At 43.4% G+C, this 288,358-nt stretch overlaps 1 protein-coding gene and 2 long non-coding RNA genes across 4 annotated transcripts in view; 1 reads left to right on the forward strand and 2 right to left on the reverse strand.

Moving 5' to 3' along the window:
- Positions 1–35,678: 35,678 nt before the first annotated feature.
- Positions 35,679–229,259, reverse strand: LOC142149488 (uncharacterized). Of its 2 annotated transcripts, none has more exons than XR_012690865.1 (3): positions 229,057–229,259; positions 109,348–109,521; positions 35,679–35,785 (listed from the first exon to the last, which is right to left on the reverse strand). It is a non-coding gene; the product is annotated as an uncharacterized LOC142149488 (long non-coding RNA). The 2 variants fall into 2 exon arrangements; XR_012690864.1 differs by lacking the exon at positions 35,679–35,785 and adding an exon at positions 107,596–108,584.
- Positions 64,769–65,966, reverse strand: LOC142107111 (uncharacterized). The gene is made up of 3 exons (XR_012679871.1): positions 65,741–65,966; positions 65,298–65,322; positions 64,769–65,194 (listed from the first exon to the last, which is right to left on the reverse strand). It is a non-coding gene; the product is annotated as an uncharacterized LOC142107111 (long non-coding RNA).
- An 18,328-nt stretch (positions 229,260–247,587) lies between the features above and the next one.
- Positions 247,588–288,358, forward strand: part of LOC142149471 (receptor-type tyrosine-protein phosphatase S-like) — a 418,525-nt gene continuing 377,754 nt past the window's right edge. Inside the window, 3 exon segments of the mRNA XM_075204866.1 lie at positions 247,588–247,675; positions 259,864–260,006; positions 281,104–281,249. Coding sequence (XP_075060967.1) covers positions 259,931–260,006; positions 281,104–281,249 — 222 coding nt within the window. The 5' untranslated portion in view covers positions 247,588–247,675; positions 259,864–259,930.

The following is a 288,358-nucleotide window of genomic DNA, read 5'->3' on the forward strand; positions in this document are numbered from 1 at the left end:
TTTCAGTGGTCTGGATGAGTAGACTGCAGATGGACAAATGATGTTTCAAGCTGTTTACCCATTTACCGTACCTGTGTCATCCTTCAGTATGTTTAATAATACCGCTTTCATACTGCCGCCCCGGCAATATCCCGGGTTTTTCAAGCCGGGTTTTTGCCGGGGCTCAGAGCGTCCCAGCTCAGAAACACCATTCATACTGCACCTCGGACCCGGGAATGTCCCGGGTTGACCCCATTCATACTGCACAAGTCTGTGCCCTGGCAATTTGTCATCACCAGAGCAGTTTTCATTGGCACATTACTCTTGACCTGTGCCAAGTTCCTTAAGCTCTACAGTCGCACTCGCTGTTACTGCTACTACAGGCATTCTTGTCCCAAGCAACAGTAACTGACTCTTCTGGCTCAACTTCAACACTATCCCGTAATGTAATGTAATATAATACCATTGCCACTCTGTTCAGTCTCCTTGCTATTTCCACTTGAGTGGGCGATGTGGCTGACTTGAGTGGCTGTGTGAGGTTTTCCAGTAGAAATTTATTTTTCCACCACACAACAGTGTACACTTCTCCTTTAACAACAGTCGTACTCTGGAAGATAAGAGTATCACTGTGCCAGCCAGGTATTAAATTTACTTGTGACCCTCAGCTGTATTTCAGACCCAGTCAAATAATATGTTGTGCTCTGATGTACAGGCAGTCAGACCCAGTTAAATGCTCCCTGTGTTTAGGTGCCAGACAGATTGTGGTGCCCTCTAGCACAGCCCTCTGCTTTGTTTTGGGCACCAAGTGAAGCAAAGTCCTAAATATAAAAATGAATAGACTGGCAGTGACTGTTTGACAATCTGGATTTTGGACAGTCACATTCAGTTTGTGTAGAATTATCACAAGGGTCTGAGTTTTGGGCCCAAAATGTAGATTTTAATAAACACTGGTGAAGAGCTCAATGGAAAAGCTTGCTCTGGCTCTGGTGGTTGGACATGCCCTCCGACTCCGATTAACTAAGGCACACCTCCAAGCTCAGGTGCGATAACTAACGGAGTGCATTTGCTTGTTTTCCTTTTTGTCTCTTGTGTAGAAATAGGGGGGGTTCTAGTTATTAAGATGGTCACTGCACTATTGATACACATCACTGAAAATCGCAACAAATGTAAGCAGTACTATGCATGTAGCACTTCTGCAGTTTAGGCAACACCATCCACGATTTATAAGGCATCATAAATGCCTGTACCGGCATTACTGCAATTTAATTAACCACAAGTCAGAATTTACGTCACATTACACTATACAGCACTCAATATATACGAAAAACCCGGGTTGCACCATTCATAGTGCAGGCAACCCGGGTCCGACCCGGGAATTACCCCTCGATAAATCCCGGGTTGAAGACCCGGGTTTTTAGACCCGGGATTTTTGACTTGTACCATTCATACTGCACCAAGACCCGGGTCGTTTGAGCTCGCCCCGGCAAAAACCCGGGATTTTGGTGCAGTATGAATGGGGTATTACTTATCAAAGCATTTCTAGGTGTTGGAGAGCTACAAAAGCCATTCATACTATATGTTTTATGTAACTTCAGTTGCTGCTGAAAGGGGTTCACATACTGTGTTATACCGCTTTCATACTGCCGCCCCGGCAATATCCCGGGTTTTTCAAGCCGGGTTTTTGCCGGGGCTCGGAGCGTCCCAGCTCAGAAACACCATTCATACTGCACCTCGGACCCGGGAATTTACCGGGTTGACCCCATTCATACTGCACAAGTTTGTGCCCTGGCAATTTGTGGGAGTCATCACCAGAGCAGTTTTCATTGGCTGAAAAATGGTGATGTCATTGAAAGGTGACTGGTGACTCCTTCTCGAATCTTCCACGGGCTCCCACCGATGACATCATCCTCCAGAAACAGGCAGACAGCCAATGAGCTTGTTTTCTGTGCAACCCGGGTTGAAAAACCCGAGTTGCACCATTCATAGTGCAGGCAACCCGGGTCCGACCCGGGAATTACCCCTCGATAAATCCCGGGTTGAAGACCCAGGTTTTTAGACCTGGGATTTTTGACTTGTACCATTCATACTGCACCAAGACCCTTTCCGGAATCTTTCCGGAACTGTGTATACTTTGATGAGGGACTGCATACAGACCTCTATAATGTAGTGAATAGACTAATTTTTATCCCTCTTTCTGCCTTGATTTGTTACCTGCTGACCCTCCCCCACAGATTTTTGAGCTCAGCTGGGATTTTGGTCTGAATCAGTGATTTTGGTCTGATTGAGCAGAGATATCTTTGCGTCTGTGTGTGTGGTATAGAGTGGCAAAATTTAATAACATATAAAAATGTATTGGGTTTGGCACTAATAAGGGGCATGCTGTATTTTTCGTGGTGTTTTAGTGTGTTTTCAAAGGTGTTTTTTTTGGGGGGGGTTTCAAATAAATCTTTTATACACTATTTGCTTAACACTCTGTATTTTGTATTGTGTTGCACAATCCATAACTTATCAAATTTTATGTAACTGATGTGATTTCACAAGGTGATTTGCCTATGGTAAGTATCACATTTGCATGCACTTTGGTGGTGTTTCTATATGGTGAGATGCTGTTTGTTCATTCAATAGGGCTGTTTTTATTTAAAAATGCCAATTTTTTTCCCCTCCTTATGTAAAAATCCATAACTATGGACTGTTCTTTGCCACAAAAAGATTGAGGATGAATTTGCACTATATTGTAAGTATTGGTTGCATCATTTGTGGCAAAGTTAGAAAAAGCAAGGTGGAAATGTGTCACCTACTATGTGGTTTGTTAACTCTGGCTTTTGCAACACATACAGGGGCTCCTAGAGTTGGACCACAATCTGTTTCATGGGGGGCCTGTTCCTCCGCCATGTCCAAACCAGCAACTACGACAACATCGCCGTCCGAGGGAGCGTGTCTTCAGGCCACGTGTCAGCCTCTTTGGGATGTCGGATGCGGAGGTTGTCCATCGCTATCGGCTTCCTCCACATGTGATCTTGGACACCCTGCGCATTGTGCAGCATGTCCTTGACCAAACTTGTGACAGCACTGTACTTCTGTGCCTCTGGATCCTTCCAGACGACAGTGGGGGTCGCGGCAGGTATGTCCCATGCGACCTTCAGCCGCGTGCTGGAGTTTGTCCTAAGGGCGTTCCTGTCGCGGCTCCGCCAGTTTATCCATCTGCCACTCGATGAGGTGTCTCTTGTGTGGATTAAGCAGCAGTTTGCCACCATAGCTGGCTTTCCGCACATCATAGGGACAGTAGATGGGACTCATGCGGCTCTGGTCCCGTTGAGTGGAAATGCTTCGGCTTTGATGAACCGCAAGCATTTCCACTCAATCAATGTCCAGGCCATATGTGACCCGTCTCTCTAGATTCGGAAGCTGGTTGCAAAATGGGGTGGGAGTACCCATGACTCCTATGCCTTTCGTAATTCAGAGTTGTGGCCTAGATTGCAACAGAGGCAAGGGGGTGTCAGGCCACATGGAGATGCATGGCTTCTTGGTAATTATTAGAATATATTGGATCTGTCAATTTGAATTTGTTAGTAAAAATGTATTTCAAAGTTAGTTTTTGTAAATATAATATTGTACATGAGATGTTACTGTTACACAATGTGTTATATAGTACATGTGCCTTGTATTTATAGTTGGCCCAACTATACAGTACTTATAGAAATGTATCCACATTTTGGAGAATTAATGGTAATGTAGGGCTATTACTCAAACTGACCTAACCGTTAAGGTTATGTGTCCTGTGAAAAGTGTACAGTGGCAGGTGTGTAAGTATTAGTTTTGTGTAAAGTGTAATACTAAAATCTGGAGTGCACTTTGGTTTGCAGCCATTCTTAGACATTGTTTGTTTTCAAAGGATGGTAATTATACAGTATTATGACTCATTTAACCTTACTATTTAGCATAGAATAAAGCTATGACTCATATTTTAGTATGTTTTGATATTGATGCAGGTCTATTATTACTCTTAAACTGTTTTAATGTTTGTTTCTTATGTCTTTCCTCTCATCCTACATAGGAGACAATGCATATCCCTCCTGCCCTTGGCTCCTCACTCCGATCTTGAACCCACACACAGAGAAGGAGCAGGCCTATAACTCGGCTCATGGAGCCACCAGATCGGTCATTGAAAGGGTGTTTGGTGTTCTTAAGGCGCGATTTTGATGTCTTGACCGGTCTGGTGCATTCATGTATGAGCCGAGGAAGGCCTGTAAGATGATCGCTCTGTGTGTGGTGTTTCATAATATATCCATCCGGAGTGGGGCTTCAGGGGTCATGGACGAGGTTGCTGGGGTGGACGCGGCAGAGGAGGAGCAGGTGGAGGAGGAGGAGGCTGTTGAGGAGGAGGAAGATCATGAGGACCCCCCTCGTGAAGCAGTGCGTGGCTCCAACTTTAGGTAGTATGTGGTTGAGAGATACTTTTGAGGTAAATGAGTTTTTGGAACTGGAATTTTAAACAACAAAGCTCTCTGCTGTAATAATTACCAAGCTTACTCAAAATATGATTCACTAATGCATTGCCAGTCCAAATGTGCATAGAAATATACATGGGCTGGTGTGATAGTGAAATGTCTTATATGTGTTCTAATGGTAAAATCAATAACAACCTGTAAGTTAGTTTTCTATTGTGTGTTGGATGTCTCGTTAAATGCCTCAAAGTTTAACCTCTGTGTCTTTTGTGAAATGCACCTTAATCTGTTTGATTTCAACTACTGGCTAATGTGCCTACATCAACGTCCTTGCGTAGAAATGTAGAGTACAGTTTGCACAGTTCAAACTTTGCAAATTTGCTGCTTGTATTTGCTATTTAACTAAAGGCCAGAATGGTCTATTACAGGGTTGTCCAACCCGTGGCCCGCTGGCCGCATGCAGCCCAGCACGCCTGTAAATGTGGCCCAGAAGGAGTTTTGGTTGTGGCAAGGGGGCAGCGCTGTTAATGGAAAAAAAAAATCCTGCAAAAAGAAAAGAAAATACTTACCTTGCGTTCACGTGGTCACGTCAGCTGGTACTCCGGCTCCCTCCCTTGTCTCCTCCTCCGTGCGGTGCTCTCAGTGAATGTTGGGCGTGATGTCATCATGCTACATGATGCTACATACTTCTACTTGTAATACTAATGGGGCATTATATATTATTCTCTTTGGCACAGTATAAGTTGTTATCCCTTAACTAACATAGTGGTGTAATTAGCAAAACAGGTCACAATTTGGGGTCACAGTGGTGTATATGTCAGGTACCGCAGGCCTGGTCAGGGCACCCTGATATACAATGCCTGGCTTAAATGCACTTTATTCATATTGCATCGAAACAATACAAAGTGATTATAGTATAATAACTAGAGAGGATTTTTTTGAACAGTGCGATTGAAAGGTAAGTATAGGGGGATTTGAAGAAAAAGTTATATATATATATATATATATATATATATATATATATATATATATATAATATAATCACTTTTTTTCTCATATATATATATATATATATATATATATATATATATATATATATATATTTATATATATATATATATATATATATATATATATATACATACATATATGTTAACTATGTTTTCTATGGTTTTTTGGATGATCAGCTATCATTATTGTTAGTGTATCTTATGTGCGGCCCAAACCAACTCGTCGTCTTCCAATGTGGCCCAGGGAAGCTAAAAGGTTGAACACAACATTAGTATGTAAATGTCCCCTAGTGTCAAACTGTTAAATGTCAAATATTTGTATTGAAATTGTAGCCTAACACTGGTCAGTCAGGCATGTGAGGTTTATATGTTATTGTGCAGCACATACAGTGTTAACTGTACATTTGAGACACTTTGTTTGTGTTTCTTATATATACAGGCTGTTTCTACCATCAGGCCGATTGTGCTGGCCTCAGTGCCATAGCACTTTCCATTGGAGTTGGTGAATGTTGCCATGGTGAAGGCTGTTGACAAATGTAAGTATCTATAGTGTTTTCATCACAAAAATGTAACTGTCAAGTGTGTTACTTATGGGTTTGGGGGTTACTTTCCTGTCAAATAGAACACTCTGAAACCAAGATATAGCTCAAACACACAAGCCAGTATTACAGAATACTGTGTAGAACCTTACAAGACCTTTGAAACATTTCAATACAGTGGCCACCTTCTAGTTCACAAAGGCATCAAACTAGGTACATAAATGCAAGTTAGTTGTGAGCTAATATTGGCTTCGTAAATGTTTGTTTCACATTCAACAGGGCACGTTGGCGTGGATTTAGGAGTTGTGCATTTTGTGTTTCCCTACATGTTGAAGCATTTCTCCATTGCTCCAAGCCTGCTTATGTATCTCTTCACTTTGGCCAGATTGTCAGCTCTTCATCCAAAGAACTTTGCCACACAGACCACTGACTTCTTTGCTATGTCTCAGCCCAAGTGGTGAAACAGTCCAAGCTGGTTTGCATTTTGGAGTTGTGCATTTCATGTTTCCCTACATGTTGAAGCATTTCTCCATTGCTCCAAGCCTGCTTATGTATTTCTTCACTTTGGCCAGATTGTCAGCTCTTCATCCAAGGAACTTTGCCACAAAGACCACTGACTTCTTTGCTATGTTTTTGGTTGCAAGTTTTGAATCATCTATGTAATAAATAATTCTTAGCCTGGAAATGTGTCACCAATCTGTCCCCAGGAAGTATTTGCAGATTACTATACTGCAGTGCTTCCTCTTTGCATACACAACAATCCATACGTAGTGCTTTTTGTTTCCATTGTGGAACATGTCTACTTGTACAATATATTGAATCAATGTGTGGTTCTTTTGTCTTTTGCCACAGACATACCGTAGCCTACAAACCCACTCTCTGGAGTGGATTGAAACTAGTAGCCATTATGGTTAGTTAGGAGGTTTGTATGTTTGGTTGCTTGTTTACTAGCCAATTTGTAGTCTTTTCTGAGCTTGAATGTCAACATGATATGTATACACAAACCTCTTAATTTTGAAATATACTATGTTAAAAAATGTCCCTTTAATGTTAAAAGAGTTACCTCAAACACTACCAAGCCTTGGACCTTTTGCAAACAGGGCCAAAATAGACTTCTGCCCCAATTGCCACTTTGTTTACTAGTGGGCTCACACCCAAATGGCAACCACAAAACCCACACAAACAATCAATGTAAACGCGTTTGTGTCAGACGCTAGTGGAGCATTTTTGGAAGGCCGTATCAACATTACGTGTAAACCAACTTTGGGACAGCAGATAAACCACTATCCTCCCTTTTCAGTGTGTATTTACATTGTAAGCTATTTGTGATATGTTATACATCACCTATATTGATCATTGGTCCAGCCATGCAATGTTCCATTCACAACCCACACAGATACTCCTTTTTTGCGCTACTAAAATGTGTCTGAATACACACATTGATAGCCAGCACACACTGGACATGTTTAGTGCCCCTCACAATGTATGCTCCAAATAGTTTGTGTGCAAATTAGAATTGGATCATGGTGTAAAAATGTGTCATTGCTTGTCAATACAATTTACATTGCTATTGGACTCTGAAAGGGACATGTCTCCAAAATAAGCCACATTCAGGATGGGTTTCTCTTAAAGTCAAATCTGTGTGTGTGTGTGTGTGTGTGTGTGTGTGTGTGTGTGTGTGTGTGTGTGTGTAAACAATATTTAGGGATACTTTGTGGCATAGTAACAACTATGCCTGTTTCAACATGATAGGAAATGTAAGGAAATCACCAGTACTTTCAAAGTGTTAGACATCACATTATTCTTATATAACTTACATATTGACTCGTATTTCATGAGGCACACAAATACTCGATACTGTATTTGTACAATGAAAAGAAAAGATTCTATTTGTGTGCTACATGCTAAAACAGTCATTATGTAATTTATGTGCCAAACGAATTTGCACCGCTTGTATTTTGACATGGTTTGGGCAAGGAAACTTATTTTATAAACGTTTTAATGTTAGTGGCTTTAAAATTAAGGGCCCATGTACAATTTTCTTTAGGATCCCCATCTTATCCAAGAGTATATGCCCTAGCGCACATTAGTCCTTTGACTGTTTAATGTGTCGAAGTCGTATAATTAGATGAACGAAAGTATATTGGTTAATATTGTTTTGCGTGCGATTGCGATTCGTACGCCACGTAACACAGACCTGTACGCCACCTAACACAGCGCGTGGTGTGATCGCACGGTAAAATACGCACGTACACACTCGCATTACAACATTTAGTTATTTATATAATTCATGCTAGTCTGTTACACTGTAATTTATGAGCAGATAGTATTTGGTTTATTATTAGTTTATATAATATGATTATATGTACACTTCAGTGATATTTAAGGTTCAGCTTATAGGAAAGGTGTCATGTCTAGTATCATATTAAACCCCTATTCATCAGCAGCTGTTCGGTGCATTCGGCGAAGAGATCGCACATTGCATACTTTAGTTATTGATGTTAGGACATAAACCTTTGTATGATGCTGGCTATGAAATGCTAATGGTTTAACTGTAACTGGAGCACATCCCCTGGAGAGACGACCCCCACCTTTGGATTCCTTAGTCTGAACTAGCCTATGACCTGTTTACCCTGGACCCATCTGATGTCTGGACCTATAGAAGCAAGCCACGTCATCTGCATTGTTCTCTGTAACACTGAATGTGTATATATAATCATAGCTGCACCCCAACTAGCCTCAGTCTACTCTGACCACAGTATTCCATAGATATATACTGTGCACTGGGTCCCATGGGAGCGCAGCGAGCGCATGCGATAGCAGCGGTATGTATTTATCTTTTGGTATTGGCTGTATTGTACTGTATTATATAATAATGTATTGAACTGCTAACTTTTTACATCTCCTAAAATAAATCACTTTGTGCGTTAGAAACACAATACAATCGCTTGGGCAATGCTTATTTGAAAACGATACAATTACTTTAATAATTTGGGGGCTTTTGAGTTTGGAGGTTACGTTGCCGGAAGGTATGCAACGCTGACGGAATTCGGTTCCTCAACAAAGGGTGGATATTGACGGACACGTCTCATACGGGAAAGAACGCAATGTGTTCAAAACCTGTTAACCTGTTGTCCATTTTGTGTTGAGAAGCCGAATGTCCGCAGTTGCGTAATCTGAAGGAATGCTAACTAGAATCTAGGGACAAGAAAGAAAAATGTTTCTTTATATTGTCGTTTTGCGTTTTCAAAGGTATTGCATTGCCTAGTGTATGTGTACTTCCTGTTTAGCGTGTATGAACTTCCAGTATTGTTACCACGTGTTTAAACAATCATGTTCATAGTCTGTTATATATGTAACATAGTCTACATATGTGTTAATATGTTCATAGTCTGTTATATAAGCATTTGTTAAAACCTCTGTAAAACTACCATTGATTGGGAAATCTATTTTCTGTGCAGAAAACAAAAGGTTGTATGCGAATGGTATGTATAAAGATAAGAGAAGAATTTGCATACTGTTGAAGACAGACAAATAGGTGATTTACTATTGAAAAGACAGGGATATCGGTTGCTGCCTGACCAGGGGGACTGGATGGGCAAGGTTGTGTTTGAAATAAGAACACTATTCTAAGTAATATGTGGATTTTTATGTAGCATACGGTGTATTTGAATAAGTAGTATGTGGATTTTTATGTAGCATACGGTGCCGTTTTCTAAGTAGTATGTGGATTTTTATGTAGCATACAGTGTTATAGGTAATATACAGTATTCTAAGCTGTATATGGTGTAGGTTCAGGTAGTATGTGGAATTTTATGTAGCATACGGTGTTATAGGTAATATACAGTATTCTAAGCTGTATATGGTGTAGGTTCAGGTAGTATGTGGAATTTTATATAGCATACGGTGTTAGAGGTAATATACGGTATTCTAAGCTGTATATGGTGTGGGTTTTTATGGTAGTATGTGGTATTCTGAGTAGCATACGGTGTATTGAAGAAGTACGTGATTTGAATAAGTAGTATACAGGGTATACGGTGAAAACAGATTTTGTGGTAGAGTCAAGGGTATCGAGGAGCTGATAGCCCTTTAGTCCGCAGTGATATTTCTGTGTTAGGAGGTGTGTGGGCGTAGCCTGTGATACCATCCACGGATAAAAATCTCTAGTAGGTTCTGTTTGAAAGGAGAACAGGTAAAAAGTCTTTTTGCGTAGCGTTGAGAAATAGGTTGTTTTCACAATGGATGCGAAGCAAATGCTAGAGATAGTTCGTGTTGGGCTGCCTAATGAATGGCCGGTTAGTTCGGCAAGGTATGTTATGCATAATAAATATGGTGCGTACGCAACGGCATATTGCGACAAGTGGGTCAAGATGACCAAAGATTGTGAGAGACCTTTCCCAAACATAGGTAATTTTGAATCAAAGGTGTTAAGTAATGTTAGAAATAAAGTGCGGTTGATTACATCAACAAAAACGAGAATTAAACATGATGATTGTTTAAAATTGTGGCAAATGGAAGGTAACACGTGGCAGAGCAGCGAATGCACAGCGGAAGTAAGTGTGGCGAAAAGTGCGCGCACAGCGGAAATGAGCGTACCGGAAATGAGCGTTCCGGAAGTGTGCATTGCAAAGTGTGGGGAACTGAGCGCAAGCACGCCCCAGCCAAATTCGATCGGGACGGAAAGTACAGCCAATACCAAAAATGTAAAAACTGTAACTAGTAACTTGTATGTTGTTTTAAGTAATGTTAAAAGTAATGTTTCAGGACAAAGAAAAGGAACGATCCCACCAGCAGGGGCAACAGCTGAAAGTGGTGAGAATAATATAAAGGTTAACACGGGGGGAGACATTCATTGTACTGCAACAGAAATTCCAGCAACTAGCTCAGAACATAGTGATTTGGTAGGCTTACATCCTCTTCGCACAACAGCAGTTCCCAATGGGAAGGTGGACAAGGATGGTGAAGTTCCCCTTAAAACAAGTAGTAAAACATGATCCATGGACTAGGTCTGAAATGTTTTTAATTATGTCTGATTTCCCTGATCCTAGAAAAGATTTGGCCAAGTGTCAGAAATTTATTAGACATTTAGGTAATGCACATGAGCCTACTAATAAAGATTGGCAAGTGGTGTTTAGAGCTTGTCTTCCTCTCAATACTGACATACAAAAGTTCATTAAGGATTGTATGTTGGAGGAGGATAAATCCTTAACCGAGGATGATAATCAGGACAATATTAGACGTATAATCACACAGTTGGCCATATATTTTCCAGTGATAGTGGAATGGAGTAAGATTTTCACAATCAAACAAAAAGGTAGTGAGATTACAACTGACTATTGTCAGGGCTCTAGCAGCCATGACTAAGTACACAGGGATACCAGATATAAGGGATAATCCACATTATATGGAGGTAGCTGTTCCAGTATTAATGGACGGTCTCCGGGAGGATCTAAGGACTTAGATACAAACCTCTTTTCCTAATTGGAGAGGTCTCACGGTAAATGCCATTAAAGAACATGCCGTAGAACATGTTAAAAATATATGTAAAAAGGAAAAAGCGCAGAGTAATAGGGTAATGATGGTAAGTATCCCAGCACTAGAGGTACTGCACACACGACCACAGTATAATAACACCCGGTTTAAGGAAAAGAAACAACATGAGTTGAGGAAGTGTTTTCAATGCAATAAAATAGGACACCTAGCAAAAGATTGTGTAGACATGACAAGGACGTGTTTTTACTGCCTTAAGTAGGGACACATGAGTAGGAACTGTGTAGAGAGAAAAAGGTATACCTGGGTTGGAAATCACATAGACACCCACAAAGGAGGCGTACACAAGTTTCAGAGGTTCCCCAACAATTGATTGCACACCCCATAGCAACTAATACTTTGGGGGAGAACTATAGCCAACTCTAGAGTTCAGGTCAGACCTGTAGTCCTACAACCAGGCGGGGTAAAAGTTAATCTGTGGTAAGTATCAGAGTGCAGATTTAGGAAGAAATTGATTTAAAAGGTAATCGTTGATTTTGCTTGTTTGTTATATGTTGTCACATGCTTGCTTTCCTAATCGCTGGTCGATTGTAAAGAATGGAAATGTTTGTTTCGTTTGCTGTTTTAAGATAACTATCTTGTTCTTCTCACAGATAAAGGGTACACAAAAGAAATATAGACTTAGTGCTTAAGGGGTGGGATAGAGAAATAGAAGAATTACTCTTGAAAGACTTAGGCTGCAGTGACTCATGATAATTTGTTTCAGAGAAAATATGAGTCACTAAGAGTAAATTTTTCATTCCTCTATCATAAGTTAGGAAAGTCCGCTGCAAAGGTATATAGTTATCAGGGCCCGATTAAGGGTCAGAGCCGCCCTAGGCTACTACACTGGTTACCGCCCCCCCCCCGCACCAATGTGTGGGTAAATAAAAAAAATAAATATATATATATATATAGATAGATATATGTAAACAAAATTGTAAAACATTAATTAATACATAAAGCACACTTCATTATGCACTTCCTCTCTTACCTGATCTTGCAGCGTAGACTACCTGGTGTTCTCTTTTGCTTGTTCTTGGAGCGTTGTCCGTTGCCTGGCTTCTGAAAACTTGGGAGTCCTGTATTTAAAATGTGCAAAAATTGTATTATAGTGCCAAATTTTAACAAACCCTGAATGATACAAAACAACCCCCTAGTACAGACATAGACAATAAAATATATGAAATTTATTTTACATACATATAGTAACATTTACCAGCCCTGTCTATCTAGTATTTAGTATTCTAGTGACCGCTGAAACCACAGTCAGCATCCACATCACCGCCACACAATACAGAGATCCTTCCCCCACAAGCTATTTCATCACCTCCGCCACCAGCTAATTCATCCCCCCTATCGACCCGCAACAGACAGTGTATGACCCCCCTATCCAATTCATTAACCCCCCCTTGTAGCCAGTTCATTACCTCCCTATTGCCATTTCATTAATCCCCCCTATCCAATTCATTAACCCCCTTCTAGCCAGTTCATTACCTCCCCATTTTCACTTCATTAATCCCCTCCCCTAGCCATTTCATTAACCCGCTCCATCTAATTCATAAGCACCCTTCTATCCAATTCATAAGCACCCCCTCTAGCCAGTTCATTAATCCCCCCTAGCCATTCCATTAATCCCCCCATCCAATTCATAAGCCCCCCTCTAACCAGTTCATTACCTCCCCATTTTCACTCCATTAATCGCCCCTATCCAATTCATACTAGCCAGTTCATTAATCCCCCCCATATCCAATTTATAAGACCCCCTCATTAGCCACATTAGCCAGTTCATTAGTCCCCCCAGTCATCTCCCCCCTCCACATCCGATGTGTCTCCCCCCCCCCCGATATTTAACAAGCTGCACTTACCTTGCTGTCTTCTGTTCCTCCTCTCACCAGCCGGCGCTTCTGTCATCTTCACACGCAGCTAACAGCATCCGACGATGTTAGCTGCACTGTCACTGCGGGCGCGCTCTCTGTGATTAGTTTGGTCACGTGAGATGTGAGATCTCACGTGACCACACTAAGCAATACATTGACTAACAGCAGCAGCTAACAGCTAACAGCATCAGATGCCATTAGCTGCGTGATTGGGTATAGGAACATGCGGGACCGCCCCCTTGTGGACAGGGGCGGCCCCATCAGAGGAGATAGAAGCCGATCGCCGGCATTTGAATAAAAAAACAAACAAAAAAAAAAAACAGCTTGCTAGTGTGCCGCGCTGCGCCCCCCAGGACTCAGCGCCCCAAGCTACAGCCTGGTCAGCCTAGTGGTTGATCAGGCCCTGATAGTTATGTGATACTGAGTTCTTAGTGAACAAATGATGGACGACACTGGATTGCATGGTTGCGTAAGACCCCCTAGTCAAGTAGAGGGAGGGATCATAGTTTGGTGAATAGCTAAGGGGATTAGTGAAATGAATACAGCCATTTTCCCATAGAGCCCAATCCAGCTGTCATTGTTTTGCTGTAAAATCTCGCTTTCTGCATGTATGTTTGTTTTCAAACCCTTGTATTCAAAGCTTTGTATTCCTATTATTCATTGCTTTCTTATTTCTCATTATTTACATCTATGCTAGTATCTCTCTCTCTCTCTCTCTGCTCTGGTAGAGATAAAAAAAAACACAGTCTCATCAATGGGGCTAAGCCATATTTTTTTTTCTACATAAGACAAATTCAGGGATACACACTAGATTGACATGAGTTACAGAAACAGTCAGGGGTTTTGTTTTCATGCGTATAGAAACTGCTGATTTTAAGCAGAAAGGTTCTGTTGTGGAAATACGATTCATGTTTTATAGATTGCAAATCTGGGGGTTTTTTTTGTTGTTTTTTTTTTATTTTTGTGGTTCGTGCCTCCTGTACAAAAATGTGCCTTTTATATGGATGCACAAAGGGTGGAGACAGGAGATTGCTAGAGGATAGGCATACAGATATGCATCTCTGTGTAGAACATTGGAGTAGGATTTTTACCACAAGATACGACATAATGTGAAACCCTAGAAAATGTAGAATTTTCGTGTTTTATATTTTTCACTGTTAGACAGACATGTACTGGGTACTGTTATATTTGAAGAAAGTGTTATAGAAATAGACCCCTTTGTCTTTCTCACTTAGTCAAGTATCTGAATGTGAGGTACTGAGAAGGGCATGTGAGTTGGCAGAGGGAAAATCGATTGATATACATTGGCATTCAGCATTTTTCTAGTCTAGGGGGCGATGTTGAGTTGACTGAAAAATCTTTTTATAGCAATACCAGCACATGAGTAGGACACTACATAGAGGACTTATTAAAGTGACACAGTTACCAACTGAAGTAGCTGCTAGTGAAGTCCACACACTTACACACACGACTATACATGGCTGTCACACCAGGGCGAACATAGCTGTCAAATAGACAGCAGGGTTTTATGTGATAGCTAACAAATCTGTTTTGTTTTGTTTTTCGTTGTATTGTTTTTGTTTTAAAATGTGAACACACACACACACGTATGCACACATACACATATTAGTTAATATATGAAGATTTGGGTTACCTGAAGAATTTCTCCAGATAAAACAAATCCACGTCATCCAATTACCACCATGCAGGATTCTCAAGTATACAATGGTGTACCAATGAAATATGTCTGGGTAAAGGTGTATTGAAATGTGTCTAATGTATTACTATGACTTAAAGCTTTTGTTATTCTAGGTGATAGCCCTAAAGTTATAATAGGTGATAGGGGTATTCATGTTATTGATAATAAATGTATAACGTATGAGTAGTGGTAACAAATTACATGCTTTTGATTAGCCACAAACCAGTGTGAACATAAAGTAACGGTACTAATTAGAACGAATTGAATAGAATGAGAGTTGGAACTTGATTGAAGTGGCTGATAGCTTTAGCCACTAGTCCCCCACACTATCAATGCCACTCCTGAGCTGCCTCTTAACCTGTCGATTTTTGAAATGTTCTTGACCCCTCTTGGGATGAGAGACTAGTTTAGACCTTGAGAGGGAAGGTAAATAGTGAGACAGCAACAGAGAACGTTCAGAACACTGTTTCCTGGAGGGTTACATTAACTGTCAGGATGTTGGACCGAGAGAGTACGTTGTGGAACAGTAAAGTTCTTAGGCTCAGGTTATTTGACAGACAGGTACCAGGTGTAAGCTACCAGCACCAAAAGTAGCAGAAACACTGGTACCCATTCCACCCAATGCAGAAGACGTAACACTCAGAGAAGGGTGCAAGGGCACTCATGAATCTGTTCTGGAAGGCCTCAAATGCAGTTAGTAACACCTGAGCCAAAGGCTAAGACAGCTGTCCATCGTGAAGTTGTAGTTTTCCTGTTCTGTGTTTCTCTCATCACATTTTCTTTTCAGGACGGTCAATTCTTTTGATTATTGACGGGTGACAGAGGCTGGTTCAGGTAATGATATTGAGGAGTTGGGGATGAAGGAGAAGTTAGTAGCATAATCGGTCCAGCCAATTACTCTATTCAATTCAGGGGTAAAGGAAAATTTGGAAACTCTGGAGCTTGGAAAAAGTGCGAGGGGCTATTGTCTGAGTAGCATTACGTCCGTAAGTACGTTGACCACATAGTTAAAAGGAGGTACACCCAGCGATGCCAGTCCAGTAATATTCGGACTTGAGCAGGCATCCTTGAGAATGATTATCATTCTTGGGAGGGTAAGGCTTTAGAAGTGCTGGGCGTGCTCTCACGAGCCTCAGTGATTATATTAAGTAGGATTAGTTCTCTTTCCACTAAATATTCTTGAGGTACCCGAATTATGGGTGGGAGGTCACTAGGGGAAAAGTACAACACCTAGGTCCCTTAGTCTGGAGTCTCCCAATATTAAACCTGAGTATTGGGAGACTGGGAAGAACAAACAGACAATAGCCCGCCCACAAGTGTTGATGAAAAGAACTGATGACATTATTAGAAGAGTGTATATTAACGCAAGCTGAAGGAGATTGTAAATGGCATTTATTGATAGACATAGGATGATGCTATCGATGAACATGAAGTGTTTAAATGTATTCTGAGCTTAAGGACATGCGTAGGACAGATGAACCTGTAAAACTTGAAGAACTGTAGTAGAGTATTCTGTATAGCTGATATGTGTTCTATTGTACTCTGTACCTTTCCAAATAATGTATTACGTGTTTTACTGCACCCTTGAAGGGCATACAAAAGGTTATCTCCAAGCTCCAGAAGTGTACGGTCTATAGTAAAAGAAGAAATCGTTTTGAAGATTAAGACTCTCTTTTATGATAACTTGTTTAGATCTACAAACAACGTGGTACTGAGATCCTGCATATAACATCTTTAAGGTGATAGTTTATTATACTATCAAAGGGTGGAACTGTCGAAGTCGTATAATTGGATGAACGAAAGTATATTGGTTAATATTGTTTTGCCGTGCGATTGCGATTCGTACGCCACGTAACACAGACCCATACGCCACCTAACACAGCGCGTGGTGCGATCGCTCGGTAAAATACGCACGTACACACTCGCATTACAACATTTAGTTATTTATATAATTCATATTCAAGCTAGTCCGTTACACTGTAATTTATGAGCAGATAGTATTTGGTTTATTATTAGTTTATATAATATGATTTATATGTACACTTCAGTGATATTTAAGGTTCAGCTTATAGGAAAGGTGTCATGTCTAGTATCATATTAAACCCCTATTCATCAGCAGCTGTTCGGTGCATTTGGTGAAGAGATCGCACATTGCATACTTTAGTTATTGATGTTAGGGAATAAACCTTTGTATGATGCTGGCTATGAAATGCTAATGGTTTAACTGTAACTGGAGCACATCCCCTGGAAAGATGACCCCCACCTTTGGATTCCTTAGTCTGAACTAGCCTATGACCTGTTTACCCTGGACCCATCTGATGTCTGGACCTATAGAAGCAAGCCACGTCATCTGCATTGTTCTCTGTAACACTGAATGTGTATATATAATCATAGCTGCACCCCCACTAGACTCAGTCTACTCTGACCACAGTATTCCATAGAGATATACTGTGCACTGGGTTCCGTGGGAGCGCAGCGAGCGCATGCGATAGCAGCGGTATGAATTTATCTTTTGGTATTGGCTGTACTGTACTGTATTATATAATAATGTATTGAACTGCTAACTTTTTACATCTGCTAAAATAAATCACTTTGTGCGTTAGAAACACAATACAATCGCTTGGGCAATGCTTATTTGAAAACGATACAATTACTTTAATAAATGTCTGGGTGATATTGTAGAAAATGTATTAATGGTATTGTGAGGCTTCATAGTTGATAATTTCATAGTTGAGGCTTTTGCTAAATGGGTAACTGTCTGTGTATTATCAAACAATCAAAACATACCTAAATAAAAATTTGATGAGGTTGGGCCTAATTTCAATTACCATGACCTTACTTTAAATAAAGCAGCTACTGTATAGGAGCTTCAACCTACTGACCTGGCCTCTATAAAAGTGTATGCATGCAAGTGTTCAGAAGCAAACAAACACAATGGCCAGATTCTGACAAAAAGCCATACAGAATGACGTGTTGTATATATTTGGTCTGGTTTGCCAGGCTCAGACCATTGTGATTTATTACATCACTACTGGATAGTGCAGTTTTAGAGACAAATGAGCTCTTGGACATCCATCACTAGTCGATGGAGATAATGTGTTGTCTAATTACTAGGATTACAGGGTGTGGTTCTTTGGCAGAGGTAATAATTCCCAATCCTCCCTGTGTATTATATTACAAAACATTAATATCCAGACACACAGCAAATAGCTCACACAACACAACAGCCTTAGCTTGTTTTCCCAAATATGTGTCTATTGCAATAAGCATAGGAATGACCTTTGATGTAAGTGGTTTGGTGAAGACCTGGCGGTGTGCCAGCCACTGTGCATTAGCACTATTCTAAAAGGCTATTGGCTTTGTATATATTGTAAATTTGCCCATATGCATACCGGTACTTATTTCAAGTTAACATTCATGACCTTGGTGCATACCTAGAATGTATTAAACTAGTCCATTAGTTGCATTTTAACCTGTAAATTGTGTCACATTATTGACAGGTAACATATTAAGATAGGCAAATATCCTTGGCTGGAGGATTTATGCTACCTAGCAAGGAACATTGTAGTTGTTAAATGCTTTGTTCGCTGCCATTTCGCCACACAAACCAAGAGACACTGCAACTGGGGTAAATGATGTCTGCTTTTGGTAGCCATTACCCAGTATGAGATATGTTAAAAATGCACCTATTATGACTGCCATTCACATGACGCTAGTTTAAATGTTAGAGATTTCCAAACCTGATTAGTGATGTACATGTGTGCTGACATTTAGAGCTTTAATCTGCAGATCCAAGCCATGTTTACATTAAGAATTTAGCAATGTGTTGACTATGGAGAAATTAATGTCATGCATGGGTGCGTTGTCATGTACGACATCACTAAATAGTTAGTGGTCAAAGACTGAAATTTAGAGATAGACATAAGGGCCCTGATTCATTGAGGATCTTAAATTGAGAAGTATCTTCTTAAAGTCTCCTGGACAAAACCATGTTACAATGCAAGTGGTGCAAAGTAGTATTCTGGGTTCTGGATGCGTGTGTGGAGGTTCGCTACTAATGATCTGGTAAATTATCTCCCTTTCACACCAGACTGGGCTATATTGGGCATTCTCCCACCAAATACCCGCACATCCAGAGGTGGCAGACGTCTGCTGCTGATTATTTCGGCAGTGGCAAGAAAATGCATCCTCCACATGTGGATCCAGAGCACATCCCCCACACTGGACCTCTTTAAAGAAAAATTGTTATTTGCCATGAAAATGGACTGGTTGGAAGCCTCCCTCCAAAAAACAAAATACACAGGGAGATTTTTTGACACTTGGGAGAGCTTTGTTGGCACTTTGTCAGTCCCGCTGAGAGAGCAAATACAAAAATGTTTTCAACACACCCTTTGGTACAAAACTAGAATATTCATGCCAGACCCACCTATCTTTCTGGACTAGGAGAGTGCTTGTGTTGCCCCGGTCTCTCCAGGCTTTTGTATCTTATGTGTGATATCATATTTATAGTTCACTTCAGTAACTCACAGATGACAACTTTCCTCATACTATGTGTCGTGGTTCATGATTATTAAGTATAGACATATCTTTGTTCTAATTTATTTACTGATGTGTACATGTTTGACATTCTTCAATAAAGAAATTTGAAAAAAACAATAAAAAAAAATAGTATTCTGTTTTGCACACAAGTTAAATAGTGATTGTTTTTTCATGTAGCACACAAATATCTCCTTTCAATCTAAGTGTACAAATAAGCTATCAAGTATTTGTGTACTACAGGAAAAACAGTCAGTATTTAACTTGTGTGCAAAACAGAATACTCTTTTGCACCACTTGCATTGTCACATAGTTTTGTCCAGGAGACTTTAAGAAGATACTTCTCAATTTAAGATCCTTAATGAATCAGGCCCAAGATGACACTTAGTCTAGATATAAACTTACCGTTTGAAACATAAATGTCTTGTCAGACACATTGCAAAAATTAGATTAAGGCATGTAGACTCAGGGCTAGATTTACTAACCTGCGGGTTTGAAAAAGTGGGGATGTTGCATATAGCAACCAATCAGATTCTAGCTTTCATTTATTTAATACCTTCTACAAAATGACAGCTAGACTCTGATTGGTTGCTATAGGCAACATCCCCACTTTTTCAAACCCGCAGCTTAGTAAATCTAGTCCCAAGTGTTCTAAGATAACAATGTCATTAGACTTATCTAAAAGTATAGATTTTTAAAAAGTATCCTAAAATATGCTATAACAAAATTACAGCCACATAGTTTTGGTATGAATCTAAAATTTAATATAAACATAACAATATGTTTGTGTTTTTTTACACCTTTAAAAAAACTAATTAAAAAACAAAGTAAAATCAAACAAAAATCTTTTTTTTTTTTTCGCTTTTTCGTTGTAATTGGTTCACACCGACGGGTGTGACTCCGGGTTACCCATGATGTGGAGGAGTCAGAGGAAGGATCAAAACTCACAAGGGGAACAGATTGTGTCCGATGCTGTGAAGGTGCAGGGTCATAGCCAGGGGAGGTGGCAGGGGGCAGGACAAGGGGGGTGGCAGGGGGCAGGACAAGGAGGGTGGCAGGGCCCTGGACAAGGGGGGTGGCAGAACCCTGGACAAGGGGGGTGGCAGGGGGCAGGACAAGGAGGGTGGCAGGGCCCTGGACAAGGGGGGTGGCAGAACCCTGGACAAGGGGGGTGGCAGGGGGCAGGACAAGGGGGGTGGCAGGGCCCTGGACAAGGGGGGTGGCAAAAACACGTGCATGGGACATATAATAAAGATGGGCTAGGGTTGGGTCAAGGAGAGGGGAGGCCACAGACGGGGCAAGGAGGGAGGAGAGAACAGATGGCTCAAGGAGGGGGGGAGGGAACAGATGGATCAAGGAGGGGGGGAGGGAACAGATGGACCAGGGAGGAAGGAGGGAACAGACGGACCAGGGAGGAAGGAGGGAATAGATGGACCAGGGATGGAGGAGGGAACAGATGGACCAGGGAGGGAGGAGGAAAAAGACAGACCAGGGAGGGAGGAGGGAACAGATGACTGGGGTTTGGGGCTGGGGAATGAATAGTCTGAAATGGGTGAGGGTACTGTGCCAGAGGTGCGTTGGGAGTGGGCATGCAAGAGATCACCCAGGAGTGTTGCTATAGTAGACATTGTGGTATTTAGAGTAGCCATTTGGGTGGTGTGTGTGCTCATGAAAGTGGTGAGTGTGCTATTGAGAGTGGTGAGTTGTTGCTCCATGCGGGGTAGAGTGCTCGCTATTTATGCAAGGTGAGTGTTCTGTGATACAGTGGCATCTTCAAATCTTTGGAATGCGAGTGAGAGTGCCTGCACCCTCGCAAGTTCAGCCTGATCCCTCTGAGGCTCCTCCACATCATGGGCAACTTGCTCCTGCACCTCTTGAGCAGCCTGGTGTTCACAATCTGTAGATAGAGAAAAAGAAACAAGAAGATATTAAATCCAAACAGTAATGCTAAAGGTTTTATTTGTAAACATTTTTAGCCACGCGTGATGTAGCATTGGTAAAGTGTAAGCTTCCAGGGAATTTGCAAACAGGCCTTGACAGTCCACAAAAGCAGACATAGGCACATATGGTGCTACATTTTTCTAAAAGCCAAACATATTGAGACATTTTGTATTCAGTGTGTACATTTCATTTCCTAATATGTGATAGGCAAACACATTGTGCCATTTAAGTTTTACAGAAGACACATCCTGAGAGTTGACACATGTGCAGATACAGACACACATTAACATACATTAAATAATGAAACTCATCATGTACCTAGGGGAGAGTGCTCTCCTGTTCGGGATGGGCTAGAGCCAGTGTCTATGTCGCCCACCCCAACGATCACAACAAGAGCAATTGCTGCACTTGCACACCTCTAGGGGTGTTAAAGATGTATCCAGGGGAGGACCCCCACCAGTTCCTTGGGCATGTTTGTGCGCCCGCACCATTTTCGCTTTCAGGCGCCCTTCATAATCAACCCATCTGTGCAAATGACAAAGATTATTGCGTGAAATTGTTAGGAACCCCTCCAGCCGGCACAACACAACCCGGAATCTACTCTGCCAATCAGGTGTTCACTGGAGCCCCTGATGGTGGGGACAGACTGGGCCGCAGACTGACAGAGGGTCGTGAAGTGTGTACCGGCTGGGGAGAACCCAGGCAAGAAGAGTCAGGTCCACGCAGAGGTCAAGGGCCGGCAGCAGACAACAGTATTGGTAAACAAGCTGATGTCAGGGGTCACAGGCAATTAGCAGAACCGGTAACCAGGCCAGAGATCAAGGTCACAGGAAACACAAGCGAAGTCCAATTCAACGCCAAGGGTCATACACGGGGAGTCAGTAGTGGTATCAGAATACAGGAACAGGAACTAGCAGGTCAGCAGACTGGAGCACAGAAGCTATAACCGGCAATGAGGTAGCAGACCTCATTGCCTTAAATAGTGAGGACAGCCAATCAGAGCCTGGCTCTGATAATTCCCAGCCCCCTGCACCTAAATTCATTAGCCCGCAGGCTAGTAATATTGATGGGCGCATGCGCCCGGCTTCTCATTGCCGGGACGCAGCGGTGAAGCGTTCCTCCGTTGCCCCGGCAACGGCCGGTCATAGGCGGAAGTGATGTCCCGGTCGCCATAGCGACGGCCGGGACGCAGGTAGGAGAGTCGCGGCGGCTGGGCACCGCCGCGGCTCGTAACAGAAATAGCAGCTTACAAACCGAAAAGCAACTTCATTGTGTACTTTTGCTAACCACATAAAATAACGAAACAAATACACTGTAAAATGTGTGGGCCATTTCCAGCGTGGATAATGTAGAAAACTGAACATGTTAATGTGACAAAGTCCCATGGTGATTTTGTATTAGAACTAAGGCCCTGATAGAGAAATGACTTACAGACACAAGGTGGGTTAGGCTCACAGTTGTCTAACTAGTACTATGGTTACAGTCATCCAAACTAAATTGGGCTTTAGAACAAACATTTGATTTGTACCGTTTCTGAACTTCTTGTGTTCTACGGTCGAACGTAAATATTTGATTTATTTTGGTGGTGATTTCCGCCCATTTTTGTGCACGTTCATAACCCGTTATTGGGCGATCATCATTGTGGAAAAGCAAGATGACTTGCTCCACTAGTACTTCCAGCTCCGCGTCTGAGAAATTTGGCCTCCGGCGGCTTGGCAGCCCTGGGGTCCGCTCAGAGCTGGCCCCTGCATCAGACATATTGCTCTAGAAAAGAAAAGGGGTGTGTTTATTGGCAAAGCAAACAGGCAGCTGCAATGAAACATTGTAGGCCATCCCACCCCCTTACAGATTGCATTTGCTAGACTCCAACCTATGTATCAAGCACATGCCCCTTAATCTAATAAACATTGTAGTTTCTATATATAACCAACAGTCACTTAGGCAACAGTATTTTAGCAATATTTGGCTAAAATAACTATTTCTACATTCTGCTAATACTACCACTCTACACTTTATATGTTATTGCATTGTTTATCACATTGCCAACACAGTTAACTCATCTATATCCCATTTAAAATCCTGAGCAGGAACACAAGAATGTGATTGGAAATGTAAGGAGATTGTAAAATACAGCCACCACAGGATTAAGAGTGTACACTAATTGTAGACCGGCATTGGACCTGTGGACTGCTCCAGAGATCGCTCCTGTCTCCGCTCCTGTGCCTGCTCCAGGGATAGCCCGGGTCCTCCTGACGACCGACCCACATTTGTGGCACGTGTTCTACAGATCCTCCGACCTGCATTGTGGCTTACTCCCGACTGACTCCACAGTCTCCTCGCTTCCGCCTACCTCCGTGCCTCTGCCCTCCACTGGTGCTCCTCTGACCCCCACGTGTATTTCCGTTCCACCGCAACCTCCGACGCTAACGGAGGCTCCTCTCCACGGATGGTCTCTTCACCCTGCTGCTCCTCCTATGAAGTCTCCCGGATCTCCACTAACTCTCTCCCTGGGACTCTGCTTCATCCCCTTGGGTTGATATTACAGCTCTCTAGGTATCTTTGCTCAACTGTCTCTCTGGTATGCCCCACTGACTCCTTCCCTGAAACTCTGCTCCATCCCCAGGGTTGGCTTACCATTTTGCCTGCACCTAACCACGTTTAGGCACCAGTTGTTATTTACTGGTACTCTATTGTCTATATTTTATCTTACTTTTTGTTATTTATTGTCTCTATTTTTTTCTTTCTTTATTTACTGTTACATTTACTGCCATTTATTGCCTCCTTAATTTACTTTACTTACTGTTATTTTACTTAGTAACTTATTACTTATTTACTTAATTTTATTTACTTATTATTTTTCTTTATTTACTGCTATTTACGGTTATTTACTGTCTTCTGTTTTTGCTCATGCCCTTGCCTTATACTTACTCTCATCTCTCTCCCATGTTCTTTGCATACTCATATATCTCTTTGTCGCATTTGACCTCAGTCACTCCCCTCAGCTCATACTTCACGGCCTGCCATACTCCTATGCCTCATCCTCTCTCACCTCCATCTTAGGCCTTTCTTACCGTCCTTATCTCACTCTCTTTTCACTCCCTTGCTCACGTCTTTTGCCTTTCCTGTACCCTGCGGCTGTCTCTCTTTCTCTCTCTAACCGTCATTCTACTTTATCTCACATTTCACGGCCTTCCATGCCCTTACGCCACCTCCTCTCTCACCTTCTTACTTGGCCTCTCTAACTGACTTCTTCCCTTTCTTCCTAGGTCACCCATCCTCCACCCTCGATTCTGCCCTCCCTCCTCCTCTCTCTCCTTACCATGCCTCCCCGCTCTCGCCCCATACCCTTACTCTACCCCCGCCCCACCTCCCCCTCTCCTCCCCGCATTCCCCCTCGCACTGCTCATCTTGCTAACCTCATTTCCATTTCCCCCCTCTCCTCTCCCCCTTTCTCATGTGCCCTTTGGAATGCTAGATCCGTCCGTAACAAACTGACTGCTATCCATGACCTCTTTTTATCCAACTCCCTCAACCTTCTGGCCATTACCGAAACCTGGCTCTCCGATTCAGACACTGCCTCCCCTGCTGCCCTCTCCTATGGTGGCCTCTCCTTCACCCACTCCGCCAGACCCGGGGCCCGCCCTGGCGGTGGAGTGGGCTTCCTCCTTTCCTCCACCTGTACTTTTCGTGTCATCCCTCCTGAACCCTCCCTCTCCTTCTCCTCCTTTGAAGCCCACTCTATCCGGCTCTTCTACCCCATCCATCTCCGCGTCACTGTCATCTACCGCCCCCCTGGCCCCACCTCCCTTTTCCTTGACCACTTTGCTGCCTGGCTTGCCCACTACCTATCCTCTGACCTCCCCTCCATCATCCTCGGCGACTTTAACTTCCCCATCAACAACCCCACCGACTCCGCCTCCTGCAAACTGCTCACCCTTTCTTCCTCTCTTGGTCTCACTCAGTGGACCTCTTCCTCTACCCACTGCCTTGGTCACTCCCTTGATCTTGTCTTCTCCTACCTTTGTAGTCTCTCTGACTTCTCCATTTCTCCCTTTCCTCTATCTGACCACCATCTTCTCTCCTTCTCACTCTCCTCTTCACCTGCTCCCCGCCCCCAGCCCAAACCTACTCTGTCCATTCGCAATCTTGACGCTCTTGATCCAGCCACTCTGTCCTCCTCTCTCGATACTCTCCTTTCTCCCCTTTCCTCCCAGGCCTGCCCCAACCAGGCGGTCTCCCTCTACAATCACACCCTCACCTCCGCTCTCGATGCGGTTGCCCCCGCCCACTCCGTCCACCCTCGCTGCTCTAAACCCCAACCCTGGCACTCCAAATTTACCCGCTTCCTACAAAAATGCACCCGTACCGCTGAACGCCTCTGGAGAAAATCCCGCTCCCTGACTGACTTCCTCCACTTTAAGTTCATCCTCTCCTCTTATAGCTCTGCCCTCTCGCTCGCCAAGCAATCTTTCTTTAAATCCCTCATCTCTTCCCAGTCCTCTAACCCCCGCCGCCTCTTCGCCACCTTCAGCTCTCTCCTGGCCCCTTCTCCTCCCCCTCCCCCCTCCTCCCTGACTGCCACCGACTTTGCCTCCTTCTTCTCCTCTAAAATCGAGTCCATCCGACTTGACATCGCCTCCTCCACTCTCTCGTCCACCTCCCTTCTCTTCCGTCCTCTCCCCCTAGCCACGTTTCCCTTCACTCCTTCCGCCCCATCACGGGTGAAGAAGTCCACTCCCTCATCTCTTCCTCACCCCCTTCTACCTGTCCCCTGGATCCTATCCCCTCCCACCTTCTTCGCTCCCTTTCCCCCACCACCTGCTCCCACCTCGCTCACCTCTTTAATCTTTCCCTCTCCACCGACATCTTCCCCTCTTCCTTTAAACATGCTCTCGTATCTCCCATTCTTAAGAAACCTAATCTCGACCCCACTTCTCTCTCTAACTATCGCCCCATATCTCTTCTCCCCTTTGCCTCCAAATTACTCGAAAGGCACGTCTGCAGCCGTCTCACCTCCTACCTTTCTGTTCACTCCCTCCTTGATCCTCTCCAGTCTGGTTTCCGCCCCCTTCACTCCACCGAAACTGCCCTGGCTAAAGTTACCAATGACCTCCTCTCTCCTAAAGCCAGAGGCCACTTCTCCCTTCTTATCCTCCTTGATCTTTCTGCTGCTTTCGACAGCGTCGATCACCCCCTCCTGCTCCACACCCTCCAGTCCTTTGGTCTCTCCGGCCCTGTCCTGTCCTGGTTCACTTCTTACCTGGCTGACCGTTCTTTCTCTGTCACCACCTCTGGGTCTCTCTCCCCCCCTTCCACCCTTTCAGTCGGGGTCCCTCAGGGCTCTGTTCTAGGACCCTTACTCTTCTCTCTTTACACCTCTTCCCTGGGTGAACTCATCAGCTCCTACGGCCTCAAGTACCACCTTTATGCTGATGACACTCAACTCTATCTCTCCTCTCCTGATCTCTCTCCCTCCCTCCTCTCTAGGGTGTCCGCCTGCCTCTCTGCCATCTCCTCCTGGATGTCCTCTAGATTCCTTAAACTCAACCTCGCCAAAACCGAACTCATTGTCTTTCCTCCCCCTCATATTTCCTCCCCCTCTGACCTCTCAATCACTGTCTGCTCCTCCTCTATCTCCCCTGTCCCCCAACTTCGCTGCCTCGGTGTCATCCTCGACTCCTCTCTCTCCTTTGCCCCTCACATTCTCTCTCTTGCTAAATCCTGCCGCTTCCAGCTGCGTAACATCGCACACATTCGGCCCTTCCTCTCCCAAGATGCCACCAAATGTCTTATTCACTCTCTGATCATCTCCCGCTTGGACTACTGCAACCTTCTCCTCACTGGCCTCCCCCACTCTCATCTCGCTCCCCTTCGTTCTGTTCTTAACGCAGCCGCTAGGCTTATCTTCCTTTCTCGTCGCTCCTCTTCTGTCTCCCCCCTCTACCTAGCCCTTCACTGGCTCCCCTTCCCCTACAGAATCCTGTTCAAGCTCCTCTCTCTCACATACAAGGCCCTCGCCAACTCCACTGCTCCCTACATCTCGAACCTCATCTCTATTCACGCTCCATCCCGCCCTCTCCGATCTGCCAATGACCGTCGCCTCTCCTCCCCTCTGATCACCTCCTCCCATGCGCGTGTCCAAGACTTCTCCCGCGCTGCCCCCCTCCACTGGAACAAGCTCCCTCCCTCCATCAGAACATCCCCTAATCTGTCCAGTTTCAAACGGGCTCTAAAAACCCACCTCTTTCTCAAAGCCTTCCAGTCTCCCACTTAACTTCCTACCTTTTTCTGCCTCTTCCCCCTCCCCTGACTCTGCCCCCGTTCCCCCTTCTCTCCCTCTCATCCCTGTGTCTCTCTGTCTGTCTACCCCTCCCCTTAGATTGTACGCTCCCTTGAGCAGGGCCATCTCTCCTCCTGTTTCCTTCACTTCTAACTCTGCTCTCCAGCTACCTTTCCCTACACCCCTCTGGGGGTCTCCCCGTCATCCGTGCCCTTCCTCTTGGGCTCCAGCACTTGCTGGTCTTCCCTCCCCCTCTCTCTAGCTGTGCTTTGAGCTTACTGAGTTACTGTGCTTATTGTTTACTGTACCGTATTGTTTACTGTACCGGTGCTGTCCCACCTTGTATTGTACTTGTTTGTCCCTGTACGGCGCTACAGACACTTTGTGGCGCCCTATAAATAAAAAATAATAATAATAATAATAATAATAGACTAAAAATTTATGTATTTTTGGATTCAATCAAATAAGTGCATAGATACATTTGCAGTAATCGGACCATCAATGCTATATTCAACTTATTAGTGTGTTTGTTAGGGGAAAGCCCATTAGCAGAGTGTAGCATTAAATTATATACTTTACATGTACATTTTGAGGGCAAGGCCAATCTTTTTTTTTGCAAGCAAAGTAACACATATTTCATCCTAAAAAGCTGGCTCCATAATGTGAGACAAACATTTTATCACACTACAATTAGATCACATCAAATTTTACTTACTGTTTGTTGATGTGAAAAAAAAATTACCCAAAACTGACAATTGTTAACGCCACTTGGCTTGCCCTGCAAAATCGCAATTGAACAGGAATGAAAGCTAAGTCCAGGTGGGTTTAAAAGCATGATTTGATTAATAGACCAGGTGTACACTCTTTCTAATTGCAGAGCACAGAGTACTCGACTCACCTGCGACGGACGCCATGTTGTTGGAGGGAGAAGCAACCATTACACACACAGGTGTCAGAAAGATCCGCGTGAGACGTCAGCGTGCCCATACGTGCTCAGAGAACCAATCAGAGCACAGAGTACTGCAGAGTATTCTTTTGATAGAAAGATGAGGGCTGCTACCTTTTTCGCGGCGTGAGTTCCGTGTGCTGACGGAAGGAATGGACAATGTGCCCTCTGGACGATATGTGTCCAGTGAGATCTAGCTGCGGGCATACCAGAGGGTCCACAGACACCTCTGGATGCGGTATAATAAGATCCGCACAGTGGTCCAGCTCCAGCGGCGCTGGAATGATCTCTTCCGGCTTCAGCCCCAGCTGCTCCAGGAGCTACGTGCGGAGATAATTAGAAGTGAGTTCTCTATTAATCGCCAAAAACACGTGTTCACGTATATCTTTGCTATATGTTTGAAAATATGTTCACCCTAATCCCCTGACATGGCCTACCAGTACATATCAATGTTTCAGCACACTATAAAGGACATTTCCCTTCCAATACACCCAAATTGCTTTGGCTCCAGTCTCCTACATTTGTCTGCTGACCATTTACTTTCCTAAATGTTTTTGGGAGAATCAACCTTTGCAGCTCTTGACCCCAGTGCTGTAACTTGCTTACCTAATCTTCAAAACAGATTGGAGTGGCAGATGTTTTGTTATTATTGTCAAAACATTTACATGCCAGGTTTTAAAAGCCAAACACCTTAATAAAAATATTTGAAAGTCCCATAAGGTGCAAACAGATTACCTACTGTACTATATATAGCTAATCAATCATTAATTAACTGGCTATTTACAATGTGAGGTAGTCCCAACAAAGGCTGATTTCAAAAATATACTCCTCATCCAAAGTATTTGATATCCCTCCACTAATTCAGTGGCCCTGTACAGAGAGAACTAATTCACATCATTACCAGCCCCATGGGAGTTTGCAGACTTACATTCCCTAACATTTCAACATAGACTACTGGCAATTTGTACAAAAACCAAATTACCCACCCATGTTTTGGGAGTGTGGTAGTCAACACATGCAACTATGGAACAAACATGCAAACTCCACACAGATAAGGCTATGGTCATGACTCAAAATCCTGACCCCAGTGCTTTGAGAGCAAAGTGCTAACCACTAGGCCACTGAGATATTCCACATCCCTATACCAAAAACAAACATTTGTGACAGATCATGTGATATGCTTTGCGTGTATCATGTTAAGCTCATTACTTTTAGAGTAGGTAATATTTGTGTCTGCTGGCAATGAGAGTGTATTTAAAAATATCTGATCACATGATTATCGTACTACTATTGGTTTTTTACGCTGGAGAATCTGTTTACAATACCCTTTTTATTTGTGCCTTGTTTACAACAGATCGGGCATGGTTGGAACTCCGCCAACAGCAGCAGCACCACCAGCCGTTGTCGAAGAGGAAGAGGATGAGGAGCAGCAGCAACAGCCGGCGGTGGTGGATGAGGAGGAGCAGCAGCAGCAGCCGCCGGTGGTGGATGAGGAGGAGCAGCAGCCGCCGGTGGTTGAGGAGGAGGAGGAGGTCCAGCTGCGCTAGCCGCTGGTGGTGCTGGAGGCGGAGGATGCAGCATCGGCCAGCCAAGAGGCAGAGGCCTTTGGAGATAGTAAGTATTTGCTATAACTGCTGGACATAATTGGATAACATTGAGATGTCCATTATCCTTGTAAATAATCCCTGCTGTCACACATGTTGATTAAATGTTGACCTAAATGTCACAGGTTTAAAACATAATGGCCCTACAAATTTAAATTTCTTTAAACACTCAAACCACAGCCAGAGCCATCATAACACATGGGCACGCAGGGCATGGGCAACACAAATGGGCCCGATAGCCTTGTCAACTTGTCAGTATATTAATCTTTTTTTTGGACTTCAAATCTAAACCAAATTATTTTAACTTCCTGTGAGTAGTTGTGTAGGTAGTGCCCCACTGTAGTGCTTTGCCCTGGGGCCTATAATTGTAACAGATTCTGGATACTATATTACTAATCTTGATTAGCACTGGCTTACCTATGGTGCGGAGTCTAACGATCTCCCCGGTGTTCACCAAGAACCGCCGCAAGGCGGGGTGGGCTTCGCTGCCAGGAGTCGCAGGTCGCGGTCCCCAGGTTCGCCTCAAGATGTAGTACAGCGGAGTGAAGCCGTGGTAGCGGATTCAAACAAGCCGGTTCGGTACACAGGAATGGAGTCAGGCAGAATCAGAAGGCAACTCGGAGTCAACAAGCCAGGTTCGGTACACGGGTCACAAGAATAGGAGAATGGTCAGCAAGCCGGGTCGGTACACAGGGATAGGAGAGCCAGGGAAGTCAAACAGGCAGAGATCAGCACACAGGAAGACACTGGAAACTGGAAGACACTGCAATCCACGAAGAGCAGGAGCCAGGAACAGGAAAGTGTTGCTCTGACACTCAGCGAGTGTCAGAGTGAGGTTTTTATACTGAAGGGGATTCAAAATCCCCGCCTCTAGGGTTGTGGTCATGTGACCGCCTCCGGGTGCGGTCACATGGTCCTGAATGCGGAAGTGCGGCTGGACGGAGCGGCAGGGATCAGGTAAGTCCGTGACAATAATGCTGTTAAGACCACCCTGTCCATGCCCCTCTCCCCGGGGCACAAGAGAATGTAGAACATCTATCAATATGTAACACCAAAGCCTTATCAACGTCTATTGTGCAGCCAAATGCATTTGTACTTAGAGGCCTAACATGGGAAAGTAATGTAACAGTAATGTAACAGTGCAGATCTCTAGTAAGTCCTGTCTGTTTGACAAATTAGGTTGGGATGTATATTTATTTTTGGTTTCTTTCAGCACCCATGGAGGAAGCTGTCAATTGGCCTCCCCCACCACCGACTGCAGCTGAGCTTATGGCCCACATGGGCCAAATTGTGGAGGACCTGGAAGCCCTTCACAACCAGCTAGGGCAAATGATTGTCAACTTCCGATTTAAATTGGCCTACTGGGCCTCATTTTTCTAATCAATTTTTTTTTTCTTTTGATATTTTATTGTATATATTATGTTTTCTGTAAATAGTTGAAAATTATTAAAAAACTTTAAAAAAGTTTAAAAATAAAAACATTTATGTGTGTCTTTGTTCATCTAATTATCGAACATGTGGGTGTAAGGATAAAAGAGAAAGTATATAATAATCCGAAAAGAGTAACATTTAGGGAGGATGGTTGGTTTAGAACTCCATCATTTCGATAGCTGAAAAGGTTTTCATTTGCTCTTTGCATGTCATCCAAAAGGAACATGTGCCCTCCACCAACAAGCCACCCCTCTAAGAGGTATGGCATCTGTAGGCCCTGTGTGCAAGATAAATTCCAAAAGGTCAAATGCCCTAGCTAGTTACCAATTTCCCCAAATCATATGTCATTGTAGTGATAGTCCAAGGTTACGTGTCAGAGCAAAGCCAGTCACACATTGAAGAGAACATCGAAACTGTACCCAGACGTGGCGTAAGTTGTGTAAGGCAGAAGTGCAAGCGAAGCAAAACTCCATGGTACTGGAGTGTGGTGAGCGTTCTGTTTTGATAAAGCTGAGTACATCACATGACCTTTACGCTGTGGATCCAGATGAATGTTGGTCTGCAGGCAATGTTGCATGTAATTCCAAGGAGGCTGTCCCCTACAAACCCCCCCCCCCCTTAGTCCATTCATAGTAATAAATATCAGCATGTACATGTGAACTGTGGGCCCTGAGGCTTTTCGAAAGTTTCCCCCCCAAAAATGAGTTTCTTACAATACAGGATAAATATTAGGGCTTATTTTAGAATGTGGTTGAGCGTGAAGAACAAATCAAAATTAAAAAATAAAACCATTGTGTCAAGTTCCTGCATTTCTTGTTAGCATAATGATTACAGTCCACACAATGGTTATGGGTATGCTTTGTATTTGAACTCATGCCTGCTGTGTTGTGAGTCCAAAGTACTAACCACTGAGCTACCTGTGAGATTCCTATTTTGACAGTAATTTGTGTGGATAATGAAGAGTAAGTGTCAGTTTCCTGTGTAGCACGCATGCTGTATTGATGGTGTTCTTCATGTATTTTCAAATCTCAGGTTGTGCTAGTGGGTAGCTTTCCCACTTTCCATAAAGTCATTCATGAGTTCTAATCGAGACACAAACCCTTTATCTGTGTGGAGGTTGTATACACTCTTGTGTGTGTGTGTGTGTGTATCCTTTCTGGAAGAGTATGCTATGCATTTTCCCGAAAACCCAGATGGATTTATAGTACAACATACATTTTTATAGATTCATTATTTATGTACTTTTAATGTAGCTATGTACATTCATTTTGTGTACTATACGGCGACTTAAAATCCAAAAAAACAGAAAGGCCTTCAGCAATGTGTGTTTTAGTTAAAATTGTGTATTACGCTAATTAATAGCAAACGAAAAACATCGTTCAGAGTGTTTCACATCATTGTTATTTGCCAATGATTATTCAGTACAGAGTTATCTCGTGAAAATAAGCCACAGGCATTGTGTTGTGTTATGTGTAAACAAACTGTTCGGACCTCCCACATTGGGCGTGACTTATACATTTCTTAGCTTCACGTCAATTGCTTGTGATCCATCGCTCGTGTTTGTACTTCATTTAAAGATACGCAGGTGGGTGTTTTTTAAGTTTGCGATTCTTATTTCTGTGACTTAAGTGTAGAAGACCAGAGGAGGGTGTGTTTTTGGAGTTCGAGGTTCTTATTTCTCTCGTGTAAGTGTCTGCGCATCCGTATTTGCGTTGCATACTTTGAGTGACTCAAAGTATGTAACGCAAATACGGATGCGTTTCCGTACCTTGATGAATCGGGCCCCAAGTGATCAAGAGGTCAGAAGAAACAAGAATGATCCATTTCAGTACAAACCAGTGCTGTTTTATACAGTTTTGGACACAGCCTCGCAGGGGGTAAGCCAGACCCCTGAAGTCTGAGGTTTTTTTAGTATCAGGATGCAATGTGTTTCCCCAAACATGGATTTAAATGCAATTATATAGCATTTCCTGCTATCGGCAAACAGTCTCCCTCCCCACATATGCCTAATTGGAGATTTCCTCTAGTAAAGTTACAAAACCCCAAACAAGACATTTCCTTTGCCAAAATACACACAATATCAACAATACGTACATTTGCAATTATATATAATAAGCGCCCTGCACTATTTCCTTTAAATAAATTTATACCATAAGTTATTTATAAGTGATCCAGCCACAGGGTGCTGCCTCTCAAATCTGCTCCAGAGACAATGCCAGTCAATACGGTCCAGCCCGAGTTGCCAGTCAATACGGGCCAGCCCGAGTTGCCAGTCAATACGGGTCAGCCCGAGTTACCAGGCAAAATGATGCAGCCCGAGTTGCCAGGCAATATGGTACAGCCCGAGTCGCCATTTACAGCGGTGCAGCCCGAGTTGCCATTCAAGGCGGTGCAGCTCGAGTCGCCATTCAAGGCGGTGCAGTCCGTGTCACCACTTGACACAGTTCAGTCCTGGCCCTCCTCCAAGTATGCCCAGTCCGAGCTGCCTCCTGCTGAGGTTATCCAGTTCAAGCCGTAACCTAACTTTGAGGGACACCTTTCTCAGCTTCCTATTTCTCCTCAGTACCTGGCCTTGTCAGTGACCCAACGAAGCAGGTTCTGTTCTTGTTAGCAAATTTTAAAGGAGAAGCCTTGGAATGGGCAAACCATTTGATTGAGACTAACCATCCCATCTTATCTAACTTGCAACTATTTCTTGAGAAAGTTATCAGTAAGGTTACTCCTGCAGTGCCTCCGGCACTGTCATCTATCACCCCAGTCCAAGAACTACCTTTGTGCTCCACCCAGTTGGTTCAGGCTCCTTTTCCAAGGAAATCCCGCAAAAGTACTCAGTACTCAGCTAGAACAAAAACTATCATACTTATTTATATATCTAGGGCTTATTATCAGGTGTCTGCAATTACAGGTTCCTGTTATAAAGTACCAGTAATTGCAAAAAGCGGAGTACATTTCCCATCGATCCACCCCCATCTTTGCTAGTATATGATGAATGAATGACAGGCAGACATTTTGTGCACAAGTGTAGAAAAAATCCACGAGTGACGTGATCCTGCCCACCCGTGATCTGATAACGAATCATAGAGCAGATTATTGGAAAATACATCATATCATTTACAAAATGAGAGCCAGCACATTCGCACGAAGAGAGCTGCGGGTGGTGGCCAAGGCAATGGACAGCATGCCCGCAGGGAGCTACATCTCATATGAAGCCTATCAAAGGGTTCGCAGATTTCTGTGGCGGCGGTTCAACCAGCGCCGATCTGTGGTACAACTCCAGCGGCGCCGGAATGAAAACCTGGGTCAGCCACAATTGTTGGAAGAGCTAAGGCAGGAGATTATTAGCCATGGGTTCTCTGTTAATCGCATGAAATACTGTCATACAAACCCTTGCTTTATTTTTAAAAATACTTCTAAGCTTTTACCAGGGCATGGCCTACCCAAACATATCAATCTGTACACAGATTATAAAAGTAACTTCCAAATATTTTTAAGACAACACTAGGAGCTGGGCAACGCACAAATTAGTGCCAATTTCATTTTTCCATATTACAAGGTTACCTAAATGTCTCCCTAATCTGTCATTAGTTATATTATATAAATATTGATCATGAAAAACAAAATATTAATGTTGAACTTATTTTAAAAATGAAAAGATTAAAAGATCCAAGATTTGTTACAGGCCATCTGAAAGTGGTGTGTGTCTCAAATAGTCATTTTTAATTTAAAGACACACAATTATCTCCATTTGTTGTTTCCCAATGTCAGCTCACATTGTTATATGGCTATATGTAGGTAACTGTGAAACAGGGAGAACATTGAAAAATAAACTAATTTGTTATACTTATTCCAACAGACCGTCAGAGCCGTCTCCAATATGAGGCCAGGGAGGAGTAGAAGCAGCCGGCCATGGTTGAGGAGGAGGAGGAGCAGGAGATGGAGGAGATGGCCCTTGTGGAGGAGGTGGCCCTGGAGGAGGAGGTGGCAATGGGTGAATGTCAGTATTGAAAAAAACTTTTTCATAATTGTATTCCTTTTGAGGAACATTGTATTTGAGCAAAAATCTTGATTAACCACATGCAATTTTCCCAATAGCTAGTTATCCATTCCACAGTTTTCAACCATGATGGCCCTAAGAATAATTTATGGTGATTACAGTAAACCCCACCCCCTGGCCACCACACAAAAGTGTATATATAAATACATCTGCCAACCAAAAGTATTAGTCCTCTGCCTAGTACTGTGTTTAGCATATCATTAACCCTTTTCGACAATGTAAAGTTATGTAACACTTCATGCCTCTGCTGATCCCGTCAAATGGGGTAAACAAAGTCCACCCTTTTGAAGTAATATATGAACAATTAGCTAAGCATTTATTTTTTTATTTTTTATCAACAGCTCAAGAAGACACCCAGGCTGGGGTGGAAATCCCACAAGCCAAAGAAGATATTCTACATGATACATTAAAATATCGGCGCAAAATTAAAAAAAATTCGAAATTGTTTCAAAAAAATTCTACTATTGCAACTAAATTATTTGTTTTAAAATAGTTTTATATTGTTTTTCAAATTTTAATGTTAACAAAATTGTTATAAAACTAACCAAAACCCGCCAAAAATTGTTGTGTGTTTCCTTTGTAATTTAATTTCAAGAAATGTGTCGAGGTTATTTAAGCCAATAATAGATGGACAGTTATAACATACCTTAAAATTTGATTTAAATTGGTCCCTTTGCAGTAAATAATAATTTATTTATTTTAAATTAATTGATTTGTTAAGGTGACCTCAGCTAATTTAACAATATTTTCACGTACAACCACATGAAATCACACCATAACTGCACTTTGCCTCTTACACTTAGTAATTTAGTATTAACTATAATGGTGCATAATGGCCATAGGGGTTTCCACCCATGTACATTTTTAAATATGCCTGCATTAAGCAGTGTGTGTGGCAAAATAATGTAATCATAATGAAACTTCACACTGGTGCAGTGTAGGTTCAAGGATGGGCAGGTTTTACTAGTACTACTAGATGAGGAATATGCCCTGGCAGCATGGCCATGCTGTGACCTAGAGGGACTAAGTTGTAAAGGAAAGGAAGGCACTACCAATCTGACAATGTGAAACTTTGCACAGCCATGTCACAAAGCAAGGGTGAATACAATAAGCTACTTACAACAAAATAAACAAACAATGCTAATATGTTCACGTAGCCCACCCAAAGCACCAAACTAAAATATGTTCAGTTATACTAGGACAAGCCCTAACCAAGTTTTTTATTAAAAACTAAACTACTACAAGTAAATGCCAAAACCCAGCCATGCTACACTGCAAGTGTCACGAGCCGCGGCGGTACGCCGCATCCTGGCGTGATCTAGTAGCCGGGTGCGTGCTCTAGTTTCTAGGCTCTGTTATTATTCTTTGGAATTATCCTTGTGGCATATATGTAAGAGAGTGTAGGAACATCCTCCAACTCCAGGGGGAGCTCTCATATGATTTAAACTGGTTCATTTATATTTTTATACATGCTTCCTGGTTTATGTTATTACCTATGCCAGTTCTAGCTAATAATTAATTAGCAGCCTCCTGAGGCTGATTGTCAGCCCTGTTCTCCTCTGTCCTGATTGGCTCTTAGTACTATTTAAGTCAGTGAGGTCTGAGCCTCACTGCCGGTTATAGCATTCTGTTCCAGTACTGCTGCCGGCTCCTGTTCCTGTGTTTGGTGTTTAAACCTGAGATTGATTATTCATGTATGACCTTTGCCTGTTCCTGGATTCTGAATCTGTGCTAGTGACCCTGATCTATTACCTGTACCCGGACTCTGAACCTCTGCTAGTGACCCTGACCTATCGCCTGTCCCTGGAACCTGTGCCTGTGACCGTGACCCTCTTGCCAGTACCTGACATACTCTCTAGTGCTTTGTCCAGTCTGCTGATCCCTGGCCTGCCTCCATGTGCTACCTCCTGTACCTGTGCGCTGTCGTTTTAGCATAAACTCATACTACTCTGAACATAAGACCTGGGGGCATCCGAGTACCCTTTGAGCGTAAGCAGTCTCTACGGGAAAGGCGGCTACTAAAGGTGAAACCCTCTTCTAACTGTTCTATGAGTTTATGCCGCACTGGTGGCCATAACATTATAACCAGCCCACATACTTGGGATTTTCTCCCATGGATCCTACTCCTCCTTCCCTTGCACAAGTGCTGGCTAATCAACTGCAGGCTCAATTTCAGATTGTTCAAGACATTTCTAACATATTGTCTGTTCAGGAACAAGCCTCCAGGATTACCTCTTCTCAGGAGGTTGAAGTTCAAGAACCCAAGCTTCATCTTCCAGACAGATTTTCTGGCAACCGAAGGGATTTCCACAACTTTAGGGAAAGTTGCAAATTATATTTCAAGCTACGTCCTCTGTCTTCCGGTTCAGAACAGCAGTGAGTGGGTATTGTTATATCACTGTTGCAAGGAGATTCACAAACCTGGGCATTTGGATTGTGCCCTGACAGTCCGGATATTGTTAAATGTAGATTCCTTTTTCCAAGCCTTGGGTCTCTTGTATGACGATCCTGACAAAGTCGCTACTGCTGAGTCTAAACTTAGATCTTTGAAACAGGGACGTCGTTCTGCTGAAGAATATTGTACTGAATTTCGCAGGTGGGCCTCAGATTGCGAATGGAATAATCCAGCTCTCTGCAGTCAGTTTCATTTGAGCCTTACAGAACTAATAAAGGACATATTGATGCAATATCCAGCTCCTGATTCTCTGGAGTCCTTTATGTGTTTGGCAATTCGCATTGATCGACGAATATATGAAAGAAGACTGGAAAAGGAATTTCATCCGCAGAACTTTTTCCCTATCTCCAACTCAGTTAATACTGGGGATACTAGAAAGGTTTATCTAGGTGTTTACCTTGTACAGAATAAAAATTCCCTCCAGTTACCTGCTCAGATTTCCCTGGTCTCTGGGAGTGTTGATGTCCTAGCTTTCGTGGACAGCGGAGCAACTGGAATTTTTCTGGATATTTCTCTGGCATGGCGGTTTGCTGTTCCTACCCAATCTTTAAAAGTTCCAGTATCTGTTTGTGGTTTGGATGGCCACCTAATTAAGGGCGGAAGTGTGCTAGAAAGTACCAGCTCTCTCACCCTAACAGTGGGAGCACTCCATAAGGAAATGCTGTCATTCTACCTTATCCATTCGCCCACATACTCTGTGGTTCTGGGGTACCCTTGGCTTATCAAGCACAACTCAGTCCTTGATTGGTCCAAAGGAGAACTGGTGGCATGGGGAAAAAACTGCCAAGGGACATGCCTAGCAACAGCTACTGCTACTGCTTCAGTCAAATCAGGTCTCACACTCCCGCTGCAATATCAAGATTTTTCTGATGTGTTCTCCAAGCAAGCTGCAGATACATTACCACCACATCGCCCGTATGACTGCACTATTGATATTGAGCCTGGGAGCACATTTCCTAAGACTCATTTATATTCTCTTTCTGTGGAAGAGACCAAAGCCATGGAGAACTATATTTCTGAGGACCTGAAAAAAGGGTTCATTAGACCTTCTCGTTCACCCCTGGGTGCCGGATTTTTCTTTGTCAAAAAGAAAGATGGAGATTTACGACCTTGCATTGATTACAGAGGTCAGAATTAGATCACCATTAAAAACAAATAACCTCTGCCACTGATTTCTCAGTTGTCCGACCAGTTAAGAGGTGCTTCTGTATTTTCTAAAATGGATTTACATGGAGCATACAATTTGATACACATACGGGAGGGCGATGAATGGAAGACCGCTTTTAACACTCATTCTGGACATTACGAGTATTGTGTTATGCCATTTGGTCTTTCTAATGCGCCAGCCGTGTTCCAGGATTTGATCAATGATGTACTACGCGATTATCTGGGTAAATTTGTCATTGTGTACCTGGATGACATCTTGATCTATTCCTCATCTTTGCCCCAACACCGTGAACAAGTCTGTTTGGTACTACAGAAACTTAGAGACAATCATCTATTTGCCAAATTAGGGAAATGTGAGTTTGAAGTCTCCACTGTGGCATTCTTGGGGTATTTCATTTCTGCCAACGGATTTACGATGGATCCAGCCAAAGTCCGAGCCATCACTGATTGGAGCCTTCCCAGTAAACTAAATGCCATCCAAAGGTTCCTCGGGTTTGCTAATTACTACAGGAGATTAATTTGCAATTTTTCGGTAATTGTGGCACCTATCACTCAATTAACTAAGAAAGGAGCTGATCCAGCCGTATGGCCGCCAGAAGCTGCCAAAGCCTTTGATACTCTTAAAAAGGCCTTTGTTTCTGCTCCTATCCTCAAACATCCTGATACAGAGCTACCTTTCATTGTTGAAGTGAATGCTTCTGAGGTTGGGGTAGGGGCAATTCTGTGTCGAGTTCTGATGAAAAGTTACACCCATGTGTATTCTTCTCTAAGAAATTCTCAGCAGCAGAGATAAATTATGATGTGGGAAATCGTCCCAAGTTTGTTTTATTTTCTGACATCATCCCACCCACCCACCCTGAGATAGGACACATTGCTCATTCTCTGAAGAGAATTTGGAAAAAGGTAAACTTATCTTTGAAGCAAGCTGCGTCTCGAGCCAAGTTATTTAAGGATTGCTTCAGATGTCCTTGTAAGTTCAAGGAAGGGAACAGAGTATGGCTCTCCACTAAGAACATCAAGCTCCGCCAGCCTTCCTTTAAGTTCGGACCAAGATACATTGGTCCATTTAAGATCATCATGAAGATTAATCCTGTTGCTTTTTAGTTGGAACTGCCCAACTCTTTGAAGATACCCCGTACGTTCCATGCATCCTTATTGAAGCCAGCTCTTACTTCCCGGAGGTTTCCCAGGAAACAGCCAAGCAAACCTGCCCCAGTGATAGTGGATGGTCACACGGAATATGTGATCGAAAAGATTCTTGATTACAAATGTGTACAATGCCAACTCCACTATTTGGTTCACTGGAAGGGGTATGGCCCTGAAGAAAGATCATGGATACCTGCCAGGAACTTGCATGCTAATGAGTTAAGAAGAGCTTTTCATCAGAAGTTTCCAGATAAACCTAGATTAAAGGGTTCCTTAACCCCTCCTCAAGGGGGGGTACTGTCACGAGCCGCAGCGGTACCCCGCATCCTGGCTTTATCTAGTAGCCGGGCGTGTGCTCTAGTTTCTATGCTCTGTTATTATTCTTTGGAATTATCCTTGTGGCATAGATGTAGGAGGGTGTAGGAACATCCTCCAACTCCAGGGGGAGCTCTCGTATGATTTAAACTGGTTAATTTATATTTTTATACATGCTTCCTGGTTTATGTTATTACCTATGCCAGTTCTAGCTAGTAATTAATTAGCAGCCTCCTGAGGCTGATTATCAGCCCTGTTCTCCTCTGTCCTGATTGGCTCTTAGTACTATTTAAGTCAGTGAGGTCTGAGCCTCACTGCCGGTTAAAGCATTCTGTTCCAGTACTGCTGCCGGCTCCTGTTCCTGTGTTTGGTGTTTAAACCTGAGATTGATTACCCGTGTATGACCTTTGCCTGTTCCTGGATTCTGAATCTGTGCTAGTGACCCTGATCTATTGCCTGTACCCGGACTCTGAACCTCTGCTCGTGACCCTGACCTATAGCCTGTCCCTGGAACCTGAACCTGTGCCTGCGACCATGACCCTCTTGCCAGTACCTGACATACTCTCTAGTGCTTTGTCCAGTCCGCTGATCCCTGACCTGCCTCTACACCGTGCGCTACCTCCTGTACCTGTGCACTGCCGTGTTAGCATAAACTCATACTACTCTGAGCATAAGACCTGGGGGCATACGAGTACCTGTGAGCGTAAGCAGTCTCTACGGGAAAGGCGGCTGCTAAAGGTGAAGACCTCTTCTACCTGTTCTATGAGTTTTTGCTGGACTGGTGGCCATAACAGCAAGTGGGACAAATGAGGACTCTATCTTGTATATAAATTACAGTATGTCTGTTTTTCACAATTCACATAATGTTTAAAGCATTTGCACATCGCATTGTAAATTCAAAATGCACTTCAATGCAACATGTTTTGCCTAAATTGCATAATCAATCATTTCTTCCCTTAATTAGCCACATAAGGACACCAAAAAAAACCCTGTACATACAACACAGACCCCAGGTCAATAAAACCTTGGCTTGTTCTACATTAACAGGTACACACATATTTATGGACCCCGCAATAAGGAACAGACAGCTCTAAATGTATCTTTATTTGTAAGATACATGCCACAATTAAGCATCCATGCTCCTCACTTTTCAAAGTTCAAGTGTACTCTTACGTTACACACTTGTCGCTGTGCCTCAAACAATTTTAGCCATCTAAATTAGTGATTTTCATTTAGAATGTACCTTGGATTTTGCAAGGGGTTTTTTTTTTTGGGGGGGTAGGGATGCTTCTGTATGTGTTTGTTTACACTTACCAACATTTTTCGAGAGTCATCATTTGATTTCAACTTAGGAAACACATTGCTGGGCCATTTGTCTAGTAAACAGTATTGTTAAGTTTTGGATATTAGTGTTTTAAGTTATGTTTAGTGTACTGATTTAACAGTGTATTCACAAACAACAATATGTTACCTCTTTCCATTTCTGCATAATATTTTGACAAACTACAAACAAACATATTAAAATAAACATCTAATTTTATTCTCATTAGACTTGAAAAAAAAAGTTTTTTTTAAATAATAAACAAACCAAAAAGCTAATCTTTTTTTTTTTTTTTCCGCTTTTCCCCCCGTTTTTGAAACGGATAAATGGCTCTGACTTCTAGTCACCCATGATGTTGAGGGCTCGGAGAAAGCATCAAAACTCTCTTGGTCAGCAGGGTGTGACTGACGGCGTGACGAAGGGGCAGGGGGATGGGAAGGAGGATAGGAAGGGGGGGGAGGAAGGGGGTTCCGAGGGACGTGCCGGGGGGGTGTGCGGGAGCCAGAGAAGGGGAAGGAGCCAGAGGATTAGAAAGGGGTGAAATATTAAGATGAGTGAGCTGAGGGTCTGGGGTGGAAAAAGTAGCGTGTCTGGTCTGAGTTGAATTGGGTGAAGGAGTGTCATTTAGTGGAAGTCTTTGTGAGGTGCGCTGCTGCTGTAACATTTGGGTCAAAAGGGTGCACATATTTGTGAGTGTAGAATTTAAAGTGCTCATGTGGTGGTCAAATTTGTGCTCCAGACAGGTGAGGGAAGTGGAGATTTCCCTAACATGTGTGTCTAAGGACTGAGTGGCAGATTCAAAATGGTGGCTTATGTGCGAAAGTGTCTGAAGCCTCAAGAGTGGTGAATCCTCACTCTGAGGGTCCTCCACAGCACGGGCAGGCACCCCCACATGTTGAATGTTCTGAACAGGCACATCACCAGCCACCCCTCCTTCCATTCTATTTAAAGAAAATAAAAAACAGGAGTTTCGTTTTTTAATTAACCAACATCAAAAGTTGTCAAATTAAAATAACGGCAATTGTGATGCATCCATTTAGCAGATTTTAACTTGAGGAAATGTAGCAACAAACATGCATTGGTATTCCAACCTAACACCCATGTCAATCAAGTATATGTTGTTTTGACATTATCAAAGAGCCATATTTATGTTTAGGGTTAGATTTTAACAACAGATTTACACATTTGAGAATCAGTGTTGAAATTAGAGTTACTATGATGTGTTGCATGAGTATTATTGGCAAGGTAGCCACATACTGATAGAGGTGCCACATGTTCCTAAACACAACAGAAACATTAACAGATATAAATACTAGATAGTCCAAATGTACCTAGGGTAGATAAAGACCGTGTTAGGGGTGGGCTACAGCTTGTATCAATTCGGCCCACCCCAACCAGAGACTCCTCAGAAATGCTGATACTAGCTCGCTCCTCGAGTGGTGTTAATTTGAGATCTTGTGGTGGGCAACCACCGGTTCGTTGAGCATGCCTCCTTGCGTCACACTTCTGTTTATAGTCAGACCAGCTGTACAAATGAAAACAATATATTAGGGTGCAAGCGGTTTGATAGCCAAAAACATGGTACATAATAGTATAAACTTTCAATTTAAACACATAAATCAGACTCCCACAACAATGTTAAATGTGTGTGCCTTGTCCTGGGTGGATAATTGTCAGAAAGTGACATGTAAATTTGTATGACCAGTGTCGGACTGGGGCATGAAGGGCCCACCGGGGGACTGCATTGCTAGGGGCCCACCAGAGGGGGTGTGGCCAGCCATCATAGAGGCGAGACCAGACACTAGAGGGGGAGTGGTCAGCCCACGAAGGACAGCTAGAACTATAGTGTAGTTTATAAAGAATGCAGTGTCTATATAAAAAGAGTACACAGTCTTGACCTGCCCCTTAGATTGGGCAGAACAGTCACCAAAAATTGGGATTGTCCCACTAGACCAGGCTTGGCTAACCTGTGGCACTCCAGGTGTTGTGAAACTACAAGCCCCAGCATGCTTTGCCAATATATAGCAGCTTATTGCTGGAAGGATATGCTGGGACTTGTAGTTTCACAACACCTGGAGTGCCACAGATTAGCCAAGCCTGCACTAGACTCCAAACAATTGACAGACTGTCCTACCTGTTCTTGTCACATTTACCACCTGTGGCTGCTGGTTTCTTTAGTTGCGGCTTTTCTGGATCCTGGAATGTTGAGGGTCCTATTTGGAAAAAATAATGGGTATATTTAGAAAACTCCAACCATCCCAGCTATTAAATCAACAGCACCCACATTTTATAAATAGGCCTCTCTCCTACCCCAACATTAAAGTAATAGTACTCACATTTGATAAATAAATCTTTTACCCTCCCTCCAAACAGCCCCAGCAATAAATTAATAGCATTTACATTTAATACATCCATTTCCCACAACCATTCCTAGCATTAAATAATATTCACATTTAATAGATAGCCCTCCTCCGCACACTCAGCCCCACATTCAATTATAGACCCAAACCACCCCAGCATTAAATTAAAGGTCCCATCACCCCCCTCCCTATAGTGTTCTCTGTACAGCCCCCTCCCTATAGTTTACCATAGTCAGCCCCCCCCACTATAGTTAAGTATAGATAGGCAGCCCCCCTATGCCACATAGTAGTGCCCCCAAAACAATATTATGCCATACAGTAGTACCTGAAATTCACATATGCCATGTAATAGTGCTCTCCATTCACACACACACACACACACACACACACACACACACACACACACACACACACACACACACACATATTTGTACATTTATTCTAATGCAATCTACATTATATTGAATTATGGCTTGTATATTTTCATCATTTAAGGCTCTATATAAATACAGATGGTGAGAAAAGGAACAGCCGCTTTAATAGAGCAACCTGCATGCAAGCACATGCACACATCTGAATCTTTGTATAATCAAAATATCTGTATGTCATCATAATGTGTCAAATGTCATCTGCAGCAGCAGCAATGCCGGGGAGGGCAGCGGGGACGTCCAGGAGGACAGTGGGGACGCCGAGGACACCGACCCCCAGGCATGATGTGAAGGATACGTGTACAAGGGCATGGTGTGAAGGATAACTGTACAGGGCATGGTGTGAAGGATAAGTGTACTGGGCATGATGTGAAGGATACGTGTACTGGGCATGGTGTGAAGGATATGTGTACTGGGCATGGTGTGAAGGATAAGTGTACTGGGCATGGTGTGAAGGATAAGTGTACTGGACATGGTGTGAAGGATAAGTGTACTGGGCATGGTGTGAAGGATAAGTGTACTGGGCATAGTGTGAAGGATAAGTGTACTGGGCATGATGTGAAGGATACGTGTACTGGGCATGGTGTGAAGGATACGTGTACAGGGCATGGTGTGAAGGATAAGTGTACTGGGCATGATGTGAAGGATATGTGTACTGGGCATGGTGTGAAGGATACGTGTACAGGGCATAGTGTGAATATATACAATCCCACAGTGCTAAGTAACAGGATAAAAACAAAAACAAACTTGCATGTACCAATAGTAAATAAAATAAAAAAATCGACTTACCCATATCTTCATTGCTGCAGCCTCTCTGCTCCTTAGTCCTTCAGCGGCGGCGGGATCATCAGACAGTCAGCTGACAGGAGGAGGGGGCAGGTCACATGATCGCAGCTGCGATCACATGTGAAAGATGACTGGCTGTCACTGGCAGCCAGTCATCTGCAGCAGCAGCAGCAGCAACGCCGGGGAGGGCAGCGGGGACGTCCAGGAGGGCAGCGGGGACGCCGAGGACACCGACCCCCAGGTGAGCTTAATGGGCTCCGCCCACTTCGAGAAGGGGGTGTGGCTGTAGGGCAGCGGGGCCTACCGGTGATTTTTCCGGTATCCCGGTGGGCCAGTCCGACGCTGTGTATGACTACACTTTGACACCACAATGGACATTTTCTAGGTAATAAACTGTCCTTCAAAGACAAATGACTTACACAGGCACAATATGTGTCAAGGTAATAATCGTCAGACTTGTACTATGTTTATAGAAAAACAAATTTAATGTTGAATTTGGTAAATCTTATTAATATTACTGTTTCTGTACTTCATGTGGCATCCGCCGACAGTGAGCGATGGCGTTAACTTGTACAGTTATTTCTTCCCAGTGATGTATTTCCTCAGAGGTGGACATCTGTCTTGTGCTGGAATTTAATTTTTCTATGGCCAGTTTGACCAGAATGTCTAAAATTAGGTCCAAAAAATTAGGTTGGTGCCTGGTTCTTTCACCATGACCTGGTGGAGTGCTTGGGCCAGCATCTGCCATTTTTATCTATAATATAAACAGAGTGCAAAAAATGAGAAATCAACCACAAATGTAATTGTTTAATATCCCCCACCCCCCCTAAATCTAATTGATTACATGCTTAAACAAAACAATGTATTCCTCAGGCTCCTACATAGTTTGCAAGTACATGCAGATTAGTATATAAATGCTTGTACATTCGAAATACACACCTGTAACATTTATAAGAGGTAAAAAAGTGCCTTATCTTAAGTCAGAGGTTCACCTTTTTACAAGCACTTCAACAACTCATTTCAAACTAACTTATATTGTAATGATCCCCAGATTGTTTTTCAAAACAAAACTTATATATTGGCAAATGCAACATTACAAAATAGGAAAGGAGTGAATAACCTATACAGCATCAGTAAAAAACTCCAGGCAAGAAAGATTCCAAATGTTATAGATATAGGTGTCTGTAATAGCAAATAGCGGTATTCACTTCTTATCCATCCATAACGCCCCTCACCGTCCTTCTGAGAACCTGATAAGTGAAAAACAATCAGACAGTTTCAATTGCTATAGCTACTTAATCTGCATTATTTACGGCACAGAGTACTCACCAATATCCAAATCGGGGCCCGGTGAACCAAAAATAGTAATATATATTTGGGACAAAAATCTAAGGACAGTGCAAAAGAGAGGCATAAGGATTATTTATATTGATGTAGATATTTAACATGGTCCAAAGTTATTCAGGAAAGACATTTCAATGATTCAAGCCAACAATGCTATAGTCTGCTTACTCCTGGGTTTTGTGTTGGGAACCCATTAGCAGAGTGTTGCTATAAATGTGACACTTTACACCATCATATACAGGAATATATGACTAATGTAAAGTGACAAATACACTTACTTTGTTTGATGTATATAAAGTTAAATTCCTATTAGTAACCAGTTATGTAATATCTATTGAGACATATTGAATAGTATTCACTGCAATAATGTCTTAGAAGTCCCAAACAAACAAATAAATATCTCTGCAACAAATCATTCACAAATAGCAAGACTGAAGGAAGAGCCCAGCTGCTTCAAAATACACATTGAATTGCGAGTCCAGGTGTAGATATCTCATTCTAATTGCTAAGCGCGGAGTACATGTCTCATCGCTCAATGTCCACCCCCCACTTGCTAGGATACTATGGTTGAATGACAAGCAAACATGTTACACCCATGTGTAAAAAAGATCCGCGAGTAATGTGAGCTCGCCTAAACGTGCTCTGTGAACCAATCACAGAGAAGGGTACTGAATTGTGAGTGAGAGAATACAAAGATGAGGTCCACCACTTTTGCCAGACGCGAGCTATGGGCACTGACCGAGGGCATGGATAGCATGCTCTCTGGTCGATATGTGAGCAACAAACTAAAGTTGCAGGCGTACCAGAGGGTGTGATGCCACATCTGGCTGCGTCTTTACTGCTGGCGCTCAGCCGTCCAACTGCAACGTCGCTGGAGTGACCTACGTCAGCACCAGCCCCAGCTTTTGGCAGAACTCAGGGAGGAGATAATAAGATGTGAGTTCTCTATTGATCATATAAAATAATGAACTACAAACAATTGCTTTATTCTTAAGAATAGTTGCCAAGGATGTGCCCTATCCCAAAGATAAATCTGACTCCAGATTAGAAATGTTAATCTCTCTCCAATGTTACTTACTTATTTACATACTGTTTCCTCTATACCAGGCTATGAGAAGTGTCTAATCTCTGCTTCCTCTCTTTCATCAACAGCTAATTGCTTCAATCGTATTGCACCAGTGTCTGGGCTGAATTATCAAAGTGCATTTTTATTTATAATGGTAATTACTGCAATCTTATTGCACCAGTGTCTGGGCTGAATTATCAAAGTGCATTTTTTATTTCTAATGGTAATTACTTCAATCTTAGTGCACCAGTGTCTGGACTGAATTATTAAAGTGCATTTTTATTTATAATGGCAATTACTGCAATCTTATTGCACCAGTGTCTGGGCTGAATTATCAAAGTGCATTTTTAATTCTAATGGTATGCTGTCCTATCACTGTTTGTTTAAACTTTTTATTGCTATTGTTTGTTGGGGGAGTTTCTTGAGGGCTTGATTGAAGAACACTGATCACATGTGTTTGTTAACCTTATATATTAATTGTAGAATGGCTGCATAGTTAGTGTGTATAGTTTTAAGTGTGTTAGTTACAAGTGTAGGAAACAAGATAAGAACATTCTGCCTATTACAGCTACACAAGGACGACAGTCAGTATTCACCTGAAACTCCATATACTACTCCTGATGTATTCAACTCTCCCTGGCTACAAGCTACACGCAACACAAGGACTGTTTTGGACTCTGATCTTATTTTCTTCTCATCTCATGAATGTTTGTTTTATCTGGCAGTTTATTTCCCCTGCAAAAACCCCTCTGTTTAATCAGCCTGCTGTACTATTTGTTCAGCCACTCCCTACCCATGCTACAGTTATTTCAGTCCCCTACTTCAGCATTGTACTTTCAATTCTACTTTAAGCTTTGTCTGCCATCACAAGTAGGAAGAAATGATACTGACTTTCAACCACTCTCCTCTCTCATGACTTTGCAAAAACTCAGCTACTCAATCACATGCTCTTTATTACTTCCCATTCAACACTTCCAACAACTCCCCCACATGGCTCCCACATCATTCCTCTATACTATCCAGACATCCAGGAATACACTACATTCGCTGCAGCCTCGCTCTGCACTTCTTCTCTGATTACACAGGACATTGCAATTAGGTAATTCCTTTAATTTGCTCATTTATGCTATTTTACTCAGATATCCCAATACTTGCCAAAATATTTTTCTTTCTCTCTTTCCATGGCATTATCTTTAAGACTTTATCATCCCTCACCCATCCTGCAACACACACCTCGGTCCACATTGCCCCTTCATTACTTCACTCACCTCTACTTAACACTCATGAACTCTTTTCCTATTTAAGTTCAATAACTTTAACAGCCTCACCCTGTCGCCAGAAACTAAAAAGATAGACATCTTACAATCATCTTTCCTACCTTTCTTCCTCCCTGCTTCTATTAGCTGGTGATATATCACCTAATCCAGGTCCCCCTCAATTCTCCCACACGTATATATCTGAACACTACAGAAATCCAGCAAACCTCTCTTCCAAAGTCCTTTAAATGTGGCCATTGGAATGCACGCTCTGTTTGTAACAAACTTACCTCCGTGCACGATCTCTTCCTCTCAAACAACCTCAACCTTCTAGCAATAACAGAAACATGGCTCACACAATCAGACACTGCCTCACCTGCAGCCCTTTCACATGGTGGTCTTCATTTCACCCACACTCCCAGACCTGGAGGCAGACAAGGAGGGGGGGTTGGACTACTTCTCTCCCCACAGTGCACATTCACAGCTCTACCAAATGTCCCATCACTCACGTTCACATCTTTTGAAGTTCATATTGTTAGGATTTTTAACCCGTTCTCTATACATGTTGCTGTCATCTATCGCCCCCCTGGTCCACACCAACAATTTCTTGAACACTTCTCTGTGTGGCTCCCTCACTGCATATCCTCTGACATCCCCACCATCATCATGGGTGATTTCAACATACCTATTTCTAATCCACGTTCCAATGCTGCTTCCAAACTACTCTTTCTAACCTCCATACTTGACCTCTCCCAGTGGATTAAATCCGCTACACATCAGGATGGCCACTGTCTTGTTCTTGTTTTCTCTAGACTATATGCAGTTTCTGATTTCCTTAACACTCCTTTCCCCATCTCGGATCATCACCTTATTAGGTACTCGCTCACCCCCAGTTCTTTAACCTCCCTAGTGTCAAACTCTTCCAAGCCTCCTCACAACCGCAGGAATATTAACTCTATTGATCTTCAACAGTTTTCCACCTTCTCTCCCCAATTTCTACATTCTCTTCCCCTGATCGGGCAGTACCCCATTTTTAACAAACCCTAGCAACTGCCCTGGATCAAGTGGCTCCAGCGACACTACATACTCCACGTAGACTTCGTTGCCAACCGTGACACACTAAAGTAACACAAACTCTACAAAAACTTTCTCGTAAAGCAGAACGTCACTGGCATAAATCTTGTACCTTTAATGATTTCATCACATATACTGATAACTTCCACTCCTATAGAAATCATACTTCCAATCTCTCATCTATGCTCAGGCTTCTAACCCCAAATGCCTTTTTAACACATTTAAATCTCTTCTGAATCCTCCCACCCCAAATCATCCAACTACCATCAGTGCCCAGGATCTTGCTTCCTATTTCAAGGACAAAATAGATAAGATCAGACTTGAAATGGTATCATCTCCCTCAACAAGCAATTGTCTCAATTCCTTTGTAGCACTCTCTGACACTCTCTTCATTTGATCCCACAAATGAATAGGTAGTTTCCCCTCTTCTCATCTTCCTACTCTACCTCCTGTCCTCTTGATCCCATTCCCTCACAAATTAGTAGGTCCCTGTCTCCTGTGCTCATTCCCCCTCTAACTAAAATCTGTAATCTGTCTCTTTCTACTGGTATTTTTCCAGCACTATTTCAAGCATTCAATGATTACTCCCATTTTAAAAAACTAAATTCTGACCCTATCTCTCTCGCAAATTACTGCCCAATCTCTTAGCTCCCATGCCCCTCGAGAGAATTGCCTACACTTGCCTCACACACTTTGTGCAATATGATATAGCACATGCCCTTGTGTTTAATACTCCCATTGTCCCTTAGATTGTAAGTTTGCGAGCAAGGTTCTCTTACCTCTCTGTCTGTATGTATTACCCAGTATTGTTACTAATTGTAAAGCGCTACGGAATATGCTGGTGCTATATAAATAAATGTTGATGATGATGATACTTAGGCCCCAGTATCCTAATTTTATGGTGCAACATTTACTTTCCTTAATGATTGAGGCCCAAACTCCAGACCAATAAGCCATGTTTGGGATTCAAACTCATGACTCCAGTCTTGGGAGGCAGAAGTGCTATCCACTAAGGCAACATGCTGACATTACCTTACACACATTTTAATTATGAAAGTGGCAGATGTGTTATATTGCAAAAATAGTTGACCGCCATCTTTGTAAATAATGCTCACGCTCACAGTTGGCCTAAGATGATTTTCACATATTAGCAGGCCAAACACAAACACCTTCTGTATTATATGTCCCTAATCAGTCAGGGCCCGATTCATCAAGGTACGAAAACGCATAGGCATCTGCGTTGCATACGTTGAGTGACGCTACCCGATTTGCGCGTGAAATAAGCACCTCAAACAGCAAAAACACACCCCCTTGTGGTCCATTACAACTAAGTGACGCAAATAAGTAGTGCGAACGTTAGAAAACACACCCACCTGCGTATTTTTAAACATGCTACACGCATAAGTGACGGCTCTCAACTGATCGACGGCAAGCTAAACACTGCATACTTCACGCCCACTGTGGGAGGGGCCAACAGTTTATTTATATACAACACAACAAACATGGGGCTTATTTTAACGAGATAGCTCTTTACTCATTAATCACTGTCAATTAACAATAATAATCTGGAACACTCTCAACCTTGTTTTTCCTTTGCGAATAATTAGTACAATACACACTGTTAACAAACACATTCTTCACGATCTTTCTGTGTTTAGGATTTCAAGTCGCCGTATAGTGCGCAAAATGCATGGACAATGGCTACATTAAAAACACATGAATAACGAATGTATCAAAATGTATGTGCTGTAAATAAATCTTGCCTTTTCAGCAAAATGCACAGCATACTCTTCCATAAAGGATACACACAAGAGTGTATACAACCTCAACACAGAGGAAGGGTGTCTGTCTGGATTAGAACTCAAGAATGACTGTATGCAAATGGGGACATGAAAATACACAGACAACACCAACAATATAGCATGCGTGCTACACAGGCAACTCACACTTAATACTACTCCTCATTAGTCACACAAATTATTCACAAAATACCAATCTCACAGGTAGCTCACTGGTTAGCGCTTTGGACTCACAACATAGCAGACATGAGTTCAAATACCAAGCATACCCCCAACTATTGTGTGGACTGGAATCATGACACTTACAATAACTTGACACAGGAACTTGCCATAATGGTTTCATTTTTGAAATGGGTTTTGTTTTAAGTGCTCACCCACATTGTAAAATAAGCCCTCATATTGTTCCTGTATGGTAAGATTTACATTTTTGGGGGTGTACTTTATACAAGCCGCAGGGCTAACACTTCACACATGCACATTATTATGTCCATGCTTACATTTTTTTACTCCAAATGGACTGAGATGGGGGGGGGATTGTAGGGGTCAGCCTCCTTGGAGTTACATGCAACATTGTCAGCAAACAGACTTTCCTCTGGATCCACGGCGTACACATTATGTCATGTACTCAGCTTTATCCAAATAGGCCGATCTCCACACTCCAGTACCATGGAGCTTTGCATCGCTTGCACTTCTGCCTTACACCACTTACGCCACTCCTGGGTACACTTTCCATGTTTCCATGTTCTCTTCAATGTGTGACTGGCTTTGCTCTGACACTGGAACGTAACCTTGGACTATCACTACAATGACACATGATTTGGGGAAGTTGTGAAATAGCTAGGGCATTTGATCTTTTGGAATGTCTTGCACACAGGGCCTACAGATGGCATACCTGTTACAGGGGTGGCTTGTTGGTGGAGGGCACACGTTCCTTTTGGATGACATGCAAACAGCAAATCTAAACCTTTTATGCTACAGCAATGATTTTAGAAACAATCTATCTTGCTGAAATGTAGCACATTTAGGATTTTAAATACATTCTCTTGTAGCCTTACACCCACATGTTGTGTAATGAGATGAATAAAGACACACACACCAAGGTTTTTGGGAAAATTAGTTATATAATGTGGCAAGGGCTCAAAATTAACAACATATTTACAAGGAAAAACTATAATATTTACGTCTAATACAGAAATTAAAATAAAGAGGACCAGTAGTCCAATGTGGCCTTCCAGTCGGCAACCAATCGCACCAGTTGCTGGCAGGTGGCCTCGAGATTGGCGAGTAAGTGGCCAATTTGGACCAACAATTGGGCCGGAGTGGGTGGTGGTGTGACCAATCTCTGACCTTCCTCCTCAGGTGCTGAAAGGAACCAAACGAAAACAATAAATATACAGCTCTACCTAATTTGGCAAACAGACTGGACTTACTAGAGATGTGTACTGTTACATTACTTTCAAATGTTAGGCTTCTGCCAACAAAACCATTTGGATGCACATTAGACATTGATAAGGCATTTGGATAAATGTCCTACAATCTGGTGAGCCACGGGGAGAGGGCCATGGACAGGGTTGTCTTATCCAGCATTATAGGCCCCAGGGCAAAGCACTACCATGGGCCACTACCTACACAATAACTCACAGGAAGTCAAATATGTTGGTTGATATTGGAATTTAAAATCAAGTGATTAATATGCTGACAAGTTCACCAGCATAGCGGCAACATTATTTAGGGCCCTGCCCTGCATGGCCATGTGTTAAGATGCCTCTGGCTGTGGTTTGAGTGTTTAATGTACATCAAATTTGTAGCAAGATATTATGTGTAAAACCTGTGGCATTTATGTCACCATTTAATCAACATGTGTCACAGCAGGGATTATGTACAAGTTTAATGGACATCCTCAATCTTATCAAATTAGGTCCATCATTTTTCAAAAATACTTACTATCATCAAAGGCCACTGCCTCTTGGCTGCCCGATGCTGCCTCCTCCAATCGTTGGTCCTCCGGGTCCGCCTCCTCCTCCTCCACTGCAGCTGCTGCCACTGCCACTAGCACCGGCTCCTCCTCCTCCTCCTCCTCCACTGCAGCTGCTGCCACTGCCACTAGCACCGGCACAGGCTCCTCCTCCTCCGATGACACTGCCACCGGCTGCTCCTCATCCTCCTCCTCCTCCTGTGGCTGCGGCTGGCGCTGCTGGTCGTCCCCTTTCTCCTCTTCCTCCTCCCCCGCTTCCGCCTGCGCCTCCACCACAGCCCGCCGGCGTTGCCAGCGTTCCCAGCGTGCCCGGTCTGTTTGAGAAAAGGAAATATAAACAAAAGGACATGTTAACACAATCACCATTTGAAAGAACTGATAGTATTATGACAATCAGGTGATCATACATATTTAATAATCTTTACATTGTCAGCAGCCAGAAATATTAGCTACTAACAATGCAAGGAGCTAAACATGATGAACACAAAGCATTTCACATGACTTGTCGGCCCGGTACAATGGGGCAGGGACTGATGTGAATGGAATCTCTGTACATTGCTGCGGATTTAGTGGCGCTATATAAATAAATGATTATGATGATGACCTTGCACAATTTTCGGTATTTTACATAGAGTTGTGGAATATCGCAGTGGCCTAGTGGTCAGCACTTTGCTCTCACAGCACTGGGGTCAGGAATTCAACTCCCTGATTATTGTTTCATATGTGTGGAGTTTGGACGCTTGCTCCATATTTGCATGTGTTGTCTACCACACTCCCTAAACATACTACTGGCCGCCTAATTAGGTTTTGAACAAATTTGGCCCTAGTATGTTTTTTCATGTAGGTGAATTTAAGTCAGCAAACTCCCATGGCCCTGGTAATGATGTCAATTAGTTCTCTCTTTACATGATCACAGAATTAGTGGATGGAGCTCCAAATCTTAGAATGTTGAGTATATTTTGGAAATCACCCTTTGTTGGGACTACCTCACAGTCTACAATAGTCAAAATAGTCAGTTAAGTAATGATTGATTAGCTATATCTAGTACACTCTGTAATCTGTTTGCATCTTATGGGAGTTTTAAAAAATTAGTCTATACACTAAGGTGTTTGGAATTTGAAACCTGGCTTTTACATCTTTTCCAAATAATGACAACACATCTGCCCCTACAAAATTTTTTTAAGGTTAGACCAGCAAGCTACAGCACACGGGTCAAGAGTTACAATGGCTGATTCCAAAACCCACCCTTAATGGTCAGATTTTTCACAATCAAACATTTAGGTCATTAAATTCTCAGCAGACAAATGTAGGAGACAGGAGGCAAAGCATTTTGGGTGCACTGGAAGGGGCATGTCCTTTAGAGTGTGCTTGCACATTGTTATGTAGGCCATGTCAGGTGATTAGGGTGAACTTATTTACAAACATATAGCAAATATATATGTACACATGTGATGGCTTTTGCGATTGATACAGAACTCACTTCTTACTATCTCCTGCCGGAGGTCATCAAGGAGCCTGGGCTGACGGCGCCGGAGATCGCTCCAGCGCCTCTGGAGCTGGACGACGCTCCTGCGTATCCCATACCGCAGGCGTAAATGTCTGCGGACCCTTTGATATGCCCACAGTTTACCCTCATTGGACACATATCGCCCAGAGGGCACATTGTCCATGGCCTCTGTGAGGACACGGAGCTCACGCCTCGCGAAAATGCTAGCCCTCATTTTTCCTCACAGAAACCAACTCAGCAGTATTCTGAGCTCCGATTGGTTCTCAGAGCACGTATGGGCGTAACTCACGTCACATGCGGATCTTTCACACACCTGTGTTTCTCCCACCAAGAACATGGCGGCCCCCTACGATGAGACGAGTGCTCTGTGCATTGCAATTAGGAGGAAGAGTGTACACCTGGTTTATTAATTAATCAAAACCTCCATTTAAACCCACCTGTGCTTTGCCTTACTGCCTGTTCAGTAGCTGATTTGACTGAACAGGACACATTGAACTGTGAAAACATTTACATACTTTGCCTAATAAGCAAACAACAAACAGTAACAACAAAAGTAAGGAAATTATTGTAATATATACAATGTGCTTGTCTCTTCTAATGTAGTGGGTTTTTTTTTTAAATCAATATGTGTGTCCTAGTTGACATAAACCTGCTATAAAAAGGGGCCTTGGCATCACATTTTAACATGACACTAATGGTATATTAGCCTACAATAAGATAATCATTTTTATCTGATCAATCTTGCACTTAATAATATTTAGATGTTAGCATTGTTGATAACATCACATTAACTTGCATTTTAATCAACGTAATTTTTTGTTTTGCAGGCAACCCCAAACATTACACACTGTTGTAATCTAATTTTTTTTTCCTTTTTGTGCAAATATATAAAAGTAAGTATAAATAGGTCAGATATATTGTATTATATACCAATCGTTTGTACCTGCTCATTTAACCATCTGTGTATGCACAAAAATGTGTGTCCTAGCTGTAATGAGAGTGTGACCAGAAGTGGCCTAGCCCTCACATTTAACTGTAAAAGAATGCATTAGTAGCTTACACAATGCTAAGTACTGTTAGATTATCCATATCCCACACACTAATAACTGACTTATTGCATTGAGGGACACATGCATCCAAATGTTTAAATGTATTGGGACGCTTACTTAACAAATAGCATTTGTAGTGCACAAATTTAAGTGTGTTGCTGGCTGATTTTATTTACCAAAGTAATATTGGAAGCACGATATAGGGCTTGCTACTCCAAAAAAACCGTAATGTGATATCATGAATTTATGTATGTGGCTAAACGTGTTAACCAAGGTTAGGCTTTTAAAAATGGAAACTGGTAGTAGTAGCTGAATGTTGAACTAGTATTTGTACACCATTAATGTTAAAATACAGTGGACAAAGTAAATGTTGGATCAATATAGAAGCAACAATGTTGATTTGAATAAGGTCCATGTGTTTTATACCTAGGTAGTACTTTCCCAAATTAAAACTTTTAAGGGGGTGGATGGGCATAAAATCTGTATTGACACCTGATTGTTTCCATTGCCAAAACCTAATTTTATTTTCTTTCCAATAGGAATATGTGTGACCCAGGTCCCAGTGGGGAGCAGCCACCCGGGCGCCCAGCTATGCGTAAGAAAAATTTTTCTAATGAGGAATTAGAGGTTTTAGTGGGAGAGGTTTTACAGCGATTCCATTCGGGGGACCGTCAGATTACGGGCCCGGAGCGTCACCGCCATTGGGAGCAAATTACGTTAGAGATTAATGAAATATCGCCCCATGGACGAAAAGTGCATGAGGTTCAGAAACGGTACAAAGCCACTGTTTAGAAAAAATGCCTATAGAATATGACTAACTCTGTGGAGTAGTATTTATTTGCTTTTGTTTCTCTCTCTCTCTCTTTCTCTCTCTCTCTCTCTCTCTCTTTATATATATATATATATATATATAGATATATATATATATATATATATATATATAGATATATATAGATATGTATGTACATTCTGTGTTAGTATTACTTAGCCAACTGTGATGTACAAGCAGCCTTGTGTGTATAATCTTTTCTTCTATCAGGCCCTTAGGTGATGGTTCCCAGCAGCATGGGCCTTGGCCACATTTACATAATGAGTTGTGCACATTAACCACAATTGTAAATTCCAAGACATTAGTGTACAATGTGGCATTAATAAATGTGGTTGGATGAGTATATTGATTTTAACCTTAAAAAAATTGAAAAAATTAACACCCTAATATTTTTCTATTCTGCAGCTGGGCAGACTATAAAGCTAGGCTTAAAAGCAAACTAGCACGGCAACACCGCCATGCGCACGGCACTGGGGGTAGGCCACCAATGGACATTTCATTGACCCCGCTTGAAGAGCGTGCGAGGGCTGCTATTTCTCTTGTTGAGATTGTTGGGGTGGGCGACATAGACACTGGCTATAGCCCACCCCGAAGAGGAGATTCCGCTCCACTAGGCACAATGATGAGTGTGTTTAGTTACTGACTGTAAATGTTTCTATATGTCTAAGCAAATGTGTAAACTCTCTGGGTGTGTCTGAAGGATTACTTTGATTGCACTATATCTTAGCCTATCACATTGGAGGAAATGTCATGTAGACTGTGAAGCTAAAAATTCTCTATATATACAGTTTTGAGCATAATTTGAATAAATTAAAGATTCTAAAGTCTCATTTGGGTGACTGTAAAGGGCAGGAAGCACATTAAAAGTGATTTCACACTTGACCAATGCTACTTCAGGCGTACCTCAATAGGTTTTGTAACATTATTATTGTTGGCAATTTTTTTTATCAAATATCTTAGTATTTGTTTTAAATCTCTCTACAGATTCCCAGCAGCAGGCCACTGAAGTAGTTTCTGAAGTTGCCCGTGATGTGGAGGGGGATCAGGTGGATCCAGGTGACAATTCATGGGAGCGGGCACTCTCGGACGCATCACAAAGACTTTACTGCGCCACAGATTCACAGAATGATCACCTGGCACTTATAGCGAGCACTGTCCAACACACGGATCAGCAAATTACAAGTCTCATAAGCACACTCTCCACTTTCATGAGCACACACACCTCTTTAATGACCTCACACAACACCCACATGTCAAATTTAACTCAATCTATGTCACATATCGAAACACTCCTGGGTGAACTCTTGCATGCCCATTCCCAATGCACCTCCGCCACATTCCCTTCACCCAGCTCAGATTTTGTGTTCAACAGCCCCCATACCCAGTTGGCTGGTGGCTCCCTCCTCCCTGTTGGGTCTGTTGCGTCCCCCCTCCCTGTTGGGTCTGTTGCGTCCCCCCTCCCTGTTGGGTCTGTTGCGTCCCCCCTCCCTGTTGGGTCTGTTGCGTCCCCTCTCCCTGTTGGGTCTGTTGCGTCCCCCCTTCCTGTTGGGTCTGTTGCGTCCCCCCTCCTTGACCCAGCCCTCTGTCGTCTTATGTGTTTAGCTTTTGCCTGTGGCTTAGCCCAATCCCCTGTCGTGGTCCCTTCCCAATCCCCTGTCGTGGTCCCTTCCCAAACCCCTGTCGTGGTCCCTTCCCAATCCCCTGTCCATGAGCCTTCACCTCGTCGGACACAAACCGTTTACCATGCAGGTTTGCCTGCTTCATCTGAGGCCTCTACATCACGGGTGACAAGAAGTAGGAGTCGGAGCCAGCCCATTCAGACTCCTTACAAAAAACCAACCAAAAAAATAAATAATAGTTTTTGTTTTAAAACATTATCTCATATTTGGATAACAAAATATGTATTGTTTAATAAAATTTGTTTATTTTATTACTAAGTATGTGTTTATAGATTTAATATTACATCATCTATGATGGTTATTTGTACGCAATACTTGTTATCAAGTATCAGCAAAAGATTACCTCCCAAAAAACGTCCGGAATCATGAAGGTTCTTTAAGGAATAGGTATCTAATTTCAGTGTGGTGTCCAAAAGGAAGTGGCAGATTGATTCAGGGTCATAAATGGAAAGGATCCTTATTACAATAATCTTCTATAAACCATGAATTAATGTCAGTGTAGTAAAATATCACCCTTTTTGTTTAAAAACTTACATACTGTCTGTATCTTAATATTGTTCTAAACTACTTGTTAGCTTATTTGAAGACGGTAATTAAAAGTTAATCTAGGACCTCTCCTACCCCCCCATAAGAATCAGCAAGCACCATTTTTAAAACATACCCCTCCAATGCCACATGGTTTGGCCTGACTTAGTTACTTTGCCTTAACTTTCTAGAATGATTCAGGCCCCTGGTTTGGTCAAGAAGACTTAAACAAGAAGTTTATCAAGCTAAGCTTCAGAATGCTTTTGCCACAGTATTTCTTTGTTTGTGTGAGTAAATGTTTTGACATCAAGCGTGCCACTACTACAGTGGGCCTTTATAGGTTGAAAAAATGATCCTGTAAAGAAAGTTTTGTTTTTGTAAACTGTAAGTTGACACAAAGTAGCCGGAAAAGAAAGGTGCAAAGAGCGCAAAAATACTCCTAAGATTATTTCCCATCATGGCACAGGTCAAGTATTGGTAGCTACTATTCTGAACCGTTCTGACTGTAGAAAATTAAAACACATCTAATAAGGCATTTGTCTTTAAGAATAGTACTAATGCACAGTGTATGGTACACCAATCATCCTTTAGTCTAACGCTTGTTTAAATGTTACTTAATGTCCTTATTGCACTAAGCACATATAGTTATGGAGTCAAATTGGGTTCCTATGTGCACTTACCCCATCCACCTCTGTCATACCACATCTACCCTGGCCCCTTCTGTTAGTCTGCAACATTCCCGTCAACCACACCACCATTGGAAAACACACACTGTTTGTTCTGCTGCATGGGCGTGCCCAGCTTGGATGCAGTCAGGTGATCATTCCAGACCAACCAGAATCACCAGCTCAGATCACATTAACTGATCAGCCAATAGTTGTTTTGGACACCCTATTTAAATCTGCCACGATCTGTTCATTGGCCGAACAACACACTTCTCTCCAGAGGATAGGTCTTGCCTCCAGTGTTTTGGCCTGCATTACAAAAGCAGATGTGTTGGCCGCATTTGCAGACTGCTCATTCCCCTGCTATATTAGACAATCATCAAGAACATGAGCAGGAAGATGATCCAGTCTGCTAGGTTCTTATTCAGTCCAGCTCCAGCTAGTCCCAAGGGCCCATAATCGGACCAAGAAATACAGATAGACATGACATTTGTACACTATATAAGGGTGCATGTAGTGTTGTGTGAGCTGTTTGTTGTGTGCCTGGCTAATCATGTCAGAAGGACACTAAAAACATGGCATTTTTACGATGGTTTACTCTGCCAAAGAAACACACCCTGTAATGCAATTAAGTATAAACAACATTATCTACATCACCTAGTGATCATCATCATTTATTTAGATAGCGCCACTAATTCCGCAGCACTGTACAGAGAACTCATTCACAGCAGTGCCTGCCCCATTGGAGCATACAGTCTAAATTCACCAATATAGACACACACTCACACACAGACAAAGAGGGAGAGACTAGGGGGTATATTTACTAAACGGCGGGTTTGAAGAAGTGGAGATGTTGCCTATAGCAACCAATCAGATTCTAGCTATCATTTATTTAGTGCATTCTACAAAATGAAAGCTAGAATCTGATTGGTTGATATAGGCAACATCTCCACTTCTTCAAACCCGCCGTTTAGTAAATCTAGCCCTAGGTTTTTTTTTTATAGCAGCCAATTAACCTACTAGTATGTTTTTGGAGTGTGGGATAAAACCATGTTACAATACAAGAGGCGCAAAAGACTCTTCACATGTACTAGCATGTTTAAACAGTCATAGCTTCTAATCAGGGCCAAACTAACATAATTTACTAGTGACACACACACACTGACATAGGATTTGTAGTCAAACCAAGCTGGAATGTGGCTTTTGTTGTTATGTTATATTTACAGAGAGAAATGTAACAGATATTTGGATAGTCTAATACATTTATACACCACAATAAATAAATAACATTGACAGGGGCACCAAACATGTCATGTGACAGCTGGCAAACAATGTGTGTAATCAGACAAAGTTAACTAGTGCTAATTTTGAATAAGTGTGTTGGCCGTAATCTGACATTTTGCAGACTGGAGCTATTACCAAACTAGAGGTGAAGTATTACTTATCACAACAATGAAACTTTGTAAAGACACCATGAAAAGGGTGTATACTGTATTATTAGCTGTTCCAGAGGTGTGTTACACAATATTAATCTGCCCTTGTAGCAACACTACACTAACTTAGGACACTAACGCATTTACCATCATTGTTAGTGTTGGTTTTGTGTGTGCCATGTGGGTGTTGGGCCACTTTGAAACAAAGTGCCACTAGCACAGACAAAACTTAGTTATCCTGTTTATAGTTTATAGTGTTGGACGTAACACCGGATAACATTTTTGCATTATTTGTATGCGTTACACATTTTATAATGCTATGCACCTACCATGTTCCCTCTAAAAGCTGTAAAGTGTACAAGAAATTAACTTCTAAGCTACCAAACACACATACAAACCTCCAAACTAAACTTTCCTTTAACTGAACATAAACACCATAGAGTGTGTTTGTAGGCTATGGTGTGTCTGTTGCAAAGGACAAAAGAACCACACATTATAATATTATATTTTCAAAGTATACCTGTTACACAATAGTTAGGAATGCTATTTCCAAGGTTTTGTGTGTATTCGAACAGAAATCACAGCACTATATTAATGGTACAAAATGGCATGACAACAGATTGCAGAGTCATTTGCAGGATAAGATATATTTATTACATATATGAATCCAAACAGCCTAACAAAAACATAGCAAAGAAGTTAATGGTCTGTGTGTGGCAAAGATCCTTGGATGAAGAGATGCCAATGTGGCCAGACTGAAGAGAGACATAAGCAGCCTTGGAGCTCTGGAGAAATACTTCAACATGTAGTGAGACACGAATTGCACCACTCCCAAAATCAAACAAAATTAACAGTTTAATGCCACAAAGACCACCACTCCACGCCAGGTGTTAGATACAGGCTGTAGATATAAGAAAATTAAAACACAGTTAGAAAAATTACCACTACAACACACTATATGTGCCAAACAATTACCTATAAACCTCACATGGATAAATAACCAGAGTTAGGCCACATTTACATGTTCACAATTTAGCTACCACATTATGACACTAGGGGACATCTACATACTACACCATTAATGCCTTTTGTGACTTAGCAAATACAATCGTCAAGTGTGTAAAGTCTGGACTGGCCAAAGTGTAGCAAACAATAAAAATAAGTTAAAAAGAAACAAACAAACATTAGCCTGTAGATGAAATCTAACACACCAAGGTGCATTTAGCAAAAGACATTGAGCCAAAACCTACAGACATGAATATATACTGTCTACACACATTGTAAAGGTTAAAAACAGGTAGTAAATATTTGACATACAAATGATTACACATATGAGACATTTCACTATCGCAGCAGTCCATGTAGATTCATAATCACATTTGAACTTAACATACCTTATATCATCTAACCTTGCCGATGATTTTAACACACATAGCTTTGAAATGTTAAGGTTGAATAAGTGCATTAAAAATTATTACCTCAAAAATAAGTATTGACAACATAGCTCCTAAAGTTTGAGCCACGCACTGCTTCACGAGGGGGGGGGGAACTTGATCTTCCTCCTCCTCCTCCTCCGCCTCCTCCTCCGCCTCCTCCTGCTCTTCCGCCTCGTCCATCCCAGCAACTTCGTCCAGGACCCCTGGTGCCCCACTCCTGATGGCAATATTATGGAACACCACACAGAGCGATGATCCTACAAACCTTCCTCGGCTCATACATCAGGGCGCCACCAGACCGGTCCAGGCATCTGAATCGAGCCTTGAGAACGCCAAAAGCCCTTTCTATGACCGATCTGGTGGCCCTATGAGCCGAGTTATAGGCCTCCTCCTGCTCTGTGTGTGGGTTCAATATAGGAGTGAGGAGCCAAGGGCAGGAGGGATACGCATTGTCTCCTATGTAGGAAGAGAGGAAAGAAATAAAAAAAAAACAAAAAACAACTTTTAAGACTACAACTATACGTGATATAAATTTAATGCTAACATTCTAATATATGAGGGCAAACTACAATCTAGGCCAAATAGTAAGGTTACAACGTCTTAATACTGTATAATTAGCCTCCAAACAAAACTAGCCATATCCATTAATGCCTCAACAACAAAGGTAAATAAACTTTACAGATTGGCAAAGAGCACCTAACTAATATTTAAACACCTGCCAGAGTCCACTATTCTCAAGACACATACCTATTACTAATAGGTGACTTTCAGTTTTATGCCTACATGAGCATTATATCTCTTACTAGTCAAAAGACTGATACAATCACTCTATAGTAGCGAAATCTATAAATACAAGGCACATGTGTAACAGTGAAATATCAATTACTATATTAAACTTTAACAATCTATGTCTGCCATACAATATATAACTATATATAAACATTTATAGTTGAGGGAACCATTATTTGCAGATAATTACCAAGAAGCCACGCATCTCCGTGTGGTGTCACACCCCATTGCCTCTGTTGCAATCTAGGCCACAACCATGAGTTTCGAAAGGCATAGGAGTCATGGGTACTCCCAGGCCATTTCGCAACCAGGTTTCGAAACAGGAGAGATGGGTCACATATGGCCTGGACGTTTATTGAGTGAAAATGCTTCCGGTTAATGTAAACGGAAGCATCTCCACTCAAGGGCACCAGTGCCACATGCGTCCCATCTACAGTCCCTATGACGTTTGGAAAGCCAGCTATGGTGGCAAACTGATGCTTGATCCGCACAAGAGACTCCTCTTCGAGTGGCAGATGTATAAACAGCCGGAGTCATGACTGAAATGCCCTCAGGACAACCTCCAGCACACGGCTGAAGGTCGCCTGGGACATTCCTGCCGCGACCCCGACTGTGAACTGGAACGATCCAGTTGCACAGAAATGCAGTACCGCCACAAGTTTGGTCAAAGGCGGTACTGCTGTCGGGATGACGCGCATTGGCTCAAGGTCACGCTCCACAATGTGCAGGGTGTCCAAGATCAGATATGGAGGAAGCCGATAGCGACGGACAACCTCCGCATCTGACATCCCAAAGAGGCTGACACGTGGCCTGAAGATGCGCTCCCTCGGACGGCGACGTCGGCGTAGTTGCTGGTTAGGACGGGGCACAGGAGCACGCCCCTCGTGATGCATAATGTAGTGAAACTCCAGGAGTGCCTGTATATGTTTGAAAAGGAAGAGGTCACAAACCAGCACTTAGGTGAAACTTTTAGACTTTGCATTGTCTGACTTTGACACAAATCACACAACCAATACTTACAATGGTGTCGTTATTCATGCTTTCGCTTAATGGTGTAAAAGGACCGTCCATAAGTAGATGAAAGTAATGTGGAAGGGGAGTTTGTATATGAAAAAAAAAAAAAACCATTAAAAACATATTTACATAAACAAACCCTATTCATTGTCCAAACACCATATAGTCATATAGAACCACCACCAAAGTGCTTGCAAGCGTGATACTTACCATCGCCATAGACCCTTTCACAAATCAGATTAGTTATATTGACCTTTATGTGCCATAGAAATGTGAAGGGAGTGAAACACTTAACACAGAGTGCTAATGTGTTTAAGGTAGGGGCAAAAAACACCACTTAAAAAAAAATTATTATAGCACTAGAAAATTATTCCAAAAACCATGGCCATTATTACTGCAAGGTGTTGTAACAAGGGGTATGCAAGAAACTATATTTGTTTTATACTTACCACACACACAAGATCGTCTTAAAATGGCACACAACAAGATTAGTCAAGATCCCAGCAGACCCAAATAGCTGTGGGGGAGGGTAAACAAGAAAGAAAAAAAACAAATAGGGATAATATTGAAACATTTCACTACATTCTAGAGGACTGTATGCAGTTCCGCCTCTAAGTATACACAGTGGACTAAATATTAAAACTCCACAGCTAACCAAACACTTTTGCACTAACATTCAACATACAAACCACCAGCACAGTACATTAAGCCCTTTCTGCAGCAACAGAGATTTCTTGCTCACCAACACACACACACATCTTTAAACATACTTTAAAGTTACATCTTTAAACATAGTGAGTACTGAGCAAGGTACAGCAATAAACATCTGATAAAAAAAAACATTTGCCCATCTACAGTCTACTTACCCTGATTTGTCAAACTCACAACAACACAGAAGTGGTAGCAAGGTATTTTTAACTACCACTCTAATTAGGTAATTAAATGCCGGTGCGAACGCCGGAGAGTATGGTAAACAGAAATCATTAAGAGCTGACAGCTGCGTACCAATGAAACAATTTTGTTTTTGACTAAAAGTCATGCTGGCATGTAACCTAAGGTTCTTCATTGTACGGTGAGTCGATTTTTAAACTATTATTACAGATGTCAATAATGCGCTTCGCTTTTATTACTGTGCCAATAATAAAGAATAAATTGATTGGGCTATAATCATATTCCCTAAAAATCATTTACATGTATTGAATTAACATGTGTAAACTTAATGTGTGACACTATAGTGTAGTGGTTATGTATTTTACCCACCAGTACTAAGTGCAGGAGTTCAAGCCCACAGGTCAATCATATAAGCACAGAGCCATTGACGAGGCTCTATTAAGCATACTCAGTAAAGTATAATAGGAATAAAAATACGCAAATGCTTGTAACATAGCGCAAGACATGCAATTTTTTTCTATTTTTTTATTCCCCCTCAATTCTTAACATGGTCAAGTCTTTCAAGGTCCTGATGCGTTTGACAAGCATTTTGTAATTTTATGTGTGTGTATGTAGGGTTATGGTTTTTATAGCGCCTTATCCATCATTCCGTTAACAAAAAATGCAACCGGCCAGATTTGACAGACCTAAGACAGCGATTCAGCTGGCCGAAAAAGTTATTGTGCAGTTTGGTGTGTGTTTTTCTATCTGAAGTATACCTTAGTGGATAAAGAACTAACCTTGCAATGATAAGGTAATGAGTTTGACCCCCGATTCATGCATGTATGTGGCTTACCTTTGTTTATGTCAATGTTTGAGCGCATTTACTCTACTCTGTGACTTATGTAAGAGTGCTTTTGTATATGGTTTGATGTTTAATCTGCCTATCTGTCATGTTGAACATTGTGATCACTTACAAGAGATGAAAGGAGTTGTAGCAAAAGACTTTATTGCAAAGACATAGTAAATCTATACTCTCAGAAGTAGAAAAGGAGAACACAAAAATGGTAGCAATATTATTATACTTTTGATTTGTATTAATGAACATGGATATAATTCCATATGCATGCATTTTAACTCACCATATACCAGTTCCTACCATGTATAATATGTGAAAATATTTGGAGTTTTAAACATCTTTTAAGGACACCCAACCTATTATATACCCTACGTATATAATAAGTTGTTGTCCTTAAAAGATGCTCATCTTTCATTGTTATTCTATTCTGCTCTAATGACTACTTGTACAGTGGCGTAGCAGATAGCCAAGGCACCATTGAAACTTGCAAACATGTGTTCAAGACCTCACTAATTCACTTGGGTCTTAGGGATCCTTAATTAGGTATTAAGGATATTTCCTTACAATATTTGTGTTGGTGATAAAACTTAGCCTGTGGTAATCGAACACTTTGTTTACAATAGCTAATAAAATGGGTGTAAATTCCTTGAAAAAGTGTACAGTTATTCTATGTGTGTTTATTTTTAAATATATTGAAAAGCCACCATCAACAAGTGTCAAATCATCCATGTTGCATATTGAGACTAATGTTAATTGTTAGTTGCTGAGAATCAAAAGAGATTTGGAATCAATATTTATGATAAAGCAGAATGTTTGCCTAACAGTTTAACACAATTTATCAAATTAGCCATGGCATTTTGCACTCGATTCCAGCAGCCGACATGAATGTGGAATGGAGTGTGCACTCCATTTTGGAAACTGTCATGAATGTGGAATGGAGTGTGCACTCCATTCCGGAAGCCACAATGAATGTGGAATGGAGTGTGCACTCCATTCCGGAAACCACAATGAATGTGGAATGGAGTGTGCACTCCATTCCGGAAGCCACAATGAATGTGAAATGGAGTGTGCACTCCATTCCGGAAGCCACAATGAATGTGGAATGGAGTGTGCACTCCATTCCGGAAGCCACAATGAATGTGGAATGGAGTGTGCACTCCATTCCGGAAACCACAATGAATGTGGAATGGAGTGTGCACTCCATTCCGGAAGCCACAATGAATGTGGAATGGAGTGTGCACTCCATTTTGAAAACTGTCATGAATGGGGAATGGAGTGTGCACTCCATTTTGAAAACTGCCATGAATGGGGAATGGAGTGTGCACTCCATTTTGTAAACTGTCATGAATGGGGAATGGAGTGTGCACTCTATTTTGGCTGCCGGAATAGATAGGGAGTGATAGTATAAAATATATCTGCCTAGCATACCAAACTGCAGTGTAGAGGCCTATAAAAGCCAGGCCTCTTTACTGAAGAGGCAGCAAGCAGCATAGTGCACTATAATAAAAAAAAAATAAATAAATAAATTTTTTTTAACATTAAAATCCTAATATTAATACGTGTGTTTGCTTAGCATAATTTTATTTATTTTTTTCATACGCAGAGTATGCTTCTAAAGGCTTTTAACAGTTGTTTGCGCTAGGTTTTTTGGATTTAAACATGACCCTGGCCGTTATTAACTTTTGGGAAAGATTTGAGACAGGAGTGACGTCAGTTTCACTCAACTGGAAAGAGGGAACGCCTACTGTTCTCAAGTGAAAATGCATAACGCCTACTTTACTCAAATGGTGTCTCATCTCCGCCCAGTCCGCGCCTACTCTCCGCCCATTCCCACCCCTTTGTTCTCAAGTGGTCAGCAGCCATCTCAAATCTATTTGCGTTGTCCTTTGAGATTACGTTGACTTTGAGAGTAGTATCTGCCGTGATTGCGTAGCGTAACTGGCGTTTTGCGTATCATAAGTGGCGTTTTACGCGTCTCAAGTGCCGTTTCGCGCATGCGCAGAACAAATTCGCAGATGCGTATGCGTTTGCATACCTTGATGAATCGGGCCCTCAGTAATTATCTGGTTGATTTAATTATGATGGGCCCCCCAAAAAAAGACTATTAAAAAATGACAAGTTAAAACTGCAATAGTCCACATCCCTAAGCCTAAAGCAAACATTGTTATAGGCCATGTTAAAGTTCTATGTGGCTGTCATGTTTATATTCTTTTTGTAAAGATTTTCTTTATCTGTGGTGTAAAATAAATGTTTCACAATGTCTGATCATGTTATTATCGGACTACAACTATATAATTGTTAACAGGTTGATCTTTGAACAATACACTTATATGTTATATTTATTCTAACAGACAGTAGACGTCGTGACCGATGCCAGGTGGAGGAGGAGGAGAAGGCAGAGGTGGAGGCAGTGGTGGAGCCTCAGGCAGAGGATGTGGAGGCAGAGGCGGTTGAGAAGCCTCAGGCGTAGAAGTGGAGGCGGAGGAGGTTGGGGAGCCTCACACTGTGGAGGTGAAGGCGGAAAAAGGTTGGGGAGTCTTCGCAGCAGGAGGTGGAGGCAGTGGTGGAGTCGGTGTTGGAGAAAGAGGAGGTGTAGGTCGTAGAGGCGGTGGAGGAAGCCGAGGTGGCGGCGGCCAGCCAAGAGGCGGAGGCCTTGGTAGATGGTAAGTATTGACATTAAAGGCTCTATATTATTTACTCACATTTAAATTTCCATTGTACTGGTAAGAAATCTCTGATTTCACCCATGGTCAATTAAGCTTAACATACTTATAAATGTCACAGGTTTCCATCATGATGGGCCTACTAAGTTTTAAAAAAAAATACACTCCCCACCCCTTCCCTGGCCATGACAGAAATGTGTATAAATCTGCAACCAAAAAGCCTTCGGCCTCTTGCTAGAAGTAGTTTGCATCCCATTAAACACTGGTGTAATGTGAAAGTTATGTAACAGTACACATCTCTACTAACTCCTGTGTGTTGTTAAAAGTTGGTAGACATATATTAATTATTTTTTTTTTTTACAGCTCCCAAATACACCTCAATAAGGGCTCAAGACCCCCCTTCTTTGGCGGGAATATCCACCAGAATCAGGAGATACGCCTGGAAAATTTCAAAGTATCAGAAAAAAATCCTAGCTGATTTAAGAATGTTAGATGACCTTTATGGTTAATTGTTTTTTTCAAAATTACACATGTGGATTTTTTTTGCCAAATTTGCTAATTAATATAATATAATGAAACCGATTAATTGGTGTGTGTGTTTTTATTACTATAGTGCAATTGCACAACATGTGGGTATTAGGACAACAAAGAATGGAGATTTCAATAATACAATAATAATATGTAAGGTAGATTGTTTCGTTACTACTACCTCATCATTTCCACATTTATATAGCACCACTAATTGTGCTTCACTGTACAGATAAGGCAATCTGTCCCAAAAGAGCTTACAATGTAAAAGCTGTAACACAGCTTTTTAACTTTTGTATTCACATCCAGTGGCATGTGTCTGTGTCAATGGGCATCTTTCTCAACAATTTCAATTAGAGCGGGGTACTAGACAGGGATGCCCGTTGTCTCCGGCCCTGTTTGCATTAGCAATAGAGCCGCTGGCCTGTAAGATCCGGCATGATAGAGAATTTGTGGGACTTAGATCAGAGCACAGAGAGGATAAGGTGGCATTATATGCAGATGATATGCTGTTGTTCCTTTCAGATCACGACACTTCCCTAAAACATTTGCTGCGGGTGGTTGATGGATTTGGTTTTTTTTCCGGCCTAAAAATTAATTGGGATAAATCTAGCGTGTTCCCTCTGGGATGGGAGTGTCCCGTGACAATGCCAGAAGGCTTACAGTTAAAATGGGCATCGAAATTCAAATACTTGGGAATATGGATCTCTAATACCCCCGCTGAATATGTAGAACTTAATTTGCGGCCCCATATCAAATACATTAAAGAAAAAACTCATGTATGGAAGAAGCTCCCACTTTCTGTCTCCGGTAGGATAAATTTAATTAAGATGATGGTGCAGCCAAAGTTTTTATATATACTCCAGCAGTCACCTGTATATATTCCACCCTCCATTTTCCGATGCATTGATAGCTATTTGATTTCATTGGTTTGGGGAGTGGGAAGGGCTAAGGTCAAGCTCAGCTCACTGTATAGATCCAGATCTTCTGGTGGATTTGCACTTCCTAACTTGAAATTATATTATTTTGCCTCTCAATTGGTCCACCTTAAGGCATGGGTTTCGGACCCCAAATACCATGAGCTACATTGGGTGTTGGTACACCAATTTAATTCTAATTACACTCCCTTATAGTCACTGCTGGCGGGGCAGCTTGGTATGCGGGCTCCTCCGCTCCTGATTCAGGCAGTTAAGATTTGGACAATCTGTAATAAAATAATGAAACAAACTGACATTGATCCATATACTCCTATCTGGGGGGCAAAGAAATTTGAGAAGTTGAATACAGTGAAGAGGGCCAGGGAGAGGTCTCGGTTGGGTGTGGTGTCGGTAGGTCAGCTTTATGATACAAATGTACTTAAATCCTTCGAACAGTTGGTTGGGGAATTCTCTGTACCCAGAACAATGTTTTATTCTTACCTTCAGTTACGACACGCCCTAAACACACAATTTAAAGGGGAGACTTTGGTGTTTGGGGTGGATCCACTGAGGAAACAATTACAGGCCTTGGGTTATAGAGGTCTGATCTCTCGAATGTATTCATGTCTTCTGTATGAATCCACTGCAGATGATTTGGATGGTTTGAGGAATCAGTGGGAAATAGATATTGGCCCTTTATCAGACAAGGAGTGGGAAATGGTTACAGACAGTACTAATGGTTATACTTCATCATTAAAATTTCAACAAATACAGGTGTTTATCTTACACAGGGCCTACTTTACCCCTATTAGATTGGCAAAATTTTGCCCGGATGCTACCCCTAACTGTCCGAAATGCAATTCGATCAATGCTCACTTTTGGCACCTTCTATGGGAGTGTTCATGTATACAAATCTTCTGGCGAAGGATCAGGAGATGTATTCAGGTTACTGGAATTGAAGTGTCTCTTAGTTCACCGGCCACTTGTCTCTTTGGGCTCCGATTGAAGGGGAAAGTTAATAAACTGACAAAAATGTACATTTCACAGTTATTGATGTTGGCTAAGGTCTGTATAGCGAGGCTGTGGTTGGCCCCGACGAGTCCCACGGTTAAAAATTGGAAGGCACTGGTCAATACCACCATAAGGCACGAGAGATTTGTTTATACTAGCAGACAGGCTCTGAAGGAATTTGAGAATATATGGTACAGATGGTTAGAGTCTCCATTCTATCCTATGTCATCTAGTACAGATGCTCTATCTACTTAAATGTATGGCTACCGCAGTTCTTATAATAAGTATCTGAGTCCATGTAATAAACCCTGCATGTGTAACATACTTATGTATAAGCATTTACGATGTATGATCCTGAATGAATATAGCACATTTATTATTATTATGCTTTAATGTAATCTTGTAAATTCCGTCATTTAATTCCGATATGTATGCGATTGTTTTTCTTTTCTTTTTGTTGTTTAGTATGTTTATATTTTAAAAAAATTTAATAAAAATACTGGATTTAAAAAAAAAGCTGTAACACAGACAGACTGGTGTCAATTTGTTAGCAGCAAATGAAGCTACTATTATGTCTTTGGATTTTGGGAGGAAAGCCACACTAACATGGGGAGAACATTAACTCCACACACATAAGGCAATGGGCAGGAAACAAACTCATAACCCCACCACTGGAAGGCAGAGGTGCTTCACACTAAGCCACCATGCAGACTCAGTATTGTCTGTAGTGTCACAGCACTGGGGTCATGAGTTCGATCCCCAACCATGGCCTTATCTGTGTAGAGTTTGTATGTTCTCCCTGTGTTTGCGTGGGTTTCCTCCGGGTGCTCCGGTTTCCTCCCACACTCCAAAAACATACTGCTAGGTTAATTGGCTGCAATCAAAAATTGACCCTAGTCTTTCTCTCTCTCTCTCTCTCTATCTGTCTGTGTGTGTCTATAGTAGGGAATTTAGACTGTAAGCTCCAAAGGGGCAGGGACTGATGTGAATGAGTTCTCTGTACAGCGCTGCGGAATTAGTGGCGCTATATAAATAAATGATGATGATGATGATAGCGTACCTTAACTTGGAATGTCAGAGTAAACCAACACAAACATGGAAAAGAACGTACAAAGTCCACACATATAAGGTAATGTTTACGAATTGAACTCATGACTCCAGTGCTGTAAGGCAGTAGTGCGAGCAACTAAACCACCATGCTGCTCCACTATGGTCTGCATTTATTTTTTGTAAAGCTGAGTACATAACATAACACATACAAGCCATAGAAACAAGGTTTCAAGTAGGGATGTGCACCGGCCCTTTTTCGCGTTTTGGGTTTTGGGTTCTGGGTTCTGATTACCTTCAGGTTTTGGGTTCTAATGGGTTTTGCCAAAACACCCCCTCTAGGTTTTGGGTTTTGATTTTTTTTTAAAAAAAGCCTAAAAACTGCTAAAATCCAGATTTTTGTTTTTTTTCACTCCTACACTATTATTAACCTCAATAACATTCATTTCCACTCATTTCCAGTCTATTCTGAACACCTCACACCTCACAATATTGTTTTTAGGCCAAAAGGTTGCACCGAGGTAGCTGGATGACTAAGCTAAGCGACACAAGTGGGCGGCACAAACAGGACAGAGCACCGGACAGCACCACTGGACTGAGCAGGACAGAGGACACCACCACACACCCTCCCTCTTCCCTCTCCAATGCCCGAGTGAAGATGGCGGCGGGAAGCGGGGAATAATATGAATCCGGATCTCGCGAGATCCGACGGCGGGATGATGACGTTTTTCCTCGTTCTGAGTTTTGCGTTGGGCGGAAATCCCCGAACAGTACTCAGATCCGGGCTCGGATTGGCACTGTTCGCGGGTGTTCGGATTTCAAAAATCCGAACCCGCTCACCCCTAGTTTCAAGACAATGTTGCATTTTAGTCCAAGAAATTCCCCTCAAAATCAAGGCAGCCCCCTCTGAGTCTTAGGACATTTATAGTAATAGCTGTCAGCATGCACATAATAATGTGAAAGTGACCTGTGGGGCATAGTCCTTTTTGAAAGTAAAACATTATGTTAAATAAAAAATGCAGCTTGACCTAAGAAAGTTGCATTTGAGGGGGAGATACATCTAAAATCTAATGATAGATTTATCATTGTGGTAGAGAGTGTAGTTGATCGTGTTTGAACAACACAGTAAAAATCAAGCTAACAAGTGTTTGTGTGATACAACAAACCATTACTTTCCTTATTAACTAAATACTATCCTAATACTAGCTCTTGCAAAAGCAAAACATAGGCTGGTTTGGTCAAAGTTTCTCGTGTTCCGTTCATTAATGAATAAGGGCCTCAAGCTGTACACAGATGCTACAGCCATGCTTGGTATTCGAACTTCTGACGCCAGTGTTGTGAACCAGTAGTGCTAACCACTAAGGTATCCATGCAGATTTTACCTGGCATATATTTGTGGGTAATAAAGAAGATATTGTGTAGCTCTTACATCTGTTGCACACATGCTGTATTGTTGTGCTTCTCGCTGTAGTCTATAGAATGTATTTATATTTCCAACTGAATGTTGCCTTAGTGGTTAGCCATTCCACCTTCCAAGAATGGAGTCATTAATTCGATTCCTGACTCATATACCTTTACCTGTGTGGAGCTTGTATGTACTCTACTATGTATCAATTATGGAAGAGTACGATACGCATTTATATTTTTTATTTTTTTACATTAAGGATATCAATTTTAATAATACACTAATATTTATTGTAATATGCATGTTTAGGTATGTAGTAAATTATTCAGAGATGATTATGCATCCAAATTCTTACTTCAAATCTAAACTCTTTATACAAACTTTTATGTAGGTGTATTACTTTAGTCATTTGTCCCAGGCTATATAAACGTGTAAGTGTTACAAGGAATAAAAAAGTAACAACAGTACTGTATAATACACTCCGAATGTGTTTTTACATTTTTAAACAAACCGTTTGCACCTCCCACATTAGCCGTTACATCACACTTTCTTATCTTTAATTAAACAGCGGATCTTAAGAAGCAAATCTTAAGATGGACTAACAGCTTAAGAGCCGTTGCATCTTATATGCCGTTGCGAAAAGGCCTGAAGGTGGGCGTGTTTTTGAACTTTCTGTTCCTTATTGAATTGTGAATTTCTTATCTCCCCGTTTGTTCTTAAATTACGCATTGCAACTTCCGCAACAGATCCATCTGCTAATGAATCTGGCCCTCCCTCTCTTGTGCTGGTCATTGTTTTGTTGCCAGTCCTATGGTTTTGTTCTCCTGCTGCTCCTGTACCCTTGGATCCTCACATTTTGCTGCTAATACCACTTCTCTGGATTTCTTTCCACTTACATTGCTACCTGTGTCTGCGGTATTCCGTGCAACCAGAATTCAGCCTTATCAGAAATCCATGTGCAGTTTCAACTATATTGGTTCGTACTATTTATTTGTATTTTCTAATCAATAAACACCTTATGCTGCATCACATCCTGGACTCCATAGCTGTGATTTACTTTGAAGCTTGCCAAAATTAGGTTGTTGCATTTTTGAGTAGTTTAAAAGCTTATACTGCATACATAGGCCATTCTTTGGAGTTGGCAGTCTGGTGCATCAAGGATTTGTTGGGAGTGACTAAAGTAGAACCATTTTTCAGAAACTGGCGATAATAATTAGCAAACCCTAAGAATCTCTGGGTAGCCTTTACTTGAGAGGGTTGGAGCCACATGGTGATGGATACATTTGAAGTCCAGTTCCGGAAATAAAGTAACCTAGAAAATGGAACTGAGTTTACTCAAATATGTATTTTTACAATTGAACAAATTTAATGCTTAGACCTGAGGCGGGTAAGGACCTCTGCTAAAAGTCTCTGATGGGATTTGAAATTTTGGGAGAAGATGAGGATATAGTCCAGATATAGTACCACAAATTGATAAAGTTTGTCCCGGAATATTGCGTTGATAAAACTCTGAAAAACTGCAGGTGCATTGCATAGGCCAAAGGGCTTAACCAGATTTTCAAACTGGCTGTCACAGGTATGAAAGGCAGTTTTCCACTCATCCCCCTCTTTGATACAAATAAGATTATATGCTCCTCAAAGGTCCAGCTTAGAGAAAATGCTGGCTTCCTTAATGCGGTCAAAAAGCTCAGTGATTTAACATAACAGGTACCTATTCTTTACAGTGATGGCATTTAAGCCACAATAGACAATACAGGGACGAAGTGTCTTTCTTTTTTTGACAAAAGCCCCCATGGCATTGGTTTCTGGGATGGACAATGGGTATACATGGCCATGAAGAGGAGATTTGCCAGGGAGTAGGTCAGTGCCACAGTTCCAAATGCAATGAGGAGGAAGTGGCCCCTTGTTTGCGAGAAGTGAAGTGACTATACTGGGAAGGGAATTGTTGGTTTAACACTAGACTGGAAATGGGCAGCAGAGCTGCAGGGACTACTTTCTGTAGGCTATAAGAGTGGCAATGTGAACCCAGAATAGAATCTGAGCGATTTGCCAGTCGAGAGTAGGGGAATGAAGGCATAGCCATGGAAGACCTAATACAACAGGGAATGACAAGAAATGATCTGCAAGGTCACGAAGTGTGTGAGCTTGGACGAGTCTTTCTATCATCAGTGGGGATGAGACAAATAGCTTGTTCAAGAGGTTGAGTATGAAGAGAAAACTGGGTATCAGTGGAGGCTGCAATGAAGTTACCTGCTGCAATGGAATCCAAAAAGTCAGGAAGGGAGATACTATTGGAAGAGTAGCACAGAAGTGTCACAAATCATCCTACAAATTGAGTTATCAGAACCTGTTGTTGACGAGAGCTTCACCTATAGAACCAGATATGTTCACAGGTACTCTGTTTTCCCCGGGACTTATTCTCGAGTAATGATAACTCAACTCCGGTAGGCAGGTACCACAGAGGACTTGACAGTGGAATGCTGAGCAGAGATCCAGTACCTATGGTAACTAGGATGCAGGATACTACTGGAGCAGATGCCGACTTGCAAACAATGTCAGAATTCAGGCAGAGGTCAGGGACACGAGCAAACATGCAAGGTCGGTATCCAGGCAGAGGTCACAATGGGTTAAAATCAGGAAAACCGGCAAACCAAAAAGAAAACAGCAGTTACCTGCTGTTCCTAACAAGAAGAATAGGAATAACATTAATTGAGTTAGATGGACATAGGGGAGAGTGACTAGAGCAGGCTTGGCTAACCTGTGCCACTCCAGGTGTTGTGAAACTACAAGCCCCAGCATGCTTTGCCAATATATAGCAGCTTATGGCTGGAAGGGTATGCTGGGACTTGTAGTTTCAAAACACCTGGAGTGCCACAGGTTAGCCAAGCCTGGAGTAGAGGAACCTACTATTGCCTCCCCAGGACCCGTTAGATCTTGTAGTTTTCCAGACACTTCGGACAGTTTTTAAGAAGATGCCTGGAGTTACTGCAATACGGACATCATTTATTATTAAAACTTCTCTCTCTCTCCTCACAAGAAGGAAAGGATTAACCCAATTGCATAGGTTTCTCTAGGGGAACAATTGGAGTTGAACTGGGGAGCAAGACGGTTTAGTTTTTAGGTTTAACGACGAGTCTGTTCCTTTTCTTGTGCTATTTCTCTAAAGCAAAGGTCTACCATATTGCACAGAGTAATGAGCTCATCCACATTAATTTAATTTTATATCACGGCATAATCTAATCCTGCATCTAAAACAGTTTAACTTTCATACCAACCTGATTTCCTCAAATTTGCTGTCTATTTTGTTAGGAGGTTTCCATTATCTCCAACAAGACATGCTAACAGGTAATGACCCCCTGCAGGTGTTTGTCACTTCTGAGATGAAACGTATTAACTTAATTTAGGATTTTCTTTCCTCTTTTCTTACACAAACACATTTCCTCTACCATGGCTACAATACATTCACAATACACAAATATAACAGTATCAAAATCAGTACATTTGCAATAATATAAAAATTAGCACACTGTGCTAATAATTTAAATATATTCATACAATAAGTTAGTTATAAGTGATCCAGCCACAGACACCCTACTGGTTCATCAAAATTTTTCTTAAAGGTAGTCAGAAAATTAGCACAATTATGTAATAAGGGATCTATGGTTTCCACAAAGGAAAGGTCCAGACGAGAGCTTGTCCAGCCGAAAAACATTATGTAGGCAACTTTGGCTTTTTCGGAAACAAAATTCTGTGGAAGGAGTTCAAATTGGATAGTGTATTGACTCAAAAATCCCCTACTTAATTTAGGATCACCATCAAATTTAAGGGGGATTAGGGAAGCGCAATTGGGAGAAGGCTGCCGGAGGGATGCTGGCACAGGCGGTGTAAAAGACTGGCTGTCACACTTCTGGTATCACAAACGGAACCCAATAGCCAGGTATTTCTGAAATAAACAGGATTTATTTTGGCATATAAATAAATCTCCAGTGTCCAACAAATAAAGTCCAAAGTCACAAGAGGATAAAGGTCTGGTAGAAGTATCAAGTACTTGTAGTCCAAATCACAAGGAAGCAAGGTTCTGTGGAAGCATCTGGGTCAGATACAAACACAATACTCGTGCAAAGGCTTCATAACAGGAAGTGCCTTTTCTAGGCCCAAACAGGAAATGGGATCCAAGATGGAATCTTTATGAGACAGTCCCGGCCATCTTGGATAAGGGCAATTGTAAGGGCAAGTTCATAACAGAGATCCAAGATGGAAACTTCATGAGGCAATCACGGCCATCTTGAATGAGGGCAAAACTAAGGGCAAGTACATAACAGGATGCCCCCTTCTCAACGACGTCCTCCGGACGACTTAGAACCAGGCTTCCCAGGATTCTGTCGATGAAATGTTTTTAGCAAAAGAGGGGCATGAACATCCTTAGCAGATTGCCAAGAGTCATCTTCTGGCCCATACCCCTGCCAACGTAGCAGATACTGTAACTGATTTTGATATATACGAGGTCCAGGATTTTTTCGACTATAAATTCCTCATACTCATCAACTTGAATTGGCTCAGGAGGAGGCAAAGTGCGACCAGGAAATGGATTCTTAACTGAAGGTTTTAGTAATGACACATAAAAAATTGGATGTACCTTCATGGAATTAGGAAGATCCAATCGAAAAGCTACTGAACTAATCTGTGCAATGATGTTATATGGACCAATAAACTTGCTTCCCAACTTAGAAGATGGTATCTTCATCCTTAAATGTCTAGTTGACAACCATACTTCATCACCAATCTTAAGAGTTGGAGCAGCCCTTCGTGATCTGTCATCACCACGTTTATATCTTTCTTGAGCAGTTTTCAATGTCTCTTTTAATAATTCAAGATTACTTTGCATAAGAGTCAGTCTATCTTTGTCGGGGTACCGAGGCTTGGTGCCCCTACCATCAATCTCTGATAACCTGATTTCCTATGTGGTATTTTGCCGTCGACAGCAAAGTGGAGAAATGAAACACAAACAAGTTGTTGCAGTTTCAAAATCAGCTCTGAGGGTCCATGCAAACTGATCCTTTATTTATACATAGTGACCAGCATTAGCTGGTTAACGACAAGGACATATGAGGAAATCTCTTTAGCTCAGCAAATATACATATAAGCCCACATCCTCTGTTCAGCATTACATGCTTTTCCTGCCAGCTGCTTCCTTTAGTCTGGCTTCCTGCTGCTGTCTGTTTCATAGAAAGCATCTGTTTTTTTCTTCAAAGCGTAGTCCTGTATAGTTTTTTTAAGGCATTTCACATATATTTGTACATCTTAATAACTATCAATTATTTTATACTCTCACATCTTCCACAGCAGGAATTGGAGAGTCACAAGGTAGATTGGGACATATATTCGGATGATATCCTAGATTAGCATAAAACGGGCTAAATCTTGTAGATAAATGCTGAGAATTATTGTATGCAAACTCAGCCATGGGGAGAATATCAACCCAATCATCTTGTAGGTGACAAATATAACATCTAAGGTATTGCTCAAGTGTTTGGTTTGTTCGCTCCGTTTGTCCATTTGACTGCGGATGAAATGCGGTGGATAAGTTCACCAAAATGCCAAGGGATTTGCAAAACTGTTTCCAAAATCGTGATGTGAATTGAACACCTCGGTCAGACACCACATCATTAGGAACGCCATGCAAATGAAAAACTTCTTTTATAAGTAAGTCAGTTGTTTCTTTTGTTGTAGGAATACCCTGGCAGGGTATAAAGTGAGCCATCTTTGTCAGTCTGTCGATTACCACAAAGATAGTGGTCATATTCTTAGATCTTGGAAGGTCTACAATAAAGTCCATGGAAATGGAATCCCATGGACGTGCAGGTATTGGCAAAGGTTGTAATAGTCCAAAAGGAGAAGCACGAGGAGTCTTAAATCTGGCACACGTTGTACAAGAGGATACATATTTTGCTACATCTTCCTTATAGTTGAGCCACCAGAATGAACGGCTTAACAGTTCTTGAGTTTTCTGTAGTCCTTTATGGCCTGCTAATTTAGAGTCATGGAATAGTTGCATAACCTTTAACCGTGCTTTTTCTGGAACGTATAGTTGATGTGCCATATGCCAGACTCTGTTGTCATAAGTTAATTTAACATTTTTTGGAGGATTCATGAGGGTAGAATCCGTATCATATCCATTCTTGATCTCTGTTAATAACTCAGTTGTACAAATAACCCCCAAAAAATTTGAATCAGGAATTATTGTTTGAACAGGCTTTACCTGTTGAGGATTCTCCGCATAGGCTCTTGAGAGGGCATCAGCATTGCCATTCTTCGATCCAGGTCTATAGGAAATTAGGAAATTAAGAAGGCTTAAAAAGAGAGTCCATCGAGCTTGTCGGGGAGATAATCTTTTTACTGATTTAAGGAATTCCAAATTCCGATGATTGGTGAGGACTATCACTTGATGCTTTGCACCTTCTAAAAGATGTCTCCATTCTGAAAAAGCAGCTATAATGGCAAGAAGTTCTTTATTTCCTACATCATAGTTCCTTTCAGAAGCAGTCATTTTCCTTGAATAAAAAGCACAGGGGTGGAGTAGCATCTTTTCTCCTACTCTTTGTGAAATTACTGCTCCTATAGCTGAATCTGATGCATCAGTTTCCAAAACAAATGGGAGTGTAGGATCTGGATGAATTAATATAGGAGCTGATGTGAACTTTGTTTTCAAAATGGAAAAAGCTTTATCAGCGGCTGGAGTCCACTGAAAAGAAGAACCCTTTTTTGTGAGCTGAGTAATGGGGGCAGCAATTCCAGAAAAGTTCTTAATAAAGCGTCGATAAAAATTAGCAAAGCCCATAAATCGTTGTACATCTTTGACATTTTTAGATATGGGCCAATCTACCACAGCATGCACTTTACAGGGATCCATACATAGTCCTTAAGGGGATATAATGTAACCCAAAAATTTTATTTGAGTGCGATGGAACTCACATTTCTCCAACTTAACGTATAATTGGTTTGTGAGTAGCTGTTGTAAAATAATTCGAACATGTTCTTGATGTTCTTGTAAAGAATTAGAAAAGATAAGGATATCATCAAGATATACAATAATGAACAGATCAAGCAAATCTCGAAAGACATCATTTATAAAATATTGGAAAGTAGCAGGGGCATTGCATAACCCGAACGGCATCACGAGGTACTCATAATGTCCATACTTTGTTCGAAAAGCCGTTTTCCATTCATCACCTGGTCGAATGCGTATTAGGTTGTATGCTCCTCTTAAATCGAGCTTTATGAAAATACTTGCTGTCTGCAGTCTTTCCAATAATTCTGGGATGAGAGGAAGTGGATGTCTGTTCTTTATAGTAATTTTATTTAAATCTCTATAATCAATGGATGGACGCAAAGAACCATCTTTATTTTTCACAAAAAAAATAGGCGACCCTGCTGTAGATTTTGAAGGACGTATAAAAACTTTAGTTTCATTTTCCTCCAGGTAAGTCTTTAGTGTCTTTAATTCAGGTTCAGATAATGAATAAATCTGACTAAAAGGAATAGCAGCCCCAGGTAATAGGTCAATGGGACAATCATATGGTCGATGGGGTGGTAATTTGTCAGCATTTTGTTTGTTACAGATATCTGCAAAATCCTGATATTGAACAGGCAATTGTTCTTCCACAGAAGAGGGGGACACTGAGATCTGATTCTCTTTTTGTACAAGAGGGACCACACTGATAGTATCTTCAAATGTTAGGGTTTGAGACTCCCAATTAATGGCGGGGTTATTGTTAGTGAACCATGGGAGACCTAAAATTATGGGGAAATTTGGAGAAGAGATGAGGAAAAAAGTGAGTTCCTCCTTATGATTGGGTTCTATCATCAGGGACATAAGTTCTGTCTCATGTGTGATGGGACCAGAATTCAGAGGGGATCCATCAACTGTCTTCATTAATACAGGAGTCTTTCTTTCTTGAAATACTATATGGTTTTGCTGAGCAATATCTATATCCATGAAATTTCCATTGGCTCCTGAATCCAGCATTGCCATGGTTGAAATAAGTTGAGAGTTTATCTCAAGTTGTATTGGAATTGAAAAATGATTCTTTATTCTTCTGTTCTCTCTTTCAAATGTAGACAGTGAAGAGATTTGAGGATTAATAGCATTCAGTTGATGTGAACAGCATGAAATAATAGATTCCTGGTCAGAATCTTTAGGTTCCATCAATGTAGCAACTGTCTTGCGAGGTAGTTGAGAACAATTAGATTCATAATGTCCAGATTTACCAATACAAACAGAGATTTTCTTGTCATCGTTGATCTCTTCTTTCAATAGAAATCTGTTTGCGAATGGTATCTATTTGCATTGGCTCAGACTCCTCAATTTGTTGTGTTGCAGGAGTACCAGAGTAATTTGATATTGCTGGTTCTGGATAATTAGGACGAGTCCACATGAAGCCCCATCTATCTTGTTTCCTCTCTATTTGATGAGCATCAATACGAATACAATGTTTAACAAAGGCTTCAAATTCAGTGGGTGCATCAGCTCTAGATAATTCATCTTTAATAAACTCAGATAACCCCTTTCGATAAACAGACAGCTTAGCTGCCGAATTCCAATCTGTGTCCAAGATCCATCTTCGGAAATCAGAGGTGTATTCAGCCACTGAAAGTCTTCCCTGACGCATCTTTAATAAAACTGACTCAGCAGTAGCACTTGATTTGGATCATCAAATATCTGATTCATTGCATCCATAAAATTAGAAAGATCTTGTAATACTGGACTTTTTGCTTCTATCAAAGGAGAAGCCCATGCCAAGGCATCATCTTTCAACAATAAAAGAATACAATGTACTTTTTGTACATCAGTCAAAAAATAAGTTGGATGTAAATCAAAATGCATATTACATTGATTAATAAAACCTCTGTATTTTTTACGATCACCTGAGAATCGAGCCGGAGGTAGTGGGAGTGTGGGCAGCTGAAGGTGCTACAGCATTAACTTCTTGAAGCCGCATCTGTAGTTCTGTAATAACTCCATTTTGCAGCATTATTTGATCTTTGAGTTCATGAACATTTATTTGCAACTCAGTTACCTGTTGGTGTTGCAGTTGAAACTTATTTGTACACTGGGTCTCAATTTCTTGAAATTTTGCATGAAATTCCTGTATTTGTCTTGAGCCAGAATGCATGTGAAAACTGAGATCTGAAAGTCGCTGTAGAGCAGATGGTTCTGTACTGGTGGGGTCCGTCATTTTGGGCACGAGTATCCTGTCACACTTCTGGTATCACAAACGGAACCCAATAGCCAGGTATTTCTGAAACAAACAGGATTTATTTTGGTATATAAATAAATCTCCAGTGTCCAACAAATAAAGTCCAAAGTCACAAGAGGATAAAGGTCTGGTGGAAGTATCAAGTACTTGTAGTCCAAATCACAAGGAAGCAAGGTTCTGTGGAAGCATCTGGGTCAGATACAAACACAATACTCGTGCAAAGGCTTCATAACAGGAAGTGCCTTTTCTAGGCCCAAACAGGAAATGGGATCCAAGATGGAATCTTCATGAGACAGTCCCGGCCATCTTGGATAAGGGCTATTGTAAGGGCAAGTTCATAACAGAGATCCAAGATGGAAACTTCATGAGGCAATCACGGCCATCTTGAATCAGGGCAAAACTAAGGGCAAGTACATAACACTGACCCTGGGCAGCCTATGTTTTCTGGAGGGTGTCCAGCCATGTGGATTACCCTTGAAGAAATTTTATTTGGTGCTCTTGATTTATTTCCTACTTTTCAATTCTTCCCAAAGGGTTTTGTAGGATATCACTACTCAAGGGATTGTCAGCGGAATACATAGAGAGTCAGAGCAAACTGTCATGAAATCCTCAGAAGAAAATGTATTCCAAGTGTCAGCCAAGATTTGCACAGGCCGACCAGAGGTGCGGAGTTTTACAAGCAACCCCAGTTTTCATCAAGAACCGCCGCGGGATGGGTTTTGCTACCGGGGACGTGCCTTGTCACAACACAGAGATGTGGTGGAGGTAGTCTGATAATCAATAGTCAGACAAGCCAGAAACTGGTACACAGATGGTTAGCAAAGTACAGAATCAGGATACAAAGAAATCACCGAAATTAGTCAAGGTCCAAATATTAGATAAGAGCCAAGGAGAATAGTCAGACATGAGGAAGAAACCTGTTGCTCTGACACTGCTTCAGTGCAACAGTACGTTTAAATACACTACAGATTTGAAAAGACCACCTCTATAGGTGGTTATGTGACATTGGCTGGACAACCCGGAAGTGCTGCACGCCTGCTGTCAGAGCGGGTGTGATTGGAGGACAGCGCCAGATGGGGGAAAGGTAAGTGCAGCGCGATATCTTCTTGGCTTCTCTCTACTGATAGCGTTATGATGGCACAATTGAACCAGGCGCCAGGCAGATGTTCATATGCAGTGCTGCCTTATTAATATATACTTCGGGGTCTGCAGCAGGGGGAATTAGCATTCAAGTGCTGCGCCCTGGGTGATCGCACCACCAGTATTAAGTTAACTAATAATGTCTAATTCAGAGACATTATTAATATGTTTACCTGGTCACAGTGCCACCCCCCCCCCCAGAGATGACTAATGGTATCGCTGGCTCTGCCTATTGACCCACTACATCACAGATCAGTGGGTGATAGAATTTATTCGCCACCCCAAAGTAAACTTTCTTGTTCAATCCAAAATCCCATCCACATGGGCGGAATAAGTAGCCCTACAAGACAGTCTGCAGACATTGATACACTCTCATGCAATTTTTCTTGTTCCAGCAGGTCAAGAAGGTTAAAGTTTTTACTCCAGTCTCTTCCTGGTCAGAAAAACATCAGAGTCCTTTCGCACAATCCTAGATTAGAAAAGGCTCAACAAGTTTGTCCATACCAGGCATTTCCTTATGGAGTCTGAGTTCCATCCTCATGTCCATGAGGATGGACTTTCTCACATCCATCCATACATATTCAGAATGCCTATTTTCACATCCCTGTTCTTTGAATTATCTGCTACCTATCAAGAATATGAACTGTGTATATTTATAGCTATATATGTCTACTTCTTGGGAAGTGTCCTGTTATTATCTATGCATTATAATTCATTTATACTTCAGGCCTAGTTGCAGTTCTATTGCATATTATGAAGGGATTATTGGAGATGACCTGCTATTTAAATTATAGATTGGGCTTTTATCATTTTAAACCTGTGTCTCTTCTTAGTATCTGTGGCCGGGTCCCCCGAGTACTCCGGTAACAGGAGGGATAATACCTGGCGCCGGAGGTGTTAAATGACCGACGCTAGGCGACACGTGAAATGTTATTACTAACAATGTAAATAAAAATATATTTTAAAATGTGTGCTGCAGCGCTGGGTGGGTAGCACCTAGCAGTGCAGCAGGGAAAGGGTTGGGGAGTGTAAAAGTGCGAGTATAATTGGATAACTGTAACTAGGTGTATTAAATGTAAAAATGTGTATTTTAAATGTAAGATGTAAATTGTATATGTGTAAAATTAAGAAAAAATACTTACCCTGTCCCTGGGGCTCCAGAAGGTGCTGCAAGAGCATCCCTGGATCCTTCACCCCCCGGCAGCTAGTTTCAGTGGCTGCCGGAGTGACTTCAACACTAGCCTCCTGCAATCAAACAACTTTGGTAAGTGCAGCACCTGCTGGGGGTCCCAGGAAGCTAAGTCCCTAGCTGGAGCTCAATTAGCTTCAGCTAGCACAGGCAAGGGCTGCTGCCCCGGGACCTGATCTCTCTGGTACTATTCTCATCCAGGAGGGAGAGCCAGACCCCAGAGCAGAGTCCCTGAAAGTAACTTTGGGCGGGAGATTTAAAAGATAAATCTCTGCCCCAGACAGACTGGCACCAGGGGAGGAGAGTGGGCTGAGGCCCCCTCTCCCTGGCAGCTCATGGACAGGGTGGAAGTATACTCCCCCCTGCCACTAGTATCTATGTAAAAAGGTGTTGACCTCGCTGGGTTGATTAACATGGAGGCTGCATGAATCAACCCAGATTGGTTAAAGGGACAGTAGGACGGATTACCTCCTGCTAAGACTAGTCTCCAGATGTGCACTGCTTTGTATTAAAAGTTGTTCTTCTTTCGTTTGACCTCTTGATCACTGGTATCTTACACCAGTGTGAAAGCAAATAAACATCACTTGTTTCAAAGACCTGCTTGAAAACTTCTCCATGCTAAAATTCCTGTGACCTACAGATTAGACCCAACTCTAATCAGTTCCTGGCTGTTCTAAGGTTTGGACCCAGCTTTCCGGTACCACCGCTCTGCCCAGTGCCCTGCAGCTGTGGCCAGTGTGTTAGGCCAGGGTGGATCCATCCACAGCAACCCTGAGCTATAGAAAAAGGTCAGGGGTATCAGCCCAGGTACACCAGCAAGAGGGTACACTAGCAGCCACAGTTACCCAGAAGGAACCTGGTTCTGGATGTCCAGTGGTGGCAGCAGCTTAAGCCCCTCTTATTGCGGTTAGAGGGCGCATTTGGAATAAAGAAAGGGAACGGTGGCACAGTAAGCCCAGCCGGTTCCAAGCAACAACAGACAGGGTGGCATAGGCGGTCCATCCTGTCACAGTATTGTGCTATTTGGTGGCAGACGTAGAGATTATCAGCAACTGGGCACTAATCCTGCGTGAGTTCAAAATATTTCCTGACAGTATTCCAGAGCACACACTGTGCAATGTTCGTGATAGGCCCTATTAGGTTCCTGGTGTGCAGTTACTTATGAGTCCTCTGGTGCATTGACCCGAAGGCTGGGTACACACTACAAGAAAATTTTCGCAATACGATAGTTTTAGCAATTTTAGCAACAACAGGGACAAAAAAAACCGGCCGATCAGCATGACAATTCATGTGTGCACAATATACACGTTGTATACGATTTACCTTCAGATCCGATGCTGCATGACAGGAGAATGACATGATAACAGTTTATCTCAACTCAATTTCTTCTGAAAGTTATCACTTCCCAGGCAGCAAACCACATACTTTTATATCTGTTTCGTGTTCTAGAACATTACAGGACAATATTAAATCATGTCGGATTCTTGGGGAGATTTAACCAATTAAGGATGAGCTGGCTCGGATTTTCTAAATCCGAACACCCCCGAACAGTGCGGATCCGAGCCTGATCCGAGCACTGTTCGGGTATTCCCGCCGCTCGCAAAACTCAAAACGAGGCATTTCGTCATAATCCCGCCGTCGATTCTCGCAAGATTCAGATTCTTTATATTCCCTGCTTGCCGCCGCCATCTTCACTCGGACATTGATCAGGGAAGAGGGAGGGTGTGTTAGTGGTGTCCTCTGTCCTGCTCAGTCCAGTGGTGGTGTCATGTGCTCTGTCCTGCTCAGTCCAGTGGTGCTGTCCTGTACTCTGTCCTGCTCAGTCCAGTGGTGGTGTCCTGTGCTTTGTCCTGCTCAATCGAGTGGTGCTGTCCTGTGCTCTGTCCTGCTCAGTCCAGTGGTGGTGCTGCCATTATTCCAGTGGTGCCGTCCTGTGTCCAGTACAGTGGTACTGCTATAGAAGTTCACTGATCCTGCAGTATAAATCCATTGGTACTGCAATATAATAACTACGTTCACTGATCCTGCAGTATAAGTCCATTGGTACTGCAATATAATAACTACGTTCACTGAACCTGCAGTATAAGTCCATTGGTACTGCAATATAATAACTACGTTCACTGATCCTGAAGTATAAGTCCATTGGTACTGCAATATAATAACTACTTTCACTGATCCTGCAGTATAAGTCCATTGGTACTGCAATATAATAACTACGTTCACTGATCCTGCAGTAGAAGTCCATTGGTACTGCAATATAATAACTACGTTCACTGATCCTGCAGTATAAGTCCATTGGTACAGCAATATAAATACTACGTTCACTGATCCTGCAGTATAAGTCCATTGATACTGCAATATAATAACTACGTTCACTGATCCTGCCGTATCAGTCCATTGGCACTGCAATATAATAACTACGTTCACTGATCCTGCAGTATAGGTCCATCGGCACTGCAATATAATAACTACGTTCACTGATCCTGCAGTATAAGTCCATCGGCACTGCAATATAATAACTACGTTCACTGATCCTGCAGTATAAGTCCATTGGCACTGCAATATAATAACTACGTTCACTGATCCTGCAGTATAAGTCCATCGGCACTGCAATATAATAACTACATTCACTGATCCTGCAGTATAAATCCATCGGGACTGCAATATAATAACTACGTTCACTGATCCTGCAGTATAAATCCATTGGCACTGCAATATAATAACTACGTTCACTAATCCTGCAGTATAAGTCTATTGGCACTGCAATATAATAACTACGTTCACTGATCCTGCAGTATAAGTCCATCGGCACTGCAATATAATAACTACGTTCACTGATCCTGCAGTATAAGTCCATTGGCACTGCAATATAATAACTACGTTCACTGATCCTGCAGTATAAATCCATTGGCACTGCAATATAATAACTACGTTCACTAATCCTGCAGTATAAGTCTATTGGCACTGCAATATAATAACTACGTTCACTGATCCTGCAGTATAAGTCCATTGGCACTGCAATATAATAACTACGTTCACTGATCCTGCAGTATAAGTCCATTGGCACTGCAATATAATAACTACGTTCACTGATCCTGCAGTATAAGTCCATCGGGACTGCAATATAATAACTACGTTCACTGATCCTGCAGTATAAGTCCATTGGCACTGCAATATAATAACTACGTTCACTGATCCTGCAGTATAAATCCATTGGCACTGCAATATAATAACTACGTTCACTAATCCTGCAGTATAAGTCTATTGGCACTGCAATATAATAACTACGTTCACTGATCCTGCAGTATAAGTCCATTGGCACTGCAATATAATAACTACGTTCACTGATCCTGCAGTATAAGTCCATTGGCACTGCAATATAATAACTACGTTCACTGATCCTGCAGTATAAGTCCATTGGCACTGCAATATAATAACTACGTTCACTGATCCTGCAGTATAAGTCCATTGGCACTGCAATATAATAACTACGTTCACTGATCCTGCAGTATAAGTCCATTGGTACTACAATATAATAACTACGTTCACTGATCCTGCAGTATACATCCATCGGGACTGTAATATAATAACTACGTTCACTGATCCTGCAGTATAAGTCCATTGGCACTGCAATATAATAACTACGTTCACTGATCCTGCAGTATAAATCCATTGGCACTGCAATATAATAACTACGTTCACTGATCCTGCAGTATAAGTCTATTGGCACTGCAATATAATAACTACGTTCACTGATCCTGCAGTATAAGTCCATTGGCACTGCAATATAAAACTACATTCACTGATCCTGCAGTATAAGTCCATTGGCACTGCAATATAATAACTACGTTCACTGATCCTGCAGTATAAGTCCATCGGCATTGCAATATAATAACTACGTTCACTGATCCTGCAGTATAAATCCATCGGGACTGCAATATAATAACTACGTTCACTAATCCTGCAGTATAAGTCTATTGGCACTGCAATATAATAACTACGTTCACTGATCCTGCAGTATAAGTCCATTGGCACTGCAATATAATAACTACGTTCACTGATCCTGCAGTATAAGTCCATTGGTACTACAATATAATAACTACGTTCACTGATCCTGCAGTATACATCCATCGGGACTGTAATATAATAACTACGTTCACTGATCCTGCAGTATAAGTCCATTGGCACTGCAATATAATAACTACGTTCACTGATCCTGCAGTATAAATCCATTGGCACTGCAATATAATAACTACGTTCACTGATCCTGCAGTATAAGTCTATTGGCACTGCAATATAATAACTACATTCACTGATCCTGCAGTATAAGTCCATTGGCACTGCAATATAATAACTACGTTCACTGATCCTGCAGTATAAGTCCATCGGCATTGCAATATAATAACTACGTTCACTGATCCTGCAGTATAAGTCCATTGGCACTGCAATATAATAACTACGTTCACTGATCCTGCAGTATAAGTCCATTGGCATTGCAATATAATAACTACGTTCACTGATCCTGCAGTATAAGTCCATTGGTACTACAATATAATAACTACGTTCACTGATCCTGCAGTATACATCCATCGGGACTGCAATATAATAACTATGTTCACTGATCCTGCAGTATAAGTCCATTGGCACTGCAATATAATAACTACGTTCACTGATCCTGCAGTATAAATCCATTGGCACTGCAATATAATAACTACGTTCACTGATCCTGCAGTATAAGTCTATTGGCACTGCAATATAATAACTACGTTCACTGATCCTGCAGTATAAGTCCATTGGCACTGCAATATAAAACTACGTTCACTGATCCTGCAGTATAAGTCCATTGGCACTGCAATATAATAACTACGTTCACTGATCCTGCAGTATAAGTCCATTGGCACTGCAATATAATAACTACGTTCACTGATCCTGCAGTATAAATCCATTGGCACTGCAATATAATAACTACGTTCACTGATCCTGCAGTATAAGTCTATTGGCACTGCAATATAATAACTAGGTTCACTGATCCTGCAGTATAAGTCCATTGGCACTGCAATATAAAACTACGTTCACTGATCCTGCAGTATAAGTCCATTGGCACTGCAATATAATAACTACGTTCACTGATCCTGCAGTATAAGTCCATTAGCACTGCAATATAATAACTACGTTCACTGATCCTGCAGTATAAGTCCATTGGTACTGCAATATAATAACTACGTTCACTGATCCTGCAGTATAAGTCCATTGGTACTGCTGTATAACTCCAGTCCAGTGGTACTCTCCTGTGCCGCATATAATTTTTAAAGGCTTTGCCGAGTGTGTGTGGTTTAGGGGTACGCTCTCTTGTGCTGCATATAATGGAGAACAAAAATTTGGAGGATAAAGTAGGGAAAGATCAAGAACCACTTCCTCCTAATGCTGAAGCTGCTGCCACTAGTCATGACATAGACGATGAAATGCCATCAACGTCGTCTGCCAAGGCCGATGCCCAATTTCATAGTAGAGAGCAAGTAAAATGCAAAAAGCCAAAGGTCACTAAAATGATCAAAAAAAAAGAAATTAAAATCATCTGAGGAGGAACCTAAACTTGCCAATATGCCATTTACGACACGGAGTGGCAAGGAATGGCTTAGGCCCTGGCCCGTGTTCATGACTAGTGGTTCAGCTTCACCCAAGGATCTAAGCCCTCCTCCCCCCTCCCGTTAAAAAATTTAAGAGAGTTAAGCTGTCATCAACAACACAGCAAACAACTCTGCCTTCTAAAGAGATGGCATCACAAATCCCCAAGGCAAGTCCAAGGGTGTTGGTGGTTGCGAAGCCTGACCTTCCCATCACTGTACGAGAAGAGGTGGCTCCTTCCACCATTTGCAGCACGCCCTCTGCATATGCTGGAAGGATCACCCACAGTGCAGTTACAGATTTGGATAATGAAGGTGTCAATGTTGTACACCGGGAGGAGGATATTGATGTAGCTGGCGCTGAGGAGGAACTTGACGAGGAGGATGCTGATGTGGTTATCTTAAAAGAGGCACCAGGGGGGGAAACAGTTGTTGTCCATGGGACGAAAAAGCCCATCGTCATGCCGGGCAGAAGACCAAAAAATCCACCTCTTCGGTCTGGAATTATTTCTATCCCAATCCGGACAACAATTGTATTGCCATATGTAGCTTATGTAAAGCTGCAATAAGCAGGGGTAAGGATCTTGGCCACCTAGGGACATCCTCCCTTCTACGTCACCTGAAGACCCTTCATAATTCAGTGTTAGTTCAGGACCTGTGGCTAGGACCGTCAGCAGTCCAGGGACACCTAAATCCCTTGGTCCCGTTGTATCCACACCAACAACACCCTCCTCGTCAATTTCTTCCTCAATCTGGATCAGAGATAGTCCTGCAGGCCATATCACCGGCATGACTGAGTGCTCTTCAATCTGGGATTCTTCTGGAGGATCCTGTAGTGCTACGCCTACTACTGCCGCTGCTGCTGTTGTTGCTGGGAGACGGTCATCTTCCCAGAGGGGAAGTCGTAAGACCGCTATGTCTTTCACAAAGCAATTGACCGTACAACAGTCGTTTGCCATGAGCACGAAGTACGACAGCAGTCATCCTATTGCAAAGCGGATAACTGCGGGCTTGACAGCTATGTTGGTGTTAGACGTGCGTCCGGTGTCCGCCATCAATGGAGTGGGATTTAGACGGTTGATGGAGGTATTGTGTCCCCGGTACCAAATCCCGTCTAGATTCCACTTCACTAGGCAGGCGATACCAGGGATGTACAGAAAAGTACGAAAAAATGTCCTCAGTGCTCTGAAAGATGCGGTTGTACCCACTGTCTACTTAACCACGGACATGTGGACAAGTGGTTCAGGGCAAACTAAGGACTATATGACTGTGACAGCCCACTGGGTAGATGCATCGCCTTCTGCAGCAACAGCAGCAGCAGCATCAGAAGCAGCATCTCCGAAACGCCTGCTCGTTCCAAGGCAGGCAACGTTGTGTATCGCTGGTTTCAGTAAGAGACACAACGCTGACAACCTCTTAGAGAAACTGAGGGAAATAATCTCGCAGTGGCTTACCCCACTTACACTCTCCTGGGGATTTGTGGTGTCAGACAACGCCAGTAACATTGTGAGGGCATTACATATGGGCAATTTCCAGCACGTGCCATGTTTTGCCCACACAATAAATTTGGTGGTGCAGCATTATCTGAAAAGTGACAGGGGTGTGCAGGATATGCTTGCGGTGGCACGCAAAATTGCGGGACACTTTCAGCATTCTGCCACTGCCTACCGAAGACTGGAGCAGCATCAAAAACGCCTGAACCTGCCCTGCCATCACCTCAAACAAGAGGTTGTGATGCGCTGGAACTCCACCCTCTATATGCTGCAGAGGATGGAGGAGCAGCAAAAGGCCATTCAAGCCTACACAGCCACTTACGACATAGGCAAAGCAGTGGGGAGGCACCTGAGTCAAGCACAGTGGGGACTGATTTCCGTGTTGTGCAAGGTTCTTCAGCCGTTTGAACTTGCCACACGAGAAGTCAGTTCCGACACTGCCAGCTTGAGTCAGGTGATTCCCCTGATCAGGCTGTTGCAGAAGCAGCTGGAGAAAGTGAGGGAGGAGCTGGTAAACCATTGCGATTCTGATTAGATTCTGTAACAACTTTACCTCCTTGACCCCGAGCATTTCCCCCTGATAAACAGGTACCTAGTGGTGTGTTACAAAAAACCTCCTCTGTCAGGGATGGTCTAGGACTTCAATTCCTTGTATTTTAGTTACAAAAAGTGTTGTGCTGTCTCCAGATAAGTCAGGCCTCGGACCCCCAGACATCAGCTCCTCCAGTGACAGGTAAATTTGATTAACTCCTAAATTGTTGTTCCAATTTTGCAGAGTGCATATACACTGCAGATTTGAAACAACATTTTTCCATCGTTGAATGAGATTTTTAGTTCAGTTTAAATCATACTTGCCTACTCCCCCGGAGGCTCCCGAATTTCAGGGAGTCCTCCCGGACAAGTAGGCAAAACTCCCGCATTTGACGAGATTCACGGCAGTGAATGGAGGGGCCGGGGCTTTTAACCTACTACTATGTTTTTGGAGTGTGGGAGGAAACCAGTGCACCCGGAGGAAACCCACGTAAACACAGTGAGAACATACAAACTCCACACAGATAGGGCCATGGCCAGGAATCGAACTCATGACCCCAGTGCTGTGAGGCAGAAATGCTAACCACTTAGCCACCATGCTGTCTTGCTCCTGGATACTGAATTGGTGCTGGATCTCCATGGATGTAGCTGTACAGGCTATGAAAAGTAAAATAAATTTGTTGTGAATTCGAATTGTAGAGATTATGAGTAAAGGTTTATTTATTACATTTTAACTACAGCAAAAAGTATATTTTAATTTCAATACATGCTGCAACTCATGCTTCCAAAGAGTGAGAGAGAGACAGCTCTCTGGCTGCAGTCTAATTTATAAACTTTTATAATAGATGGTGTGTCTTACAAAATGATGTCTGTACTGGTTTTTATTTTTACATGATTCAAAGAGGGCTCAACAAGGCAGTTTTAATTGAAGAATCACCATTGTTTCTTGCCTCTACATTCTCGTCCATAACAAGCAGCAATTTTGATGGTTAAATAGTTCATAGTATTTTATAGGCTATTCCCAAATAAACAATATATTGCAAATCAGGTTGCACACTATGGGGTATATTTACTAAACTGCTGGTTTGAAAAAGTGAAAATGTTGCCTAAACCAACCAATCAGATTCTAGCTGTAGAATGTACTTAATACATAATAACTAGAATCTGATTGGTTGCTATAGGCAACATCCTAATTTTCTCAAACCCGCAGTTTAGTAAATATACCCTTATGAATTGTATTAACTATTATAAATTCAATTTTAACAAGGCTAATAGAATTTTGACGGTAAACACCTGCTATGCACCAGGATATTCTCCCGGTCAGTGTTAGCGGTGGCTTAGCAAAGCGCAGAGTCTAACAGCCTCCCTGGTTTTCACCAAGAACCGCCGCAAGGAATTAGCGGCTGGGAGACCGAAGCTCGAGGTCCTTGGTTCAGCCCACTGATGTGAGAGACAGATAGGAGAAAAAGCGTCTACCAGAGACCAAAGAACAGTACCTGAGAGAAATGCAGTAGAGATGTGCAGTATCTAAACTAGACAAGGTCTGGTAGACGGATCAAATGGCAGCAGTACACAGGGAGAACCCAGGAGCGTAGTCAGAGGATAAGCTGCGGTCTGGTACACTAATCAGATGGCAGCGGTACACAGGAAGAACCCAGGAGCATAGTCAGAGGATACGCCATGGTCTGGTACACTAATCAGATGGCAGCAGTACACAGGGAGATTCCAAGAACGCAGTTAGATGATAAGCCGAGGCCTGGAACTTTTAATCAGAATCAGCAATGAAGCAGGCAAGAATCACAGGCAGAACAAGCAAATAATAGGCACAGGGGAGTCAGACGCTGGATAACCTGCTGCTCTGTCACCATACACGTGTCAAAGCAATTCTTATATATAGGAAGGGGAAGCTCAAATTCCCTGACAGAGCATTGCACCTGGAAGTCTCTGCGTGGCAGCCAAGATGGGAATAGGAGCATGGAGCAGGGAATGTCCTTACATCACCTCTTACTTATGCATAAGCCCTTATGGGCAAATGAGGAAGCACAACTAACTTTAAGGGAAGCATGTTAGCCTGGTTACATAATTATTTATGCTTTTTATTGTATTGTCCCTAGAAATGTTACGCAGTCCAATTATTGTATATTACAAAATTGAAATCTGTAGAGGAGTTTCTTGTTGAATATTTTATCCAGTTCAGCAATACTTCTTATGCATTTTTGAGTATGTGCTCTGTACTACATCAATATCACATTGATCAACATAACAGGGAATATTCCCAAATATTATTATTTCATTAATTGCTGTACATAATTTAACAATTTGTAGCCACCTTACAACCTTCTGGATCGAGCGGCACACCACCAGTGGGACAGACGGTCATATCAGAATGGCCACCCCTCGATGTTTAGAGGTAGCTGAAGCAAAGAATGTCTGCGAGAAAAGCTTTCCTCGGAATGTTACGTTTGGTTTGTTTAAGTGGGTCTCTTGGAGGAAAACTATGTCTGCATGTGACTTTTTAAGGGCGGCCAGGAGTGTAGTACTTTTCTGGGGTAACGTTAACTGTTAGTAACTTAAGAGACATGCTGTAAGAGAGAGTCTAGTATGTGTCGCCGAGAGGCTCCCCGCATCTTCGACCCCTTATGGATCACAACGGATACATGCTTTGGTGGATAGGACAAGAAAGCGTGAGTAAAGTTGGAAAGAGGAAAGGTTAAGAGGTAAGGAATGAGGGGGAGTTTAAGCCGTCTGCAACCAACCAGGGAGGAAAAAGGAAGACCGAACATAAGGGGGCCGGTCTATGGCTGCTAGACTTCGGAAAGGTAAGAAAGTGTTGCTACAAGGTGCAGCAACAGTGAGGGGTGTGGGAGAGGGGGGTGGGCAGGAAGGGCCCAAACTGGAGTGGAGTTCGGGTAGTGGGTGTAAATGTGTGGGGGCATCAACAAAAATATATTAGATTGGTTTACAAACATTAACCTGTAAGACAAACTACTATCTGGCCTAATACATAACAATACTGAATAGCAATGAAAGTGTAACATTAGGCTGGTGAACTATAAAAACATTATAATTGCAGAGAATTTAAACGATTAAACATCACCATTGCAGAATAGTCTACGAGCATGCATAAAACAAGAACGACTGAACTGTAGTGTTGGAACAGTGAAGTCCCTCAGTGGTAGTAGAGACGAGGATGGTAGGCGAGCGGCCGAATCTTCTCCTTGCTCCCTCTGCAGGTCAGCCGAGATCGACTTATATTGAAATCTCTAGTATATGGTATTCATACCTGCAGAGAAAGAGGGGGGGGAAGAGAGGAGACAACAGGGAGGAGAAGAGACAAGAGACAACATCCGGCGCCCTCAAGGGACAAGTCAATGAAGTTCAGAATTATGTCCATTGTCCTCTATGGGTACCCTATGCCAGGTTGGCAGAGGCAGATCAACAGTCCAGATTTTCAGCATCAGATACTTGACCAAATCAAGCAGTGTCCCATTCGGCTTGCGGAAGGCCCCGCGGAGCCCGCGGGGATGTTGTTGTGACGGGTGCTGTACTAGGAGGTAAGCCTAATTTTTCTAGTATTAAGGCACCTTCCGCAGGGGTCTTCGCAACGAGAGGTCTGGATTACGTAAAAATTTGGAGCTGAAAGGGGAAGCACCAGCGATAGCAGTAACCATGCTGGCGTTAGGTCTTTGTGATTTTGTGATTTCCTTCAGCTCTCAACGTTTCTGTATTGTGAGAGGAGACAGGTCTGCGAACAGCTGATTGTTATTTCCAAGGTATTAAATGGAGTCATGGTTCCTCGTAGCTTGTATGATTTTTTCTTTGATATGATAATAATGCATATGGAGGATGACATCCCTTGGTTGCTGGCCTGGAGCAGATCGAGGGCGCAGTGACCTGTGCGCTCTGTCTAGGAGGAGGTCTGCATCCATAGCATCTACTAGAATAGTTTTAAAGAAGCCGAGCAGAAAACCAGGAAGGGCTGACATGTCCACTGTTTCAGGAATGTTTTTGAGCCGGATGTTATTCCTGCGAGCTCTATTTTCTATGTCCTCGCATTTCTCCGTCAAGGATGTGACAAGGAGGAAAGTTCTTGAGTGTTGTTTTCGACGGACTTGCAAATTTTGTCCGTTTTGGCCTCCAGGGCATTAGCGCGGTCACCCAGATCAGCAATTTCTTTGTGGAAATCTGAAATCGCTTGGCGTAGCTCATTGTGAAATGTAGTCTTGATTTCCTGAACCAGGGAATTGATTAAGAGTCTTGTCGCCAAGGGAATTTCGTCTTCTCCTGGTATGTCAGGACTTGGTGAGGAATCCTGTCGTTCTTGAACCACTGGCGTCAACTGTGGCTTTGTTTGCTTTTTATTTCTGTCAAAGAAGCTAGAGGAATCCATTGCGGGAGTCCGCTTCACCCTGTACATTATCAACAGTGAGCTGTTATTTTAATTGAAGGTTAATGTTCTAGAGATATTAAGTTGATGCCCCTACAAACTGCGAGTAGTGCATGTTACTTAGGGGAAATATTAGGTATGAATGACTTGCGTAAGAACAAACGTTCCGTGATGGAAAAGTCACACTACAAGTTTAATCTTGCAAAATACACACGTTGAGTTATAGTAGTTATGCTTGTAGATTGCAAATTTTATAAACTTTATTGCTGCCTTCAAGCTAACGATAGGTTGAGAAGCTTGTTGAGTGCCTATTTTCTGCTGTTGCTAGAATATGCTGAGAGCACAGAGAGAAAGTCTCTGAGTTGTCAGAGATGACAGGCAAATTATAAGAGGCAAACACAGGTCTCCTGTTTGGAGTTAGATAGTAGCTTCAGCTGTAATTTTCAAAAGGACCAGCAGAGGACAGCAGATCTTCTAATCAAATAGAAGGGACAACAGAGAGCTGCTTTTGATTGGGGTTAACCACTTAATTACTGCAGCCCTTTATGATTCTGCAAATTGTGGCGAATTGGGATCACAATGGCTCTAAGCGCCTGCGGTGGCAATGAACAGGTGCCCAGGAGCACCAAACTGCTTGGCAAATGACGAGCACCGGAGGAGGCACTTTGGAGCAGCTGGGAGAAACAGCAGATGGTCAGGGGGAGGGTGCCAATGTTGGCGCTGAACCACAGATGTTATAACAGCTGCAAGGGCTGAAATATTGGGTGTAGCTGCCGAGGGTGGCCCGCGATGGTGCTCAACTCAGAGGCACAGATGGGAAGTGAAGTTGCGTGGGGCCGGATGTATGATTGCCGCAGTTGTTGCAGCGGCAGGGCCTCTCTGCAGCGAGGAGCTGGTGATTTGCGGGCCAGCAATCAGGCCATCTAGCAGGGAGCGCCCACTCACAGGGCCACTTCTCCTTCAAGTGCCCCCTGTGTCCCGGTGTCACACGCCGGATCTATAGTCAGGGCCCGGCTCTGTGACTTTCCCTTTAAGAACCGTGATTCTGCTTGCTTCTCTTTCAGAGACATTACTTTCACAGGTGCTCTTAGATACTGTGATCTGGACCACTCCCTAAACCTCATTGGTCCTGGAGCACTATATGAACCTCCCAAGGTTATGGGCTCATTGCCTGATCTTTGTGTTACTCAGTCTGCCTTGGTCTAGGTTAAATCTCCTACTGCTGTTTCCTGGTGTGCTGGACTTCTACATCTACAACCACCATACCTGGTACTTGTAGTTCCACACTGCTTACTGAAACTCCTACTGCTGTTACCCGTGTGCTGGACTTCTACATCTACAACCACCATACCTGGTACTTGTAGTTCCACACTGCTTACTGAATCTCCTACTGCTGTTACCTGTGTGCTGGACTTCTACATCTACAAACCACCATACCTGGTACTTGTAGTTCCACACTGCTTACTGAATCTCCTACGGCTTTTACCTGTGTACTGGACTTCTACATCTGCACACTGAACTGGCTCGTGAGTTGCCTATTACATCTGCACTCATATTGATTGGCTCAACTACCTCTCTGCTCGGCTGCCTGTATTCTTTACTGAACTTCAATCAAGTTACCTTGACATCTGTGGTTCTATGTTTGGCACGGCTATTATTATTACTCTGCTAATTATTAGTTGCTGGACTGTTATTAAGAATATATTGCCGTATATCACCGTATTCCAACTCAAGCACCCCCTCCTGGAGCCCCCCCCCCCACGCACCTTCATAGCCAAATTGTTGCACTATCGTGACCGAGATACCATTCTACGCTTGGCTAGGCAGAAAGGTTCAGTGGAATACAATGCTCAGCGAGTAGCAATGTATCCTGACTTCGCTCTGGATGTACAAAAGAACAGGGCTCAATTCATTCCGGTGAAGAGAAGATTGAGAGATTTACAGATCCCGTATGCCATGATCTTCCCTGCCCGGTTGAGGGTGGTTTCGGAGGGCCGTACATCCTTTTTTGATACTCCCTGAGAGGCTGCAATTTGGTTGGACCGCCTGGCTGCTGCTGGACGCTGATGCTGGATGAGTACTTTTATATGTCTCTCCTCATAGTCCTTTGGACATTGCTGATTTGTCATTGATATTATGCATGGTATTTGCTATACATAATGTAATTTCTCTTCTGTGGTACAAAAAAAAAAGAAAAAATGTATTTCGCTCAGGTGGGGTCTGTGATTTTCAAAACTAATGTTTAAAAGTCCACTGTAAAAAAAACAAAAAACTTTAATGGGCTGGAGAGCCCATGGCTTTAAGGCCGTTCTTTTCCTCTCTTGTCTCAATTCGCCCCTTTTCCTTCCTTCCTTTTCCTTCCTCTATCTTCTGGTATTTTGCGGGTTGGCGGGTGACCTCTTTTGGTAGTGTGCTGGCCTGCTGAATAGCTTAAGGTAACTTTAGTTAGGGTTTAAGGTATACTTAAGTTGGGTGGAGTATACAGTGTGGGGGTGTGGGTTTAGTATTAAAGTTATTTAAGTTGTGGGTAGTTTTAATGTTATCGCAAATACATAGACAAGGATTATATGTTCTTATAAGCTTATATCAATGTATGCTCTGCAGGGGTGTGAGATGCGGGGTAGTTGGATAAGAGGGACTACTATTATATGTATTCTGGTACATCTGATAAGGAGCTGAAAATTCTCTCCTGGAATGTGCGGGGCCTAAATAATGCTGTGAAACGTTCTCTTGTACTAAGACAAATTAGAAAAAATTATCCTGATATTGTTTGTCTATTGGAGACCACTTACATGGTGATAGAATACTCGCCCTTAAAAAAGCATGGGTAGGTAAGGCATACCACTCTACGTACACGACTAATTTTTGAGGGGTCTCTATATTGGTACATAAACGTCTCTGCTTCTCCTTGTAAAAAATTCAAGTGGATGAAGGCTGTCATTAATTGGGTTCCGGTGATTCTGTTAGCTGTATATATACCCTCACCGTATAATGGTGAGGTGTTAAGGAAATGTGGAGAATTCATGGCATTGTTCCCAGAGGTTCCAGCCATTTGTATAGGGGATTTTAATAATGTGATAAATGGAGAGGTGGACAGATGGCGAGAGAAAAATGCTGTAGTTGGCAACTCTAAGTCGGCTTTTTCTGCTCTGGTTGAGGAAATGGGGTTAGTAGATGTATGGCGTTTGAGGCACTCAGAAGATGTCCAATTCTCCTGCTTTTCTACATCATATAATGCATTTTCAAGAATTGATCTGGCTCTGCTGTCACACTCTCTGGTACCGCTGGTAAGGAGCGTGGAATATAGGGCTAGGGGAATTTCTGACCACTCGCCCCTTTGCCTGTCTATTGATTTTGCAATTGATAGAGGCCAGTCCTTTTGTAAACTAAATCCCTTCTGGCTCTCCTTGATGGGTACAGGAGCAAAATTGGTGACACAGTGGGAACACTTCTTTGTAGATAATCTGGTAACAGCAAGGCCACCTATAGTTTGGGATGCTTTTAAGGCTTTCCTAAGGGGGACATTAATTGCTGGCATAGCTGAAATTAAAAAGTCGTCCAGACAAAAAGAACAGATATTAGAGAAAAAGTGTAAATCCTTAGAAGCACAATACATTGCGGACAAAACTGAGGTTGCAAGGGGAACATGGCAGTTGGCCCAGAAAGAGTGGTTAGAGTATGTATTTGAGAAATCCAAATGTAAATTTCTGTTTTCTAAGCATGTACGATATGCAGAGGGCGATAGAAATGGTAGCTTCCTGGCTTATCTGACAAGGGCAGAGAGGGCGGATGCGGCAGTACCGGTTATCTGTGATGACAGTGGGGTTAACAGGTATCTGATGCCTGATATTGTTGAGGTATTTCATAAATATTATACTAATACATATAAGTCACAGGTCAGATATGACACATGGATACGTTACAGCGGTATTTGAATGATATCTCCCTTCTGTCCTCTCTGATGATAGTAGGGAGTTTTTGGACTCACCCTTTACTCATGAAGAGATTGATATAGCTATTATGTCATTCCCTAATGGTAAAGCCCCTGGAGTAGATGTAATCCCAATTGAATTATATAAAAAACACCGGACCTTTTTTGTGTCTAGGTTGTTGGATACATTCAGCGAGCTGGGTGAGACTGGCGCTCTTTCCCCTTCAATGGCAGAGGCAATAGTGGTGGTGGTGCCTAAGTCAGGGATAGATTTGTTGTACCCTGAGTCCTACCGCCCGATTTCACTTTTGTCAAATGATGTTAAGATTCTGGCAAAATTACTGGCTTTGAGGTTAAGGAGAGTGGTGCTGGAATTAATTCATCCGGATCATACGGGATTTATGCCGGGCAAGTCCACGTCTATCAATCTTAGAAGGCTGTATACTCTCCTGCAGGTGCGGTCATCCTCTTCTGAGAGCAAAGTTTTGGTGTCCATGGACGCAGCCAAGGCGTTTGACTCGGTGGAGTGGCCATACCTGTGGGAGGTACTGTCCCGATTTGGAGTGGGCCCGGAATTTATAAAATGGGTTAAACTTTTGTATTCACATCCAGTGGCGCGGGTCTGTGTCAATGGGCATCTTTCTCAACAATTTCAATTACTAGACAGGGATGCCCGTTGTCTCTGGCCCTGTTTGAATTAGCAATAGAGCCGCTGGCCTGTAAGATCCGGCATGATAGAGAAATTGTGGGACTTCGATCAGAGCACAGAGAGGATAAGGTGGCATTATATGCAGATGATATGCTGCTGTTCCTTTCAGATCACGACACTTCCCTAAAACATTTGCTGCGGGTGGTTGATGGATTTGGGGTTTTTTCCGGCCTAAAAATTAATTGGGATAAATCTAGCATGTTCCCTCTGGGATGGGAGTGTCCCGTGACAATGCTAGAAGGCTTGCAGTTAAAATGGGCATTGAAATTCAAATACTTGGGAATATGGATCTCTAATACCCCCGCTGAATATGTAGAACTTAATTTGCGGCCCCATATCAAATACATTAAAGAAAAAACTCATGTATGGAAGAAGCTCCCACTTTCTGTCTCCGGTAGGATAAATTTAATTAAGATGATTGTGCAGCCAAAGTTTTTGTATATACTCCAGCAGTCACCTGTATATATTCCACCCTCCATTTTCCAATGCATTGATAGCTATTTGATTTCATTGGTTTGGGGAGGGGGAAGAGCTAAGGTCAAGCTCAGCTCGCTGTGTAGATCCAGATCTTCTGGTGGATTTGCACTTCCTAACTTGAAACAATATTATTTTGCCTCTCAGTTGGTCCACCTTAGGGCATGGATTTCAGACCCCGATTACCATGAGCTACATTGGGTGTTGGTACACCAATTTAATTCTAATCACACTCCCTTACAGTCACTGCTGGCGAGGCAGCTTGGTATGCGGGCTCCTCCGCTCCTGATTCAGGCAGTTAAGATTTGGACAATCTGTAATAAAATAATGAAACAAACTGACATTGATTCATGTACTCCTATCTGGGGGGCAAAGAAATTTGAGAAGTTGAATACAGTGAAGAGGGCCAGGGAGTGGTCTCGGTTGGGTGTGGTGTCGGTAGGTCAACTTTATGACACAAATGTACTTAAATCCTTCGAACAGTTGGTTGGGGAATTCCCAGAACAATGTACCCAGAACAATGTTTTATTCTTACCTTCAATTACGACACGCCCTAAACACACAATTTAAAGGGAAGACATTGGTGTTTGGGGTGGCTCCACTGAGGAAACAACAACAGGCCTTGGGTTATAGAGGTCTGATCTCTCGAATGTATTCATGTCTTCAGTATGAATCCACTGCAGATGATTTGGATGGTTTGAGGAATCAGTGGGAAATAGATATTGGCCCTTTATCAGACAAGGAGTGGGGAATGGTTACAGACAGTACTAAAGGTTATACTTCATCATTAAAATTTCAACAAATACAGGTGTTTATCTTACACAGGGCCTACTTTACCCCTATTAGATTGGCAAAATTTCGCCCGGATGTTACCCCTAACTGTCCGAAATGCAATTCGATCAATGCTAACTTTTGGCACCTTCTATGGGAGTGTTCATGTATACAAATCTTCTGGCGAAGGATCAGGAGATGTATTCAGGTTACTGGAATTGAAGTGTCTCTTAGTTCACTGGCCACTTGTCTCTTTGGGCTCCTTTTGAAGAGGAAAGTTAATAAACTGACAAAAGTACATTTCACAGTTATTGATGTTGGCTAAGGTCTGTATAGCGAGGCTGTGGTTGGCCCCGACGAGTCCCACGGTTAAAAATTGGAAGGCCCTGGTTAATACCACCATAAGGCACGAGAGATTTGTTTATACTAGCAGACAGGCTCTGAAGAAATTTGAGAATATATGGTACAGATGGTTAGAGTCTCCATTCTATCCTATGTCATCTAGTACAGATGCTCTATCTACTTAAATGTATGGCTCCCGCAGTTCTTATAATAAGTATCTGAGTCCATGTAACAAACCCTGCATGTGTAACATACTTATGTATGAGCATTTATGATGTATGATCCTGAATGAATATAGCACATTTATTATTATTATGCTTTATTGTAATCTTGTAAATTCCGTCATTTAATTCTGATATGTATTCGATTGGTTTTTCTTTTTTTTGTTGTTTGGTATGTTTATATCTTAAAAAATGTCAATAAAAATACTGGATTTAAAAGAATATATTGCCAAGCTAGTAGCCAGTTCAGTTATTCAAGTTGTGTGCGTTCAATCTTCATGCCGTTGTTATTGGTTACCAACTGAACTTCTTTCGTGATTTCATTGTATTTTGTGAACTGCTGTGTACTCAGCTTGCTGAGTTGTACATATCTTATACTGTTGCTGTTATACCATCTATCAATATACTATATTGCAACGCTACTAACATCTTCTGTGTTTTGTTCAACCTCCACCATCCACTGCTATAACATCTAAGTAGTGGCAAAAGGGATCCATAAATACCCATAGCCGTGACACCCAGGCAGGAGTGCCGTCCAGAAGGTACGTGAGGCGGACCATAAATGAAGCGAAGAGCTGTGCCGATGGAGCCAGAGACTGCGGCAGTATCAATAGATATGAGGCCTCGAGGCTGCAGACGGGTCGTTGTACTTCCCTGGATCCAGGTAATATCCAGCGGCTGGCTCAATGCAGCTCCTCTTGGAAACGTGTGGGCACCCGGACCTATACAGCGCCCGTAAAGAGCTATTACACGAGGTGGGTGTCAGGCGGGGCCCACGGTAAGTCACTGAAGCAGGTGGGGTCCACTTCTTGGCTGCTTCTCCTCCCGGTGGGGCCTTGGTACACCCAGACAGGCGACCCTAGATCCGGCGCTCATTGTAGGCCGCACTCGTCATCTGGTAATTAGGCGGTCCGTACCGCGTCCAATCGTAAGGATCCCCTTGTATGCCCAAGGCATTCAGCCCCCCTTTTCTGCCAGCTGTGTCAGATTCAGCAGCGGTATTTTGGGAAAATATGAGCAGTTTAGTCGGAGCTCCACTTCATGTATTCCTCCTGATATGGCGTCCAAGCCACGCCCCTGTAGCCACTTTACAATTCTCTAAGGCTCTATTATATTGTATAGCCACATTGCAATTTCCTAAGGCTCTATCATGTATTACACATATGTGACTGTTTCTCAGTTGAAACTCCCGAATCATATTGCCATAGTTGGTGGCTAGATCATCTACTGATTTTTCTGAATTTTATTATGTAACTTAAACGTTAATTAATTTAATTTTGTCAACTCAAGGGTTGTGAAACTTTGTTCCAATGTTTTATTGCTCACTTCAACCTCCTCCATCACTATTCATTCTCTGGGGAGTATCATAACTTTCTTGAGTTACTGGAAATAATGCCTTAGTGCTACTATTTCTGCGGTAATACATTCTGCTTTAATAGTCACATTGTTCTGGGTCACTCTCATATAGGTACAATCCTCAAGAGTATTGTTACAGCTAGCGGCAGATATACAAAACTTGTAGGAGTAGAGGTCTTCACCTTTAGCAGCCACCTTTACCGTAAAGACTACTTATGCTCACAGGTACTCAGATGCCCCCAGGTCTTAAACTCAATGTGGTGTAAGTTTATGAGTAACTCCGCAGTACCGCGTAAGAGGTGATGACAGGAGGTACGAGTGGTCAGGAATAATCCGTGGTCCACGGACTGGAGCAGGCAGGCGTAGTGAGGTATAGGCAAAGGTCTGGGCTGGCAGCAAACAGGGGTATCCGGGTCACAGGCAAGGTCAGGGCCACAAGCAAACAATCAAATTCAGGAAAACAAGCCAGAGGGTCATACACGGTAATCAATCCAGAAATCAGAGAAACGGACAGGAGCAGGTTAGTTAATCAGGAACTGAGATGCTATAACCGACAGGGAGGCTAAGCCCTACTTAGATGGACCAATCAGGAAGGAACACATCTAGGACTGGCAATCAGCCCCAGGGGGCAGCTAATTAAAACTATACACTGTTAGGTCATGGCTGACCTGGAACCAATATGCAGAATAAACATAGTGCAAAAACTCCACTTGGATTTACATGCCCCCTCCTATTTATCCTAATGTGGCAAACAACACATTTGTTTTACGCGCGCCCGGCTGTGAATCATGCCAGGACGCGGGGCTGACCATTCACTCCGATTATCTGTTGGGGTCCCAAAATGCTCAACTCTTGGCCCTTTACATATATATATATATATATATATATATATATATATATATATATATTACACACACACACACGTACACATATATATATCTCTATATTTATATATATATATAAAATTTGTGGCAAAAGCCCGCTACTGCAGAAGCACACGCTAACAACTTCTTCCTTTTTTATGGTGCTTTATTGTCAGGATGGTAAATGTTTTGACACCGTATACTTGCACAGCAATCATGGAGACCCTAAACACTAGCTATACATAGTCCAGCTCTCTCTCAGGACCAGCCAGCTCATCCAGCGTTTGTCTCTGTGCACAAATGATATAAACAAGCTTTTATACCTGATACTCCTCCCCCAGCCTTAGCTTGATGGACAGGTGACACACCCACCTTCTCTTTAAAAGGAAACGCCCATCACTGGCTCTGTAATTCAAACAGACACACCCTGTCTGTTTGCTGAGAGGAAGGATTTCAAGTCATGTAAGTTAAACCAAATTTAAACTATTGCTTTTCATACATAGGTCTTTACATTCAATCTAGGTGCATTACTGCACAAATGTTTTACTCTACTCCCCTGCTTTCTCTGCATATTGCCAGCTAAATGCCTCCTTTTGTTACAAAATATATATATATATATATATATATATATACACACACACACACACACACACACACACACACACACACACACACACACACACACACACACACACACACACACACACACACACACACACACACACATCTTCTTGATACCAATTTCTTTTGTCTTCTGTACATACCAGTAAACTGTCCAATCAACTCCAATTGGAGTCTCACTTTCAGATGTTGCTGTTGGAGGATGACTGACATTTTTGAGATGTATCGATCACTCTGAAATGCTGGTTAAGCTTATTCATTGCATGTATTTAACCCCTGAGAGGTTGCACAGATTCATACCTAATGTGTCAAAATTTTGTTGGAGGAACTGTAGAGAGGTTGGAAGTATCCTTCATATTTTCTGGATTGAGCCCATGTGGTCAGAGATTTTTGTATTGATCCGTAAGGTTGCGAGTATTGATTTAAACCCCTCCCCGTGGTGGCTCTCTTGTACCACTATCCTCTCCAAATCCAATGTCACAAAAGTTATGTATTGGGTTAAATTGTTATTGTTAATAGAGCTGCAATTGCTCAACATTGGAAATCTCCCACCCCCACCTGATTCTGTAATAATCGATAAAATTCAAAAAAGCTTTGAGCATACAGGCCTGAGACATACAAGCTGAAGTGTAAAATATGATTTTACTTATGTGCTTTCACAGTTTATTTTTCACAGCTAAGAACACAGTTGACAAGGTGTGTCTACCATTAAGAGGTTACAGAACATGCCTGTCTGTCAAGCCAAGCCTGTGGGAGGAGTCTTGTGCACAAATATCTGAACTTTGCAATTGTGCATTTTGACCGATACAACCTAGTGGCCGGTGTCCAGTTAGGAAACTGGGACTAGTAAGTGGTAGGTTGCCTGGTATCGTCCAGACGTTTGAGTTTGCTGCTATTGTGATACCAACAATAAAGCATCATTAGATTTGCAACAAGAATGTGACTGATTTCTGCATGGTGCCCGTATCACAAGTGAGTACATTTTTAATTTTTCTTGACTAGTAACGTGTTATTTGTTCCCCTTCCCTTCATCTTCTCTCACTTGTTTCCTGTTTGCTTGTGCATTTTGTCTTTTTTTTTCACCCTGTGAAAGACTTGAAAATTTCAATAAAAAGCTTTTATGGTTAAAATAAGAGCTCAGTAATAATTCAAGACAAGACCCTAGACTATTCTGAACTGGCCAGAAATGAGTCCAAATCTAAATTCCATATAACAACTATGGAGAGATCTGAAAACAGCATTTAGGAGGAGGAACCTGTGGCCAGGATCATGTCATATATGCCATAGTTGCCAGTTTCTGGGAGAGGGGGCGAGACTGGAGGGCGGGAGAAGGCGGGACAAGGCAAATCGCGTCATTTTGGCCCCGCCCCCCCGCGAAAATGTAATTTGCGTCGCAGGGGCCAAAATGACGTGATTGGCCTCGTCCCGCCCCCTCCCGCCCTCCAAAATGGCGTGATTCACCGAGAATCGCGTCAAATGACGCGATTCTCTGTGAAATCCAGGATGCGGGAGAAATGCCATCTCCCCCGGGAGTCCGGGAGACTGACTCGAATTTCGGGAGTCTCCCGGACTTTCCGGGAGAGTTGGCAAGTATGCCCATATCCATTACAAAGCATCAGAAGGGTTAATGCCCAGTTAATCATTGTTGCTAAGCTGGGGTGGTAAAATGTATTAAACAATGTGTATTTAATTATGACACTGTGGTGCCATAAAAGTTATTGCCAGTGTTGCAGCGGTAGAAGGTTTAAACACCAGCACTGTTTGTCAGGTGTAGAAATGTGTTATAAAATGTAAACAATTAAAATGTATATTTAAATATATACAATTAAAATAAATTATGTATTTACCTTCCCTGGTGGTCCAGTGAATGCGAATATCTTCCGGCTGGTGTTCTGCCACCTCTAGGGTTCCTTCACAGGGACCAGAATGATGTGATGCCATAGGTGTCCCCATCCATGGAAGTCTAGTGGGGTGCTTCAGGAGCAGCTCCTGAGTCCAGCAACAGCTCTCAATGGTGCCTCCTGGGATCGGATGAATAAAGGAGATGAAGAGCATGCTGGTGCCCCAGACAGTAAAGAATGTCACAAGAGCTAAGAGAGCTGCAGTAGTGGTATCCCAATTTGCATTTTTACCCTGGGATTATTATTATTATTATTATTATTATTATCATCATTTATTTGTTGGGCGCCACAAGGTTTCCGCAGCGCCTTACATAGTACAAACAGTAGACCATACACAATAAACACAGAGTATCAATGCTTCAGAAACTCCAGACAGACATATGGAGTAAATAAGGAGCAGAAGATTCGGTATGGAGACAGGAGGGGAGAGGGGTCCTGAGAGGAATGAGTAGCAGAAAGAAAGAAGCAATAATGTCACTGAAAAGGTCATTGGTATGGCCTCATCTAGAATACTTTGTTCCATTCTGAGGCCATATTTGCAGAAGAATATAAATGCATTAGAGACTGTACAAAGAAGGACAACTAAAATAGTGCATGGCCTACAGCACAATAATTACCCAGAAAAACTAAAGGATATTGATATGTATAGCTTGAAACAGAGAAGGCTAAAGGAGAACAAGATATAAATTCTCATATATATCAAGGGTTTTAATAAGGTACAGGAGGGAAACATTCTTCAAATGAAGAGAAGTATTAAAACACGAGGACATGCACTAAAACTGGAGGAAAGTAGGTTCAGAGGAAATTTGAGGAAAAATTACTTTTTCACAGAAAAGGTAGTGGATAAGTGGAAAAGGCTCCCATCAGAGGTGGCAGAGGCTAATATAGTAGAGTTATTTAAACATGCTTGGGATAGAAATAAATATATCCTAAGGATCAAATAGGGTTTGAGGTTAACCTAGGTTAAAAAAATTTGGCAGACTAGATGGGTCAAGTGGCTCTTATTTGTCGTCAAATTCTATGTTTTTATCATCACCAGTACCTCTAACTGGTGTGGCACGGTCCTTGTAAGGACCATTTAAAATATTTTCCTGTTTCAAGATTCTGCCTTGCGCATATTGCCTGCTGTAAACTATGACCTACAGATAGGATCTATACTCTCCCCGTTCACCAGCTGGGTTGGGTACATTTTCTTCAGGGCACTAACCACTATATACACAAAGAATTGCTGATTACAAGAAGCACGACAAGGATAAAGTGCTGACCTACTTTAAAACAGCCAAAGCACATTTCCGAAGACTGTCCATGCCACTGTAAAGGTTACATTCAATGCTAGAGTTGCCGGGTCCTGACATTGGTGCTTTAAATTTAGAAGTCTATATGTGGCTTTGTTTATGACGTATTAAAGTAAGTCAGCATTTTATTCTTGTCGTGCTTCTTGTAATTGGCATCACTTTGTGTATATAGTGGTTGTCGCTCAAAGTGCTGTCTGGAAAACTAATACCACCGCACCGGCTGTCCTGTGTTGAACTTAGCGTCATGTGTCAACACTCTGTCTGCTACCTATAGCCCTGATTTAAAGAAAGTTTTCAAGGTGGGGGACCATCCAGTGACCAGCAAAGAGGTTCTCTAGCAGCAAAAGTACACATAGAAGTAAGACAGTGAAGGAGCCTGGTGGTGGCAGTGACTTCTCTCCTACAACTAGTATGGAGTTGGCACTCAGTCAATGAGCTTCTGGTGTCTGAGAAAATCAGTAAGAGTGGTCAGTAACAGCAGGTTTCTGACAGTAACAGCTGTAATTATCTGTAGGCAGAAAAATAGACAGGGCAGCAGTGTAAGTCCATCCTATCATAGCACACTTCAAATCTGGAAGAACTAGACCAAACAGTCAGGTGCAAGAAGCTCATCAATGGCTATAGGATGCAGTTGAATGCAGTTCTTTCAACCAAAGGCTGTGTTACCAAATTTTAAGTGTAGGGTATTAATAACTTTCTCAATGCCATATCTTTTCATTTTCTGATTTAGAAGGCTATACAGCATTAAATTCAGAATAAAAACAAAGGTTCTGTAATATTAACTGAGAAATAATTATATAGACCAACTACTGTTTTTAATTTCAACTTTTATGTTTAGAGGAAATTGTGAGTTATTTGAAATAATGTGACTTGTTTATCTCATTTTTAGGTGATTAAAAACCGTGATTGTAAAAGAAAATGGAAATATTGATGAAGTTGAAATTACTCAAAGTGATATATAACTTATTGTTATACCAATGCTAAAATTAGTTTCAATTATTTTAAAGGACATGAAATAAGTCTGAATTATTTTTCTCAAGATTCTTTTTTCAGAGGTATAGATATCATGCCTACATAGTTCTTGCCACATGGGCATGTAAGACAATATATAACCACTGCTGTGTCGCATGTGATGCAGTCTCTTATCTTTTGTACTAATAAACGGTGGTGTAACAAGACATATATGTCTACGAGCTGTATTTTGTGGCTGTCCACACTGTGTGAGTAAAGTAGCATAGCTGCAGTTCCATATAAAGACCATGGCAGCTGAATTGGTCAGATGGTTTCATGTGCCTATCGTACTTGGTCAGACATAAACAAGTGACCAATTGTGCTCTGTGTTACTTATTCTTTTGAAATGCTACAAGTCTGTCGAGGCCTAGTTGTTCTGTATATTTAATAACAAAAACTACTGGGTTCTTATAAATGACATATTTTATATAAGTAAACTATTATAATGGGACAGAACAACTCTAGTTTAGTAGAATTATCTGAGGGGACTTCTGCCTCTACAGTGTTTCACAAATATGGTCACACTAGTTGTAAATATATGTACATATGGAACGCTGCTATGTGCAGACCTGAAAACCCCTTTCCCATAGCAGGAACTGATTTGTATGTTTTAAGCTATTTACAAAAGAAATAAACAGCTGTCGTCTGTAGCTGGTATTGCGGCGCATCCTCATCCTCCATCATAACAAAGTAAGAAGTGTTAGAGGGGGGCAAAGGAAGGAAATGTGGATCATACATGTCCCATTTCCCCAAAAAACTGTTAGGTGGAGTGTTAACTGTTATTAGCAATGTTGAGAAACCATAAAAAAAAACATCTTAAGAATTAAATCAGTGTGGTGCACTACGGCCAAACCGGCGTAATGATCATAAGGAACTGAGGGAACAACGTGAAGCCAGATACAGGGCGAGGGAACCTTGCTTAGCTAATCAACTTTTTGTGAGTGTACCCCCTTGTCAGGATCTGCCTGCAGGCCTTGCATTGCATGCTGCTTTGCCTGGCAGCTCCTGTCTTTTGTACTTTATTATTGTGATATATATATATATATATATTTATAATTATATATACAAGTTAACAGGTGCATGATACTCATGCATTCTAGTCAAATCAAGCTACTTAAGGTCTTAAAAAGGTTCTTGTCATGCATTTGGGCCTAGCCCAGGCCTCCTCAGGGGAAGAGCGTTATTTCCCGACGCAAGCGCCCTTTTTAATGTGTGTTCATGAGGTAAAATTACCTCACGAAAATGAGTTTGAGCCCTCAACTTGTAAATTTAGCCTTTACTACCCCTCCCACGGGGGGAAGGGGTGATGATGGAAGTTAACTGACTTCACTATTCTAATTTTTTTGTCAAATAATGTCAGTATACCAAATTTCAGGTCAATTGGATGAGCCCTTTCTGAGAAAATAGTTTTTTCCACACACACACACACACACACACACTAACACACGCTGCTAGGCTTTTACTTTTATATATTGGATAATGCAAAAAATTTAGTAGGTCAGTGTATAACTCCGCCCAGCAGGTGGCGCTGCAGCTTGTTTTTTTTCCCCACACACAGACTAACACACGCCGCTAGGCTTTTATATTATAGATATATATATATACATATATATATATATATATATATATATATATATATATATATATAGGCTTTTATATTATATATATATATATATATATATTGTGGCAGTACCTCTATTCTCTATTCACCAGAGGTGCTGCTATTATGCCTTCCTTGTGTGTATTAGGGGTTAACCTGCTCATTAATTATTCCCTTGCACCTGGGTGTGTCCCTTTTTATACCTGACACTCCCAGCATACATTGCTGGTTATTGTTGTTGCTTCCTACTGCTGTGCTTCTGGCTTTCTTGCTGCTTGGGATCTCTCCATACCGCCTGCTTACCTGCAACAGCTTTGTTCCTAGTATTTACTGCAAGCTCATTATTCCTCCTGCTTACCTGCATCAGCCGTGTACCTGGTATTTACTGCAAGCTCATTATTACTCCTTCTGTTTTGTACTCTTCAGCAAATAAACATTGAGTGTTTTTCACTATATTTGTGGCTCCTAGCTGTATTCCTGCATTGAACCGTGACAGTATAACCAGCCCACAAAAAAAACAGCTTAGGAGTCGTGTGAAAGATTTTTATTCTGGGACCTTTTTCTGCAATTCGTTTTCATTTGTTTTTGCAACATGTCTGTTTTACCAACCTTTGAATTGCTACAGCTACAGACTATACAAATGGACATAATCCTGCTACGTTCTCAGCTTGCTAAATTTACTGCCTTGCTTATGGACCCACTCAGGAAACTGTCAGATTCTGTCTCTCCTAATTCAGAAGCTGCTGATGTGTCTCAACCTACCTTCTCTGCTGCTGAATCTGTGCAAACAGCATCCCTTAATTGTGTTTTTACACATTTACTTAGAACTATGATGTAATAAATTCCCGATTCACAGGTGGTCCACATCCCCATCTGACCGAAGAGGACCGGCGGCACAGAATAACTAACAAATTGTGTCTCTACTGAGCCAGTAATGAACACTTCTTACAAAACTGTCCTCTCCGCAGACCACGACAGCCTACTGAACCATCTTCTATTGTTTCCTCTCCGCATTCTGGATTTGTTTACACTTCACCTGTTCTGCTCCCCGGCATGAGGCCCAATCTGCTAACCCCAGTTACCAATTCCGAGTCTTCAGTCGCTGCCTCCAATTCCGAGTCTTCAGCCGCTGCCTCCAGTTCCGAGTCTTCAGCCGCTGCCTCCAGTTCCGAGTCGCCAGCTGCTGTCTCTGTTCCTGAGCTACAGTCCGCTCCAGAAACATTGCCAGTCCATGCGGGTCAGCCCGAGTTGCCAGTCCATGCGGTTCAGCCCGAGTTGCCAGTCTATGCGGTTCAGCCTGAGTTGCCACTTGGTGCTGTCTGCTCTGAGGCTTCTCTCAGCGCTGTCTGCTCTGAGGCTTCTCACAGCACTGTCTGCCCTGAGGCTTCTCACAGTGCTGTCCCTGCTAAGTCTGCCACCCGGTCCGGGCCTACTGCCAAGTCTGCCGCCCGACCTGGGCCTGCTGCCAAGTCCGAACCATCCGTTGCCGAGGGTGCCAAGTCTGAGCCGTCACCTACCTTTGAGGGGCACCTTTCTCAATTTAGTGCTCTACTGAGGTTTTGTGCTTCTTATTTCCGCTTAGTGCCTAGCCTTGTCAGTGACCCAAAGAGGCAGGTTTTGTTTTTGTTAGCAAATTTTAGAGGAGAGGCTATGGAATGGGCAAAGCCTTTGGTTGAGACTGATCACCCCATCCTGACTTACAACTATTTGTTGAGGCAGTGATCAACAAGTTTTCACCAACACCTGCAGTGCCATCTTGTGGGTCACTGGTGTATTCGGCAACACTACCCAGCAGAATAGTCCTAGAACTACCTTTGTGCTCCACCCAGTTGGCTTAGGCCCCAATCCCAAGGAAGTCCCGTAAAAGGGGAGGACGTAAGAAGAGAGGAGGTTTTGCAGTGCTTCAGCTTTGCTCACTTTTCTGCCGGTCCCCCCATTGTGGACTATGATTCCAATGAATTTAGACATTTTTGGTAATCAGGCTTACTGTCAGGATCTGCCTGCAAGCCTTGCGTTGCATGCTGCTTTGCCTGGCAGCTCCTGTCTTTTGTACTTTATTATTGTGTTATATATATATATATATGTATATTGTGGCAGTACCTTATTCACCAGAGGTGCTGCTATTGTGCCTTCCTTGTGTGTATTAGGGGTTAACCTGCTCATTAATTATTCCCTTGCACCTGGGTGTGTCCCTTTTTATACCTGTCACTCCCAGCATACATTGCTGGTTGTTGTTGTTACATTTTTGTTGCTTCCTACTGCTGTGCTTCTGGCTTTCTTGCTGCTTGGGATCTCTCCATACCTCCTGTTTACCTGCATCAGCCGTGTACCTGGTATTTACTGCAAGCTCATTATTACTCCTTCTGTTTTGTACTCTTCAGCAAATAAACATTGAGTGTTTTTCACCATATTTGTGGCTCCTTATCTGTATTCCTGCATTGAACCGTAACACCTTTCTCTTCCAAGATTCTCCAATAGTAACCCCCTCTTCTCTGCCTGCTGTCCATTTTTGTCTCTCTGAAAAGTTACCCGAGTCTTGCCTCCTCCCTAGGCTAACCCTTCAAGTCCTGATCTGTTGTTATTGGTGGTGGATGGAATCTGGGAGGTAATAGGGGTGGAGGCAGAATATGACCTCAGCAGTAGTTCACTTGCTGTTTCCCTGCCATCATGTCTGAGCCAGTCCTGTTGAAGACAAAGGATACTAATTGGCCTTCCCCACCTCCAAATCTAAGATAGAGTCCAGACCTGTCACGAACTTACCTGCTCCCCGCCGCTCCGTCCGGATGCCGCACTTCCCAGAGGCGGGGATTTTGAATCCCTGTCAGCATAAAATCCTCACTCTGACATTTGCTGAGTGTCAGAGCAACACTTACCTGTTCCTGGCTCCTGTGCTTCGTGGATTGCTGTTTCTTCCAGTCTCCTGTGTCTTCCTGTGTGCTGATCTCTGCCTGTTAGACTATCCTGGCTCTCCTACCCCTGTGTACCAACCCGGCTTGCTGACCATCCCTCTGTTCTTCTGACCCGTGTACCGACCCCGGCTTGATTGACTCAGAGTTGCCTCCTGATTCTGCCTGACTCCATTCCTGTGTACCGAACTGGCTTGTCTGACTCCGCATCTTCTGCTCCACTCCGCTGCACTACATCTTGGGGCGAGGCTGAGGACCGCAACCTGCGACTCCTGGCACCGAAGCCCACCCCGCCTTGCGGCGGTCTTGGTGAACACAGGGGAGATGGCTCCGCGCCTCAGGTAAGCCAGCGCTAATCAAGATTAGTAGTAGTAGAATCCAGTATCTGTTACAGTTTGCTCTGACCATGGATTCTGCAGCAAAAGATCTGTTGGAGCATTTAGTGGGAAGGATGGATAAGCAAGAGGCTAACCAAGAGCAACTTTTAAAATTCCTCAATAGTTTATGCACCCGGTTGGATGTTGTCCAGAACTAGTGCGGCGGTTCCCAAACTGTGCGCCGCGGCTCCCAGGGGTGCTGCGGCACTGTCACTGGGGTGCGCGGGCCGGGCCAGCCATAAAAAAAAAAAAGAACACAGAAACTTACCAATCCGTCGGGCACCGGGACCCAGCAGCCTCCTCTCTCCTGCAGCTGTCACTGAATATCGACATCAGTAACAAGCTGCGGGAGAGAGGAGGCTGCTGGGTCCCGGCGTCCGACGGATTGGTAAGTTTCTGTGTTCTTTTTTTTTTTTATGGCTGGCGCCGGGCGCGGGACAGAGTGAGAGGGACATAGAGCAGAGAATGGGGACAGAGAGCAGAGGAGGGGGACAGCGGGGCAGAGGAGGGGGACAGAGGGCAGAGGATGGGGACAGAGGGCAGAGGATGGGGACAGAGGGCAGAGGATGGGGACAGAGAGCAGATGAGGGGAACAGAGAGCAGATGAGGGTGACAGCGGGGCAGAGGAGAGGGACAGCGGGGCAGAGGAGGAGGACAGCGGGGCAGAGGAGGAGGACAGCGGGGCAGAGGAGGGTGACAGCGGGGCAGAGGATGGGGACAGCGGGGCAGAGGATCGGGACAGAGGGGCAGAGGAGGGGGATAGAGAGCAGAGGAGGGGCACAGCGTGAGAGGGGCAGTGGAGGGGGACACAGCATGAGAGTGGCAGCGGAGGGGGACACAGCGTGAGAGGGGCAGTGGAGGGGGGACACAGCATGAGAGGGGCACTGCAGGGGGACACAGCATGAAAGGGGCAGTGGAGGGGGACACAGCGTGAGAGGGGCAGTGGAGGGGGACATAGCGTAAGAGGGCAGAGGAGGGGGACACATCGTGAGAGGGGCAGTGGAGGGGGACACAGAGTGAGAGGACCAGTGGAGGGGGACACAGCATGAGAGGGGCAGTGGAGGGGGACACAGCGTGAGAGGGGCAGTGGAGGGGGACACAGCGTGAGAGGGGCAGAGGAGGGGGACAGCGTGTGAGAGGGCAGAGGAGGGGACAGTGTGAGAGGGCAGCGGAAGGGACAGCGTGTGAGAGGGCAGAGGAGGGGGACAGCGTGAGAGAGGGCAGAGGAGGGGGACAGCGTGAGAGAGGGCAGAGGAGGAGGACAGCGTGTGAGAGGGCAGAGGAGGGGGACAGCGTGTGAGAGGGCAGAGGAGGGGACAGTGTGAGAGGGCAGAGGAGGGGGACATTGTGAGAGAGGGCAGAAGAGGGGGGACAGAGGGCATAGGGGGCAGTGTGAGAGAGGGCAGTGTGCTCAGAGAGCTGCGAGCTGAAATTCCACGAATAATTACCGTATTAAAGGTAACATTTTTTGAGCGCTTGTTTTGCAGCGTTAACGCTGACAATTGAATACGCCCCAATGGGTGCCGCGAACTGCAAAAGTTTGGGAACCACTGCCCTAGTGGCTAGTGGACCACCTGCGCCGGCAGTGGCTGCCCCAAAACCCCAGCCCGTATCGGCAGCTTCTTCCTCGCAGTTACGGATACCTAACCCACCTAAGTTCGATGGGGACCCCAAATATTGCAGAGGATTTTTAAATCAATGCTCCATACAATTCGAGCTATTACCCGGGAACTTCCCTTCCAAAAAAGCAAAAGTGGCCTATGTGATTTCTCTGTTGTCCGGTCAAGCCTTAGCATGGGCTTCCCCTTTATGGGAGAGGGATGATCCCATTCTATATAACTTCAACACCTTTTTCTCCACTTTCAAGAAGATATTCGATGAGCCAGGAAGAGTATCTAATGCCGCTACCGGCTTATTACGTCTTCGCCAGGGAAACCAGTCTGTGGGACAGTATGCGGTCCACTTCAGAACAATGGCCTCTGAACTTCGCTGGAATGACGAGGCTCTAGTGGCTACGTTCTGGCAGGGTCTTTCAGACCGGATCAAAGACAAGCTGGTATCTCGGGAACTCCCTACGTCTCTGGATGATATCATCTCCCTCTGTGTCAAGGTTGATTTGCGTTTTAAGGAGCGTAATTCGGAGAAGGAACAATCTCGGCGCAGTATGATTCGCTTGGCCCCAACTTCCAAACCCCTGGCCCCCAACTTCCAAACCCCTGTTCTTCCTCCCGAAGAGCCTATGCAACTGGGGAGGACCCGCCTGTCGGCCGAAGAAAGGGAGAGGAGATTTCGGAACAAGTTGTGCCTATATTGTGGAGAGGGTGGCCATCTTCTGAGTTCTTGTCCTAAACGCCCTGTCACGGGCACTAGGAGTCTTTGCCCAGGATATCACCAGATGTTCTTACCAGAGTAATATAGCTGGTACTATGGTCCTCTGGTAGCAGGGTGACAATGGAAAAGGGAGAATCAGCAGATGGTGAGAGAATGCTCAAGGAAAGTCTATGACTAGCAGCAACTGGTAATGACTTAGATGAATGAACACAAGGAACCAGATGGACAAGTAAACGTGAGGAGAGTCAGTGGTCTGCGTACAGCAAGTTGTACCACTGCTATAGTGAGGAGGAATGTCCAGGAGTAGAGAGGAGGTAGTGAAAGTCAGTGGTCTGCGTATAGCAAGTTGTACCACTGTCTATAGTGAAGGAATGGATTCCAGGTGCAAGTAGGTAACGGGGAAGTCAGTGGTCTGCGTTCAGCAAGTTGTACCACTGCTATATATATGTGAGGAGGGGCACGAGGAGATGAATGGAATGCAGAGGATACACGTGGCACACGGAACTTGATCCCACGATGATAACCACAACACAATAATAACTGACAAGCGCTGCTTGAAGTATACAAAGTCACTATAGAGATCCAGGTAATAGGAAACACAGTCAATAGTAACAATAGCTTCAGTAGATGGAAGACTCCGGAGATGAACCCAACACAGTCCAGACGGATATGCAATACAATAGCAAATTCAATGGAAAGTATGCATACCGCGGTTCAGGAGAGCAGGCAGTCAAGGAGATGTGCAGAGATACCTGAACGGCTGAACGCCGGCAGGAGGGGAGACCACTGGAGGATGGAAGCGGTAATCAGGTTGGTGCAGCGCATGGAAGGTAACTGGTAATCAATGGAGCAATACTCAGGAAGCAGTAGTAAGTAAAACTGGAAACATGATGAACACGGGAGAGTTGAGGCTGTCTAGTATCCGGCAGTAGTAGCGGAGGCAGTGGAGGGAAGGCACGCTGAACACAGGAGAGTAGAGGCGGTCTGGAATCCGGTAGTAGTAGTGAAGGCAGCGGAGGAGAGACACGCTGAACACAGGAGAGTAGAGACGGTCTGGAATCCGGCAGCAGTAGCAGATAGGAATCAGTGGAGAGCTGACACAATGAACACAGGAGAGTTGAGACGGTCTGGAACCCGGCAGTAGTGACGGAGGCAGTGGGGAGCAGACACGCTGAACACAGGAGAGTTGAGGCGGACTGGAATCCGGCAGCAGTAGCAGATAGGAATCAGCTGAGTGCAGACACGATGAACACAGGAGAGTTGAAGTGGTCTGGAAACCACAAATGTAGTAGACAGGAATCAGCTGGAGCTGAATACACGAGGAAACACAGGAACACCTTCAGAGGCTCATGGGGAATGAGACTCCAAGATCAGGCAACCAGGTAATGATCACAGGTGGTTTAAATAGGGAGGGTTGCCTGATCATCCAATAAATTAAAAGCAACAGGGACTGAAGGTTTCACAAGAGCTGCACATGCGCAGACCCTCAGGATGGCGGACGGCCACGGTTCCTGAACACAGGAGAAATGGCACTCACAGTCCGGTGAGTGACACGCCCCGGGAAATGACAGGGCCTAACGAGTTCGGGAGCTGTACCGTTTGGCCTCTTCTCTCAGTGTCAGTCAGTTCCTTCTACTAATGATTGCCTGTCTATCCCCATTTCCCTTCAGTTAGGACAGAAGACTTTCCCGCAGTCTGCACTTCTTGACTCTGGAGCCGCAGGAAATTTCATCTCTGCCGCAGTAGTTAAACAATTCGCTATTCCCACATAAGCCTTGGAACAACCCATCTCATTGCTGGCCATTGATGGGGGAAGAATTCCTGAGGGGTCCATTCTGGTACGCACTATTTCCCTCTCTCTCCAGATCGGAGTGCTTCATCGGGAAAAAGGATCTCTTTTCTAGTAATTCAGAAATCTACCAACCCAGTCATCCTAGGACTTCCATGGCTTCGTCTCCATTCTCCCACCTTAGACTGGAAATCAGGTCACATATTGTCCTGGGGACAGTCCTGCTTCTCTCACTGCCTTCAGAAAGTGATCCCTCTAGATATTCCCAGACGTTCCCAAAAATTTTCTGTGACTCTTTTGCCTGAACCATACCAAGCCTTCTCTGATGTTTTTTGTCAACAAGAGGCCACTAGGCTTCCTCCTCACAGAATCTGGGATTGTGGCATTGACCTTATACCTGGTAAACCTATTCCTAGGGGCCGTGTTTACCCCCTTTCCCTTACGGAGTCTAAGGCTATGGAGGAGTACGTCCAAGAAAATCTAAAGAGGGACCTCTGCCTCCCCAGCTGGGGCTGGCTTCTTCTTCGTAAAAAAGAAAGATGGGGGTCTCCGCCCTTGCATAGATTACAGAGGTCTGAATGCTATTACCATTAAAAATCGGTATCCTCTGCCACTGATTTCCGAATTGTTTGACCGTATTAAGGGTGCCACCATCTGCTCTAAACTTGATCTCAGAGGAGTGTATAACCTCATACGCATTAAGGAGGGGGATGAATGGAAAACTGCGTTCAACACCCGAGACGGCCACTTTGAGTACCTGGTCATGCCCTTTGGGTTATGCATTGCCCCGGCTATCTTTCAGGGCTTCATGAATGAGCTCTTTCAAGATCTCTTGTATCAATTAGTAGTCATCTACTTGGATGACATCCTCATCTTTTCTCAAGATCTAGTATCTCATCGCAGATATGTACTGGAGGTTCTATCTCGTATCAGGAAGAATCATCTATTTTGCAAATTAGAAAAGTGTACCTTCGAGCAGAGACAAATTCCTTTCCTGGTATATCATCATTTCTGCTACCGGACTACAAATGGATCCCACCAAATTGAAAGCCATACTTGACTGGCCTCAGCCTTCTGGCCTTAAGGCTACCCAACGCTTCCTAGGATTCTCCAATTACTATCGTCAGTTCATCAAAGGTTACTCTTCACTTGTGGCCCCCATCACTGCATTGACCTGTAAATCTGCTGATGCTAGTGTATGGTCTGCTGAAGCTACCCAAGCTTTTATTTTATTGAAGTCTCTCTTCTCCTCAGCACCCACTCTCCAACAACCCGATTGCTCACGGCCTTTCATCTTGGAGGTAGATGCGTCTTCCGTTGGTACAGGAGCAGTACTTTCACAACGGAGCTCTTCTGGCAAACTTCATCCTTGCGGATTCTTTTCCCGTCGCCGAGAGAAATTATGGGATAGGTGACAAGGAGCTCCTGGTCATCAAGTTGGCTCTCTCCGAATGGAGACATCTGCTAGAAGGGGCACAATTTCCGATTACCATCTATACCGATCATAAGAATTTATTATACTTACGTACTGCTCGTTGTTTAAATCCTCGGCAAGCAAGATGGTCCTTATTCTTCTCTCGCTTTGATTTTAACATCACTTTTCACTCTGGATCTAAGATTACGAAGGCGAACGCCTTATCCCGCTCTTTTGATCCAGCTGACATGGAACCTTTGGAGGACAATAAATTCATCTTAGACCCCTGTAGAGTTTTGGCAACTACACACCTTAACAAAGGTTGCCCTCCAGCAAGACGTTCATCTTCCCACGTCTGGACACTCAACTCCTAAACTGGGCTCATCGCTCTCTCTTCTCTGGGCATGACGGCATCCGTAAAACCTGGGACTTGTTGTCCCGAAGTTACTGGTGGCCTTCCTTACTGGAGGATGTAAAGAGATTTGTTTCTGCTTGTTCTGAATGTGCTCAACACAAGACCTCTAGGAGAAGACCTTATGGATGTTTGCTTCCATTACCCATTCCTAAATATCCGTGGTCAAAGACCTCCATGGACTTCATCACAGACCTTCCACCTTCCAAATCCTGTACGGTGGTGCTAGTGGTTACGGATCGTTTCTCTAAAACAGCCCACTTTATTGCTCTTAAAGGTCTTCCATCCTCCTCCTCCTTAGCTGATATCTTAATAAAGAGATTTTTCGCTACCATGGTTGTCCTCAACATATTGTGTCCAATCGAGGATCCCAGTTCATATCCAAATTTTGGAGGTCCTTTTGCAATAAATCCAGAATTAAACTTGATTTTTCCTCTGCATATTATCCCCAGTCCAATGGGTCTAAGGAAAGAACCAACCAGGAATTAGAGAAATTTCTAAGAATATTTATCTCAAGTAATCAAGATAACTGGGTGGATCTTCTTCCATGGACGGAGTTCGCCCATAACAATCATTTTCATGAGGCCACCTCTAACTCCCCCTTTTTTGTACTTTATGGCTGCCACCCTAAACTACCCACCTTTTCGCAAATTGCCCCTTCTGAATTTCCGGCTGTGGATTCGTTGTTTCGTAACTTCAATTCTATTTGGGAACAGACCAAGGTAAATTTTAAGGAAGCAACCATTCGTTCCAAAAAATCCTACGATAAGAGGAGGAGAGTAGGCCCAAGTTTTTCTATCGGTGACAGGGTATGGCTATCCACTCAAAATATTCGTTTAAAGGTTCCTAGTAAAATATTTGCTCCCAAGTTCATTGGCCCATTCGCTATTTCTGAGGTCATCAATCCAGTAGCCTTTAGGTTGAGTCTGCCTCCTTCTCTTCGCATACCTAATGTCTTTCACATTTCATTGTTGAAACCAATGGTAACCAACAAATTCTCCACTCCATCCAGAGTTCCTCCTCCAGTCGTGGATCAGGATCAAGTCGAATATGAGATCGTCTATTCTGGACACTCGCAAGGTTCAAGTACAGTTTCTGGTGGATTGGAAGGGTTACGACCCCGAGGAACGCTCCTGGGTAAGAGCCATTGATCTACACGCTCCCTGTCTGCTCACATCTTTCCACAAGAAATTTTCCTTGAAACCATATTAGGTGTTCGGAGTGCACCTTAGGGCAGGGCGTACTGTTACGACTTACCTTGCCCGTCGCTCAGCCCGGAAGCCGCACTTCCGGTTTTCGAGATCACGTGACCGCAAACCGGAGGCGGTCACGTGATTGGATCCAGAGGTGGGGAATTCGAATCCCCAAATGTATTTAAACTCCTCTCTGACACTCGCTGAGTGTCAGAGCATCACTTACCTGTTCCTAGCTCCTGTTCTTCATGGATTTCTGTGTCTCCAGTCTTCTGTGTCTGCCTGTGTTTGACCCTGCTTGTTTCCACCATTCTGGCTCTCCAATCCCTGTGTACCGACCCTGCTTGCTGACTACCCTTCTATTCTTGTGACCCGTGTACCGAACCGGCCTGATTGACTCCGAGTTGCCTCCTGATTCTGTCTACCGCCATTCCTGTGTACCGAACCGGCCTGATTGACTCTGCATCTTCTGCTCCTACACCGCTGCACTACATCTTGGGGCGAAACTGAGGATCGCGACCTGCAACTCCTGACAGCAAAGCCCACCCCGCCTTGCGGAAGTTCTTGGTGAACACCGGGGAGATCGTTAGACTCCGCACCTCAGGTAAGCCAGCGCTAATCAAGATTAGTGATAATAACCCAGTATCTGTTACACTGCCCAACTCCATTGGGAGAATGATATTGGACAGGAGCTTGACTAAGCCCAATAGGAAACTGTCTTCAGTACTGCTCCCCATATGTCCCGCTGTTTAAAACACACAGAGATGTTGTATAAAGATGTCCATAGGCTCTATTTGACGACAGTCAAGCACCATAAGATCTGGCCATCACATTCCAACTTATATTGCCATAATTGGGGGGAGCCTGCTGACATTTTCCACATCTTTTGACAATACCAAGAGATATGTCCTTTATGGACCTTAGTCTTTTCATTAATAACGACTCTACCTCCCACTCCTGAAGTAGCCTTCCTATACTTTTTTTTCCCCCAGAAATCCTTGCGAGAGAGATATCTCATATACCATATACTCATAGCTATTCGAGCTGCGATAGCCTAGACTATTTTTCCACTCCTGCACCTAAATTTCTTAATATCTCATGGAAGCAATGACTTACATGAATCATTTTACATAATTCTTGTCTAGGATGACATTAGCAGCATTGTGCACAATTTTCAGCTTCCTATCTCTTTCACAACTAGGGTTACCTGAGGTGATCAGGAGGATCAGGCTCTTCCTGCCGAGACAGTCCATCCGCATTGCTACAAGCCTTTCCTTGCTTGTGAATTATGTCAAAGTCAAAAAATTGAAGTGCAAGGCTCCAGCGCAACAAACGGCCATTTTTCCCTGAGGCGTATTTATTTAGCCACTTTAAAGAAATATGTTCAGTGACCACAGTAAAAAGTCGTCCATACAAATAAGGTTGTAGTTTTTTCACTGCCCACAAAATGGCCAAACATTCCTTCTCAATGGTGGCATACGCCACCTCCCAGTTTAGCAGTTTTCTGCTCAAATAGGCCACGGGCGCTCTTGCCCATCAGGCCCCACCTGGCTAAGTACTGCTCCCAGTCCATACTGTGACGCGCCAGTTTGCACAATAAAGTCCTTGTCATAATTAGACGCCAACAGTACTGGAGCACGAACTTCCTTTAACGACTGAAATGCCAGCTCACAAGTGGGTTTACAGTCAACTGTTTTGGAGATTTTATTCTTAGTGAGATCTGTCAGGGGCTTTGCTACAGTACTAAAGTCTACGGTAGAGCATCTGTAGTCCCCTGCAGTCGTTAAGAATGTTAGTACATGTAACTATGTCGTGGGCTGGGGCCAGGCTTGGATTGTCTCTAACTTAGCTGGTTCTGACCTAACCTTTCATCCCCCCACACGATCACCCAGGTACTGTACTTCTGACATCCCCATATGGCACTTCTCTGCCCTAACAGTCTAACCTGCCCACCCAATCTTCCCTAACACCAGCCCTATTTGCTCTAGATTATCTTCTCAAATCTTACTGAAATTGGAAATGTCCTCTAGGTAACCCTGCACTCTGCCTAACTCATCTACAGAAGCATTAGTACAGGGCAAGGGGTAGGTGTCAGACATGGGCACAGTCAGGGGACTTACTATATCCACAGCCACCTGCTGAAAAGGCTCCACAATTATTGGCAAGGACCTGAGGGGATCACGAACACTGGGGCACCCGAGACACTGACACACATCACAGCACTTACAGTAGACCTTGACGTCATCAGACCTTCCAGGCCAGAAAAAGTTCTGGGTCAGGTGATTCATTGTTCAGTCTCTGCCCTGGTTTCATAAGCAACTGCCATTAGTTGCGCACAAAAGCCCCGTGGTACCACCAGTTGAACTTATTCCCAGACTGGTCTATCCCCATCTACCTTCCTAGCTACATGGTACAACAACCCTTTACGCCAGGTCACACTCCCTACCTCCCTCGCTGGAAGACTGCCGCCAGCCTGGCGCCTCGTGCCTTCCAGGTAAGGATCAGAGAGCTGCGCTGCCCTGAACTTTTCCCTGCGTCCTCACTATCATCTAAGTCAGGATACGCTGCAGGGGGGTCTATGTCTGGGTGACTAGGGTCAGTCAAAGTGGGGTCAGTCAAAGGGGGGTCACTGTGGTCAGCTGTACTTACCGCTGGAGCTGGCATACTGCTTGGGACAGGAGCATCACCGGGCACCCCCACAAGATCAGGTTGGCAAGAGACAACATCCTCTGCATTGCTAGGGGACGTAGTCTTTCCAGAGGCAAAGGGCTGGCTGTTTCCTGTAGAAATAGCAGATGTGGTCTTTTCCTCTGGGCTGTCTGAAGTAGTGGTTGCAGGTGATGGCTGTGTTGTAGCAGCTGTGGTCTTTTCCTCTGGGCTGGGCTGTGCAGGTGTAGATCCTGAAGACTGTAGCTTAGCAGCTTGGCTCTGGGTGATAGTGTTGAGAAATTTGGTCACAATTCCACCCCCAACATCATTGCCCAAAATCACATCAGTTGGGAGGCCATCCATAACGGCAAGATCTCGCAACTCCTGGCCATCTCCACAGTCCAGATACACCCTTGCTACAGGCACTTCTTTTCCCAGTCCATCTTCCACAGTAACTTTGGCAGTGTGATCCTGCAATATTGCAGCAGGATCAATAAGATGGGGACTCACAACAGTAATTGAGGCCCCTGAATCTCTCAGTCCTTCACCCTCCACTTGGACTGGCTGCAGGTTTCTCCACATATTTTTGGGGGGTCTTTTGAACCCACAGGTGACTCTCTCCGCTGAGTCACCTTCAGACACGCCACACTCCATTGGGCTGTCAGGGGTGGAAACAGTCTCTAATGGCTCACCTTCACCAGTTAAGCAAGTTAGCTGGGCCGCAGGACTCAGATTAGGGGCACGAGTCTGGGGTGCTGGGGCTCTGGGACAGTCCATTATTAAATGACCGATTTTCCCGCAGCTGTAGCACTTCTTCTCCAGCCTGGGCTCCGGTGGTCTCTGATAACTCCCAGGGACAGGACGGGGCAATGGCTGGCGAATGGTACCAGAAGGGTTAGGTACTTGCTTTTGGAGGTGAGTAGTAGAGGGGTGTCCCCCTGATTGTACAGTCCTTTGTACAGTCCGAATGGTACCAGAAGGATTAGGTACTTGCTTTTGGAGGTGAGTAGTAGAGGGGTGTCCCCCTGATTGTACAGTCCTTTGGGGTTGGCTGTTAACCTGGCGCTTCTGCCAGTGTGGCCTCATTGCCACATGTGGGGCCCACCGATTGCCCCACAACTTGATGATAAACAACCGCTCCGCCTCAGTTGCTTTGTCTCCCAGTGACTCCAGCTTCTGCATTAGTACAGAAAAGTTGCCCTCCTCATGCTGTTGAACTTGCATCACTGGATCACTCTGTGGGAGAGGATTGTTGCTGAAAACAGGTGCTGTGTTCTAGGATGTTACTGCATATACCTCTGGGTGTGAAGTTAATGTCTCCTCCAGGTCACTGTCAGTTTCCTCATCTGCTGACCCATACTGCGCATCCCAGTCTCTCAGCGCCTTTTTCATTTTGCTCCTTGTTGCTGTGTAAGAAATTTCCAACTTCTTTGCGTGGCTGAGTATCTTCAGGTCCGCCCTGGATACTTTACTGTACTTTGCCATCCTGTGCATTTTCCTGGCTGCAGTTATTCCTCTCCTGAATAACTCGGCTCTCCTGACTGCTGCACGACAAGCCACCCGGGTTTATCCCGCCGCTTGCCACCAGAAATCTGTGACAGGATGGACCGCCTATGCCACCCTGTCTGTTGTTGCGAGAAAGCGGCTGGGCTTACTTTGCCACCGTTCCCTTTCGTTATCCAAAAAGCGCCCTCTTGCCGCAGTAGGAGGGGCTTAAGCTGCTGCCAGCACTGGGCTCCTATACCGGCACCCAGAACCGGGTTTCTTCTGAGTAACTGACGCTGCTAGCGTGTCTCCTTGCTGGGGTACCCGGACTGGTACTCCTGACCTCTTACTATGGATCAGGGATGCTGTGGATGGATCTCCCTGGCCTATCACACTAACCAGGGCTGCAGGTAGCGGGCAGGCGATGGTACTGGAAGCTCTTGGGTCCAAACCGCAGACACAGCCGGAAAAACTGATTCGATTTTAGGGTCAAATCAGTAGATCACAGGAAACAGCAATATTGAAGATGATTCCAAGCAAGTCTTTGAAGCAAGATGGTTTATTTGCTAACGCACACTGGCGGAAGGTTCCAGTGTGATCAGGTCAGATGACAATTCAGAAGAACACTAACATGCTCACAGAGCTCCTCTTTTATACAGTTCAGAAATAGTCTATTTTCAGAAACAGGATATACTCTATTGACACATACATGAATTTACATACATTTCAAGGCTAACAAAATTTACACTTATCTATGAAATTCACTCTAGCAAAGGCCACACAGTAACGACCCCCTGATGAGGTCTTTGGCCAGAGCAGGCATGACACTTCACAAAACTTCGTTAGCACTTTCTGCTATCAGACTTCCTTGCACATGTCCTAATTGCAGCAACCTTACAAATCCTAAACAAGGACACTTCCATACTAAATACATCCCAATACACACAAGACCTCCATCCACAAAGGCCTATTGTATCAGTTATATGCATCATAAATAAGGCTTATCCTTTAGTAAGGTGAAAACAGGAAAGACCAACTTGTCTAGCCTGGTCTCAGAGATAACGACTTCCTATCTTACAATAAACAAAAATAAGTGCCTTTGCAGTTATATAAATATGCGCCCTGCGCTATTTCCTTTAAATTCATTTTTACCAAAAGTTATTTATCAGTGATCCAGTCACAATGACATTACCAACATTGTCCACAAATTTCATTTTCCTACCACTTTCTCAACAGGAGTGTTAGGGTAATTTTACCTCTCCTTTATCAAGTCCCTTCAGATATCAGTGAGATAAGATGCTGGTTAACCAGGATATCAGTAATCAAGACACAGACATGCCAATGTCAAGATAGAACTGAGCTGTGCTCATTTATTTCTGGCATACATTTATACATGAAAAAGCGTTTGATCTGGTTATAGAACAGAAACACAAAATTAATATTTTCCTGAGTAAATATAAATCTTCTGACAAAGCTAGTTAGTTCTCTTCATGTCACTTTTATGGGTTCTTATCAACTTTCACTGGAGCCAGTACTCCCAATGTCCTCATCCATTATCCCCTGTCCTAGTGGTCTTTGAGATAGTTCAAGGCTGGAGCTGGTGATTACACTGAATGTATTTTTTTATTTTTTTTTAACTCTTTATTTTCAACAACAACATGAGTTACAAACAATCCAAAGTGAGAATACAGAGGTACTGTATACAAAACAGAACATTAATAATAATTGGTGTGATCCAACTGTAAGCCTTGGTAAGGCTCGTGAATAGGAAACCCTTTGTTGTTGTGTTTTTTCTAAGTTTTATTGAAAAGAAAAAAGAGATAGGGGGGAAGAAAGCTAAAGAGAGAAAAAGGATAAGAGGGGAAAGGGACAGAGGGATAACTCGACATATACCTTCCGAAGGGGGAAGAAGCTAGTCCGGCAACCCCCAGAGAGGAAACAGAGCCCACACTATAAAATGAATAGAAAATGCAATTCACTGGGTGGCGGGCATTGAAGTCTGATGGAAAGAATACCAGAAGTCCCACACCTTATGAAAATTTGGTATTTTGTCGTGAAGAAGGCTAGTAATGTATTCCATTGAGGCAATATACCAGACCCGGGAGACTATGCTGTGGAGACTTGGAGGGGAAAGGGATTTCCACTCCTTAGCTATTTGCAGACGGGTTGCTGCACAAATATGCTGCAGAAGCTTATCTCCATGTCTGTTAAGGGACCGAACCTGAGAACACAGCAGCATAACCAGAGGGTCTGGCAAAACCTCCATCTCTAGTATTTTTGTGATAAGGTCAGCAACCTGGGACCAAAGATTAGAGATGCTGGGGCACATCCACCAAATGTGATAGAATGAACCAACTTCCCCACATCCCCTCCAACAGAGATCAGAGGTGCCTGGGTAGATTATATGTAGTCTCGAAGGCACAAGGTACCATCTCATGTACACTTTGAATGTGTTTTCCCTGATTGATGTGTTGATGGATATCTTGGCGATCCTAAGCCTGAGCTGGGACCATCCCTCCTGTCCCAAGGATTTGCCAGTATCCCTCTCTCATGCCGTCTCAAATGGTTCAACGATATCAGTTCACACTGAATGTATTTTTAAGGCAAATACCAAGATTTTTAACTCCTTCACATATCATTATTACCATCATCATTGAGGACCTAGAAATGCTCTCACAATCTCCCTCCTTTTAATAATATATATAAAAGGTTAAAAATGTTAAGGCCTGAAATGGTGACATCTAACGCAGCCCAGACTAATTTTGTACAGTCTCTTGTGAGAAAGCAAGGGTCTTTCACCATTCACCCGGGACCGAGTAAAGATATCAGCACTTCTGTCCCTGTTTATTCAAAAAGTATCTTTTCTTCATGCCTCTGCTGTAATCTCTGTATATCTTATCTGAACGTACATGACATATACCAGTTCCATCCTATCAATATGATCAATACCACAGTGATAATGAGTAGTGGGTGTACTAGTAAGTTTAATATACCAGTCATAGATGGAGATGATCCGGTAAATACATCCCACCAATGTTTCTCTAAATCATCCTTCAGTTTGGTGGCTAAAGCTTTTAATTCATTACCTTCTATAACCGTGACCATTTTTGCGCGATTGTTAGTATAGTTTATCTGCTTCAAATGTTCACTCAGCTTTCTTGCTTCATTTATAATTTTTACTATTTCCTCTATATTTAAGGTGTTAACCGAGGCAGACTTAGGTTATTATACTTGAACATTTTGTCTACCTGTAACATTTGGCTCTTATAAAATATCAACACTTTCCCTTGCCATTGTAAATGTGTTATATTCATGAGACACCCTGAAAATGGGTAGGTCAGCCCGTAGGTTAGTATTTTTTCATCATATGTGATTATGCAGACCATTTGAGGGGCTACCTTTATTAGTGTTTCATATTCCTTTGGGTGTAATGCCCATACACAAACACTAGTGTTATGCTGCAACATACATGGTTCAAATACTGCAGTTTGTTGTGGGCAAACAGGTCCCATGTCTGTGTTATCACAGAGATCTAGGTTATGTGTCCAGTGTGACCAGCATCGTCTTGCAGTGTAATGCGCGCACCCAGGAGTCTCAGTTCTGGAGTTTCACTGATGTGGGGGTGGTCAGTAAGACCTGATACGGACCATCGAACCTAGGTTCAAAAGTTCTCCTCAGGTGTTTCTTTAAGTACACCCAATCGCCAGGTTTCAGCTTATGCGGCTGTAGGTCTGAATCAGGCTCTGGAAGTGAATAAAATGCTAGAACATACAAATAGTTCAAATGGATAGTTAGACTTCTCATATAGCTAGTAAAATCTCCATGTTTATGTTGTAATTGCTGTGGATAATAACACCCTGTCTTTGGTAGTGTTCCAAAAAGTATTTCATAAGGAGACCGCTTGCTATTCCTATTTGGCACGGTTCTTACACTGAACAAGGCTATGGTCAGGCATTCTGGGCATGTTTTTTTTTTTTTTTTTTCAGCTATGATTTTCTGAATCTTCAGTTTCAATGTCCCATTCAACCTTTCTACTCGCCCACTAACCTATGGTCTGTACGGCACATGAAAAGCTTGCTGTATGCCTAGATCTGTCATTATGTGTAGCATTATTTCCCCTGTGAAGTGTGTACCTCTATCTGATTCAGTTACCTCAGGGACACCATACCTGCACACAATCTCACCAATCAGTTTTTTCGCAGTTGCTTTTGCTGTTTCCTTGTCTACTGGCTAAGTCTCCGGCCATTTACTCTGTACAGACTAGAACATATTCATATATTCCAGATTTAAACAATTGTATATAGTCTATCTGTAGTCTTTGAAAAGGATAAAGGGCTTTTGGAGTGGTACCTTGTGACGTTTTTACCTTTTTTCCTGGATTTGAAGTTCCACAGATCCAGCAGGCCTGAACATAGTCTGTAGCAACTTTATTGAATCCTGGAGCTATCCAATGCTGATGGACCACGCTAATCATCTGTTCCTTCCCCAAGTGTGGCTGTCCATGAGCTATCTGTAACATGGGAGGGAACAAAACCTGTGGAAGACAAAGTTTATCATTCAGTTTCCACATAACAGTGCAATCTTCTTGTGCTCCTAATCGTTTCCATCTTTCTTTCTCCAATGGTCCTGTTTGTTGTTGAAATTTTTTAGATCAGTGAGTCAGACATTTCTTTCTGTACTGTGTATACTTCTCTTTCAGGCTTTCTCTTACCCGCCTTTTTTTTCTCTTCTGCATCTGCGCAACGTTTTTCCTTTTGAAACAAAAGTCTCATTCGTTGTATGTGCTTCTATTTTAATTACGGCAACCTTGTGTGGCAATTGCAATGCTCTAAACAAGTTTCTTATTAGACTGGCATGCTGTATGTCCTTACCACTAGAGACCTTGAAATCTCTGTGCTATCAGTTCAGCAGCTTGTGCTGACAGTATTGATGGCAGTGGTCATTACTCAACTACTTCCTTTTCTGTAGTTACCGCGTATCCTGTAAATGGTAATCCGTTATCCTAATACCTGGAACCATCTACATAAAGTACATACACAGCATTAGACAAGGGAGAGTCAGTAACATTTGGAAGAGTCTGTACTTACATATCCATAAGAGCGGGGCAATCATGTGAAAAAGAAAAATTGTGGTTAATATTTTCACCCAATTCATCGTCATCACCTTCACTATCACAATGTCTTTCTTCTGACGGCTTTTGTTCTTCACTATTATTCCCTCCTTTTGAATCTTGAGATTCATACATTAGGGGTAACAATGTTGCTGGATTTAATACTGTGCACCGTTTGACTGTGACATGTGAAGCACTTAACAATGCTACCTCGTACTTAGTGAGTCTGGCTGCTAAAAGGTGTTTTTACCCGTTGTATCGCTTGTACTCTTTGTGGCATCAGATGTTTAGTGCCCTATGAAATGCAGTGTTCTAAGAAAATTACCTTCTTCGGTGTTGCTTGGAGCTTGGATTTGGACACTCTGCAATCCTGCTGGGCCAAAAAGGTTAGTAGAGAAACAGTTTCTTCTTTACACTGTTGTTCACTATCAGCAGCTATCAACAAGTCATCAACATACTGCAATAGTCAGGTAGTTTCAGGATATTGCGGTAACCAACCTTGTAAGACAGTTGACATTGCTTCAGAGAATTCTGAAGGGCTGGTGGCCCCTCCCTGGGGCAATCTGGTCCAGCAGTATTGTGTTCCTTCATGCAGAAAAGCCAGCATTTTCTGTGAATCGTTAGTTATTTGTACAGAATAGAAAGCATTTGCTAGATCTATAACTGTAAACCACATTGATGTAACAGGAATTTGGTTCAGCAAGGTATGTGGGTTGGGACAATGGGTGTGTTCACAACCAGTCATTTATTTATTTCTCTGAGATCGTGAATTAACCTAAATTCGGGAGCTCCTCCCTCTTACTGTTCTCTTTCCTTGACTGGGAATAAAGGTGTATTAAAAGGTGATCGACATTTCTTTACTATACCTTTGTCTTGGTATTCTTGTAACTGTTTTGTGATTGCTTTAAGCTGTAACAAAGTCAAAGGATATTGTTTAACACATACTAGTAGTGTGTTAGGTTTTAGTATAAGTTGTACAGGAGCAACTTTTTACAGTCCCAGTTTTTTCCCTTTGACCATATTTTCTCAGGTACATCCTTCAGCCACTGTGGTAGTGGTGCCTCATCTTGAGATGTGTTTTCACTTGGTTGTATTATCAAAAACACCTGTACTGCTGCTTCTACCTGATTAGATATGTTGTCTGGAAGTTGACTGGTGTATTTAATGCATGCTCTCATTAACTGTAATATGTCGGCACCCAGTAGATTTACAGGACAAGTGTTTGAAGTGAGGGACAGGAGTACAGTCTTTGTTTACTTGTATCTTAACTTTCTTACTTTTCCTCAGGTGTATGGGCTGTCCTGTCAACCCTAATGCTTTTACATAATCTGAGGTCACTTATTCTTGTGGTACTTGATCGTGTCTCAATACTGTTTGGCTTGCTCCCGTGTCAATTAAGCAGTCCAATTGTTGACCAGTGGGCAGTGTAATTTGCACAGTAGTTCCAGGCAGCTTACCTTCTTCAGAGGTGTTTACAAGAACTGGACAAGGTGGTGACAACGGAGAGCCATATCTTCATCTCTTTGCTGCTGCTGCCATTTCTTGTATTTCCTGCTGTCCTTCTTCTGGTAATTTACATCAAAAACATCTGCCAGTCCTGTCCTCACCTTGATTCCTTGGTCTTGCACTTACTGTTTCTGTTCCTTTTGGCTGCTGCCTTACTTGCCATGTTCCTTTTCCCTGTACCAGGTGTACAGTTACCTGAGGAGTCTTTTGGGCATTCTTTTCCCTTTTTTTTCTGCTTCCTGGTCCTCCAGTCCTCCAAGTAACTGTAGCAAAGATTACATTTTCATAGACAATGCCTCAGGTCTGACTGTAGAGTTGGCTTCTTACCTCATTCTTTAAACCATTCAAAAACTTTGTCTTTAACATTCTTTGACCATCTGGGGTTTCTGTAGAAAAACCATCATTTTGTCTGGTAGTTAATTTATCCAAATACATCCTTACTGAATCATTTCTCTGTGTTATGTCTGGTGCTGCTGGTGCTTTTAATTTTTGTTTATGACACCACCATTGTACTCTGGCTAGAAATTTAAGACCACTGTTATACGTATTTCTTTCTTCTACAGGGGGTGCAGGATAAGTAATAGCCCCCCTGTCACCTTCTGGTGCTCTTGCTGTTAACCCCATTATTTGAGTCATCACTCCTATTATTAGCACCTTCGGCAGTATTAGCATCAAAATTTGGGTTAGCGGACATATCAGGGATCCAAATTGGCCCTCGTCATTTCAAAATCTCCCTATTCGCCGATGACGTACTATTAACACTCGCAAACCCCCTCATCTCACTCCCAAATCTTCTTAAAGAACTTAAAGAATATGGTTCCTTATCAAACTATAAAATAAATAATTCTAAATCGGAAGCCCTCTCACTCCAAGTCCCTATTGTCACCAAAAATATTCTCGAATCTTCGTTCGATTTTCAATGGCGCCCAAAGGCGCTTCGATATTTAGGGGTTCAGATCACGAAAGAATACAAACAGCTATTCCACGCTAACTACACCCCCCTATTTGACTCAATAAAAAGAGACCTGGCCAGATGGGACTCGCTTTTTGTCTCCTGGTTTGGTAGGATTAATGTGGTAAAGATGAACGTTCTGCCTAGAGTCTTGTATCTTTTTCAGACCTTACCCATTCCAATCCCAGGTACTTTTCTAACAAATCTGCAATCTTCATGCGGTACTTTCATCTGGCAAGGGAAAAAATCGAGACTCAAAAGGTCCTGCCTAGCCAAGCCCACCCAATCAGGGGGGTATGGACTTCCGCTCTTTGAGCGCTACTATCATGCAGTCAACCTCAGTCACATCATTTCCTGGCAGTCTGCTCCCGGGGTCAAGAGATGAGTCGATCTAGAGAACGCACATACAACAGATCACAATCTGAATTCGCTCCCCTGGCTCCTTAGAGCTCAAAGGCCGGCCTCAGTGTACTCGCACCCCTCCATACAGTTCACACTCAATCTATGGGACAAGCTCCATAGAAAGTGGGAGCTCACCTCATTTCCTTCCCCTCTTACCCCACTGTGGCATCACCCGGATTTTCCAGCAGGAAATATGCGGTCGTTCTCGCGCCCCTGGCAAAAGGCTGGTATCACTCAGTTCACTCACATTATGGGAGATTTTGCTCTCCGCACTTTCCCAGATCTAAGAGAAAAAAAGGGCCTTCCTTCGTCCTTACATTTTGCTTACACTCAAATCCGAAGCTTTATCCAATCACTTTGCAGATCTTCCAAGCTACGTACCCTTACTCCTTTTGAGAGGAGCTGTGTGTATAGGCCAGGAGATTCAGGATTAATATCACTGATATATCATAATTTCCTGGAACCAAAATCTGACACTGCGGAATCGTTTGAGATGGCATGGCTTCGGGATACTGGCAGAGATCTGGATCAGAAGGGATGGTCCCGGCTACGGGTGAGAATCTCCAAAATCTCCATTAATACCTCAATACGAGAAAACACATAAAGTATACACAAGATGGTATCTAGTGCCTTCAAAGCTCCACATAATATATCCGGGTACTTCTGACTCATGCTGGAGAGGGTGTGGGGAGGTGGGCTCATTCTACCACATCTGGTGGACATGCCCCAGAGTTTCAAATTTGTGGTCCCAGGTGGCCGACCTAATGACAAGAATCTTAGAGGTTGAGATTTCACCTGACCCAATGGTTATGCTGTTATGCTCCCGGGTCGAAGGCTTAACCAAGCAGGCAGATAGACTTGTTCAACACATTTGTGCAGCTACTCGCCTACAGATAGCGAAGGAATGGAAGTCCCTTCATCCACCCAGCCTCCAAAGTGTAATCTCTCGTGTGTGGTACATGGCTTCCATGGAATACATCACCAGCCTTCTCCACGACAAAATTATAAATTTCAAAAAGGTATGGAATTTCTGGTATTCTTTTCATCAAGCAAACATGCCCGCTACTTAAAAGGTTGTTTCTTCAGAAGCTCTTACTAGGTCCTTACCCCCCCCCCACCACCACCACCCCTCCCCCCCTTTCCCCTCTTTTTCCCCCTTACTTCTCTCTCTAAAAAATAAAAAAATAAAAAGCAGCATCGGTTCATAGTTCCAAGGCAGCTGATCTTCCATAATCTTTGACAGGGTCAGCCTATTTCCTCTCTATGGGTTAATTTACTGCTTCCCTTTATGTTTAGGAATTTGTTTAATAATATGTCATATGCCTGACTTTCTTCCCGTCTCTCATTTGTCATGTTCTGGCCCTTATGCTCAAATGTTTTTCTTCCCTGTTATTATCTGCTATATGGAACCTCTGTTTTCTTTTGCATAAATAAAGAGTTTAAAAAAAAAAAAAAATTTGGGTTAGGCACCCTTTGTATTCTGACTGGATACATATTAGTGTGAGAATGCAATACCTGCTTTTCCGATGTTATTCTCCTTCTCACACTCTGATTTGTTGTTTCTTTTAATGGACTGATATTGTGATCCTACAACCGGCTTACCATCATTGGTATCTTGTAAACATTTTCCTGTAAGAATTATCTGTACAAGGAGGTGCATTAGATTCCACATTGCAAACACTGTTTCTCAGGATAATAATTTATTTAATTATTAGCAGACTGAGAATGGATTTGACTTGGGGTTTGAAACGTGATTGATGGAGTGTTACCTGCGTCCACTGGGGCCACTGAATGAGTTTCTAATTGCGAATGCCTCTTTTGTGCTGCTAACTGTACTATGTAACCTGCCTGTTGAGGTACTAGTGGTGTATCTGGTCTATTGTCTGGATTCTTCGGTGGAGCTGTAGGGTCCACATAAGGCGGTGGCATGTCTAATAGACCTGTACATTTGTGTGTATCCTCTCTTTTCTTTTTTCTCATCTCTAATGATAATGTATACCACATGTTAACCACATCTGCATGTCCTTTTCTGCTTATCCATGCTTTATTGGTGTTTTGAAACCTTTTTCACTTTTCTGGATCCAGTGTGCCCTCTAATGGGAAACCTGCTCTGTCAAATATTTGTTTTTAAATATTTGTTGTTGATTTTTTTTTTTTTAGAAATCTCTTTACTTCTCTGTATTCCTGTACCTTTGTGGGTTTTATAAACCCAACAACCCTGCTAGTCCTGTGCACCCTAGTAGTCAGAATTGATCAATTTCTGAATATACTGTACTGTTGGGTTGCTTTACCGCATGCATCTTATAGCAGTTATCTGTATTTTACGGAGAATTATACCTCAATACCACTGTTTAAAAACCTCTTAATTCCTTCTATTCTGGCTGAAAAATATTTGCATACTATACAAAGAAATATAATCAAAAAACAAACAATAATAACAATTGTGCAAATCTCTGTTGCAGCTGTAACCATTTTTGCTTTCTTATTTCATAATCACCAGAATATCCTTTTACAATTTCATTACGTAACCCAGGTGGTAATTTCTTTATACTGTACAGACAGATAGGCTTCCCTTCAAAGGGTATGTGATTAACTTGCCAATATAGTAACACTTGAGACCAAAAATACCCTATATTTTGCTGCAATAAATATCCTTATTTAAATGCACATTTAACATACAATAATATTGCTTTGCATCCACAACACATCCAAAAACAGTTCTATCAATTACAGCTTCCAGTGTAGAACAGTATCATCAGAATGCTTTCTAAGTATAACAGCACATGAACAGTCTGAGTAATAATCAAATTAATTATTAAAATGCAATCGTGAGTATTTTTGACATATATTAAATTCAACCATATATTTAGCGCTTTTTATGCTCTCAAACAGATATCTGGGTTCAGGAAATCTCTCTTACCATATTCAGATGAACAGCTTTTAGACACACAACAAGAATGCTGGACAGAGAGTAAATCAGTGGAAAAAAATCACAGCTGAATTTACTCATCGTACGGGTTTGAGCTGTCCGTGATTCTAGCTGATGCTGCAAGCGTTATTTGTCATCTGTATAGGTTGTCCGAGATCGCGGCTTTTCGAGCCCCCACGTAATGTTAGGGTAATTTTACCTCTCCTTTATCAAGTCCCTTCAGATATCAGTGAGATAAGATGCTGGTTAACCAGGAGATCAGTAATCAAGACACAGACATGCCAATGTCAAGATAGAACTGAGCTGTGCTCGTTTATTTCTGGCATACATTTATACATGAAAAAGCGTTTGATCTGGTTATAGAACAGAAACACAAGATTAATATTTTCCTGAGTAAATATAAATCTTCTGACAAAGCTAGTTAGTTCTCTTCATGTCACTTTTATGGGTTCTTATCAACTTTCACTGGAGCCAGTACTCCCAATGTCCTCATCCATTATCCCCTGTCCTTGAGATAGTTCAAGGCTGGAGCTGGTGATTATACTGAATGTATTTTTAAGGCAAATACCAAGATTTATAACTCCTTCACATATAATTATTACCATCATCATTGAGGACCTAGAAATGCTCTCACAGGAGAAAATGAACAAAACCGATCCATTTTCATTTCTTACTGAAATCAAAGCTTGCCCTTCTGCTCCACGGGAGGTTTCTGTCCTCCCTGAGCTCGCCTTAGGGATTTCAGTGCCTCATGCACCTAAACTTCTTAGTCACGCTTGGAAGCAATGACTTACATTCATCAATTTACATAATTTTTGACTAGGATGACATTTCTAATATTGTCCACAACTGTCGGCTTCCTGTCTCATTCTCAAAAGGAGAAAACTAGCAAAACAGGTCCATTGTCATTTTCCATTGAAATCAATGCATTTTTCCATTCCTAAACCTAAACTTTTTACACCCTCTTGGAAGCAATCACTTATATGAATCATTTTACATAATTCTTCTCTAGGATGACATTACCAACATTGCCCACAATTTTGAGCATAATACAGGTCCATTGTCATATCCCATCTAAATCAATGTATTTTTCCACTCCTAAACCTAAACTTTTTACACTCTCTTGGAAGCAATGACTTACAATAATCAATTTACATAATTCTTGTCTAGGATGACATTACCTTCATTTTCCACTATTTCAGATTTCTACAGCTCCATTATTATTTCCCATTGAAATAAATGCATTTTCCTACTACTGCACCTAATCTTCTTACTCTCTCCTGGAAGCAATGACTTTTATGAATCATTTTACATAATTGTTGACTTGAAATTACATTACCAATATTGTCCACAATTTTCAACAAATCCATTGCCATTTCCCTTTTAAATAAATGGATTTTTCAACTCCTGTGCCTGAATTTCTTACTCTCCCTTGGAAGCAATGACTTATGTGAATCACTTTACATAATTCTTGTCTAGGATTACATTACCAACATTATCTACAATTTTCAGATTCCTACCTCTTTCTCAAAAGTAGAAAAATAGCAAAACAGGTATATTGTCACTTAAAAATTTAAATCAGAGGTATCAGACCGTTGTTGGTGCCTTTGTGGGGCTAAGGGAACTTTTTTACACATTTGGTGGGATTGCCCTGTCATTCAAACCTTTTGGAACCTTACTTTGGCCATAGTACGTAAAGTAACTGGTATTAGAGTCGACAAGATTCCGGCTCAGATTTTACTGAATCAACATATCCCTGAGATAGGCAAGACCAACAACTGTCTAATAGCTCATATTTAACAGGCGTCCAAGTTACTTACTGCGAGAGCTTGGAAACAACCCTCCGCTCCCTCCAGAACAGAACTAATCAATCGCATCTGGTTTATCTACTCTATGGAACATATTTCAGCCTTTATGAACGATAAACGACCTAAATTTAGAGAAATTTGGTCTCCATGGTTTGACTGGCAGCAATCTCCGGTTCCAGGATCTACTTGAGTGAAAATATCATCCCTCCCCATTTTTCCTTTCCCCCTGTAAGTAGCACCCACCCCCCCTCCCCACAAAACCTCCACGTTTTTTTTAATTGTTTGTCCTTTTTACCTCTATTGTTTTTCTTAAACATTTTAGTCGCTTACTTTACAGTTTAATGTGGTACATGTTTTCCAAAGTCTGTTACTTGGATGTTCGGTATTATTATCTACATGATAGTGAATGGACTGTAAATGTATGTACACTTTTGTTTATGCGGTTCTAAAAATAAAAAAAAATTCAAAATTAAAAAAAAATAATTGAAATCATGGCATTTTTCCACTTCTGCACCTAAACTTCTTACTTTCGCTTGGAAGTAATGACTTATATGAATCAATTTACACAATTCTTGCCTAGAATAACATTACCAACATTATTCACAATTTTCAGTTCCATCACGTCCATTGTCATTTCCCATTGAAATAAATTCATAGTTCCACTCTTGCAACTAAACCTTTTACTCTCTATTGGAAGCAATGACTTACATCAATCATTTTACATGATTCTTGTCTAGGATGACATTATCAACGTTTTCCACAATTTTCTACCTCCTACATCTTTCTCAGTAGAAGAAAACTAGCAAATCGGGTGCATTGTCATTTCCCATTGAAATAAATTCATAGTTCCACTCTTGCACCTAAACCTTTTACTCTCTATTGGAAGCAATGACTTACATAAATCATTTTACATAATTCTTGTCTAGGATGACATTACCAATGTTTTCCACAATTTTCAGCTTCCTACAGCTCCGTTGTCAATTCCCATTGAAATAAATGCATATTTCCACTCCTAAACCTAAACTTCCTAATATCTCTTGGAAGCAATGACTTACATGAATCAATTTACATAATTTTCGTCTAGGATGACATTACCAACACTATCCACAATTTTCAGCTTACTACAGGTTCGGTGTCATTTCCCATTTAAATAAATGCATATTTCCACTCCTGCACATGAACTTCTTACTCTCTCTTGGAAGCAATGACTTACATGAATCAATTTACATAATTCTCGTCTAGGATGACATTACCATCAATGTCCACAATTTTCAGATTTCTAAAGGTCTAATGTCATTTCCCATTGAAATAGATCCATTTTTACACTCCTGCACCTAATCATCTTAATCTCTCTTGGAAGCAATGACTTACAGGAATATGTTTACATAATTCTTTTCTAGGATGACATTACTAACAATGTCCACAAATTTCAGCTTCCTACCACTTTCTCAACAGTAAAAAAACTAGCAAAACAGGTCCATTGTCATTTCCTATCTAACTCAATGCATTTTTCCACTCCTGCACCTAAACTTCTTAATCTCTCTTGAAGGCAATGACTTACATGAATCATTTTACATTTTTATTGTGTAGGATGACATTACCAACATTGTCCACAATTTGCAATATTTCCATTGTGATTTCCAAATGAAATCATTGCATTTTTCCACTCCTGCACCTAAATTTCTTAGTCCGCTTAGAAGCAATAACTTGCATTAATCAATTTACATAATTCTTGTCTAGGATGACATTACAAACATTGCCCACAATTGCCAGCTTCCTGTGTCAATCTCAATAGGAGAAAACTAGCTAAATAGGTCCATTGTCATTTCCCATTGAAATCAATGCATATTTCCACTCCTAAACCTAAACTTCTTACTCTCTCTTAGAAGCAATGGCTTAAATGAATCATTTTACATAATTCTCGTCTAGGATGACATTACCAACACTGTCCACAATTTTCAGCTTACTACAGGTCCAGTGTCATTTCCCATTGAAATAAATGCATATTTCCACTCCTGCACATGAACTTCTTACTCTCTCTTGGAAATAATGACTTGCATGAATTATTCACATAATTCTTATCTAGGATGACATTTCCAACATTTCAAAACTTCCCACTTCTTTCTCAATAGAAGAAAACTAGTAAAACAGGTTCATTGTCATTTCAAATTGAAATGAAAGCATTTTTCAACTTCTGCACATGAACTTCTTACTTTCGCTTGGCGGCAATGACTTATATGAATCAATTTACACAATTCTTGTCTAGGATGACTTTACGTTCATTTTCCACAATTTTCAGATTTCTACAGCTCCATTGTCATTTCCCATAGAAATAAATGCATTATTCCATCTCTGCACCTAAACTTCTTATTCTCTCTTGGAAGCAATAAATTACATGTATCAATTTACATAATTCTTGTCTAGGATTACAATACCAAAATTGTGCACAAATTTCAGCTTCCTACCTCTTTCTCAAAAGGACAAAACTAGCAAAACAGGTGCATTGTCATTTCCCATTGAAATAAATGCATTTTTCCACTCTTGCACCTAAACTTCTTATTCTTTATTGGAAGCAATGTCTTACATGAATCATTGAACATAATTATTGTCTAGGATGACATTACCAACATTGTCCACAATTTTCAGCTTCCTACAGGTCCATTGTCATTTTCCATTGAAATAAATGCATTTTTCTACTTATGCACCTAAACTTCTTACTCTCTATTGGAAGCAATGTCTTACATCAATCATTGAACATAATTCTTGTCTAGGATGACCTTACCAACATTGTCCACAATTTTCAGCTTCCTACAGTTCCAGTGTCATTTTTCATTGAAATAAATGCATTATTCTATTCCTGCATCTAAACTTCTTACTTTCTATTGGAAACAATGTCTTACATGAATCATTTTACATAATTCTTGTCTAGGATGACATTACAATAAATGTCTACAATTTTCAGCTTCCTAACTCTTTCTGCAGAGGAGAAAACAAGAAAAACAGGTCAATTTTAATTTCCCATTCAAATAAATGCTTTTTTCTACTCTTGCACCTAAACGTCTTACTGTTTATTGGAAGCAATGATTTACATGAATCATTTTACATAATTCTTGTCTAGAATGACATTACCAATATTGTCCACAATTTTCAGCTTTAAAAAGGTGCATTGCCATTTCCCAGTGAAATAAATTAATTTTTCTTCTACTGCACCTAACCTTTTTACTCTATTGGAAGCAATGACTTACATGAATCATTTTAAATAATTCTTGTCTAGAAGTACAATACCAACATTGTCCACAAATTTCAGCTAGCTACCTCTTTCTCAAAAGGAGAAAACTAGCAAATCAGGAGCATGGTCATTTTCTTTGAAATAAATGCATTTTCCACTCCTGCACCTAAAGTTCTTACTTTCTACTGGAAGAATATCATACATAAATCATTGTACATAATTCTTGTCTAGGATGACATTACCAACATTGTCCACATATTTAAGCTTCCTATAACTCCATTGTCATTTCCAATTGAAATAAATGCATTTTTACACTCCTGCACCTAAACTTCATACTCTCTCTTGGAAGCAATGACTTACATGAATCAATTTACATAATTCTTGTCTAAGACGACATTACCAACATTGTCCACAGTTTTCAGTTTCAGATCTTTTTCTCAACATGAGAAAACTAGAAAAAAAAGGTCCATTCCCATTTCCCTTTGAAATAAATGCATTTTTTCACTCCTGCACCTAAACGTCTTAATCTCTATTGGATGCAATGACTTACATGAAACAATTTACATCAGGGTTGTCCAACCCGTGGCCCGCGGGCCGCATGCGGCCCAGCACGCCTGTAAATGTGGCCCAGAAGGAGTTTTGGTTGTGGCAAGGGGGCAGCGCTCTTAATGGAAAAAAAAATCCTGCAAAAAAAGAAGAAGAAAAGAAACTACTGCGGAGTGCAGCACAGAGGAGACACCCGCGCGAGAAGAACAATCAGCAGCACAGAATTGGAGAAAAGAAGAGAAGAGGACAGGAGAACAAGCCGATTAAAAGGTAAGTTAAGGGGGATTTTTTTTTATTATTTCAAGGGACGCTGACAAGTGAATAAAATTCACTCGGTCCTGGAGTATCATGGACCTTATCTCACTGCTACATACTTCTACTTGTATTACTAATGGGACATTATATATTATTCTCTTTGGCCCATTATAAGTTGTTATCCCTTACCTGACATAGTGGTGTAATTATCATAACAGGTCACAATTTGCGGTCACAGTGGTGTATATGTCAGGTACCGCAGGCCTGGTCAGGGCACCCTGATATACAATGCCTGGTTTAAATGATATTGCATCGAAACAATAGAAAAAGTGATTATAGTATAATAACTAGAGAGGATTTTTTGAACAGGGCGATTGAAAGGTAAGAATAGAGGGATTTGAAAAAAAAGTGATCTCTCTCTCTCTCTCTCTCTCTTTATATATATATATATATATATATATATATATATATATATATATATATATATATCACTTTTTATTCTCATATATATATATATATATATATATATATATATATATATATATATATATATATATGTTAACTATGTTTTCTATGGTTTTTTGGATGATCAGCTATCGTTATTAGTAGTGTATCTTATGTGCAGGGCTGCCAAGAGGAATCCAGGGCCCGGGTACAACAAATTCATGGGGCCCCCCCTCATAGTCAAGTAAGCCCCCAAATGTTTTAAAAATTACTATGATGTGGTCATACATTCAGGGGCGTGGCAATGCGCTGTTGGGGCGTGGCTAGGCTAGCGGCGGTGCAAAAATTTTCAGGGTGTGGTCATACATTTGGGGGTGTGGTAAAGCGCCATTGGGGCGTGGCTAGCATCAAAATTACTAGGTCCTGAATTCACCAGAGCGTCACATATGTCCCAGCACTCCTGACTTTTAAGACATCTAGCACCACAGTGTAGTATACAAAGAATGTAGTGTGTACACAAACAGTTTAGTTTTGGCCTGTACCTTAAATTGGGCACAACACTCACCAAAAATTGACATTGTCCCTACTAGAATCACAACATTTCACACACTCTGCTGCTCTCTCCTACCTGTTCTTCTCACTTTCACCACCTGTGACTGCTGCTTTCTTTAGTTGCGGCTTGTCCGGATCCTGGAATGTTGAAGGACCTATTTGGAAAAAAATAAATGGCTACATTTAGAAAATTACAGCCAGCCCCGGCGTTAAATCAATAGCACCCACGATTAATAATTAAGCCTTCCTCCAGCCCCAACATTAAAATAATATTATTCACATTTAATAAATAAACCTATTCCCTTCCTGCAAACAGCAATACCTATTTCCCACAATCATTACTGCCATTAAATAACTCATAGTCACATTTAATAAATAGACCTCATTCTCCCTAAACTCACCCCCATATTCAATAGCCCCCAAACCACCCCATCTTAAATTAATAGTCCCCACTATTAAATTGCCCCACCATCACCCTACACACAAAATAGCACCAATTAATTAGTGCTTCTCTCCCCTTTTTTTAAAAAAAATTAGTGCTTCTCTCCCTTTTTTTTAATTAGTGCTTCTCTCCCCTTTTTTTTAATTAGTGTTTCTCTCCCCTTTTTATTTTAATTAGTGTTTCTCTCCCCTTTTTTTAGAGTTTCTCTTCCTTTTTTTAATTAGTGCTTCTCTCCCCTTTTTATTTTAATTAGTGTTTCTCTCCCCTTTTTATTTTAATTAGTGTTTCTCTTCCTTTTTTTTAATTAGTGCTTCTCTCCCCTTTTTTTTTTTTAATTAGTGCTTCTCTCCCCTCTTTTTTTAATTAGTGTTTCTCTCCCCTTTTTTTTTTTTAACTCAAAATTTTATTGTATAATAAAGTATGAATGACATAGACTTTAGATAACAAGCATATTGATTGGAATAATCATAAAGCATAGTGGATATCCAGCAATGTCACTCATAAAACAGTAAAGTATATTGCAACATAACAGAATGGTAATGGGTGAGGGGCGGGAGGGAGAGGGAATGGGCATTGGAGGAGGAGGAGGAGGTGTAGGGTAGGTAAGGGGGGGGGGAGATGGTCGAATCATAGGATATACTTGAGAAGAGCATGTTCACCTTCAGAAGGGGGTGCTGTCATATCTGCATGGGAGTGTTTTAAAGGAGTAAAGGGGTCAATGTTATCTGGAGTTGTGAAGGGAGAAACTATTTGGAGGAAGAGAAAGCTACGGGGATCTTAGGCATAAAGCCAGGGGGCCCAGATTTGATGAAATTTGTCTTCTTTGTCTCGCAGCAGCAACGTGATTTTTTCCATGTTGGCAATAAACCATATATAAGATTTAAGAGAAGAGATGCGGGGGGGGGGGGGGTTCGCCTGCTTCCAGAACTTAGCAATCAGACATCTGGCGGCTGCCAGAACATGCGAGGCAAGTTTTGCGGAGTGGGTGTCTAGGTCTTGTATAGGGTAACAGAGGAGGAAGGACCATGGATCCTTTCTGATAGTGCATTGGAGGAGGGAGGAAAGAAGTCTCGATACCCTGTCCCAGAAGGAGGAGATAACCGGGCATGACCACCAAATATGCACGAAGGTGCCTCGATGGCCACAATTTCTCCAGCAATCGGGAGAGGCTGACTGGTACATTTTTGCGAGCCTGTCAGGTGTGAGATACCACCTGTAGTAGACTTTGTACGCATTTTCCTTAATTAATGTGGAGATGTAACTAGAAGCCACATTCAGCCTGATGGTCTCCCAGCAGTCCTCCTCCGGGGGAGGGCCAAGATCCCTCTCCCACTCCCTCTCATGTGCGTTCCCGGAGGGAATCAGTTTTCCTAGTAGTAGACTATACAAGGACGAGATCATACCCCTTCGCAGAGGGGAAGAGAGGCAGAGAGATTCAAATTGGGAGGGGGAGTGAGGTGAATTGTCCGACAGGAGTGACAGGAGGAAGTGCCGAACCTGCAGGTATTGGTAGAACGGCGGGTGAAAGTTAGGGACTCTGGAGCAGAGGGCGTCATAGGATATGGGCCTTCCTCGCTCAAGAAGGCTCCCGGCAAAACGGAAACCTGCCCTAGTCCATAGCCGAGAGAAAGATCGGGACTTTCCCGGAGGGAAGGTGGGGTTATGCCACAGGGGTATGATGTGCAGAGGGTTAGGAAAGATAGAGAGATGACCCTTGCAGGTCTCCCAGATCCGAGCTGCAAATTCCAGAGTTGGAAAACGTTTGGTTAGGACCTTCCGAATATCAGAAGGGACTCCCCAAAGGCCTGACAAGTCGGGTATGGAAAGGTAGGCAGCCTCCAGGTCTGCCCATGCATGAGATGCCGGTGGAGCAAATGAGGAAGCTATTGAGCTAAGCTGAGCTGCCCAGTAGTAGGCCTTGAGGTCGGGGAAGCCCCTGCCTCCACAGCCCTTAGGTTTTTTAAGTAGTGCCAATCGGAGCCTGGGAGACCTGCCTCGCCAAACAAATTTAGAAAGGTGTTGTTGCATAGAGTAAATTTCAGTTAGGGGTATTCTCACAGGCAGTGTCTGGAAAAGGTAAAGAAGTTGAGGGAGAACAGTCATTTTTACCGCAATGATCCTGCCCAGCCACGAGATGATTAGGGTTCGCCAGGAGAAAATGTCTGATTTGAGTTTGTGGAAGAGGGCTGGATAGTTCTCCTGATACAGGGATTCATATGAGGTGGATATATATACTCCCAGGTATTTTAATTTTTTCTTCTGCCATCTAAAGTGAAAATGGGAGGTGAGATCATAGCAGTCCTGTGAGGGCACATTAAGAAATAGGGCTTCGGATTTTGTTATGTTGATTTTATACCCGGACAGGTCGCCATATCTCGAGAGGAGGCAGAACAGGTTGGGCAGAGATATTCTTGGTTGCTGGAGCGTGAGGAGTATATCGTCAGCAAATAGTGAGAGCTTACTCTCCAGGGACCCTGTCTCCACTCCTCTGATATCTGGGGAGGCTCGTATAGTGGCTGCCAGAGGCTCAATGACCAGGGCAAAAATTAAAGGGGAGAGTGGGCATCCTTGGCGGGTGCCATTACTTATTGCGACGGGATCAGAAGGAGAACCATTGACCATAACCTTAGCAGAGGGGTGAGAATACAAGGCCTGGACCCCCGACAAGAAATCCCCAGACAGACCGAAATGCTTGAGGGTATGAGTCATGAACTGCCAGGAGATCCTGTCGAAGGCCTTTTCGGCATCCAAGGATAAAATGATGGAGGGAGTTTTCCTAGTGTTAATTATATGAATGAGGTCGATAGTTCTCCTTGTGTTATCCCTGGCCTGCCTACCAGGGACAAACCCCACCTGATCATAGTGAACTAGCCCGGGGAGTACAGTGTTTAGGCGATTGGCCAGGATCTTAGCGTAAAGTTTCAAGTCATTATTAAGGAGGGATATTGGGCGATAACTAGCACAATTATGGACTTCTTTGCCTTCCTTGTGGATCAGGGTTATCCGAGCCTCCAGAGATTCTTTAGGCCAGGGTTTGCCCCTTAGGATAGAGTTAAAAAGAGTGGAGAGTTGGGGGGCCAGAAGAGCAGCGAATTTCTTATAGTAGGCTGCTGAAAACCCATCAGGACCAGGTGCCTTTCCTGTTTTCTGAGCCTTAATAACCTGCACTACCTCCTCCAAGGAGATGGGTTCACTAAGGCGGTCTGCAGCCTGGGGAGTAAGCTTCGGAAGGCGAGCGTCCTCCAGGAACTTATCTATACGCTCTGACTGTTCCCGGTGGGCCGAAGTGTTGGGGGGTTGAGGGAGGTTGTACAATTTTAAATAGTAATTCTGGAATTCTGAGCGGATTAATTTTGGGTCATAGACCAGAGTTCCGGAGGGATCCCTAATAGCCATAAGATTACGGGCCGAGACTTTGGTCCGCAGCCGAGTGGCCAAGAGCTTGTCCACCTTATCACCTTTTTCGTAAAAGCGCTGGTTCAGCCATTTCAGCTTGTTGGCCACTCGGTGGGAGAGAAGTAGGTTAAGTTCACCCCTCACAGAGGCCATTTGTTCAAATAAAGCAGGGTCAGGGTTAGATTTATGTTGTTCCTCCAACTGGTGGAGGGTCGTGGAGAGACGCGTGGTTTCGGCCACCCTAGCCCTCTTAGCATTTGCTGCCGAAGCCATTAGATGGCCTCTAATGACCGCCTTATGAGCATTCCAGAGAGTAGAGGGGGAGATATCAGGAGATTCATTTGTTTCAAAATATTCGGATATTAGGGATTTAATATGAGCTACTGTATTTTTGTCGTGGAGAAGGGACTCGTTGAGTCTCCAGGAGAAAGTGGAGGAGCGAGATACTAGGGAGGAGAGATCCGCCGAAATTGGGGCATGGTCAGACCATGTAATTGAATGGATAGTGGAATTAGTGAGTTTGAGGGTCAGGTCGTGGCTGAGCAGGATCATATCGATTCGGGAATAGGTGTTATGGACTGAGGAGTAGAAAGAATAATCCCGGGCCAAGGGGTCAGAGATTCTCCAAGTATCGTACAGATTGTGCAGTTTCATGAAATCCTGCAGGGCCCTAGAGTTCCTCCTGTCCCTCCCGTCGGAAGGAGCAGTTGAAGGGGCAGACCTATCCAAATGGGGGGTGAGGACCGCGTTAAAGTCTCCTCACACTATCAATTCTCCCTTGCGAACCTGAGAGAGTGTAGCTCCCAGGCGCCTAAAGAATTTGTGCTGGTCTTGGTTTGGGGCATAGATATTCACTAGTGTGCACGGGAGGTTGTTCAATTTACCTACTAGGATAATGTATCTACCTTCTTTATCTCTGTGTGAGTCTGCGAGATCAAAGACAAGATTACGTGAGAAGAGGATTGCCACCCCGCATCTCTTCTTGGCAGAGTCACAAGCATGATAAGAAAGGGGGAATCTCTTGGATTTAAGTTCCGGGTGCAAGTGTTTGATAAAATGGGTCTCCTGTAGGAATACTAGGTCGCCTTTAAGGGCCTGTAAAGAAGCGTAGAGTTTGCCTCTTTTTTGGGGAGAGTTAAGACCTTTAACATTGAAAGAAATCAGACGGAGTGTCATGAGAAAGTCAAAGTGGGAGAGTCAGGAGGTGAAAATATATGTAGTGAATTGTAGTTTTGTCTTGCTGAAGGGATAGATGCCAGAGACGACCATGGTTGGGGAGACATTGTAGGTGTGGTGGGAGAGTGGGGAAAGGAGGACAGGAGTGGTGCAGGGAACCCGTCCAGGATGCTGGTGGGGCAGAAGGAACGGTACTCTAGGTACCCGGGGACCAGCTGAGAGCAGCCAAGCTCTATGGGGGAGGTGGCTAGGGCTTACCAATCGGGAGGGCGAAAGGTAGATGGCTGACAGGGGTGGGGGGGGGGAGGCGGGAGGTGGGTATCTGCTACCCAGTGGGCCTATGTGTGTGGGTGTGGGGGAGGAGGGGATGACAGAAAGGGCTGTATCAGTAAGGTGGGGCCACATCATGTAAACATATAAACATATGGATTAACTATGTAACATTGTCGAACCAGAGGGTACAGAGATAACAAACGAATGCTTACAAATGCCAATTTGAACCACTGTGAGCGTATAGAGAATTTCAACAATTAAACAAAAAACAATTACATAACGGGTCCAAATGGGCCCCAAAAAACAGATAAACATGCCTGCCGATGGTCATGGGGGAGATGCAGCCTTTCCGAGGGGGGTCCATAGCAGCATTCCGCTGTAACTCCTAGAAGGCCATGGGTATGGAAATCCACCTGTATACGGAGAAAGCAAAAAACAAGGCAGGGCAAACAGAAACCCCAGACCTCAGGCGTGTGAACAATATATTGAGAAATTAGGTAACATATGGACATTTCGGAGGGCTCGTCTCCGGGTAAGTATAGTTCCTCAAATGTCCTTCGGTAGAAATGGCCATTAGGCGGTCAGGAACGGCTTACAATAGCCGTGGATCGGATCAGATTGACCTTCCCTGGGTGGGGAGTTTCTGATCCCTAAAAGACAGTCAGGGATATAAATTACTAGGTCTTGCGAGGAGTGGAGGACTTTTGTACTGTAGACCATTCACCTCGCGGAGTTCTTTGGGGCCGCGGGTTTAAATCCTGGTTGCTCGAGGTAGATGAATGAGAGGCGCCCGTAGGGGGCTCAGGAGCAAGGCCTAAGCGGTGTAGGAGGGCCTGAGCCTCCGGTAGTGTGCGGGCGGAAATCTGTCTCTCCTGGTGCCAGAGGAACAGGCGGAAGGGGAAGCCCCAGCGATAACGGACATTATGATCTCGTAGAACTTGCGTTACCGGGGCAAGCTCCCGACGTCTGGCCAGGGTGGTTGGTGACAAGTCCTGGAAGATCTGTATGTTGTGACCCTCGAATGTTAAGGTATGTAATTTTCTGGCTCCGCGCAAGACCATCTCTTTGGTAGTATAGAAGTGAAGTCGTAAGATGACATCTCTAGGCTGGTTCTGGTCGGTAGATCTGGGCTTTAGGGCCCTATGGGCTCTGTCCAGTAATAAGTGGTCCTCCGGGACCTCAGGGGCCAATTGGGAGAAAAGCTTTTTCAAGTATTGGTCCAGATGCGCAGGTTCGACCGTTTCTGGAATGCCTTTTAGGCGCAGATTGTTCCGCCTCGCCCGATTGTCCATATCCTCTTGATGTTCCTGGACAGATGTCAAGTCACTTCGTAGGCGTACAATGTCTTCCTCCATGCCTGTCTGAGAGGACACCACCGTCTCTAATCTTTGTTCAACTTGGTCAGTGCGGGTTCCTATTGAAGTCACCTCTGTCCGCAGTGAGTGGAGGGCAGCTTGTACTTCTGAGTGCACGGAAGATTTCAGTTCTTTCATTTCTTTAATTAACGTTAGGAAGTCCCGTCTGGTTATCGGGGACGTATCATCTTCCTCTGAGTCAGATTCAGCAGAAGTGTGAGGGGAACCCGTCCTCGACCGATGCGGGGTTGAGGTTGATTGCTTCGAGAAATATTGAGGGAGGCTTTTGGGGTGGGATTTCTTACTGCCCTTAGGCATTGTGGAGGATCCTCAAAGGCAGGGCTGTCAGGCAGTAAGAGGGGCTGTGTGAGCAAACCGGATAGTAGAGTAAATTACAATGGGAGGGCCCACATAGGGAAGAGAATTCACATGGGTCTGAATGTAAATAGCATGGAAAAGACTTCCCGCCCCTGTCAGCACTTTAGGGGGTTACAGGGTCATTGCGCACCCCTGGAACTCTGGGATCGGCTCCAATAATAGGTAAAATACAATATGGGTTAGAACTATAGTGATTCAAAAGGTGTGAAGCCTGGAGTCTTAGAAGAATCTCAGAATACTTGAAGGAGGCAGGCAGAATGGGCAGAGGTAGTGTAGTTGCCCCGTGTGTAGCAGGTTTTTTTCACACTAACCTGGCTCCTGTGGTTGGGCGCTGGCAGTGGGTGGTTTCTCCAGTCTCCTCGCCAGTCCGGGTGCTTTTTCTTCGGGGATCTTCAGCTGCAAGCTTGGCCCGTGTCCTCTGGTCCAGCGCTGCTGGGGGATATACCTGCGCCTCTAATTGTCAGGCCGGAAGTGCGCCTGGTGGTTAGCTGCTGGCAGACCCCTGATGGTGGGAACCTCCGAGCTCCAGCCCAGTCATAAGCTCTAAGCTAAGCTGAAGGCCCAGCGCAGGAAGCCCTGGGACGAATCGCCCGACCGGAAGTCGACGCGGTAGAACCGGAAGTGGAGATGTCCGCCGGGTAGGTCTGAAATTGAGCCCCAGGCCTTCTCCGGAAGTAGGCCTCCGGGTCCCGCTCACCCAATCCTGTCAGATGGCGGCGTCTGTGGCTCCGAGCGCCGTGGGGGCTCTATGGGAAGCGGAGCTCCGCTTAAAGAAGCCCCAGGGAGTTGTCCTTTGTATGGGCGGTCAGGAGCTGAGAGGCCCAGCGCGGCGGGGACCAGTTGCGGTGCCGTCGGGAGGGGGAGGTGAGTGACCAGCTGCAGCTGGGGTATCCAGGGTAGTGCCCCAATCCTCTGGTGCCAGATTCAGGGAGAATGAACCGCAAATTTACAGGTAATTCTCCAAATACCTGATTTAAGTGCAGGAGCTGATGTGGAGAGCGACCACCTGAAATGGCTGCCTAGCCACGCCCCCCCTCTCCCCTTTTTTTTTAGTGTTTCTCTTCCTTTTTTTAATTAGTGCTTCTCTCCCCTTTTTATTTTAATTAGTGTTTCTCTCCCCTTTTTATTTTAATTAGTGTTTCTCTTTCTTTTTTTCAATTAGTGCTTCTCTCCCTTTTTTTTTTTTACTCTCTGCCTCTCTCCCCTGTTTTTTTTACTCCCTCTTCTTTATAGCACTGTCCATTTCTGTTTCCCTCCCCTTGCCTCTCCGCTTCTCTACTTACCTTCTTTCTTTTCTTTTCTTCTCTTCTCTTCTGTCTTCTCTTCTTTCTTCTGGTGATGTCTGGTGCTCCTCACTGACTGACGGGCGTGACTTGATGACGCCACGCCCGGCAGTCAGTGTGAATGGAGAAGAGAGGAAGGAGGGACGCAGCGCCGATCACGTGAGTATGAATCTTTTTTTTTTCTTTCCAGCTCCCCCCACCAACGACGGATCCCCCCTCCCCCCCGTGGAAAAATAAAATAAAAAATAAATCACCAAAAAACGTCAAATAGAAAAAATAAAAAAATTACAAATTAGCACGCGAGGACCCGGCCCGGGCCCCCTGGCAAGCCCGGGCCCGGGTAAAATGGACCCGCTCCCCCCCCCTCTCGGCAGCCCTGTTTATGTGCGGCCCAAACCAACTCGTCGTCTGCCAATGTGGCCCAGGGAAGCTAAAAGGTTGGACACCCTTGATTTATATAATTCTTGTCTAGGATGAAATTACCAACATTGTCCACAATTTTCAGCTTCCTACACGTCCATTGTCATTTCCCATTAAAATAAATGCATTTTTACACTTCTGCACCTGAACTTCATACTCTCTCTTTGAAGCAATGACTTACATGAATCATTTTAAATAAGTCTTGTCTAGGATGACATTACCAAAATTGTCCCCAATTGTCAGGTTTTTACATGTTTCTCAAGAGCAGAAAACAAGCAAAACAAGTTAATTTTCATTTTCCCATTGAAATTAATGCATTTATACACTCCTACACCGACAATTCTTACACTCTATTGGAAGCAATGTCTTTCATTAATTATTTTACATAATTCTTATCTAGGATGCAATTACCAACATTGTTCACACTTTTCAGGTTCCTACCTTTTTCTCAACAGGAGAAAACTAGCAAAACCTGTCCATTGTCATTTCCCATTGAAATAAATGCATCTTTCCATTCCTGCACCTAAACTTCTTATGCTCTCATGGAATCAATGATTTGCATGAATCATTTTACATAATTCTTGTCTAAGATAACATTACCAACATTGTCCATAATTTTCAGCTTCCTACAGTTCGAATGTCATTTCCAATTGTAACTTCTTACTCACTCTTTGATGCAATTGTTTACATGAATCATTTTACATAATTCTACTCTAGGATGACATTACCAACATTGTCCACAATTTTCAGTTTTTAACCAGTTTCTCTACAGCAGAAAACTAGCAAAACAAGTCCATTTTCATTTTCCCATTGAAATTAATGCATTTATACACTCCTGCACCTGCACTTCTAACACTCTCTTGGAAGCAATGTCTCACATTAATCATTTTACATAATTCTTGTCTAGGGTGCAACTACCAACATTGTCCACAATGTTCAGCTTCCTACAGGTCCATTGTCATTTCTCATTGAAATAAATGAACTGTTAATGAATAAATGAATAATTTTTCCACACCTGCACCTACACTTCTTGATCTCTATTGGAAGCAATGACTTACATGAATGCTTTTTACATTATTCTTGTCTAGGATGACATTACCAACATTGTCCACAATTTTCAGTTTCCTAACTCTTTCTGCACAGGTGAAAACTAGCAAAATAGGTCAATGTTCATTTCCAATTGAATTTAATGCATTGATTTATAATTTCCCATTGAAATCTAAACATTTGCACCTAACCTTCTTACTCTCTCTTGGAAGCAGTGACTTACATGAATCATTTTACATAATTCTTGTCTAGGATGGCATTACTAACATTGTCCACAATTTTCAGCTTCCTACAGGTACATTGTCATTTCTCATTTCTCATTGAAATAAATGAACTGTTTTTACACTCCTGCACCTAAACTTCATACTCTCTCTTGGAAGCAATGACTTACATGAGTCATTTTAAATAATTCTTGTCTAAAATGACATTACCAAAATTGTCCACAAATTACAGTTTCAGACCTTTTTCTCAACACGAGAAGGTAGCAAAAAAGGTCTGTTGTCATTTTCCTTTGAAATAAATGCATTTTTCCACTCTTGCACCTAAACTTCTTAATCTCTATTTGATGCAATAACTTACATGAATCAATTTACATAATTCTTGCCTCGGATGACATTGCCAACACTGTCCACAATTTTCAGCTTCCTACAGGTCCATTTTCATTTCCCTTTAAAATAAATGCATTTTTACACTCCTGCACATAAACTTCTTACTCTCTATTGGAAGCAATGTCTTACATTAATCACGTTACCTAATTCTTGTCTAAGATGACCTTGCCAACATTGTCCACGATTTTCAGCTTCCTATCTCTTTCTCAACAGGAGAAAACTAAAAAACAGGTCCACTGTCATTTCCCATTGAAATCAATGCATTTTTATACCCCTGCACCTAAACGTTTTACTCTCTTGGAAGCAAAGACTTACATTAATCATTTTACATAATTATTGTCTAGTATTACATATCCAACATTGTCCACAATTTTCAGTTTCCTACAAGTGCATTGTCATTTCCCTTTGAAATTAATGCATTTTTCCACTCCTGCACATGAACTTCTTACTCTCTCTTGGAAGCAATGACTTACGTGAATCATTTTACATAATTTGTGTCTAGGATGACATTACCATTATTGTGCAGAAATTTCAGCTTCCTACCTCTTTCTCAAAAGGAGAAAACTAGCAAAATGGATCCATTGTCATTTTCCCATTGTAATTAATGCATTTTTACACTCCTGCACCTACACTTCATATACTCTCTTGGAAGCAATCTATTACATGAATCATTTTACATATTTCTTGTCTAGGATGACTGTGACTGGATCACTGATATATAACTTTGGGTCTAAATTTATTTAAAGCAAATAGTGCAGGCTGCTTATTTATATAATTGATAATGCACTTATTTTTGATATTGTGTATATATTGTGAGATAGGAAATCGTTATATCTAAGAACAAGGTATAAAAGTTGTTTTTTCTGTTTACTCTTGGTAAAGGAAATACCTTATTTCTGATGTATATAGCTGATACAATGGGACTTTGTTTAGAAAGTCTGCTGTGTATTGTGATGTGGGTAAATGACTAGTTAGAAGTTTAAACCTGTTTTTGGGAATGAATATTCTGCAACTGTTGGAACAAAAAGGTCTAATGCTAATCAGGCCTTTTGATGTGTGAGGTTTCACTTGGAGACAGGAAGGTTTAATTTAAAACGGGCTGCAACATTTCCTGCATCTAAAACAAAGATTCCGGACATCACAACATTTCTAGAATTTCACAGTTAAATGTAAATATTGTTAGCTTTGTAATGCATGTAAATCCATGTTTTGGTGAACAGAGTTACATCCTGATTCTTAAAATAGCCTGTGTCCAAATCTGTATAAATTGCACTGACTTGTACACTGAAATGTATCATTCTGATGTTCCATCTGACCTGACCACTGATACCTTAAATCAGTAGAATTGTCCTTGTCAGGACACTTGAGCAATAAACATCACTCTGCTTCAAGACCCTGCTTGACAACTTCTTCAATATTGCTGTAATCCTGTGACCTGCCGATTAGACCCCAAAAATCTAATCCATTCTCTGGCTGTCTGAGGTTTAGACCCAAGCTTTTCAAGTACCGCTCTGACTGCTACCCATGCAGCTCTGGTCAGTGTGATAGGCCAGGGAGGATCCATCCACAGCAACCCGGATCCATAGTAAGAGGTCCGGAGTTACCAGCCCAAGTGTACCAGTACAGGAGTACACTAGCAGTGACCGTTACCCAGAAGGAACGTGGTTCTGAGCGCCATAAAGGAGCTCAGTGGTGGCAGCATTGTAAGCCCCTCCTACAGCAAGAGGGCGTGTTTGGGATAAAGAAAGGGAACGGTGGCAAAGTAAGCCCAGCCGGTTCCCAGCAACAACAGACAGGGTGGCATAGGCGGTCCATCCTGTCACAATGACATTACCAACATTGTCCACAATTTTCAGTTTTCTACCTCTTTCTCAACAGGAGAAAACTAGCAAAACAGGTGCACTGTGATTTCCCATTGCAATTAATGCATTTTTCCACTCCTACACCTAAACTTCTTACTCTCTCTTGGAAGTAATGACTTACAAGAATCATTTAACATAATTCTTGTCTAGGATGACATACCCAAAATTGTCCACAATTTTAATTTTCCTACCTCTTTCTCAACTGGAGAAAACTAGCAAAACGGGTCCATTTTTATTTTTCCCATTGAAATTAATGCATTCTTGGACTTCTACACCTAAACTTCTTACTCTCTCTAAGAAGCAATGACTTATGTAAATCATCATACATAATTCTTGCCTAGGATTACATTACCAACATTGTCCACTATTTTCAGTTTCCTATCTCTTTCTCAACAGGAGAAAACTAGCAAAACAGGTCCATTGTCATTTTCCATTGAAATCAAAATGAATTGTTCCACTCCTGTACCTAATTTTCTTACTCTCTATTGGAAGCAATGACTTACATGATTCATTTTATACAATTCTTGTCTAGGATGACATTACCAACATTGTCCACTTTTTTCAGCTCCAACACATCCATTGTCATCTCCCAATGAAATAAATGCATTTTTACACTCCTGCATCTAAACTTCTTACACTCTCTTGGAAGCAATCACTTACATAAATAATTTTTGTACAGGGTGACATTACCAACATTTTGCACAATTTTCAGTTTCTTACCTCTTTGTCAACTGGATAAAACTAGCAAAACAGGTCCATTGTCATTTTCCATTGAAATAAATTCATGTTTCCACTCCTGCACCTAAACTTCTTACTCTCTCTGGGATGCATTGCCTTACATAAATCATTTTACATAGTTCTTCTCTAGGATGACATTACCATCAATGGCCACAATTTTCAGCTTTCTAACTCTTTCTCCAGAGGAGAAAACTAGCAAAACAGGTCAAATTTCATTACCCAATGAAATAAATGCATTTTTATACTCCTGCACCTAAACTTCTTACTCTATACTGGAAGAAATGACTTACATGAATCATTTTACATAATTCTTATCTAGGATGACATTACCAACATTGTCCACAATTTCAGCTTCCTACAGGTCCATTGTCATTTTCCATTGAAACAAATGCATTTTTATGATCCTGCAACTAATCTTCTTTCTTTTGTAAGCAATGACTTACATGAATCATTTTAAATAATTCTTGTCTAGAATTACAATACCAACATTGTCCACAAATTTCAGCTTCCTACCTCTTACTCAAAAGGAGAAAACTAACATATAAGGTGCATTTTCCTTTCCTTTGAAATAAATGTATTTTTCCACTCTTGCACCTAAACTTCTTAATCTCTCTTGGAAGTAATGACTTACATGAATCATTTTACATAATTCTCCTCTAGGATGACTGCGACTGGATCACAATTAAATAACTTTTGGTAAAAATGTATTTAAAGTAATAGCACAGGGCACTTATTTATGTAATTGCACGTGCACTTATTTTTTAATATTGTGAGATAGGAAGTCGTTATCTCTGAGACCAGGGTAGAAAAGTGTTTTTTCTGTTTAACCTTGCTATAGGATATGCCTATTTCTGATGTATATGTCTGATACAATGAGCTTGTGTTTACAAAGCCTCTTGTGTATTGTGATGTGGGAAACTAGCTTGTTTTTGGTTTTTGTTGTTCTGTGTGAATATGTATTCCGAACGGACTGATGAAAGGCCACATGTTAATTAGATCTTTTGATGTGTGAAAGTCCAACATTGAAGGCAGGAACTTTTAATTAAGACTGGCTTCTGGTTTCTCTGCATTTGAAAACCAGGTGTAGGACATCACAGCGTTTCTAGAATTTTATAGGTAAGTGAAAATTTTGTTAGCCTTCAAATACATGTAAATCTATGTTTTGGGAATCAGGGTACTTTCTGATTCTAAAAATAGACTATTTCTGAACTGTATAAAAGATGAGCTGTGTGAGAATGTAAGTGTTCTTCTGATTTTTCATCTGACCTGATCACACTGGTATCTTCCACCAGTGTGTGTGAGCAAATAAACCATCTTGCTTCAAAGACCTGCTTGGAAACATCTTCAATATCGCTGTATTCCTGTGATCTACAGACTAGACCCAAAATTGAATTCATTCTCCGGCTGTCTCTGAGGCTTCGACCCAATCGCTTCCAGTACCGCTGCTCTGCCTGCTACCCAGCAGCCCTGGTCAATGTGATAGGCCAGGGGGGATCCATTCACAGCAACCCGGATCCATAGTAAGAGGTCCGGAGTTACCAGCCCAGGAACACCAGCAACGAGATACGCTAACAGCGTCGTTGACCCAGAAGGAACATGGTTCTGAGTGCCATAGAAGGAGCTCAGTAGCGGCAGGAGGAGCGTATTCGTAATAACAAAAGGAAACGGTGGCAAAGTAAGCCCAGCCGGTTCCCAGCAACAACAGACAGGGTGGGATAGGCGGTCCATCTTGTCACAATGACATTACCATCATTGTCCACAACTTTCAGCTTCCTACAGGTCTATTGTCATTTCCCATTAAAATAAATGCATTTCTCTACTACTGTACCTAATCTTCTTACTCTCTCTTGGAAGCAATGGCGTACATTAATCATTTTACATAATTCTTGTCTAGAATGACATTACCAATATTGTCAACAATTTTTAGCTTCCTACAGGTCCATTGCCACTTCCCATTGAAATAAATGCATTTTTCCACTCCTGCACCTAAACTTCTTACTCTATCTTGGAAGCAATGGCGTACATGAATCATTTTACACAATTATTGTCTAGGATGACAGTAACAACATTGTCCACAACTTTCAGCTGACCCAAATTTCTCAAAAGGAGAAATGCATTGTCATTTCCCTTCGAAATGAATGCGTTTTTCCACTCCTGCAAATAAACTTCTTACTCTCTATTGGAAGCTATGACTTACATCAATCATTTTAAATAATTCATGTCTAGGATGACATTAATAACATTGTCCAAAATTTTCAACTTCCCACCTCTTTCTCAATAGAAGAAAACTAGCAAATCAGGTCCATTGTTATTTCAAATTGAAATTGATGCATTTTTAGACTCCTGTACCTAAACTTCTTACTCTTTCCTCAAAGCATTGAGTTACATGAATCCGTTTACATAATTCTTGCCTAGGATGACATTTGTCCACAATTTTCAGTTCGAACACATCCATTTTCATTTCAAATTGAAATTTTTCTACTCCTGCACCTAAACTTCTTACTCTCTATTTGAAGCAATGTCTAACATGAATCATTTTACATAATTCTTGCCTAGGATGACATTGCCAATACTGTCCACAAATTTCAGCTTTCTACAGGTCTGTTGTCATTTCCCATTCAAATCAATACATTTTTCGGCTCCTACACATGAACTTCTTCCTCTCTCTTGGAAACAATAACTTACATGAATCATTTTACGTAATTCTTGTCTAGGATTACATTACAAACATTGTCCACAATTTTCAGCTTTCTACCTCAACAGGATAAAACTGGCAAAACAGATCCATTTTCATTTTCCCATTAAAATGAATGCATTTTTCCACTCCTACACCTACATTTCTTACTCTCTTTTGGAAGCAATGTCTTATATAAATCAATTTACATAATTCTTGTCTAGGATGACATTACCAACATTTTCCACAATTTTCAGCTACTTACAGCTCCGTTGTCATTTCCCATTGAAATAAATGCATTTTTCCACTCCTGCACCTAAACTTCTTACAATCTCTTGGAAGCAATGACTCACGTAACTCATTTTATATAATTCTTGTCTAGGATGACCTTACCAACATTGTCCACAATATTCAATTCCAACACATCCATTGTCATTTCCCATTGAAATAAATGCATTTTTCTACTCCTGCACCTAAACTTCTTACTTCTTACTCTCTCTTGGAAGCAATGACTTACATGAATCATTTTACATAACTCTTGTCTAGGATGACATTACCAACTTTGTCCAAAATGTTCAAATTCACACCACTTTCTCAACAGAAGAAAACTAACAAAACAGGTCCATTGTTATTTCAAATTTAAATCAATGCATTATTCCACCTCTGCACCTAAACTTCTTATTCTCTTTTGGAAGCAATGACTTACATGAAACATTTTACACAATTCTTGTCTAGGATGACATTACCAACATTGTCCACAATTTTCAGATTTCTACATCTTCATTGTCATTTCCCATTGAAATAGATCAATTTTTCCACTCCTGCACCTAATCTTCTTACTCTCTCTTGGAAGCAATGACTTACATGAAATAATTTACATAATTCTGGTCTAGGATGACATTGCCAACATTGTCCACAATTTTAAGCTACCTACAAACACATATAGGTTTATAGGCATATCATTATTAATGATACTTATCAAATCCTTGTATCCTGGATCCAATTCTTTGCCAGTAATGTAAGGAACGGTCCTGTAGTCCTTTTCTGTAGTATAGTGTCTTCCTCCTTTTCTGTATTGTAATATATATTTTCTGTAGTGTAGTGTTTCCCTATAGAATAGTATATTCCTATAGTATACCCTTTTCTGCAGTGTAGTGTAGTGCACTGTATGCTCGCTGGCAGATTGTGGACATGGGGGGGCCCTGCCACTAGCAGCAATGTTAAAGGTGTTAAACCTCTCTGGGTTGATTCACGTGCAGGCTGCATGAATCAATCCAGATTGGTTAAAGGGACAGGAGAACAGATTACCTCCTGCTAAGACTAGTCTCCAAATGTGTACAAAAAAAGGCTATGTTTTGTATTAAAAGTTGTTCTTCTGATTCCATCTTGCCTGAGGACCAATACCTTCAATCAATGTGACTAAAAATAAACATCACTTGCTTCAAAGACCTGCTAGAGAACATCTTCCATGCTGAAAATCCTATGACCTACAGATTAGACCCAAAATCTAATCCGTTCCCGGCTGTTTCTGAGTTTTGGACCCAGCATCGAATACCACCACTCTGCTGCTACCCAGAAGCTATGGCCAGTGTGATAGACCAGGGGGGATCCATCCACATCAACCCTGATCCATTGGAAGAAGTCAGGAGTACCAACCCAGGTACACCAGTAACGGGGTAAACTCGCAGCATCAATTATCCAGAAGAAACCCAGGACTGGATGCTGGTAAGAAGTCCAGTAGTGGCAGCATTTGTAAGCCCCTACTACTGTGGAGAGAGGGCACTTTTGGGATAACAATAGGGAACATTTCTACAATAAAATATTTCTACATGATCCAGCCACAAATAAGTTATTTATAAGTGATTGGGGACAGTGGCAAAGTAAGCCCAGCTGGTTCCCACAACAGCAAAAGACAGGGTGGCATGGGCGGTCCATCCTGTCACAGATTTCTGGTGGCAAGCGGTGGGATAACCCAGGGCAGCTTTTCGTACACCAGTCAGGAGAGTCGAGATATTTAGGAGAGGAATAACTGCAGCGAGGAGAATGCACAGGATGTCGAAGTAAAATGTCCAAGGCGGACCTTGAGATACTGTGCCAAGCAAAGAAGTTAGAAATTCCTAACGCAGCGACAAGGAGCGAAATTAAAAAGGAGCTAGAAGCCTGGGATGCGCAGTATGGGTCAGCAGATGAGGAAGCTGACTGCAACAGTGACCAGGAGGAGACGTTAACGTCAAACCTAGAGGTACCTGCAGTAACATCCCAGAACGAGAGCCGTAACTAGTGTTGTGCGGGCGGTGCCATCGCACAGGGCGCAAGCCTAAGGGGGCGCAGCAGCCGCCCGCTACATTCCCCTCTGTACATTCAGCCTTTTCCTTTTTTTGTACTAAAGACACCATCACCCAATAATTCTTTATCCTTTTTCCTTCCGCAGTGGAACGCAAATGCATTCCACTGACAGGAAGTTTGGCATTTTGGAACGCAAGTTGCGTTCCAAATGCAATAGTACAAAAAAAGGGTGTCTCTGTCCTGGGGTGACCCTGAACTTCCATCCACAACGGGGCAGGGGGAGAAGCACTACAGTTGAAGAGGACAAGTCCTTTAAATGACTGAGCTGCCCATTACTGACCTTTGAATATATCAACTGGGCCAGAACACTGCATCTGTTTCCAGCAATAGTCCCCTCCCACAGAGGGAACCACTGATGCAAGTTCAACAGCGTGATAAGGGTAACTTTTCTGTACTAATGCATCAGCTGGGGTCCCTGGGAGACAAATCAACTGAGGCAGAGCAGTTGCTTATTATCAAGTTGTGGGGCAATTGGTGTGCATCGCCTCCCGCAGCAGCCCATGAACAATCATCTGCTGCACCCTGACTGGGCTCTCTTCACTTTACCAAGTTTGATGACACTGTTGGACATTTGCAGGTGTCTGAAATGTCTTGTAGCCTCCATGACTTGCCCAAACAGGAGTGGGTAAAGTATCTGGTTCCCACGGTACAAGGTTGTGCAGTGGAAGCTTATTATTTTATTATTATTACCATTTAATTATATAGCGCCACTAATTCCGCATCACTGTACAGAAAACGAACTCACATCAGTCCCTGCCCCACAGTCTAAATTCCGTAACACACACAGACAGACGGACAGAGACAGACAGACACTCACACCTAGGGTCAATTTGTTAGCAGCCAATTAACCTACCAGTATGTTTTTTGGAATGTGGGAGGAAACTGGAGCACCCGGAGGAAACTCACGCAAACATAGGAAGAACATACAAACTCCTCACAGATAAGGCCATGGTCAGGAATTGAGCTCATGACGCTAGTGCTGTAAGGCAGAAGTGCTAACCACTTAGCCACCGTGCTGCCCACAAGCTTATCGCGGAGTGGCCCCAGAGGACTGTGCGGACTACGACATGGTAGCTATGTTATTACTCTGGAGACATACCAGCAGAAGTTTCGAGACTTGGCTAAAAGCACCTATATCAGCCATGAGGAATTTGCCAACTAGTTGCGGCAGTTGGCAATAAGATGGAATAATGGATCTGACGCCAAGTCCTGGGAAGAATTAGTGGACTTCATTTGCAGAGAGCAGTTTCACTGATGGTGCGCACATCAGGTGACTGGGTATTGGACCGTACCTCAGCAACCCTGGAAAAAGAGTCCCAGTTGGCGGATCAGTATGTGGCAGTGAGGCCACACTGGCAGAAGTGCCAGGTTAACAGCCAACCCAAAAGAACTGTACAATCAGGGGGACCCCCCTCTTCTACTCACCCCCAAAGGTACTTACTGTACCTTACCCTTTGAATTCCCTTCACCAGCCATCGCGCCGTCCTGTCCCTGGGAGTTATCAGAGGCCACCGGATCTCAGGCTGGATAAGAAATGCTACAACTGTGGGAAAACCGGTCATGTAAGGATGAACTGTACCACAGCCCCAGCACCCCAGACTTGTGCCCCTAATCCAAGTCTGACTGACTTACTTAACTGGTGAAGGTGAGCCATTAGAGACTGTTTACACCCCTGCCAGCCCAACGGAGTGTGGCGTGTCTGAAGGTGACTTGGAGGGAAGAGTCAACTGTCTGTCTAAAAGACCCCCCAAAAACATGTGGAGCAAGTGTGGGACACCTGCAGGAATAAGGAGTTAGAGACTCAGGGGCTTCAATAACTGCAGTGAGCCCCCATCTTATTGATCCTGCTGCAGTATTGCAGGGTCGTACTGTCAAAGTCACTGTGTGCAGATGGACTGGATAAGGAAGTGCCTGTAGCTAGGTTGTGTCTGGACTGGGGAGAAGGCCGAGAGTTGCGAGATGTTGCCGTTATGGATGGCCTCCCAACTGATGTGATCTTGGGCAACGATGTTGGGGGTGGAATTGTGATCGCATTTCTCAACTCTATTACCCGGAGTCAAGCTGTTATATTACAGTCTTCAGGATCTACACCTGCACAACACAGCCCAGAGGAAAAGACCACAGCTGCTAGACAACAGCTATCACCAGCAACCACAGCTTTAGCCAGCTCAGAGGACATCTGCTATTTCTTCAGGAAACAGCCAGCCCTTTGCCTTTGGAAAGACTACATCCCCTAGCAACGCAGAGGATGTTTTCTCTTGCCAACCTGATCTTGTGGGGGTGCCCGGTGATGCTCTTGTCCCAAGCAGTATGCCAGCTCCAGCGGTGAGTACAGCTGACCATAGTGACCCCTCTTTGACTGACCCCACTTTGATAGACGCTAGTCAAAATAGACCCCCCTGCTGTGTATTCGGACTTAGATGATAGTGAGGGCTGCAGGGAAGAGTTTAGGGCAGTTAAGCTCTCTGATCCCTCACTGGAAGACATGAGGCGCCAGGCTGGCGGCAGCCTTCCAGTGATGGAGGTGGGGAGTATGACCTGGTATGACTGGATCACTGATAAATAACTTCTGGTATGAATTTATTTAAAGGCAATAGCGCAGGGCACTTATTTATATAATTGCATATGCACTTTTTTTATATTGTATATATTCTGAGATAGGAAATTGTTATTTCTGAGAAACTTGTTTTTCCTGTTTTAACCTTACTAAAGGATATGCTTTTTATCTGATGCATATATCTGATACAATAGGCCTTTGTGGATGGAGGTCTTTGGTGTTTTGGGATGTGTTTTGTATGGAAGCATCATTTATAAGGTTGCTAGTGGAAACCTCCAATTAGGCATATGTGGAAGGGAATCTGATAGCAGGAATTGCTACCGAAGTTTTGCGATGAAGTGTCATTCCTTCTCTGGCCAAAGGCCCAGCAGAAGGTCGTTACTGTGTGGCCTTTTGTCCAGAGTGAATTTTATTGATAAGCGCAAATTTTGTTAGCTTTGCAATGCGTGTAAATCCATGTTTGTGTAAATAGGGTACATCCTGATGCTAAAAAATAGCCTGTGTCTGAACTGTATAAAAGGCACTAGCTTACATTTGATACTTGCTCTTCTGATTTTCATCTGACCTGATCACACTGGTACCTTCAACCAGTGTGAGAGCAAATAAACATCTTGCTTCAAGACCTGCTTGAAAACATTTTCAATATTGCTGTATTCCTGTGATCTACAGATAAGACCCAAAATCTAAGCCATTCTACGGCAGAATGGCTTAGGTTCCATGCCTGTGCCTAGTATCGGGGAAGAGATACATCCTCGCCGTGGTGGACTATCCTACCTGGTATCCAAAGGCTGTAGCTCTGTCCTTCATAACTGCAGAAAAGGTAGTGGACGCGTTGCTAGGAGTATTTAGCAGAGTGGGGTTCCCTAATGAGATCCAACCAATCAAGAGACACAGTTCATGAGTGAACTGGTCCAGTGTCTCTGGGCAACGTGCGGAGTGCAGCAACTCCATACTGCCACCTACCATCCCCAGACTAACAGACTGCGGTTCAATGGCAGTCTGAAACACATGCTACGGGCATTTGTAACGTCAGAGGGGGGGGACTGGGAACGCTACCTACCACACCTCCTGTTTGCTTATCGGGAAGTGCCGCAGGAATCTACCGGTTTCTCCCCCTTTGACCTGTTTTGGGAGTCTTAGGAAGGGGAGCTACCCACCCAGGATGTCTCTGTGGTGGAGAATGTGTTGAAGCTCATAGACTGGTTAGAGAATCTCATGAGGCTCGCACAGGCTAACCTAGCGGAACCGCAGGTGTAACAGAAGACTTGGTATGATCAGGGTGTGCGTGCCAGAGTGTTTGAGGTATGGCAGAAGGTCCTTGTGCTGATACCCACACGCCAGAACAAGCTCAAGGCTGCCTGGGCAGTCTCAAAATGCCTGAGTGACATCACTTATGTGGTGTCATTTGATAGCGACGGGGGCGGCAGCGGACCTACCACGTAAATATGTTGAAGGCAAACCAGGAGCGTGTGGAGTCGGTAGCAGCAGTTTTCTGCTTACCGACTGAGGAACCAGGAAGTGACCCACTACCTGACCTCCTTGCGGATGCCAGAAGTGAAGATGGTGTAGAGGAACTGGGATGGGATGAGCTGTTGAGTGCCTGTCAGAGGGAGCAGCTTTAGGCCGTGCTGTGGCCCTTTTGCGACTCAGTTCAGTAGGAAAGCCTGGTCGGACTTCCCTGGTGATGCACCATGTGGACACTGGTGAGCATAGGCCAGTTAGGCAACCCACTTATCGGGTCTCACCAGAGGCCAAGGAAAATATAGACAAGGAGGAACAGGAGATGCTTGAGCTATGGGTAATCCAGCCTCATTCTAAATTCAGCAGCTGTGGTTTGCAGTAGTATTTTTGCAGAGCTCCTGAGAACCAAAGATCCATGGAATAACATCCATGGAAGCATGGAGGAGACTCCCCAGGCTTCAGGGCCTAGTCCAGGTCCAAGCCCAGCAAAGCAAGACCATGCTGGGCCTTCAGCTGGGGTGAAGCGGGAATGTGCTGGTGTTAAGCCTGTAAAGGACAGGGTCTCTCTCAGCAAGGAATGTAATGCTGATTTGGCTGTAAAATCTGCCAGAGAAACAAAGGATGTTCCCCAGACTTAGGTAATCAAGCCTGGCCTGAGCCCAGAGAAGAATCTAGCTGGTGAGTCAGGGGAGTTGAAACAGGGATGCAGTGATGGCCGATTAGTGGAGAAAGAGAATTTCACTACCAATAAGTTAGGTACGAGCATGATATTGGATGCTGCTGTAAAGACTGTATGCTTACCTCCTTTGTCTGGTCTGCCTTTGGAAGGGAAAGAGTTAATGGACTGTGATATACAGCTTGGGAGCAGTGCAAATGGTGCAGTGTCTGTTACTGGTTTGGCTGATGATGAATTAACGAGTAAACCCATAAAAGTTAACCCCATGTTGCAGAGTGATGTACTTGTTTCAGATCCTGAGCCTACAAATGTTCCTGTGAATATGTCAGTGTCTAATGCTGTTCTCATGGTTAGGGAGGAGTGTAAATCTGATAAACTGTCGGGGCCTGAGTCATTAAGGAAAGTAAGGCAAAAAAAAGGAGTAAATGTTCTCCGGGACAAATCATGTTACAATGCAAGGGGTGCAAATTACTTTATTATTTTTCAAATAAATTAAATACTGGCCATTTTTTATGTAGCACACACATACTTGATAGATTTAATTGTACACTGAAATTTAAAATTGATCTAGGACATTCTCTACCCCAAACATAAATCTCTCCCCACATTTTAAATTTACCTCCCCCACGAATGCAACAGGGTCATTCCACATCAGATCACCCAAAAAACATGAAATGTCCACCACCCATCTCAGATTTTTTTTTTTAAGTTAAGAGAGGATGTCAAAACAACTATTTCTGCCAAATATCTCGACTATCTGACAATTAGTAGATGAAATATTGATTTTTCAACTTATTAAATAATTTACTAATCGCGGCTTCTTTATCCGATTTATTTGAAGTATCACAGGTGTTTATTAAGGAATCGCCACAAAATTTGGACCCCTAAGGTAACTCTTCCTCCCAGGGCCGCCGAGAGGCGGGGGAGCTGGTACTAATTACCCGGGCCCGGGCATGTCAGGGGGCCCGGCCCGGGCCCTTGCGCTGCCGATTTATTTTATTTTTTTTCTTCTAAAGCGTTTTTTTTTTCTTTTTTTGTTTTTTTTTGCGGCGGGGGGGCTTGGTCGTTGGTGGGGGGAACAGGGTAGTTAAAAACAAAAAACAAAACATACTGTGATCGCGGAGCCGGCATCCCTCCTCTCTGCTGCTCTGTGCTCCATCCAGACTGTCTGAATGCTGGGTGTGACGTCATCATGTCATGCCCAGCATTCAGACAGTCTGGAGCAATGGAGCACAGAGCAGCAGAGAAGACCAAGAAAGCAGAGAGGAGAAAAGGCAAGTGAAGGGAGGAAAACGAGGGGGGGGACCAAGGGGTTAAAAAACAGGGAGGCAGCATGACAGAGCGGTTAAAAAATGAGTGGGGGGCACAGAGGGGTTAAAAAATGGGGAAGCAGCATAACAGAGGGGTTACAAAGGGGGGAGGCATGGCACAGTGGGATTGAAAAAGGGGGGGGAGCAGCATAGTATAGTGTGATGAATGGGAGCCAGGTGAAGGGGGCAAAAGCAGCATGGAGGGCGCAGTGTGATCATAAGGCATGGCGATGATGAAGGGGCACATTATTGTAGTATTGGAGCTGGAGGAAGGCCTAATTATTAATCGTGGATGGTATTGATTTAACGCCAGGTTTGTTTGGAATTATCTAAATGTAGCTATTTTTTCCCAAATAGGGCCCCCAGCATTCCAGGATCCAGACAAGCCGCAACTAAATAAACATGCAGCCACAGGTGGTGAAAGTGAGAAGAACAGGTAGGAGAGAGCAGGACAGTATGTGAAATGTTGTGATTCTAGTAGGGACAATGTCAATTTTTGGTGAGTGTTGTGCCCAATGTAAACATAAAATTTAAAACCTTTAACATAACTTAAGTCCTTAACTGAAGTTGAGTCAACAATCTCATTATTTTTCCCTTGTTTGGAACTTGTTATAACAGTCTGTAATTTTCCTTAAAGTGTCAGCAGAAGTGTATACTGCCTTCCAGTACTTCCTTGGATAGTAGGCACTGCCGTTACACAGAGGACGTGAATAAAAGGAACAAAACATTTATCTCTTAAAGGCCAGGACAGCGCATTTGTTGATTGGTTTTGTTTCATTAAGTGTATCAGCACATCTTGTTCCTCCACATTACATTGAATGATATACCCAATGTACCAGATGTTATCATACACTGCTGCTATGTACGTTGCAGGTTGCAGATCACTTTTGTCCACATTTTTTGTGACTGTGGTCATAGTGACACTAACTTTGGTTCCTCCTGTCTTGATGTTGTCTGATGACAATTAATATATGTGTAGCTCATCATTACTAATAGGCCGGAATCTGTGATGAGAACGTGTTCCTGCCACAGTGTTTGCTGTTTCTAGACGGCTATGCAGCTTGGTTTTGCAGTCTTGTATTTAGTTTTGTGACGCATAAAAAAACTTTATGCTATGTACATTTTCATTTGCCAGGTCCAAAGGTGTCAAGATGTGATGGGTTTCCCCTGCTTGCAGACTGGTGCGTGTGCCTAGACGTTTAACTGTCACTCCAATGCCATCACATGGACTCTTACCATGAAATGTGGAAAAAAAAATAATTCTGCTTGAAAGTTGAAGTTATCCTTATGGAAGCATAAGTTAAAAAAGTTTTTGCAGTTCTTGTATTGTGCACTAGCACCATCACTAAAATAGTAAACATACTCAAATTTTGACAATAGTTTCGATAAGTGTTTCATAACTACCGTAATGAAGGCATGCACAGTTATCGCTATATGGTCATGGGTATCGCTAATAATGCACATGCTCACACAGTTTAAAGTGTCACAATCATCTTGCCTAAAATATAAGAAGAGCTGACAGTCACCATGTTCTTTGGTCCACTTCATTGACATAACTTTTAAGCTTTTTCTGGCTCCTTTTTTGTGAGACAAGAAAGGATTACAACATGTTTTCTGAAATGTTTCATATCTTAGCAGCAGAAACTTTTCATGATGTTAGCAGACTGAGGTTTCAGAATCATTGGTTACTGCATTTGAAACTTCAGTTATCACAATCAAAAGTTATTTTTCTACATTTGTAAAGTGGTTTCAGCTACGTAATCCAATGGTTTTTGAGTAGATAGCAATATGGCAGTCCGTATTTAAAAGACTACCAAATGAGCAGCTGCCATGATTGACTCTTTCTGTGTCTCCCTCTCTATTTCTCTAGAAAGTTTACATTTTGGTCTCTTTAAAGGGAATCCCCTTCCCAACAGTTTCTGTTTGTTTCATTTCCTGTATGGGAGTTTTATCCCATTGCCTCAATTTAATTCACTTTTTTGGTATGGTTTTTAAACAATGTGTAAATTATGTATGCGGTACAACAGTAATCGAACATCAACTTCATTATTTTTGTTTCTTCACTATGAAACAGAGTATCCTGCTGATTGTTTTTGTGGTAGCAATTTATACCTTTTTTAAACACCCCAAAAATGGGATCTGTAATGTCAATTGAACCTAGCGTTTTGAATTCTATTTGAAAAATGTGCTCAAAACTTGAGACAGATAAAGTATTTGGTTTGGATTTTTGGATTCGGGAGGAAGAGTTACCTTAGGGGTCCAAATTTTGTGTTGATTCCTTAATAAACACCCGCGATACTTCAAATAAACTGGATAAAGAAGCCGCGATTAGTAAATTATTTAATAAATTTAAAAATCAATATTTAATCAACTAATTGTCAGACAGTCGAGGTATTTGGCAGAAATAGTTGTTTTGACATGCTCTCTTAACTAACACATTTTTCGTAGAAATCTGAGATGGGTGGTGGACAACCCTGGTTGAACTAACATGGAATGACCCACCATGGTTTTGCCCAGGTGCAAAGTTACTCATTTTTTATACTCGGCTCTCCTTAATGACTCTGGCCCTCTGTCTCTGGGCTACATATTAGGACAGGGGGTAGAGTGAAGAAAGTCAATCTGCAGCTGTAAAAGTTAACCCCATGTTGCAAGGTGATGTACTTGTTTTAGATCCTGTGCCTAAAAATGTGCCTGTGATATGTCTAATGCTGTTCTCATGGTGAGGGAGGAGTGTACGTCTGATAAGCTGTCTGTCTCTGGGCTACATACTAAGACAGGGGGCAGAGTGGAGAATGTCATTAGTGACTCCGCAGCTGTTAAAGTTAACCCCATGTTGCAGAGTGATGTGCATGTCCCTGCTTCTATACCTGTGGATATTACTCCCAAAAACAAACCAGGGGGTAAATGTATTAATGTTCGGATTCTTCAACTCCGGCGTGTTCAGTGTCTTCGGCTATTAAATTTAAAGCGGCGCTGCATTGTAAAGGGAAGTTCCCCTTTACAATGCAGCGCCGCTTTAAATTTAATCGCCGAAGACGCTGAACACGCCGGAGTTGAAGAATCCGGACATTAATACATTTACCCCCAGGTCTGGATAAAAGTACTTTATCATCAGTACAATTTACAGCGGTTGAATCAATATATGGCCCTCTAAAAGTAGGAGAGGGCACTAGAGCAGCGTTAAAAGCTATAGAAGCTGCATCAACCGTCAGTAACTGGGCAACCCTTAAAGCGTAGGAATGTAGTGAAAATGAAATACATTGGTAAAAAATCCCCCCCAAGTCGCACAGATTTCTTACGTCTGCTATTCTTGCATTTTGGTTTCAAAGCAATAGACTTATTTGCATGTATCCACCCTGTAAATACCCCAGAGTATGATATAAGTTTTATGTCTCATCAGGGGCTTCAGAGCTTCTGGGCAAAATGGGTCGGGCTAAAGGGTGTCACACCATGGTTAAACTTTAAAGCCATCCCAGTAACCCGGCAAGAGAGGGCTAAGATCACAATATTGGTTCGCAATGAGTCTATTCCAGTGGCGGATCTGACATATTGGCTACATCATAATGCAGATATAATATCTCCTTTAGAGAAGATGCCAGACCCCAGCTGTCATGTCTGGGGCGGCGGGTGGTCATCAGTGGTCCATCTGCGATGCACGGAGGCTGGCTCAAGGCACATTCCATCTGTGGCCTTTATAGGTTGTAATCGCATTCAATGCTTTTACCTTGGCAAGCCGATAATGTGCCATCGCTGCAGTGACTTCTGTCACCTCAGCATGAACTGCCCCACCATTATGTGTGGGCACTGTGGGGGGCTGGAACACAAGGCCAAGTCCTGTAAGATCATACAGTGTAACCTGTGTGGTTTGGAGGGCCATCCATTCAGTCGGTGCCCCCAGGCCTTTCACAACAGTTCTGAAATATCGGATAGGTGTTACGAGCCGCGGCGGTGCCCAGCCGCCGCGACTCACTCACTTGCGTCCCGGCCGTCGCTATGGCGACCGGGACGTCACTTCCGGCCCTGACCCGGCCGTTGCCGGGGCAACGAGAAGACGCTTCGGCGCTGCGTCCCGGCAATGAGAGGAAGCCGGGCGCAGCGCTCACCATATGTTCTAGCCTGTGGGCTAATTAATGCAGCCTTTTAATTATGCTGGGGGCTGTGTCTAATTCAGAGCTAGGCTCTGATTGGTGGCCACTGGTATTTAAGGCAATGTGGTCTGCTGCCTCATTGCCGGTTATAGCTCCTGTGTTCCAGTCTGCTAACCTGCTAGTTCCTGTCCTGTATCCTGATATCTCTATTTGACTCCCCGTGTATGACCCTTGGCTTTGATTTGGACCTTGCTCGTGTTTGCCTGTGACCCCTGACCTCAGCTTGTTCATCGATACTGTTGTCTGCTGCCGGCCCTTGACCTCTGCGTGGACCTGACTCCTCTTGCCTGGGTTCTCCCCAGCTGGTACGCACTTCATGACCCTCTGTCAGTCTGCGGCCCAGTCTGTCCCCACCATCAGGGGCTCCAGTGAACACCTGACTGGCAGAGTAGATTCCGGGTTGTGTTGAGCCGGCTGGAGGGGTTCCTAACATTATAACCGGCCCACTCACGGAGACGAGGTTGGAATGGATGCAAGTGGATCCTCACCGTCTCCGGCACAAGCCCTAGCAGCCCATGTTGAGTCCTTATATCAGATGATCCAGGGATTGGCTGAGCGTCTGTCTGTTCAAGAAGAAGCCGCAAAAGTGTCACAACCCACTCCAAGTTCCGTCTGTGAACCTAAGATGAACTTGCCGGATCGCTTCTCTGGAAATAGGTCCCTGTTTCGGAATTTCAGGGAGAGCTGCAAGAGACCCCGCTCCTCCGGGTCAGAGCATCAAAGAGTCGGGATTATCATTTCCCTTCTACAGGGTGACCCCCAGTCCTGGGCGTTTTCCTTGCCGCAGACCAGTCCTGCCATGCAATCAGTAGACGCTTTCTTCGAGGCGTTAGGTCTACTATATGACGACCCGGACCGTACTGCTTCCGCTGAAACTCATCTACGGGCCTTGAAACAAGGCCGGCGCTCGGCAGAGGAATACTGCGCTGAATTCCGTAGATGGTCACCTGATAGTGGATGGAATGATCCTGCCTTGCGGAGTCAGTTCCGTCTTGGCCTGTCGGAACAGGTCAAAGACTCTTTGGTGCAGTACCCATCTCCTACCTCTCTGGAGGATCTGATGCACCTCTCCATTAAAATCGACAGGAGATTTAAAGAGCGGAAAATCGAAAAGGAGGCATCATCACCTCTATCCGGCTTCATTCCTGTTCCCACGGATGGTGAGGAACCCATGCAATTGGGGGCGTATCGTCTCTCCCCTGAGGAAAGAGACAAGAGAAGATCACAGGGCCTATGTCTCTATTGCGGCACAAAAGGCCACTTCTCCCGTTCCTGCCCGAATAAGCCGGGAAAAGAGCATGCCTAGGGAACGAGGGGAAAGTTCACCTAGGTCTGCAGATTGTCTCCCCGAAAAACGCCGTATTGATCCCTGCACAGCTCATGTTTAGTGCTCGTTCAATGGACCTGTCTGCCTTCGTTGATAGTGGAGCTGCAGGCAACTTCCTGGACATCGGGTTCGCCCGCGCTGCTAAAATTCCGATGGTAAAACTCAAGTCCGCTATTACTGTCTGTGGCTTAGATGGAGGTCCGTTGCCTGGTGGCAAGATTTCCTGGGAGACCTCCCCACTACAATTAAAAATCGGAGCTCTCCATTCAGAGTCAATAACCTTCCTTCTTATCGATTGTTCATCAGTTCCCTTGATCTTGGGTCACCCATGGCTTTCCCGTCATAACCCTGTCATGGACTGGGTAAAAGGAGAAATTGTCCAGTGGAGCTCTTACTGTACACAGTCCTGCTTGTCACTGCCCCTGCGGGTGATTCAGTCTATTCCGGAGCAGCTTCCCTCACAATATCATGAGTTCTGGGATGTGTTCTCCAAGAAAGCTGCTGACACCTTACCACCACACCGTGACTTTGACTGTGCCATCGAGCTTATTCCTGGTTCCAAGTTGCCTAAGGGTCGCCTGTACTCTCTCTCTGGTCCGGAGACCAAGTCCATGCAGGAATACATTGAAGAAAATCTGGAGAAGGGCTTCATCAGGCCATCTAAATCTCCCGTTGGAGCAGGATGCTTCTTTGTATCCAAAAAGGACGGAGGACTAAGACCCTGTATTGATTACCGGGGATTGAATCTTATTACAATCAAGAATACCTATCCCCTTCCGCTCATCTCCGTATTATTTGATCAGCTGAGAGGTGCTACTGTCTTCTCAAAAATCGATCTTCGTGGAGCGTATAACCTCATCCGTATCAAGGAGGGAGACGAGTGGAAGATGGCATTCAATACGCACTCTGGCCATTATGAATACTTGGTTATGCCGTTCGGTCTTAGCAATGCACCTGCAGTATTCCAGGACTTAATCAATGAGGTTCTTCGGGACTTTCTTGGTAGTTTCGTGGTCGTCTATTTAGATGATATCCTCATCTATTCCAGATCGCTGTCTGTACATCAGAATCACGTTAAACAAGTTCTACGAAGACTGCGAGAGAACCACCTTTACGCCAAACTAGAAAAGTGTGAGTTCGAGGTGCAGAAAGTATCCTTTTTAGGTTACATAATCTCTTCTGAGGGATTCTCCATGGATCCAACTAAGGTTCAGGCTATTCTAGATTGGGTGCAACCAAACAACCTTAAGGCGGTGCAGAGGTTTCTGGGCTTCTCCAATTATTATAGAAGGTTCATTCCAGGTTTTGCGGACATCGTGGCTCCCATTGTCGCCCTAACCCGTAAAGGGATGGATCCGACTAATTGGTCGCCTCAAGCAGTAGCCTCATTCGAAAGCCTGAAAAAAGCCTTTGTCTCCGCTCAGGTCCTTAGACACCCGGATCCAGCTAAACCATTTGTTCTTGAGGTCGACGCCTCTGACGTCGGTGCTGGGGCTATACTATCACAGAAGGACCCTCATACTAATCGTCTACACCCGTGTGCCTATTTCTCCCGTCAGTTCTCTTCAGCAGAAGCCAACTATGATGTCGGGAATAGGGAACTGTTGGCAATCAAATGGGCCTTCGAGGAGTGGCGACATTGGCTGGAGGGTGCTCCACATCAGATCTCTGTCATTACCGACCACAAGAACTTGCAATATATACAATCGGCCAAACGTCTAAATCCCAGACAGGCCCGTTGGTCGTTGTTCTTTACCCGGTTCAATTTCCTGATCACCTATCGACCGGGTTCCAAAAATGTCCGGGCAGATGCTCTGTCCAGAAGTTTCTTGGCACACCACGTTCCAGTTTCGAACCCAGAGCCTATTATTCCTCCTTCCATAATCCATGTTGGATTAACCCAAGATCTGGGTATCACACTTCAGAGATTCCAGAAATTAGCCCCTGATACTACTCCGGAACAACGTCTTTTTGTTCCAGTCCATCTAAGGAAGGCGGTTCTTGCAGAGGCGCATAATAGTAGGTCTGCTGGACACCCTGGAGTTTATAAGATGCTGGAGATCCTTTCCCATACGGTCTGGTGGCCATCCTTGTCCGCTGACGTCAAAAGTCATGTCCTCTCGTGTGAAATTTGTGCCAGGAACAAAGTCCCCAGGACTCGCCCGGTGGGTCAATTGCTTCCATTGCCCATTCCTGCAAAACCTTGGACACATTTGTCCATGGATTTTATTGTTGATTTGCCACCTTCTGCAGGACATAATACTATTTGGGTTGTGGTGGACCGTTTCAGTAAAATGGCACATTTCATCCCATTAACCAGGCTTCCTACAGCTCGAGATCTGGCCATTCTCTTCATACAACATGTTTTCCGGCTCCATGGCCTTCCTTCCGATATTGTTTCTGATCGTGGTTCACAATTCATAGCACAATTCTGGAAATCCTTCTGCACCCTCCTCGGAATCCGGATCAGTCTGTCATCTGCATACCACCCTCAGTCTAACGGGCAAACTGAAAGGGTTAACCAAGCACTTGAACAGTTCCTCCGATGTTATTCCTTAGAATTCCATGACAACTGGTCATCTTTGCTGCCTTGGGCAGAGTTTGCCTACAATAACTCATCTCACTCATCTACTCAAACTTCCCCGTTCTACTGTAACTTCGGTTTCCATCCCAGGTCTAATTCTCTGTACTCTCTCAAATCTGCTGGTATTCCGGAGATTCATTCCACAGCTGCTGATCTGAAAGTAATTTGGGGGAAAGTTCAGTCCTCCTTGAAAAAATCCTCATTGTGGGCCAAAAAATTTTCGGGTCGCCACCGTACCACCTGCCCATTCAAAGTGGGCCAGAAAGTATGGCTATCAACTAGAAATCTCAGGCTCAGACAGCCTTGTAAAAAAACTAGGGCCTAAATTTATTGGGCCGTTCATGATTACCAAACAGATCAATCCGGTAGCTTTTAGATTGAAGATTCCTAGCTCACTAAAAATTCCGAACACATTTCATTGTTCATGGTTGAAGCCGGTATTGTATCCTAGCCAATCCTCAACTGTGCCTGGGGGAAGTTCGAGGAAGCCACTAAGATATGTGGTTCAAAGGATTTTAGATTCCAAAAAAGTGCAAGGACAGGTGCACTTCCTGGTGCAGTGGAGGAATCGCGGGTTAGAAGAGCGATCTTGGGTTCCGCGAAGACAACTCCATGCCCCTAAACAATTGAAGGAATTCTTCAGGAGGTTCCCAAGAAAACCTGGATGTCGGGGTCCCTCGACCCCTCCTCAAGGGGGGGGTACTGTTACGAGCCGCGGCGGTGCCCAGCCGCCGCGACTCACTCACTTGCGTCCCGGCCGTCGCTATGGCGACCGGGACGTCACTTCCGGCCCTGACCCGGCCGTTGCCGGGGCAACGAGAAGATGCTTCGGCGCTGCGTCCCGGCAATGAGAGGAAGCCGGGCGCAGCGCTCACCATATGTTCTAGCCTGTGGGCTAATTAATGCAGCCTATTAATTATGCTGGGGGCTGTGTCTAATTCAGAGCTAGGCTCTGATTGGTGGCCACTGGTATTTAAGGCAATGAGGTCTGCTGCCTCATTGCCGGTTATAGCTCCTGTGTTCCAGTCTGCTAACCTGCTAGTTCCTGTCCTGTATCCTGATATCTCTATTTGACTCCCCGTGTATGACCCTTGGCTTTGATTTGGACCTTGCTCGTGTTTGCCTGTGACCCCTGACCTCAGCTTGTTCATCGATACTGTTGTCTGCTGCCGGCCCTTGACCTCTGCGTGGACCTGACTCCTCTTGCCTGGGTTCTCCCCAGCTGGTACGCACTTCACGACCCTCTGTCAGTCTGCGGCCCAGTCTGTCCCCACCATCAGGGGCTCCAGTGAGCACCTGACTGGCAGAGTAGATTCCGGGTTGTGTTGTGCCGGCTGGAGGGGTTCCTAACAATAGGGAACTTGTTGAGTTGGCGGATCAGATGGAAGCAGATAATAGTGTACCAATAGCCCCGGCCACTCTTCTTTCAGTACCTAGTCCTTCCTTAAAATTGGCTCAGCCAGACCTCACAGCCGCTATTCCAATAGGTCAGGCAATTGAAGAAAATTTTGAATCTCAGAAGAGAAAGCATAAGAAGGGTGGTACGAGGAAAGAGAAAACCAATGAGTTACTGTTGTCTAATTGCTTCTTGGGATTTTCAAGCGATGAGGAGATGGTGGGGGGATATTGTAAGGGATGATGGGTGCAACTTGGTCTTTAGGCCTAGGAGTGAGAGGAGCAGGAAAAGATCAAAAACCTTAGTTCCCTGTGAGCCACAAATAACATACAAGAAGCCTAGGGATAAAAAGGTTAAGAAGGGTAAGGAGTCATCGGAGGTAGTTTCAGGGAAAGACTTTCCTAAAGTCCCGCTAGATTCTGGTTCTAGCTCCCTATATATAGAAGGGTTGTCCCCGCCCCTCCCTGTAACCTCTTCCCCTCTTGTATCTTCATGTCTTCTTTTCCCCTCGGCCCCCTTATCCCGAAGTCTTACTACCTCTTTGGATTTCTCTGTTTCCACCCTTGACCCTCCGCTAATTCCTCCCCCGTCAGCCCCGGATCCAGCCTCTGGGCCTCTTGTTTCTTCAGGTCAGGCTCCATTAGGTCCATCAGTTGGTGATTTAAGTTCTTCCCCTGGGGGTAAGAAAATTATAGATGCATCTGGTTTAGATTTGGGTAAAAGTATCAACCTTTCTTCCAAGGGGAAGGTAGAATCTGCCCCAGCGTCAGAGGAGGCTAACCCTGATGGTGTTGAAGTTCTCCTTTCGGATGAGTAATCCATCCCAGTTGGGGTCAATGTAAAAAGGTGGGGTTCATCTGATGAGGACTCCACCAGGCAAGTGAAGTAATCAGGGTCCTAGTTGTATAACTCTGAAGGATGGCTTCCCAGCCCATAAGATTTGCCCTCATTAATGTGGCATCTATTCTGTCCGAACGTGTTCGTTACATGGCCTTTAATTTTTTCAGCACGGTTGAGGCTGATTTCTTTTTGCAAGAGACCAGAATAGGTCAGTTAGCCAAGCTACATAAAGCCAAAAGGGAGGCGTGGGCCTTCATACTGGTCTCTTGCGGCCGAGCCATATGGTGGGGTGGCGGTCCATTTTACCGACATGTTAACTGTCCAATGAGTTACAGAGCTCTAAGTAGGTAGATGTATGGTTTTGTATGTCAACCTGAGAGGACACGACCTGAGATTGATCAACATCTAGGGTTCTGTCAGCATTCACAAGGATGAGTGGGATCGATCTGTTCTGCCTGGGATAGGTGGTACTTCACCCAGAGGCGCAGAATCTAACAAAGTGGAAGGTTTTCACCAGAGGTTCTCGCAAGGGAATTTGGGCTTGGCAGCTTCTACCCTGCAGGTCGCGGCCCTATAGGGGAGTTCCCAGTGAGCAGTGATAGAGAACCGAGTACAGAGAAGAATGTAGGCAATAGATAGCCACAAAAGAGTAGGAGTACTGAGTGATGCTTAGTGATAGTCCACAGAGAGATAATAAGTGATTTGCAGCAGCACACTTGGAGAGATGATAGCAATGATCTGCAGTAGTGACCACTAATGAGTGGAGCAGGTAATAGGTGATTTGCAGCAGCACGCTTGGAGAGATGACAGCGATGATCTACAGGATTACCACTAATGAGTGGAGCAGGTAATAGGTGATTGCAGCAGAGTGCATGAGCTGCTTCCAGGCCAGGAGTATGAAGAGAAGAACCAGCACTAAGAGGACCCGGGGTTTCTTCTGAGACCTGGTAGCTAGAAATAACTTGCTAAGAGAAAATACCTATTCAGCATTAAGAAGGAAACTTGGATTCCTGATCTCTCAACAGGTGGGGAAATCTCCCGAGTGAAGGCTCAGATGAGGGAGATACATTAGGACCTGTATGCTCCCTTGGTTCTGGAGAGGGATTACGGGAAGTACCACTCACCCGATCCTTACTTGAACTGTAGGAAGACAGTAGATATGAAAGAGGTGAGGGGCCTGTACGATGTTGAGGGTGTCCTCAGAGAAAATAGGGAGGGCATCCTTGGTGTTGTGCAGTCTTTCTATTCTTATCTCTTGTCTGAGAGAAATCACTAGAGAGAGAAGATAGACCATTTCCTGTGGGAGACACCTGGGGTAAATGTATTTACCTTCGGATTGTTGAACTCCCGCGAGTTCGCCATCTTCAGCGCTTAAATTTAAAGCGGTGCTGCCTTGTAAAGGGAAGTTTCCCTTTACAAGGCAGCGCCGCTTTAAATTTAAGTGCTTAAGACGGCGAACTCACGGGAGTTCAACAATCCGGAGTTATTTACATTTACGCCCTGGTCTTGAAGATCTGAGCAGTTCGCTTGAGTTTGGGCAGCGAGATAACTATGGATGAGGTCAGAGTGGCCATAATGAATTGTCTAAAAAGAAATCTCCAGGCCCGGATGGTTTAACCTCCGAGTTCTTTAAGATGTTTGTGGACATTCTGGCTCCGCGCCTCATGGAGGTCTTTAATGAGAGCCTGGATAGAGGCTTATTACCTCCCTCCATGAGGGTTTTCCGCACTTATTTTGCTGTCCAAAGGCAAGGACCAGTCGCGTATTGAGAACTGGCGCCCCACAGCCCTTCTCAATTCCGACAAAAAGATTCTGGCAAAGGTGCTTTTTAATAGACTGATGCAGATCTCAAATGCTTTCCCCCTCACAGCATTGTACTGTGAAGGGCCGAAGTACCTTCAGTGCTGTCCTGGGGGTCCCAGAGGACATTGAGCACTGCCGTGCTGAGAAGTGGGGAAAGTATCTTTTAGCTCTTGATCAGTTGAAGGCCTTTAACAGGGTGGATCACGAGTATCTCTGGGCTCTACTTCTGAGGTATGGTCTTCCAGTGCGGGTGGTGAATTGGCTTTGTACTATTTAAAAACAGGCCGAGAGCCTCCCTCTTGTGAATGGTTTGGTGGGTACGTCCTTTGTGGTCAACTCTGGAGTAAGGCAGGGTTGCCGCCTAAGCCCCCTCTTGTATGTGTTTGCAATAGATCCTTTCAAAGGATTGAAAGCGGCCCGATAGGAGGAGTGCTGTTAGGTCCGGAGTGTCCTTTGAAGGTGGTGGCCTGCGCAGACGATGTCACTGTCGTCTTGTCGAGTCCTGCGGAAGAAATGGGGTTATCTGGTCTGCAGGTACTCCGAGGCCAGTGGCTCGAAAGTAAACCAGGAAAAGAGTGAAGTTTTCTGGATGGGGAGGAATGTTGTCAGTTCGGCCTTCCGGACAGTCTTCCCCGGGCCAGAAGTAAGATCAAGCTTCTCAGAAAGTGGAGAGCTGGAGGAGGTGGAAGCTTTCTCTTAGGGAAAGAGTAGACCTTGTGAAGACCTACCTGATCCCGGAGTTTCTGCACATTAGCTACGTGTGCCTTTTGCCACAGTCTTTATGGTCTAGCGTTTATGCCGTTTTTTTCCTTTTACTTTGAAAGAATAGGCTGAACCTGATCAAGCAAACTGTGACTTACAGATCGAGGAGGGATGGTGGCCTGTGTATGGTTAACCCAGTGCTGTTCTTTCTAACAACTTTTTTAAAGTTGCACCTCAGTAGTCTCTTTCTTGGGACTCCTCAACAATGGGTAGGTGGCTTTAGGGTCTGGGTGCATCCCTTCCTTAATGTTTGGATGGAAGGTGGCAGGGTGAGGACCTTCCGGGTCCGTCCTGGGCATCTCCCAACCTATGCATCTCTGAGATTGAAAGTGACAAGGCGTTGGGGCCTGGAGGCGCAGGAAGTTAGAAACTTCTCTAGAAGGGAGTTGGAAAGTCCTGCATTCTCACTTCTTGGCTCAGCTGTCACTGAGAGACTGCCCAGGTGAAGTATGCTCAGATTCCCTGGTTAATTCCAGGAGAGTTCCTCTGAAGTTTTGGGACATTGCCTGGCTCTCTTTCCATGAGAGACTCTATGTGAGAGGAAATCTGAAGTATAGAAGTGCTGATGATCGTGGTTGTCTACGAGAGGAGTGTCAAGGGAAGGAAGAGACCATGGACCACTTCTTGCTTGACTGCCCCTTTAAAATAGAAATTTACAGGAGAGTTTAGAGGTCTTTGGGCATCCCTTGCCTTTCAGGGCTCAGTTATCCTGAATGTGTCTATGGTGCATTCAAGGATTGGTTGTAGGATTTTGATTTGGGGGTGGGGTTTGCGGTGTATATAACCTTTCCACGCTCCGCCGCAGCTAATTGACACCTGCATTGTATTACTGCCTCTGCTAGTCATGGCTCGGCTCCGCCGTAGCTAATTACCAACCCTCCTGTGTGCCGGATTCTTCATCTCTGAACTGTGACATATCGTCTCCCTGCATTGCTGTATGTGGTGTTCTGCTCTAGGTTCCTCTCTGCCTCAGTCCCAGTACTACGCCTTCTTGTATATTGATGCTTGCATTGCTATATGTTCTCCCTGTGATTTGCAGCACTTGTCGCTGCTTCCATTAATCTAACCATTCTCATTATATCTGTATTATGTACGTTACTAATACTTCCACGTATTAGCTGTGTCAACTATACATATTTATGCTTCTCCATTATATGTGATATCTGTATTTTACATACACAGATTATACTTCATTCCTGTCATCTGTGCATATATATATATATATATATATATATATGTTTATTATCTACTCACTGAAGTATTGCAGAAGCAACATCCATGCCTTGCCTCCTTATTTTGAACCCTAGTTAAGACTCAGCACCAGGTCGTGTACAGGCTACTCTGACTAATCAGGCCTCTATCAAACCAGATTCGTAACAGTTCGTTACTAGATACTTCACTTAGAACGCTAGGTGTCAGGTTTCCATTAGACAAAAGGTCCTTCCCTGTGAAATGGTGGTGGATGACTGTCACGAGTGGTTTTATAGATCCCTTGCCTCTGTCAAATAGGACTTGCTCAGGAGTGTGGAGTCTAACGGATAGGGGGGTATTCACCAGGGAATCCTGCAAGGGGATATGGACTCCGCTGTTCCTATTCCGCAGGTCGCGGTCTCCCAGGCAAGGACTGACAGAGGATAGTGGAGGCAATACACAATGACACGAGGGATAAGGAGACACAGAGTAACGAGTAACGAGTTCAGGATTCACAGGCTTCAACAATAGTAGTAATAAAACACTGGAGATGGTAGCAATGCTGTAAGTAAAGTAGTATATTGATTGCAGGTACAATGGAAATGGAAGAATATATATATATATATATATATATATATATATATATATATTATATATAAAACGGCAGATATTAAATACACGGCAATTAGGACACAGGCAGGATGCAAATGACGTTATGCCACTTTATAATTGGTAACTCTTGACCACTGCATGGGATGAGTAAACAATAGTTCAAACATAGGATGACAAATGGAGCATGCGTGGATCCAATAATGTAACACACGGCAGATTGATGTAAATCACTGGTCAACAACAGTTCCGAGAGAATGAGAATGTAGAACTGTTGATCCGAAGATAAAGATGATTCTACATAGCAGGTGGGTTACAGGTATCACGATAATTCTCAGAATAAAACGGCAATAATCGTTGAACTGATGTTCTACTAATAACAGTCCCAAAGATATAGTTGAACAGAAGGAACTTCAAACAGTTCATTACCTAGAAGTAGCAAGAACGAGGAGTATCCTAGCCGAGTATAGGACTGCAGATAACTGATGTCTTCCAATAAACATATGAATGAAGAAAACAGCACTGTTAGATCAGCCAGGCAAAAGCAGGAATTTGAACCATAGAACTAGCTGCAGGCCGTAGTAATTCAGCAGGTAGATTAAACACAAGGAAAGTCTCAATGGAACTCGGCATTGAAAATACAATGTGTGCAGGCTTAACCACAGGTGCAGCAATCAACTCACAGTGAACGCTCAACATGAAGCTTGATAGCAACCGAGGAGTTCAGCCGACCAGCGTGGAACTACAGGTACCAGGTAAGATGATGGTAGATTGCAGAAGTCCAGCAAACAGGTTACGGCAGCGAGAGGTTCAGCAGTACAACATAGAACTGCAAGTACCAGGTACAACGGTTGTAGATGCAGAAGTCCAGCAAACAGGTAACAGCAGCGAAAGGTTCAGCGGGACAGCGTAGAACTGCAAGTACAACGGTTGTAGATACAGAAGTCCAGGAAGCAGGTATCAGCAGCGGGAGGTTCAGCAGACAACATGGAACTACAAGTATCGGGTACAATGGTTGTAGATGCAGGAGACCAGGAAACAGGTAACAACAACGAGAGGTTCAGTAGTGGCAGCCAGGACCAAGGCAGACTGAGTAACACGAAGAACAGGCAATGAGCCAAGGACCATGGGTAGTTTAAGTAATACTCCAGAACCAATGAGAATCGAAAGGAGGTCCAAGCAAAGCAATCAGGAACATCTGTGCAAAGGTAGTATCTTAGAAACAGGAATAGGTTCAATCGCAGTTCCCAGAGGCAAGTCACAGTGCCGGCACCTATATATGGGACCGGCGTGTGACAGTACCCCCCCTTTTAAAAGTGGCCACTGGACACTTAGCGACAATCTTCCGAGGAAATTTAATATGAAACTTTCGCAAAAGTGCAGCATTGATGTCAGAGGCATTTACCCAGGAACGCTCTTCGGGGCCAAAACCCTTCCAATCCACTAAGTATTTAATCGTTCCTCGAACCATCTTTGAATCCAGAATCTGAGTAATCTCAAAATCCTCTTGTTAATAGAATTCTGGTATTTTTGAAGAAGTAGTAGAAGAAAAACGATTTATGATTAATGGTTTCAATAACGATATATGGAACGAGTTGGAAACATGAAGTGATGAAGGAAGCTTTAATTTGAACGAAACTGGGTTGATAACCTTCAAAATTCTATATGGGCCGATGAATCTAGGAGCAAACTTCATCGAGGGGACTTTAAGACGAATGTTCCGGGTAGATAACCAAACTCTATCACCCACTTTGAGGGCAGGTACAGCCCGACGTTTCTTATCTGCCGCTACTTTATAGCGGGCAGAAGTCTTCCTGAGATGAGATGTAACTTGAGTCCAGATAGAAGAGAAGTTCCGAATAAGTTCTGCTGCAGCAGGAACATGGGTGGACGGGAAGGCTGAAAACTTAGGCAATGTAGGATGTAAGCCTACATTGGGCAACACAGTGGCCTAGTGGTTAGCACTTCTGCCTCACAGCACTGGGGTCATGAGTTCATTTCCCGACCATGGCCTTATCTGTGTGGAGTTTGTATGTTCTTCCTGTATTTGCGTGGGTTTCCTCCGGGTTCTCCGGTTTCGTCCCACACTCCAAAAACATACTGGTAGGTTGATTGGCTGGTATCAAAATTGACCCTAGTCTCTCCCTCTCTGTCTGTCTCTTTCTGTCTGTCTGTCTGTGTGTGTGTGTGTGTGTGTGTGTGTCTATATTAGGGAATTTAGACTGTAAGCTCCAATTGGGCAGGAACTGATGTGAATAAGTTCTCTGTACAGTGCTGTGGAATTAGTGACGCTATATAAATAAATGATGATGATGATTATGATAAGCCATATACAGTAAAAAATGGAGTAGAGGAAGTAGACTCATGAAATAAATTATTATGAGCAAACTCTGCCCAAGGCAGGAGATCCATCCAATTATCCTGTGTGGCAGAAGAGAATATACGAATAAACGTCTCAAGATCTTGATTTACTCTCTCCGTTTGTCCATTAGATTGCGGATGATATCCTGATGAGAAGTTAAGTTGAACTCCCAATGCCTTACACAAAGCTCGCCAGAATTTTGAAGTAAACTGTACTCATCTGTCCGAAACAATCTCTTGAGGACACCCATGCAGCCGAAACATTTCCTGAATAAAATGTTGTGCCAGAACTGAGAAAGAAGACAGACCTACGAGTGGAACGAAATGAGCCATTTTTGAGAAACGGTCTACCACGACCCAGACGGTATTATGACCTTTACTGATAGGAAGATTGGTTATGAAGTCCATGCTAATATGAGTCCATGGTTTAGAAGGTATCAAAAGAGGTAATAGAGGTCCCATAGGAGCCAGACGAGAGGACTTGTGCTGAGCACAGACATCACAAGCAGCCACAAAATCTTTAACATCAACACGAAGAGATGGCCACCAATAAAAACGAGAAATTAATTCGTAGGTCTTCAGAAATCCTGCATGGCCAGAAAACTTAGAAGCATGGTACCAGCATAATAATTTCTTTCGGAGTGTCTCAGGGACAAAAGATTTACCACGAGAGAAAAAGAGGGACCATCAAGCTTGCCGAGGATTGAGACACTGTGCCGTTTGTAGATACAACAAATTCTTGTGATCTGTAAAAATGGTCACTACATGTTGCGCTCCCTCCAAGAGATATCGCCACTCAGATAATGCCAATTTCATTGCTAATAATTCTTTATCTCCAATAGCATAATTCTGTACCGCTGGTAAAAAATTTAGACAGAAAAAGGCACAAGGTAACAAACGATTAGTATGAGACCGTTGAGAAAGAACTGCGCCGACAGTAACTGCTGATGCATCTACTTCCAAGAAAAAAGGTTGAGAGAGATTTAGTTGTTGAAGAATAGGTGCTGAAGAAAAAGCCTTCTTGAGATAAGAAAAAGCCTCCAAGGCCTCTGCTGGCCATTCTTTTGGATTAGGTCCCGTTTTGGTCAGAGCTGTAATAGGAGCCACAATACTAGAATAATTCAAAATAAACTGTCGGTAATAATTTGCAAAACCTAAAAAACGCTGAATGGTCTTGAGAGTAGTTGGAAGTGGCCAGTTTAAAATGGACTGAACCTTCTCTGGGTCCATTTGAAGACCTGAACCGGAGATAATAAAACCTAAAAAGGGCATAGAAGCAGCTTCAAAGTAACATTTCTCCAGTTTGCAGTAAAGATGATTTTGCGGAGTCTAGTCAAAACTTCAGCCCCATGTTCTCTGTGCGTGTCCAGGGTTTTTGAGAAAATGAGAATATCGTCCAAATACACAACAACATAAGAATAAAGGATATCCCGAAAAATCTCATTAATAAAGCTTTGGAACACTGCAGGGGCATTACAAAGTCCAAACGGCATCACCAAATATTCGTAATGACCATCACGGGTATTAAAAGTGGTTTTCCACTCGTCTCCAGAGCGAATACGAATTCGATTATAGGCTCCCCTAAGGTCCAGTTTCGTGAAGATCTTAGCTCCTTTAATTTGGTTAAATAATTCGGCGATCAAAGGAATCGGATAGCGATTTTTGATAGTCACCAGATTAAGTCCACGATAGTCAATACAGGGACTAAGTGAGCCATCCTTTTTTTTTTTTTACAAAAAAGAAGCCAGCCCCAGCCGGGGAAACAGATGGTCTAATGAAGCCTCTTTGGAGATTTTCCTTAACATAGACAGACATAGCTTCAGTCTCTGGTTGAGAGAGAGGATAAACTCAACCTCTAGGTGGACACTTTTCAGGTAACAATTCTATGGGGCAATCCCATGGACGATGAGGCGGAAGAGTCTCTGCATGAACTTTATCAAAAACATCAGCAAATGATTGATATTGCGGAGGTAACGCTGAAAGTTCCAAGGATACAGCAACTTTAGAGGACCGAAGTAGTTTCACGTCGGTTAAGCATCCCGAATGGCAATGAGGACCCCAAGACAGAATCTCAGAAGTATTCCAATCTAGTTGTGGAGAGTGGAGTTGAAGCCACGGAAGGCCCAGAATAATTGGAGAGGTAGTACAAGGCAAAATCAAAAAAGAAATATTTTCAGAATGCAAAGCCCCAACACGAAGAAGAAGGGACTTGGTCCGAGTACAAATTACATCTTGAGGAAGCTGAGATCCATCGATGGCTGTGATGACAACGGGAGTTTCCAAAGGAACAGTTGGAATTAACCATTTATTAACTACACACATGGATACCCTCCTTAGATCCCTGACTCCTCCTGGAGTATCTGTTGCTCCCGCACCCCCCGTTGTCGGCTCTCCTGCTGCAGCTGCACCTAATCCTACTGAAGGGATTCGCATCCCACCTCCCGAAATATTTGGTGGTGATCTGAGAAAGTGCAGAGGGTTTCTTAACCAATGTGCTATCCAGTTCGAGCTATCACCAGGAAATTTCTCTTCAGAACGAGCCAAGGTGGCATACATTATTTCGTTACTCACGGATCAAGCGCTTGCCTGGGCCTCTCCTCTATGGGAGCATGATGTCACCCTGTTACAAAATCCATCCTCCTTCATACAAAGCTTCAGAAAATTGTTTGATGAGCCTGGTCAAGTTGCCTCTGCGGCCTCCAGCATTTTGAAGCTACGTCAGGGAAGCCTTCCCGTGGGTCAGTACGCGATTCAGTTCAGAACTCTCGCCTCTGAACTGAACTGGAATAATGAGGCCCTTATAGCTATCTTCTGGCAGGGGCTGACAGATCGGATCAAGGACGAGTTGGTCTCCAGGGATTTACCAGCTACCCTAGATGATCTGATCTCCTTATGCATCAAGGTCGATATCCGGTATTTGGAGCGTAATCAGGAACGAGAACAATCTCACCGGGCTAGTCCACGTTTGGTCTCCACTTTTCAGAACGAACCAATTCTACCTGAGGAGCCCATGCAGATCGTTCACGTCTAACTGTGGAGGAGTGGGAACGAAGGTTTAAAAACCATCTATGCCTCTACTGCGCTGACCCCTCTCACATTCTATCTCAGTGTCCCAAGAGACCGGGGAAAATGCCAGATCCTAGTCGGTGCCGGGAAAGCTGGTCTAGGACTGAGTACATCTTCCCCTTATTCCTTAGACAAGACGGACTTTTTGATGCCCATCATCATCCATGCTTCCCAGGGTCTGGTCTCCCTTCGGGCCTTCGTGGATTCAGCGGCAGCTGGAAACTTTATTTCTGCATCCTTAGCAGCTAACCTTCATCTACCCCTGGAATCATTATTGCAACCCTTGGTTCTGACAGCGGTGGATGGTAACAGAGTGGCCAATGGATCTATCTCTCAGGTCCGACTGCAAGTTGGTCTCCTCCATTTTGAATGGATCTTGTTTCTAGTCCTTCAACAGACTGTTAATCCGGTAATATTAGGACTACCCTGGTTAAGGGACCATTCACCCCAATTTGATTGGCATCATGCTCAGGTTACTTCCTGGGGTCCGCTCTGCGCTGATCGATGCCTCAATAACCTACCTATTAGATGTCACGCTCTCAGACCCAGTCTTGGGTTGCCATCTAAATATGCTGCCTTCGTGGATGTCTTCAGTAAGACTGCCGCTGAGACTCTTCCACCCCACCGTCCTTGTGATTGTTCCATTGAACTTATTCCTGGAGAAAGGATTCCTCGTGGCAGAACATACTCTCTGTCCCTCCCTGAGACTTGAGCCATGACCGAGTATGTATCTGAAAACCTCGAACAAGGATTTATTAGAAAATCTTCCTCATCTGCCGATGCAGGATTTTTTTTTAAAGAAGAAGGATGGTTCTCTAAGACCAGGCATCGACTACAGACTACTCAATGCCATTACCGTGAAGAACAGGTACCCCATACCCCTGGTTTCCGAGTTATTCGATCGGATCAAAGGTGCCACAATATTCACCAAACCAGACCTCAGGGGCGCCTATAATTTGATTAGGATTCGTGAGGGCGATGAATGGAAGACCGCTTTTAACACTCGGGATGGCCACTATGAATACCTGGTGATGCCTATTGGCCTATGCAATGCCCCAGCGGTCTTCCAGGAGTTCATTAACGACATCTTCCGAGACCTACTCTATCTCTCAGTTGTTGTCTATCTGGATGACATACTTATATTCTGTAGAGACTTAGAATCCCATAGAGGTCACGTCAAGGAGGTTCTCTCTCGACTACGTTCCAACCACCTTTACTGCAAACTGAAGAAGTGTGTCTTTGAAGCCTCTCAGGTCCACTTCCCTGGATATATTGTGTCCGGTGCTGGTCTTTCCATGGATCCTGAGAAAGTGGCTGCCATTCTCAATTGGCCACATCCATTGGGCCTTAAGGCGATCCAACGCTTTATTGGCTTCGCCAATTATTATCGGCACTTTATCCAAGACTTTTCAACTCTCATTTCTCCCATTACTGCTCTCACCCACAAGGGAGCAGCAAAATCATGGTGTGCCGAAGCCCTCAGTGCTTTCCAGTCATTAAAAAGGGCGTTCTCCTCCGCCCCTATTTTGCTACAACCTGACTTGTCTCTGCCTTTCTTTGTTGAAGTTGATGCATCCTCCATTGGCATAGGAGCCATTCTTTCACAGAAAGATTCCAATGGAAAGTTTCATCCCTGTGGTTTCTGCTCCAGAAGATTTACCTTCAGCGAATTAAACTATGGTATCGGGGATAAAGAGTAATGGGCCATCAAAACAGCACTAGAGGAGTGGAGACATTTGCTAGAGGGGGCTGAGCATCCTGTTACTGTCTACACGGACCATAAGAACTTAACGTACTTGCAAACAGCTCAGTGTCTGAACCCACGTCAGGCCCGCTGGTCCTTATTTTTTCTCAAAAGGAGGGAAAAACCGCACCGGGTGGTTCATATACTTCCTCAATAATATATCAATCCTATCTAATGGCATCATCCATAAAGATTGAGGATCGGTGCACCCGATCATTAATACATTGTAAATCAAGAAACAAGGGAAAGAAAAGAAATGATCAAATGGGGCACTCAAAATGAACCCTAAGTTAGGATTATAATGTATGTATATTGATTACTGTAAAATACTTCTTTATTGATATTCATTAAAACATTCTCATAGCGAAATATAAAAGGTGATAAATGGATGAAACTGGTATAATACAACAACTGATAAAAAGACAAACTGAAATTTGTCTTGCCGCGTTGCTGCTGTCTTATACCACTGGACTATTATAGGTTATAATGTATGTTGTCAATATTACATCTCCGTGGTTGATGTATTCCTGGATATTAGATATCAAGTGATGCTAAATATCCAACCTCTAATAATAAGAATATAAATTAATATAATACCCCCTAGATAGTAGAACAGATATATACCAAGAGTTTAATAAAACTGGTATAATTGACATATACCAGTTAGTTGAAATAGGTACAACCCAATAGTTATCTCATATAAACCATATATTAGGTGTAAAAATTATAATTTAAACCATTGGGACATATAATAAATCTCCTGGTTATACAGCATATACTATAATGGTTGTAGCTTGAAGGTATTAATATGCACTGTATTAAACCTTTTTTCAATGCCCTAAATGTAGGTATATTCATAGGTTCTTACCCTTTCTTATTTATGCGGGTTTAGGACTGCAACATACTCAAAGTTTATTGGTCCTCTTAATTATATCAGGACCACAATTAGATAGAATCAGCTGAACAGATTATATATTCATAATTGTAATTTTAATCCATTGTCCTGCTATTTTCCCTATTTCCCCATATATAAAAGGATCTATCTAATTTAATTAGCCAGTGTGAACGTTCTCAATATCAGGACTGCAGCGTGCACAAAGATCTCATTAGGCTGCTTAAAGTTTTAAAGTATATGTGATCAAATCTGTTTACTATTAGAGGTTAAGCTAACTATTCAAACTGTCAGGATTGAAGAGAGCATTGAACGCGGCGTCCGCCGACGCGCGTTTCACTAGAAGCTTTTTCTAGGCAAGCCGATAGTATAGCTTGATTCGATATATGTAGTGGAAGATCCTCCCCTTTGATGACATCATCCTTGGCAACGCTGTAGCAACAGGACTGTTGTCACACCTCCTCCCGGATGTATGCCAACGGACCAGGGAGTATTTGTTTACATTTTGGAATTTTATGTTATGCATTATTCAGGAATAGAACATCTAATCAGCTATTTATGTGAAATGTTAAGGCATAATCTTGAACATGAATAAACTGGACTTAAACGGAATCGCTACATCGGTAGGTATACCTTAATACAGAAGTGTTGGATTCATCATAACTAATGGAAGGATCATGATCTTATAATTAGAGAGATATCCACATTTAAATACTGTTTAGAGTATAGGGGTAAAGTAGACAAGTGGGAGGAGAACATAAAGAAAATAAAAATAAAATAGAATAAAATAAAATGAATTAAATAAAATAAATAAACTGAGCGAAAAAAACTTCTCATATAAAAGCAAACATATTTACTAAGGGATTACCAACATCTATATTCAATATCAGCAAGATTTCAATATAACCATGTACTTTCAAGACTAATAAGTATTGGGTTTATTTTAATAAAAATACTAGAAATAATTTAAATAGATAATATTAATATATGTGAATAGTGACCTAGATTGTTAATGTGGTGTAAAATAGGACCATGCTCTATCTCATGGATAAGGAATATGATAATTTGAAGTGAGTGATAATGGAAATCTTATAAAAATTGGTGTGGGGGAAAAGTGGACTAATAAATGGATAGGGAGTGATGTGAACAGGATGCAAAGTTGTGAAATCATAAAATATATACTGAGTTAGGAAAGACGGTTCAAAAAGGACCGAAAGGGTGTGAGGTGAAGGATGGGGAATTGTGTGCTTATGATATATAATATCTTGTACATGGATTTAAGATATATATTGATTTACCCTTATTCGTTTATTATTTAGTGAATTGGATATGTATAGAGCTTATCAGATATTCTCATTATTTTTATTAATCATTGAAATTACCATAAAGCATATTGTAATATTCAAATAAATTTAAGTGGTATATTAATTTAAAAAGACTGGGAAATTACTATGGTCATTCAGACCATAGGGAGTCATACTCCCCAATAGGAAGATGAATTTAGTCTCTCTCCGTAATAATTCGCTATGTAAATCCCCTCCCCATCTCCCAAATTAACCTGTTCCATCGCAAATGCTGATAAAACACTGGAGTCACTCTGATGATACTTCATAAAGTGTTTGGCTACTACTGTCAACTGTTTAAAGTTAGTCCTATCATTGACAGCTCTTCTTATATTCCCAATGTGCTCCAAAACTCGTTTTTTAAAGGGTCTACTTGTCATCCCCACATATTTCAAATTACATGGACATGAGAGGCAATAAATAACGTTCGCGGAATTGCAATTTAAATATTTGGAGATTTTATATATTTTCCCAAATCTATCCTTATACTCTTTGACCTGACTCATATTAGAGCAGGCTTTACATGATCCACATTTGAAGAAACCATTGGGAATACTAGAGATCTTTTTCCTTGGAGTCAAAAAGCTGTGCACTAAATGGTCTTTAAGATTTTTTGACCGTCTCCATGTAATGGAGATTATTGGTTCCAAAGTCTTATTGAGATCCTCATCTGATTGTAAAATGTGCCAATGTCTTTGTAGAATTTGAGTTACCGCTCTCAACTCTGAGCAAAAAGTGCCCACCATTCGCATCTTGGATTTTTTTTGATCCATGTTTCTTCTATCTATATTGGAGTGGATTAAGGTTTCTCTATCTAATTTGGACACACTTTTTTCAGCTCTGTAGATGGTCCTGCTGTTATACCCCCTTCTCTTCAATCTGCCAATCAACTCATTTGATCTCAGTTTATATGTTGAGTCGTCAGAACAATTCCTTTTGGTTCTTAGCAATTCAGCTTTTGGTATTCCTGTAATAACCGGCGGATAATGAGAACTGGTTGAATACAGTAAGCTATTCGTAGCTGTTTTCTTCCTATACATGTCTGTATGTAAATTACCATCCTCAGTCTTGAAGATGGTTAAGTCCAAGAAATTAATAGATGAATCATGTATTTCTGATGTCAATTTTAAATTGAGCTTGTTGTCATTCAAAGATTTTGTAAACTCATTAAATAGTCTTTCATCTCCATCCCACAGAATGAGCACATCATCTATGTACCTTAACCACATTAATATATGGTCAGTATATTTATCATTCTGTGGGTGAAAGACTACTTCCTTCTCCCACCAGCCCAGATATAAATTGACATAGGTGGGAGCACAAGCCGTCCCCATAGCGGTTCCCCTTGTCTGCAGGAAGAATTTCTCTTCAAATACAAAATAGTTCTTAGTTAGAACGAACTGTAACAGAGTAATGAGAAAATCAGCCATCCCAGTATTTCTTTCCATGCTCAAAAAATATTTAACTGCATGAATTCCATCTGTGTGTATAATATTGGTATAGAGAGACTCAATATCATAGGACGCTAATTTAATCATAGGGTTGACAGTGATGTTATTTAATTTAGATAGAACATCCTTAGTATCTTTAATGTAGGAATCCAAACATATAACATGTTTGCGCAAATGATGGTCTATAAACCTACTAGCTTTTTCGGTCAAACTTCCATTGCCAGACACAATAGGTCTCCCAGGGGGTGATTGTTCATTTTTATGGAATTTGGGAAGCATATAAATCGTAGCAATTCGAGGATTGGTTACCTTGAGAAATTCATAATCTGTTTTTGTGATTGTATTATTTTGGAAGGCTGAATCAATAATGTTATTGTAATTTACTAAAAAGTTTGCGGTAGGATTAAAAATAATCCTTTTGTAACAATTTTTATCGTTCAGATGGCGATAAATTTCCTTGAGATATTGTTGTTTGGGCCAAATTACAACATTGCCCCCTTTATCAGAGGGTTTGATTACAATGTCCTCCCATTCATGTATTTCTCTTAATGCTAAGATTTCATCTCTGTTCAAATTGCCAGACTGAAATTTTTTGCCTCTCAAAAATAATCTATCCAAATCTTTGGAAACTAGGTCCCTATATACTCCCACTGGTGGGCAGATGGAAAAATCCGGAAAGAAGGTAGACTTAGGTTTAATACTCGGTAGTCTCATATTTGTTGATGTCTCTCTGGAAGTAAGGTCATCATCAGTCTCTGAATTGGAATTGATTAATTCTTCCAAAATAATAAGAGTTTTCCTGTCTTCCTCTGTATTCAAAGAGACCTGATTGTCTTCTAAATGTGTTGAGCCATGTATTGGAGAGGCACTATCCTCTCTAGATTTAATACAGAAAAATTTATTCAACAATAATTTTTGGGAAAATAATACAAGATCCTTTTCCCATTCGAATCTATTGAGATGTTCAGTAGGGGAGAAGGAGAGACCTTTGCTCAGTAAAGAGATTTTGATTGGGGTTAACACTTTATCTGACAGATTTATGACCCTAAGAGAGTCTTCTAAAATCTGGTCCGTCTGTAATTCTTCCTCATGTGGGATTGATGCCCCTGTCCCTCCATCTCTTTCCTTTTTCTGTCTCTTAAACTTCTCCCCCCCCCCTGCGTAACTTACGGGGTTTTCTGGACCACTTCTGTCCTTGTTTCGGGTACCTATATCTAAAAAATCCCTTGATTGAGATGTTTCATTGGGATTTCTTGAATTATATTGGTCAGAGGTTTCATTCTCCGATGAGTCCACATCAGATGTACTGTACACAGGTACTTTTCTAAAGGATTTCTTAGTGTGCCATTTGAAGACTTTGTCCTGTAAATAGTCTTCTTTGTCTCGTAAGAATTTACTCCACTTTTTATCAACAATAATTTTCTCAAATGAATCTAAATCTTGTCTTAATTTATCGTAAGATTTCTGAAATGACTCAAGTCCCTCAAAACTCTTCAATTTATCACCCAATGTTGAAATTTCTGAAGCATATTTGTCCAATAGCGCATTATCATGTCTAATCAGGATACTAATTAATTCGATCAAACATTTTGTAAGGGAAATCTCCCATTCCTTTTTTAAATCTTCATTAAAAAGCTCAAAAGCGGGATATAATTTGGGTCTTAAATCTCTGGGGATCATGTTCTGCTTTGTATAATTGCAAAACAGAAGGTTTTTAATTGTTTGAACATGATGCTTTTTAGCTCAAACATGAATCTGAATGACAATAGTAATTTCTCAGTCTTTTTAAATTAATATACCACTTAAATTTATTTGAATATTACAATATGCTTTATAGTAATTTCAATGATTAATAAAAATAATGAGAATATCTGATAAGCTCTATACATATCCAATTCACTAAATAATAAACGAATAAGGGTAAATTAATATATATCTTAAATCCCTGTACAAGATATTATATATCATAAGCACACAATTCCCCATCCTTCACCTCACACCCTTTCGGTCCTTTTTGAACCGTCTTTCCTAACTCAGTATATATTTTATTATTTCACAACTTTGCATCCTGTTCACATCACTCCCTATCCATTTATTAGTCCACTTTTCCCCCACACCAATTTTTATAAGATTTCCATTATCACTCACTTCAAATTATCATATTCCTTATCCATGCGATAGAGCATGGTCCTATTTTACACCACATTAACAATCTAGGTCACTATTCACATATATTAATATTATCTATTTAAATTATTTCTAGCATTTTTATTAAAATAAACCCAATACTTATTAGTCTTGAAAGTACATGGTTATATTGAAATCTTGCTGATATTGAATATAGATGTTGGTAATCCCTTAGTAAATATGTTTGCTTTTATATGAGAAGTTTTTTTCGCTCAGTTTATTTATTTTATTTAATTCATTTTATTTTATTCTATTTTATTTTTATTTTCTTTATGTTCTCCTCCCACTTGTCTACTTTACCCCTATACTCTAAACAGTATTTAAATGTGGATATCTCTCTAATTATAAGATCATGATCCTTCCATTAGTTATGATGAATCCAACACTTCTGTATTGAAGTATACCTACCGATGTAGCGATTCCGTTTAAGTCCAGTTTATTCATGTTCAAGATTATGCCTTAACATTTCACATAAATAGCTGATTAGATGTTCTATTCCTGAATAACGCATAACATAAAATTCCAAAATGTAAACAAATACTCCCTGGTCCGTTGGCATACATCCGGGAGGAGGTGTGACAACAGTCCTGTTGCTACAGCGTTGCCAAGGATGATGTCATCAAAGGGGAGGATCTTCCACTATATATATCCAATCAAGCCATACTATCGGCTTGCCTAGAAAAAGCTTCTAGCGAAACACGCGTCGGCGGGCGCCGCGTTCAATGCTCTCTTCAATCCTGGCAGTTTGAATAGTTAGCTTAACCTCTAATAGTAAACAGATTTGATCACATATACTTTAAAACTTTAAGCAGCCTAATGAGATCTTTGTGCACGCTGCAGTCCTGATATTGAGAACGTTCACACTGGCTAATTAAATTTGCAGCCTGACACAGCTGTGGCAAACTCAGTATCATAGTACCATCTACATACTAGATAGATAGATCCTTTTATATATGGGGAAATAGGGAAGATAGCAGGACAATGGATTAAAATTACAATTATGAATATATAATCTGTTCAGCTGATTCTATCTAATTGTGGTCCTGATATAATTAAGAGGACCAATAAACTTTGAGTATGTTGCAGTCCTAAACCCGCATAAATAAGAGGGGATAAGAACCTATGAATATACCTACATTTAGGGCATTGAAAAAAGGTTTAATACAGTGCATATTAATACCTTCAAGCTACAACCATTATAGTATATGCTGTATAACCAGGAGATTTATTATATGTCCCAATGGTTTAAATTATAATTTTTACACCTAATATATGGTTTATATGAGATAACTATTGGGTTGTACCTATTTCAACTTACTGGTATATGTCAATTATACCAGTTTTATTAAACTCTTGGTATATATCTGTTCTACTATCTAGGGGGTATTATATTAATTTATATTCTTATTATTAGAGGTTGGATATTTAGCATCACTTAATATCTAATATCCAGGAATACATCAACCACGGAGATGTAATATTGACAACATACATTATAACCTATAATAGTCCAGTGGTATAAGACAGCAGCAACGCAGCAAGACAAATTTCAGTTTGTCTTTTTATCAGTTGTTGTATTATACCAGTTTCATCCATTTATCACCTTTTATATTTCGCTATGAGAATGTTTTAATGAATATCAATAAAGAAGTATTTTACAGTAATCAATATACATACATTATAATCCTAACTTAGGGTTCATTTTGAGTGCCCCATTTGACCATTTCTTTTCTTTCCCTTGGTCCTTGTTTTTTGCCCGTTATAATCTCATTTTGACCTTTCGACCTGGGGTTAAGAATATCAGGGCGGATGCTCTCTCCTGGTCATTTGATGATAAAGATCTTCAACCCGCCTCCACCCCCATAACCATCTTGGATCCTACTACCATTGTAGCCCTTACCAGAACTTCAACCTGGTCGCTCCTTTCTCACTTCCAGGCTTCGGCCTAAGGCTCTCAAGTGGGCCCATGATTCTCTGTTTGCCGGGCATGCGGGTTCCAAGAAGACCTTCTCGTTGATTTCTAGGTATTATTGGTGGCCCTCTATCCGAGCGGACGTTAAGGCCTATGTTGCCGCTTGTGGAATCTGTGCCAGACACAAGACACCTAGGCAGTCTCCTGCAGGACCCTTGGTACCACTTCCTATTCCAGAGAGACCATGGACTAGTATTTCTATGGATTTCATCACCGATTTACCAGCTAGCGATGGATTCAATACTATCTGGGTAGTAGTGGATAGATTTTCCAAGTTGGCACATTTCATACCTCTCAAGGGACTTCCTTCGGCGTCTATCCTTGCTAACCTCTTCATCAAGGAGATTTTCCGTCTTCACGGCTGTCCCCAGGATATTATAGAGGAGTATAGTTTGTGTCCAAGTTCTGGAGATCATTCTGCAAAGAGTTGGGGGTCAATCTAAAGTTTTCCTCAGGGTACCACCCTCAAACCAACGGCCAAACGGAGAGGGTCAACCAAGACTTGGAACAATTTCTCAGTACCTACGCTTCGGGTAATCAGGCTGAATGGAGTCATTTCTTGTGTTGGGCAGAATTTGCTCATAATAACCAGGTGCATGTATCTACTGGTTCGTCTCCATTTTTTCTTACCTATGGGTTTCACCCTCTCCTTCCTGAACTTTCCCAACCTGGTTCAGCGCTTCCGGCCGTGCAGAATCTCATTCAGGACTTTTCTCAAATATGGTCCCAGGCGAAGTCCTAATTATTGGAATCCTCCCGACGCTACAAAGCTAGCGCCGATCGTCGCTGTAGACCAGTCCCCAGACTTCAAGTTGGGGACAAAGTGTGGTTATCCACAAGGAATTTAAGATTTCGAGTTCCCACCATGAAGCTCGCACCCCGTTATATCGGACCTTTTCAAATAACTCAAGTTATAAATCCTGTGACATTCAAACGCATTCTTCCTCCATCACTTAAGATTCACAATGTGTTTCATATTGCTCTACTTAAACCCCTCGTTCTTAACAGATTTGTCAAAAGAACCCCACCCCCGGTCCCAGTAAAGACTGATCATGGGGAAGAATATGAGATCAATCAGATTCTGGATTTCCGGATCTCCAGGGGTCGCCACCAATATCTTGTTGACTGGAGGGGTTATGGCCCGGAGGAGAGATCTTGGATCGATGTACAAGAGATACATGCCCCTCGCTTATTGGCCAAATTCAAGAAGGAGAGAGAGGCAACCTTGCAAGCCCTTTAAAAGAAAGGGGAGAATACTGTCAGGCACCGTCTCCGCACTGACACTTGGTGCAAGGGATGGACGCCTGCACCTTCCAAGCAACCACGTCCTGTTGCCTAGCAGCGGGACGCTATCTCTGCTCACCTGTCTGCAACCAGCATGTCTTACCGCCAAAATCTCCTTAACCCTATCAGGAGGCACCTTAGGGTATATAAGGCAGCCTCTGACACATGTCTAGTGCCAGAGTATTTGGTCTTCAGCCTTGCTCCAGCGTTTGTTCCTTTGTTGCTGTTATTTGGATTCTCACCCCGGCTTGTTCCTGACTTTTCCTTGGTTCCTGATTCTGGCTTAGACTGATATTTGGTATTGACCCGGCTTCCTGACCATTCTCCTGCTTCTGATTTGGCTATATCCGTTCTTCTGGTTTTGACCCGGCTTGCTGACTACTCTTCCATCCTGCATCCTGGTGGGCTCTCACTGCTGCCTCAATTGTTAACTCGCCAGCTGACTGATACTGAGGGCCGCGACCTGCACGTCCCTTGCAGCGAAGTCCATACCTCCTTGCGGGGGTTCCTGGTGAAAACCAGGGGGCGTGTTAGACTCAGCGCCTCAGTACTCAGTAGCGCTACCTGCTGGCAGGTATCATCAATTCCACCTAGTGATTCTGACATTAGGATCCCCGTCAAACCTGGCCGATGTAGGTAACCTGAGCATTGAGGAAGTCACAAGAGAGGCCTGATGTCCTGACAGTTGCTCAGGAGGAGAAACAGCTGCGGCTGCTTGATCCATACGACCAGCAAGTGTCTGAAGACTTTGTAACAACTGGCGCTGTGTGTTATCCTGCTGCTCAGCTCGAGCAATAAGATGCTGTAACATATCCCTTGCAGAAGGCTCCACCGAGGGATCAGACATTGTGCCTGTTCTTACTGTCACGACTCCGAGTGGTTTTATAGATCCCTTGCCTCTGTCATATAGGACTTGCCCAGGAGTGCGGAGTTTAACGGATAGGAGGTATTCACCAGGGATCCCCGCAAGGGGATATGGACTCCGCTGCTCCTATTCCGCAGGTCGCGGTCTCCCAGGCAAGGACTGACAGAGGATAGTGGAGGCAATACACAATGACACGGTGGATGAGGAGACACAGAGTAACGAGTTCAGGATGCACAGGCTTCAACAATAGTAGTAATAAAACACTGGAGATGGTAACAATGCTGTATGTAAAGTAATATATTGATTGATGGTACAATGGAAATGGAAGAATATATATATATATATAAAACGGCAGATATTAAATACACGGCAATTAGGATACAGGCAGGATGCAAATGACGTTATGCCACTTCATAATTGGTAACTCTTGACAACTGCATGGGATGAGTAAACAATAGTTCAAACATAGGATGACAAATGGAGAATGCATGGATCCAATAATGTAACACACGGCAGATTGATGTAAATCACTGGCCAACAACAGTTCCGAGAGAATGAGAATGTAGAACTGTTGATCCGAAGATAAAGATGCTTCTACATAGCAGGTGGGTTACAGGTATCACGATAATTCTCAGAATAGAACGGCAATAATCGTTGAACTGATGTTCTACTAATAACAGTCCCAAAGATATAGTTGAACAGAAGGAACATCAAACAGTTCATTACCTAGAAGTAGCAAGAACGGGGAGTATCCTAGCCAAGTATAGGACTGCAGATAACTGATGTCTTCCAATAAACATATGAATGAAGAAAACAGCACTCTTAGATCAGCCAGGCAAAAGCAGGAACTTGAAAATACAACAGCAGGTGTGCAGGCTTAACCACAGGTGCAGCAATCAACTCACAGCGAACGTTCAACATGAAGCTTGAAAGCAACCGAGGAGTTCAGCTGACCAGCGTGGAACTACATGTACCAGGTATGATGATGGTAGATCGCAGAAGTCCAGCAAACAGGTAACGGCAGCGAGAGGTTCAGCAGGACAGCATAGAACTGCAAGTACCAGGTACAACGGTTGTAGATACAGAAGTCCAGCAAGCAGGTAACAGCAGTAAGAGATTCAGCCAGCAGCATGGAACTACAAGTACCAGGTACAATGGTTATAGATACAGAAGTCCAGCAAACAGGTAACAGCAGCGAAAGGTTCAGCAGGACAGCGTAGAACTGGAAGTACCAGGTACAACGGTTGTAGATACAGAAGGCCAGCAAGCAAGTAACAGCAGCAAGAGATTCAGCCAGCAGCGTGGAACTACAAGTACCAGGTACAACGGTTCTAGATACAGAAGTCCAGCAAGCATGTATCAGCAGCGGAAGATTCAGCAGACAACATGGAACTACAAGTATCCGGTACAATGGTTGTAGATGCAGGAGTCCAGCAAACAGGTAACAACAACGAGAGGTTTAGGAGTGGCAGCCAGGACCAAGGCAGATTGAGTAACACGAAGAACAGGCAATGAGCCAAGGACCATTGGTAGTTTAAGTAATACTCCAGAACCAATGAGAATCGAAAGGAGGTCCAAGCTGTCACGGACTTACCTGATCCCTGCCGCTCCGTCCAGCCGCACTTCCGCATTCAGGACCATGTGACCGCACCCGGAGGCGGTCACATGACCACAAACCTAGAGGCGGGGATTTTGAATCCCCTTCAGTATAAAAACCTCACTCTGACACTCGCTGAGTGTCAGAGCAACACTTACCTGTTCCTGGCTCCTGCTCTTCGTGGATTGCAGTGTCTTCCAGTTTCCAGTGTCTTCCTGTGTGCTGATCTCTGCCTGTTTGACTTCCCTGGCTCTCCTATCCCTGTGTACCGACCCGGCTTGCTGACCATTCTCCTATTCTTGTGACCCGTGTACCGAACCTGGCTTGTTGACTCCGAGTTGCCTTCTGATTCTGCCTGACTCCATTCCTGTGTACCGAACCGGCTTGTTTGACTCCGCTACCACCGCTTCACTCCGCTGTACTACATCTTGAGGCGAACCTGGGGACCGCGACCTGCGACTCCTGGCAGCGAAGCCCAGCCCGCCTTGCGGCGGTTCTTGGTGAACACCGGGGAGATCGTTAGACTCCGCACCTCAGGTAAGCCAGTGCTAATCAAGATTAGTAATATAGTATCCAGAATCTGTTACAGTTTGCTCTGACCATGGATACCACAGCTAAAGATCTGTTGGAGCATTTAGTAGGAAGGATGGATAAGCAAGAAGCTAACCAAGAGCAACTTTTAAAATTCCTCAATAGTCTATCCACTCGGTTGGATGTTGTCCAGAACACCCTAGTGGCTGGTGGATCACCTGGGCCGGCAGTGGCCCCTGTACCTCAGGCCGCAGCAGCAGCTTCTTCCTCGCAGCTACGGTTACCTAACCCACCCAAGTTCGATGGAGACCCTAAATATTGCAGAGGATTTTTAAATCAATGCTCCATACAATTCGAGCTTCTACCTGGGAACTTCCCTTCCGAAAAAACGAAAGTGGCCTATGTGATTTCGTTATTGTCCGGTCAAGCCTTAGCATGGGCTTCCCCCTTATGGGAGAGGGACGACCCCATTCTACATAACTTCAACCTCTTCTTGTCCACCTTCAAGAAAATATTTGATGAGCCAGGAAGGGTGTCCAATGCCGCTTCCGGTTTACTACGTCTCCGCCAGGGAAACCAGTCTGTGGGGCAGTATGCGGTCCACTTCAGAACTATGGCCTCTGAACTTCGCTGGAACGATGAGGCCCTAGTAGCTACATTCTGGCAGGGCCTTTCAGACCGAATCAAAGACGAGTTGGTATCCCAGGAACTCCCTACGTCTTTGGACGACATTATCTCCCTCTGTGTCAAAGTTGATTTGCGTTTCAAGGAACGTAATTCCGAGAAGGACCAGTCGCGGCGTAGTATGATTCGCTTGACCCCCAACTTCCAAACCCCTGTTCTTCCCCCTGAAGAGTCCATGCAACTTGGGAGGACCCGCCTATCAGCCGAAGAAAGGGAGAGGAGATTTCGGAACAAGTTGTGTTTATATTGTGGAGAGAGCGGCCATCTTCTGAGTTCTTGTCCCAAACGCTCGGGAAACGACAGGGCCTAACGAGTTCTGGAGCTGTATCGTTGGGCCTCTTTTCTCAGTGTCAGTCAGTTCCCAATAGTAATGATTGCCTGTCTATTCCCATTTCCCTTCAGTTAGGACAAAAGACCTTCCCGCAGTCGGGTCTTCTAGATTCCGGAGCCGCAGGAAATTTCATTTCTGCCAAACAATTCGCTATTCCCACACAAGCTTTGGAACAACCCATCTCTCTGATGGCCATTGATGGGGGAAGAATTCCTGAGGGGTCCATTCTGGTACGCACTATTCCTCTTCTGCTTCAGATAGGAGCACTTCATCGGGAGAAGATTTCTTTTCTAGTAATACAGAGATCTACCAACCCAGTCATCCTAGGACTTCCATGGCTTCGTGTCCACTCTCCCACCTTGGACTGGAAATCTGGTCACATATTGTCCTGGGGACAGTCCTGCTTCTCTCGCTGTCTACAGAGAGTGGTTCCTCCGAATAGTCCCAGACGTTCCCAAGAATTTCCTGTGACTCTCCTGCCTGAACCATACCAAACTTTCTCTTATGTTTTTTGTCAACAAGAGGCCACTAGACTTCCCCCTCACAGAATCTGGGACTGTGGCATTGATCTGATACCTGGTAAACCCATTCCCAGGGGCCGTGTTTACCCCCTTTCCCTCCCGGAGTCTAACGCTATGGAGGAGTACATCCAAGAAAATCTAAACAGGGGCTTCATCCGCAAGTCTGCCTCCCCAGCTGGGGCTGGCTTCTTCTTCGTAAAAAAGAAAGATGGGGGCCTCCGCCCTTGCATTGATTACAGAGGCCTGAATGCCATTACCGTTAAAAATCGGTATCCACTGCCACTGATTTCTGAATTATTTGACCGGATTAAGGGTGCCACCATCTTTTCTAAACTTGACCTCAGAGGAGCGTATAACCTTATACGCATTAAGGAGGGGGATGAATGGAAGACGGCGTTCAACACCCAAGACGGCCACTTTGAATATCTGGTCATGCCTTTCGGGCTATGCAATGCCCCAGCCATATTTCAGAGCTTTATGAATGAGCTGTTTCAAGACCTCTTGTACCAATCTGTAGTCATCTACTTGGACGACATTCTCATCTTTTCTCAAGATCTAGCATCTCATCGTACTCATGTATTGGAGGTCCTCTCTCGTATCCGAAAAAATCAGTTATTTTGCAAATTAGAGAAATGCACCTTCGAGCAGAGACAAATTCCCTTCCTGGGATATATTATTTCGGGCACCGGTCTACAGATGGATCCCACAAAATTGAAAGCCATACTTGACTGGCCCCAACCTTCGGGCCTTAAGGCCACTCAACGCTTCCTAGGATTCTCCAACTATTATCGTCAATTTATCAAGGGGTACTCCTCTCTCGTGGCTCCCATCACAGCATTGACCCGCAAATCTGCTGATGCTGGTATTTGGTCCACTGAGGCTATCCAAGCCTTTATATTATTAAAGTCTCTCTTTTCATCTGCACCCATTCTTCAACAGCCAGATTGTTCTCGTCCTTTTGTCCTGGAGGTAGATGCCTCTTCTGTTGGCACAGGAGCCGTACTATCACAGCGAGGTCCTTCTGGAAAACTTCATCCCTGCGGATTCTTTTCCCGTCGCTTTTTACCTGCTGAGAGGAATTATGGGATTGGTGACAAAGAGCTCCTGGCCATCAAGTTGGCTCTCTCCGAATGGAGACATTTACTAGAAGGAGCGCAATTTCCTATCACCATATATACCGACCATAAGAATTTGCTTTACTTACGCACTGCTCGATGTCTAAACCCTCGACAAGCAAGGTGGTCCTTATTCTTCTCACGCTTTGATTTCAACATCACTTTTCACTCGGGATCTAAGAATACGAAGGCAGACGCCTTATCTCGCTCTTTTGATCCAGCTGACATGGAATCCTCGGAAGATAATAAATTCATTGTAAATCCATGTCAAGTATTGGCAGCTACACACCTGAAAAAGGGTTGTCCTCCAGGCAAAACATTCATCTTGCCACATCTACGCACCCGGCTCCTTCACTGGGCTCATCACTCACTCTTCTCTGGGCATGCCGGCATTCGCAAGACCTGGGACTTATTGTCCCGAAGCTACTGGTGGCCTTCCTTGCTGGAGGATGTGAAGAGATTTGTTGCTGCTTGTTCCAAATGTGCTCAACACAAGACCTCTAGGAAGAAGCCTTATGGATGCTTGCCCCCATTACCCATTCCTGATTACCCATGGTCACAGATCTCCATGGATTTTATCACGGACCTTCCCCCTTCCAAATCCTGTACTGTAGTGCTTGTGGTCACGGATCGCTTCTCTAAAACAGCTCACTTTATTGCTCTCAAAGGCCTTCCTTCTTCCTCCTCCATAGCCGATATTTTTATTAAAGAAATATTTCGCCTCCACGGCTGTCCTCAACATATTGTCTCCGATAGGGGATCACAATTCATATCAAAATTTTGGCGGTCTTTTTGCAATAAATCCGGGATTAAGCTTGACTTTTCTTCCGCATATCATCCCCAGTCCAATGGGGCTACTGAGAGAACCAACCAAGAATTAGAGAAGTTTCTAAGAATATTTATCTCTAGTAACCAAGACAACTGGGTGGACCTTCTCCCTTGGGCCGAGTTCGCCCATAACAACCATTTCTATGAGGCCATCTCTAACTCCCCCTTTTTTGTTCTATATGGCTGCCATCCTAGACTACCCACCTTCTCTCAAGTCTCATCTTCTAAAGTTCCAGCAGTGGACTCTCTGTTTCGTAACTTCTCTGATATTTGGGAACAAACCAAGACAAATTTAAAGCAAGCAACTACTCGTTCCAAAAAATTCTACGATAAAAGGAGAAGAATGACTCCAAGTTTTGCAGTTGGTGACAGGGTATAGCTATCCACCCAAAACATTCGTTTAAAGGTTCCCAGTAAAAAATTTGCTCCCAAGTTTATTGGCCCATTCGCTATATCTGAGATTATTAATCCCGTAGCCTTTAGATTGAGTCTGCCTCCCTCTTTACGCATACCCAATGTCTTCCATGTCTCCTTGTTAAAACCGATGGTAACCAACAGATTCTCCACCTCATCCAGAACTCCTCCTCCTGCTGTGGATCTGGATCAAGTCGAATACGAGATTAAAACTATCCTAGATTCTCGTAAAGTTCAAGGTGCCATACAGTTCTTGGTAGATTGGAAGGGTTACGGCCCTGAGGAGCGCTCATGGGTAAGAGCCATTGATCTACATGCTCCCCGTCTACTTAAATCCTTCCGTAAAAAATTTCCTTTGAAACCCTATTAGGTGTTCGGAGTCCACCTTTATGGCAGGGGGTACTGTCACGGACTTACCTGATCCCCGCCGCTCCGTCCAGCCGCACTTTCGCATTCAGGACCATGTGACCGCACCCGGAGGCGGTCACATGACCACAAACCTAAAGGCGGGGATTTTGAATCCCCTTCAGTATAAAAACCTCCGAGTTGCCTTCTGATTCTGCCTGACTCCATTCCTGTGTACTGAACCGGCTTGTTTGACTCCGCTACCACCGCTTCACTCCGCTGTACTATATCTTGAGGCGAACCTGGGGACCGCGACCTGCGACTCCTGGCAGCGAAGCCCAGCCCGCCTTGCGGCGGTTCTTGGTGAACACCGGGGAGATCGTTAGACTCCGCACCTCAGGTAAGCCAGTGCTAATCAAGATTAGTAATATAGTATCCAGAATCTGTTACACAAGCAAAGCAATCAGGAACATCTGTGCAAAGGTAGTATCTTAGAAACAGGAATAGGTTCAATCGCAGTTCCCAGAGGCAAGTCACAGTGCCGGCACCTATCTATGGGACCGGCGTGTGACAATGACGAGGTGTGGAAATTTAGGGATATGGAGAAGTGCTGGATGACCAATGCAAACTGGATTAGGCTCTGGCGGGGTCTGAGGCCTCCGTAGGGGGGCCAAGGTCCAGTATGTCTTTCCATCTGTGGCTGCCAATCTTTTCACCTCCCTTAGATTTTGAGTAAACAATATAATAATAATATATTGAGTGCCGGAATTTTTATATATGGCTACATTCAGTTTATTTCTTCTTTGCTTAAGAATATTTTGATGGTTTGCTGTGATTTTTGGTGGTTGGGGGTGGTTTAAAGTGTTTCTTTGGGAGGTTTTTGATGTGGTTAGAATAATGTATTATATTTGTTTTGGTTTATTTGGTGTGGGCACCCTTCTGATTTTATGTTGGGCTTTTATCCTGTTATTTATTATGGATTTATGCTGGACTTTATGGGACATTTCCCATAACATTTATGTTCTTTTAATTTTGGGTGCCGCATTGTGTGTTAGTTGGTTATGTTAAGTTGCAAGTTTTAAAAAAAAAACATTCCCAGCCATAGCATAGTACATGGACGTCCGCCGACGTATTGGTTCCCAAGGACAAGATAGCGCGGTTTTGCGTAGACTACCGCCAGTTGAACCAGGTGACCATGTCTGATGCCTATCCCCTGCCCTGAATTGACGCTCTGTTAGACGAGTTACCTGGAGTTAGGTATATTTCCACCTTTGACTTGAGCAAGGGGTATTGGCAGATACTGCTGACCCCCGAGGCTCAGGAACGGTAGGCATTCATCACCCCATTTGGCCTGTTTGAGTTTAAGTCCATGCCATTTGGGATGAACAATGCACCAGCCACCTTCCAGCGTGTGGTTACCTGCTGGAAGGGTGTAAAGGCTTTGCTCAGGCCTACTTGGATGACATTGCCATTTTCAGTAAATCCTAGGAGGACCGTCTGAAACATGTGGGCAAGTGTTGGAGAAAATTCAGTGGGCAGGTCTGACCATCAGAGCAGACAAGTGTCAAATGGGGATTTCAGAGGTGCAGTAACTGGGTCATCGTGTGGTGGGGAGGTAGGGTTAAGCCAGAACCAGCTAAGGTAGAAGCAATCCGAGACTGGCCCCGGCCCACAACTCAAAGACAAGTACTGGCCTTTTTAGGGACCTCAGGCTATTACACACTTTTCGTCCCAGACTTTAGCACTGTAGCAAAGCCCCTGATAGATCTCACTAAGAAGAAACTCTCCAAAGTAGTTGACTGGACACCTGCTTGTGAGCTGGCATTTCAGTCATTAAAGGAAGCCCTGGTTCGTTCTCCAATACTGTCGGTGCTCAATTATGACAAGGACTTTATTGTGCTAACTGATGCGTCACAGTATTGACTGGGACTGGGAGCAATACTTAGCCAGGTGGGGCCTGATGGGCAGGAGCACCTTGTGGCCTATTTGAGCAGAAAACGTCTGAACCGGGAGGTGGGGTTTGCCACAATTGAGAAGGAATGTTTGGCTATTGTTTAGACAGCGAAAAAACTACAACCTTATTTATATGGATGACATTTTACTGTGGTGACTGATCATAATTATTTAAAGTGGCTACAATACACCTCAGGGGAAAATGGCAGATTGTTGCGCTGGAGCCTTGCACTTCAAATTTATGACTTTGACATAATTCACAAGCAAGAAAAGGCTCACAGCGGCAGGAAGTGCCAGATCCCCCGGGGCACCCCTGGTAACTCTGAGAGACTGCGGAACAAGGAGCCAAATCGTGGGGACATGGTCCGCTGGTGGACCACATGGACTAGGGGAGAGGAGTGTGGCCGGGTCCAGAGTGCCGGTCGCCGCACGAATGCATTGGCCATCTTTAAATGTATTAACTGTCCCGGAGAGGTTAAACCACCACAGCGTGAAAAATTATTCATAAAAATGTATTGAATTAAAATAAAAAATTATTTTAATGTGTGTGCTGCAGTGCTGGCTGAGTAGCACCCAGCGCTGCAATATTGAACGGGGTTAAACTCCGCCGCCTATCGCCGGGGACTGAGTAGTGTGCATATGTGTATATTTAAATAGAAATTTATATGTGTAGGCGCCACAGCACCGGTAAAGAATTGGCGCTTAGCACTCGGCGCCGGGAGTGTAACTATGTATATTTTAAATGTATATTTATATAAAGTGTATGTATATGTGTAAAATAATAAAAGAGTACTTACCCTGTGCTGGGGCTGCAGAAGGTGATCCCCTTCACCATCCAGCTTCAGTGGGTGCCGAAGGGACTTAACAACCAGCCTCCTGGAATCGAACAGGTCCGGGAGGTGCAGCGCCTTCTGGGGGTCCCAGGAAGCTAAGCCTCTAGTTGGAGCTCAAAGAGCTAGCGACAGGCAGGGGCTGCTGCCCCAGGACCTGGTCCCTCCCTCTCTGGTACTATTTTCATCCAGTAGGGAGAGCCAGACCCCGGAGCAGAGTTCCAGCAAGTAACTTTGGGCGAGAGTGTGACAGGATGGACCGCCTTTGCCACCCTGTCTGTTGTTGCGAGGAACCAGCTGGGCTTACTTTGCCACCGTTCCCTTTCATTATTTCAAATACACCCCTCCTGCCGCAGTGGGAGGGGCCTGCTGCCACCACTGGGCTCCTTACCGGCACCCAGAACCGGGTTTCTTCTGCGTAACTGACGCTGCTAGCGTGTCTCCTTGCTGGTGTACCTGGCTGGTAACTCCGGACCTCTTACTATGGTTGCTGTGAATGGATCGCCCCCTGGCCTATCACACTAACCAGGGCTGCTGGGTAGCACAGAGCGTTGGCACTGGAATAGCTTGGGTCCAAACCGCAGAGACAGCCGGAGAACGGATTAGATTTTAGGGTCTTATCTGTAGATCACAGGAAAACAGCAATATTAAAGATGATTCCAAGCAGGTCTTTCAAGCAAGATGGTTTATTTGCTCACCCACACTGGTGGAAGGTTCCAGTGTGATCAGGTCAGATGACAATACAGAAGAACACTAACATGCTCACAGAGCTCCTCTTTTATACAGTTCAGAAATAGTCTATTTTTAGAAACAGGATATACTCTATTCACACCAACAGAAATTTACATGCATTTCAAGGCTAACAAAATCTACACTTAGCTATGAAATTCTTAAAAAACCTTGCTGTGATTTCCTGAATCGACAGGGCAGGGACTGGCGCCCCGGGATCTGGCTGCTATCCCCTGGTACTCTTTTCGGCCAGGGAGCAGAGCCAGACCCCGTAGCAGGGTCCCCGAAAGTAACTTTGGGCGGGAGATTCAAAAGATAAATCTCTTGCCCCAGACAGGCACCAGGGGAGGAGAGTGGGATGAGCCCCCTCTCCCTGGCAGCTTGTGGACAGGAGGGAAGTATAATCCCCCTCCCCCCAAGCAGCAATGTTAAAGGTGTTAAACGTCTTCACGTGCAGGCTGCATGAATCAACCCAGATTGGTTAAAGTGACAGGAAGACAGATTACCTCCTGCTAACACTAGTCTCCAAATGTGTATAAAGAAGGCTATGTTCTGTACCAGGCCCTCTCCTGATCTTTTTCCTCCTCGCTGCACATGGGTCTTAGAAAAGGGGTAAGCTTTTCACTACTCTCAAACTCTATTCGGGCGATATAATTTTCCTACAAGAAACACATTTCCAACACAATTCCCATCCCGAACTCCGCTCAAAAGCATACCCTGATACACACAATGCAATCGATCACACAACTAAAAAACGGGGAGTTACAATTTTATTTGCCCGCCACCTCACCTTTGAACCCATTGATTCCCTAGCAGACAGAGAGGGTAGGTACCTTATCTTAGTAGGCAAAATTAATAATAAACTTTGCACCTTGGTTAATGTTTACACTCCCAACCAACACCAGAACAGCTTTTTTTCAAAACTAGATGTCTTAGTGTCCCGCCTGCGTCAGGGAGACCTTATCGTAGCGGGAGACTTCAATACTGTCTTGAATCATTCCTTGGACCGTTCCACCCCTGTGGCTGCACCCCCTACTGCTTCGGACCCAATATCCTCTAAGTTGCTCTTCAGTCTCATGAAATCCCAGCTTCTTTACGACTCCTGCAGAGTGAAGGAACCGACCGCACGTGATTATACATACTACTCTCCACCCCATCATTCTTATTCACGCATAGACATGATCCTGCTCAGCCATGATTTGGCACAGAGACTCCAGACGGCTCAAATACATCCGATGATCTGGTCTGACCACTCTCCAATTTCTATGAATAAGGGTATGATATCACAACTTTATAATATCTTTCTTGAATCCACTATTCATCAGCAACTCTCACATGAAGCTGACTGGGAGAGGGATCTGGCCCCCCCCCTCCCCCCCGGATGAGGAGGCCTGGGAGAATATGAGACTGGGGATAGCCAAAAGCTCCATATCGACTAAACTAAAAGAAACATCCTATAAAATCTATTATCGCTGGTATTATACCCCCATACAACTTCATACAATGTTCCCCTCCTCGTCCCCGGACTGTTGGTGGGGTTGTGGCCACAGGGGATCAATGCTACACATCTGGTGGACTTGTCCAGTTATCGCTCCCTTCTGGGACGGGATCCATGGCTTTATCAACACTCTATTTGAGGCTCCCGTGGCGAAAGACCCTTGGATTTTCCTCCTTTGTTATCCTCCTCCAGACCTTGATAAATTTTCTAGAAAACTGACTGCACATATCCTTACAGTCGCTAAATCCCTTATAGCTCTTAATTGGAAACGTAGCTCTTCTCCATCTCTCTCTGCCCTCAAAAAGCAAATTTGGCATGTGGCAGCCATGGAAGAGATTACTTACTACTTACACGATAGGGGTTACGCTTTCAACAAAGTGTGGGCTCCTTGGCAGTTCGCAGAACGCTTGTTCCCCTCTGGCCTTTAATGACTCTGTTGTGACCCATGTGCGACGGGCAGGACTCTGCTCCTGTCCCGCCATCTCCTGATCCTCTAACATTCATACTTTTGCCTTCTTTCCAATTACACTCATGCTTCAACCTTTGTGGTCTCCCCTTCCCTCCTAATTTTCCCTCCATTTAACTTCGTATTGTATATACCTTTTGTTGACTGACCATTCAAAATAAAGAATTAAAAAAAAAAAAAAGGCTATGTTTTGTATTAAAAGTTGTTCTTGAGCCATTGAAATTCATAGCAAAAAGCCAGTTCATCAGTGAGCTTCGAATCAGCCCCAATACCCACAAAACTATAATCTAGTTAGGTACCTTTCATGTAAAGTGCTGATTGCAAACACAACAAAACACGTGTGGGAGAATGTGGCCTCTAAGAGGCTGACTGCTAGACACAAGGACATTGCATGGATGGCTATCCAGGAATGTCTGCCTCTCAGGACATTCATGCACTCCCGGTACCTGTGCCGATATGTCCACTGCCCCTTCTGCATCACCAGAAGGGAGACAGCACAGCAAAAAGAAAATAAATCAGTGCTGAGTGTGATTCGGCAATCCCTCACCAATATCACATGGATTAATGATTAAAATAACATTTATTAGGCGTGTGCACTAAACAGATAACACATTAACCCTAAAATGACCAGCTGGTAACAATATCAAAAATACATAACAATTAACTCTATTGAGTCCGCGTTCTGTGATAGTCCAAAACGGAGTGGATAAAAAGTATATTGGCCAATATATCACTCCTAGAGAGACACAACTACACTTTAGAATATATATGACAAAACATGTGGAGCAATTTATTAAACCTCTAATTTTATATCTTTTATCCCCACACCTAAATTCTGTCAATTTGTTATTTATGAATAGACATGTCGTACACTTCTTTAACCCACATCTATAACAACCCTCTAAACGTGTTGGAATCCAATTGGGAATACTTGTTGATTGTATTATCTTTTTAGTTGTATCCCTAATAAAGCTCGGTGCAAAGATATTTTTCAAGTTAATATTTCTCTTAAAAATCACTGTAGGGTTGTTAGGTAATAATTTTCTAAGTGAGCTATCTTGTTGGAGAATACCATAATTCTTCTTAATAATTCTCTTAATAGCTCCCGATTGTTATATTTCGAAATGAAAGCAACAAAGGATGATGAATCCCCCTGTTCGATCCCACAACCAACCTGCTGATTAGGGTCTTTACCTTTAAGGAGTACCTCCCTATCCAATCCACTAACTTCAACCAATGCTCTATCAAGAAGGTCTTTATAATATCCTTTACTTATAAAATCATTCAACATATCCCTTGCTTGTAGATCAAACTTTGTCGGGGAGGAGCAATTCCTTTTGAGGCGCATGAGCTGGCCCTTAGGAATATTCTGTTTCCACTTCTTGTAGTGCGAGCTCTTGAAGTGCAGATAGCTGGCTATGTCTACTTTCTTCTTAAATGTAGAAGTCTCTATCTTACCACCTATAACTGTCAGTTGTAGATCTAAAAAATCCATAATTGTCGGATGATATCTACTCACAAACTTGAGATTGTAATTATTTGTGTTTAAGGCAGATACAAAGGATAATGCCCGTGACTCACCTCCCCTCCAAACAATAAAGAGATCATCAAAATATCGGCCATAAAGGACCAGGTCCGCACAGCATCCGCCCCCCCCCCCCCCCCCACACATGGGCGTCCTCAAAGGCGCCCATGTATTGAAGATAATAATGCTCATCAAACAAAAAATAGTTGTGGGACAGGATGAATTGGATAGAATCAACAATGAACCGACTCATATTCATATTAACTGTGGGGTCATCTGCTAAAAGTTGTTCCATCACTTCAATGCCTCTAGAGTGTGGTATGTTGCTATATAGTGCCTCTACATCCAGAGTTAGGAAGGCATATTGATCCTTCCATTCAAGATTCTTCAACAAATTCAGTAGATGGGTGGAGTCACGAATATATGATTTTAGCTTTACCACCCTCGGCTGCAAAAAAGTGTCGACGTAAAAGGAAAGTGATGAAGTTAATGACCCTATTCCCGATATTATCGGTCGTCCAGGAGGAACAGTGGGATTTTTATGCAACTTGGGTAGATGGTAGTAGATGGCCGTAACCGGGTGCATAGGAAAGATTAAACTGAATTCATCCTTGGTCAGAACCCCATCTTCTAGGGCCCCATCCAATAATGACCTAAGTTCTTTCTGAAATTCTACAGTAGGATTATATTTAAGGTTAACATAAAAATCAGTATTTGTAACCTGTCTATAGGCTTCTTTCTTGTAATCCTCCAAATTCTGCACCACAACTACCCCACCTTTATCAGCAGCCCTGATCACAATAGAGGAATCCTTACTCAATTCTTTTAATGCTTGTTTCTCATGGAAAGTGAGATTAGAATATTTGACTGTTGGTTTATCACATAATTCTTTAAAATCTTGTAATGTAACTTGATAAAAGCAGTCCACAAATGGACCCTTTCTAAGATGTAGGAAAAAATTCAGATCTACATTTAAATTTATCATATCAGACAGCACATTGTTTGTTTTGGTACTGCCCCACTGCACAGGCACTGTTGGATGCCTTGGAATATGAACATAAGGACAGTGTGCCCAGAACTTGCCTTTCATACCATTCGGTATTTTATGGATTATTTCCTGGGACCCACATCATTGGGGCAATCCAGGAGGTCTGAAGCCTAATGAACTGATTTAAGGACACCATTTGGCTTGCCAGGAATGGCCTCATCTTGAAAAAGGAGAAGATAACCATCCACGACTGTCGCAGGCTGATCCGCAGCCTAATAAGAGATCGTAACATCATTGACAGTCCTGAGTAAGAGGAAGATGATTAATTTCTGTCTACCTCTTCTACTTCTCCCCCATGTGTCTGTTTATTCAATGTTACACTGTTGAATTTGCCTGCAAATTCTACAGACAAGCCTGCTTGTCTTCCTCTTCATTATTGACTGTTGGCAATGGAGCACTCATCTTTGGGTGTATATTAGACCCTACACTTATTAGTGCAAATTCAGAAAAAAAGTCTGCAAAGACTTGTAGATTAATAAATATGACCAAAGCAGCTCTTCTATAAGGGTGTATATATTAGACCCTACACTTATTAGTGCAAATTCATAAAAATACACTTTAATCACTGCTAGGCCCTCCATAATCAAGCTAATAATGGGCTTGTTAGAGTAATGGCAGAAACACACATCAGTGCCAGGAAAGATTAATGGTGCAAGATGGAATTGTCCTCCCACCCACCCATATGTTGGATCTTACAAAGGACATGTACACTTTAACAAACCAAGCACTTCAGCGACAAAGGCGGCCACTTTTGTGGCTGAAGTGCTTGGTTTGTTTGGGCCCCCACTAAACCAGCTATCAATGCCCTAAAGGCATGTTAGACCAACAGTGCTGTGAAATGAATTCTACACTGTCAAGATGTTGTTGTCATCATCTTCAGCATCATCCTCACCCTCATCAGTGTGTATATCATCATCACAGACTATTCATCTCCGCTGGAATCCGCCATTAGAGAAGTGTCAGTTCTTGGATGTATTTGCCGGAAAAGGCCTTCCTCGTGGAAGATGTAGTTCTTTTCCACATTTTTAGGAAGTAACCTCCTATGTTGATCACTGACAAGGTTCCCGGCTGTGCTGAAAACTCTTTCTGAGTACACAGTGGAGGGTAGGCAGCTTAGGTATTGCAAAGCAAGTTTGTACATGGGTTTCCAAATGGCTTGTTTTTCCTCCCAATATGGAAAGGGACTGTCTGACATTTCAATTTCCATTAACTCTTGAAAATAATCCTCCACCATCCCTTGCAGAAAATACAGCTTTTTTATAAGGCGGGAATATGAGACCCCAAACACTTTGCAGTGCAAATTCAGAAAAATACAGTGCTATATTAGGAGTTCAGCACTCAGACAATTCAGCATTTTTAGAAGGGGGTATATGAGACCCCTAACACTTTGTAGTGCAAATTCAGAAGTATACAGTGTTATATTCGGATTTCAGCACTCAGCAAATACAGATTTTTTTTAAGAAGGGGGTATATGAGACCCCAAACACTTTGTAGTGCAAATTCAGAAAAATACAGTGCTATATTAGAATTTCAGCACTTAGAAAATACAGCTTTTTTAGAAGGGGGTATATGAGACTGTGACTGGATCACTGATAAATAACTTTTGGTAAAAATGTATTTAAAGGAAATAACACAGGGCGCATATTTATATAACTGCATTTGCACTTATTCTTGTTTAGTGTAAGTTAGGAAGTCGTTATTTCTGAGACCAGGCTAGAAACTGTTTTTTCCTGTTTTCACCTTAATAAAGGATATGCCTTATTTCTGTTGCATATATCTGATACAATAGGCCTTTGTGGATGGAGGTCTGGTGTGTATTGGGATGTATTTAGTATGGAAGTGTCATTGTTTAGGATTTGTAAGGTTGTTAGTGGGAACCTCCAATTAGACCTATGTGGAAGGTAGTCTGATAGCAGGAATTGCTAATGAAGTTTTGTGATGAAGTGTCATGCTTGCTCTGGCCAAAGGCCCAGCAGGGGGTCGTTACTGTGTGGCCTTTGCCAGAGTGAATTTCATAGATACGTGTAAATTTTGTTAGCCTTGAAATGCATGTAAATTTAGGTTTCAATAGAGTATATCCTGTTTCTAAAAATAGACTATTTCTGAACTGTATAAAAGAGGAGCTCTGTGAGCATGTTAGTGTTCTTCTAAATTGTCATCTGACCTGACCACACTGGGACCTTCCACCAGTGTGTGTGAGCAAATAAACCATCTTGCTTCATAGACCTGATTGGAATCATCTTCAATATTGCTGTTTTCCTGTGATCTACAGATTAGACCCTAAAATCTAATCCGTTCTCCGGCTGTGTCTGCGGTTTCGACCCAAGCGCTTCCAGTTCCATCGCTCTGCCTGCTACCTGCAGCCCTAGTTAGTGTGATAGGCCCGGGGGGATCCATCCACAGCATCCCTGATCCACAGTAAGAGGTCAGGAGTACCAGTCCGGGTACACCAGCAAGGAGACACGCTAGCAGCGTCAGTTACGCAGAAGAAACCCGGTTCTGGGTGCCGGTATAGGAGCCCAGTGATGGCAGCTTGTGTAAGCACGTCCTACTGCAGAAGAAGGTCGTTTTTAAAAAACATAGTATTCTTCGCCTGCGTCAAGGATCTCGCTCAGTGGCCCAGTATGTTATTCAGTTTCAAACATTGTCATCAGAGCTACGTTGGAACAACGAAGCATTGGTAGCCACCTTCTGGCAGGGGCTATCTGACAAAATCAAGGATGCCTTGGCTTCCCAAGAACTCCCCACTACTTTAAATGCCATGATCTCGCTATGTAACCGGGTGGATCTACATTTCCGCGAAAGATCTTCAGAGAAGGATTCCTCTAGGCGTAGTTCCACCAGACTCGCACCTCGTTTTACTCATCCGGTAACAATGGAGGAACCCATGCAAATTGGGCGCTCTCGATTAACTCCAGAGGAACGTGATAGAAGATTCAGAAATAAGTTGTGCCTTTATTGTGCGGATCCGGATCACCTACTGAATGCCTGCCCCAAGAGGTCGGGAAATGCCAGACCCTAACCTGCTCCGGAGAGGTCAGATTAGGGCTTTCCAAAACCTCTCCCTCCTTTGGTGTTCCTAATGTCTGCTCCTTCCCTATTACCCTTCACGGTTCCTGTGGTCCCATTCACACTTCTGCTATGCTGGACTGTGGAGCAGCGGGAAATTTTATCTCTTTCTCTTTAATTTCGCAGGTTTCTATACCAACTGTACCATTAGAAATTCCTGTCTCCATCACGGCCATCGATGGCTCCCATATAGCCAATGGTACCGTGAAAACCCGGACCAAACCCATCATCCTTCAAATAGGAGCATTACATTGTGAAGTAATTACCTTTCACGTGCTGCCATCTACTACTACTCCCGTCATCCTGGGTCTACCATGGCTTCAGCAGCATTCCCCTCAAATTGACTGGTCCACATCGCAGATTCTGTCTTGGGGTTCTACTTGTCATCGGAAGTGTTTGACTCAGGTCCAACCTATTGGTTCCATTTCTACTTCCTCTAATACCAAAGTCTCCACTCTACCCAAGCAATATCATTCCTTTTTAGACGTTTTTGACAAGCTTCGCTCTGAACATTTGCCGCCTCATCGCCCGTGGGACTATCCTATTGAACTGCAGTCAGGCAAAATACCTCCTCGAGGTCGAGTGTATCCACTCTCCATACTCGAGACCTCTTCTACGACAGAATATGTTAAAGAAAACCTCTCCCGAGGCTTTATCAGACCCTCCTCATCACCGGCGGGAGCAGGGTTTTTCTTTGTTAAGAAAAAGGATGGATCGTTAAGACCTTGCATCGATTATCGTGGGTTAAATGCCATTACAGTCAAAAACCGATACCCCATTCCACTTATCACCGAACTGTTTGATCGCATCAAAGGAGCTAAAATCTTCACCAAGCTAGACCTACGGTGTGCTTATAATCTCATCACGATCAGAGCAGGAGACGAATGGAAGACGGCTTTTAATACCCGCGATGGGCATTACGAATATCTTGTAATGCCCTTTGGGCTGTGCAACGCTCCCGCCGTGTTTCAGAGTTTTATCAATGAGATATTTCGAGATCTTCTTTACATCTGTGTCGTGGTATATCTAGACGATATTCTGGTATTCTCTCCTGACATCACCTCTCACCGTAAGCATGTGAAGGAGGTTCTTTCCAGATTACGATGCCATCAACTCTTTTGCAAACTGGAGAAGTGCTCCTTCGAACTCCCTCAGATGCCATTTCTGGGTTACATCGTCTCTGGATCCGGATTACAGAGGGATCCAGATAAAGTCAAAGCAATTTTAGAATGGCCTCTTCCTCTTGGGCTGAAACCTATTCAACGTTTCCTCGGATTCGCCAACTACTATAGGCGCTTCATCCAGGGCTACTCCACCATTGTGGCACCTATCGTGGCTCTAACTCGTAAGGGTTCCAACCCTAAATCTTGGTCTTCAGCTGCGATCGAGGCCTTTGACTTCTTGAAAAAAGCTTTCGTCTCTGCACCTACCCTCCAACAACCGGATGTTTCCTCTTCATTCTTTCTGGAGATCGATGCCTCCAATGTGGGCATCGGGGCCGTCCTTTCACAGAAATCTCTCCTGGGCCAATTCCACCCGTGTGCCTTTTTCTCTAGGAAATTCCTCCCTGCCGAGAAGAATTACACCATAGGGCATAAGGAATTGTTGGCAATTAAAGCAGCGCTAGCGGAGTGGCGATATCTCCTTGAGGGAGCACTACATCCAGTGACTATCTTCACGGACCATAAAAACTTGCTCTACCTCCAAACCGCGCAGTGCTTGAACCCCAGACAAGCACGCTGGTCTTTATTCTTTTCTCGTTTCGAACTTCGCATTACTTTCAAACCTGGCATTAGGAATAAGAGAGCTGATGCTCTTTCTCGTGCTTTTTCTACTCATGAAGTCACGGAGGAGGATCCTGTCCATCCCATTCTGGACCCTAAATGCCTAGTGTTAGCTACTCAGCTTAAACCCTCAAAACCCCCACCGGGGAGAAGTTTTGTCTCTCCTAGTCTTCGCCACAAACTGCTGAAACATTACCACTCTACCCTCTTCACCGGACATACTGGATCCTGTAAGACCATCGAACTGATATCCAGAAACTACTGGTGGCCCAATCTTCACACTGACGTTAAGGACTTTGTCTCCTCCTGTAGCGTTTGTTCTCAGAATAAGTCCACTCATCAGTCTCCTGCTGGTTTACTACGTCCATTGCCCATACCTCATGAACCATGGACCCATATAAGTATGGATTTTATTACCGATCTCCCACCTAGTAAGAATTGCACCGTTATATGGGTGGTAGTGGATCGATTTTCTAAAATGGCCCACTTCACAGCACTTCCGGGTCTTCCATCCTCTCCAGTCCTGGCATCCCATTTTGTCAAGGAAATATTCCGCCTACATGGCTGTCCACTCGACATAGTCTCTGATCGAGGTGTGCAATTCGTTTCCAAATTCTGGAGAGCTCTCTGCAAGTTATTGGGAATCAAACTGAGTCTATCGTCTGGATATCATCCTCAATCCAATGGACAGACCGAGAGGGTGAACCAGGATTTGGAGACCTACCTCAGAATGTTTTCTACCGCCAGCCAGGATAACTGGGTAAATCTGCTACCATGGGCGGAATTTGCCCATAACAACGCCTTCCATGAGTCTTCGGCTAAATCCCCTTTTCTGGTCATCATCCGTCTCTTCCTAAATTTGAGTCCCTCCCACCCACCCAGGTGCCTGCAGCCAATTCTCTATATAACAAATTCCTCACCATTTGGAGACAAGTAAGGTCCTGTCTTAAGAAAACTTATACACGCTACAAACTGGCCGCGGATAAAAAACGTATATTTCTTCCCATCTTCAAGGTTGGTGATAGAGTGTGGCTCTCCACCAAGAATATACGCCTCAGAGTCCCTTGCATGAAATTGGCTCCGCGATTTATTGGCCCATACAGCATCTCTGAAGTTATTAACCCAGTCTGCTTTAAATTACGATTACCAGCATCTCTGCGCATTGTTAACTCTTTCCATATGTCTTTATTAAAACCTCTGAAGATTAATCGATTCACTTCGGTAGCTCCTTCCACCACTCCTGGAGTCCATCAAGAAGAGGAGTTCGAACTCAAACAAATCTTGGACTCAAAAAGTTGTAAAGGCGGCCTGAAATACCTGGTTGATTGGAAGGGCTTCGGTCCTGAAGAACGCTCTTGGGTTCGTGCATCCGACATCCACGCCCCCTACCTGCTGGATAAATTCCACAAAAAATTTCCCTTGAAACCTGGCAGTAGACGTGCGGTGCCCGTCTTTAAAGGGGGGGTACTATCACACGCCGGGTGTGCGGGCAGAGCACCCGACACCCGGCAGACTTACCTGGCTCCGGCACTCCGCTTCCCGCTGGGCGCCGCCATCTTGGATCCGGGTCTGCGCATGCGCAGACCCGGCGGTGACTTGAATCTCCCTGCCTGCAGCTGATTGGTCCTTCTCATTGGCGGCAACTTTAAAAGGCACCTCCTCCCTATCTTCAGTGCCTGTTCTTTGAGTCACCTCCTGGTGATAGAAGTGGCTTCCTGGCATCTCCTGCTACTTTCTTCCTGCCTAGTCTGCAGAGCTGACGCTCACCTCCGGACATCGTCCCTACATTGTCTGCAGAGCTGACGCTCATTTCTACTGAACTCTACACCACATAGTGGCCTACAGAGCTTACGCTCATGCTACTGGACTCTCCGCCACATAGTGGCCTGCAGAGCTGACGCTCACCTCCGGACATCGTCCCTACATTGTCTGCAGAGCTGAGGCTCACTTCTACTGAACTTTACACCACATAGTGGTCTACAGAGCTGACGCTCACTTCTACTGAACTTTACACCACATAGTGGTCTGCAAAGCTGACGCTCACCTCCGGACATCGTCCCTACCTTGTCTGCAGAGTTGACGCTCATTTCTACTGAACATAACACTACATACTGGTCTGCAGGGTTACACCGAACTGCATCTTCTTCAGTGGCTCTACTTATTCTGTTACCACTCTTTCTACGGTACAGCTGCCGAGTCTCTCGCAAGAACCGTGACACTCTACTAAAAACTGACTGTCTACACAGCCAGTTCTACAGTCTGGGAAATAACCATTTCTCATCATTAGGACCTTTCTAAACCTATATTGCATTTCTCCAGTGGTGGATTAAGAATTCCATCTGAGAAGTACTCAAGGCACGTGTCCCCACTCCACAAATTTTTTTTCATGACTTGTCACCCACTGAAACATCTCAAAACCTTTAATATCGACTGTGAACTAATTTTTAGTTTACATTTTATTTAGAGCACACTACAAACCCCAAGTATCTTAATATACACAGCAATGCATGCCATGAACAGCATCTACAGTCATGGCCAAGTTTCGAGAACGACACAAGTATTGATTTTCACAAAGTTTGCTGCTTCAGTGTTTTTAGACCTTTAGACCTTTTTTTGTTGCTATGGTATACTGAAGTAAAATTACTAGAGATGCTCACTGACCCCCGTGTTTTGGTTTTGGATCTGGATTACCGTTGTGTTTTGGTTTTGCCAAACCGCCATTGTGTGTTTTGGTTTTGTTTTGCTATTTTGTTCAAAAATCAATGTTTTTGGTCATAAAAGAACCAAATTTAGTGCTCCACCTGTTTCTTGGATAAGTAATGTAGTTGTAAAGCTAATAAATTATCAAAAAAACAGTTTAATTCCTGGTAGGCCTTCATTAATTCTACACACAAACCAGATTGTCTTCCTCTCCATCTATGCATATTGGCAATGCAGCCATCGTCTTTGGACGTATATTACACCCTACACTTATACTTAAATATGTAAAGAAATGGACAAAGGCAGTTTGGTTTCTGTCTCTATAGGCCCCCCTCCAGTTGTATAAAATACTAAAAAATTCAGCCGTTATAGACTGTACAATATTAATTGAAATGGACAAAGGCAGTTTGGTTTCTGTCTCTCTAGGCCCCCCTCCACTTGTAGAAAATACCAAAAAATTCAGCTGTTATAGACTGTGCAATATTAAGAGAAATGGACAAAGCCAGTTTGGGGTCACTCTGTGTATGACACCCTACCCTTAAGGAGAAATTGCCCAAAGAGCAGCCTTTCAAGACGGTACGTGATATAGAAATGCCCCAAGTCCCTTTCCTCTTTGGGGGTAGATTGCACCCTACACTTAAATAGAAAGTTTTAAAAAGATGTTATCGTCATCATCTTCAGCTTCATCCTCACCCTCATCAGTGTGTACGTCATCATCACAGACTATCAATTCATCGCCCCTTGAATCCGCCATTAGAGAACAGTCGGTGCTTGGATGTCTTGGATGGTGAAGGCCTTCCTCGTGGAAGATGTAGTTCATTTTTATAAACATAATTTTCTCAACATTTTTGGGAAGTAACCTTCTACAGCGATCACTGACTAAGTTCCCTGCTGTGCTGAACACTCGTTCAGAGTACACACTGGAGGGTAGCCAGCTTAAGTATTGCAAAGCAAGTTTGTATATGGGTTTCCAAATGGCCTGCTTTTCTTCCCAGTAAGGAAAGGGACTGTCTGACATTTCCATATCAATTACCTCTTGAAAATAATCCTCCACCATCCTTTGCACGTTAATACTCATATTGGATGGAGTTATGGGCAAGGTCACAGATTTTTTTGAAAAATCCTTCAAACCAGCCCAGATGTTAAACTGTTCTGGTCTGCCCTCTGCGTCTTCCCTGCTTCTTTTTTGAAAATTCAATTTTTTACGAGCAGCAGCTGCTTGAGAAACAGAAGGAGGACACGACATCAAGCCAAGGCCCAGTTCAGCGGACAACTTGCTGAGCAATAGCTCCTTGCAAAAGTTTACATCTCGTTCATTTTGAAGCAAAGACTTAATGTAGGTCTTAAACCTTGAATCAAGCACAGTGGCCAAAACGTACTGATCCGAGTTCAAGATCTTAATAACTCAAGGATCACTGTGAAGCGAATTAAGTACTTGATCGACAAGGCTAACATACTTTGCGGAATTGCTTGCTTTCATCTCCTACTTCAGTTTCTCAAGCTGCTTTTCCAATAGTCTAATTAAAGGCATGACTTGGCTCAAACTAGCAAAATCTGAACTCACTTCACAACTTCAAATGGTTTCAGCACCTTGCACAGCACTGAAAGGATTCCCCACTGTGCAAGAGTGAAATACATGCCCCCTCCTTTCCCAATGTCATGGCTTGTGCAATTTGCTTGGCTTTGCGTTGTTCCTCCATCCTCTGAAGCATGTACAGCGTGGAATTCCACCTAGTTATCACCTCTTGCTTAAGTTGGTGGCAGGGCAAGTTAAACTGCTCTTGGAGCTGCTGCAATCTCCTACATGCTGTGGCCGAATGCCTGAAATGGCCCGAAATTTTACGGGCCACCGAAAGCATCTCCTGCACCTCATGGTTATTTTGTAGGAAGCTCTGCACCACCAAGTTGATGGTGTGAGCAAAACAAGGAATGTGATGGAATTCACCCAGCTGTAATGCTCACACTATATTGTTGGCGTTATCAGAAATGACATATCCTGGGGAGAGTCCAAGTGGTATAAGCCATGTATCAATCACATCTCTCAGTTTGCGTAACAAATTGTCAGCTGTATACCTGTTAGTGAAGCCGGTGATACAAAGAGTGGCCTGCCTGTGACAAATGTTACGTAGTGGTGTACATGCTGCTGCTGTTCCTGCTGTTGAAGGTGAATGACCAACCCAGTGGGCTGTCATAGTCATATAGTCTTTGGTTTGACCACTTCGACTTGTCCATATATCTGTGGTTAAGTGGACAGTGGGCAGAATGGCATTTTTCAGTGCAATCTCTACATTTGTATACACTTTTTGGTATAGTTGTGGAATAGCTTTACGGGAAAAATGGTGTTGCGATGGAATTCTGTAACGCGGACACAAAACCTCAATTAACTGTGAAAAACCAGCTGCGTTTATTGTGGATATTGGACGCAGATCTAACATTAACAGGGCAACCATGGCGTCTGTGATTCGCTTGGCGACTGCTGTCATATTTGCTTCCCCTAGCAAATGATTGTTTCACAGTTAATTGTTGAAATGTAGGACTGCTCTTTTTCTTGGCCTTCCTCTGGGCTGACGATTCACCCCCAGCAGCAGCAACAGCAGCAGCAGTGGGACTAACGCTTTCTTCAGAGGAATCAATAATAGTGCAGGAGTCATCCAGCCTTAATAAATGGGATGCAGGGCTAACTCCGAGCGCTACTGAGGATATTGATGAGGATGGTGTGGTGGGTGTATTTTGTAGCCGTCGGGATGTCGGTGAGCGGAGGGTCCTAGCTGATGATGGAGTGCTTGTAATTTTTATTGGAAGAACTTTCAGCTTTTCCCAACACTTTGCCATGAACTCTCGTCAAATGGCGTAACATAGACAAGGTTCCAAGATGGTTAAGGTCCCTCCCTCGACTGACTGTGGCTTGACATACACTACAAATGGCTATACAATTGTTGTCTGGATTGGGGTAAAAATAATTCCATACATAAGAAGTGGATTTTTTTGTTTTATGGCCAGGCATGACAATGGCCTTTTTCTTGTCACGTGCCAGAACTGCTGCCACTGGTGCAGGACTTACACAAACAACCTCAACCTCATCAACATCCTCATTAGCGCCCTCGTCGCCTACACAAATCTCCCCCTCATCCTCTTGTAATTCTAAAGTGGCATCCTCAATTTGTGTATCACCGGCTACACTCGGGCTGTTCAGGCACACATCAGCAGAACTGCTGAAAGGGCCCTTCTTTATGGGTACACTAATAGAATGCTCACGATTACACATACCACTGGTAGATGGACTCTCCACAGGGATTGTTGTCATTTCTGATTCAGAGCATACATTATCCTCTAATGCCTTACTGTTTTCTTGCAGCTCGGCTTTGACGCGTAACAGTAGTTGTGCACCACTTTTAGACTCCAAATTACTTGGTCTTGCTTGCACACGAGTGACCGTACAAGAAGAAGGCTCGGTAACATTTTTGGATCTGCCACTAAAGCAGATCCAAAGCGAAGGCCTCATTCTTTCTTTGCCACTGCGTGTGTAGAATGGCATGTTTGCAATTTTTTTTTTTATCGGTAGTTAAGTTTTCCTCAGTTACACTTCTTTTTCACTTCAACACGGTAAAAAAATTTTGGGTGTGTTTTTTTTTCCTTGATTTAAAAAGACTATGTACTTTGACTTCGCCTTTCCCAGATGACGTACTGGGAACACTACCATCAGGACTGGTGACAGAACCGGGTTGCTGATTCTGCTCAAATGTGGACTGCTTTGAATACATTTTAATGAGGCCAAAGCACTTGTAGTGCCAAAATTGTATTAGATAGATACTGCTGACAAATATGACTTTTGACAGTCAGAGAAATTACTGTAAAACACTGGGGAATATGGGACACCCCCAAAAGCACTTGTAGTGCTAAATATTGTTTTAGATACTGCTGACAAATATGACTTTTGACAGCCAGAAAAATTACTGTAAAACACTGGGGAATATGGGAAACCCCAAAAGCACTTGTAGTGGAAAATATTTTTTTAAGCTACTGCTGACAAATATGACTTTTGACAGACAGAAAAATTACTGTAAAACACTGGGGAATATGGGAAACCCCAAAAGCACTTGTAGTGGAAAATATTTTTTTAAGCTACTGCTGACAAATATGACTTTTGACAGCCACAAAAATTACTGTAAAACACTGGGGAATATGGGACACCCCAAAAGCACTTGCAGTGCTATTTTTTTGTTTTTATACTGCTGACAAATATGACTTTTGACAGCCAGAAAAATTAGTGCAAAAGAATGGCGAATAAGGGACACCCCAAAAGCACTTGGAGTGCCAGAAATTGAAAAAACCCCTCCTCTATCCTCCTCTTACTGCTGTAACAATTGGTATTAATATTAGAATTGTATAGAATAGAAACAATAATGTGTCCAATTATTGCTCTGTGCCTGCGCTGATATAGCCTGTGACCTAACCCTGCTCTCTTCCTCTGTCAAATGGCGATGGATTGCTGTGGAGGCGGGTATTTATGCTTTTCAAATCTCGCGAGAACCAAGCTCAGAAATACGAATACGTCATGATGACGTTTTGCCTCGATTTTGATTCCGAATGGGCGGGAGATTACCGAGCGTGCTCGTCTCGGTACTCGGATAGGCGAAATTCCAATGGATTCAGATCTCGGGGAACCGAGCCCGCCCATCTCTAAAAATTACAAGCATTCCATAAGTGTCAAAGGTTTTTTATTGACAATTAAATTAAGTTTATGCTTATTATGCATTTTAAAGGAAAAAAAACAGGTAATCCAGTGACCCAACCCAGGGAAGCCAACTATTGGAACTGACAAGGGGACAGATGCTCCACTGCCCCCCAGACCAACCTTACCCTTTTTCTCAGCAGGGCCCTCTTAAGAACATCTTGGGCCCCCGGGCACAGCAGTGCACCGGGGCCCCTTATATATTAAAAAAAAAAAAAAAAAAAAGATTATATATATGGGCCCTGCAGCCCAGGGGGGCCCGTCGGAGGTAGGGAAAAAAAAAAAACCTGAAAAAAAAGAAGAAAATACTTACCGTGCTGTCAGCTGGCGATCCGGCTCCCTCCATGGTCTCCTCCTCCATCGTGCTCCGCAATGGATGTCGGGCGGGCGTGATGACGTCATGCCCGACATGCACTGCCAGCGCGACAGAGGAGGAGACCATGGAGGGAGCCGGATCGCCAGCTGACAGCACGGTAAGTATTTTCTTCTTTTTTTTCAGGTTTTTTTTTTTTCCTTCCTCCGACGGACCCCCCTGGGCTGCAGGGCCGCCGGGCACCTGCCCATTGTGCCCAATGGGAAAGACGGCCCTGTTTCTCAGCTATACTTCTCTTCCCTCACCCTTGCTGTTGGCACTTTATAAAAAGATGTTGAAAGTTTTCAGGTACAATCCGGAAGTTTAAAAAGAAAGGGGACCAAAGCCAATGAAAAAGATTAAATGGTTGCTCAAAGTCAACGAGACACATATTAAATGTTTTAGGATATGTATGTGAGTTTTAAATAAAGATGACAGGTGCACAAAACCGAATTATTACCCCGATCTACTCACTATGCATAACGTAACACTCCTCCCAGTGACAAGACTCCGCCTTCTTAGTGTGACAGACATAATCTGAGCTGAAAGCGACTGCAACAGTGGTATTATTCTCTTCTTACCAGGATTTCATTCGCATACGGAGCCCTGGAAAACCGCTCCCTTCCAGACACCGCCTCTGAAGTACAAGCTCCACCTCTCCCGTTATTCTCTGCTAGGTCATTGCCTTGGGCACGGTATTTCCGGTCGGTGTCATTAGTGGACCGTGGATATTGGTCGGATGATTGATGTATAGATAAGAAAGCGCTGCTTCTTCTGCTCGCTATCTTCCTAATGCTACTTGGTAAGAAAGTGAATAAAGGAATAGCGGTGTGCGAATTCTAGTATGTTTCAGAACCATAAAATGTCTAGCATAGACAATAGGTGTGATCCCTGTTCTGGAGATTTGTTATTTTCCCACATCGTGCATCATCACAGCGGTATGGTTAATTGGTATGATCTAATAGCGGTTTTGTTTGGGTTTGTTGTTAATGTAAATAGAAATCAGAGGTGTAGACTTGTTATTTGATGATTATTTTTTTTTTGGGGGGGGGGGGGGGGATTTATATTTTCAATAATGATTGAATGAAATGTGCCAGCGCCTACAGTCAATCCGTCGTCTGAATTTAATTCCAATGTATTATATAGCTACAGCAATCCTAATTTTGTTACAGTGTTCGTACATAAACGAACAAACATTTATATTCCATTGGTTAGTGCAAGTCACACGCTCCGTCCCCGGGCCTGATCGAGGTATTGGAGATATGTTGATCATGGTGTTTAGATGCTTGCTCTTTGTGTGTTATGTGGTTAGTCTTTTGTACATTGCATTACCGAAATAGAACTAATGTAGTAAAAAGAAAAATAGTTTTTAAGGAGAATTCATCTTAATAGTCGTATATCATTGTTTCAATTCTGCTGTCAGTTTCAGTGTAAACCGCTGCTGCTGATAAAGTCTCTTTATATGACTGCCTACAATGGAATATGTCTGTAGCGCTTAACAACTGTACATCGTATAATATTAAAAATGCCTTTTGTGTGTAATTAGACCTTTCTCCTTTCGCACTGCATGGTAACCTTGACTTCGTAAATGAATCCTTCTGTTCATAAACATAGTTTGTATGAAATGTATCAGTGGATTTATTTATCAACATGATTCAATGTGAAAGGTAATCAAGGTTTGGGGAGAAAACAATGGATCATTTGTTTTTTTGTCCTTATTTGTTTGCATAGAATGAATATTATTATAGAATATACCTTCTTGTATAGTGGAGTGATATGCTCATCACCCACTGTGGAAGACCATCTGTTGTTCTGATGGGGGAGGGAAGTGAATGGCTGGTAATTCTGGAGAGCCGCATTCCTCCTACCAGTGAAAGGGAGGGGGAGAAAATGATTGGAAACATCTTCTCCATTGTAGGCCCTTAATGGAATGAAATCACTACACCTTACAATTGAGAAATTGTACAATTTCCTCTTTTTCTTCCAGTCTACACTTTTAGCATCTATGCTGTTGTAAGTGATGTTTGAATCTTATAAACCTAGAGCTAAGAAGTGCTGGTATACAATCAATGCATATGATGTGGGTAAATGCATGTAAACCTAATGGTTTTGTCTCACCTTTTATAAAAAATATGGATTTAGTGACTATATCAAGTGACAGTTTAACTTACAGTTGGGGCAACTATCTTAAATTTGGTCTTTGAATGTAAACAATTTTAATGTACAAAGACAAATACGTAACATGAGGTTCTTCTATTTATAAAGGCACACATTAAATGGCCAGCATGGTACAAGCCGCTTGCTGTTATTGATGCTTTATGATAGAAACAGTGATGTGCCTCAATCAGTTTTTCCAGCTATTATATCCACTTGACAGCGAAGCATCACTATCCAGGATGGTCTTGCCAATTGCAAAAGCAATTATTTCACTTGTAATATGCAGTTTTTCTTTTTAAAGTCTGTCATTTTGCGTCTCATAGGTTAGTCTAGATCAGTGATGGGCAAAGTTTTTCAGGAGCAGGCCAAATAAAGAAAAACTTTAGGCGGGCCAATATAATTTATTAAACTCAAATATTGAAATATATAATACAAATTTTTTGAATGGGACGGGAGGGTGTTATATAGCAGTGTTACCTCTATAATTGCAGCGATCGTGCAGACACAGCACTTATTTCAGCAGGTTGTTGCAGATCCGTCTTTCTGGTGAGCCACTAACTGACAACACAGCAGCCAATCGAAATCCGCCTTAGTATATGGCCCAGCCCATCTCTTCTCACATGACTTTCAGCCATTAAGTGGCGGGCAGGTGTTTGAGTGATTGACATACGAAGTCTCCTTTTAGGAAGGAGGATGAAGTGTAATGGAGGAAATAGCTGGAAAGGCATAAAAATGAAGGTTCTGACACACAGGGTCGGCCCTAATAATTTTATGCATATTTTAATGAAATTTTTTAAAATATTGGCGGGCCGGATAGAACCTCTAAGTGGGCCGGATCTGGCCCGCGGGCCGTAGTTCGCCCATCACTGCTCCAGATGATATGGTGTTTGTGACTGGATCACTGACAGGGCCTGTGCAAGGTTTCTGGGCACCCTAGGCAAAGCCCCAGCCTGGCGCCCCTGCCCTCCCCCACCAACACCCTCGACCCATACTCAAACTCATCAAGAAGAGAACTGAATGCTTTAAGTCAGATTAAAGGGAATTTAAAATGCAATTGATTTGCTAGTAGAGGATCATTCACATTTCACATTTCCATAGTGCCTAAATGAACAAATATTCACTATATTGTAAAATGAGGTAAATGATAAGTGACTGAATTCCACACAATTATTGGCATATAACACAAGAATACTGAACATGAGGTAGAAAAGCAATATACCCCAAACCTTATTTAATCAATAATATCATATCATTTTTAATATTTTGCTATTTAGCGTATTTATGTTTTATGGAAATAGAATAAAGGTTATTTTTTAAGTGTGCACATATTGTGAGTATAACATCCTTCTAGATCATTTCCACATTTCTGATGAGTATAAGTGGGCATTTATTGGTTATTGTTTGTTTTATTTAAGTCACTATCTAACCTAAAAACGAATGTATACTGCCTGTCAGGGTGCAGCAAAGCTGGTGGCTCAACTACTGCTGCTGTTCTTCAAGGGCTACGTAACATAGGCACCATCAGAGCAGACTTAGGTCTTTAGGGAGCCCAGAGAACACTCAGACGGGAGGGGTGGGTCCCTATTGTCTAGTCAGTGTTGTACACATTAAAAGTGGGGAAGGGCACGGGCAAGAGAACACAGGCGCACATGGGCAGGGGGACACAGGCGCACATGGGCAGGGGGACACAGGCACACATGGGCAGGGGGACACAGGCACACATGGGCAGGGGGACACATGCGCAGGGAGACACAGGCACAAATGGGCAGGGGGACACAGGTACACATGGGCAGGGGGACACATGGGCAGGGGGACACAGGCACACATGGGCAGGGGGACACAGGCACACATGGGCAGGGGGACACAGGCACACATGGGCAGGGGGACACATGGGCAGGGAGACACAGGCACAAATGGGCAGGGGGACACAGGCACACATGGGCAGGGGGACTCAGGCACACATGGGCAGGGGGACACAGGCACAAATGGGCAGGGGGAGACAGGCACACATTGGCAGGGGGACACAGGCACACATGGGCAGGGGGACACATGGGCAGGGGGACACAGGAACCTGAGGGTGTCATGGTGTTGTCATTCTGCATTGCTATCAGTGGATCTTCAAGGGCTACGTAACATAGGCACCATCAGAGCAGACTTAGGTCTTTAGGGAGCCCAGAGAACACTCAGACGGGAGGGGTGGGTCCCTATTGTCTAGTCAGTGTTGTACACATTCAAAGTGGGGAAGGGCACGGGCAAGGGAACACAGGCGCACATGGGCAGGGGAACACAGGCGCACATGGGCAGGGGAACACAGGCGCACATGGGCAGGGGGACACAGGCGCACATGGGCAGGGGGACACAGGCGCACATGGGCAGGGGGACACAGTCACACATGGGCAGGGGGACACAGGCACACATGGGCAGGGGGACACATGGGCAGGGAGACACAGGCACAAATGGGCAGGGGGACACAGGCACAAATGGGCAGGGGGACACAGGCACACATGGGCAGGGGGACACAGGTACAAATGGGCAGGGGGAGACAGGCACACATGGGCAGGGGGAGACAGGCACACATGGGCAGGGGGAGACAGGCACACATGGGCAGGGGGAGACAGGCACACATGGGCAGGGGGACACATGGGCAGGGGGACACAGGAACCTGAGGGTGTCATGGTGTTGTCATTCTGCATTGCTATCAGTGGATCACATAGACATCTCTCTTTACCTTGCTCACCAAAGATTCTCCAGTTTCTTAGTCCAGGGGACTGAACAACGCTGCTCCTTCTCACAGTGATTCTAAGCAGTGCTGCCACAGCACCTCCCCTGCCGGACTTTCAGCTCTCTGCTGCATCTGAATGTACCAAGCCCGGGGATCAATGGTGTGCACTGGCTGCACAGACAATCAAGCCTCCCGCCGGAATCTACTCCTGCAGCATCCGACATTGAAACGGCACCCACGCAGCGATAACACCCGGAGTAGCTGCATGTCACCCTGGCTGTGACCTGCGAGTAGCCATCCGGGGGTAAGTGAGGATTTGGGCGCCATGGCTCCTTCAGTACCTCCTACATGGGCGGAGAATAGCTGGGAAGGGGAGGGCGCCTTGCTGCACAGCTGTGCAATGAGTCATTGAATGACTCCATTGCAGATCCTGGTCAAATAATAAGATGCGCGGCGGCTAATGGCATTGTAGGTCAGTTAATCATGCCCGCGGCTGCCGCTAGTATTACAGACATTATTAACTATTACATGGCTTCAGTGGCGCCCCCCAGAGCACGGCACCCTAGGCAGCTGCCTAACTCTGCCTAGTGGAACCGCTGGCCCTGATCACTGATAAATAACTTCTGGTATACATTTATTTAAAGGAAATAGCGCAGGGTGCTTGTGACAGGATCGACTGCCTATGCCACCCTGTCTGTTGCGGCTGGGGTTACTTTGCCACCGTCCCCTTTCGTTATTCCAAATGCACCCTTTTGTAGTGCCTTTTTGTCCTGTTAACAACGTTCAGAAAGGTTTGAACACTCTGGACAGAAGGCCACACAGTAACGACCCCCTGGTGGGCCTTTGGCCAGAGCAGCCAATTGACACTTCATCACAAAACTTCGTTAGCAATTCCTGCTATCAGACTCCCTCTCCATATGCCTAATTGGAGGTTTCCACTATCAACCTTACAAACCCCAAACAATGACACTTCCATACAAAACACATCCCAATACACCAAAGACCTTCATCCACAAAGGCTCATTGTATCGGATATAAGAAATAAGGCATGCACTTATTTTTTATATTGTGTATATTTTGAGATAGGAAATCGTTATTTCTGAGTCCAGGGTAGAAAATTTGTTTTTCTTTTTTAACCCTTCTAAAGGAAATGCCTTATTTCTGATGTATATATCTGATACAATGAGCCTTTGTGGATGGAGGTCTTTTGTGTATTGGGATGTGTTTTGTATGTGTGACAGGATGGACCGCCTATGCCACCCTGAATGTTGTTGTTGGGAATCGGCTGGGCTTACATTGCCACCGTTCCCTTTCGTTATCCCAAATGCGCCCTCTTTCCGCAGAAGGAGGAGCTTACACAAGCTACCACCACTGGACTCCTTACCGGTATCCAGTACCAGGTTTCTTCTGGGTAAATGGCGCTGCTAGCGTATCTCGTTGCAGGTGTACCTGGGCTGGTACTCCTGACCTCTTACTGCGGATCAGGGATGCTGTGAATGGATCCCCCCCTGGCCTATGACACTGACCAGGGCTGCTGGGTAGCAGGCAGAGCGGAGGTACTGGAAAGCTTTGGTCCAAACCTCAGACAGCCGGTGAACGGATTCAATTTTGGGTCTAATCTGTAGATCAAAGGAATACAGCAATATTGAAGATGTTTTCAAGCAGGTCTTGAAGCAAGATGTTTATTTGCTCTCACTGGTTAGAGGAATCCGTGATCAAGTCCGATGTTGAAATCAGAAGAACACATTTCAATGTACAAGTTAGTGCATTTTATACATTTCAGACACCTGCTATTTTTAGCATTAGGATATACTCTATTTACACAAAAATGGATTTACATGCATTGTAAAGCTAACAAAATTTGCTGTTATCTATGAAATTCACTATGGCAAAAGGCCACACAGTAACGACCCCCTGCTGGGCCTTTGGCCAGAGCAGGCATGACACTTCATCACAAAACTTTGTTAGCACTTCTGGCTATCAGACTCCCTTGCACATATGCTTAATTGGAGGTTTCCACTAGCAACCTTACAAATCCCAAACAATGACACTTCCATACTAAATACATCCCAATACACACAAGACCTCCATCCACAAAGGCCTATTGTAACAGATATATGCATCAGAAATAAGGCATATCCTTTAGTAAGGTGAACACAGGAAAAACCAGTTTCTACCATGGTCTCAGAAATAACGATTTCCTATCCCAGAATATACACAATATTAAAAATAAGTGCATTGGCAGTTTATATAAATCGGCGCCCTGCGCTATTTCTCTTTAAATAAGTTGATACCATAAGTTATTTAGGAGTGATCCAGTCACAGTATGGAAGTGTCATTGTTTGGGGTTTGTAAGGTTGCTAGTGAAAACCTCCAGTTAGACATATGGGGAGGGAGTCTGATAGCAGGAATTGCTAACGAAGTTTTGTGATGAAGTGTCAATTGGCTGCTCTGGCCAAAGGCCCAGCAGGGGGTAGATACTGTGTGGCCTTTTGTCCAGAATGTTCTAACCTTTCAGAACATTGTAAACAGCATTTGATGCAGGACATCACAGCGTCTCTAGAATTTCATAGATAAGTGTAAATAATGTTGGCTTTTCAATGCATGTAAATCCATGTTTGTGTAAACGCATTGCTTCCTGATTTTAAAAATAGCCTGTGACCAAACTGTATAAAAGGCACTGGCTTGTTGTCACGGCTCTGAGGGTGTTTTGCAGTTCCCTTGCCTCTACTATAGAGGATGGTGGAGGCAGAACACAATAATATTCTTAGGATAAGTTCACGGCTTACAAGCATCAATAATAACACAGGAGAAAGTAGTAGTGCTGCAACGTATTATATTGAATGTTGGTACAACAGGAATGGAAGGAATTAGATATATATATTGGCAAAGATGAATACACGGCAATTCGTTGTAATGCAGACATTAATCACATATGCTACTTCATAGTCGGTAACCCTTGGCAACAGCATGAGATGATATACAGTTCAACGCAGTGATGATAAATAAGAACACTAGGATCCAATAGAGAACCACACAGCAGATGAATGTGAATCGCTGGTACAGCTTACAGTCCAGAGTAGTATATAGAACTTGGCTGATCCGAGAGTTGAGATGACTCAACATAGCAGGTGGTACTGGAAACACTGTGATTCTTATTAAGTAGAACAGCAAGCGTTAAACATCACCCAAGGACTTGGATGAACACTGACACGTGCAGTAGAATGTTGCCTAGAAGTAGCAGAGAGTAGTATCTGAACCATGCGTGGAACTACAGGTAGCAGGATTCGTTGTAACTGCAGTGGTAAGTTCGCTGTAGTATGAACAGAGACACGTAACTTGAGCCCAAGTTCTAGCCACCGGCACAACAAGTAGTTCACAATCACAGTCCAGTAAACGGGTAACAGCAGAGTAAGGGTAGCCCGTGTCAGACATGGAAATACAGGTGACAAGTAACTTGATAGTAGCTCTTACAGCGAGATGCAGCGATCTTAGCCAGCCAGACATAAAAGTGAACCAATAGATAAGGCACAGGTTTAGCAACAACTCACGATACTTGTTCAGCGTGCAGATGAATAGCGGAGAGGAGTTTGCAGCTTGCAGGTGAACAGTAGTGAGGAGTTTGCAGCTTGCAGGTGAACAGCAGTGAGGAGTTTGCAGCATGCAGGTGAACAGCAGTGAGGAGTTCAGTCCAGCGAGCAGGTAACGGACACACGGAAGGAGAGGTATACAGCCAGATCCAAATGCAACCATAGTAACACGAAGAACAGGCAATGAACCCATAACCATGGAAGGTTAATATAGTGCTCCAGGACCAATGAGGTTCAGGAGGAGGTCCAGATCACAGTAGCCAGGAACACCTGTAAAAGTAATGTCTCTGAGGCAGAAGCAAGCAGACTCATGGTTTTTAAAGGGAAAGTCATAGCGCCGGCACCTAACTATAGGACCGGCGTGTGACACTTGTATTGAAAGTTGTTCTTCTTTCATCTGACCTGATCACTGGTACCTTTTAACTAGTGTGAGAGCAAATAAACATCACTTGCTTCAAACACCTGCTTGAAAACCTCTTCAATATTGCTGTATTCCTTTAACCTGTAAGTTAGACCCTAAATCTAATCCGTTCTCCGGCTGTTTCTGAGGTTAGACCCAGCTTTTCCGGTACCACCGCTCTGCCTGCTACCCAGCAGCCCTGGTCAGTGTGATAGGCCAGGGTGGGATCCATTCACAGCATCCCTGATCCTCAGTAAGAGGTCAGGAGTACCAGCCCAGGAACACTAGTAACAGGGATATACTCGCAGCGTCAGTTACCCAGAAGAAACCCGATACTGGATGCCGCTATAGGAGTCCAGTGGTGGCAGCAATTGTAAGCCCCTCCTACTGTGGCAAGAGGGCACATTTGGGTTAACGAAAGGGATCGGTGACAAAGTAAGCCCAGTCGGTTCCCAGCAACAACAGACAGGGTGGCATAGGCGGTCCATCCTGTCACAGTGTTGTGTGTTTGTGTGTGTGTGTGTGTGTGTGTGTGTGTGTGTGTGTGTGTGCATGTTTATGTAGTCACAATTATGTGCAGTTGCAATGTAAGGCTTAATTTCTGCACATGTGTGACTGGATCACTATTAAATAACTTTTGGTAAAAAATGTATTTAAAGCAAATAGCGCAGGGCACTTATTTATGTAATTGCACGTGCACTTATTTTTTGCTATTGAGAGCTAGGAAGTCGTTATCTTTGAGATCAGGGTAGAAAAGTTTTTTTTTTTCTGTTTAACCTTGCTATAGGATATGCCTATTTCTGTTGTATATATCTGATACAATGAGCCTGTCTTTACCAAGCCTTTGGTGTATTGTGATTTGGGGAAGTGGCTTGTTGTGGATCCTTTTGTTGTTCTGTGTGAATATGTATTCCGAACGGTCTGATAAAAGGCCACATGTTAATTAGATCTTTTGATGTGTGAAGGTCCAACATTGAAGGCATTTACTTTTAATTAAGATTGACTCATGGTTTTTATGCATTTGAAAACCAGGTGTAGGACATCACAGCGTTCTAGAATTTCATAGATAAGTGTAAATTTTGTTAGCCTAGAAATGTATGTAAATTCATGTTTGTGTCAATAGAGTATATCCTGTTTCTAAAAATAGACTATTTCTGAACTGTATAAAAGAGGAGCTCTGTGAGCATATAGGTGTTTTTCTGAATTGTCATCTGACCTGATCACACTGGAACCTTCCACCAGTGTGGGTGAGCAAATAAACCATCTTGCTTTAAAGACCCGCTTGGAATCATCTTCAATATTGCTGTTTTCCTGTAATCTACAGATTAGACACTAAAATATAATCCGTTCTCCAGCTGTCTCTGCGATTTGGGCCCAAGCTATTCCAGTGCCAACGCTCTGCGCTACCCACCAGCCCTGGTTAGTGTGAGAGGCCAGGGGGGATCCATTCACAGCAACCCGGATCCATAGTAAGAGGTCCGGAGTTACCAGCCAGGTACACCAGCAAGGAGACACGCTAGCAGCGTCAGTTACACAGAAGAAACCCGGTTCTGGGTGCCGGTATAGGAGCCCAGTGGTGGCAGCTTGTGTAAGCCCCTCCTACTGCGGCAAGAGGGCGCTTTTTGGATAACGAAAGGGAACGGTGGCAAAGTAAGCCCAGCCGGTTCCTCGCAACAACAGACAGGGTGGCATAGGCGGTCCATCCTGTCACAGGGGGTATCCTGTCTCTTTCCCCGGGGGTAGTCCTCACTGCGAACAGGGCCAAGGGAAGACATTCTACCCATGTTTTGCCAGTTTCTGCCATTGCCTTCTGGATTTTTAATTTGAGTGTACCATTTAGCCTTTCTACCCTCCCACTGGCTTGGGTTCTGTATGCGCTATGGAATGCCTGTGTGATTTCTAAATCCTTCATGATCAATTGCATGATTTCACCTGTAAAGTGGGTACCTCTGTCTGACTCGATCACTTCCGGCACTCTATACCTACATACCACTTTTGCTAGGATTTTCTTTTCAGTAGTTATGGCATTGGCTTTTGCCACTGGCCATGCTTCGGGCCATCTACTGTAGATATCACTAGATACTAGGACATACTCATATGTCCCACTTTTTGTCATTTGTATGTTTTCTATTTGTAGTCTTTGAAAATGAAAAAATGCTTTGGGTATATGACCCATCTGTGTTCTAGTTCTCCTACCTGGATTGTTTTCTGCACACATCCAACATTGATCACAGTACAACTACGTAGAATCCAGGTGCTATCCAATGTTAACCCATTTTCTAACCCGTCTCAGGAATTGTACCCCACTTCCTTCTGTGTCTGTTCCTGCTGGAACAGCCTCAAACTGCTCATACCCCTCTGCTCCGGCAACAGCAATTACTGATTTCATGGAGATCAGTTGACATTAACTTATTTCTACAAACATTCACCAAATCACTCCATGTTGTCTGATGTATTTGCTGCATTGTGGTGATCTATTCAGAGAACTGTCCTGGTGTTTTGTAAGGATCTGGACATTTTTCTAGGATGGTAGCCAGTTCCATCATTGTAAAAGGGACATGATAGGGATGTGACACCCAAGCCTGCCCCTGTTGATTATATTGATGTATATCCCTAACTGAGGCCATTACCACCATAGCGGAGGATTCTGCATCAATATATGTGTCATGTTTGAAACTTAACTCTTTAAGACCAGTTTTATTGTAAGGTCCTACATTGGCTAATTCTTTTGTCATGCCTTTTGGTCTGGTTGCCTCCTGTTTACTTTCTGACACCAGACATTCACTACAAAAAGTACCGCTATATTCATTTTTGTATTTTGCACACAATTTGTACTGTATACTTTTACTTAAATCACTATATGGGGATTGAGCTGAGGTTGAAGGAGAATCCTCCACCTGATTCTCTGGGACTAAGGCTGACTGACCCCTGCCTATGTCTGAGCTCATGTTTTCATCGGGATCATCATACGGGGGTGGAAAATAACATGTTGATGAATTGCAAATTCCACCTGTCTCCTGTTTTGTTCCTCATTTTCCCTTAACACTTGTTCCTCACTCATTACAATCCACATATGAACCATGTCACCAAAACAATCAAAATGAGTGAGAAACAAATGCCGTTGATATCTCTTATTTAGAGGATTCAGACAAATATTGCAATGCAAATTATAACAATTCTGTTTGATAATATTTACAAATTAGACTGAAACATTTTATACCAGGTGAACAGACAGGGATTACGGGACCGTATAGACTCAGAAAAGGGGTAACATACCATCCGACAGACAAATCTCAAGTATGAAGCTTATTTTTGGCTAAAATCACTTGACAAAAATAGCTTACCGCACGGATTTGTTGTAGTTGGGAGTTGTCAGCAGTTGGATGGTTCCAGATGTCCCCTTAACCGATCATCAGGCTCCCGGGTTTCGGCACCAAGAAATGTCGGAGGTATCCTACCACTGGACTTTGTTAGAGTCCTATTAACTTCTTGTTCACGCGTATTCTGGTATAAATCACCCAAGGAGAAGTATATAGGCCAGGCCAGAGAGTTACACAGGACACAAACAGGAAATGTATGTATCAAGTTGTTAAAAGCTCTACTTTTAATAGGTTACAGAAACAGATATATACATTAGGACAAACGGTAGTGAGAGAGAACAGCCCTCTTCTAAGCCAATAGAATCTATATATTAGAGACTATTTCCAGTAAAAGCACGCCTATACAGTCATTTCTTGTAAATGCATAGTTCTAAGTTCCTGTTTCTTGAATTAACACCATATTTAGCCTAAGCTTAGTTAGAAACTACAGTTGCAACAGGAAACAAAGGAAATGGTGTTGAGATAACAGGGAGTTACATTTTAGTATTAACCTATTCATGCCTCCTTTAGTATTGAAAACTGTTCTTTCTTGCTTCATCTGACCTGCTCCTGATACCTTCAACCAGTGTGATCAAATAAACATTACTTGCTTCAAAGACCTACTTGGAAACTTCTCTATGCTGAAAATCATGTGACCTACAGATTAGACCCAAAATCTAATCTGTTTCCGGCTGTCTGCAATTTGGACCCAGTTCTCCAGTACCACCGCTCTGCCCGCTACCCAGCAGCTCTGGCCAGTGTGATGGGCCAGAGGGGGATCCACCAACAGCAACCCTGTTCAATTGGAAGAGGTCAGGAGTAAGTTAATTAGCAGCGTCATTTACCCAGAAGAAACCCGGTACCTGATGCCGGTAAGGAATCCAGTGGTGGCAGCACTTGTAAGCCCCTCCTACTGCGGTGAGAGGGCGCGTTTGGGATATCGAAAGGGAATTGTGGCAAAGTAAGCCCAGCCAGTTCCCAGCAACAGCAGGCAGGGTGGCATAGGTGGTTCATCCTGTCACAGATTTCAGGTGGGAGCCGGTGGGATAACACCGGGCGGCTTTTCGTAAACCAGTCAGGAGAGTTGAGTTATTCAGAACAGTAATAACTGCAGCCAGGAGCAGTGTGCACAGCAGGACCTGCGTCCTCTTCCCCAGCCTCGATTGTGGCAAAGCAGCCGGATGTGAGAGGTAGGGGTAGCGGGCGCGTCACTTCCGGTTTGTCTGGTTGTACCGGAAGACAAAGCAAATCTAAACTAATGTTGCAAATCAAGTCTAATGCTTCGGGACTGAGTGTCATGGCAAACGGCAGTGTAGAAGACAGCACTGGTAACGCAGTAATCGTTAAAGTTAACCCTTTGAGTGTGAATGACTTGCCTAAGTTAAATACTATATGTGTTTCTGATATAGCTTCTGTAAATGCTGCCTCTGATGGTAAATCTGAATTAAATAGGAGTTCTTTGTCTCCTGTGCAGACTATGATAGTGGAATCAATTTTTGGCCCTCTGAAAGTGTCAGAAGGTTCCAGGGCCGCGTTAAATGCCATAGAAATTGCAGTGAAAACAAAGCAAGGCAGTTCAAAGGATAGAGTGTGTGACAGGATGGACCGCCTATGCCACCCTGTCTGTTGTTGCTGGGAACCGGCTAGGCTTACTTTGCCACCGTTCCCTTTCGTTATCCAAAAAGCGCCCTCTTGCTGCAGTAGGAGGGGCTTACACAAGCTGCCACCACTGGACTCCTTACCGGCATCCAGTACCGGATATCTTCTGGGTCACTGACGCTGCTAGCGTGTCTCCTTGCTGGTGTACCTGGCTGGTAACTCCGGACCTCTTACTATGGATCCGGGTTGCTTTGAATTGATCTCCCCTGGCCTATCACACAAACCAGGGCTGCTGGGTAGCGCAGAGCGTTGGCACTGGAATAGCTTGGGTCCAAACCGCAGAGACAGCCGGAGAACGGATTAGATTTTAGGGTCTAATCTGTAGATCACAGGAAAACAGCAATATTGAAGATGATTCCAAGCAGGTCTTTGAAGCAAGATGGTTTATTGCTCACACACACTGGTGGAAGGTCCCAGTGTGATCAGGTCAGATGACAATTCAGAAGAACAACTATATGCTCACAGAGCACCTCTTTTATACAGTTCAGAAATAGTCTATTTTTAGAAACACGATATACTCTATTGAAACCGAAATTTACATGCATTTCAAGGCTAACAAAATTTACAGTTATCTATGAAATTCACTCTGGCAAAGGCCACACAGTAAGGACCCCCTGATGAGGTCTTTGGCCAGAGCAGGCATGACACTTCATCACAAAACTTCGTTAGCACTTTCTGCTATCAGACTTCCTTGCACATGTCCTAATTGCAGGTTTCCACAAGCAACTTTACAAATCCTAACAATGACACTTCCATACTAAATACATCCCAATACACACCAGACCTCCATCCACAAAGGCCTATTGTATCAGTTCTATGCATCATAAATAGGCATTTCCTATAGCAAGGTTAAACAGAGACAAATTTATTTCCTGGTCTCAGAGATAACGACTTCCTATCTTACACTAAACAAGAATAAGTGCAAATGCAATTACATAAATAAGTGCCCTGCACCATTCGCTTTAAATACATTTTTTACCCAAAGTTATTTAATAGTGATCCAGTCACACCCCTCCCCTCCCTTGTCCATGCGGTAACCAGGGTGCCATGTCCAAATGATTTGGCTCCTGGTCCGCCGTCTCCCAGGGTTACAGAATGTGACCCGGAGGTTCTGGCTCTTCCTGTCGAGACAGTCCATCCGCATTGCTATGAGCCTTTCCCTGCTTGTGAATTATGTCAAAGTCATGAATTTGAAGTGCAAGGCTCCAGCGCAACAACTGGCCATTTTCCCCTGAGGTGTGTTGTAGCCACTTTAAAGGATTATGATCAGTCGCCACAGTAAAATGTCGTCCATACAAATAAGGTTGTAGTTTTTTCACTGCCTAAACAATGGGCAAACATTCCTTTTCAATTGTGGCGTACCCCACCTCCCGGTTTAGCAATTTTCTGCTCAAATAGGCCACGGGGTGCTCCTGCCCATCAGGCCCCACCTGGCTAAGTACTGCTCCCAGTCCATACTGTGATGTATCAGTTTGCACAATAAAGTCCTTGTCATAATTAGGCGCCAACAGCACTGGCGCACGAACCAGGGCTTCCTTTAACGACTGAAATGCCAGCTCACAAGCGGGTGTCCAGTCAACTACTTTGAGGAGTTTCTTCTTAGTGAGATCTGTCAGGGGCTTCGCTACAGTGCTAAAGTTTGAAACGAATCGTCTGTAGTAGCCTGAGGAGGTTCCTAAGAAGGCCAGTACTTGTTTTTGGGTTGTGGGCCGGGGCCAGTCTCGGATTGCCTCTACCTTAGCTGGTTCTGGCTTAACCCTACCTCCCCCCACACGGTGACCCAGGTACTGCACCTCTGACATCCCCATTTGACACTTGTCTGCTCTGATGATCAGACCTGCCCACTGAATTTTCTCCCAACACTTGCCCTACATGTTTCAGATGGTCCTCCCAGGATGTACTGAAAATGGCAATGTCATCCAAGTACGCCTGAGCAAAGCCTTTGCACCCTTCCAGCAGGTAATCAACCACACGCTGAAAGGTGGCGGGCGCATTTTTCATCCCAAATGGCATGGACTTAAACTCGAACAGGCCAAATGGGGTGATGAATGCCTCTTGCTCAAGTCAAAGGTGGAAATATATCTTGCTCCAGCTAACTCGTCTAACAGAGCGTCAATTCAGGGCAGGGGGTAGACATCAGACACGGTCACCTCGTTCAACCGGCGGTAGTCTACGAAAAACTGCGGTGTTTTGTCCTTCTTGAGAACCAATACAATGGAGGACGCCCATGGGCTATGCGATGGCTGGAAATATTGTTTATTTAAAGCTTGCAACATAACATAACCATAAATATTAAGGGAAATGTCCCATAAAGTCCAGCATTAGTCAATAAAAACAGGATAAAAGCACAACATAAAAACAGAAGGGTGTCCACACCAAATAAACAAAAACAAAACAAATATAATACATTATTTAAAGCCACATCAAAAACCACCCAAAGAAACACTTCAAACCACCCCCAACCACCAAAAATCACAACAAACCATCAAAATATTCTTAAGCAAAGAAGAAATAAACTGACCGTTTAGATGTATGTAGCCATATATAAAAATACCGGTAATTATTCACTGAAAATCCAAGGGAGATGATAAGATAGGCAGCCACAGATTCGAAGACATACCGGACTTTGGCCCCCCCTACGGAGGCCTCAGACCCCGCCAGAGCCTGACCCAGTTTGCATTGGTCATCCGGCGCTTCTCCATATCCCTTAATTTCCACACCTCGTGGAGAATGTCACCCACCACCACTTCACAGGGAAGGACCTTTTGTCTAATGGAAACCTGACACCTAGCGTTCCAAGTGAAATATCTAGTAACTAAACTAACTAAAAAAAGGGTGCCAAAATCAAAAACCCACCACCTATCCTTGAATACACCATAGACCCATTCAGGGTAACTGAGCCCCGAAAGGCAAGGGATGCCCAAAGACCTGGAAACTCTCCTGTAAATTTCTATGTTAAAGGGGCACTCAAGCAAAAAGTGGCCCATAGTCTCCTCCTTCCCCTGACACTCCTCCCGTGAACAACCACGTTCATCGGCACTTCTATACTTCAGATTCCCTCTCACATAGAGTCTCCCATGGAAAGAGAGCCAGGCAATGTCCCAAAACTTCAGAAGAACTCTCCCGGAATTAACCAGGGAAAGACCGTCTGAGCATACATCACCTGGGCAGTCTCTCAGTGACAGCTGAGCCCAGAAGTGAGAGTGCAGGACTCTCCTCTCCAACTCTTCTAGAGAAGTTCCTGACTTCCCCCGCCTCCAGGCCCCAACGCCTTGTCACTTTCAATCCCAGAGATGCATAGGTCGGGAGATACCCATGACGGACCCGGAACGTCCTCACCCTGCCACCTTGCAACCAAACATTAAGGAAGGGATGCACCCAGACCCTAAAGCCACCTACCCATTGAGGAGGAGTCTCAAGAAAGAGACTACAGAGGTGCAACTTTAAAAAAGTTGTTAGAAAGAACAGCACTGGGTTAACCATACCCAGGCCACCATCCCTCCTCGATCTGTAGGTCACAGTTTGCTTGATCAGGTTCAACCTATTTCCCCAAAGTAAAAGGAAGAAAACTGCATAAACCCTAGACAATAAAGACTGTGGCAAAAGGCACACGTAGCTAATGTACAGAAACTCCGGGATCAGGTAGGTCTTCACAAGGTCTTCCACCTCCTCCAGCTCTCCACTTTCCGAGAAGCTTCCTACAGTTTTATCTCCCAGTTTTGTTTGACATAATCACCAGGTCCGAATTGAATTCCTAAAATTTTGATCTTACTACTGGCCCGGGGAAGGCTGTCCGGAAGGTCGAACTGACCACCTTCCTCCCCCATCCAGAAAACTTCACTCTTTTCCTGGTTTACTTTCGAGCCACTGGCCTCGGAGTACCTGCAGACCAGAGTTGCTACCTCCATTGCTTCCGCAGGACTCGACAAGATGACAGTGACATCGTCCGCGTAGGCCACCACCTTCAAAGGACTCTCCGGACCCAACAGCACCCCTCCTATCGAGCCGCCTTCAATCCTTCGAATAAAAGGATCTATTGCAAACACATACAAGAGGGGGCTCAGGGGGCAACCCTGTCTTACTACAGAGTTGACGACAAAGGATGGACCTACCCAACCATTCACAAGAGGGAAGCTCTCGGCCTGCTTGTAAATAGTACAAAGCCAATTCACCACCTGCACTGGAAGACCATACCTCAGAAGTAGAGCCCACAGGTACTCGTGATCCACCCTGTCAAAGGCCTTCGACTGATCCAGAGCTAAAAGATACTTTCCCCACTTCTCAGCCCGCCAACACTCAATGGCCTCCCGGACCCCCAGGACAGCACTGAAGGTACTTCGGCCTTTCACAGTGCAATGCTGTGAGGGGGAAAGCATTTGACCGGAGATCTGCATCAGTCTATTAAAAAGTACCTTTGCCAAAATCTTTCTGTCGGTATTGAGAAGGGCTATGGGGCGCCAGTTCTCAATACGCGACTGATCCTTCCCTTTGGACAGCAAAATAAGTGCGGAAACCCTCATGGAGGGAGGTAATAAACCTCTCTCCAGGCTCTCATTAAAAACCTCCACGAGGCGTGGAGCCAGAATGTCCACAAAGATCTTAAAGAACTCGGAGTTTAAACCATCCGGGCCTGGAGATTTCTTTTTAGACAACTCGTCTATGGCCATTCTGACTTCATCCACCGTTATCTCGCTGCCCAAAGACTCAAGCGAACTGCTGAGATCCTCAAGACCAGATGTCTCCCTCAGGAAATGGTTCATCTTCTCTCTGTCTAGTGATTTCTCAGACAAGAGATCAGAGTAGAAAGACTGCACAACACCAAGGATGTCCTCCCTGTTTTCTCTGAGGACACCCCCAGCATCGTACAGACCCCTCACCTCTTTCATATCTACTGACTTCCTACAGTTCAAGTAAGGATCGGATGAGTGGTACTTCCCGTAATCCCTCTCCAGAACCAAGGAAGCATACCGGTCATATTGCATCTCCCTCATCTGAGCCTTCACTCGGGAGATTTCCCCACCATCTCCCTTTTCAGAGATCAGGAATCCCAAGTTTCCTTCTTAACGCTGAATAGGTATTTTCTCTTAGCAAGTTATTTCTAGCTACCAGGTCACGGAAGAAACCCCGGGTCCTCTTTTTAAATATCTCCCACCACTCTGACCTACTCCACCCTGCCTCCAAAAGCGTCACTTGGGATTCAAAGAAGTCCCTAAAGGACTGTCTTATCACCTCTTCCTCTAGGAGCTTAGAGTTCAGGCGCCAAAGGCCCCTACCTTTCTGAAGAGTCTCTGAGGCATTCAAGGATACACTGAGGTAAATGTGGTCAGAGAACTCTACTGGCTTTAGCTCTGGAGCCAAAGTTTTCGAGCTCTCCTTAACAAAAAAACTATTTATTCTAGACCTCCAGCTACCTACTTTGAGTTCTATAACTCGTTGGACAGTTTTCATAAAAAATACCGCCACCCCACCGTGCGGCTCGGCCGCAAGAGACCAATATGAGGGCCCACGCCTCCACTCTCTCTTGGCTTTGTGTAGGTTGGCAAGCCGGCCTATTCTGGTCTCCTGCAAAAATAAAAAATCAGCCTCAACCGTGCTGAAAAAAATCAAAGGCCATGTAACGAGCTCGTTCGGACAGAATGGATGCCACATTAATGGTGGCAAACCTTATGGGCTGGGAAGCCATCCTTCAGAGTTATACAAGTAGGATCCTGATTACTTCTTCTTTACTTGTTTCACAGAATCTTCATCAGAAGATCCCCACCTTTTAAAACTGACCCCCACTGGCAATGTGTCACCTTCCTGGAGTACTATCTCTTCCCCCTACTGGGACCACCCCACCAGACCTAACCAAAGAAGACTCATCACCCACCATCTTATCTACACTATCAACAGGACTCAAATTGTCATCCACCAAGGGTTCCAATACCACCCTCTGTGGGTCAGGGGGTCTCCCTGGGACTGAGAAACCTGATTTGATGATAACAGGGGGGGGGGGGGTGAGAAGACGAGAGTCTGACTATTCACTTTCAGGTCAGACCCCTTACCCTCCAGATCAGAGGGACCCGGAGGAATAGTAACCGGAGCCAACTCCTCCACAGTAAAGGACTTGGGGAGAGAAATGACTGGCTGGTTTAGAAACTCTTCTTTAGATGTCTTAATTAACGATATTTTACCCTGTACATCAGACTTATCCTTAGGTTTTCTATATTCAAAGGCCCCAATCTTCTTGCGTTTTCTAGTCACTTTTGGTCTGAAACTCAGTTCACCTTACCCTGACCTAACCACCTCCCCTTCCATTTCCTCATCACTCGAAAAAACTAAAAACCTATTTGATAACACTAGACCATCACTGCCTTTTTCCTTAGCCTGATTTCTTTTCCCCCTTCTACCTTGCACAACAAAAGATTGCTCTTTAGTCACCTTAGAGAGAGCAGAAGCTGAAGTACTTGGCTGTTGTTGAACTAATGGAAGGGCAGGATTAGCGGTAACAATCTTCAAAGTAGAACACCCCTCTACCAACACCACTTCCCTTGCCTCTATGTCCTCTACTACTCTAACCAACTCTGCATCAGGGATATACCCACTGTTATTATGTGATGCATGAGGGCATCTGCTAAACGGATGCCCCATTTCCCCACACAAATTACAGCATATTCTTACACAACCTCTAGCCTCATGCCCCACTTTACCACAGTGACCACACTTTTGGGAGGGGCAGTTGGCACTGAGGTGGCGGAAATCCCCACAACGGTGGCACATCCTCGGCTGACCTGGATAAAAGCATTGTATTCTGTCACGCCCTATGAACGCAGCCGATGGTATATGCACCAGGCCAGCCTCCGTGCACCGTAGATCAACCATGGCTGACCATCCGCCACCCCAGACACCATAGCTAGGATCAGGTACCTTGACTAAAGAAGAAACCAGAGTTGCATATCTCTTTAACCAAAATGTGAGGTCAGATGAGGGTAAAGAATCATTCCTCACCAAAATCGTTATTTTCACACGTTCCTGTTTTGTAACAGGAATAGCTCTAAATTTTGACCACGGATCTGTTCCCCTGCATCCCGCCCAACGGGTCCAAAAAGCCTGCAAACCGCCATAAGAATAAAAACTGACATCATACTCTGGTGACCCGACTGGGTGGATGCAGGCAAACAGATCCGCAGCCACAAATCCAAAAGCAGAAAGATTTTTTAAAAATCTGCTCTATTTGGGGGATCATTTCCTACAAATTTTAATTGAACTACGTTATGTCTCTTGGGAGGCTGTCCCCCAGGAGGTATTACTGATGCACCTTGCTTTGCCCCCCCAGACACAACTCCTGCATAGGACACTGTACCAGGCATAGGAATAGGGGCTGGATGGGGATTGTTTACTGGACAGGTAATGGTTACAGTAGGACCATCGTTCACAATAGCCTGATTTGAAGCAGAAAGTACATTTGTTACATTAACCCTTTGGGCTCCCAAGCCACTCTCTTTAGGAACTGAAGCCTGATTTGTATCAACATTCTGTTTGCTAGAACAACCTGCTTCAGGCATCATATTTGGCATTTCTTCTATTGCATTTTCAATTAACTTCAAAGCCCCTTTTGTTCTATCTAACATTTTCAATGGACCAAAAATTGTCTCAATTACTTTTTTCTGAACATCCCTAGTTTCAACATTACAAACTGCAGACACAGAAATATTATCAGTAGATTTTACACTTGGCAACATATTCTGTACCACGGAAGCTTTGGACATGCCCCCTTTACTCCTGGAGACAATACCACTGGTTTCAACATTATTAATATCTGATACAGTAAGCTTATCAATAGATTTTTCATTTGACAAAATATTCTGTACCTTCTGAGTTTTGGCCACGCCCCTGTTGCCAATGGAGACGACACCACTAGTTTCAACATTGCTGGCAACAGACACTGTATGCTTATCAATATGTTTAACATTAGATGACACACTCTGTACCTCCGGTGCCTCAGCCACACCCCTTTCGCTCCCGGAGGCAACCTCCGCTTTAAGCTGTAAACAAGGGGACTCACCATCTACAGGCAAACGCTGGGCCAACGGATCTGACAGGCTCACACAAGGAGGACTCAGAACGGCATTATCTGCCATAGCCGCGCTCAGGATACCGGTACCGTGACTTCCAGTTTTTGCCGGAAGTGACGTGGGGATAGTGAACGCTGGGTCAGCCACAGTAACTGCGGTCACACCTACTCTCTCCCCCACACCACCTGCAGTCCCCACCGGTTCCTTCATTGGCGGTTCTCCCTCCAAGACCCTGATATTATCATACAGAGACACCGAGTTTGTAACAGTCTCTGAGGTTGTCAAATTGTCAGGCAAGGGTACCGAGGAGTCCTCTCTTTCAGACATAGATTACTCGGATGCCACAGTTTGCATACTTGAAAATAAAGCTTGTAGCCGCTGCTCTTTCCTTTTGAGGGTTGCATCCATGTCTTCAATCTCTAGGGAGATAGCAGCTCGGTCTCTACTATAAACATTATTCCTCTTTCTCTTTTTCTGCAGGATTTGCCTTTTTAGCTTTAATATTTCAGATTCCAGTTTTTGGATTTGTTCGTTTACTGTTGCCTCATCAACACCGCTGGGCTCTGACTCTGGAAGACAGACATCTGAAGCACTTAGTTTAATATTATTCACAACTGCCGTAGCATCACACTCTGCATTGGAAAAGGATTCCCTGTCAGCACTGGATTGCTTTTTGTCAGATATTATTATTATTATTAATTTTTATTTATAGGGCGCCACAAAGTATCCTTAGCGCCGTACAAGGACAAACAATGGCACAGTACAAGGTGAAACAGCACAGTTCAAGTAACAGTAAGCACTATAACTCTGGGGCTCAGTCACAGCAAGAAAGAGAGGGAGGGGAAAAATGAGTACAGGCAGGTAACTATTGCCCAAGAGGGTGGGCACGGATGACAGGTAAAGAGTCACAGAGGGGAGTGGAGAGAAGCGAGAGGAGACAGAGGGCAGAGGGTTAGAGAGGAGGTGAACTGAGTAGCTGGAGAGCGCAGTTAAAAGTGATGGAAACAGGATGTAGGAGAGCCCTGCAGATAAGGCTTGCACAGCTTCACTTTGACCAGAATCTGGTAATTCAACTTTTGCAGTGACCCCTTCACGGTGAATAGCCAATTTTTTGTTAACATCTGCAATGTCTGCCACTCCAGCCACAGAGTGGCCTGGGGAATTTCCATAACTGACATAGTACATGATGGAGAGGGAGTGCAGCGGGTATAACCTTCATTACACATAGGCTGACTGGTTAACCCCTCACCAGCCATATCACTGTTAAACACTGCAGACTGAGTTTTACTTACAAGCTGCTTTTCACTGTCCATTGTTTCTTCCACTTTGCTCAAAGGCAACACAGATGATGAAGGGGGACACACAGTCTCATCAGTGTCTCTCATGCTCTTTTCAGCCCCTAATTTTCCCTTAGCAGGATCTTTATCTTCCACATTCAAACCACAACAATTCCCCTGCTTTACTTCCATTGAAATCCCAGCATGATCTTGTTTTGCTGCATTCAAACTTTGCATAGGCTGTAAAGACAGGGTGGATTTACCTGATTTTGTAGCAGATTTAGTAACTACTTCTCCACTCAAATCTTTATCCAGATGTACTTTATCTTCCACAGGCTGAGTATCAGATGTTTCCTGCCTTCTCCCGGCTAAAAATCCAGCATGATCTTGCTTTGCTGGGCTTGGGCCTGGACAAGGCCTCAAAGCCTTGGGACTCGCCTCCACCTTCTCCCCACAGACTTGCTTCCTGGTCTCTGGGCCCAGAGTAGGCCCTGAAGCCTGGGGAGTCTCCTCCACTCCTCCCCCAGGATCCTCCATGCTTCCCTGGGCGCTGTCCCAGGGATCTCTCTGGTTCTCACTAGCACACACAGATACGTCCTGTCTCTGCTGCTGCTGAAACCAGAATGAGGCTGGATCACCCCTAGCGCAAGCATTTCCTGTACCTCCTTGTATATGCTTTCCTTGGCCTCTGGTGAGACCCGATAAGTGGGTTGTCTAACTGGCCTATGCTCACCAGTGTCCACATGGTGCATCACCAAGGAAGTCCGATCGGGCTTCCTACTGAACTGGGTCGCAAAGGGCCACAGCACTTCCTCAAGCTGCTCCCTCTTGCAGGCACTCAAATGCTCATCCCAGCCTACGTCCTCTACACCACCTTCCTCTCTGGCATCCGCGAAGAGGTCAGGTAGTGGGCCACTTCCTGGTTCCTCAGTTGGTAAGCAGCAAACCGCTGCTACCGACTCCACGCGCTCGTGGTATGCCTTCAACATATTTATGTGGTAGGTCCGCTGCCGCCTACCGTCGCTATCAAATGACACCAAGTAAGTGATGTCACTCAGGCGTTTTGAGAACGTGTACGGTCCAGCCCAGGCAGCCTGGAGCTTGTTCTGGCGCGTGGGCATCAGAACAAGGACCTTCTGCCCTACTTCAAACACTCTGGCACGCGCGCACTGATCATACCAAGTCTTCTGTTTCGCCTGCGCTTCCGCTGGGTTAGCCTGCACTAGCCCCATGAGATTCTCTAACCGATCCCTGAGCTTCAACACATACTCCACCACAGAGACATCCTGTGTGGGTAGCTCCCCTTCCCAAGACTCCCGGAAAAGGTCAAGAGGTCCATGAACTCTGCGGCCATATAGGAATTCAAAGGGGGAGAAACCAGTAGACTCCTGCGGCACCTCCCGATAAGCAAAAAGGAGGTGCGGCAGGTAGCGTTCCCAGTCCTCCCTCTGAAGTTACAAATGCCCGTAGCATGTGCTTCAGAGTGCCATTGAACCCCTCGCACAGTCCGTTAGTCTGGGGATGGTAGGGGGCAGTATGGAGTTGCCGCACTCCACACTTTGCCCAGAGACACTGGACCAGTCCACTCAAGAACTGTGTCCCTTGATCGGTTAGGATCTCACTAGGGAACCCTACTCTGCTAAATACTCCTAGCAGCGCATCCGATACCTTTTCCGCAGTTATGGAGGACAGAGCTACAGCCTCTGGATACCTGGTAGTGTAGTCCACCACGGTGAGGATGTATCTCTTCCCCGATCTACTGGGCACAGGCAGGGGACCTACTATGTCCACAGCCACTCGCTGAAAAGGTTCCCCAATTATTGGCAAGGACCTGAGGGGAGCACGAGCACTGGGGCGCCCAAGACGCTGACACACATCACAGGACTTACAGTAGGCCCGGACGTCATCCGACATTCCAGGCCAGAAGAAGTTCTGTGTCCGGCGCTTCAGTGTTCGGTCTCTGCCCTGGTGTCCCGCCATAGGGATTTCATGGGCGACTGACATTAGCTGCGCATGAAACCCCCGTGGTACCACCAGTTGAATTTGTTCCCGGACTGGTCTATCCCCATCTACCTTCCTAGCTACACGGTACAACAACCCTTTACGCCAGGTCCCACTCCCTACCTCCGTCACTGGAAAGCTGCTGCCAGCCTGGCGCCTCATGCCTTCCAGTGAGGGATCAGAGAGCTGCACTGCCCTGAACTCCTCCCTGCGTCCCTCACTATCATCTAAGTCAGGATTTGCTGCAGGGGGGTCTATGTTGGGGTGACTAGGGTCAGTTAAAGGGAGGTCAGTGTGGTCAGCTATACTCACCGCTGGAGCTGGCATACTGCTATGGACAGGAGCATCACCGGGCGCCCCCACAAGATCAGGTTGGCAAGAGACAACATCCTCTGCGTAGCTAGGGGACGTAGTTTTTTCAGAGGCAAAGGGCTGGCTGTTTCCTGAAGAAATGGCAGATGTCGTCTTTTCCTCTGGGCTGGCTGAAGTTGTGGCTGCAGGTGATGGCTGTGTTGTAGCAGCTGTGGTCTTTTCCTCTGGGCTGGGCTGTGCAGGTGTAGATCCTGAGGTCTGTAGCTTAGCAGCTTGGCTCCGGGTAAGAGAGTTCAGAAATGCGGTAACAATTCCACCCCCAACATCGTTGCCCAAAATCACATCAGTTGGGAGGCCATCCATAACAGCAACATCTCGCAACTCCTGGCCATCTCCCCAGTCCAGAAACACCCTTGCTACAGGCACTTCTTTTTCAAGTCCATCTGCCACAATAACCTTGGCAGTGCGATTCTACAATATTGCAGCAGGATTAATAAGATGGGGACTCACAACAGTAATTGAGGCCCCTGAGTCTCTCAGTCCTTCACCCTGCAGGTGTCCCACTTGGACCGGCTGCAGGTTTCTCCACATGTTTTTGGGGGCTTTTGGACACACAGGTGACTCTCTCCGTTGAGTCACCTTCAGACACGCCACACTCCACTGGGTTGGCAGGGGTGGAAACAGTTTCTAATGGCTCACCTTCACCAGTTAAGCAAGTTAGCCGGGCCCCAGGACTCGGATTAGGGGCACGAGTCTGGGGTGCTGGGGCTGTAGGACAGTCCATCCTTACATGACCGATTTTCATGCAGCTGTAGCACTTTTTCTCCAGCCAAGGCTCCGGTGGTCTCTGATAACTCCCAGGGACAGGACGGGGTGGTGGCTGGCGAATGGTACCCGAAGGGTTAGGTACTTGCTTTTGGGGGTGAGTAGTAGAGGGGTGTCCCCCTGATTGTACAGTCCTTTGGGGTTGGCTGTTAACCTGGCGCTTCTGCCAGTGTGGTCTTACTGCCACATACTGATCCGCTAGCTGGGCCGCTTTTTCCAGGGTTGCTGGGCTACGGTCCATACCCACTCCTTCACCTCTGGCGCGCACCGGCGGTGAAATTGCTCTCTGCAAATTAAGTCTACTAATTCTTCCCAGGACTTGGCGTCAGATCCATTAATCCATCTTATTGCCAACTGCCGCAACTGGTTGGCAAATTCCTCATGGCTGATGTGGGTGCTTTTAGCCAAGTCCCGAAATTTCTGCCTATAGGTCTCCGGGGTAATAACATAACGCTTAAGGAGGGCCCGTTTTACCACGTCATAGTCCGCACAGTCCTTTGGGGCCACTCTGCGATAAGCTTCCACTGCACATCCTTGTAGCGTGGGAACCAGATACTTTACCCACTCCTTTTTGGGCAAGTCATGGAGGCTACAAGACATTTCAAACACCTGCAAATGTCCATCAATATCTCCAACAGTGTCATCAAATTTGGAAAAGTGCATAGATGCCAATCTGGGCGCAGCGGATGACAGCTCATGGGCTGCTGCAGGAGGGGGTGCCCACTGATTGCCCCACAACTTGATGATAAGCAACCATTCCGCCTCAGTTGCTTTGTCTCCCTGGGACCCCAGCTGCTGCATTAGTACAGAAAAATTATCCTCATCATGCTGTTGAACTTGCATCATTGGATCACTCTGTGGGAGAGGATTGTTGCTGAAAACAGGTGCTGTGTTCTGGGATGTTACTGCAGATACCTCTGGCCGTGAAGTTAATGTCTCTGTCACGACTTGCACTCTGCAGCTGCTGTCTGCAGTGACTTTATTGGATTTGTTATGTATTCTACTTGTAGTACCACTGCCCACCAAAGGGGTCACTGTGCTACTTTGATTATTTTCCTTGATCACTGGGAGTGGTATCACCTGCATGAGGCCTATACAAACCTGCCTGCTTCTAACGGTCTGGGCCAGATCATCAGGTCACTCCTGTGAGCATTTCCATGTGTTTTGTTCCTGTGTGCATTGCCAAGTTGTCGGCTCCAGTCTGCATTGCCAAGTTGTCGGCTCCAGTCTGCATTGCCAAGTTGTCGGCTCCAGTCTGCATTGCCAAGTTGTCGGCTCCAGTCTGCATTGCCAAGTTGTCGGCTCCAGTCTGCATTGCCAAGTTGTCGGCTCCAGTCTGCATTGCCAAGTTGTCGGCTCCAGTCTGCATTGCCAAGTTGTCGGCTCCAGTCTGCATTGCCAAGTTGTCGGCTCCAGTCTGCATTGCCAAGTTGTCGGCTCCAGTCTGCATTGCCAAGTTGTCGGCTCCAGTCTGCATTGCCAAGTTGTCAGCTCCTGTCTGCATTACCAGGTTGTCAGCTCCTGTCTGCATTGCCAAGTTGTCAGCTCCTGTCTGCATTACCAGGTTGTCAGCTCGTGTCTGCATTACCAGGTTGTCAGCTCCTGTCTGCATTACCAGGTTGTCAGCTCCTGTCTGCATTACCAGGTTGTCAGCTCCTGTCTGCATTACCAAGTTGTCAGCTCCTGTCTGCATTACCAAGTTCTGTGAGTTCAGGTCTTTCATCAGGACTGGACTTCCTTTGTGAGATTTACCCGTGGTTGCAGTGCACCGCTATTCCAAGATCTGCTATTGTTGCTCTCTCTACTCAGGTACCAACTATTCGATTCTACTCGTCTGCAAAGCTGACAATCTATTCAAGTACCTGTTACTTTATTTGTCTGCAAGGCTGACACTCCTATCAAGTTCCTTCTACCATCTATCGGATCAGTTTAGTCTTCTACATTGTTGTTCCCATTGAACTGTTGCTTTGCCTTTTCACCTCCTATATTCGTGCCACAATCCATGGTGGACTGTTATCTGTGTTTCTTAATAAAGCCACTATAACCATTTACCCTCTCTCCGTGGTCATACCTGGGATATCCTGACAGTCTCCTCCAGGTCACTGTCAGCTTCCTCATCTGCTGACCCATACTGCGCATCCCAGGCTCTCAGTGCCTTTTTCATTTCGCTCCTTGTCGCTGTGTAAGGAATTTCTAGCTTCTTTGTTTGGCACAGTATCTCCAGGTCCGCCCTGGACACTTTACTGTACTTAGACATCCTGTGCGTTCTCCTGGCTGCAGTTATTCCTCTCTTGAATAACTCGGCTCTCCTGACTGCTGCACGAAAAGCCGCCCGGGTTTATCCCGCCGCTTGCCACCAGAAATCTGTGACAGGATGGACCGCCTATGCCACCCTGTCTGTTTTTGCGAGGAACCGGCTGGGCTTACTTTGCCACCGTTCCCTTTCGTTATTTAGAATACGCCCCTCCTGTCGCAGTGGGAGGGGCCTGTTGCCACCACTGGGCTCCTATACCGGCACCCAGAACCGGGTTTCTTCTGCGTAACTGACGCTGCTAGCGTGTCTCCTTGCTGGTGTACCTGGCTGGTAACTCCGGACCTCTTACTATGGATCCGGGTTGCTGTGAAGGGATCCCCCCTGGCCTATCACACTAACCAGGGCTGCTGGGTAGCGCAGAGCGTTGGCACTGGAATAGCTTGGGTCCAAACCGCAGAGACAGCCGGAGAATGGACTAGATTTTAGGGTCTAATCTGTAGATCACAGGAAAACGGCAATATTGTAGATGATTCCAAGCAGGTCTTTGAAGCAAGATGTTTATTGGCTCACACACACTGGTGGAAGGTTCCAGTGCGATCAGGTCAGATGACAATTCAGAAGAACACTAACATGCTCACAGAGCTCCTCTTTTATACAGTTCAGAAATAGTCTATTTTTAGAAACAGGATATACTCTATTCGCACCAACAGAAATTTACATGCATTTCATTGCTAACAAAATTTACACTTCGCTATGAAATTCTTAAAAAACCTTGCTGTGATTTCCTAAATCTTATTTCAGAGACAGGAGTCTCACTAGCAAGTCAAAAGGTCTAACTGGCATGAATATTTCAGACAGTGGCCGAATACACATTTCCACAGATCAACGGAAGGACTTACAACAAGCCACTTCCTTAAACCACAATACACCAAAGGCTTGGTAAACACAGGCTCATTGTGTCAGATATATGCATCAGAAATAGGCATTTCCTATAGTAAGGTGAAAACAAGAAAAAACTGTTTCTAGCCTGGTCTCAGAAATAAAAATTTTCCTATATCACAATATACACAATATCAAAAATACTGGCATTGCCATACATAAAATAAGTGCCCCGTGCTATTAGCTTTAAATACATTTTTACCAAAAGTTATTTAATAGTGATCCAGTCACAGGGAGATTTAAAAGATAAATCTCTTTCCACAGACAGACATCAGGGGAGGAGAGAGGGCCGAGTCCCCCTCTCCCTGGCAGCTCGTGGACAGGTGGGAAATATACTCCCCCCTGCCACTAGTTTCTATGTAAAAGGTGTTGACCTCTCTGGGTTGATTCACATGCAGTCTGCATGAATCAACCCAAATTGGTTAGAGACAGAAGGACAGCTTACTTCCTGCTAAGACTAGTCTCCAATTGTGTGTAAAAAAAAAAAAAAAAAAGGCACTGTTTTGTATAAAAATCATTCTTGTTTCTTCTGACCTCCTAATCACTGGTACCTTAAACCAGTGTAAACTGTCCTTATCAGGGCACTTGAGAAAATAAACATCACTTGCTTCAAAGACCTGCTGGACAATTTCTTCCAGGCTGAAATTCCTGTGACCTGCAAATTAGACCCAACTCTAATCCGTTTACGTCTGTACTGAGGTTTGGACCTAGCTTTCCGGTACCACCTCCCTGTCCGCTACCCAGCAGCTCTGGCCAGTGTGATGGGCCAGGGGGGGATCCATCCACAGCAACCCTGATCAATTGGAAGAGGTCAGGGGTACCAACCCAGATGTACTAGCAAGGGGGTACCCTAGAAGCGACAGTTGCCCAGAAGGAACTCTGTTCTGGATGCCATGAAGGAATTTAGTGGTGGCAGCATTGTAACTGCGGTTAAGGACAAAGAAAGGGAACAGTGGCAAAGTAAGCCCAGCCGATTCCCAGCAACAACAGACAGGGTGGCATAGGTGATACATCCTGCCACATCTTGTTTAAATTGTTTCCCCAATTAATCATAAAATATGCAATTTTCAATTCCTCTTTTCCAGTGGTTAAGTATGGCTCATCATCATTTAGATTTTAATTAAGATGAGCAATTTAGAATATTCAGAACCTCAGAAAATAGTGATCTACACGGTTGTTCAAAATGCCCATTTTACACTTACAATGTTTCTGTCCTTTTTAATGTGCTACGTTCACCAATTGACTAGTTATGTGTAGTCATATGATATATTAATTCAAATGCAAGTATCTGTAATATTTATTTTATTTTCCTTTTGTATGCTATAGTAGCTTATTTATACAACACATTTTTGGGAGGGGGAGTAGATGCAAGCCCTGTCATTGTGTTTTCCTGTTTTTATTCTAATGTTTGTCTTTTTTTGATAATACATATGTAAATACTAAGTAAGTAAGCTCTTTTTATGAGTGTGAAAAGGCAGAAAGAAGTTTGTACTTTTTTTGTTCCTTTCGATCTGTAATAGACTTTGTAGGCTATTTGTAAACAAGCCGTTTCATATCCTGGGTGGCCAAAAAAAGGGGCTATTTCTATTAGGGCAGGAAAGTAACTAAAAACATGCCACTTGAAGGCAAGGGCAGAGAAGCAGGACACCAGATAAAGGAGGAGTGAAGTGGGGCAGTAGGAAGTGGGGAGTTAAGAGGAGCCCCAATAGCGCTTATATAGTGGGGGGCTTTTTCAACTGTGGTATGTATCGTGTGTGTGTGTGTTGTGTTGTGTTTTTGTTTTTAATTAGGATTTAATATAGTTGTTTAACCTAAACTAAATGTCTTTTATTTTTGCAGATGTTGCTGCCAGTGTGAACCCATGATCTTGGCTGCACTGAACCAGGGAGTATCAAGTTAAAGGATCATGTGCAACCCCAGCATGGTGGCCTTGGTATGCATCATTGGCCATCTCCTCCTTCTTGCTGGACTCAGGGCTGACAGTAAGTGGAGTATTGTTTGACTTTTTTTTAATATATATATATATATATATATATATATATATATATATATATATATATATATATATATATATATATATATATATATATATATATAATATTACACAGTAACAAGATATAAAGATGGCGCTTAACCCAATATTTGGAAGTAAAAAGTCTTAAATACCAGTCTTATCTTGAAACAATCTTGTTTGGCAGCTAACCTTCAAGGACCAGATGTTTAATCTGGACAAAATCTTGGAAGAAGGAAAAGAAGAATGGCGCCTTCTCGTGTAGTACTTGAGAAATATCACAAATAGCAATGTATGAGATTCTAAGTGTGCTAAGTACGTAAGGATTCCCGACTATGTAGCTTCAGAATTATAGGGCTCCAGACACCAAGCAAGTGATGCAGAAGAACCAGAGAAAGTGTATAGTTCTAAATGGTGACACCACTGAGCACCCGGTGTGTAAATATGTATGCACGTACCAAATATATACGATAACACGCCTATCTGTATATTCAGTTGTGTGACTGGATCACTCATAAATAACTTATGGTATCAATTTATTGAAGGGAAATATCACAGGGAGCATATTTAAATAATTGCATAGGCACTTATATTTTGTATTGTATATATTCTGAGATAGGAAATAGTTAGTTATTTCTGAGACCAGGGTAGAAACTGGTCTTTCCTGTTTTCACCTTACTAATGGATATGCCTTATTTCTGATGCATATATCTGATACAATAGGCCTTTATGGATGGAGGTCTGGCGTGTATTGGGATGTATTTAGTATGGAAGTGTCATTGTTTAGGATTTGTAAGATTGCTAGTGGAAACCTCCAATTAGGCATATGTGCAGGGAAGTCTGATAACAGGAAGTGCTAATGAAGTTTTGTGATGAAGTGTCATGCCTGCTCTGGCCAAAGACCCAGCAGGGGGTCGTTACTGTATGGCCTTTTGCCCAGAGTGAATTTGATAGATAAGTGTAAATTTTGTTAGTCTTGAAATGCATGTAAATCTATGTTTTAGGAAGCAGGGTACATCTTGATTCTAAAAATAGACTATTTCTGAACTGTATAATAGATGAGCTGTGTGAGCATGTAAGTGTTGTTCTGATTTCAACATCTGACCTGATCACTGGTACCTCAAACCAGTGTGAGCAAATAAACATCTTGCTTCAAAGACCTGCTTGGAAACATCTTCAATCTCGCTGTATTCCTATGATCTACACATTAGACCCTAAATCTAATCCGTTCGCCGGCTGTCTGAGGTTTGGACCCAAGCTTTCCAGTACCACCGCTCTGGCTGCTACCCAGCAGCCCTGGTCATTGTGATAGTCCAGGGGGGATCCATTCACAGCAACCCTGATCCACAGTAAGAGGTCAGGAGTACCAGCCCAGGTACACCAGCAACAAGATATGCTAGCATCGAAACCCAGTACTGGATGCCGGTAAGGAGTCCAGTGGTGGCAGCTCATGTAAGCCCCTCCTTCTGCACCAAGAGGGCGCATTTGAGATAACGAAAGGGAACAGTGGCAAAGTAAGCCTAGCCGGTTCCCGCAACAACAGACAGGGTGGCATAGGCGGTCCATCCTGTCACAGGTACCCACACTTAAGGGCTCAGGCTCAGCCTCCTTTCTTCACTCCCCTCCCACTCTTTTTCTGCACTGGTAGTCACTCTTACCGCTTTGCCTTTGCACCTGCTCTTTGCTGAGTTTGTAACTTTTGTACCTCTTCTGCTTATTGCACCTTGTAATGCCTGTATGCCGTGTACAGTTGGGTTGGGTACTATACAACGACTCTTGAAATCCCGATGGTATTTACCCTAGCATGATTACACCAAAGACCTCTTCGCAGACTGAGTTCATACACTGACGGTTTGAAACGGAGACTTTATAAATTGCGGCAGCCAACGATCCCGGCAGCGTCCGATGACGTCAGGTTGAAGGGGCACACAGTCATCTAAGATCTTAAGGTACTAATTTGAGGAAGCCCCGCCTGTACAACATGTTAGGTCCCTCTAACGTCCCCCCAACTGCACACCAGCATTCCCCTGCCACATTATGTATCCTCGTGTACTTGAGTAAGGGGAAGCGGAACTATCCGCAAGCCTTGCCAACCAGAGAGCCACGATCAGAATCTGATTTTTAGGAACGCTGTCTGTGATCCTGCCCCCTGACCCCGCCTCGTACGGACGTTATAGGGTCCTTGCGGTGAAGGGTAACTAACCGATACCGGGGATCCAGGGCTGCCTCTGCAGCCCCAGCACAGGGTAAGTACTTTCTTTATTATACACATTTACATAATCACTTTACACACACATACATTTAAAATATACCTAGTTGCACTCCCCGGCGGTGGGGTGCTACTCAGCCACATTAAAATACCTTTTTACTACAATAAAACATTTTTTTTATTAATAAACTTTCAGTCAGTGCCTAATGCCTGTGATTTATCCCCTCTGGCGCCGGAGTCCACTTTTTTTTTATACAGATTGGACACAACCTTACAGGGTAAGCCAGTCCCCTGAGGTCTGAGTTATTTTTAGTATCAGGATATGATATATGTTTCCCAAACATGGATTTACATGCAATACAAAGCTAACAATATTTACACTATTCTGTTATGTGCTAAAACTTGATGCTTGCATTATCTGAGATGCATCCACGCCAGACAGCGCCCCCCTGCTGGGTATACAGGCTAAACAGTTGTTTGTCACTTCACATAAAAAGACTTAGCATTTTCTGCTATCAGCAAACAGATTTCCTCTAGCAAAGTTACAATCCCAATGACACTTCCATACAAAACCCATCCCAATGTAGCACGATCAGTGCATTTCAAATTATACATTAGTGCGGCGGTTCCCAAACTGTGCGTCACGGCTCCCAGGGGTGCCGCGGCGCTGTCACTGGGGTGCCGCGGGCCAGACATGAAAAAAACCAAAACACAGAAACTTACCAATCCGTCGGGCGCCGGGACCCAGCAGCCTCCTCTCTCCGGCAGCTGTCACTGAATATCGACGTCAGTAACAAGCTGCAGGAGAGAGGAGACTGCTGGGTCCCGGCGCCCGACGGATTGGTAAGTTTGTGTTTTGTTTCTTTTTATGGCTGGCGCCTGGCGCGGGGCAGAGTGAGAGGGATCGTGGCAAAGGAGGGGGACAGCGGGACAGAGGAGGGGGACAGAGGATGGTAAGAGGGGGACAGAGGATTGTGACAGCGGGGCAAAGGAGAAGAGCAGAGGATGGTGACAGTGGGACAGAGGTTGGTGACAGAGGATGGTGACAGTGGGACAGAGGAGGAGAGCAGAGGATGGTGACAGTGGGACAGAGGTTGGTGACAGAGGATGGTGACAGTGGGACAGAGGTTGGTGACAGAGGATGGTGACAGCAGGGCAGAGGAGGAGAGCAGAGGATGGTGACAGCGGGACAGAGGTTGGTGACAGAGGATGGTGACAGTGGGACAGAGGAGGGGGACAGAGGATGGTGACAGTGGGACAGAGGTTGGTGACAGAGGATGGTGACAGCGGGACAGAGGAGGAGAGCAGAGGATGGTGACAGTGGGACAGAGGTTGGTGACAGAGGATGGTGACAGCAGGGCAGAGGAGGAGAGCAGAGGATGGTGACAGCGGGACAGAGGTTGGTGACAGAGGATGGTGACAGTGGGACAGAGGAGGGGGACAGAGGATGGTGACAGCGGGACAGAGGATGGTGACAGCGGGACAGAGGAGGAGAGCAGAGGATGGTGACAGTGGGACAGAGGTTGGTGACAGAGGTTGGTGACAGTGGATGGTGACAGCGGGGCAGAGGAGAGCAGAGGATGGTGACAGCGGGACAGAGGTTGGTGACAGAGGATGGTGACAGCGGGACAGAGGAGGAGAGCAGAGGATGGTGACAGTGGGACAGAGGAGGGGGACAGAGGATGGTGACAGCGGGACAGAGGAGGAGAGCAGAGGATGGTGACAGTGGGACAGAGGTTGGTGACAGAGGATGGTGACAGCGGGGCAGAGGATGGTGACAGTGGGACAGAGGTTGGTGACAGAGGATGGTGACAGTGGGACAGAGGAGGGGGACAGAGGATGGTGACAGCGGGACAGAGGATGGTGACAGCGGGACAGAGGTTGGTGACAGAGGATGGTGACAGCGGGACAGAGGAGGGGGACACAGCGTGAGGGGGCAGTGGAGGAGGGGACAGCGTGTGAGAGGGCAGAGGAGGGGGACAGCGTGTGAGAGGGCAGAGGAGGGGGACATTGTGAGAGAGGGCAGAGGAGGGGGGACAGCGTGACAGAGGGCAGAGGGGGCAGTGTGAGAGAGGGCAGTGTGTCTGGATGCAGAGGGGGCAGAGTGCCTGAGGGCAGAGTGTCTGGATGCAGAGGGGGCATTTTTGCATACAACTAAATAAGTATTTCTGTCCTGACCTAAATACTTATTACAATTTTTTGACCTAACTACTTCTAAAACAGGACTGCTCAATAATTATTTTGGAGGGGTGCCTTGAAAAAATTTGGAGACTCTAAGGGTGCCGCGAACTGCAAAAGTTTGGGAACCACTGCATTAGTGCCTGCACCTTTGATTGAAATACACTTCAACAGTAAATAATTTCTACATGATCCAGCCACAAATAGGTTATTTATAAGTGATCCAGTCACACTCCTCCTGCCCTTGTCCATGCAGGCAATCATTGTGCCATGTCCCAATGATTTTGCTCCTGGTCCCGCAGTCTCTCAGGGTTACCGGGGGTGACCTGAGGGATATGGCTCTTCCTCCCGAGACAGTCCATCCGCATTGCTGTGAGCCTTTCCTTGCTTGTGAATTATGTGAAGGGCAAGGCTCCAGCACAACAATATGCCATTTTCCCCTTACGTGTGTTGTAGCCACTTTACAGGATTATGATCAGTCACCACAGTAAAATGTCATCCATACAAATAAGGTTGTAGTTTTTTCACTGCCCAAAGAATGGGCAAACATTCCTTCTCAATTGTGGCATACTTCACCTCCCAGTTTAGCAGTTATCTGCTCAAATAGGCCTCAAGGTTCTCCTGCCCATCTTTTTCTAACTAGACGAAACGTGTTGAGGACTGTATCTTATGAGCCCACTGACTCTATATCCAGCAGCATGTTGGTGAGCCTCCATTGGTGATTCTAACGGTTTGGCTTTGTATAAAGATACCCAGATAAGCTCATTTTAAAGTGTACATCTGTATTGTTTTTTTAAAATAAATGTGTGGATATACAGTATTACCCTATGTGAGTTTCTTCTATCCTATAACACTGGATATTACTGAGGGTATATGAAGTGTCAGCTTTGAATCCTATTTGCTGAGTGAAGCATCCCATTGTTCTGAAGGGGAACCTGAACTCATCCCGACACATGAAGATACCAGTTACTTTTACAGATAAGCGTCAAAGTTTTTATATCTGGTACGCATAACTTATTGGCTTGGTGTCGGTGTTCCAGAGTGCACTTTCTTCATTGATTGACCCATAATATCTGTGTGTTTATACCCACTTGGTGACCTATATTTCGCTCTTTGGCACATTATCCTGTATTTTTATATGCAGTATTATACTATGTGGCGCCCCCTCCCGCTTATTTTGTTTTAGATTTATTCCAGTCCACCATCTGGCTTTGTGGGGATTTAGCAGCCGCCTGAACATAGGATTACCAATTGCCCAAAGGGACATTATTTGAACTTGTTCGTCTCCTCAGAGTTACGCGCTGCATTATCTATTGTTTTTCTATATGAATATATATATATATATATATATATATATATATATATATATATATATACATACATACATACATACATACATACACACACACACACACACACACACACACACACACACACACACACACACACACACAAACATTTAAGTAAATACAAACTTCACAGGCACCACCTGAAATTACAAAACTTTCTTGAGCAGAATTAGTAAGGTTAGTATTACAATTACATAGTTCGAGGTAATCGAGTTTTACTTATTGCACTAAGCAGAATCTGGACCCACCCTTTTTAATCTATGCCTGGATTCGTACCACACAGACCAGATTTCATGATAGTTGCGTTCTACCCGTCTCGCAGTGTAAGTGTATCTCTCATTAACCATAGTGTCGTTTACCAAGGCCTTCCATTTATAAAGATCTGGTTTTACGTTTGCAAGCCAGTTGCGCGCTATGATAACTTAGAGTTAAGGCTATAAAAACAAATTTGTACAGAGGAACACTTAAGTTGTCTTCAAGTGATATACCATATAGACATGACTTAGGCTCCAGAGGGGGGCTCCCTGGTACAACCTCACCAATACACTTCCATACTCTACTCCAAAAATCGTGCACCCCCTGACAGTCCCATAATAGATGCCAGAAATCACATCCTGGCAACCCACACTTGGGGCAGGTTGTGTTCTGTTTCCCATCCATAGCTGCCAAGGACATAGGAGTGTGATATACCCTGTGTAAAATATAAAAATTAATTTGTTTAAAACGGACACAAGAAGTGGCAAGATTTATACTTTTTAGGATATTACACCACTCCTCCTCTACAATTATGCCAATATTGGATTCCCACTTAGCTCTGAGGTAATAAGCTATTGCAAGATTGATGATGGTTAAGTTCCGCATACACAGATGAAATTACTCTACAACCTTTCATACTCTCTAGTAGCGATCTGACTGGAGAAGTTAGCAATATGAGGGGTGTGTTTCCGAACTGTGACAGGGTAGAATGTCTGATTTGCAAATAACGAAAAAATGCCCTCTGAGGGACCTGAAAATCTCTACTAAATTGTTCAAAAGATTTGAACAGACTTACTGTAGAGGTGGCCCAAAGAGGACACCGCTAGACGACGCCATAAACAATCCCCGCTCAATTCACACAGTTCAGGTAGGGCATCGTTATACCAGATCGTAGTGTCTGCATCTAATCCATTCCCCCCAAGGATTTTGTGTGCTATGTTCCAAATCCTAATTGCTTGGGCAGTAATAGGGGCATCTGATCTTCGAAGCCAACCCATCAAAAGTACCTGCAATGGGTAAACTGAGGCCCCACCCACTCACCAATAAAGCCCAATAAGGAACAATTTTCACTACCACTCAACCATTCAATCTACGTTTACGAGGGGAGTTGAGGCCGTTGACGTTGATCGAAAAAACTTTTAAGGCCATGGCAATGAAGAAGTGATAAAGCCCGGCAGCTTGACTAGTGATGGGGAAGAATGGAATAAGTTATTAAACCGTCCTTGAGAACAGAGAGAAGGCAAAGGAAAAGGTAAAAAAGGAGAGTAGAGAGAAAAGAAAGAAAAGAGAAGAGGAAGAAGGAGCCCAATTGGGCGTAAACCCTGTGTGAAAGGAACCCAGAAGGGGTTCAAAAACATAGTGAGATTAAATACAAATAACAATATCAAAGGGTGCGTGGGGGGGTGGTCCTGTGTATAAAGTGGAATGAGACCAGTACCGTAGACCCATGAAAAAATCTTAAGAAAAGACAAACAAAAAGAAGAGAAAAAGAAAAAAGGGAAAAAAGAAAACTTCCTTCCCTCTCTCCTTTTCCCCTGCAATAGTATTAACTAACCGCAAAAAAGTGTGCATTAACAACATATTAGTATTAGAACTTTAAGATTCTTCAACTTTAGGGGAGGGGGGGGGGGAGGGGGGAGAGTATAAGGGAGGGAGGGGGAGTAAAGGGAGCAGGGATCACCTTACCAAAAGTAAAACACAAGAGATTATAGCAGCAACAGGATACTTCAAATTTAACGCCATGTCAAACAAATACCACTATAAATATACTAACAAACTGGCAACATAGAAAAACTTATATATCTGTAGATGAAGACAAGGAGCTCAGAGCTCCAACCCGTATAGGAAGTCCACCTGTGGGGATGAAACGTTAGCAAAGGAAATGATCAGTAACAATAAAAGACACGTCATGGCGGCGTAGCATCTCGGACTTTGCGGCGGGAGGAACGGGTCCCATCTGGTTGTGGAGGCGCTGATCGTTGGGCCTTCGGAGAGCCGGTCTGCGAAGCAATCGTTACGGGAAGGATGTCCAATTTCGCCAATAGTTCCTGTCCTTGGTCCACCGTTTTAATATAATAAGATGAGTTGGCTGCAAACACCTGAAGTTGAAACGGGAAGCACCAGCGATACCGGAAATTATGTTGTCGCAGAATCCTAGTAACAGGCTGCAAGTTTCTCCGTTTCTGAATTGTGGAGGGAGCAAGATCCTGAAACAGCTGGATGTCCATGTTCTGGAAAGAGAGAGCAGATTGATCTCAGGTCGCAAAGAGAATTCGGTCCCTTGTGCGGAAATAGTGCAGGCGCACAATAATGTGCGAACCGGATGTACGGGTGTCCAAGACCTCCGGTTTTCGCCTGCAATGGGTGTTTGAGGAGGTCCTCTCCCACACTGGTGGTGCCCGAGGAGTCTCCAACTTTAGGCCGGGGATCTGGCCTCCGTTTTCCGTGGACCGGAAGTGCCCAGCCGCGGACCGGAAGTGCACCTCCGCGGACCGGAAGTGGCTAATTTTCGGTCTTCTCACTCGGTTCAAGCTCCAGCACAGACCCACATCCGGCGGGGAGGCACCAAGAGCAGGGCAGGAGGCCAAAGAACCATGCAGCTATCCTCAGAAAGGTAGGATGGGTGACACCATACACACCAGCCGGGCTGCAGCACTTCCCTGTGCAAGGAGCCACCGGATCTGCCTCAAATGCGACACTTGTAGGTTTCAGCCGTGCCCACGGCATTTAGGCAGCCCTCTGAACAGAAATGGGTAGATAACAGGCCCCAAAAGGTGATATTCAGGGTCCCGGGACACAGAGCTCCAAGCCTGCACGTCCTTCCAAAATGGCAGTTAGGCCACACCCCCCAACCATTCAATCTAATGTGATAACAGAGCCGCCATATAATATAGTTTGCGTTTAGCCAAAGCTAGACCGCCTTCAAACTTGGACTTACATAGAGTACTTAATTTTATCCTAGCCCTTTTATCACCCCACACAAAGGAAGAGATTTTTTATGAGTTGAAAAATTCTATTGGGAATATAAATGGGAGAATGCTGTAATACGTATAAGTATTTAGGTTGCATTATCATTTTAAAAAGATTAATCCTTCCAGTCACAGTCAATGGAAGACGTTTCCAGGCGTGAGATCTAAGTTTGAAATAATCAGTAATGGGATCAACATTTAATTTAACATAGTCTGACGATCTCGGGGAGATCCATATACCAAGGTACTTGAAGCGGAGCGTCCATTTAATGGGGTGACCAGGTGAGGGCTGAGTTGGGAGAACACCATGGACAGGAATTATCCCAATTAATTTTAACTCCAGAGTAATGCCCGCAATTATGCACAGTGTCCAGGAGATTGTCAAGGGAACTACCCGCCTCCAACAGAAACAATAGCATATCATCCACATATAAAGCAATAGTGTCTGTAACTTCACCAGCAGGGTGGCCCCGTATACCCGGATGAGAGTGAATAAGACATGCCAGTGGTCCAATGGCTATGGCAAATAGTGCCAGAGATAGAGGGCAACCCTGATGAGTACCCCTGCCCAATTCAAACGGAGTTGAGGTGTATCCATTCACACATACCCGCGCCACGGGAGTACTATATAACAATTGGAGCCAGTGGATGAATACCGGACCAAAACCAAACCTATGCAACACCTCCCACAGATAGACCCACTCCACCAAGTCAAAGGCCTTGGCGGCATCAGGAGATACCACCGCAGCACCAGGATCAGCAAGATGGGCCATCTGCAGATGCATAAATAAACGCCGCAGATTAACAGTAGTGGATCTGCCTGGCATGAATCCCGTCTGGTCAGAGTGAATAATCTGGGTAATGACTGAATTATGTCTCGTAGCCAGAATTTTAGCGAGAATTTTGACATCTGAGCCCGCAAGCATCAAGTTTTAGTACATAACAGTCATTTTTGTTAGCTTTGCATTGCATGTAAAGTAGGGGTGTGCACCGGCCACTTTTAGTGTTTTGTGTTTTGGGTTCTGATTTGTTTTGCCAAAACACCCCACTCAAGGTTTTGGTCCTGATTTAGGGTTTTGGGTTCTGATTTATTTTTAAAAAAGCATAAAAAGTGCTAAAAAACAGTTTTTTGTTTTTTTTTTCACTCCTACGCTATTATTAACCTCAATAACTATCATTTCCACTAATTTCCAGTCTATTCTGAACACCTCACACCTCACAATATTGTTTTTAGGCCAAAAGGTTGCACCGAGGTAGCTGGATGTCTAAGCTAAGCGACATAAGTGGGCGGCACAAACACGTGGCCCATCTAGTAGTGGCACTGCAGTGGCAGACAGGATGGCAGTTTGAAAAACTATGCCCCAAAGAGCACATAATGCCAAAAAAAGAGGTGCAAGATGGAATTGTCCTTGGGCCCTCCCACCCACCCTTATGTTGTTGAAATAGGACATGCGCACTTTAACAAACCAATCATTTCAGCAACAGGGCCTACCAAACTACTGTGGCTGAAATGATTGGTTTGTTTGGGCCCCCACACCAAAAAAGCAATTCATCTCTACCTGTACAAACTAAGCTGGCTCTACTGAGGCTATTTGTCGTCCTCATCCTCATCCTCTGATTCCTTGCCCCCTTCAGTGTGTACTTCCTCATCCTCACACATTATCAATTCGTCCCCGCTGGACTCCACAACCACAGATCCCTCTGTAGTCTCTGGAGGCCAGTGCTGGTCTTGATTGAAGAATTGATAATTCATTTTTATGAACATCATTTTTTCAACGTTTTGCGGAAGCAACCTCCTTCGCCGCTCACTGACCAGGTTCCCCGCTGCACTAAAGACTCTTTCCGAGTACACACTGGAGGGGGGACAACTCAGGTAAAATAGAGCCAGTTTGTACAGGGGCTTCCAAACTGCCTTTTTTTCCTGCCAGTAAAAATAAGGACTGTCTGACATGTCTACTTGGATGGTGTCAGCAAAGTAATCCTCCACCATTTTTTCAATGGTGACAGCATCCAATGCAGCGACAGTAGACATGTCTGCAATGGTTGGCAGGTCCTTCAGTCCGGACCAGATGTTATCAGCATCCCCGCCAGCGGGTCGTTTAGGAAAACTCAGCTTTTTCCTCGCAGCCACAGGTGGGGAAGAAAATGAAGGAGGAGCTGTTGGCATGTCACGGTCCTCTTCAGAGGACAATCTCCTGACCAGCAGGTCTTTGCACCGCTGTAGACTTGTGTCCGCCGGAAACAGAGACAAAACATATGCTTTAAACCGAGGATCGAGCACAGTGGCCAGAATGTATTCCTCTGACTTTAATAGAGTGACCACCCTCGGATCCTGGCAAAGCGTACGAAAGGCTTCATCCACAAGAGCTACATGCTTTGTGGAATTGCAATGCTTTAACAGCTCCTCCCTCACTTTCTCCAGCTGCTTCTGCAACAGCCTGATCAGGGGAATCACCTGACTCAAGCTGGCAGTGTCGGAACTGACTTCTCGTGTGGCAAGTTCAAAGGGCTGGAGAACCTTGCACAACACGGAAATCAGTCTCCACTGCGCTTGACTCAGGCGCATCCCCACTCCTTTGCCTATGTCAGAGATGGCTGTGTAGGCTTGAATGGCCTTTTGCTGCTCTTCCATCCTCTGCAGCATATAGAGGGTGGAGTTCCAGCGCGTCAAAACCTCTTGTTTGAGGTGATGGTAGGGCAGGTTCAGGCTTTTTTGATGTTGCTCGAGTCTGCGGTAGGCACTGACAGAATGCCGAAAGTGACCAGCAATTTTGCGGGCCACCGCAAGCATATCCTGCACACCCCTGTCACTCTTCAGGTAATGCTGCACCACCAAATTTATTGTGGGGGCAAAACATGGGACTAGCTGGAAATTGCCCATATGTAATGCCCGCACAATTTTACTGGCATTGTCCGACACCACAAATCCCCAGGAGAGTGTAAGTGGGGTAAGCCACTGCGAGATTATTTCCCTCAGTTTCTCTAAGAGGTTGTCAGTGTTGTGCCTCTTATTAAAACCGGTGATACACAATGTTGCCTGCCTTGGAATGAGCAGGCGTTGTGGAGATGCTGCTACTGATGCAGCTGCTGCTGTTCCTGCGGAAGGCGATGCATCTACCCAGTGGGCTGTCAGTCATATAGTCCTTAGTTTGCCCTGAACCACTTGTCCACATGTCCGTGGTTAAGTAGACAGTGGGTACAACCGCATTTTTCAGAGCACTGAGGACACTTTTCGTACTTCTCTGTACATCCCGGGTATCGCCTGCCTAGTGAAGTGGAATCTCGACGGGATTTGGTACCGGGGACACAATACCTTCATCAGCCGTCTAAATCCCACTCCACTGATGGCGGACACCAGACGCACGTCTAACAGCAACATAGCTGTTACGGCCGCAGTTATCCGCTTTGTCATAGGATGACTACTGTCGTACTTCGTGCTCATGGCAAACGACTGTTGTACGGTCAACTGTTTGGTGAAAGACGTAGCATTCTTATGACATCCCCTCTGGGAAGATGACCGACTACCAGCAGCAACAGCAGCAGCTGCAGTAATAGGCGTACCGCTGCAGGGTCCTCCGGAAGAATCCCAGTTTTAAGAGGACTCAGTCATGCCGGTGACATGGACTGCAGGACTATCTCTGATCGAGATTGTGTAAGAAATTGACGAGGAGGGTGTTGCTGGTGTGGATACAACAGGACCAAGGGATTTAGGTGTCCCTATACTGCTGACGGTCCTAGCCACAGGTCTTGAACTAAACACTGAATTATGAAGGTTCTTCAGGTGACGTATAAGGGAGGATGTCCCTAGGTGGCCAAGATCCTTACCCCTGCTTATTTGAGCTTTACATAAGGTACATAAGGCCATACATTTGTTGTCCGGGTTGGGAAAAAAATAACTCCAGACCGAAGAGGTGGATTTTTTGGTCTTCTGCCCAGGCATGACGATGGGCTTTTTCATCCCATGGACAACAACTGTTTCCCCCCCTGGTGCCTCATTTAAGATAACCACATCAGCATCCTCCTCGTCAAATTCCTCTTTAGCGCCAGCTACATCAATATCCTCCTCCCGGTGTATAACATTCACACCTTCATTAGCCAAATCTGTAACTGGACTGTGGGTGATCCTTCCAGCATATGCAGAGGGCGTGCTGCAAATGGTGGAAGGAGCCACCTCTTCCCGTACAGTGATGGGAAGGTCAGGCTTCACAACCACCAACACCCTTGGACTCGCCTTGGGGATTTGTGATGCCATCTCTTTAGAAGGCAGAGTTGTTTGCTGTGTTGTTGATGACAGCTTAACTCTCTTAAATTTTTTAGAGGGGGGGAGGAGGAGGGCTTAGTGAAGCTGAACCACTAGTCATGAACACGGGCCAGGGCCTAAGCCATTCCTTGCCACTCCGTGTCGTAAATGGCATATTGGCAAGTTTATGTTTCTCCTCAGATGATTTTAATTTTCTTTTTTTGCTAATTTTAGTGAACTTTGGCTTTTTGGATTTTACATGCCCTTTACTAGGAGATTGGGCATCGGCCTTGGCAGACGACGTTGAAGGCATTTCATCGTCTATGTCATGACTAGTGGCAGCAGCTTCAGCATTAGGAGGAAGTGGTTCTTGATCTTTCCCTACTTTATCCTCCAAATTTTGGTACTCCATTATAGTTTAATCTCTGGTACTATTATTTCTGGACTGCAGGAACAGTGAACGTATTTATATATTGCAGTACTAATATTTTTGGACTGCAGTAACAGTGAACGTATTTATATATTGCAGTACTAATATTTCTGGACTGCAGGAACAGTGAACGTAGTAAAATATTGCAGTACTTATATTTCTAGACTGCAGGAACAGTGAACGTATTTATATACTGCAGTACTAATATTTCTGGACTGCAGGAACAGTGAACGTATTTATATATTGCAGTATTAATATTTCTGGACTGCAGGAATAGTGAACGTATTTATATATTGCAGTAGAAATTTTTTATTTTTTTATGATTTTTTAATAATTTTAAAATAACAATGGATTTAGCAGGACAGAGCACTGGACAAAGCAACACTGGACTCAGCAGGACAGAGCACAGGACAAAAGCACCACTGGACTGATCAGCAGGACAGAGCAGAGGACAAAGTAACCACTGGATTAAGCAGGACAGAGTGACAGGACACAGCAGCACCACTACAATACAACCTCCCTCTTCCCTGATCTGAGCCCGACTGAAGATGGCGGCCGCAAGCGGGGAATTTATACAAACCAAGTCTCGCAAGATCCGATGCGGGGATTTGGCGTCATAGCCTCGGTTTCATTTTTTTACCGCGGGAAATAACCGAACAGTGCTCGGAATCCCCTCGGATTGCGCTAATCCGAGCCCGCTCATCTCTAATGTAAAGCCATGTTTGGGAAACATATGTCGTATCCTGATACTAAAAATAACTCAGACCTCAGGGAGCTGGCTTACCCTGTGAGGCTGTGTCCAAATTGTATAAAAAAAGAGACCTTGTACACTGAATTGCATCATCATTCTTGTTCCATCTGACCTGATCACTGGTACCTTCAATCAGTGTGACTGCAAATTAACATCACTTCAAAGATTTGCTTGAAAACGTCTTCCATGCTGAAAATCCTGTGACCTACAGATTAGACTCAAAACCTTATCTGTTTCCGGCTGTCTGAGGTTTGGACTCCGCTTCCCAGCACCAGCGCTCTGCCCGCTACCATAGCAGCTCTGGCCAGTGTGATAGGCCAGGGGTTCCATCCACAGCAACCATGATCCATAGTAAGTGGTCAGGGGTACCAGCCCAGGAGTACCAGCGAGTGGGTACCCTAGCAGTGACAGTTACTCAGAAGGAAACTGTCAGACGCCGTCTCCGTGCTCTGTCTGCCGCACAGAGACAGACGTCTGCTTCTGTTACAGAGCGCTCGGTTGCCAGGCAACCAGGCGTACTTCCGGGTCAGCGGTCGCGCGTTCCGTTGCTAGCTAGGCAACGGAACGCTTCCCAGTTACTCCGGCGGTGGTGTTTAGCGTCACCACCGCCAATGATTGGACTGCAGCTGTATAAAAGCCTCACTCTGGCACATGGAGAGTGCCAGAGTATTAGGTCTCATCCTAGCTCCACCGTTCCTGTGTACCGTTTCCACCACTTCCTGTGTATTACCCGGCTTGTTACTTACTACTCCTGTTCTGTGCTCCCTGTGAACTTGACTTCGGCTTGATATTTGATTCTTCCTCCTGTGCTTCTGACCGCGACCCGGCTACCCTGACTACGGCTTTGAACTTTCCCTTGCACATCTCCTGAATTCACGGTTTGGACCCGGCCTGTACGACACCGCTTTCATCTACTGCTTCACTGATTACTTCCTTGGAGGACCGTGACCTGCGTGTTCCCGCAGCTAAAGACCACACTTCCTTGCGGGGGTCCCTGGTGAAGACCAGGAACACGTTAGACTCCGCACCTCTTTGGTGAGTAGTGCAAAAACCAGTAAGCAAATACCCTAATCTGTGACAGAAACCCGGTACTGGATGCCGGTAAGGAGCAACAGACAGGGTGGCAAAGGCGGTCCATCCTGTCAGACCACTGTATATACCCAACATTCCAGGCACTCCAAAAAGGAATAGAAAAAATCAGAACCCCGGCATTAAAGTGATGTAGCCCAATTCTCAATAAATTAATAATAGTATACAGAGCAATAGGGTATAGAAAGCCACTGGCCAAGAGGGAGATGTTGCAGTCTCCTAATTGAATGGCCGTGCGGCCATCTATTTTACTATACTCCAAAAATAATATATTATTGACCCTGTTGCTCTCTTGAGATTTTGCATAGATAGGAAATCTCTGCAAAAGATGACATGGATAATGTTAAAGCCTTCTTGGCAGTATTTAAGAGGATTGCCAGGTGAGAGGAGTTGTTATCGGACCAATGGGCAGAGGTGCTAGCACCCTTTTTGATGTGTGAACACCAAAAATCTTATTTTGGTCTCGATAATTATTCCAAGTTAAAGAGGGAAATATTGTACATTCAGGGGTAAGCAACGCTGTACATGCACTATGAGTGCATGACTCAACCTTTTGCACTGACCAGCCTGCACGATCACAAATGTACCAATTGATTCACCTGGTGAGGAAGTGGCTACAACACTTTTGAAGAACGTTGTCACAGTAAATATGTTTGCTCACTACCACCCATAATTTAATGCTTGGTAGGACAATTAGGTATCCAAGACGCAGAACAGTTTGTAGTCTGAAACCTTTCCATTGAGTTGACAGAGGTCTTACTTGGTCCCCTGAATGACTGAATTTCAGGAGAAAATTGGCCAGTGAGACTGTTCCTTATTCCCTGCTGGGAAATAGTCCTTTAACCGGGGCTGGTTTTGAGAAGACTCATGGATCCCAAATTGGGACTCTCCAGCTTAAAATTTTTACAACCAGTGCTGGTCTCTTTCAACTTTGTCACCACTGTAGTCCCAGCCTTACAATCAAGAATTCCACAAGACCACTGTCCGTAATACCATTTGTGACAAGATGGACATACTTTCCCAACCTGTGAGGCGTTTACAATGGCTTAGCGTTTCACTTACCATCTAAAACCTATAGTTCCTGATCACCAAAACAGTTTTTTACTTTTCTAGTATAGCTACATTTTTACTTGCCCTGTGCATTTTTGTTAATATATGCTTGATCTAACACTCACAATATATGAACAGGTCCCATATGTAGAGAGCCTTATACTACCGTGCTATTTTTATTCCCCCCTTTGAGAGAAGATTTTTCACCCTTTCCTAGCCAGATCAGTTTTCACTGTTTTCACTACATTGTTTTTCATTAGGCTTAACTATACTAAAAGGAAGGGGGTAAACAACCCGCACCAGGTACTATAAATAGATATTATCCCTAATAGAAACTATTCAAGGGAAAGAAATGTATTCTTGAAGGGTGCACCCTACACTAGGTAACATGTATATAATTAGCAGAGAGAAAGCAAAGTGTATTTAGAGGCACTCCAGGATAATATAGAATTAAAATATAACTTTTAATAGAATAATATTAAAACGATTGGAAACAGAAAGGAGCGAAATATGAAAAAGTGAAAAAAATAAATAGTGATTATAAAATTATGTGCATTTATGTTATTTTAAAAATGCAATTTTAGTTGCATGGCTTCACTGTTGTCACCGATTATCTATTAATCTAAATTGATCACTATGTAGAATGTGTGTCTTAGTCACAGAAAATAGATTGTATAAGACTTGGTAGATACAAATAGGTCTAAAATAACCACAGCTCATGCAGACCCTTAATAAGGAAATCCTGCATCTATATAGGTTAATTATTGTGACTGGATCACTATTAAATAACTTTGGGTAAAAATTTATTTAAAGCGAATAGCGCAGGGCACTTATTTATGTAATTGCATTTGCACTTATTCTTGTTTAGTGTAAGATAGGAAATCGTTATTTCTGAGACCAGGGAAGAAATTTGAAGTGTCATGCCTTCCCTGGCCAAAGACCTCATCAGGGGGTCGTTACTGTGTGGCCTTTTCCAGAGTGAATTTTATAGATAAGTGTAAATTTTGTTAGCCTTGAAATGTATGTAAATTCATGTTTGTGTCAATAGAGTATATCCTGTTTCTAAAAATAGACTATTTCTGATCTGTATAAAAGAGGAGCTCTGTGAGCATGTTAGTGTTCTTCTGAATTGTCATCTGACCTGATCACACTGGAACCTTCCACCAGTGTGGGTGAGCAAATAAACCATCTTGCTTGAAAGACCTGCTTGGAATCATCGTCAATATTGCTGTTTTCCTGTGATCTACAGATTAGACCCTAAAATCTAATCCGCTCTCCAGCTGTCTCTGTGGTTTGGATACAAGCTATTCCAGTGCCAACGCTCTGCGCTACCCAGCAGCCCTGGTTAGTGTGATAGGCCAGGGGGGATCCATTCACAGCAAACCGGATCCATAATAAGAGGTCCGGAGTTACCAGCCAGGTACACCAGCAAGGAGACACGCTAGCCACGTCAGTTACGCAGAAGAAACCCGGTTCTGGGTGCCGGTATAGGAGCCCAGTGGTGGCATCTCGTGTAAGCCCCTCCTACTGCGGCAAGAAGGCGCTTTTTGGATAAGTAAAGTGAACGGTGGCAAAGTAAGTCCAGCCGGTTCCCAGCAACAACAGACGGTGACATAGGCGGTCCATCCTGTCACAAATAACTTTTGGGAAAAATGTATTTAAAGCAAATAGCGCAGGGCACTTATTTATGTAATTGCGCGTGCACTTATTTTGATATTGTGTGTGTGTGTGTGTGTGTGTGTGTGTATATTGTGAGATATGAACTCGTTATCTCTGAGACCAAGGTAGAAAAGTTGTTTTCTGTTTAACCTTGCTATAGGATATGCCTATTTCTGATGTATATATCTGATACAATGAGCCTTTGTTTACAAAGCCTCTTGTGTATTGTGATGTGGGAAACTAGCTTGTTTTGGGGTTTTGTTGTTTTGTGTGAATGTGTTCCGAACGGTCTGATGAAAGGCCACATGTTAATTAGATCTTTTGATGTGTGAAGGTCCAATATTGAAGGCAGGAACTTTTAATTAAGACTGGCTCCTGGATTCTTTGCATCTGAAAACCAGGTGTAGGACATCACAGCGTTTCTACAATTTCTCAGATAAATGTAAATATCGTTAGCTTTGCAATTCATGTAAATTTATGTTATGCTAAGCAGAGTTACATCATGATTCTAAAAATAGACTATTTTTGAACTGTATAAAAGATGAGCTGTGTGAGCATGTAAGTGTTCTTCTAATTTTTTATCTTGCCTGATCACACTGGTATCTTCCACCAGTGTGTGAGAGCAAATAAACCATCTTGCTTCAAAGACCTGCTTGGAATCATCTTCAATATTGCTGTATTCCTGTGATCTACAGATTAGACCCTAAATCTAATCCGTTCTTCGGCTGTCTCTGAGGTTTTGGACCCAAGCTTTTTCATTACCACCGCTCTGCCTGCTACCCAGCAGCCCTGGTCAGTGTGATAGGCCAGGGGGGGATCCATTCACAGCAACCCGGATCCATAGTAAGAGGTCCGGAGTTACCAGCCCAGGTACACCAGCAACGAGACACGCTAGCAGCGTCGGCTAAGCAGAAGGAACTCGGTTCTGGATGCCGGTATAGGACTCCAGTGGTGGCAGCTCTTGTAAGCCCCTCCAATAGGGCGCATTTGTGATAACGAAAGGGAACTTTGGCAAAGTAAGCCCAGCCAGTTCCCAGCAACAACAGACAGGGTGGCATAGGCGGTCCATCCTGTTACAATTATCAAGTAATAAGCATGCCAGGATAACTGCATGAAGTCTCTAAATGCTTCACATGTCCTGTAATAGCGGGATTTTGTGTATTACCCTACCTATCATTAATCTGGGGAGCGGTTCAGGAAAGGAGCCATAGAATCGGGATACAGTGAAGCGAGACGCCAACGCGCATTTCGCTCTTAAGCTTTTTCAAGGCTGAGTTGCAGGGAAATTGACAGCTTTTATATATTCAGAAAGATGGGTGTGTCTATAAATATTTGAACCAATAGTAGTGTCTCCCCAGTATAAAGTTGAGTGGCATTTCCTTTAGCCAATCACAACTATCCTTAAACGGCAAGGAGGTAAATATATCGTTCTGAGTCCTGGCCAATAATAACACTTTCACTTTTTCATATTTCGCTCCTTTCTGTTTCCAATTGTTTTAATATTATTCTATTAAGTTATATTTTAATTCTATATTATCCCGGAGTGCCTCTAAATACACTTTGCTTTCTCTCTGCTAATTATTAACTTTTTCTATATCTTTTAGACAACAAATGCAAATTTCAGATTGTCTTTTTGAGAATATATAGTTTTTACTTTGTAGCATAATTTAATAAATATGCTTTTAATCTATGTCCATTATGTAAAAAAAGTATCGGGCAAGAATGTCAAAAATACAGTTTTTCGTTTGCTTTTCCTTAGTTACTACCATGCAGTTTGTTAAAACTAAATAATATACCGCTTTATATTTTTCCAGAATCTCCATGTGATGTTGAAGACTGTTATAATATTATGTGCAGCAATTTAAATGCCAATCAGATGGTTTCTGACAGAAGCATTTAACAGCCATACCCAGTGCTGGCGGGCAGAGAGGATATATGCTGACCACCCAGCAGAAAGTAGTTCTGCATTTGATAGTCATTAAGGAGTACCAAATTACAATATTTTACAATACAGTATTAAAACTTGGATCTACATTAGACGGTCCACATGGGGATGTAATAAACAAGCCAGTACTTTGTCACTTTGCAAAAGGTGTAGATTTATCAAGTCCTTTTGTCCGCTGGCTACTGTTTCTAGTAATAGCTCCAGCTTTGTTCTTACATGCAAGTTTCCTTATTTTGTTTGCTTATGTAATTTTGTATTTCTTGTTCATATTTGATCGTGTAAATGTGTGTCTGATGTCTGTGTTATCTGTTACGTATATAATAGCATTTGTTTATGTGCAAGAGTATTTGTATTCATGTATATGTGCTACTGTGAGTTTGCGTTACTATTGTGAAGCATATTTTCAAAATATAATGTATATTTCCACAAGTGCAAATAAAGGAAAAATAAAAATCTTTTGAATTTCTCTTCATGTACACATACCTGTATCCTATACACTTTGTTCTTTCTATTTTCTCTGAATTAGTCACTTGCTGTTCTACGGAGAGTATGCTTGCAAATGGACATTTTGTGACTGCAATTAATCTTTAACTCAACCGATGTTTATGTGTTTAGATTTGGTTTTAACAAGTAAACGATCTCCAGATTCTCACCTATTTCATGCTTGGGAGTACGTAAATAAATGCACAGCATTCTATAAAAATAACCAAAAACTGGTTTTGAGCAATAGTACAATAGCAGAAACAAATAGATGTTGTCTGGCAACGTCTATTTGTTTCTGCTATTGTACTGGGCCATCGTGCTTTCATTTATGTTGTAAACAGAAACCTGAAGAGTCACGAGTAGATGTGCTTCCATAACTTTCATAATACAATGCTTGTTAGATTTTGTTGGGTCTTGTGATTTAAAAGTAAAATAACATGATTTGTTTCTTTCTATTTAAGGTCTCCCTGAGTTCATTAAAAAGCCCACTGATGAAATTGGCGTTTCCGGGGGTGTGGCCTCCTTTGTGTGCCAAGCTACTGGAGATCCCAAACCCCGAGTCACATGGAACAAGCGAGGCAAGAAAGTAAACTCCCAACGATTTGAGGTGAGACTGTCAGCTTGGCTTTATCAGGATATCTGTTGCTAAACTGCATTTAAGAATTTCTCGCATTGACACAGAGTTCATGCTTTGGGCAATGGTTGAAGTACAAAAAAGGTAATAATCTAGGCACACTTCTTGTGTTAGTATTTATAATGCATGATGTATGTTAAAATAGAGATGCTGGAACAATAATCAGTTAAGAGTCCTTTATTTATTAAAATAACAGTTCAGAATGCTAACTGTGCAGCCAATGAATTTCATGGCCTGTGCTTTGTTTATTTGGAATTATAGTATTTGTTTTATCCTTATTTTCTATTTATTTAATTTTTTTTATTGTACACTGAATTGTACTGTTCACTGTTGTTTCAGTATGTTATTTTAATAAGTAAAGGCCCTGTTTAACGGATTTTGCTCCAGCATCTCTATTTTAACATACATTACGCCTTATTGATAATTACTAACACAAGGAGTGCGTCTAGATTATTACTGCTTTTAACAAGTGTGTTTGGGAGATCCACAAATCAAGGGCAGCACCCCATGTAAATATCCACTTTAAGGCAGTGCTATTTTTGCTGAAAATATTTTTAAATTTTAATGTTTATAGCATACTTGCCCACTATTCCGGAATGCCTCCTGGGAGCCTCAGTGACATGATTCATCGTGTCATTTTGGCCCCGACCCCATGAGAAATGTTGAATTTTTAATATTTGGAGGCTTCAGTGAAAATGGAAAGCTGGAAAGGTTTCACCCCCCCCTCCCCCCCTAAGATTAGTCACACCCTTTTCCCTTCCAACCTCCCCTCTGGGATCTCCCAGAGGCTCAAATATTGAAAGTTGGTAAGTACACAAACATGAAACATCAACATACTAGTTCCTATTTAAATGTTTTCCGGCAGTGTGTCCAACTAAAATTGGAGGCTATCTACCCTTGTGAAAAAATATTACATTTTCCACATTACATATATTTTGTAAACCGAGCAATACATTTTTAAGGGTGTGGTTGGATCACTTATAAATAAATTATAGTATAAATTTATTTAAAAGAAATAGTGCAGGGCGCTTATTTATAAAAGTACAAATGTGCTTATTTTTTATATTGTGCATATTCTGGTATAGGAAATGTCTTATTTAAAAGTACAAATGTGCTTATTTTTTATATTGTGCATATTCTGGTATAGGAAATGTCTTATTTGGGGTCTTGTAACTTTGCTAGAGAAAATCTCTAATTAGGCATATGTGGGGAGGGAGTTTGCTGATAGCAGGAAATGCTTACTAAGTTTTTTGATGTGAAGTGTCATATGCCTGCTCTGGCCTGAAGGTCTGAAGGCCCGGCAGGGAGCTGTACTTGTATGCTGGTTAAAGTGAAAGGAAATCTCTGATCATTGTTGACTGGATCACATATAAATAACTTCTGGTATGAATTTATTTAAAGGAAATATTGCAGGGCGCTTTTTTATAAAATTGCATATGCACTTATTTTTTTTATATTGTATATATTCTGAGATAGGAATTTGTTATTTCTGAGACCAGGGTAGAAATCGTTTTTCCTGTTTTAACCTTACTAAAGGGTATGCCTTATTTCTGATACATATGTCTGATGAAATAGGCCTTTGTGGATGGAGGTCTTGTGTGTATTGGGATGTATTTAGTATGGAAGTTTCATTGTTTGGGATTTGTAAGGTTGCTAGTGGAAACCTCTAATTAGGCATATGGGAAGGGAGTCTGATAGCAGAAAGTGCTAACAAAGTTTTGTGATGAAATGTCATGCCTGCTCTGGCCTAAGGCCCAGCAGGAGGTCGTTACTGTGTGGCCTTTTGTCCAGAGTGAATTTCATAGATGAGCGCAAATTTTCTTAGTTTTGCAATGCATGTAAATCCATGTTTGTATAAATAGGGTACATACTGATGCTAAAAATAGCCTGTGTCTGAAATGTATAAAAGGCACTAGCTTGCATTTGAAATTTGTTCTTCTGATTTTCATCTGACCTGATCACACTAGTACCTTCAATCCATGTGAGAGCAAATAAACATCTTGCTTCAAGATCTGCTTGAAATCATCTTCAATCTCGCTGTATTCCTGTGACCTGCCGATTAGAGCCTAAATCTAATCCGTTCGCCGGCTGTTTCTGAGGTTTGGACCTAAGCTTTCTGGTACCACCGCTGTGCCTGCTACTCATGCAGCCCTGGTCAGTGTGATAGGCCAGGGTGGACCATCCACAGCATCCCTGATCCATAGTAAGAGGTCAGGAGTTCCAGCCCAGGCACACCAGCAATGTTATATGCTAGCAGCGCCAGTTACCCACAAGAAACCCGGTACTGGATGCCGGTAAGGAATCCAGTGGTGGAAGCTAGTGTAAGCCCCTCCTACTGCGGCAAGAGGGCTCATTTGGGATAACGAAAGGGAACGTTGGCAAAGTAAGCCCAGCCAGTTCCCAGCAACAACAGACAGGGTGGCATAGGCGGTCCATCCTGTCACAAGAGTGATTTAGGATATCGGAGTACTGCAAATGTTGTTAAATATAAATTGCATTTAAATCCATGTTTGGGGAAACACATTGCATCCTGATACTAAAAATAACCGAGACTTCAAAGGGCTGGCTTACCCTCTATAAGGCATTGTCCAAAACTGTATAAAACAGCACTGGTTTGTAGTGAAATGTATCATTCTTGTTCCATCTGAATTCAGATCACTGATTCCTTCAACCAGTGTGACTTGTCCTTGTTAGAGCTACTTGAGCAAATAAACATCACTTGATTCAAAAACCTGCTTGACAACTTCCTCCATGCTAATTAAATCATATTTTGCTTCAATTCTGACCATACCATGCGATTGGACTTGTATAACTCTATCTTGCCTTCAACTAAATATTGAAATTGCTTCACTTCTGAACCGATGACTCCTTCAGGTCATTCCCTGCGTTTGATTTAACCATCATACTTACAGTGTTACTCCCACATCTGTTGTTCATAGTGACCATGAAGGAAGGTTGTGGCCATGTTAATGTTCTCAGATTCAAATCTCAACTTTAAAGCTGTGTTTATTAAAGCCAATCAGCTACATTACACAGCTATCAATATTAATAAATAAATCTCACATCACCTTGTCTCCTACTTTGACTCTTTGCTGCATGGTTCTATAGATTAATTCTGTTGATTCTATTTCCTCTCTATAACAGTTTGCTGACTACTTTGATAAGTTGAAAAGGTTATTTGTCGCTACTCTGGCTCTGATCTCTCTCTGCCCAGATTTAGCTTCTGACTGTACCTAAGTGCTTTCAACTCCTCTTAATCTTTGGGCATTGTATCCTATCTTTTTCAAGCATTCACAGGTTTTCACTAATCCTTAAAAAACAAAAAACATGGTCCTTTATGCTCTTCAGCTTTAAAATCATAGAATGCATCATCTTTTTGCTACTGTTTTTCTATTTCTGTATCCATTATCATTTGAACCAACTGGAGTTTGGTTTTGTGTAGATTTGTTGCCAAATGTTACCCCTGTAAAATGTCAAGAAACCTCTTCTAAAGCCAAAGGTCATTTTTTATTTACCATTTTACTAGACACTTCGGGGCATATTCAATTGTCGCAGGTTTCCGCGGCGTTAAAACTACTACCGTTACTACGGTATTAGTTAGCTGGATTTCAGTTTGCGGCTCAGGGAGCCGCGAGCTGAAATCCAGCAAGGAAACTACCGTAATAACGTTTTTTCAGCGCACTATTACCATAATAACGGTAATAGTGTGAGCGCCGCAAGATTTTTGGCGTTTCCACCGACAATTGACTATGCCCCTTCTAGTCACAATAAAAAGACTTTTGCATGGCCTTACGATTTCTTACTTGAAGAATTACATCCTCCTGCAATCTGGCCCACCTAGTTTTGCCATCTATTACTGTTCTACTGCTGTGACTGTGACACTCCTCTCTGCTCCTTCCTCGCCCCTCCATTTTGTTACTGCTCAGTATTCTCAAATCATTATTGTGGCATACTTTTGTCAACTGCATAATTTACAAAGTCTATATTCTTACTTTCGAAACACTACATAGCTGTCTCGCCTTACATTTCATCTATTGTGTGTGTGTGTGTGTGTGTGTGTGTGTATCTTTCTCCCTGGGTGCACTCTTTACTCTTTTCAAAGCTGAATGTTCTATAAACAGTTTCTTAGCACTGCTAAATGACACGTAATTAAGAAACGCCATCTCTACTACAACGTAATCTGTATATATCAAACATCAAATTCAAATTAAAATTATTCTTCATTATTTGGTATTTGTTTCATTGTTTGGAGCAATCCTCTTGCCCTTTATTAATGCCTACATTAATGTGACAGGATGGACCGCCTATTCCACCCTGTCTGTTGTTGCTGGGAACCGGCTGGACTTACTTTGCCATCGTTCCCTTTCGTTATCCAAAAAGCGCCTTCTTGCCACAGTAGGAGGGGCTAACATGAGCTGCCACCACTGGGCTCCTATACCGGCACCCAGAACTGGTTTTCTTCTGCGTAACTGACGCTGCTAGCGTGTCTCCTTGCTGGTGTACTTGGCTGGTAACTCCGGACCTCTTACTATGGATCCGGGTTGCTGTGAATGGATCCCCCCTGGCCTATCACACTAACCAGGGCTGCTGGGTAGCGCAGAGCGTTGGCACTGGAATAGTTTGGGTCCAAACCGCAGAAACAGCCGGAGAACGGATTAGATTTTATGGTCTAATCTGTAGATCACAGGAAAACAGCAATATTGAAGATGATTCCAAGCAGGTCTTTCAAGCAAGATGGTTTATTTGCTCAAACACACTGGTGGAAGGTCCCAGTGTGATCAGGTCAGATGACAATTCAGAAGAACACTAACATGCTCACAGAGCTCCTCTTTTATACAGTTCAGAAATAGTCTATTTTTAGAAACAGGATATACTCTATTGACACAAACATGAATTTACATACATTTCAAGGCTAACAAAATTTAGACTTATCTATGAAATTCACTCTGGCAAAGTCCACACAGTAACGACCCCCTGCTGGGTCTTTGGCCAGAGCAGGCATGACACTTCATCACAAAACTTCGTTAGCACTTTCTGCTATCAGACTTCCTTGCACATGTCCTAATTGCAGGTTTCCACAAGCAACCTTACAAATCCTAAACAACGACACTTCCATACTAAATACATCCCAATACACACAAGACCTCCATCCACAAAGGCCTATTGTATCAGTTATATGCATCATAAATAGGCATTTTCTATAGCAAGTTTAAACAGATACAAATTTCTCCCCTGGTCCCAGAAATAACGACTTCCTATCTTGCACTAAACAAGAATAAGTGCAAATGCAATTACATAAATAAGTCTAATGTATCAGTTGTATGCATCATAAATAAGGCTTATCCTTTAGTAAGGTGAAAACAGGAAAGACCAACTTGTCTACCCTGGTCTCGGAGATAACGACTTCCTATCTTACAAAAAACAAAAATAAGTGCCTATGCAGTTATATAAATATGCGCCCTGCGCTATTTCCTTTAAATACATCTTTACCAAAAGTTATTTATCAGTGATCCAGTCACAATTAACCTATAACATTTTTAAAGCATTTGTTAATTGTATTCTAAAATGAAGCACTATTTACTTTACCCATTTAATCCTAGTTGTATCAACCTTTTAGAGTGTAAACTTTTCAGGAAAAGTCTTCTATTCTGATATTTTTCTCCTCGTTTTGTATGCATAAATCCAAATTGGATCCTTCTCATAACAAAAGCAATTAGGCTGATTATTTTGCCTCTGATTTATTAGGACACCCCAGTAGACCACATACGAGAGTATAGTATATTTTCTAGGTAATGCTTACTCAGCTCCTATCTTTAACCCTTACAAGTCCTGTTATCTATTTTTGTGGCTTATTAATTATCTCCGTTTAATAAATCTTTAAAAATGCACGGTTAGGGCTCTTTGATGACTGATGTTGACAACCCCTGGTGTGGAGACACGTTTCTGGGTTGCCCCCTCGTGGGTACAATACGCTTAGGCAAAGTATTAGGTACAAATATAAAACTGTGGTTTATATTACATATAAATATGCATGAATCAACATACAGATTATAGCAAAATATTAGCAAATTACAGCCTTATGATTACCTGCTAGCTAAACCTTGGTTGGTAGTTACTCTGTGTGGGGCTTAATCTCCAGGCTGCTGATGACCATGCGGATTTTGCTTTGCAAAGGTACTGCGGGTTAACTCTGGCAGCAGTCCTGTGTCTTACTGCAAGGGATACTGGCTCACACAGCTCCCTGCGCCAAGGACTTTCCTCACTAAAGCATCCGCAGATCCAAGCCAGATGTCACACACTTTCTCAGCCATCCTTCTTCGTTCTTTATAGCTGTTTAACACATGAAGTCTAATGGGTTGAGAGGAAATGTCTAGTCCTCTGCACACAATGTAGTGTGTGTGATCAGATAACCAGCAACTCTGCAGAGAGCAGATTTGCTAATTATTGTTGTAGACACATTGTATTTGCATGTCTGCATATACCATACTTGCCAACCTTATGTTTGCAGGGTCCGGGAGTTCCTGGAGGGCACGAGGAGTGTATGGGCATAGGGGGCGGGGCTTCATCAATTGCATAATTTTGGCCCCGGCCCCAGTGACGTAGTGTCTGTTTTGGGTCTTTTTAAGACCCCAAACAAGCATTACATTGTGGGGGACAGGGCTAATATGACGCGATGCGAAATGAACATCACTCTGTGCTTCAAGATCCTGCTTGACAACTTCTTCAATATTGCTGTAATCCTGTGACCTACAGATTAGACCCAAAATCTAATCCATTTCCGACTGTCTGAGGTTTGGACCCATCTCTCCAGTACCACCGCTCTGCCACTACCCAGCAGCGATGGTCAGTGTGATAGGCCAGGGGGGATCCATCCACAGCACCCTGATCCATAGTAGGCAGTCGGGTACCAGCCCAAGTGTACCAGCACGGGAATACACTAGCAGTGACAGTTACCCAGAAGGAACGTGGTTCTGGATGCCATAAAGGAATCCAGTGGTGGCAGCAGGCTCCTCCTACTGCGCCAAGAGCATATTCGGAATAACGTAAGGGGACGGTGGCACAGTAATCCCAGCCGGTTCCCA

Source organism: Mixophyes fleayi, chromosome 1 (assembly GCF_038048845.1).
Source record: "Mixophyes fleayi isolate aMixFle1 chromosome 1, aMixFle1.hap1, whole genome shotgun sequence".
NCBI classification, from domain to species: domain Eukaryota; kingdom Metazoa; phylum Chordata; class Amphibia; order Anura; family Limnodynastidae; genus Mixophyes; species Mixophyes fleayi.